The sequence below is a fragment of the Lichenostomus cassidix genome, chromosome 5 (assembly GCF_008360975.1).
Source record: "Lichenostomus cassidix isolate B80296 chromosome 5, HeHo_3.0, whole genome shotgun sequence".
Classification (NCBI taxonomy): domain Eukaryota; kingdom Metazoa; phylum Chordata; class Aves; order Passeriformes; family Meliphagidae; genus Lichenostomus; species Lichenostomus cassidix.
Window position 1 is genome coordinate 51,056,283 of NC_139486.1, and position 247,974 is coordinate 51,304,256.

The 247,974-nt window shown below is 40.6% G+C and overlaps 3 protein-coding genes, 2 long non-coding RNA genes and 1 pseudogene across 9 annotated transcripts; 3 read left to right on the forward strand and 3 right to left on the reverse strand.

Moving 5' to 3' along the window:
- Positions 1-19,715: 19,715 nt before the first annotated feature.
- LOC146436629 (uncharacterized) lies at positions 19,716-25,882 on the forward strand. The gene is made up of 3 exons (XR_014852728.1): positions 19,716-19,800; positions 22,260-22,370; positions 25,633-25,882. It is a non-coding gene; the product is annotated as an uncharacterized LOC146436629 (long non-coding RNA).
- On the reverse strand, positions 19,795-29,319 carry LOC146436630 (uncharacterized). Its single transcript, XR_014852727.1, has 3 exons — positions 28,793-29,319; positions 21,835-22,051; positions 19,795-21,452 (listed from the first exon to the last, which is right to left on the reverse strand). It is a non-coding gene; the product is annotated as an uncharacterized LOC146436630 (long non-coding RNA).
- A 91-nt stretch (positions 29,320-29,410) lies between these two features.
- LOC146436631 (uncharacterized) lies at positions 29,411-32,300 on the reverse strand (annotated as a pseudogene).
- HIPK3 (homeodomain interacting protein kinase 3) lies at positions 29,694-96,656 on the forward strand. 4 transcript variants are annotated; one of them, XM_085063043.1, is made up of 16 exons: positions 29,694-29,831; positions 43,558-44,653; positions 75,622-75,745; positions 78,769-78,888; positions 80,611-80,697; positions 81,526-81,710; positions 82,479-82,638; positions 83,032-83,155; positions 85,409-85,530; positions 85,688-85,812; positions 85,920-86,081; positions 86,971-87,267; positions 88,106-88,246; positions 90,346-90,581; positions 90,864-90,991; positions 92,627-96,656. In XM_085063043.1, exons 2-16 carry the CDS (start codon positions 43,560-43,562, stop codon positions 93,104-93,106), a joined length of 3,585 nt encoding a protein of 1,194 aa, XP_084919169.1. In that variant the 5' UTR covers positions 29,694-29,831; positions 43,558-43,559; the 3' UTR covers positions 93,107-96,656. The 4 variants fall into 4 exon arrangements, with proteins under 4 accessions (XP_084919169.1, XP_084919171.1, XP_084919172.1 ...); XM_085063045.1 differs by lacking the exon at positions 29,694-29,831 and adding an exon at positions 30,328-30,500; XM_085063046.1 differs by lacking the exon at positions 29,694-29,831 and adding an exon at positions 33,003-33,022.
- Positions 96,657-100,934: 4,278 nt separating this feature from the next.
- Positions 100,935-223,595, forward strand: KIAA1549L (KIAA1549 like). The gene is made up of 21 exons (XM_085063807.1): positions 100,935-101,106; positions 154,621-154,953; positions 157,764-158,366; positions 159,707-159,819; positions 161,315-161,534; positions 162,563-162,696; positions 164,851-165,013; positions 167,700-167,759; positions 169,247-169,398; positions 170,799-170,970; positions 174,128-174,291; positions 179,433-179,623; positions 182,956-183,083; positions 191,860-192,038; positions 193,621-193,838; positions 198,411-198,540; positions 203,637-203,984; positions 211,356-211,453; positions 212,648-212,793; positions 216,758-216,906; positions 219,966-223,595. Exons 1-21 carry the CDS (start codon positions 100,935-100,937, stop codon positions 220,242-220,244), a joined length of 4,152 nt encoding a protein of 1,383 aa, XP_084919933.1. The 3' UTR covers positions 220,245-223,595.
- Positions 223,596-231,591: 7,996 nt separating this feature from the next.
- On the reverse strand, positions 231,592-233,324 carry C5H11orf91 (chromosome 5 C11orf91 homolog). Of its 2 annotated transcripts, none has more exons than XR_014852729.1 (2): positions 232,637-232,880; positions 231,592-231,806 (listed from the first exon to the last, which is right to left on the reverse strand). XR_014852729.1 is itself a non-coding variant. In XM_085063048.1 (2 exons), exons 1-2 carry the CDS (start codon positions 233,241-233,243, stop codon positions 231,739-231,741), a joined length of 423 nt encoding a protein of 140 aa, XP_084919174.1. In that variant the 5' UTR covers positions 233,244-233,324; the 3' UTR covers positions 231,592-231,738. The 2 variants fall into 2 exon arrangements, 1 of the variants encoding a protein (XP_084919174.1); XM_085063048.1 differs by lacking the exon at positions 232,637-232,880 and adding an exon at positions 232,889-233,324.
- Between the last annotated feature and the right edge of the window lie 14,650 nt (positions 233,325-247,974).

Here is a 247,974-nt window from a genome sequence, read left to right on the forward strand (position 1 = left end):
AGCTGTGTCTCACTAATTGGGTGCATCAATGTCAAACATGAGGGAGGAAACAAAACCTAAACAGGGCTTGCTGAGTTTGTTTTCTTGGGCTCTGCACTGGTACTTCTGGAGTTTGTAGTCAAGTGAAGGAAGCATCTGGGGGGATTTGGGTGGTGAGGAGGAGAAGGCAGTATTGGGATTGAAACTTATTTAGAAATTTAGTGTATAAGCAGAAAACAAAGGTGAATGGATAGTGAATAACTAGGATGATTAGCAGAAAATTATTACAGCAGACTACATAGTTGTAATAATGTATTTTAATAGTGCAATAAGATGCTTAAATTCTGGTTTCAATTCTAGTCTCCTCAACATCAATTCATTTGCTTGAATTGCCTATCATTTAATTGTATTTATTACAGTATTGCCTAATTTATCTTTTGTAAGCAGCTTCTCATTTTTCTAAGGAAAGTATAAATAATCCACATGCTGACCAAACAAGCTTTTTCTACATCTTGTTCTGTTTTCAATGCAGAATTCTTTCCTGGTGCAAGTCAATTGTTTAAGCCAACAACTGAATATCCTCAAAGGCAGGGTTACACTGCTTTTTTTCCTTGAAATCTGTGGCCAGATATTTATGGATGTACCATTAGAAATGTGCATACAGTGAATGCTTGGGGTGTATATTCTGGGTGCAGATCAGTTCCCCAGGATGGGCACAATCAGTCCCACGTGTCCAGCAGCCATTTCTCTGGCATTTCCTCCGTGTCCACTGCCAGGCTGCAAGAGTGTGTGAGGGTCTGAAAATCAGAGAGAGACTGACATCCACCAGCTCTGCCTGGACAAAATTTCTAGGCAGAAAAAGAGTAGAAATCTAGAAAACCTCAAAGTATACAATGAAGTTTAAAAAAACACACGCACAAAAACTCAAAACCGAATTAAAAAACCAGCAAACCAACAGCAACAACAACAGCAAAAACCGACTGAAAAATGCTATTTGTTTGTGTACTGGATTTAACTGGAGTCCAAATCAAGCCTTGCAGCTGGCGGGAGAAAGATGAGGTAATGTGTACAAATAGCAGCACAGTTCACTGATTGCAATGTTCTCAAATTTTTGTACGTTTGTAACCTAAGTATTTTTGACGCAGTTAAAATGTGCCTAATGATCACTGCCACGGCTACATGTGTTCCTGTGGCTTGTCCCTATTGACTTGTGCCCACTGCGTGTCCCCAGCGCTGTGAGTCACCCGGGAGGTGGCAGACAAACACCGCTCCGGCTCGGCTGGAAGCAGAGCGAGGGGACGAGCTGCACGTACCTGGCAGCCGCCCAACAGAACAAATGGCACGGCACCAACTTAGAGGTTTTATGTCTGGATTACAGGACTTTTTCCTGCCACATAGCTGTTGGACATCACAAGTGTCTTTCTGTGAATCCTACTGTCGAGTCATAGTTTGCAACGATGAATCATTTTAGAAGGATTTTAACTTTACCCTGTTTTAGAAAAAGTCACGCACATTTTGGGTGTAAGGGTTTTAACAGTTAATAAGAAGGGCAGAAAGTAGGAGCATGTGGAAGGAAAATGGAGTCATCAAAGGATGATTGGAAATCAAAGAGGGAACTTGCCAGTAGGCAGCATAGAAGTTATCCAACAAATAAAAGGGAGAACAAAATGAGGTGGGGCAGAACATACTTGTAATTGGTATTATGCTTTTGCATACAAGTATTTAGCCTCAGGTGTTTTCTAGTGTATGCTTACTCTGTCTTATACAGACAAAGCCTTTTAAAAAACATAATTGTGATTGCAGTTATTTCTCACTTAAAGCCAGTGATACAAAATTTAGTGTTCATTGTGATAATTGGATATAATACTGTAGTTCTTCCAAAAAATGCTAGTGATTAACAGCAAATAAAGATTGACTATCTGAGCATAATGTTGCTTGCACTCAAATGCCTTCTACTTAGCTGAATAATCCAATCATCATAAAATGAGTGTGTAAGAGTGAGTTTATAAGACATTAGATGCTGTTCATTTTCATAATATACCAGAGAATGTAAACACAGAACATCACAGGTTTCCACCTCAGGGTGTTTTGGGCAGAACTCTTGTTTTCTTAAATACAAGTTGTCCGCAGCTAGGAAGCTCACCCTGCTGACATAAATCGTACCTATTCAAGTGCTGTGTTTGTGCAGCCTGGAGAAACAGGAAAGGTGGAACTGGCCACCCGGTCCACCTGTATTGGGGGTGGGGAGGTTGCTATGCAACTTTAGTATTTGATGTTTTGCTTGAAAGCTCAGCTCCAGGAAACAAGGGTTTACATAAGAATCAATCAATCTTTCTTTCTTCTAAGTTTGTTTCCTTATATTATGAAGCAAAGCTTGTTTGTATGATTCAAGTACATTGCAAGCTCCCAGAAACCTAGAAGCAATGTGAAAGAAACCAAAGTTTGGGGTTGTTTCAATCTCCTTACTTTAGGCAAACTTGATTGACAAATCCTGGAAGTGTCAGTACCCTCCTGGTGCTGGGATAGTAACAACCCCCTCCTTCTACATTCACAGAGTACAGCTTGAGCCACAAAATACCCCTTGCTTCAGTTCACCTTCAAAACCCATGGTGACCGTCCTGTGTGTCCTACCTTAAGCTACATTTCTGTCTCTAATGAAGCCATTGTCAGAGATTATTGTTGTCAAAGCTAATTCTGAAGAAATAACTGATGTTCCTGAATCTCCTGTACTGCTGATGTTACCTAGTCCAGACCTGCATGCTTCATGTGAAATCACAGCCCCTATGAGTTTATGCCTGTGTAAATTTACCTTGACAGATTGCATGCACTCTGAATTAAGGACTGTGTTTTCATATTTATCTCTAAAGCATCTGGGTACCATGGTGATCATACCAGACAAAGCAGACAGATGCACTTGTGCTTAATGGTAAGTGCAGTGCTGGGGTCCTTTTCCATGAGAAGCTGGGGTTCATGTTAATGGAGCTGTGTTCTCTAGTAAAACCAGTGAGTCCAAGTGTTCTTGTGTGCCATTTTTTAGTAAATTAATAAGGACAAAGCTAAGGAGATGTTTTTATGTTCTTATTAGCTAAGCTTATACTGCATTTGAACCTCTAACACACCTCAGCCTAATCGCCACATGCTATGGTAGAATTCGCTTTGTTGTTGTATTTCTGAAATAGTGTAACACTGCACTTTGAAATCTCATTTAAGGGAAGTGTCTCACCCTAAATACAAGAAAAAGTACCCTTCAGGTCAACGGTCTGAAAAGTATTCCCTCTTCCAGGCAGCTCTAATTATGTATTGATTGTACTTAGGTCTTGCATTACAATTCATTTCATGTGACATTTGTCCATTTGTTATATTTTTTCCCTTGTGTTGTTTTGACAGTTTTTAAATAATAATGCATGGGTGAGTGTTTACCCTGGAACGGCCATTTCATTTTATTAGCATACAGAGGGCAATGAGGCAGAAAAGGGAATGTCATGCTTATATATTAGTACTTGTTTCAAGTAGCATCTTTCCAAAGACTGGGGACAATTCCTGGGGAAATTACTCAAAATGTGATGGTCCTGCAGTGATCTCTCTCTCTCGCTCTCTCACACACACACACACATACAAAAAAAGGAGGTGCATTGGATTTTTATTATATTTGTTTACTCCTTGACCAGAAACAATGTGTCTTTATTTCTCATCATTCAGGCTCTGTTGTCACTGTTGTTGCAGTCATTTGTCTTGGTTTTGTTCCTTGGGGCAAAGAACTAGAGCTGCTGTGTTTCAGAAGTATGCATCCATTATATGAAAAACAGATTTTCAATGCAAATTTGGTCGAAAATTAATAAATCCCACAACTTTCCTTTTTCTTTCTGTAATTCTTTAGAAATCATGAGCACAGTGTGGTCATGTGTGTATCCCAGGACAGTTTGGAAGTGCCATCCACTCAGACATGACAGTCGGTTTGGTAACACTGTCAACACTAATTACCTTGTAAATCCAGGCGCCCATTGCAACAACTGTAGCTTTCCCGGTTCCAAACATATTGCCAGGAGATTTGAAACAATCAAGCAGTAATTGTTTTCACAGAATGGGAGAAACAAGCCTCTGGGCTGTTATTTGGATGCTGAAAGGACCAGGGCACTTTCTCACAAAGCTATATGCAGTATGGAAAGCTCTGGACCCACTGTGGCTCAACCACCAAAATGTGCTTTCTGCAGAGTGTGCTCCCTTTCTTGGGCGAGAGAGAGGCCATGGAAGAATCATTGCTCTGACAGGAGAGAACCAGGGTGGTCCATGAGGGTCCATGGACTGTCAGTGCAGACTGACAAAGTTGCTGCTTTTGTGGACTTCAGCTCTAAAGCAGCTTCTGAGACTCCCTTTGCTCTCTCCTCATAGAAATGCTGTGTGTCTTAAGAGCAACATGCCTCCCCTCATTAGGGAGAACAGTATCAATTTCTATGTGCTAACTTTGCTACTGCTAAGAAATTCTTTTCAGAAGCCTCCTTTATTTTGCGATCCCCAAGATGAATAAAGAAGATATTCCTTAATTTCTTTAGGATGCAATCAAGAAATCGCAGTGTGCTGTGGTCCCGTGTGAGTGGGAATTCTTGGAATACAGAGACATGCTGCTGTTTGTGTATGTTCTTGTGGGGTTGGGGGCATGGCAGCAGCATGGAAACCAGCACCAGTGATGTGGTATTATGGAGGAATGTCCCAGTGGTGGTGAAAAGCATGTGGCAATTTACTTCTTGGTTCAGATAATGAAGACAATGTCAAAGGAGTATGATAAGTGAACTGATGATTGTGCATGTATCATAAACTGAAGGATGGCACTTTAATAGTGCCTTGGAGGTTATTTGCTCATCAAAGGATGCAATTGTGTTTAGAAACTGGAAGACAGCAGGTTTGGCTGGTTGTGTGGAGTACTTAAAGGACTTAGTGCATTGTGTGTGTTATCTAGCTTGATGTGCTTTTTTCCAGTGGTATCTCTATCCTCACACTGCCTTTTGTTTCAGCCTTTGCTGTGTGACTCATCTTTATAATACGCATTTGCTACAATTATCTGCTGGGTTTCGTAATGAATCCTACTCCTTCCTTTTGCTGCACTTCCTTTCAGGCTTGCTTTGAGAATTCTTGTTTATAAATTCATGACTTTTTTTTTTTTCATTTTTCTCACAGAAGGTAGTTACCAGCTTTAAAGAACTATGCCTAAACTATGTGCTTAATCATTACATACCTTTTATTTTCAAAACGAATTCAAGTCTGTAAGGAAAAGCACTGCTGTATGCACCAGCAAAGGGAGAGCACTGTGAGAAATGTAAGTTAATACCAAGCAGTAATGAAAAAAAAAGCCACTGTTTTAAAAACAGTGGTAAATGACCCTTACAACTCTGATAAATTTCAAACCCATATTTGCTCACATTTTCAAAGGCTTCAGAAGAGTACTGTGGATTAAAAACTGTTAATGACTGTTTTATCCCTCTCCTTTTGTAGTTAAAAGCTGGAGCAGCTGTCACCAGCACTCATACTGAACCACTGCTATCTGAAAGAATTAGATTAGATTAAATACATTCAAAGTGTCTGTACAGCTTTTTAAAATGCCTATATCGACATGGATATATAAAATTGAGGGAACAATTTCGGTTTCCCTTTCCCAGCTGAATTTCACTTGTTCTGATTTTTGCATTTAACTCTTACTAAAAGGACACATAGCACACAATGGCAACAACATAGACAAAGGTATTTATAAACCCCAAACATAAGGTGTCTGGGTAAAAAGGCAATTTCAGTCCTGCATCTGGAAGTTCTGATTTTTTTTTCTTCTAAATCAGTTTAAAATATTTCATACTATTAAAATACATTTTAGCTAAGACTGGCCTTAGGAGCTATTTTTTGGTGCTCTTGCTTCTGTATAGTCAGGGCACTGCTTATACATTTTTCTCATATCTTGTGTGCTTCACATAGGGTTCTAGAAAATGAACTGAATTGTTACCAAATGTGGGACAAAAGCTACATTTAGGGTGATACAGTGTGTTGTCTGAGAGCCATCTGACAGAGCTTTCTGGTAGCATTGCCATCTGTTTCACTAAAACATCTGAGTGACACAGAACAACAAATGACTGAGAAATCTCAGTAATGTAAGAAAGAGGAATGAAAACCAAGCAACTAATTTACCTTTTATTTTTGTGAATTCAGAAAAAAATATTATTCCTGGTGATTGTCTGAATGTATAGGATTCAGTTAGCTTGTTTTGTATTTTAGAAAGATTTTGAATAAATGCATTTTCCCATTGTAGGCTGAGAATAAAAGAGTAAGTGAATACTTCAGGCACTTGTAAAATGATAAAATTCAGAGAAACATTTGTGTTACTATTTTGTGATCAATACTTACAAATAACTATAGAATATCCTTTACAGGTAATGTCCAGATTTTTTACTGGGACTAAAGAGAAGATCTCATTAGCTGGCCTTCTGTGTAGCTCTTTCCAGGGATTAATGCTTCTATTAAAAAGGAACAAATTCTGAAAAAAAATGTCTGAAACACTATTTAGAATGCAGTGTCAAAATGTATAAGATTTAAACCTGCCATTGACTAGATACCAAGAACTCAAGTGAGGATAGAGTAAAGGAATTGTAGTAGCCCTTCTTTGCTTTCTCTTTAGCCAATTTTGTAAATAAAAAAATGTAAGATACAAAGTTAAAATCGTCAATGTGTCAAAGCCTGTTTCTCTGTAAGGAAGGCATTGCCTCCTTCAAACCCTAGGCACCCTTGAACCAGCACTGAAATTTACTGTCAAGTTCATCTCCAAGGAGTAATGAATGCTTAATATTGGAGTGTAATTTGAAAAACACTATAAAAATAAACAAAAAACAGCCCTGGGTTCACCATTACTAAAGGAAGAAAACATCTAAACATACCATCTGAAGAGTTTGTACTCACATCAACTGTCGGATCTTTATTTCTTCTCCCTAGATTTGGCTTTGGATTAAATTCTGATCCTAGAGAAGTTGATTGTAAAACTCACGAAGATCTTACCATTGAACTGCTGTAAAGAACCGTCTCTTGCTGTAGTTTGCAAAGCTTCAGCTGCAAAATGGGGTTACAGTATATTTGAGGTGGCCATCTCGTTTCCAAGTGCAATGCTGTTTCCTGCACATCAGCTGTGTCAGATCCTGTTGACTGTTGCATTTGTCCCCTAATTGCAAGAATAATGTCTTGTCCCCAACAATTACTATAAAAATGTGAAGAGGTGCTGTATTTCCAGAGCAAATTGTTTCTTTGACACCTATTGACCCTTCAAATCCTTTTAGGAACTGGCTATCTTTGAAAAAAAATCACAAAATCATTATTGAATTTGCTCTCTGGACTCCATTTTCTGCCTCTTTCCTGACCAGAAAAGCAAAAAGGTATTAAAAAAACCATTAAAAAAGGGGCATTCAGTCCAGACTAGTCTGGCAGCTCCAGGCTGTTTGAGTAGGGGAAAGTAAACAGCTTTTATAAGAAAGATTCCAATTGCAAAGAGTGAAAAGGTAAACCCAGAAGAAGACATATTAGCTTGTTTACTTGCTTACCTCTTAAACTTTCCCCACCAGCTTTTGAGAATCCTGTCACATCCAGCTCTGCTATTCATAAAGGATCTGTCCTGCTTTTTTCATTGCTGTTTTTGCTATCAATGGTGTGCTTGCAGCTCACCAGTTCTCCTTTACTATAGGCTAGCTCCTCTACAAAGGCAGCATATGAAATCCAGAGTGGGGTTTGGGAACTGTAAAACATCACCAATCTGGTGGTGGAATATTTTCCTGACAGGATCCAGGATCTTCCCTATTCTATCTCAAGGCTAACACAATTTTCCCTTTCGTTAAATTTTTCATCTCATCTTTCTCACAGAATATTTGATACAATAAATTTCATTCAGAGTTAAAAAAAAAAAAAAAGGTAGAAGACATTAGGGAAAAGACTCCAAACCCAATACTTTGGTCATTTGTCTGGAATAATTTGTGCCAGAAACTGTGTCACATCACTCTGCATAATACTGGGATTTGCACATGTGTCATGGGTGACACAGTCTACTTCATATTCTCTTTGAAAATGGGGGGGTAAGGAGTAAACTGGCTCCTCCCAGACTCTGCTGTAGTAGCTTTAGGATAACAGAGTACGTGCCATGGTACTTATTAAGTTGTGCCCTGGTTTCCTCAAGTATCCCAGTATAGGAGTTGTTACTGAGGCAACACAAGGACTCCTGTGCAACTCCCATGAAAACAAGTCACTGGGGTGTGTCAGGCATCTACATGAACATACACAGGGCTCTGCATTAACATTTGCCTTCTTTTTTCTAAGTTAAGCAACTGAGAAAGGCAAATGGGGATGGAAATAGTAATTTAAACAGAATACTTGAAGGATTTTTCAATATTTTGATTTTGTGTCACTTTTTTCTATTTGGCTTTGAGTAGGAGAGAACAGAAATTCTTCTTTTTAGCTGACCTGAATTGTCATGAGACAGATGGGTGGATGGCTTTACCAAATGGCAGTCTTCTTCTCTGTCAAGTCCGATACTGAAGGTTGAGCAGAATCATTCCAGGTTGGACTGGGAAGAGTAATTTCTCCATTTGATATGGAGAACTTTCTCCATGGAGCTATCTGTGTTTTGTCTGTCATAGCCACACGAAGGTGTGGAGTGACCCAATGAAGGATAAGACCATGTTGTTCTAAACAAGTGTGGTTGTGGTGGTTGAAGTGCCATGCTGGGGTCACAGCTTCTACATTTGGGATGAAATGAGAAAGAGATGGGAAGGAGGAACCTCTTCGGTTAGCCCCAAATGGAAGAACAGACCCTAGAGCCAGGCAGCAGATGCAGTTCTCTCATATTAAGTCATAAGTTGCATATAGCCATTTGTCTAATCTTTTTGTGTCTGTACAGCAGATGTTAATGCACCTGAAAATAGAAAGTCTGAAGTTTATATATTCATCCTTGTTTCGTATTTTAAAGCTTGTGTGGGTATTTATATATGTATGTATAAAAATATGTATACAAATATGTCTGACACGAGCCTTTCATGGTAATCTCTGACCCACTCATTTGCATCGTGCACAGCTGACCCCCATGGATCTGCTCTGTTCTCCAGAGCCTGTTCTGGATGGTAACATCCATGTTGCTTTTGCTGGTAGGATGAGAATAAACCATAACTGGAATTACAAGGCACTAACAGGCTTCCTGCAAATGTCATCTCTTGGGAAAAAACCCTCTTTGTTCCTATCCTCCCTTGAAGCAGAATATGTGTAGATACTGTTCTATGGTGGCCCTTTGAAAGTCCTCTTGAAAATCTTTGTGAAAGTATAAAAGGCAGGCAAGCCTTGCAAGTTGTTGCCTAATCCAGGTGTACCTCCAGATGTGTTTTCTGCCCAAATCCTGCATTCTAGGGCATCTTTATTTGTAATAGCTAAATGTTCTGATAATGGGAATCTCAGACAGGTAATGTGAGATCTTCATGTAGTGGTGCTTGTCGGGTTAGCTAATTTCAAAATTGCTTGTTTTGGCAAGCTGCTCTTTGTTGCCTAACTCTTGTTCCACAGGTGCCACAAACAGATCCCAGAAATGAAAGTTTCCTTTGAAATGCATCCAGGGTTTTGTTAGGAGGATTTAGAGGAGTTTTGGAGTAGCTCAGTTTGCCATGGTGATGAAGTATAAGGGCATCTCTGAATTTAAGACTGGCTTGACAGTCATGGGAGGAAGCATATTTCAGTGAGTGCTTTGACTGGTGTAAATACCTGTTGGGAAAGGTCCACCCCAGGCTACTTTTCCACCTGCTGCTGGGTTTCCTTGCCAGTTTAGTCAGGCAATTCATTTCAGACTGTAGCCATATGATAAAACGGCAAATAGTAACTCTGATTGCAAAATCAAGATAAAAAAACCCCTAAAAAAAACCCTAAAAAATTTTTTAAAAAAAGTGTGTGAAATGCTAGACAGTGCTAGAAAGAGGAAAAATCACTCAAAAGACTCCCTACTACTGATGGTCTTAAGAGTGATTAGGCTGAAAATTACCTTCATGATCATAAATGTATGCTTAAAATATTGAGATCAGAAGAGTGTCAGGATACTGACACGTGTTGACAGCATCCATGTGTTTGAAAAGGTTAGGCAGAAACAAAATGTACTCTACTCAGGGAAGAAAGGTTACAAATTAGGGCTTTATCTTAGTGGGGTGTCCAAGAAAAATCTCTGCATCTCCTGAATGATTTCTGCATGGGTTGCCACATCCATTGGTCTCTGTGCACAGGTTTTATTGTACCAGCATGGAGGTAGTGGGGAAAGATTAGCTTTGAAAAGGAAGTTTTAAAATAATTGCTTTAAAGCAATTTTGAAAGATGTTTTTTCTTTTATTCAACCATGAAATGGAAGTGTCCTGCTGATGGCTCCAGCATATTTTTTAATTGAATAATTAGCATGGATAATAGGCATTCAACAGCATTTTTGTTGATAATCACTGGATTTACTAATCTCCCAGAAGGTGGGATGATTCAGAATCTTTTAATGCCCCAAAATAGAAGATAATTAAAACCCTACACACACAACTTGAAATAGAAATGAGTACAAATGGTGAAGACAAATTAGAAAATGAGCTTGAGAGAAAAGGATGATGGTGGTGGGGATAACAGTCCTAAGTACTAAGAATAGTAAGGATACTTATGAAATGGCACGTTTGGTACTTGGAGTTTTTCTTCCTCTGCCACACTTTGCTCTCACCAATGCTGTGTTTGGTGGGACCCAGCGGGGAGTCAGTGGTCACACATGTTCACAGGAGTGGGTGTGACACAAGTCAGCTGCTGAAAATTGTGTGTACAGCAATCTCTGGTGAGCTGGGCCATGGTGAGAGGACACTGCACGGGTTTTGTGGGGAGGGTTAGCTCATATAATTGATATGTCATTGCCAAAGGAAGTCTAGTGAGGAAGTGCCCATCCTGGCTGTACTGCATTGTGCCTCTGTGAGCGGGAACTAGGATCCCAGAGCCACAGAGTTGCACATTTTAGGTTAATCTCTGGTGTAACACCTTTTCTTGCAGTAACACAGGTCTGGATGTAGACCACTGCTTTTGTTCCATGTATCGCTTACCACATATCACTTACAGTCACTTGACAATAGAGGGGCTGCCGCTTGCTCTTGGAATTAATTCTCACAGGAATGAAGAATTAACACAAAGCAGACTGCTTTTTCTCTTGCAAGTACAAGAGGTATTATTTTAACAGTAGATTTTCCTCCTCTGGAAGAGGTGGAGAAAACCCTGCAGGTCACAAATCTGCCATTTACTTGACTGGATGGAGACAGTCATGCTGAGGTGACTGGGCATAGGATGGAACTCAAATGGAATAAGGAGTTACTAATCTCATTTCCAGTGTCCATAAAACAAGTCTATTAATTAACCTGTTTAATAAGTACTGTTTTTACAGAGCTCTAGTGGATACTTGAGACCTCACTGTTTGCTTCAAAGAATGAGTGATCAAGTTCATATTGCCACAAGCAGGGCAGGGCTGGATTTCTCTACAGTGTGCTTCTCTGCCACATTCTGTCTATTAAAATACATGAGCGTGTGTTTGAAACATCATTTGCCAGCTTTGAAAAAAAGATGCTGGTCAAAGGTAAACATTATTTGCTAATTTGGAGACTCCCTTTGGTTTGTGGCAGCTGTCTGTCATGAAACTGGGAATCTCTAGAGAGGCCTTGCCTGCTCCCACAGATGTTTTTACAGTCTAAAATACTGACACATGGGTGGAAGAGAGAAAAAGTACAACAGTGGGCAGGGCATTCCCACCAGTGAAAGCTTAAATTGCTCTGACTCTTCCCAGGCTGTGATGCCTTCCAAGTTAAGATTCAACTCAGGAAATTGTTGCTTGCTCAAGGAACAGTGAAGACCTAAGTATCCTCCTGGTGCTAAACAGTTCCAGATTAGATAAGACAATGGATTTCATGGAATAACCCCTGATACAATAGAAGAATACTTACATTATTGTGCAGCATGGCAAAGCAGCCTGCATGGGAGCTGTTTTGATCATAAGCCCACATCACTGTACCAGGATAGCTTGGCAGCCTCTCCGTGAGTCTTCCCAGGAACGAAAAGCAGAAGCTTTGAAAGTCAGTAATGCTGTGCATTGGCAGAAGTTTGAGGAAAAATTAGGCTGTGTCTTTTGGAATTGTGCTTGCCTCTAGCAAGTAGTATTGTTTTCTGTCTTGTACCAGGACTCTTCTGCAGACAAAAGAACAGCAAAATAAAGAAGATTTGGAGCACTGCTTTCGATGAAAGGCCAGACTCTGCCTGGATTTTGTGCATCAGGCAGTATAAGAGCTACCAAGAGCATCATGTACCCTTCACACAGCAAGTAAGCAAGAAAAAAATGTATTAATTTCTCCAGCTATGTATGTACACCTGGGGACAAATGTTGCTAGGAAGGGAATGGACAAAAGGACCAAGATGATTTCATTCCCTATTAAATCTCTACAAGACTCAGAAAGGAGAAGCTGCAATGCTTTCTATTCAAGTGGCAGTTCTTAGGAGTCTCTTCTCATTTCAGTGCAGCTGGTTTGGTTTTGGTTTTGGTTTTGTTTTTTTCATTGCAATCTTGCTGTTCTTGAAAAATAAGTTCAGTTAATTGAGATTTTCTTGAGCAACTGTTTTAGAAAAGAAAACAGAGTAGCGAATTTTAAAAACACAAAGAAGAGAATTTAAACTAAGCCAGTATTTATTATTATTATTATTTTGAGTTTTTTTGGATGTCTGATTCTAGTTTCCAGGTCTATATCATGGTGGCTTTCTCACACATTCTCATACCAGCTATCTCTGGGAGTGCAGGTCTTTTTAAAAGCACTATTTTTGCCCCAAACCTCCATGGAGTAATGTAGTGTTTTACCTCTGCAATGCCAAGGGGATTTGGGTTGGGGTTTTTTTGAGCATAATATTCATTAAATACTTAAGAAAGGTCTGATAGTTCAAACTGAATCCCAGAAGATTTTGTGGGAAGTATTAGGCAGTGATTATTCACATAACTAAAAATTGTTAATGGAAAAACATTTTTACAGTAATAAAATCATGTACCCTAAATATTGTAGGTTATTTGACATATAGGGATTTCTGAATTAAAACTGAACTTTGTTAATAGAATACAGGTATTATCACTGCTGAGCCTTCCTACAAGGTCTTTTGTAAATGTTTCCCCCTCCTCGCTTTTCCTTTTTTTGAAAGCCATAGTCCTGGAACTGATGGTTTTGAACTTTAAATTTCAGGCTTGTATAAATTAAGTTGTAGAGCCAATTCAGAAGCTTTGAATTCACTTTGTATTGTTCTGTGCTCCTAAAATTCATTCATTTAGTGCTTTGAAATACAACTGGGATCAGAGAACATATTGTAAATGTTAATAAAATTGTGTTACCTCAACATTATCCATCCAGTTTTGAAATAGAGGTGGGATGGTGCCTGTATTACATCATATAATCAAAAGAATAGTTGTTGGTTAATAATTGAAAGTTGCATTCCATATATACAAAACAGTGGAAATAATAATGTTGTATCTTATTTCAAAGATACTTTTGATATACTTAGGAGTATTGTTTGTCAATGTGCTGGTAGAATTATTGGGAATTCGAATTTCTCCTGGTGTATCAGAGTTTATTTTTTATTGAAGTAACTAGACATTTTTTATGGATGTCAATTTTTGCAATTTTGAGGTATGTATTACTGTCTGGACCAGCTTGGGATTTAAGAAAATACTTTTAAAAATGTATATTTAATCTGTTTTCATTTTCAGAAAGCTTCATGTCACTTGCATGGTGTATTATAGTCTTGATTGATTGAATGACATTGAATTATGATCTGCTGTCCAGCTGGCCTTACTACTCCAAAGCCTTACTACTTTAGCATCCAGAATTTTGAGTTATGGTTGCATTAAAAGGTAATGCTGTGCTCTCATTTGCATATGCCAGATATGCTGCTTAATTGCTTGAGAGGCAAAACTCTCCATGTGCATCCCAAGAGTGAGCATGGCCAAGTCTACAAGGAAGGGAGAGGAAGTTGTGCCTTGGATTGTCCCATCTTCCACTTCTGCTGGCAAAGTGAATGAAGTAAGCTGGTGGGAATTTTCCTCTTTTGTCCTGTGATTGGAGAAGAATGTAGATTAACCTTTAATTTTCTCTAGGAAATAGGATACTAAGCAGCATTTCCCTGGGGTTTGTTAAACAGTCCATGATTTGAAAGAGAAGGAAGGTGGTGGGGACCCTCCCTGTTACTGTTGCTGGAAATGTTGTAGCAATGCTGCTTTTTTTACTTTGAGGGTTTTTTTTTTCTGATGAATTATTACTTTTGTCAATGTCCATTAGGTCATGATACTAGCAAAGGTTGGTAAAAATAATTAGCATATAAAAATGATAAATAGCTTATGCACAGCAGGTACAACTTAAATTGCCTGGATTATCCAAAGAAAAGAGTGAGTACAAGTGGTGATATGGTATTGGAGACTTTGCTTGCCATTAACCTTATATATCTCCTCTCACTTTCAAATATTAAAATTCAAGCTAAGAAAACCAGAATTAAATGTTTTCTATTGTTCAGTTTCCCTGGTTCATTTTGTGGTTTTGTGTAAGTTATATATAAAGAAAAATCTATTTTAAAAGCTTTTTGAGAAGTCTTTGTCTTCCATCTGGCATGAAGAGCATTTCTGGAGGGGAGGGGAAAGAAACAGAGCACTGTCTGAGGTAAATTTGATAGTAGAAGATGGGATAAAACAAGAGGCACTTAGACTAATTTAATTAATGCCATGGTGGATTTAAGAATATGCTGTCCCCTACAAGCATAAACATAGATCAGTAGCTGAATTAAGGAAGCAGTATTAGACTGCACCTGTTGGGTTTCAAACTGAATTCAGACCTTGTTTCAGTATTGCAGTTGGGACTGGCAGTTGCTGAAGGGATTAAATTATTTAAAGCCTTCAGCTGGCTAGTGTAGGCTAGCAGTAGCTTATAAAACACTTAATCTATTTTTTTAATCTCTTCGTATGTTTGCTTTACTTAGACAGTAAAACTATACATGCCACACACCTGCCACATTCTGAAGCTTCTTTGTCAGATATTTTACATTTATCAATTAGAGCAGCCTTTAAACTGTAACCATTTGGGTTTCACTGACAATACACCTCTTGTTAGCCTGCACATTTCCTTCGGTGAACTCAAACACAAACACAAAGTATGCAGACACAAAATTCTCTTTCCACCATTTATTCTAAAAAAGAGGTTCCCTTCTAAAGGCAAATGCTGCTCTCCAAAAAATTAATGCTTACTGTTACCTTTTGGCTTGTCATTTAAAAAAAGAAACAGTTTGGAGCTCTGGAACTATTTTTGCAGTGCATTAGCCAACTGCTTACAGGGTAGTAGGGTAAAGCAGTTCAAAAATAGGTGATACGGTTTAGCTTGTTACATGATATGTCTCTTGTTTCTAGAAAGCCAAGAGTAAGTAATGAATAGTAACAATATGGATTGGACAGAAAAGCAATTTGGGTAGCTGTGCAACACAGGATTAATTAGGCAAATCCTCTTAGGTTTGATAAGCCATTGCTTAGATCTACAGTTTATTTTGTCATTGGTTGCTCCTATTAATGTCTTCTTTCTGTCAGAGTTTATTACTCTGATTTCAGTTTTGCATCATACCTTTTTGTGTCAAAGTGAAGTGCCACTGAATTAACTTACAACCTTCCAAATAATAAGCAGAGAAATGCCTGGAGTCAATTCAAATCAACCTTGGCATCCTCTTAAGAGTCTTTTAAATAATAAACTCTTTATATGGATAATTTCTGTTCAGCAACTGATGTATGACATCTTTTTAATTTGGCCTTCAATGTTAAGTTACAGGACAAGTAGGCATATGTGTCTGCTAATAAGGATGAGCAAATGCTAATTCATGGAGATGAGATGGTTTCTGCAGTATGCTCTTCATAAAAAACATATGTTTCTGATATATCTGGGCAACCTTTAATTTTTTTCTGCTTTATTACATTGCAAAACTGTAATTTTATTTCTGTAAAAGGGGTTTTTCTAGCACCATCAGTAAAAAATAAATTTTACTGCTTGATCTCCCCTAGGGCTTTTATTTTTTTGATAGTGTGTAGCATAAACTTGAAAAATATAAAATACGTATGTTGAAGAAATTTTACTAATTAGTGTTTCTTAACTTACATTCTGTCTCAAACGTTTTTAAACTAAAGAATGTGCTGTTCTTCAGAAATAAGAAAAGAAAGAACAGAGGAGAAATAAAAATTCTTACTGGACATAAAAAATCTTAACCTCCTGCCCAGGAGACAGAGACTAACAAGCAGACACCTCAGGACTACATAGCAGGATGGCTCAGCCAACTGGGTGGGGGGAAATATGCCAAAAGGCATGGGCAGAATTGGGCATTTCAGTGGGTGGTAATCAGAGTTTCATCAGCACTGGGATTTTGTACTCTTAGACAATCCTTTGTACATGTCAGGGCACAGCTCGTGGCTGCTGTGTACATGTAGCACAAAATCTGGGAGAACAGTGACTGTTTGCTCTACTCCTTCTGCAGTGCAATTTCTTAGAATTTATTGCAAATCTTTGTTCAGTAGTCACCTGAATGTTGTTTCTTCTGTAAGAAGGTATTACATCTGAGATTCTGTTTCACCTTGAATGACCTGGGAAACTTTTCATGTATGATTCATCTAACATGATCTGTGAATTGGGTTAACCTCTGTCATGTCACCAGACCAAACCAAAATAGACCTGAATTATAACAGAAATTTAACTGTGACAATACAATGCCCTTTAATAGCAAATCAATTGAATATCACAGCTGCTTCTAAAACCTGCAGGAAAAGACAAACCAGAATTCTGGTTGCAAGAGAAAAGTGGGGAATGCAGATGATTAAATGGTACCTTTAGAGCCTTCCCATTCCTTAAACAGGAGGCGGCTTGGTGCCTGTGAAAGATGAGAACTATTCCAGTGTGTTCCTGCCTGACAACCCCCTCCGGGGCCATTCCCGCAGCCATGGAGTACAGTGTGTGCCCTGGCACACCTCTGGGCTGGGGCATGTGGTGGCACAGGCACAACACTGCACTTTGGAAACTTCAGTTCCCAGAGTCAGCCGGAGTTACGGCACACAAGGAGAAAGGGAAGGGTCTGAACCTTGGCATGTGTGGGAGGGAGGGCTCTGGAAGTGAAAAAAATCATGCAGCCCAGGAGCAGTGTGTTTTAATGTAGGTTTAAAAATTAGTGAATGTGATGAAGTTAAATAATGTTGAATTCATATAGTGTTTTTAAAGTTTAATGTCATCTCATTAAAAAAAACCAACCAAAAACCTTGCTGATACTACAGCTGATTTTTTACTTCCTCACACACCACTACAGAGCACTATGATTTTACTTAACTGGAAAGTGAACGGGGAGCTGGAAAGCTTTGTGATAGGAAAAATAATAACCTGATTTTTCCACCATTTCTCTTTCATTCTTTGGCTGGTTTTCAGCCCTGCTGTGTTGCTGGGACCATCAGGGGCATGAAGAGATGCCACAGCTACTGTGGACACATCCATGGGTGGTTTAGCTCTGCACTGAAATGGCATCAGGGAGAGGAAATTCTGCAGGGATGTCTCTAGTTGGCCTCAGGAGACAAACTCATTTCAAGAGCTTTAATAATACTGGAGCGACAATCAGTGGAAGAGGAAACAGCTTAGCAACTTTTTTTGGAAATTATTCTTAATTTTTTTAAACCAAACCACACAATTTGCAATAATTGCATATTCCCAATCCCAGGATGGGATTATATTTATAAGGTTTTCTTAGAGAATAAAATATTCAAACAGTTTTTATTGTGATTAATGTCTAGATTAAGTTCAGCAATTTTGCCGTATTTACCATTCTTTTCTGGGAAACACTGATTAATCCTGGCTTTCTACTAAGAAAGACTGATTCAACTCAATTGGAAGAATTCATGAAAGTCTAATGATTTTGTAGATATTTGTAATAAATAATGTCAACATGTTGCAATGCATTCAAACTGTTGCCTTTAAATCATGATTTTGCTCCAAAGTACTTCAGCTCAATTACATCTCTGACCTGTCTTGGTGTGTCTTAGAAGAACCTTTCTACACAAGTCATGGCAAACATTTTAGGGGATGTGTTAACTACCTTATTTCTACATACTCATTAGCACCAATTAGGCAAGAACAGTATACAGGGAAGGATTATGGAGAGACAAAATTATTTTAAGGTGTTTGGGCAAAAAATAACCCTGGGTTTCTCATTGTGATTTGTGGAAATAAATTATTTTTAGACAGCATTCGATATATTCCCTGCAAAAGGTTACTTTTAATGGTAAAATACATGCTCTCTGGCTCAGATAAAATAATTTTCTGAGCTAATATTGATTTAGGATTAGAGTGAAAAATAGATCTCACTTTCTCATGTTAAATTAATTCCAAATTAAGATTTAAATTAAAAGGTTAGAAAGAGGTCTCAAAAATAAATCACTTTGGAGGCCTTGTAACTTCATTATTGTTTGTCTAATAAACATCAAGCTTTAAAAGTTATACTCAGAAAAGAAATGAAATGAAAATTATGATTCAGAAAGGAACTTTGCCAAAGATGTTTTAATCAGTAAGTTTGATTTTACAGTCATTTAGTGAGTGTAATAAGGTACAAAAGGCAATGTAAAGTTGTTGTAAATAATGTAAATGCAAATGATGTTAGAAATGACAGAACCAAATTTGCTGGACCAGAAGGCATTTCTGAGGCTACTGTGGAAAGATATGAGATACACTCACTGAAATGAAAAGGGAAAAGGATAAATGGCCAGGTTGCAGCAATAAAGGTACTCCACCACTGATCAGAAATAGAGCTCTGAGCTGCAATTTTTTCTTAGGTATATGAAGCTTAACTTAAGGGACCTGAGTTAACCAGCTCACTTTTAAGTATGACTTAGTGCAAAAGCTACAGACAGTGATTAAATTAGTTTTAAGTGCCTTACACTAAGAAGTACATTGTTAAAGAACTAGATAACTAGGAAATTTCCTGTTGTGTTTTTAATTAAAGGTAATATTTTGAGCTTGGAAATGAAACACAAGAAAGTTAATTATTGAGTTAAACTAGTGCTTTTCAGTATCATCTGCTGAGTGCAATGCTATTCTGCCTTAAAAGCCATATAAGCAGCTAAAACAATCTTTCACACATGTAATGGATACAACTATTTAATAAAAAATGAATGAGAAGCTACTCATACCCTGCTGTGAAATAGTTATTAGTTTCTACTATAATACATGAATTTGCTTCTCCTGCAGAAATGCATTTAAATGGTAAAGAATGGTTGATGTCTGATAGCTACATTTCATGTGTTAAACCAAAAATATTTATATTGCTTTTAACTTCAATGGTCAAGTAGCTGTCATCATGCCAGGCTATAAAAATCTGATTTCCATGTCTTTATGATATGTAATGATGAGTGGAACCACACTAACAATCCAGGTTTGTTTGGGATTTTTTTTTAGTACTTTTCTCATTAAATTGTCATCTCCAAGGGCTCACTTTTGAGGGGGCTTGAATACATGTGTAAAATATTCTTGAAGAAATAGAAAAATGTCTGAGTAAAATCTTGATACCACCCATGTCACTGATGTAATTTTCAAATATTTCAGTGGAACTTGCGTTATATTTCTTGGGCATTACGTGATATGCACATTTTTGTCTTTCAGGAGAAAAAAAAATGTTGGCAGTCCTACAATAATGAATAAAACTGGTGCTGGCAAAATCTCTTCCATCAGGAAATAAGGACTCCTGAGGCAGGTGGGCAGCTGGTGCACTGATATGATGCTCCCTACAGTGCTGGCCAAGATTGTCTCCTCTTTCTTGTACACTCCTCTTTTTCTCTCTGAATCCATCTGTCGTCTCTTGTCTGATGCTTAGATAGCAAGCTCTGTAAAATCTCATTTGGAAGCCATCTTTGTGGTTTATATTTCAGGCGACTCCTGACCATGAAATTCTGGTCCATAATTTGGGCTACTTTAGTAATATTGCTGTCTCTGTACATGTGTTAAAATTAATACTGGTCGTCTGGGTATTTTCCCTAAGTGTTCATTAATAGTTTAATATAAGCATTGTGAGATTTTGTTTGAGTTTTATGTAGTAGTTACAACACACAAAGCATCAGGAGATATTTGAATGAAAATGGAACTTCCACTATTCCAGCGTTGATCTTAAGAGCTGTATACCTAAGAAACGTAATAAATAAAATATTCAGTGTGCAAATTTTCTTCAGTAATCAATAAACATTCAGAGCCATATTCATCCTAGAAATAATTTGACTGACACATTGTGTGATTACCAACTACAGAGAGGAAAACTAGGTACAAAAGGAAGCTCTGTGAGGTATAGGAGGGGAGCAAAACAGCTGGCAGGACTGCTTGTGTTTGTGTTGGCTGTGGTGCAGGATGTGGTACCTTGTGTGTGATGCCCACCGCGGTTGCCAGGGAGACCGTGCTGAATGCAGACCTTCCCTCCACCAGGACCTCTGTCAGGTGGGGAAAGCTGCAGGATTTCTCTCCAAGTAATGACACCACTTCCAGGGTCTGGGATGCTGCTTCCCAAAACCTGGGCATGTCCTTTCCCTGTTCTGTAATCTGTGCTTAAGTGTAAGTCATGAACGAGTGAATAAAATGAGGTATAAAACTGGCTGCACATGTGTACACAAAGTCGTGCTTAAAAATAAACACCTTAAAACACAATCAGGGAATTAAATGGTGTAGTTTCTACTCTGTACACAGGCTGCTTGAAAAGCCCATACCTGTTGATAAAGTAATGCCTTTTTCTTTTCTTTTTCATGCCTTAATTTTGGGGTGTTTCAGTCTGTGTCCTAACACTTGCCTTTTAGCTACTACCTTCAGCTGCTTTTTGGTATTTTTGTGAAACATGAGTGATATATTATTATACTAGAACTGTAGAAACTGTTTTCTTAGTCACAAAAATAGCGTTGACAAATAACTAATTTGTAGAAGGATCTCCAATTTTCATGAGACCTTCAGCTGAAGTAGCATCTCACACTGGAACTGTGAGCCTTTCCTTGTGCCTCTGTGCCTCATGGCAATTCTTCCATTCCTTGTGATCCCCTCCAAGAGAAAATCCAGCAAAATCATTGCAGTGTTGTTGGCAAACTCTGAGGATGCCATGAGAAATTTTGCATGTACACATTGAGTTAGATCTCACCCGAATCTCACCAGGTTTGTCGTCCTGGGGTAGTGGTAGTGTTTTGTGCTCTGCAGTTTCTGTCCTTTCATTTTCTCACCTGTTTTATCTCATTGCTGTTCATTTTGGTGTTGAGCATGACATGATGCCTATGATCCTGTTTTTATTTATAGATTCTTGTTTGCCATTTTCCTTTCCACTTCTCCTCTCTCATGCTCTTTTAAACATCAGATCATAAATGTGTAGGGCTGTATTCCCTGTTCCAATTGCAGTGAGTGGTAATTATATCAAAATATTATAAAGCCATAAAACCCAACTGATTTCCTGTCTACCTTCACACCAAATCTAATTAAAATGTTACATGGCTAGACATGTCATTTCCTGATGACCTGATATTTTTGTGCATTTTACACTAAAACCTTTTAAAATTAAATTTGTTTAGTCAAAAGTGTCTGTGAGTCAGAAAACAACATGAGCTTTATGCCTAACTAGCAAAGATGTGTTAGAAAAAAGTAAATAAAAATATTTATAAACCTTTTACTATCATCGAAACACTTATAAACTGAAAATGCTACAGGTCAAAGCACCATCACCACCACCACCAAGTGCTCATGCAGTTAGCTAAAGTAGAAGTGTTACCTGATCTCCCCCTGCATTGTTTGAAGAGAGATTGCTCAGAGGTGACAGGGCTTTGTGGGCCGTAATGACAGTCTGCTGCTATTGTTCCTGTGATGTGATACTTTCTGCCAAGTGTCTCATTACTAGGAGGGGATTCGGTGTGTTTCACTGGGTCAAAGCACTTCACTGAGCTACTGCTGAACATCACCTTTTCCTTTGGAACAGATTTGGGCCCTTACTGGTTTGGAGCAGAAAAATAAAAAATAAGCACAAGTGACTTTTGTAAACTTTGTAAGAATTCTATTAGAACATTTGTGTCTCTGAATAAACACATTTATAGGAAAATATATTCTTTGCTAAAGAAGGAATTTTTTTTTTCTTTATAATGGTTTGATCTGTTTTCATAACTCATGTAATTAATGTGCCTTTTCTGTTGTTCATTCTAGGTGGAGAGCCTCTAATGTGGTAATTGAAATCTTTAGAAGATATTTTTAACTGCTATTTCATTAACGATGTCTCATGGGGAGGGGCAAAATAAGGATATCTGCTTTTAAAAAGTAAGAAAACATATGGATAAGTTGCTGATGTATTAAACTCTTAAGGGAGGGTGTACATGAACATTTGCAAGGCACGTGCAAATTGACTTGGGTAAAACTGCTTCTCAGGAAGGATTTGTGCACAGACAGATTAGTAATAGGGCCTTACACTCTGCAACAAAAGGGGGTTTTTGTTCACTTTGGGTTTTGTTTTTAACGTGGTCAGACTTTAGCTGCTGATTGCAAAGCCCTGGCTCAGTCCTCAAGTGCTTTCACAGTGAGGTTGGAGAGACCCAGGTAACGAGGTCATCTTCCATTTAATTCTAAAATAGGCTTGGATGTGATTCAGTGCCTGCCAGAATTAAAGCAGGCTCCACTCCTGTGTGCTGTGGATTGTGGGGGAGACTGATACATTCTCCATTAAGAGAAAACTTCTCTTTGCCACGGTAAAACATCAGCCTAGACTAGCAGTCAGTTAATCAGACTATTTACTTTAAAAGGCTTTGGAATATGTTGCAAAAGCACAGCCCCAGAAATCTTTATTCATGTCAATACTTTCCCTGGAGTCAGTAGACCTGCTAATACAGCACCGACTCACTTGAGTAATGCAGGATTATGTTTTAATTCTCTAATTTGACTGCCTTCTTGTGTTTAATGATGTTTATTCGTAGGAAGGATGCATTCTGGAAAGTGAGGTCAGCTGAAGCATTTGTTGTGGTCTTCATCTGCCTGCAGCCCTTGATCTTGCAATGTATCAGTCACTAAGGAGAGATTTAAAAATGAAATGGTTGTAGTGTTAGTGGATAGCACCCTATGAATATTCTTAAATGTAGGGTGCTAATCAATGCTTATTTCAAAACAACAGGAAAAAATGACAATATTTGTTATTAGAGATTTTTAAGATTAGGACAGCATCATTAGAATTTTAGTTTTAAATATGCTTTTTATTTGAAAAAGTAAATTTTCTCCTCCACAGAAAAAGGGTTTCAATGTGTTTTTAAATTTTTATGTAAAGTAAACATCTTTCCATTGTTTGGATATCATTAAATTGTTAGTGGATTATCTTATTTTTTGTTGATTGCCTTGGTTATTATCCTTCTCAGTTTATATCAGATTCTCACCATTTCATGGTGTAGTAATCTGATATTGTAAAATATATTTGTCCTTGCCAAACACCTCAAAAATAGAAACACTCTGTATTTTTATATGAATTTAACATCAGCTAATCCTAACAATTACTTACAATTCTTTTCCTGTTGGAGAGAGAGAGCATAAAAATGTAATTATTAAATATACTTATGTGAAAGACATGCAGACACTGCAAAGGTTAATGACTACCAGAAAACAGCTAATTAGAAAGACTCTTGCAAGAAAATTTATTGTGTTAAACTACAAATGCACATTATCATGACACATTTCCTAAAGATAGGCCCTTTCCTTTTGGATCTCCTAACGTACGTTCATGAGGAATGATCTACTTCTATGGCTCTTAAAAGAGGAAAATTGGATTGAAATGAAAATACAGTCTGAAAAATATAATACTATGATACCTTAGCATTTACATGATCCAGTAAAGATATTTCAACTACCCCACAGAATATTGCATTTCTTTAACTCTTTGTTAAAGAAAATATGTAAATATGAACAAGATCTTAGCATAGTTTAAAATACATCTGTCAAATCTACACCTATTGATGTAATATGAACACAAGCAGAGAAATAAGCCATCTCACAGTGTCCCTGAGCAAAATCATCTGGGACAATTAGCAGGGTGCCATATTTTCAAATTATAGTTGTCCCAGTTAGCTGTTTCAATGACTGTGGCACTGAAAAGGACAATAAGGTTGAAAAGAAACAATTAAAAGAAAAAAAGAGAGAAAAAAGTTCTGTAAAACCTAAATTGAAGTAGTAGGTATTTATGTAATTTCAAGATAAATTCATGAGATTTTTCCACTTATGTTTTTTTTCCTACTGCCTTGTATATAAACATCCCTCTTCTCAAGATTGAACTCGATGATCTCGGAGGCCTTTTCCAATCTTAATGATTCTATTTTGCAATTATTCTGCCTTTCTGTGATGTGAAAAATTAGGGGATTAGTGTTTTAGTTTGGATGAGGTGTGCATCTCATCTCAAGTCAGCCAACTTTTATCTACGTGATAACCAGAAAGATTCGAAGATTCCCTCTACATTTTCTAAGAATTACCATTTTACTCACTCTGTCATTACCTTTAGACACCAGACAAGTTTATTTCCTAAGAGCTACCATTACCTGGCAGAATTTGAAATAGCAAAGTCAGGACGATGCTGGAGGTTTCTTGGAACTGGGTTTTAAAGGCTGAGGAAGGGAAAAGCAGAAAGACAGGCAATCTGAAGAATGTTTTAATCTGATTTTCTTTGGAAGACACACAGTGGATCGCTCCTCATGCATCCCATGATGCAAACCATCATGAGGCCATGGAAGGTATTTTCTGTCCTTAGCAGCTTTTAAATCTTTCCAGAGGAGCCAGGCTGTTGAATTTCTAACTTGAACAACAATCAACAAACAAATACCTTTGCCCACCTCCACCCCAGCCTGTCTTTATTTTTTTTTATTGGCCCTGTATTAAAGCTGAGAAGAATGAAGTGGAAATAAAAGGTGAAATTTGTGTTTGAATGTATGTGCTTATTTTTGCAAATGAGTCAGTGTAAAATGCATAGAGAAACCTGTGTGATTTTTAATTGAGGAATGCAGTGCTTCTCAACTGACCTTCCAGTTGTTGCAAAAGGAGCAAAGTGTATGTTTGCTTTAAATTTGAAAGTCATTTTCTATTTACACCCAACAACAGAAGGTTAGATTTTGGATATGTGTAGCAAACATGTCTGTGGGGAGGGGAGATGGGGAACTTTGAACTGTGCTTGTCTGAATATGATGGTAATTAGTGGGAAGTGTAAATTTCAATTTTTATATTTTAAAAGAGCACTTTTTATCAATTGAACTCTTATCCCTTTACATTTTTCAGCAGGAATTTGGATCTTGAAAAGTCTTAATGCAAATACAGAATATTGAATGCTTGTTTCTCATAATAAAAGTCACACTTCAGTGACAGTTACATCAGTAAAAAAATGCTTTAGATAAGGAATTGAGAGGATATAAAAAATACTTAATTTTGTCCAGTCTTATGTCTGTTTTGGAAGGATAAATAGTGTAAGCATAAAATATTTCAGCCAATGTGAAAGATAGTAAAGTAATACTATAATTTGAAATCCTACCATGAATTAATTCCCTGCTTAACAAATTTTTAGATACTGTGGGAAAGACTAAAGACTGTGGCCTGCAAGTTTTAAAAAAAGAAAAATCTACTTGGAATCTTTGCTTGTTCCACCCTCCTTGAGTTGATCTGTACTTGCTGCTTGTATTTGTCAAATTAGGTGAAGACTTGGATACCTGAGGTGATCACAACAACATGTTGCCTACCAGCTTCTGGGTTGTTTGCATTTCATAATTTCTACCCAGGAAACTCAACTGAAACGCGCACAGCTCTCCTGACCAGGTGACAAGGGAAAAGCTCTGCCTTCCTCTTTGTGTTAGCTCTGACAGTTACTGAGCCTTTCTGACCCAATAAAACCCTTTGCTGCTGGGTGGGTTGAATCTGCTGAATGGGATGTTCAGTGCCAGCAGCGCAGAGTTATCACTGGGGAAATTTAACTGGTCAGGAAGATTGTAAGAGGCCAGTTCTCCCCTTTTTCACGGTGATGAACTGGGAATGTGGCTTGCTGTTTCATGCAATTGCACCTATGTTATTAAGGACTGAGCACAGGGCCTGATGGATGGAATTACAGCCCTGTGGTCTTGCCTTCCCCTGTCCTTATCTTTGTGGCTTTGCTCTAACAGCAGAGCCTCATTCAGGATTCAAGCTTGTTCAAAAATTAAGAGTCTAGCTGATACAAACAACTCGTAAGTTGATATAAACAACTCATACTGGCTGTAAAAAGTGTTTTGATGATACAGCTTACAGCAGTTTGACGAGTAAAACAAATTGTTCTAGCCAAAGCATTTTCAGTCTGCATCTACACTTGGGATTTTGATAACAAAAATAGCACAAAATGTCATTGGTAGGTGTTCTGCCAAAAGCTTCTAGCTTGTGTTCGTCCTTAGATCGTCTCTTTTTGCTGCATAATAGTCTACGTCTGTTGGAAATATCTTCTAACTTTTGTTTCTTTTTTCCACTCAGAGCACTCACACCTAACTGGTGTTTATCCTCTGCAAAAGCTTAGGAACAAGGAGGAACAAGAGCCCACGGAGGTGTGTGTTTCAATGCTGAACTTTATAAACGAATCTAAATGACACGGGGCCTCCTTCCACTGAGTTACTTAAGTGCTTTGAAACAAAACACTCCCCTCCAAGCCCTATCAGTAGTCCACGGTACTTTCAGGTGTAACAGGAGTTTCCACATTAACCCCTCAGTTGCCTAGCAGCACAAATGTACTGCCAAGAGAAAATTAGGACGGGCAAGTGTCTAATGTTTTTCAGGTGACAAAAAATATCATCTGAGGGCTTCCCAGACACAGTCATATTTAACCTCTGATAGAAACGTTCATCAGAGTGTTTAAAGCTTGCTGATACATCTAATGTTGTTTTATTGTGCTTTGTGGGCACTTAAAACTCTTTTGTTGTGGCCGAAGTAATCCTTAGGAATCACTGACGGAGAAGGTTCAGCACTTAAGATCACACTGGCTCTGGCCAACCCTCAGTCCTAACGCTGAGGAAATGTGCAGTGGACAAGGAAGCCTTTAATTGAAACAGCCCCCAAAGAAGGGAGCTCATTGAGGGTGCTTGTAAGGGAATAAGGACAAATAATGGATCTGCAGAGAGATGCTATGCTCCATAAAAGCAACTGAAGGAGTTTCAAAGAGATTTGAGAGTTTGATTACACGCTGATGATACTCCTGTTGCAAGGTGAGTGGAAGTCTAGCTCGATCTAATTAGCAAAAACTGGAACATGAAAACAGAACTGACAGTGCTGGGATGTTTTGGGAGGTGCTGTAACTTAGCAAACGTGACCAACTCAAAACTCCAGTGAGAGAACAGTATAATAAGAGAGGTTAATGAGCCTAAAGTCACCCCTTCTTTTCTAAATCTAAATTAAAATCTGTTTCTGAAAGCTGGTTAAAATTGTGCATGTGTATCAGTGGAGCACTGGATTCATAATTTTGCCATTCAAATTTACAACTGTATTTGGATTGTTTTGGTTATCAACCTATAAGAAAAGAAGGTACATGGTGAAACATGAGAAAATTTCTAGAAATAGATCCTAAGAAACAGCTGGAAAAATTATGTTGAGACTTGGTGGTGGATCACAATTTGGGGTGATGTACACCAATTTAAATGTGTGGATGAAGTATAGATTAGATCAGCACATATTTAATGCGTTTTATTTTTTTTTTGGTTAAGCCTTTTTAGAGTTTGTCTGGCTAAGTAATCAAAAAGAATGTTTGTTTATCAACATTTACGGTCTCTTCGTGTGTTCATAAAACATGTAGGAATAATTCTCTAAGATGTTATATTTTAGGAGCTTGATTAATATTTCTAAAATTAGTAGGCAATAGATGTGATGAGCAGCTCTTGAGAGCTATAATTTACTACCACTGACACCCACCTATTTTTCCCCCAGCCCTAAATTATATGTCTCATTACTTATAAGACTGAGTATTGGTGGTGTTGTGGTAATAACTCCAATGTTAGGTTTTAATCCTTCTGTACAATAAGTCTGTCTGCTCCAATTAATTAATTCAAATTCTGACATCACATCCTAACAATCTTTATTATAAGGATTGGTCCTAAATAAAGGTTAAAATCAAGCAGACACGTGTTGAAAATACTGGAACAAGTAGTGAGAAAAAATAGCAGAGTACGTGTAGTTGTGCAAGTAAATAAAGAAATTCTTTGTTATTTTTGGCAAGAGGTGGAGAAGCATGTGATGTCCAGTTGTAGCTGTAGCCAAGGATTTATCTTGGGGCTAAATACTTTACGGGCAAACAGTAATTCCTTTTTTGCCCCACATCAGTTGAACACTATTTAGAGTCAAGAATGCTGTTTGCAGAAGTTGACCAGTCATACAACCAACCACTAATATTTAAGTAATGTATAATATTAGGGATATGTTGTTACTGAGGGTGTATCCTGTTATTTTGTGAAGAGTTGAGCAAGGCAAAATGCTGAACTGTAATGCAGGATGCAAAATGGTCAATACATTTGCTCCATCCTGTTACCTCTATATGTAGTTGTGTGTCTGATGGAATTGGGCTATCGTGGCAAGGACTGCTTGTCAGGGAAGGATGTCAGACCAGATCTGGAAGGTTGGTGCTTCACAGTTATTTTCAGGGTTGGCTGAGGAAGTCTCTTGATCTTATAAGGCAAGAGCACTCATTTAAATGAATTTGGAGTACACATGTTCATTCTCACCTTGTCATCTTCCAAGCTCCAGGTCTTGAGAGTCAGGCCTTTAGCCTGGCATCAGTTTCCTTATCGCTATGTACGTTATGCATCAGTGAATGAGTGTTGCAGGAGTTGGCAGCTAACGAGGTGGGAAGAAAAGCTCAGCATTTGGGGTGTGCTAATTGGGATGGCCAGCACTGGAGAACTATTGGGGGTTTTACAGGTGCTCCTCGGAGAGCCCCCACACAGCACGGGGTTGCCTTCCTCCAGGTTGTGACAGACGAGGGCGGGCAGAGCAGAGTTCGCGGTACGAGCATCTCAAGTTGTCCTCCCAGGGCTTCCCGGGGGACCGTCAGCTGGCGCTGAGGAGGCTCCGCCGCTGAGCCGCTGCCAGGGGCGCCGATGGCCACACAGGTGCCTCGGCCGGTCGGTGCGGGAGGGCAGGAGAAGCGCCCGGCGTTGCTGCCCGCTCCGGGCGAGCCGTGGTGCGGCGCCGGGCGGGGAGCGCCGTGCGAGCGCTGCCGGCGGGCTCGGGGCGGCGGCGGCTGCGGCGCGCGGCGGGGCCGGGCGGGGGCGCTGCCGGCGGGCCGGGCGGAGCGGACGGGCGGCGGGAGCGCCCCGCAGGCTGCGCCCCGCGGGCTGGGCGGGGGCCGGGGCGCGCCGGAGCGGGGCTGGGCCGGCGCCCCCTCCGCAGCGCTCGGCGGGGCCGCGTCCCGCCGCTCCGGGGCGATGGGCGGCGGCGGGCGCCGCTAGGCCGCCGCGGGCAGGGCGGAGGCGGGAGGAGGCGGAGGCGGGGGAGGCGGCGGCCGGGGGCGGGTTGGGTCCCTCCCCGGGAAGATGAGGCGGAGGCCCGGTCTGTCGAGCGGGCTGAGCTGGGGCTCTTCCCTCCCAGCCGCCAGGACAAGATGGCAGCGGCCGAGGCGGCGGCGGCAGCAGCAGCAGCAGGAGCGGCGGGGCTGAGCGGCTGAGCCCGGCCGGAGCGGCGCTTCCCCGGAGCGCTCCCGGACATGCCCAGGGCGGCGGCAGCAGCTCCAGCGCGGACGCCAGCGCGGCCCGACCCGTGAAGGTGAGCGGCCGGCGGCGAGCGGGGTCGGCCCCGGCGCGGGGAGAGCGGCGCTGCCTCCTCCGGCGGCGTTCGCAGCCTGCCCGCGGGGAGCTCCGGGGCACACCCGACCCCCCTGCCCGGGGCGCGGGGCAGCGCCGCCAGCCCGGCCGAGCGCGGCGGCGGGGAGCGGGCAGCGCCGCTTCCCCTTCCCGCCGCCCTCGGCGGCGCTTGCCCCGCCGCGTCCCCGAAGTTTCCCCTTCCCCGGCGCGGCGGGGCTCCCACCGCGAGCCGCCCCGGGTGCCGGGCGAGGCCGCCGCCGCCCGGCGGGGGAGGCGTGGCCGCCCCTCGCCCGCTCCCGGCGGCGGCACTGCCCCGCTCCCCCCGGCGCTGCCCCGCTCCCCTCGGGGCGCGCCGCCTCCTCCCGCGCCTTGTATGGAGCGGCGGGGCCGCCCGGGCGGCGGGGGGTCCCGGGGTGGCGCCCGGGCGCGGCCGCGGCTCCGCCCGCTCCGGGTCCTGCTCGGCTGCCGCCGCGGTGGCTCCTGGCAGTCCCGGCGGGACGCGACCCTCGCCCCCTGACCCCCGAGGAGAGACCCGCGGGCGCCGCGCTGGGGGGAACCCGGGGCGGCAAATGGTGCCGGGGGCCGGGATCGCTAACAGCAACTGGAAAGGAAGTGGACGCTTTAAAATTTGGTCAGTTCCCAAGAACGAGCTCTGCAAAACCAGAGGGGTTTATTTGCTGTAGGCTTTACCGTAATGGTTGCGGCAGGGATTGTGCGGGGTTTGTTCTGGATGCATCGTGGTATCAGTTGTAAAGCTGGCAGGTGCCTTTACATGTGTTTAACGCTGTAGATAATAGTGATGAGTTTGTAAAAATGATTTAAATTAAGCCTTCAATCGTCAGTGCTATGTGCGCTGTGAAGAGCTGTTTTTTGAGGCTATACTTTTGTTACTAACTGTTGCGTCTGACTTAAAATGTCAGAAACTGCGATTGTTTCCTTTTTTGTTAACTTAGTTTCTGGGACTCCAAGGCTTGACTTCCCAGAAATTGTGTGGTGCTCTGATGTTTTTGCCTCTTCCTACTTGTATATTTTGCATCTTTTGGTCTTGTGTGTCACCTTGTTTGTTTCAATTATTTTTGTGTATTTAAATTGTGGGAAAATATGACACTATGAGAGACAATTACATTAGGTAAAGCTGCAGTTGTTGATCTCAATGCATCTTTCTGTGATTATTTTTTTTTCCTGCCCAGTATTACCTCCCATTACATCATTTGCAAGAAGTTTTAAGCTCTGATTGGTGTCACACTAAGTAGGAAAGCTCGGATGAACTGCGAGGACTTACTTTCTGACATAATAATTCCGTAACAGAGTTAATTTGCTAGAGGTTTCTATAAACTTAAGTTTAAAATACACACAGTAACTGTCTAATAAGCGTGGCAGCCAGCAGAGTGATTAATTAAGCACCTGGAAAATAGGTCAATACTGTATTACGAAGTGGCATGGTGAGATGGCAAATAAATAGAGCAAAGTGTTAACGTGGACTTACCGGGGGGGAAAACTGATCCTGATGGCTTTATCTGTGCTGCCGCGGACCATTTATGGTAGCACACGGTGAGGAGGTGTTTGCAGCCCTGCAAAACAGGGCTTGGAGTTCGCACTCCATGCCCTTGTTCCTGGGGGCTTCTCTTGTAGTTGCTTGCCCAGGGTGTGGCACTGCTCGTGCTTGTAAATTATTTTTTTCGTAGATATATTTGGCTGGATGTTCTAATTCTGGCTGCGGTGGTGGTGTGTGGCTCTCCAGGCTTGGGGACAGTTTGGAATTGGACAGATTCCGTGAGCTGGAATAAAGTTTCATTGAAAAATTGCTCGGGAAGCTGCCCCTGCCCTGGGGTCTCTGCGGCACTTGTGATTTTTCTTTGTTTCAGGTTTTTTTTTGTGTTTGCATGTTTCCTCCCTCCTCTCTTTTCAAACAACAAGCTACAGAAACAGGGAAATGAGACCAGCTCCTGCATAACGAGATAGCAGAGACAAAGACAGGGTGTGGGGAGGAAGAGTGAGCTTGCAACTCATCTTACAGAGCTAACTGATAGAAATACTAGAATTTGCATGTGCTGCTTTTCTCGTTGTCTCCTCCAATTTGTGGCAGTTGCTTGAAAACAAATGTTGTTTTGGAGGTGATTTTGCAAAAAGCATCTGTTGGATCGGCTGTTAAAGGGGATGGGAGGCTGAGCACTGCCAGAGGCAGGGGGTTGGTTACCTCACCAGCTCCTGGGTGGAACAGAATTCACTGTGCTTAGTTCTTGTGAAAACCCCAATTTAAATATGGAGGAATGTCACGCTGTGTTTTTCCCAGCTTGTGTGTTTAGGTGTATATATACACTTCTTTGTACTATTTTAAGGGATTGCACACTTCCTGTTTTTGGAATAGTTTTCTTTTTACCACTATAGGTTCTCTTTCTTGTATTTTCTCTTTTGCCAGTTTGCTGATCATGGCAACAAAGGCCCTTTTGACAAAGCGGTGCGTTTTGAAACAGGAATTTTGTAGTTGGCTTTCTTGTATGTGGCAGGGAGAAGAGCAGCATTGGTAACTGGAACAACACTGTCATTTAGGCTGAACATATATTTTGGAAGAATGTTAAATACAGAAGGAGAAACTGCTTTTGGTGGAGCTAAATTTCGCTGTTGCAGTGTGAGGTCTGTGAGGTGTTGTGGCATACAAGTGCTGTGCATGTACAGAATAGTTACTGTAGGCAGTGTTGCTTTCTGCGCAGAACTTTGGGGAATAAAGCAGAGGACAGCTGTGTCTTCTTATTTTATTAGGTAAGCCTTGGCTTCTCTGAATATATATAATGATTTCATCTCATCTGCAGAAGCAATACACCTGAATTAAACTGCTCTGACTGACAGAAGTATGAGTTGGATAGAGCAGGCCTGATAATCACCCAGTGATCCTTGGTTGAGGGAAGAAGAAATGTGGAAGTAGGATGGTGGTGCTACCAACATTCCTCTGTCACAAGTTTGCTGTTGAATTTTGGGAAATAGTATCCAGCTTTCAGACCTCAATAAAGGTTGTTTGTAGCGTTTTGTGTTTTCCGAGTTCCTAAGTCACTGAAATATTATATTTCTTCAGGTCCCTTCACTGACAATCAGAGGTAGAGTGGAAAATAACGTGTTACTTTTAATAGCTCTTGAAAGAAAAGCTCATTATTTTGGGTAAGTATATGATAGGCCCTTAGGTATCTGAAACTGTATTTCAGAGCCCTGGCTGGGCTAAGCACAACATTAAGCATGAGGAAAAGAGCAAGGATGAGCACTGAGCATGTTGGGTGGCTGCTGTGAGCGCATTGCACCCGAAGTGACCATCTTAACTCTATTTAAAGCAACCTTAAATAACTAGTGCTATGATATGGGTTAGTAATGGGTTACCTTTGCTGACTTCTACAGGCAGCGAACACCCTCTGTTTAACCTGAAATAACCTATAATGAAGGATAAAGCCTGGAAAATCCTGTTACCTGGTCTTGGCTTCCCCCGCCCCCCTTTATAGACTGCTTTAATTTAGAGCCTCTACCTCTTGTAGAATTTAGGAGAAATTGTAGCTTCTTTTTTTTTTCAGTCACTGACTGTTGAGTGATGGGGAGCAGGGGAACAACATGTAATTGTGAAAGTGGATTTTAATTGGTGACTTTATTTGATAATGTATAGTATTTCCTACAGGGTAGGTCCTCCTTGTCAGTTCTTCAGTTTTATTTCAATGTAGTAAATGTTGAAAAAGATGGCAAGAGTTGGTGTGAGTCTTGGTTTTAGATGCAGTTTGGGGATAATCTTTGTCAAGTTTTGTAGTATTTTTTCATGTTACATCACTTTTTTTTTTTTGTATGGTGTCTTAATATTCCAGTTAATTTTTGAGAGTGAGTAACTTTCTGACAAAAGGGAGTTAACCTCTGGTGTAGTAATTGTGCTTGGAAAAGGAAGAAGAGCCAAATAACTGAACTGTTTCTTAAGCAAGTCAAGTAGTTTAGTTCTGTTTTTTTTCCTTATGCTGTGACTTGGAGTGTGTAATTTCAAAATACCTCTCCCTATATTATTAACTTTACATATTTATTAGTTCCAGCCTTATATAAACCTTTTGTACAGACTTTTTAATGTTATGTTTTCAGAAAAAGATTAGAAAATCATTCGTTTTTGTAATAGGGAATATAATCCTTTTCCCCTCTTTTCTCCAGCTCTCTTTTGCTCTGCAGTATTTGGGTTTAACAGGAAAATGTTAAGTTCAAGTTCCAAAATAGAGCAATAAGATGCAATCAAGCATCCAAAGACAAAACAGACCTAAGAAATATTTTCCTATCTTTTAGTATGATCAAAGCTACAGCAACTCCCAGTATTAAAAAAGTAATTGGGCTCTTATGGACAGAGAACTCTTATTGCACATGGGGAGGGGCACTCCCATCTAAAAAACTATCTTTAAAATCAGTAATCTTAAACTCATATGATGCTTTCCATTCTTGCTGAATTAATTTAACAGTTCTAAAAAACTTTAGTGCTTTTTAAAGCATGTTACAAATTAAGTACAAATAATGTTTTTAATGTAAAAAGTCAGTTTTTGTCAAATGAAAATCTGCTTTTAATTGTATAAACATCACTTGCTGAATACATATGGCACTGTAGTAACCACCCATTTAGAATAAATGCTGGAAAACTTAGGGACAAGAAAGCTCAGGTCCTGGTACCTTTGCAGAGTCCATAAACATCCTTGTCAAAAGAGAAGGATGTAGCTTCTGTTGGAGGTGCCCATGGCCACTTTTCCAGGCCTGTTGGAAACCACCCTCCATAATCCACTGGTCTGAGTGTGTAGTGCCCTCCTCTGTTCTGGAGGCTGTGCTGCTCTAGGTTACCATGCCCTGCTGTCCTGCAGCTGTTCTTTGTGTCACCAGGACACTCAACTTCCAAGGAACCTAACTTGCTGGGTGAGGCAAGATTTTTATCACGGAGCTTGGCTTGGCTGTTCCCTTGCCTTGGGGCAAGCAGCCACCAGTAACCTAAGAAAACTTGCTTTGGGTTATTTCAGGATTTTTAGTTGACTCTTGGTTAGAAGATGGACTGTGAGATGGAAGTGGATCTTCTCGCCTTATGCTGACCTCATCTTGCAGTGGTGAAGTGAGATGGCTAAACTGGTCCCTGGGCAGGAAAAAGTTCCAGGAGAGCAACTTCAGCTGGGATTGCAATAACTGGTGCAGCTGTGCTTTGTGTGGGGCTGGAGTGTCCTCATTGCAAAGATGTTTGCTGCTTTTATTAGCGTGTCCAGATCCCTCCAGGCTTGCTCCCTAGGGTCTCTGGATGTCAACTGACATCTGAACCTCTCCCTGTTCCTGCTGGAATAGCCTGAAACAAGTGCCTGCCTGCACAGAGGACCTAGTGCAGCTCAAGAGCTGCGTGAGGAAGCTCACCTGTGTGAAAATGCAGAGAGAATACTGCTTCTGTACTGATAATCATTAGAAAGTTTATAAGGGAGGAGAAGAAACTTTTCTTACTGGTGGTCTTAGCTCCCTTTGGAAGATAAGAATAACCACTAGTCTCAGGTATCCAGAAAAAAATATCTGTAGACACAATTTTATCTAAAGCTTTATTTATTTACTTTTGCAAAGTAATTTACTTTTTCATATGCAGATAGAATAAACATTTCTTCTCTTGTGTTTTCGCAGTCTCAACATGTTTACTACTTCGTTTTGGTCCTTTGTCAGCATTTAAAAAAATGCTATGTTAATTTTTACCAAATTCCACTAGTTTAAGTAAAATATGTTCATTTTCGCCTCTTTCCTATGGTGCAGTTTTTGTCTGTGTTGGCACAATTGGTGGAACTTAGAGAATTTCCAGGAGGCTTTTTAGTTGTTTCTTGTAAAATGCCTGTCTGCCGTTTTGACTGAGGCTGTTAATGTGCTTCATTGCCTTGTAAACATCTTCCTTCCTGTGTTTTCCTAGAAACTTGGGTCATCTGCTACTTCTTACCCCTGCCCTTTCAATTATTTATTTCTTTATTAAACTATTGGTTGCTTGTCCATAGTCTGTGTTCCAGTTAAGAAGTTTTTTCCACAGCTTCTTTTTGAAGACTTATAGGGATTGTATAGGGGTAGAAGAGGTCCTCAGATAATCCTTATTTTTCAGCATTTGAATCTGTGAAATATGGGAATTTTGGTGTTTGAGACCTTGTGAAGCCTTTCAGAAGGAACCAGCTTTATTCCTTAGAGGGAGGAAAAGGTGTTTGTCGCCTCTTTCCTTATCTTTTAGTATCAATTTATTGTGCGATTGATGAAATTAGTTGGTATTCAGCCTAATAGGAGTGGATTGCTTTCATGAGATGCTAAAGAGTGATTTTAATAACTTTTCATTATGGCTTTTGTAGTGATGCTATGGGCTGGCTTCTTCCTTTGAATGTGGCAGCTCTGAGCACTGCAGGAGGATATCTCAAGGAATATTTTGGGAGCTCTTTGAGACCAAACGTGTTTTTAAAACTGTTGCAGAGATGTCTAAACATTCTATTGAAGATTAAAACAAGAGTGGCTGTTTAAAGTTTGTTTATGCTACAAGTGGAAAGATTATTAAACATAGAAGGTAAAAAATGTATGCACATTTATCAGTTTTATTGTGGCCCCCAGCTAGTGGGTCATATGCTGCATGTAATCTTGCCTTTCTTTTTGCATGCTTTCTGTGTAGTTAAATCAATGTTTCTTTGCATAGGGAAGAGGGAGAAATTTCTTGCCCTGGTGGCTTTGGGAAACCTTATAATATGGGATATTACAGTTTTTGATTCATTAGGAGGCAGAAGGCTGATCCTTCTGTGAGAGAGTCTGCATTTCTAATGCACTTATATTTACCTGTATGAAACATTGCTTCCTCCACATCCTTAGAAAGCTGAAAGAAATGGTAAACATCTCTTTTCCCTCTGTATTTTTCTTTACTGTTCTACATATGCCATGTCCAATTTATACAGCTGTTTTTGGTAAGCAACCAGTGCTATTTTCATGATGGTGTTGCTTACAAGGAAAGAAAAACACCTGTTATGTAAAAGCAGAATATCCAAACCACTATTAAATAAGGATTTTTTATTATGGGAAAAATATTGGGACTTCACAGAGGTTTTCTTCTGTCTGTGTATGTATAAAAATACCTTTCAAACACGTACTTACCATGTGTATGCCTGTTTACTTCAGTCTGTATGTGTTTGAAAGTTGTTACTGGATGTAGCTGGGGCAACTGATCTGAAAACTGCAGCAGAAAAAGATCAATCAAGATAAGTGTGTTGGATAAGATGCCTTAATTATTTTACAGTTAAGTCTGTTTTAAAACAAATAAAGTCTTATTTACTCTGGCATTTTTGTTGCAGAAGAAGCTGAATATGTTCTAGGTGTGCTGTCTTGACAACACAGTAACCACTTGATAATGACATTCTTGTTGGTCCTCTTGGAAGAGAGACTGATTTTTCCATGTGTTTGGGGAAAGTTTTAATTCAAATATTACTTACTGCGAGGCAGTTTTCTACATGTAGGAAACAGTTTTATTCATCTCCTTGGTACAGGAGAGCCTGATTTGCAAATTTTTGCATCATGTGTCAGACTCAATGAGCTTGACAGGTTATTTCTGTGTGCACTGTTGCAGACTTAATGTGCAGGTCCTGTGAGGAGAGCAGGAATTTTATGGTGCTATATTGGTAGGGCTGGTTTTTGTTTTGTTTTGGTTTCTTTGGTTGGTTGGTTTGTTTTTGGTTTTTTTCCAGGTGAAAATATTTTATAGTGAGAGGGGGAAAGAGGTAATTTTGGATTAATTTCTTCCACTTTGAATAGCTTAGAGGACTCTGTGTAAGTAGGACCCTTTTGTGTGCATGCAGATGTGCTGACATGCCAGACATTCTGTGAAGGTGAAGTGGCAACAAAGATAACAGCCATCTAGATTTATTCTTACAGGAGCTGCATTTGATATTGTCTAGAGATACTGTAAAATGAAACTTCTAAATAAATTAGAAATAGCTGGGTTGGTCCGTTTCTAGTTCTAGCAACAACTCAGCATTCTGAAATACGCAAAATTGGGCAATTGCATAAAAATAAAATTACTGGAAATAAGAAAGGACTAAGAAGGATTTTTTTTTTAATACAGTGGTGTACCAACAGGCAGTTTGCGCTAATGCCCTCTATGAAATTTTATTTCTGTGTTAGGGAAGGTGGCAAAATCTCTTGGAAATATTTACAACAAAGGAAAAAGTGTGGCTGCGTGTCCTGCGTCTATACTTGCCTGGGTCCCGCTTGCTGCATTGAAGAGTGACAGACAGTGACAGTAGCTTGAACAGATCCTTCAGCATTCCTGTCATGCAGAAGGTGTGGGCTCTCCTAAACCCCACTGTTTGGGACTTTTATTTGAGTGTGCCTACTGTTTTCAGGTTCAGAAAGAATTAGTCTTCTAAAAGAAGAGATTAGGCTGGTGAAGCCCTGGCTGGTTGAAATGTGCTGTTTATGTCGATGGTGGCACATTCTGATTTGGAGGGCATGTTCTCACTGGGGGCTGGTGGCCAATACTGCACTGCTTGTGCTTGCTTTCCAGTTGCACAGCAGCAGCTTGACCAGAAGGAAAAGAAATGCTTGAAGTATTGTTTCATTTATCTTTTTAGTTATGATTGCCGTCACATTGGTATCACAAGATTTAGCTTTTGATATTCGTGGAAAATATGAATAAAGCAATTGTATTCTTGAGTGCTGCTACTGGTGTTATGGCAGCATTGAGTCATAGCAGCTCACTCTGATATTTTATGTAAAATATGTTTGTGCTCAGTGTATGGCGTCAGTTCTCCTTCCAAGTGTTGAGACAATGGGGCAATTGAGACTGGCTTGTATTGCACTTAAATGAACTCATATTTCCAGTTTCTGATATCAATGCACCATTGGTGGTGTCTGATTAAAAATACCTCCACTGTTGCACAGACCTAAGTCAGCCCTGTAACATTTTGCTCAGGTGGCTAGTAACTAAGTTCTACAACTGCAGAATTGGATCATTGTATCATTTGCTTCCCACTAAGACTCTCTCAAGCTTGGAACCAACCTTTGGCAGTTCAGCCTCGACCTGTGCCACTGACCTGTGCAGGACTGAGGTTTCATGGCGGGCAAAGGCTACGTTGGCTCAGCTGAATCCTCTTGGTGTATGAGGGGCCAAAGTCCCTGAGCTCTGAAATATGTGTTTTTATCAAGGATGGTAATGATTTCTTTTGCCATTAAACTGCATCTCTGGTTGCTACCCTAGGACTGAGTGTTGGCTTGTTTGGTGAAGTACCATCAGCTGCCTCTGCATCTCCCGTTTCTCTGTGCTGGAGTGTGGGTTCCTGTGCAGTTTGTGTCCAGAATTGCCCCTGTGCTTATGCAAGGAAACGATTTATATGGCATAAGTTACCTGAAACACCTCAGTGCTTTCTCCTTTGCTCTGCTCTCTCCCTTCCGTGGGTCACAGAGCTGCTCACAGAGCTGTTTTTGAGGTGGCCAGAGGGTGTGACTCCCTGGACTTGTATTTCTGGACGCTTTGCGCTCTCTGTGGATGTGTTTTCCTTTATAAATTGCATGAAACCTCAATTGCCAGTGCTTTGTTATTAATTGTACAGCTGGAGTAAGGGAATTCCTCGGGGTGAACAGGTCATGGGGTATGAAAGTATTTGCATCAGTACAGCTTGTTCAGCTACATATCCAAAATAAACAATAACATAGAGGCGCTGCTACTGCTGGTAATAAACTTTCATCTGTGAGGAAAGAGAGGGTAACTAATTCAGCCTTGTATTTGCTAAATAACTTGAGAAGCTGGGTGGCACCTAATATAAAAAGAACAATTGTTTTACCTGGGAAAAATGACAGTTAGTATCCTTCCAGTGTTTCCAAAGTGATGCATAACATAAACAAAACATTTCCTAAGTGCCACTGCTCAAATTATGCATTTGCTGGAAGTTACTGAGCTTTTAGAAAGCCTCCCTCGATGCCCAGCTGCACTGCCAGCAGGGTGTGAAAGGGTTGGAACTGGTTCTTGCCGATGGAGGGCTGAAAGAAGTTGGAAAACAAGTTTTCTTGGGTTACAATTTAACTCTGTTATTTGGTGGCTGCTGCTGGCTGGTCTTTGCCTGCCGGGGATTTTCTCCACCTGGAGCAAGGTGGTGATTGCACTGCTCGGGGCAGGTAGAAGGAGCTCTGTATTTTGCAGACAAATTAAGGGAGCAGCGTGGCAATTTCTCCTGAGCTCCCCTGCAGTGGCCTTATTAGTAACCAGTTACTTGGCCACACACCCCCTCACTCGGTCATGTGGAAATGTCACCGTAGAGTTAATTATTAATGGTGCTAAGGCCTGGAACAGCCTGTGCTTCTCGAGGTTGTCACAGTCTGCCAAATCGGTCATGTTCCTGAGTTTGCGTAGAACTGCCCGAGAAGGCTGGAGACATAATTCTGAGATGTAAAGAGAATTGTTACAGTTAGGTGAACATTAGCAAGATGTTAACCAGGGGAGCCTCACTTTGCTGAGACACCTGTGTGGTTTGTTGATCAGTTTCTGTAGGGAGAAGCTTGGCTGGGTGGGACAAACAGTGAAGTGCCTCCTGTTCATTGACTTTACTTTGTGAAAATGTTTGCATCCTGGAGGGGTTTTGTAGTGCACACATTAGGTTTATATTTTAAATTAAATTTAACTGGAAGATGTGCACTGGCTGCTTATGAGTGTTCAGACTCAAGTAGCCTCCCTGAAATGAGCCTAGAAGAGTTTTCTTTCCTTTAGCACTGATTGCTTTGCTCTACACATCCCTCTCTTACTCTGCTGATGGACTTAATGTAAATGCAGCCTGACCAGCTTCAGTTTGTATGAGGAAGAAGGACTAATCTCATTGAGAAATATGCAGAAAGATGTATAAACTCAGTGAAATGTTTTGTGAAGGGAGAAAAGAAAGATCCACTCCCTGCTAGGTGAAAATGTGCTGTATATTATTTTCTTTTGCTGGGGGACCTGGCTAAAAAAAAAAAAGGGCCACAAAAAACCTGCAATACAATAGCTCTTTATTCTTTCAGGTGTAGCTATCCATAGGATTGCATTGTAATCCAAATCCCTCAAAATAGTTTAAAAAAATAGCTCCCGAACCCCACAAACAAATCTACCCAGTCAGATAAACAGCCAAAAATCCAAACCACCCACAAACCCAAACCAACAAAAAACCCCTTACAACACAGCAGTGCTGTTACAGTAGAGGGTGTTGTGGTATTTTCCCTTTCTCATCAAGGTTTGTTGTGCAGCTCTGCTGTCTGTGGGGCTTTGTTTTCACCTGGGTGGGAGGAAATAAATTCTATTTATAAGCTTAGCTTCTCAAGGCAAAGGCCTCCAGCAGCTGGTTGTACTGGATAGTTCCATGCTGTTCTGATGGATTTCATTGCATATGTGTTGGGTAGATTGTGCTGCTGTCTGAGATGCCTTCTGAGCTCTGTGAGTGTGTGGCAGAGGTCTTTCAGCTGTCTCAGGTGTAGGATACTGCAGGGTTTTCTGTGCCTGTTTCACAGGATCACCTTGCTCACTGCTTATGTGAACATACTGTAGCTTCTCCCAATGAGATTGGCATCTAGAAATGTATGTTTAACAAAGACAAGCAAAATTATGGAAGTAATGAAGAAGCGTTTAGGGGAAGGTAAGAAATTAGATGATTATACAAGTCCATTTTTATTTGTCTGGAGTAAAATTTTATTTTGTTGGTTCAGAGTGTCATGATTGTATCAAAGGTTATTCTTCCAGGGTATTTTATCTCTTCTATTTAGTGCTCAATTTTCTTTCTTTTTTCTTTTTTTTTTTTTCGAGTTGCTAAAAATGTTCTGGTAATAACTCAGTAAACACTTCTTATCAGAGAACAGAGCTGTTACTGTGGTTGAAGTTCAGGGTCGTGGAGTTAGGTCTGTAAGAAACACACTAACCCCAAAAGATGATAGTCTAGTTTTTCTTATCCAAGTGAAATTAATATTAAAGAGGAAGCTGGGACTGTGTTCCTCCAGACCTTCTAGACTGGTTGGAACAGCATGAGCTATAAAAAACATACACGTTTTTGAATGCCAGTATGTGGTCCCCACCCCACATGCTTAGGTGAGGATTTGAGTGGGATTCTGGTCTCCCTGGGGCTTTGTGGTGTAAGTGAGGGTTGATTTTTTGGGTATCTAAATAATGTGATCAGGATAAGTGATTTGTTTAAATATAATTACGGAAAAGAGGGTGAGTCTCATAGTCAATGCTTATGCACCTTGTAATGGGTCGTGTTATTTAGGAGAGAAGTCAAGAACTGGGGAATTGTTTGGCTGTGTTTTAAGGTTAATAGTTACTGTTAAAATCCTTGGTGTGGAGAAGGAGACCAGTGGCAGTCCAATCATGTTTAGTGGCAGGAGAGCTCAGCTGCTGTCTGTTTCCTGGCTGTCTCCAGCTTTCTACATCGTCTGGCTCTGGGAAAACAGCTTTGGGAAGGAGAGGGCTTTGAAGTTTTCTTCTGCAGCTGGGACAAAACCCATTAGAGGATTCTAAACTGAGGTGTTGGTATGATTATTTTAATTGCTCTTAAGATATCTAAATGTTAATTTGCATAAATCAAATCACAGCTCCAGAATAATTATGCTGTGCTTTTGGTTAGTTTTCATTTGATCAGAGTCATTGCAATGTCTAGCTCAAGTTTTATATGACTCATCTGCAATTTGAATACCTATTACCAGAATTTTCATGTGCTTGGTATGATTAAGTGATTTAATTAAGGTATTATTGGTATTGAATTTCTCTCTGGGAGCTGATCAGACTGGTATAAGCAATAACTTCCTTGAAATGTTGTAGTTACACTGGGGTCCATCCAGAGCCTTTTTCTTAGTATTTATTTAGCATTGCTACGTGGCAGACAATTTTAAGTCTGGTATTTGACAGGACTGGAAGGGGACATGGGGTCACTGCAAAGAGGACACCTACAAGGTAAACTCGGTTCCTTTACCCCCCTGACTCTGACACTGATACACAAACTTCTGCAACAGGATGGACTAGAACTTGGGGAAAGCACCTGCCTTTCGTGAATGGATTAGGTTACTGTACAGCATAATTTACTGGAAAGTTGTTGTTGTTTATGTGTGCATACCCATGCCCCCTAAGTTATTTTGGGCCCCATCACATGGCTTGATCACTTTCATTTTCATCCCAGTGAAGTTCTTTGAGCTTTGGCAGTTGTGACATTTGTCTGTTCTCAGAAGCTGGTGGTGCTTACTATGAGTAGGTTGGATACCTTGTAAAACAGGTAGCATTGACTCACAATTAACAACTTCTGAGTTTTTATGTCATTTTATTGCTCAATATTTGAATTGAGGTTTTTTTGTGTTACCGAACACTGTGCTACTTTTGTACGTAAAAATGGTGGGAAGTTTTAAATGAAAGCTGAGTTTAATAGCACCAAGATAGGTCCCCTGCTTGACAAATGACATGTAGCCTAATGCAGATTATCCTAGTGCAACCAACTAAAGCACTGAACTGCAGCAACCTGCTGCTGCCAAAGTCCTTGTGTGTGCACTGGTAAACCATGAGGGCCTTGTTCTGGTCAGAAGAAACTAAACATGAAATGACTTTAGACCAGCTCATTTGGAGAACATAATTGTGTCCTGACTTTTCTTTCAGAAGTAGCAGCTGCTGAAAAGCTTGGAAATGTGCACAATTTTCACCTGTTTTTTCTTTTTCTCTCCCTTTCTAGGTATGGCCTCACAAGTCTTGGTCTATCCACCATATGTTTATCAAACCCAGTCAAGTGCCTTTTGTAGTGTGAAGAAACTCAAACTAGAACCAAGCAGTTGTGTGTACCACGAAAGAACCTACCCGCAAATCTATGTGAATGGTAAAAACTTTGGAATTTCTCCCCACAGGGTTAGTACTTTCTTTCAGACTAAAAACCCATTTGATAGGCCTCGAGGACAGAACTTTTGGTTGCAGTCAAATGCTGTTGCTTTAAAAAATACTGCAGGTGCTACAAAAGTGTTGGCAGCGTGGGCGCAACAACCTCAGCTAGAGGCCCCTCGGGCTGGGACGCAGGGCAGCCGGTCGGATATCCTGGAAGGAGCCCAGCGATGTGGATTGAAGCGTAAGAGTGAGGAGCTGGATAACCAGAACAGCACGATGCAGATTGTTGATGAACTGTCCATCCTGCCTGCAATGCTGCAAACCAGCGTAGGGAACCCTGTGGCGGTGGTGACGACGGCCGCGGCTTCCAAGCAGAGCGGTACCAGCGGGGATGGAGATTACCAGTTGGTGCAGCACGAGGTGTTGTGCTCTGTGAAAAACACCTACGAGGTTCTTGATTTCCTGGGGCGAGGGACCTTTGGGCAAGTAGTCAAGTGCTGGAAAAGGGGGACAAATGAGATTGTGGCAATCAAAATCCTGAAGAATCATCCTTCGTATGCACGCCAAGGGCAAATAGAAGTGAGCATCTTAGCGAGACTAAGCACTGAAAATGCCGATGAATTCAACTTTGTGAGAGCCTATGAATGCTTTCAGCATCGTAACCATACTTGTCTGGTTTTTGAGATGTTGGAACAGAATTTATACGACTTCCTGAAACAAAACAAATTCAGCCCTCTGCAACTGAAAGTAATAAGGCCTATTCTGCAACAGGTGGCCACTGCACTGAAAAAACTAAAAAGTCTGGGTTTAATCCATGCTGACCTCAAACCGGAGAACATTATGTTGGTGGATCCCATTCGGCAGCCTTACCGGGTCAAAGTCATAGACTTTGGGTCTGCCAGCCATGTATCAAAGACTATTTGTTCAACTTATTTACAATCTCGGTATTACAGGTAGGTGTCTTTTGCTTTGGTTTTTTATCTGTTAATGGAGCAAGGTTTTAGCATTTCTTAAAGTTAATGGTTTAAATAGTTACTCCTCCAGGTAACTAATAAGAATAACATGTAAAAGATAAAACCATCTGAGAATGTAGACCATGTGAAGATTGTGTTTGGTTGCCATTTTGAGTGTGAATACTTGCTTTGAATGTTTTTGCAGTGTTGTTTTTTTCCTGGAAGTATGTTTTGTGTTGCTCTCTGAAGTCAGCACTTACTGTTATTTTGGGACCTCTGAGACTGTTTAAAAGGAAAAGAGAAAAAAAAAATCTTTCACTTTCTTTTTTAGGATGTTTTTCCAGCCTTCCTAACATGATGGATTTTTTTTTTTCTGTAAGCAGCTGGACAGTGTACTAGAAGTGCCATGTTTCTATATCCTGTTGCCAAAGATTATGTAAATGCCTCTGTTTTTCTCCAGTACTTGTAAATATTTTCCCTAGTTCTTAGAAACTTCATTCTGACTGAGTGCCTTCAGCAGCTGTGGACTTCAGTGAATTTCTGGAGTTAGGTAGTGATGGGATGCTTAAATATTTAGGGTGATACCAGAAGGGCATTTAAAATGATTTTGGTATGTAGTTGCATTCTACTTTTGCCTGAAAATGGCTGTATGGTTTTGGTTGGTTTTTTAAAGCTTTCTTTGAATAGTTACCCAATCTGCCTGGCATTAAAAAATTATCAATATCTAGTCCTTTTGTTTTCCTTATAAGCTGAACTTGTCTTGATTGAAGACCTTTTTCAGTTCTGCCTTTCATCATTGGCACTAGTATGTGCTGTGTATTGCCTGTCTGCCAATTCAGTGAAAAGCTAGTAAACTAGGACAATGAGTACTTTGAAGAAAATTTTAAATATTTTACGGCTATTCATGCTGGAAATGAAAACCTGTGCAGTGCAATTCTAGGTTTTGATGAAAGTAGTGATTGGAGTTCATGCCAGAGGAATTTATTTTTTGAGTGTAGCTTGTAGACAAGAATGCTTCATGTACAGTGCTCACATAAAATATTCTGATTCATCACCTGCATTCTCTATTACTTAATTGCAAACTGCAGCAGAGGGTTTAAAAACTACATGAAGTTCATCAGCAGAAAACTAAATTGGGAAACGATGTGGATTGATGCATGCTGACATTATACAAAAATGTGCAGGAGAGGGAATAAGAAATTAAGTAACTTGGGAGTTCATTTTGGTGCAAAAGTTGTACACCACTTAAGATGCTGTGGTTTTGGAGCTCTCAGGACAAGTCAGGCCAGGCTTGCAAAGATGGCAGGAATTCTGAGAGGCTCTAGACAAGTGCAAAGGTCTTACCTTCAGCTAGTCTATAAAATGCATCATCTAGCAGATACTCAAGATGCATGGTCTGAGAATGTTTCCATATCTATTTTGGCTTTTTTATTTATTGAAGGAATTAGAGTTTATTGTGAGCTATTGTCATTTTTCTCTTCTCCCTCCCCAAGAACTGACAAAGGGTTGGCCAGGCTGGGTGGTCCTGTTGTAGTACTTCAGCCTCAACTAATTGCTTTAATTTTTTTTTTTTTTCTGTTTCAAAAGGCTGAATAGTGTTGTGCTTATTTAGTTGCCTACATAAAACCGTAGTAGCTGTAGTTCCGTTTTACTTGGCTGGATGTTGCTTTGCTCCTCTCTGTGGAATTTTGACATGCTTATGGGCTTGAGCAGGTCCATATTGACAGATAAATGTACAACTCTTTGGCACCCTGTGTGCATTTTGGATGCTTGCATTGCACTCAAGTGTGAGTAAGTGGCATTCCCTGTGGATGTTCATTCAAAAATATCATCCCCCCAAGAATAAGATAAGATTTGTGGGTCCATGTACTTGCATTGCCTTGGTGAGTGATATTCAAATGGACTCATATGGCATGTGTACCTAAAATTTCCTAGTTAGTGTAAGTTGTGCTTAAGTGCTTTGTAAATATTCAGGCTTCAGTAGAAGATCATTTGCTTTGTCTTGTATAGTTTTATAATCCTTCTATAAAGTAGCATTTCAGTAAATAATTTTTGAAAATAAGAAGGACATACAAAAAGAAAAAAGAGCAGGGTCATTCTACTTGAATGTGTTTTTGTTTTTAACTATACAAATATATAAAGTATCGCTTGGAATAATTAAAAAAAAAACCAACCCTATACTTCAAAATTATTTTCAACAGAAGTTTTACTTCTGAAAAGGTTTTCAGCATGCTGGATTTCATAATGGATGCATAGCTCTCTACCAGTTGTGGGATTCAAACTAACTTTGTGTAGCCTGACAGTTTCTCAAAATTTCTTTCTGTCCCTTTGGAGGCACCTGACTAGTATAAATAATATCAGAAAATAGGGATTTGATTCAAAAGGTTTCAAAATAGATGATGCTGGGGAAATTTGAAAAGTCTAATAGAAGAATGAGAAGGGCCTTCAGAGAATATATTGTATTGAGATGGATTTTTTTTTTAAGAGAGACTGTGCTTTTTGTCAATCAAATAAGCAGCAGTTATATATAAAATATAACTGTACTTAAGTGCTTTTTGTGTTACAAGAGAATGGGAGTGATAGTTTAGGTTTGACCTGTTTTGTTATGACATGTTGAAACAAGTTTTACAAAAACCAAATAAAGAGGAGAGGTTGGTTGTTGTTGGTTTTTGGGTCTTCTGTTTTGTGGGTTTTTTCTGACCTGATCACTGCTCTTTTTTTTTTTTTTTTTTGTTCTTGGGACCATAGTGAACTAATGATCATGAGAATGGAGAATGCCACAAAGTCTGATGTTATGGTATTTATTTTGAATTCTAGTGTCGGTATTTTGCACCTGTAAGGGGAAGTGGGTAATGAATTGGAAAAATGAGTAGTAAGAGGATTAGGACTTAAAGAGGGGAACATAATGTAACCAGGTGAATGGATAATGGGCTGATTAACCTAAGCCTGTAAGAGGAGAGGTGACATAATCATGACTATTGTAGATATTACAGTACTTTTGTATGAGGAGAGGTCCTAAACAAGTGAGACTGACAGAATTTTCAAAGGGTGTAAGCAGCAGAAAAATGGAGACAGTCTGGATGCAGTGATAATGACTTGATGTTTTCCTGTTTCTGTTTCAGCTTTGTCAAGCAAATAGAAAATAAGAAAATGGTTAAAACAATTATGCCAAATAGCTTTTGACATTTGGTTACCTTTTGGAAACTCATGTTTGTTATATTGCTAGAAGTTGTCAAGTATGGGTATGAATAAATATTAACCACAACACACTGTCTGAAGTCATAGATAATTTTGATTTGTTTTAAAGATGAGATGTTATTCTCAATGCTCTTTCCCTGAAAGGCAGTGTCCATGCTTACATGCTCTTTTTATGCTGGTCTGGATTTTAATAGCTGTGGACTAGAGAGATCTGGTATTTGAAGCCCTTTTTTGCTTCTGGCCTCACACGTTAAGACTGCTGACCTTTTATGAGTGATCTAAGGAGGTGAATAACTAAGCCGTGTGTACATTTTCAAAAGAAAATTCCCTTACATACATCATAGGTGATCAAGCTTTTGTCATTTATGGCAATGGTATGAGAAATGTGTTGCTGTCCTTTTCATCCACTGTGTCCCAAATCACGAAAAGGGGAGTGTTGCATCCCAAATGGAAAGTTTCTTTCACAGAGTGCAGGCTGTGGAGGAGGAGAATTGAAACATCTGTTTCTATGTCTGGTCTCTTGTGCTCATCTGGCGGGGCAGAAAGTTTTCGCAGGGCATGGTGTTTCTCTCTGGAAGTAATTTTCCTTTGTTTTGCCTCTTTCCTGAGGTGAGATGTGTTTAGGAAAGTCCATATGAGAAGAGGGGCTTCAAAATGGCTGTCTGCAATGAGCAGTAGCCTCCAAGAGGAGTTGAGTGATCTGAAACGGTCAAGGTAGTCCTGCCCATCTGCTTCAGGGAGCCAAGTTACCTTCTTCTCTGTTGCCATGGCAAGCAGTGGCCTTCTCAGTGTATTGCCTTCAGAAGTAGCTCTTTAGGGAGTTACTGCTTAATTTTTTTTTCCAAGGGAATCACCTTCATAGTGATTTAATTTGAGTTGTCATCCTAAGGGGATTTTGAAAATGAGTCTTCAGTAAACCTTACCAAACCCATCATTCATAAAATCCATCTAATACTGCGGATTTGACAGTAGCCATTGCAGGCGTAGGAGTGAGTTGGCTACTTCATTGCAGGCTCTGGCTGCACAGCCCCCAAAGGGAGTTGAACAGTGGCTCATCATCAGCCTCCATGGTTATTTCCCCTCCTGTCTCCAAAGAAGACATCATCATCTTTGTGCTGTGTCAGACTGTATTGCTGGTAGAGTGCAGCTGGTCACTTGACTGAAAATGTGTTTTGAGGATAAGCACTTGGTTTCCCGACCAAAGGATGTTCCTTTTGGCATCCAGGGGTCTGCAGGCAAGCTGCTGTTTAGAATAGCCAAATTCATTTGGAAAATGGAACGAGTGGGAAGCAATATAACTAATCTCTCTATTAAACTGGGCACCAGCTGGACCTGAAGTTGCCTTGTGGGCAACTTGAGTGATGTGGCAGAATGGAAGGTGTCTGGTTAGTAAGAGATGCTTGTAGCTCAGAAATGTTTTTCTACTCTGCTGGTGACAGCAGTAAAATACGATCCTAGGTATTCAGCAGTGCACTCATAAGGAAAAGCAAATGATGTGAGTAGATGCACTCAGTGCAGTGAACTCATTCCAGAACCGGACAGTGATATTCTCCCTCCAGCCTTCCAACTAAGGAGAGTTGCTAATCAACAGAGTTGTTCCAGACAAAATGCCAAATGTCAATAGTGTTGCAACGGAGCTCAGAGAGATGGAAAAACTGCTGTTGGATGTATTCCTGGTGGATCAGAGCAGGCTTTTCCCCCTCTCCTTCTCCTACCCTTCTCTCCCATGAAGTTCAGAGAAGGACAGAGGAAAAGTGACAATTATGTTCTGTGGTCATGGTGCTGTTTTCACTTGCCTGGTCAGTTCTGCTGAAGCTCAGAGCGATTTGGTCTGACATGGGCTCTTCTGTTTTAAAGGATTTTGGAAATAGAATGAAGTGGTTGAGCTGTGTGGTTTAATTACAGCCCATGAGCTGGGCTCCAGCAAGGGCTCTGTGCGTGCTCTGAGGCTGTTGCACCAGGACAGCTTTTTATTTATGACTTTGTCAGCTTCATGCTAAGTTTCAGAATAAACCACCAGCAGCTTGTGCTGGTTTTTCACCACTCTATGCAATTTACTTGATTTCTTGTTCCTTCTCTTTCTTATATGCATTTCTTCAAAATTAGAAAAAAAAAAAATCACACGGCCGTAAATTCCCAGAGAGGCTTGTTTTCTCTCTGGCCTTTGTAACTTGGTTAGATGTAGTCCTTGTCACTCCAGGGACTCCTGAGAAAACAGGCTGATAGTGACTCTCCCTGGCTTGGTTTTTGGAAATTGAATATTTTCTCTCTGTGGGTTGGGGTTGTCAGCAGGATGGGTTGTTATGACTCAGTAACAGCCATTGCATCTGAGTAACTTGATGATTATCTTGCCCTGATGTTAGATCAACGTATGATTTCTGTATGTGTAAAATAGCAGCTGAAAACCTGTATACAAATAAATTCCTATCTTAATACAGCTTTTCTTTATAGCAGTGATCAAGGGGAGAAGTTGTGCAAAACTGACATCTCAGGCAGCAACTGCCTCTTCAAGTTCACCCATTGCTGTCACATACTTGGAAGTTTCTAAATGAGCTTTATCTAGAATGGGATGTCTTGGGGTTTTTTCTCCTTTCACAATGCCTAAAATTCTTGCTCAGTATTTATTAAATTTTGGGGTTGATGTGTTAAAATGAGAAGCAAAGGTCTGTTAATAAATTGATTTTTCTGTCAGTTTGGGAAGTGCAGTACAAGAACAAGTTAAAAATGCCTCTGTAAACAACTTGCACTTCAACATGCTAGCAGATGTTATTCTATCACTTTGAACTGTGCATCTCTGAAGTGTATTGGGATATCTTAAAATAGTCAGGGGTGGTGGCCAGAGGCCATAAACTTCTATAGATGGTGAGGCTGTTTCGCTGTTGCAGTGAAATAAGCCAGAAGTACATGCTGCTGAGGTCGTTTGCTTGCTCAAGGTCAGCCTGTTCAAAGTCAGCTGCTCTGCTGTGAGCATGGTTACTGTCAGTGCTAGATGTAAGAGAGTCCTGATAGTGTAAGGAATTGCTATTACAAGTGAATTGGGACACTTAGCAATGTTTTTATCCCCCTTTAAAGTTGCAGAGCTGCTGCTGCTGGTTTATTTCCTTATCTGAGCAAACGGAACTTAATGTCAAGATAAGCTTTTGTGGCTTGTGTCTGTGAACAAATTGTTTTATTGATTTGGCAAGACTTTGTTTGTACTTTTTGCATACTGTTCATTAATTGTTTTATTGAATTCCTGCTTTAAACTTCTAGTTCATGATTAATAGAACATAACAAAAACCATTATGAGTATCATCCTGGACTGGCAATCTTAGCTCGTCATAACTTCATGTTTATGTAGGTATTTGATAATAAATGTATTTTCAATTCTCTCATTATTTTCTAGTCAACATAATGTGGTTTCTAGAACCTTATTATTCTCTGTTCATAAAAGCAGAAAATAAGAGTATATTTTTTGGCAATGGTGTGGGTGTTTTGGGTGTGTTTGGGATTTTTTTTTTTAAATTCTGTAGAAAAGAGTGTCAGGGTTACCGTAATTTTGCAACTTTTTTTTTCAATCCTTTCTGAAGATCCAGAGGAAAATTGTGGGGATGGGAGTGGATGAAATGTCATGTAGCCTTCATGTTGGCTTTTTCCTGAACTAGAGGTTTTCTGAGTAACATAAGGTGGGATAACATATGAAGCATTTGAAGGTACCACATACCTGCTGCAGAGTCTAGCAATGTCAGCCCAGATTTCAAGTTAATCTTGAAATGGTTAAAAATCTAGATGGTTGGAGCAACAGTGTAATTCAGAGTTCAGATAGGGGTTCTCTTAGTCTTTGGATTGCCTCAGTTTGAGCAGAAGGGAAATTCTTTCATGATTTTGAAGGCAAAAGAGCTCTTGGTTCTTGCAATATTACATCTTTTCTGAGCTTGAATGATAGACCTGTTTGTCGTGGCCAAAGTTTTTGGAAGCAGCTTTTATTTTTCACACATTAAAATAGCTCTGCTGAAATGTGATCCTTTTTTTTTCGCTGCACTGATATTTATGTCACAAAGATTGCTCACCGTACATCTGTGTGTACGTGAGTGTGGCTATATTGGATATCTCACTGGCAGAAAATATCAGTGGTAGCTGCAGTGCTCTATTTGTAAATATTGTGACAATTTGCTCCCGCTGGGCCTCTTTTGAAAACATGGCTGTGCATTTCTGGTGTAAGAGCAGGTAGCATTAGATCTGAAAATGTGATTGAAGGTGAAGCCTCTGCACCAGCCCCTGTCTCTTCCACCTGACATCCTGGGCTTCAGGGGAGAGGGGTTTTGAGGATGAAGGCTCCTTCTGCATCCATGGCACCCAGCAGGAGTGGAGAGGATGGAGCAGACATGCAAGAAGTGTGTTGAATGGAAAATCAAGGAGATTGAGTGCAGATCGATAATGTGAGCATGTTTAGGACACTTAGTGCTGATGTGGATTCAGACCAAAACCAGCAAAACTAAGGAATTTAAAAAAACAAAAAATTGACAAGAAAAGAAACCTCTTGTCAATTCAGGCACTGATTGGAAATTGGTAGAGGTGTCTGGCATTAAAAAAAAAAGTATTTGGGATGTAATTAAGTAAAAGTAAAATTTGTATGAAAATAAGTTGCCTGAAATGTCCAGACTGCTAAATTTTATACTGTATATTTGAAGGTCCTTGGTCCTACAGTGCTAGCTAATGTTTTCAAGGTTTTTTTGTTTGGACTGTTAATAAAGCAGCTTCTAACAAGTGAAATGGGATTAGGGGGCTGGGAGAAGCAAGGCAAAAGCATTTCACAGATAAGATTTTCAAGCAATTGCATTTTGAGACTATGATGTTACCTTAAGAGCATTTCCCCATTTGTAAATACCAAGGATATTTCTGTTGTCCCAGGACAGTGCAGCAATCTCTCACAAAATATCATCTCTTTATGTGGTTACCTTTATTCAGAATTGCATTGTTTTCATCAGTATTTTGAATGCCTTCTGGATGTTTTTGAGAATGATAGACTGTCACCCTTACAGTGACTCTTTCAATTTTAAGTATTCAAAATATTTAAAACCACCAAATACGTAATGGTGGAGTCTTTCACAAGAGTACACTTCATTGTTCTAAGTGTAGTGCACAAAACTTTTTTAATGTTGATGATTCAAAAATAATGTCAATTTAAAATGTATTTTAATTGCCCACAATAATTTCAGGAATTGAATTGAAACAGTTTTTATAGTTATTTTTGTTACTTTCAGTAAAACTTAATTCCCTGATTAACTTTTGAACACATGCATTTTTTTGATTTCTTTGAAAAACAAGTATCACATCACTTATGTACAAGGCTTTTTTAAAATATAACACTATATGAAGCTTTTAAACTGCATGTTACTGTTTTATCAAGTGAAAAACTGTTAGGGTGTGCTGTAGGTCATAAATCAGTAATAGCAGTTGATACTTGCTGAAAAGATAGGATTGCAAAAGCCATATTCACACTAATAGTATGCATGTTGTTCTCAGTGCCTTTTTCTTGAACCACAGTATTGTTTAAATTTTTGAGCTCTTAATTTTCTCACTCTTTGACTCCTTGCCATCCAGTCAAGATCTAGTTGGTGTTTTTCTAATATATAACTTACACTGCATGTCTACACATGTTTTCTTGAGTGTTTTTAATATCTTGAAGTATTCTTCAGCATGTCCACATGCTTGTCCCCCTCTCAATGTAAGAACGGTTTCTCAGCTGCATTTAAACATCTCCTGCATCTTCTATGTGGCCAAGATTCTAAATTCACTAAGGTGGCTGTAGTCCGTGGGTTTTGGTCTTATGGTATATCTGGAGACTGTGCCACAGGTTTTTGGCTCCTCTAGAGAACTACCTGGTGAATTAATTCTGTGTTGGCTGCTCCCAGGGCTGGAGAGACCTCCAGCTGCTCCTCTGCTTCTGGCAGTAGCATCAGAGCTTGCAGGATGCTGTCTGTGCACCATGTACCTGCTGTTCCTGTCACACAGTCATTAAAGTTGGAGAAACCACCAAGATCATTATGCCCAACCTTTGAGTGAACACCACCCTGCCAGCTAAACCATATCGTGAAGTGCCATGTCTGCACCTTCTTTGAACACTTCTGGAGATGGAAACACCACAGCTTCTCTGGGCAGCCTGCTAATGCTTAATCACTATTTCAGTGAAGAAATTTTTACTGTATGGAACCCAAACCTTGCTTGGTGCAAATTGAGGTACCCTTTGTCCTGTTGTTGGTTCCCTGGAAGTAGTTAACTTCTTTTAGGTAGTTGCAGACAGTGACAAAGTCTCCCCTGAGCCTCTTCTCCAGGCTAAACACCTCCAGCTGTTTCAGCTGCTCCTCATAGGATTTATGTTCCAGATTCTTCACCAGCTTTGTTGCCTTTCTCTGGACAAACTCCATTGACATGCTGGCTCAGCATTGTGTGGAGATGGAGCTGGTTTTGGACACTTTTCCTCTAGTAAGAGTAGCTAGAAGGGGAGCAGAGGGCCTCAGCATTTTTGGTAACAAGCTGGAAAGTAGAACGGGAGGATATAATTTGTAGATTATATGGTATGGCTTCTGACTGCTTTGGTTTTCATATAGCCTTAAATTATTTCAACGATTTCCAGTAAGAAAGTGTTCTTAAATTAAAAGCTTTCCTGTACATGCAGAGTAGCTGGGAAATCTATGTATTTGATGTCTGTCTGACTGTGCTGTGTAACTTCTGTAGAGAGGGACACTAAAAAAAGTGGAGTGTTTAACTGATTCTCAGGTTTATTTCTGCTGGTTTTTTACTGGTCTCTTGGCCCTACAAGCAGATGAACTCTGAGTCTTCTCTCCGTGTTGACAGTGAAATGTTTTTCCATGACCAGCACCACTTTCCTAGTGTTGTCTTGCTTTATGTAATTTTCCTATTTAATGTAGTGTTTAATATAGACAGCAGTTATTTAGCTGCTAAAAACCTATTAAAAAAAAAAAAAATTAAGAAACGGACTGATATTTAACAAGGGAAAGCCCTGCAACCTTGCAGGGTATTACATAGCAGCATAAATAGGAATTAGTGTGTGTCATTAGTGCCCCAGTACTCCACCCTGCCCATGGAATGACTGTCCCACAGGGATGGTTGCTCGTGGAGTGGTGCCATGTGCCATTTGGGATACTCAATTTGTAGCCATGTAGTTGCCTTCCTGAATGAACAACTTCAGGATTGCCTAAGACAAATTAGCACTAATTTTATTCCACTTAATCTCTGATTCTTCTGAGGTTATGATTATTAAGCATCTGTAAATACGAAACACCTTTTTTTCTTTGTGTGTCTGTCTGTAGCATCATTATTAGCCTGTATACAAATATAATCAAATGACTCCCCACTGACCCTGTTCTACATAGAGCTATCTGATATAAAATTTGAAAGAGAAGCCCCCAAACTTAGTCTAATATTTAATTTACTAAATTGGATGGAGGTTGTGCCCATGTGTGGTTTCCTGTTCTGCAGGTATTTTTTTAACACTTGAGTATTTTCATTCTGTGTCTCCAGAGGCCTGAGGTTATGTGAGACCACTGACTCTGTCTTGCAGGCTTGTATGAAGTAATGCCAGTGAAATACCCATTCAAGCACTTTGTTAACCAATGTATATAGGTTATATTCCCCCAAGATACAGAATCTGGATCAATGTAACCATTTCAAAGAAGATGGTGTTACATGAATGTGGAATGCTAAATGCATAACAATAACCTCAGCCCTTCCCTCTCTGTTACTGACACAATGAAAATTCTGATAGAACTTAATGACTTTATAATTAGTGCTGTTCTCTCTTCAGACACAGGACACCTGCAATTTCCTAGTTTTCGCATGATCTTTGTTTTGAGTTTCTGTGTGTTTCTGATGATGGGTGCCAGGCTGATGCTCAGGGGAGCCAGAGACCATGTGACAAAATGTATACCTCTTGGAAAGCTTGTGTGTTAGTTTGTAGCTGCTTAAGTATGGTGAAAAGCTGCTCTACATGGGGCTGTCGTTTTATTTGTGCATCCCACCACTGTGTATTGCACACATGCATGCTCTCAGTCCTTGTTGCTTGTGTGTTTTAAGTATGAAATTGGATGCAACAACTCGTTTCTCCTTGCTGTTGTGCTTTGATTTTAGCTTTGCTTTTTAAGTTTGGAAAGATTTTTCAAACATTTTTCCCTTTTCATTTTTTTTAAGGCTGTGTCTTAAGAGAGAGCTCTTTCCTAAAGAGCTAACTAACATTTGGTTGAGCAAGTGATTTACATGTTTTGAGGCAGAAGGCAATAAATACACAGGCTAGTGTGTTTCAGCAAATCAAAAAGTATTCTGTGGTTTCATGGCCATCATCAGAGTGGATTCATTCTGCAGTTTTTAAGTTACAGTGACGCAGCTTAATTTTTCTTCTGCATGACAGTGTCCATGTAGTTCCTCTTAAAGAGTCTTGGAATGTTTTCTTTGAGTTTTTCATTAGAGAACGGTTACAGATAAATGTCTGAAGTTTCTCTGTGTATGTCGCACCTCTAAGTTGCTCAGTGGTTGAGCTGTGAGGACAAGTACATTTTGAAAATGTACTGTGATCAGCTGTTGGAGGGGACATTTGGTGGCCTGCACTTGCACTTCTGAAATGGGTAATGCAAGAAACTCCTGCCATAAGAAATCTCATGTTTGCTGGGTGGGTGTAATCTAGCGGGGATTTTTGGGAAAACTTCAGAGCTGACCTCTGAGCTTTTTTTGTCTGACTGGTTAATGTGCATCAAGTGTGCCTTTGTCCCAGTACCACTGAACCTTCAAGTACTTCAACCCAAATCTTTCAGGAGATGAAAATCCTCAAGGTGCCAATGCCAAATGTACAAGCAGCAGCTGTGGAGTAGAGAGAAGATTCAAACTAGTGAGTCCTGCAGGGTGAGAAGGAAGAAGTTTGTAGTTATCCTTGCTGTTTTGCAGTAGCTTTTTGGCAAGTCAGTGTGTGCTTAGCTCTGGACTAAATAATATGCGTGTTGCCTTTGTATGCTATAGAAAACAAAACAGAGATCTAGGGTTGGGCATTGTTGTCTGGGGAGAGCAGTAGTGCAAATCTGAAAAAACAGCAACAGCGAAGTATAATTAGAACCAGCGGTTGTTGATAAGCTTGTTTACATTTGTGTGGCATGACAGCAGATTCTCTTCTTCAGCAGAATGTGGCACAAAGACTTGTGGAGTAACGTGCGAAAAACTTCCTGACTTCTGAAGTGGAAATAGTTTCCTGATGTTGACTAAGAGCCTGTGTTCTTAGTTCTCTCTCCAGCTCATTGCTCAATGCTTGCTTCTCATGGCTGACACTGCCACTGCAAGAGGAACAAAAAACTCTGCAGACAGGGCAGGGAACTTTATTAAAAAAAAAACAAGACCCAACAGCCATACCCCACCCAAATGCAAACAAAAAACGCTCCACCCAGCAACCAGACAAACTGCCCAAAAAGCCACAAATCCCCCAAAAAAGACATCCCCACTCAAAAATGTATTGGGGAATGGGAAGAGAGTGCAGGCTCAGAATCATGTGAAGATAACTGAAGCTGTATACACCTGTACTTACAGGATTGCCTCCTCAGAGCATATTACAGTATTTAATTTTTCTTCTGTTAGGTGCTTTGGTTGGGTTTTTAACCATCCCTTGAAGAAACAAATACTTCATAATGTCTTGCTTGCTTTAACTAGTGTGTGGTGCCTTGTGCCAAACTTCTCTAAGTCTGAGCCTGTGAATAAATATCTCAAAAATTGAAATTAGCCCAGATTGTTCTAAAATACTCTTCAGTGCTTGACATCTGAAATACCCTAATGTGGGATTCTTCACATATTTCTGCTAAGCACTGTCTTTTAACTGCAGCAGCTTGAGCAGGAAGGAGAAGTACTTCATACCTGTAAATTAACTTCAGTGGGAGTCATATTTACCTTACTGATATAGCGTAATTAGTTCTGTGGTTGGGGAATTCTTCCATCACTTGGAAGTGTGTGAATGTACCAGGAGTAGTGTTCAGTCCTAGTCTTGCTCCTGGTAAACACACCAGGGTCAGCATCTCCCACCTCAGCCCTTGGGGCATGGAATGCACCTGGAGAGGTTGGAACAGCTCCTTGTTGCGCTGCAGGTCGGCAGCGCTGCGGCTGCAGTCGCTGGCTAATCTGGGTAATTATTTTGAGTATTTAAGTATCTGCAGTTAAGCAGCCAGGCTTTGCTGCCTTAATAACATCTTACGCAATGGGACCCTTCCCACGCTCCTGGCTGGCTCAAGGCGACGTGGCACACTGGAATTTTAGTGTGCAAAAGAGGTGGGAGTGCAAAGGGAGTCATTGGAAAGGGACTATGTCCAATTAAGAATATTTTCTTTTGCAAGTCAAAATACTTTTTTTTTTTTAAATCTCTTGTACAACAGTTATTCCATTTTTCGTTTTTTTGGTTTTTTTTTTTTTAAATTTCAAATGAACATTTACATGTTACTGCAGAACTGGTAGCTGAAAGGGATTAATAGCCTGGGTATTAATTTATGATATGGTTTAACACAGTCTTTTTTTTTTTCCTTGTCAAACTTAGCTTTTAATTTAAATTGGATTTTAAAGAAAATATTTTAATTTTTATACTTTTCATTTACAATCAAACTAAGTTTCTAATTTGTTTTTAGGTTTTTATTAGCCCTAGCCTCTTTTTTCTTTTGGACTCAGGTGGGGCTTCCCTAAGAAAAAAAGTGAAAAGTTTGTCATGCTTTGAAACCTGATTTGTGTGATTTGTGTAACTGACAAATGCATGCTTAGGTATAACGTTTTCAATGCATTTTAAAATAGTAAAAATAACTACTCAACACACATTTCTATGAGCAACAAATGTATATCAAGCAGACCTGGATGCCATTACAATATAATTTCCTTTGTAAAGGGGCGTTCTTTTGCTCAGTCTCATTTTTCCTGTGTCAAACATAAGCCATTCAGTAAAAGATGGGATGAGGCAAAGAGCTGCCTCTAATAGCTTTGTGAAGAATGCAAACCCAGCTCTGAATGATCAAAGGTGCAGTCAGTGTCCAGTTTCTTCTAGTGACTAAGAGCAAAAGTGAATGCAAGGGCAAAGCAGCAAAGAAGGTGCATTTGTTGTGTGGTTCCTTGTCCCCTAGCTGCTGGCAGGCTGAGCTCTTCAGCTGCTCTAGGTTGGACCTTTTGTGTCTGGTAGCACATTAAAGGTGCTTTTTTTTGTTGCTTCTTTTCCTTTTTTTTTTTTTTTTTTTTTTTTAATTGACATACTACACTTCTGGCCTGGCAAAATTGCGCAGTGAAGCTCCCCAGTCCAGGTCTGTTTTATGAAATAGATTTTGTATTTGTTGTGAGAAAAGGTCCTGATGAGGAGCTGCTTTGCAACGGACAGTTTTATTGCATGAGTGACCAATGCTTTGAAATGTGATCACTGGCTGCTGATGTTGCTGAGGCAGACGAACGCAGGAAAATAGGGTAAATTGTGCTGGAAAGATGGTCTCATGAAATTTCCCAAGCAGCCCTGTGTCTGTACAGTAGGGCAGTGCTTTTTGCCAGTACAGAACGAGGAAACTGTAGCTTGCTCTCTGAGTCCTTTGTGCAGCCAGCACGTTGGCCTGGCCTGTCCCTAACAAACATGTTTTCTTTGGATTGTGTTCCTTGTGTACTTTAACCTTTTTAGTTATTCCCCTTTGGCCCTTCCTAGGGCTGTTTTGGGGCCCTTCATTAGGAAGGCTTGTGCTCTGTCTCCCACCCGGCATTATCAACATCAGGAAACAGAGAGTGTTGTCGGGAGACGAGGAAGGAAGTTAGACTGCAGAATTCCCCAGTTTGGAACCAGTTTGGTTTTTGTATTGTTTTTGTTCCTGTTTCTAAGCCTAACTTTAAAATAAATTCCCTTTATGTGAAGTACAGTAGTAACAAATGATGACTCCACTTACAGGGCTTTTTTTTTTTCCAGTTTCTTTCTGATTTTCGTTAAATGCTACAAACAGAAATGAGATTTAAACAAATGAGGGTTCTGCTTGCATTAACATGGTTCTTGATTCCATGAAAGCACAGATGTCAGAAGTTCCTCTTCCTTCATCCCACAGAAATGTGAGGGTGAGGGCTCTGCAAAGGTGAGAGGTGCAGGATGGGGCACATTTTCCAGTGACATTACCCTGAATGCAGGTTTGTGCAAGAAAGGTTATCTTGAAGAAGGTTATTTTTGTTCTTTCCCATCTAACATCTCTGTGTAAATTTTGTGTAATGTGTGTGTGTTGAGAAATGGGTGGAGGAGGTGAGTGTACATATCTGAGGGTTGCTTTTGATAAGAAAAATGTAGACATTTTGATGAAAAGTATTTGCTGAGAATGCAGAGCTCGATATGCTTTCCCTAGAAAACATCTGAGAGTTGAATTCTGGGCAATAGTCAATTTTCACAGTATCAAAATTGAATCATCTTTAAACTAACAAAGAAAAAAATCACCAATGTTGAAAATCAGGTGTTAGGTTCTTGGTTGGCTGCAAAATGCATTTAGCCTTCCAACCTGTGACTGATGTATGGCCTAATTTCATTAGAACAGGTAATCCTGTGTCATGCATCTCTTGAATGTTCTTTGCAGCAGTTTTTTTTTAGAGCACTTTGGGAACAAATTCATGATGAGCTTGGTGTAATAGTTGCACACAGGATAAAGAAAATAGCTTATAGGTTTGTTCTGGAAATGATGACTTGACAGTAGCCTCTGGCAGTGGAATTTAGCTATCAATAGTGTGTTAATCCAGTTAAGTAGAGAGCCTTTCATAGGGAAATAAGAGTCATGTGTTCTAGCTAAATAATTACCTTTAAAGTAATCATGCAACTTGTAAACATTGCCTCGATATTTTTGTGATTTCTTTTTTTGACACAGTTATGACACAGCAATAACTTCTTATTGAAGCAGTGGCTTTGGATGGTATTTATTTCAGAACATTCTTATCTAAAGCTGTGTTGATATGTGTTAGCACTGACTTCATCAGCTAGTTTTTGCCTGTTCCTGTTTACGGTTTAGAAAATACCAAATGTATGACAACTGTAATTAAGCTTGTGTTTGTACACCACTTTTAAATCATAGCAAGCTTGCATTGAGACACACTGATGCTTTAGAGAAGTTTATGAAGCCAGTCCTCTGTTTTACCTGGTTAGTAGGTGTTCCAGGGGTCTGTTTTCAGCTTAGAGATCCCCTGGACACAGTTCAGCTCCCACCCTCTTCCCCCTCTGGAGGTTGGGCAATGAAGTCACCTAGAAGGAAGAAGAGCCAGTTAAATGCATGATGACTTACTTCAGTTAACTCCAGGTGGAACTTTAATCTTTCAAGTCATAGATATTTAACATACTTTTTATTTCTATGCTGAACAGCAAAACAAAAAAACCTATGATTTCACTTGTCTCTCATTTCAGTGGGTATACTGGCACCAGTGGGGCATAAGAAATACACAACACAGTGAGGTATGTGCTTATTCTGTAGAATGAAGCCTATTTTCGGTAGTCCTCTTGAATTTTGTAGAGCTGGTAAGAGTGTGCCTTGTTAAGATTGCCATGCCATTCTTTATTGAAAGGTGCTGCTGTAGAATCCTTAACTCTTCCACATGTCAGGCATTTGAGCACAGTTCTTTTGTTGCAGATGTTTGAGGCTGATTGTAGGCTTGATTTTTTTTTTTTTTTTTTTTTTTTTTCTTTTTCTTCTGGTGAAACTATAATCACTCAAAGTTGAACACACTGTCCCCTGACCTTGGCAGATAAAGTCTGATGATGCTTGTTTAGTTGGTTGGTGTTCCTGATAGTTTACCATGCTGCTTTGAAGTTGGAAAGATGATGGAATCTAGTGAGTGGCAGCCTGTCATCTGCCACAGTTCATATGAACTTAAAATGAAATCAGGGAGATGCATTTGAGTCTATTTTTGTCATATTTAATATAATAAAAATGATTTAGAAACAGGTCTGGCATGTTTGAGAAAACTTCACAGCTGCAGTTTTATGAATTGTGTAAACCTGTTTACATCAGGTTTAACTGCTGCAGCTCCATAAATACACTGCATAGTTACAGTTATAACTTGCCAAAATGATCACTTGTTATTCTGTGGAGCTGTAACCACCTTTGGGAAAGCACTTAGGAATCATAATGCACTTTATTCCTACATGAGGCTTAATAAGCCTTAAAGTGAACACTTTCCATTGGCCATCCTTGGAGAACATGAAATGGTAGCAGAATGTAATGTTCTCTGTTTTGTAACAGGGCCATCTTGCCTTTTATTTCCAGGGACACTTGTTTGAGGTCGCTAAGGTAAAAGCCTGTTTCCTTGGTACTTCACCAAAGCAGTTCTCTGCCTTTAGGTACTTACAGTACCCTACCAAGGCTTGATAAGTCAGTGACATACTTTTTGTAGACTTTAGTGAATTTGATCTTCAGATGAAAATTTATTTTAAAAATGTATCTTTGGGGATTTTTTTTGCATGTCTGCTGGATTTTATGCCTTTCTTGGTTGGTTATTTTTAGTTATTTATGTTTATAAAACATCTGTAATCTTAAGTCATAGTACAGGCTGATTTGTCTAAGGTCATTTGCAGTGTCAGAGACAGAAAATAATAATAAGAGTTTGTCTAGTTCTGAAATAACTAATGAAAATACTTGTATTTTTTCATTATGCTCTAATGGACTCTTCCTCATAAGGTTATGTTAGCAGGCTGTAGGTCTCTTCTATTTTGATTTTGATGTGGATCTGATACTGCTCTTATTTCCAGCTATTTATTCTCAAGAGGCTATTTCTGTATAAGGCTTCAAGTATTCCAGCATCTCAGCAATTGTCTGATAATGGATAATTTTGCTCCTCCTTTCCCAGCATCATCATTAACGTATATGTTGTTTACAGAGCCTTGTCAAGGCTGGTTGACAGCAGCCATTCCTGGGTAATCGTAAACAAATTTGTAAGTCTGTCTTGGCAGTGGGATTACTGCCAAGGATTTATTTAGTATATTGGCCTGTAGTTTATTACACTATTCATGGATAATAGAATTTCTTATTCTTGTACAGTCAATAGTCTTTACTGCTGTCAATCTTAAAATCGCCATTTTGCAAGGAAGACATTCAGGAAAACTGATTATGGGGAAAATCATGTTACACAAAAATCTGATTTCACCTATAAACTTTGGTCAGTGTCAGAGACCCAAAAGAACTATAGGAACTTCATGAATATAGAGGCAATCCACAAAGATTTCCCCACCCATTGATGTGTGTGTAGGAGCTGCTCAGACTGCAGGCAGCAAAGTAGGACATTGCTGAAATGGAGATGGAGTTGGCTGCTTTTTTTTCTTTCAGTAAGACTTTTTTCCTTTTCCCCTCTCAATTTTAGCATGTGCAGGTTATAGTTAAGTTTGTAAGTTGACTTCTTCCTGAAAGTGAAAAGCGCAATGTAAAACTGCCAGAAAACTTAATGAATTTGACTCAAAAGGAAATATTAATTCTGTTAGCAAAGACACAGCAAGGCCAGTGCTGGGAGCCTTACTAAAAAGCAATGACATAATGCAGGGCTGGCCTTTGAAAGTTTGTCCTACCAATTTGTGGTGTGACAACATAACCTAAAAATAGCTCCTCGGACTAAGAAAAACTGGCGCTTTGATTTGAAGATTTTTTTTTTTTTTTTCTCTGTGGAAAATTCGGATGTGCTGGAGACAATACGATGTGGAATTCTCCACATTTTGAATGAAATCAGAGACACCTCTTTAGTAGAGATTTGTCAACTGGACTTTAGTTTTCATCCTTTCAAGAGGAGGAGTTCCCGGTAAATACTCCCACTGCACAGACTCATGTAATACCATAACCTTTAGGGCAGTGTTCAGGGTTTGGCCATCACATGCCAAATAGTCCAACTTCACAAATATTTAATTTTTGCAATTTTTAAGTTGTTGGTGCCCTGATAAATTTGTAGTTGGCATTGTTTTGGTTTTGTATTTTGGTACAAGTCATTTGAAAGTTGAACCTGGAATATCTTCCTGGTCTAGTATGGTACTTAGATGGATTATGGGCTTTATGTGGTATGCATTTCAATTCTCAGTTCAGGACATATTTGAGAGTGCTTCATAATCTTTATTGTATTATATTAAAGCATGTTTAATATTTCAAATGAAATGACAGTTGTGTTCCTGAAATAACTCTTCCTGTTATTTTTTTAAAGTGCAGAAAATGTTTGACCTTTGGACTTTTCCAGCAGAGCCTTGTGGGGCCTGGTGAAATTCAGTATAATTCTTTCTCTGCACTCTGAGAAGAGCAGACAGTGAAGATAATTTACCTTTCCTTTTCCTCTTGGAGACAGAAGTTCTCTGCAGTCTGTGGGCTTCAGACCAATTTGAGTAGTAGCTCTTCTGTAAATGAGGGGAAAGTTCCCTGTCTATTTGATCCTTCTTGCTTCTGTTATTATTGTCAACAAGTGTGCCTTTTCCTAACATGAGTGTCTGTCTATATTGGGAACAGAATGAAGTTTTTAGCCATAATTAATGAGCTACTTGCAATTATTAGTGTCCTGGACCAGACTCAAAGGGTTCACTCAGATGAAAGGCTCCCATTATTATCCACTTATTATCTAGATCTCATTTTAATATCTTTCTTTCTTTAAACTGCATTACCTGTTTTTAACTTTTATTTGCTCACAGCAAAATTTTAACTTTCAGTGTGATTATAAAAAATTCCCAGTATAATCTGGTTACCCTGATTTCTTCCTCTGGTGGGGTGGTAGAGGGTCTGGGTTTTACTATATCAGTCAAGAACTGCTTTGAAAATGATATCAACATTTATGCAGTGAGAAGAAAAAATGAAAAGAGCCCCTACCCTATGTTTTAATGTTCAGGTAGATACATTTTTGAATATAAATTTGCTTTAAAAATCTTCGCAAAGCTGGGCTTGCAGAAATGCTAGGGCTCTTTGCTGTAGTGGCATTCCTGTCGTAGCATGTTGTCAGGGTCTGATGTGACATCAATTCTGAATGTAATAGATACATAGTTAAGCAGTTTATTTTAGGATCCAAAACTCTTCTAAGAATAGACAGGCTCTCCTTTCAACAGGAAAGGACAAATCAACTAAAATGGAATAATAGGGAGGAAAAATAGGAAAAAAACAGAGAGGAAAAAGCATCTGAGGAGAACAATAAGAGGGAAAAAACAGCAGCTTTGTGCTGGTGGGTTTCAAGGCCGGGGTGAAACATTTGGAGAGACCATTGCATATGAATTCTTTCAGCAGATTGTGGTGTAATGGGAAGCAGGTGATGGGACATGCTGGAAGGCTGAGGCCTTACAGTCTAGCCTACCAAAATAGACCTGTGTAGTGTTCCTTGGGAGCAGTCCATAGGTTAAATTCATCAGGGAGGGGAAAAAAATTGCCCTTTAAATCTTCTAAAGTAATTTCTTAGCTTTGTCAGAACATTGACAGGTGATGTTCCATAGTGTCCCAAAGCTGTCCCATCACTGAGCTGTGGGTAAGGATGGGACTTGTTCTGGTGGTGTCATATTTACACCACAGGTCTAATCATAGCAATTTGTATGGGAAAAACTCGCCAAGTCAGCCACTTGGTTCACTTGCCAGGGCATCCTGAATTACTACAGCAGCGTTCAAATTAAAATCAAGGTTGTTACGTGTTGGTGTGTACTGTGTGTTAGGTGTTTTTCTGCAGTGGTCTATGGAAGTTACAGATTCCCACAGGACATTAAGCCAGAGATGTAACTGTTGGGTGTGAATCCAGCAGAACATTTAGTACCTAGAAACATTTAAAAATGTTTTTATTCACCAAAAGGTCTCTGCTAGTGTAACCTTGAGAAAGCAGATTTAATTTCATGTGTGTTAACTCATCTGCCCCAGTTGCTGCTCTGTAGGTTTTCTGTCATAACTTTTGTGTTACTATTCTTTCTAATTTCTTGTGTTTAATTTAGCAGCTGGCATAGGCACTAAGTGTTTAGATAACATTTTATATGTGGAAGTATCCAAAGTGAAATGGATTCTGGTGGTGTTCCATTTATTTAGTGAACAGAACATGAATCTCCAATGTGAAGCTGTAGCATCAAATCATGGTATTTTGCAAGACACTACTGTTTAAATTATATGTACTTTGAATATTTGAATTCTAAGTGATCATGTTGCTGTTAAGAGATAGTATTTTTTTAAATACTACTTTCTCCTACAAGTCTTTTGCTTGTTTGTCTTTCAAAATTAAACAGTTTTAACAAGCCTACCATCTCTGTTTATCCTGATGTAATGTTGTCAGTATTGAATCTCGATTTGACAATGTTTTCATAATCCAGTATCACTACAGAAAATTTTCTGTAATGAAAATATGGAGGTTTTTCTAATATTACAATTTTTTTGGTGTTAATTTTTTGAGAGCTTTTTATAATTTAAACCATGTAATTTTAAGTCAAAATTTACCAGTCTGAGTTGCAAAATTTCATCAGAATATCGCATCACCCAGATGGGCATGTATCAGCAGTTTAAAAAATCTTCTTCACAATGGACAAGGATGTGAGCAGAATGTCTTACTCTCTAGAGTATCTGTGGGGTGTGTCCATCTCCTGTGCAGTGTGCCTGCCTGGAGAACTACTGTGCAACAGCTTTATGCTGGAGGGTTGTTTCAAACAGTTCAGTAGTTTCATGGTTTATTGAACTCTTGGGCTGAGCTGCAGCAGGCAGGTGTGTTGTTGCCCTTTGTTGGAAGGCAAACTCTTTTACAAGTGTTGATGAAGAATGGAAGAAATTTTCCTTTGCATCTTCAGGTTAGACTTTTCTTTGGTATTGTTTTGGGTATTTTTTTTTGTGTATGTGTGTGGGGTTTTTTTTTGGGGGGGGTTTTGGTTTTTTGTGTGTGTTGTTTTGTTTTTCTTAATAGCTGGTTAAAATTAAAGTAATATGACTCACTTGATTCTTGACATAACAGCAACATCCTTCTGCTCTCTTTTTTTTTACCTGAGCTATGTCAGTAACAGAGACCCTCATGGTAATCAGTCATATTAGAAGCTAATTCCTCTTTCCATTGCCTTGTGTCTGCTGGGGTTTTTACAGCAGGATCTGTCTGCTTGCTGCTTTAGCACCACCATAAGTTGGTACCCTGAGTCCAGTTGTAGGACTGTTGTCATCAAGTGTTAAAGCACAAAAAGCCTTTGCACAAAAGTGACCTGAAAGGTCTTGGCAAGGATGCTACGAGCAAATAGTGCTGTGCTACTTACCCTTTCGTAGAAACTGTCCACCTGTCCTTCAGCTGATGTGTTTGGGCACTGCAAGTCCATGTAGACACTTAGAGAGTTAGAAATTGTTATTCCCACGGAATCAACAATAGCAAAGTAAAGCGGGGGGCAGTTCAGTTCTAACATGTCTGATCTGTGAGGCCTTGAAACATCCCACGCTGTGCTCTTCTCTTGTCCTCCTCCAGAGCTGGAAATCTGTGTTTGATCCTCTCCTTGGGTGGAGGTCAGCTTGTGGTTGCCAACAGCCCCACTGCTGGGCCTTCCACAGCCACTTGTGCTTGCCTTAAAGGCAGTCACTGTTCCAAACAAGATCATTTCAAGTCTGGTTTTCTTCACAAATAATCTGGGCAATTCTGCAGCTCGTCTTGGGGGTTTGTTTTGCATAAAATCTCTGTACAAGATTTTGGATGTTTTCCTTTTTGGGCAGAGGCAATATCTGTGTGAGCATCTCTTGCAAGGATAAAGCACTGCAGGGTGGTCCCACAGTTAGGAGTAAATCATACAAGGACACAAAGGGTGTTGTCAAAATTCAGTTATTGGCAAGTAACTTGATTTGATGCTTAAAATACTGGCACTTTGCTATCCAAAATGTAAATGGATTTAATAGCAGACTTTATTTATCAATAAAGCATCGGCAGAGTTTATCTCTACACCATGTTGTTCATTCTATTGCTACATCAGTATCTACTTTGCTTAATTTTCATGTAATTCAAAAACTGCTTAAGATAACAAGTACATAAATAAATCACTCAGTAAGTCTTTTCAAGGAAAATCAAAATCATGAAAAGGCAGAAGCATAAACATATTTTGGTTTTAATAAAATCAGCTCATCAGTTCATGAGAGATAGGGAATAATTGGAAAAGAGTCTACTGAAATCACTTGTTTTGTTATTCTCATCTGAGAAAATCAAAAGGAATAACTTAATAATGATTATCTTCAGTATTTTTGGTAAGTGGTAAGAGAAGGTATATTAGGTTAAAACTGTGCTTGCTCTTTCAGAACAAAATTGTTTTTTAGTATCAGGAAAAAGATCTAGGATAGTTCGTGACTTTTTTTAATTATTAAATGAAATTAGAACTGATGAAATTACCTAGGATTTATTTTTTGTCTCATTTAATTTCTTATTCAATTTTCTTTTCCCCATTCAGTTATGAACCATAAGTTCTAAGGAATTTTTTTTGCAGTGATTGCTTCTTTTTTTTAAATAGTCACATGTGTGGGCCACTTTCTATATAAGATTTTTAAATCCTTCTCTAGGGCAGATCAGGGTTCAAAGTTAAACTGGCAGCTGCATGTCAGTCTTGTATGTATGTGTATATATATATATGTATATATGTATCACTGGGAGGCTGTGGGGGAAGTATGTCTTTGCTAGCTGTTGAGCATGCATAGCCCTATGAAAATGTTTTATTAGGCAAAAATGAAGTTTTAACATTTCAGGTTAGGAAAACTCGTACTGTGGCCATAGAAATTTGCAGCAGATCCAGCATCTCATTTCCTTGTGTCTTTACTACCACTTCCCACGCACCAAACTCCTTCAAGAGAGGAATGAGGGTAAAACTTCCCATATCAGCTTGAACATAACTATTCTCACTGTATTTTGAGGTACATGGTGACTTAGCCTTGAATTGCAGAGTGTGGTGGGATTGAGTCTTTCCTGCTACCTCAAAGACACAGATGCCCCTATCCAGCTTAAATAATATTTTCTGAGTTTGAACACTTATATTTTTGCTTTCAGTTTAAGTCCTCTTACATTCTTAGAGCTTAAAAAAAAAAAAAAACCCAAGCAGAATTTGCTACTTGTGTACTTTCTAATGCCTAATCATAAAAGAGTTAAAAGAACCCTAGAAAACTGTGCAAAAGCCAGGCTTGTGAATGTCAATCTAGAATTCAATTTTTCATTATGGATTTGCAGCAGCATTCCTGCTAAAGGATAGGGAGGAAGGCTTGTTGTCTGGCATCATGTACCATACTTGCTTTTCTAAGATCAAATATATGTTAACACATGACACTGCCAATCTGCATTCTGACATTTCAGTGGATTTAAAAGCAAGAGATAATTCAACTATAAAAGTGTTTTTAGGAAGTGCAGTTGAGTGATTTTTTTTTTTTTAATGTGTAACACAACTATTTTATAGACTTCTATAAATTTTGATATAATTCTTACTTCAACAAAATGATATTACAAGTAAAAATTATTCTGACCATGAGGAAGATTGCAGAGAGTAGAAGATTGTAGTTTGGGTCAAGGGATTTGCTTGGGTGACTCAAATATTTGTGCAAGAATAGTGATTTTAATATGAAGGAAACGAGATGCACATAATATTCTCAGATCTGCAGTCTGTGTATCCTGATATTTTGTTGCTGGAGAAAATTGACTGTAGCAGAAGGTTGCACATCAGTGTCTTCTGATGCAAGTTTCTTACAGCTCTACACAATTGATGGCTGGTTTTGTTCTACATTGATTCAACCCTTACTGTATAATCTAGAGCCCTTGTGGTTATTTCTCTATCTATTCTTAAGTACTCCTAGTATTTTCTTTTTATCTCAACAGTGGGCTGTGGTTCTGAGGGTAATTGTAATTCTGGCTTTAAAAAAAGCTAGATTTTATATTTAATACTTTGAGATAAAGACTGATGTAAATATAAAAGTGTGTGGGGAATTCCTTGATCTTCTAGAGTGAGGCAGGGCATTAGAAACACCTGTCTGCTTATCTTCCCTTATTTATTATATAATTTGAGTAATGTTACTGATCATTCATTCTTTCCTGAAACTTTATAGTTCTAACTAGGGTTTCTTCTTGTACCCAAATCCCTTCAAGTCTTTAATTTATATTGTTCTTTTCTGCGTCTTTTCTATTTGATGTATCCTTTTTCAGATGGGGGTGACCAAAACTGAACACAGAATTCAAAAGTGAACACACACTATTCAAGGTGAGGGAATAAAACTAGTTTACATAAGGCATAATATTTTTTGATATGTCTCTATCCTTAAAAATGAATACTGATATCCTGATTATTTTTAATCCCAATTGTAAAATATTTTTCTTGAGTAATCTGTAAAGTTGTCTGGATTTTTCATTGAAAAGTTGGTTAATTTATAACATAAATTCTTATGGGTAATTAATTAATGAATATAGTACATTAATATCTGCTGTGGTTTACTATACACCGTGTATGCTCTACTTCCTGTTATGTTGATCTAATTACATATTTAAAATTCCTTCTGAAGACCATAATGAATCCACCATAGTGCCAACTGATCTTTATATCCTTCATCATTCACAGGTTTTATCATTACATGGTTCCTTCCCATTTCATCCTTCGGATTATTCAAGTGTACTTGCCTGGGAGATTTTTCTGGGTATTGCCACCTTGATTTTGATCCCTCTGGTCAAGAATCTTTCCTATGTTCTTGCAGATCTTGAAGAAAGGTTTACATTCCTCCATGTAGATGGCAAGGATTGGTAGTTGAAGAGAATGAATTGTACATGAGAATACTCATCAGAATGCCCACTGCCATCTCTCGTTAACTTTTTCACTGCATGTGATCCTTCTCTTAGACCTCCTCTCTTCAGGAGAAGAATTATACATCTCACAACCCATGTCTGTTTTTTTCTTTCAGAAAGGATATGCTTGCATTATGCTCGTGATGGTAGTAGGAGGAAAGAGGTATTCTTAGGCTGGTAATCTGGTTTAACTCTTGCAAATTGGATTCATTTACATGAGTTCTCTATACCATGACTTTCACCAGGTCATTAATAAAGTATATAAACATCCCACCCTTTTGATGACTTCCTTGCATTTCTTATAATGGTGACATTGTGTTGTGTCCAGAGCAGATTATTATTAGGCATTGTCACCATGAACAGTGGTAAATAGAGGTAGTAAACTTTGGTTTGTATGAGGAGAGCATACATTTTGTGTAACACGCTCATATTAGGAGCATTGTCTCCATTTACCTTCAACTACATGAACATATAGAACCCAAAATTTATGGAGAACCAGTATTAAAATTATTATTCAGTATGTTTTGATATTGCAAAGTTGAAATGGCATGATAAGGATTATATGCCTTTTTGGAAAGAATTTTTCTGCAAAATATGTAATGAAGAGTTAACATTGCCAAGGATTTGCCAGCATTCCTGATGCCCAGCATCTTTGGAGGAGGCGATAGCACCTGTGGAATGGAATAGCTCCATGTTTCTCATACAGCACCATTACCTTAAAACATGGAAGTTGGGATGGGTTGTGGGTAAAAGTGGTGGTCTTGGAAAGAAATCACACAGCTGTGTTGGAAGGAGTGGGAGAGCCGAGGGGAGGAAGGCTGTTTCTGTACTCTTCACTCTCCTGGAGAGCAGCAGGTGGTCAGTTGTCACTGTTGAGCAGCTAGCAGAGTAATGAAGGCACTAGTTCTCAGTGGCAAGAAGGAATGACCTTTATTGTTTTGATTTCATCACATATATAGAGTTCTCAAAAGTCACCCAGATTGGTCAGTCAGAAGCCTTCCCCCAGGCCTGATTGGCCAGGCCTGCACTGCCCAAGTTCTGGAACACTGTTCCAACAACATCCAAACTTTATCTTTATTTATAAAACACAAGAAAATTTCTCATGAGAAAAACCTGTGCTAACCACAGTCAGTGAATAAACCCATGGTGTGATCAACAGTCAATACATTGACCCTCTCACACTGCCAGAAGAAAAACAGAAATAAAGATTGCTCAGTCTTTAGTCTCATTTCCTTGATCTCTGAGGGGGTTTGTGTAGTGTGACTGTGTTACAGGACCTTCTGTGAGAACATATTTGAGAAGTTATTCCTGCGTTCAACTGAATTTTTCATAAAAGTAGCAGTTCTGGGAAGCTGCTGTTCTTATTGTTTTGTGCTGTTCTTCAGTTATTATGTGTGTTGGCTGTTGGGTTTTAGCTTTTTCATGGAACTTCTGTTCTAAATTGGATTTCTAACCAACGATTTCTAGGTAATGATCATATGAAATGGTTTGACTTCTTAGAGATTTTGTTATGACTTTTTTTTTAGAATGGGTAATTCTTAATTCTTGCTCTTCATTCTTTGTTCCCCCAGTGTAAGGGCTGGAAGAAATTTTCTATTACTATGCTACAGTTTTGATTTTTTTTTTTTAAAGTTTTTGCTTGGAGTTTGTTTTTGGGGTTTTTTTGGGTTTTTTTTTGTTTGTTTTAATTCTCCATCAAGGAACTATTTCATTTTTCTTAAAGTTTGTTTATTTTGTTGCTTCATTCCAAGCTGGCTAACAGGCTTCAGATAAACTATTTTGTGAGATGTTTGGGTCTTTGAGCAAGTTAATGGAAGAAATTATGTGATTTCTTTCCTCATAAGCATACAAAAATTGATAGGATAGTATATGTATTTATGGTCTGTGATGTAATAAATAGAAATGTGACTATCCAAACAAGCAGCTAAAGCAACTGTTCATTTGTGTCTTCATCTTTTTAGGTACTTCTAATTGTGAAGTCTAAGCTATGCTGTTTTATGATAATATTTTTAATTAATATTTAAGTTACACTGATAAGAAGGAAATAGATGCTTTCTCTCTAAAATCTTGCTTTGAATTTAAGTAAGATTTGGTGTCTTTGAGAATTTAGAAAATTCTGGTGTTCTCCTTGTTGATGTCTTGGTATGGGATAACAGGTGCATTATTAAGGTGGAGACTGGTAGTTTCTGAACATCTTGTGATCTGCAGTAAAAATCAAGCAGGAGTGTGTGTGGTGCTGTTTTGAGAGAAGTACTAAGTTATACTGTTTTTTGAGTGGTCTGATGTTAAAGTGACTGTTGGGACATCGGGAGTTCCTACCACTCTAATGTCCATGGTTGTAGTTAGGAAAGGGAATACCTTCCTTTAGAGTTGCATGTGAAAATATTCCTTGTACAAAAGAGGTATAGATCATCCTTAAAATAAAAGTTAAAGAATGATTCTCTCCACTTTAATACTTTTCTCCCCAGCTCTCCAGACAGATTTTAACAGGAGGTTTAAAAGAAGGAGAAACAGGAGAACGTCCCTTTGAGCATGACATTAACAAGCTTTCCATTAACAAAAATTTTTGAGCTGGTTAAGACCACTCCACACATAATCAAACTCAGTTACAGTTCTCCTGCACCTTTGTTTGCTGTGAGAAAATCCTCCATTTTAAGGAATAACAGGAAACATGGTGGGAGACATTGGTCCTGAAAGAGCAGCAGCTCTTCATCTCCCTCACTCCAAGCTAGCCTGGAAATGTATTTTATTCACTGTACTGTGGTATGGCACAGGTAGCTCTGCTCAGGAGCACTTTTGTTTCCTCTTCCTTTCTGGATGGTAGGTCTGGTGTTGGCAAGTGAGGAGCACTTTGCCTCTCCTGGAATACGTCCCTTTTCCTTAGACTTATTTATTAGTGCTTTTCTCTGGGAAAAACTAACAGATCACTGTATTTTGAAATACAGCAAGTTTTCCTTTTTCTTCTTTTTCTTTTTTTTTGGCATTGTATCCACCCTTATCCTTCTTTTCTTTGCACTCCTGTCTCTCCAAAGAGACGCCCGACAGACCGACGGACTGTGGCTATTTTTGTATGGCACACATATTAACCATTGAGTAAATGTAAGAGGTTTTACAGAGCTTATTTTAGCAGGAGCATTTGTTAAAGCCCCTATATCCATAGGCTGTGTGTATATTCATTAACTATTCAGGGCTGTAACATAATACAACAGAAGGAAGTGTATTTTAACAGAGATCTGTAACAACCATAGGCAGACTGGCACCCGGCCAGCGAGGAAAGGCAGACGTTTCTTGCTGCTATTTCTGTCTTGTGGCATCCAGAGATATTGAATTGATTTCTGGGATAATGAAACTAGCTAAAACTCACTGCAGTGTCACGATCCTGCATTACAAAAATATGTATGTTTGATCCCCAGAAGTTTGTTGTAATCAAATCTTTGGAGGCTGTGGAAAACTGAGCCTCTCCAGTTTCACTGCCAGCATGACAAGATTTAGCCTTCATATAACCACATCCAAAATGGTTTGTGGCAAGGATGGGAAGAACTGAAGTGCTAGCAGGAATGGAAAGTACATAATTATTTAACAGAATATCCTGTCCTGTAGATTTTCTTATCCATGGAAAGTGTTGGATTTTCCCTGTAGCAGAAGCCTGAATGGCTTCACTGGTCAGAGATGGGGCAGAGCATTGGGAATCCTTTCCCTGGTGGTGAACAAGCATCCTTGGAGCTTGGAGTGTGTCTGTGTGCAGCTTCTGCCAACTACCCCTTGTGAAAAGAGATGGAGATGCTTCAGCTCTTGGTCTGCTGTGTAGCGACAAAATAGCTTCTCTGTCCCAATGTAGCACAAAAATAGGAATTTGTTCCCAATCCAGTACATGTCAGTAATTTAAAAAATATTTTGCTAAAGGTAAATGTCAGAGGAGAATGAGATATGTAGGTATTTACTATGATCAGAGTCGGTTTTGTGTGTGGAATGTCAATAGATTACGCCAGGATGTGCTGAAGCATAAGATTTGTGAGCTTTTACGCAGGTGAGAAATCACATATTTCCTGGTCAGTTGAATGTTCCAGTTCTGCCCAGCTGCAATGGGAATTATCCTCTTAGTTTTAACCACCTTCCTACTGTTCTGTGGCAAGCAAAGCTAACAGCAGATTGGCTGCTCTAACAGTAGATCTCTTTACAGTGTGATGCTTTAAATAATACTTTACATCTCTAGGCATCTTTCTGTGTTAGAATGCAGATATAAGTTAATTCTTTTTCTTTTTGTTAATAGCTTGAATGAGCTGGGAGGGAAGGTTTTAAAAGAACAAATACAATGAAAATGGATATTTGTGAAATACTTAAGTTCAATTCCACATGAACAGAAATGTTAAAAGCCCCTTTAGCAGCTGTGTCAATACCAATTTTTCTGGTTCTTGAGTGCAGACATAAATTCAGATGGTGTTGGTTAAATAATTCACATTTGTTTTAGGTGAAAAATAACACCTGCTCTGTTTAGCAAGTGCAGTGTTTTCATTTAAGTGATTTAAAAATTGATCACATTGAGCTGATTTGAGTACATTAAGGGATTTGCAGTTATGTGATTAAATTGATATTTTAAATAGCTTTAACTGTACTGTACAGTTGAGAAGTGTGCAAGTGGATTTTCAGATGAAACTTTTTTATTTTTTAAATAAAAAACTGTTGTGTTTAGAATGTAGTTACAGACATGACATTGAGTGAACAAATCATTTGAGGCATACTGGAGGAAAGGCAAAAGTTTTCAATCCGGGGCACTCTGTTTTTCAGGCATATTAGTTATTTTCATGTATATAGCAAACTAATACTTGTAGGAAAAACCATCTTGGAGCTGCAAAATATTAATTACCACAAGTTACCTAGATAAAGAAAAACGTGGTTTCTGATGCTATGATTTTATTGAAATAATTATAAAAAACCAGCTTTTGTTTTGTGGGTTTTTTTTTTATTTGTTATGTTGGATTGTTGAATTACCTTTCTTCCCCAAGGAAAAAAATTCAGTAACCATGTTTAATTTGCAGAGCACCAGAGATCATACTGGGATTGCCGTTTTGTGAAGCCATAGACATGTGGTCGTTAGGGTGTGTGATTGCAGAGCTGTTTCTTGGATGGCCACTGTACCCAGGAGCACTGGAATATGACCAGGTAGTAGAATAAATTTCACAAGCATATGTGCACTTTCTGCAACTTAAGAATTTCAGATCGTTAAATCCAGAATTTTGAATGCTAAAAATATCCCCTGTTATGTTGCATTCCTTCAAGTCTGTTCAATGCCTTTAATTTAGTCTTATTGATTGTCCTAGAAACATAAATCCTTTTTCTGAACCAGGCTGTATATTGTGCTGCTTTTTATGAATTAAATTTCCATTTGTCCTCCTCTCTCTGTCTTACAAAACAGATGTTGGTATTGAAGCTGCTTTTTCTGATGGAAACCAAAGTTTGCAGCTACCATCACTGCATTATGATCTCTTTCATTTGCCATGAACAGGGCTGACTCTGGAATGTCTATTCAGATGTCAGGATTAATTGTGTTCTGAATACTTTCTGATGCTTTCTGGAAACCCAACAAAGCTCAAAGATTTGAGAGCCTGTACTTCACGAGGAATGAGAATGAACTGCCACTATAATACTGTAGATACGCAGTGGTAAAGCTTGAAGCTGTTGAAGCTTTACCTTTGCTTCGTTGGAGTTTTCAGCTACTGACGCCATCAGCATTAGTGAATGAACTTAGTAAACCCCCACATTGGTTCTAATGAAAGATGTAGAATGTTTTCTATTTTAAACGCTTAAAAAATAATGTGGAATTTGGAAGGAATATAATCAGCATCCCGACTATCCCCACCTGGTTTTGAACTTTGCCAGTGAAGCAATCTCTTGAAAACCCCAGGAGGAGTTTGCTAAGTTCTACATCTTTGATTCATCATTGAGTTCAGTGGCAGTTAACTTTTCTAAAAATTGGTTTGTTAAAACCATTTTCAGGGGATATATTAATTTTGTGTTGATGTTTGGTAATATTTCATACTTCAGTTTCCTTAATTTACACAAAATGCAATGTTTCATGCATGGAAAGTGGGCTATGAGTGGAATGTGGGTTCATGCTTTGATGCATTTAGAAGACATTTTTGCAGACTGTTGCTGATAAAATGGAAAATAAAAGAGGAAACATCTAACAACCCATATAATTCACTGTTCTTTTTAAGGATAAAGTGAAGGCATTTCTTTTTTGGAAAGAATCTACAATGCTGTCTCAAGAATTTCCAAGAACTTGGCAAATTTATTTACCTGTTAGATATCATTCAAGTTTGCTGGAAGCCTCAGTTAATAACTCATCTGGCAACTTGCATGATCTTCATGTTGGAAAAGTTGTGGTAGAAGAGGGACTGCAAACTCCTCTGCACCAGCAGGAGTTGCCTTACTTTAGCCAGGCTTGTAATTGTGCTCCAGCAGATCTGCAAAACTTTGGAGAAATTTGGTTCAGGGTTTTTCTCAGTATACATGAGTACCACAGGAGTAGGAGATAACTTCCAAGGGAATTCCTTTCCTCCTGCTACATGGTGTGTGTCACTGAGTAAGCTAACAGGCGAGGGCTTTGTGCAGCATTTCCCCCCTGTCCCCCTGGTATGTGGCAACCAACACATTGGCTTTTGAAAGGGAGCTCTTAGTTCTTATATTCATGTGTGGTTAGAACCAGTAACAGCTGTACTTCTCAGTGGAAAATAGCCCTGTCTTCTGAGCTTTAATACTCATTAAAAACAGGCACAGGTGCTTAACTGCAGAATTTTTCAATTAATGCACTCTTTTCCCCTCTACTTTTTAGAACTGTTTTATAAGGATGTTATAAATGATCTAGAAATACTTCTGGTCAGGGATTCTCTTTGTTTCCTGAGGTAGGGAATTATGGAGGATATTAAATACCAAAAGTTGGCAGCATTGTATTTAGTTCCTCCCCACTTGGGTCTGTCACTTACTTTCCAGCAGAAACCTCACATGCAGCTTTCCTCTCTACTACCCATTAGTTTTATTCCTCTCAGGTGCTCCTAGCTCCGAGGTCCTCTCTCTTTCATTGACTTCATTTTCTCATCTCTCAGTTTCTGATTTGGTCTATTTGACCACTCTCTCCTTTTGATTTTTCCCTTTCTTCTCTCTTATTCCCTGGCTGCTCCTCCTTCTCCAGGGGTTGGCTCACCCCAGCAAGTCCCTCTGTGGTGTGGGACCCAGCCTTTCAGAGGTACAGCCCTGGCTGCTGGAATCCATACTCTCTCCATCCCAACGTGCAACAAACTTAGTTTTCAGTTATTGCCAATTATTGTTCCAACTCCACGGTGGTTTTTAATTTTTAAAGCAATGCTGCTTCTGGGATAACTCCTCTGTAGTATGGTGAGCTAACATTGCATGCACAGTAGTTAAAACACATCCTGTTTCAACAGATTTCTGTTGAGGCCTTGAAACTTAACTATTCTAGGTAATACACTGCTCATCAACTATGATAGGTAGTGCAAAATGCTTAGTAAATCATCTTTTAAAATAAATGCCTCTTGATCATTTCATTGCAAAGTTTCTTTCAGGCATGAAGCTACTCCATTCCCATCACACTCAGTAGCAGATTTTCTTGAACAAAAACACTATCTCTTGCTGCCTAGTTGTACAGGCACTCCCTTTCCACATGGAATGTTGCCTTGAAATGCAGGTGTGTCAGATGTGTGAAAGACTGCTACACTGGAAACAGCAAATGGGAAGGATTTTTATTAAGTTACATAATGAGAACATGCAAAAAAAAATCATCAAAGTTCTTTAAGCAAATGAACCCCTTCTACTGATTTTTCTGTTTAGAATTAAAAAATTACATTTAGGATTTGAGTGGGTCGAGGAGGTAATGACAGCCACTCTCCCCAGCTCCTCATTTTTGTGACCCAACCTAAAAAGCTTGCTTATATAGGTCACTTGAGAGGTTTGTTTATGTATGGCTTTCTCTGGGAGATGGAGAGAGCAGTGCCAAGTGCTCAGTGTTAGGTTTCTCCCCTATGTAAGATGTAGCTGTCAAACTGCCATGCTCTGAGCGTGGTTCATTTTGTAATTTTTAAATGACATTACAAGTTTTTAACTTTGTGGGGGTCAGGCTTTGAAAACAGTAGGTAAATTATTTACCCTGTTCTGTTTTTTTTCCTCAGATTCGCTACATTTCACAGACTCAAGGTTTGCCAGGAGAGCAGTTGTTAAGCATGGGAACGAAAACTGCAAGATTTTTCTGTAGAGAAACAGATGCACCATATTCTAGTTGGAGATTAAAGGTAAACAGTAGAATGTGGTAGAAAACAGCATTTTATTTTATGGGCAGAGAAACCGGAGAGGCCAAGATTTGCTACAATGCTGTTATCTCCCTGGTGCATCTCCTGTGGTTTTTACCAGCTCCTGCTCTGTATCCCTTCCATTTTTTCTGTTCCCCAAGGTGCAGCTGCCAGGCTGTGCTGCGGTCACTGCATGGCTGCCAGGTGGGGAATTCAAATTAAGCCTTGTATCTCCAGAGAGTACTAAATGAGTGGGTTTGTTTTGTTTTCTTCCTTGCTTGGTTACTGCTTTTCACTTCATGTAAGGAATTTGTCTCTGAGGCCCACATTGCTCTGTCAAAATTTGTCCAGAACTGGCTTCAGAATCAGAAGTTCCTAGGAGAGAAGGGAGATGAAGAAATATCATGGCTGTGTCCATCTCATTTATTTTAGATCTCCTGCTGAAACAGTCTTTGTTGGCTGAAAGCTGCAGTACAGTGAGTGCAAACAAAGTTAAAACAAAATGTACTTTTGTGTTCTGCACACCTTGCTTCTCTCTAAGCAACATTATTGCACTCTGGCTATAAACAAAGCTTTTGCTTCCTATGCAAATAATTTACTTTTTTTTTTAAATTGTATTGCTTCACGACCCAACTTGCCTGAGTTGACAGAGTTCTCAGGAAGCAGTTACAGTTGACAGGAGATTTCTGCAGCACCCAGCAGCTGCCGAGCTCCCAGCACGAGTTGCGTAAGTGCCCCCAGCAAGTTGGTAAATCCCCGGCGGCGCTGGGCTGGGGCTGCGCTGGGGTTATGTAAGATTTCTCCAGTTACACCAGCCTGCTTAATCCCATCCTCTGCTTTCTCAAGCACTTGGTCTTTAGGTGACACTTTACATCTGGCTTCTCCCTGTCGGAGAGCCTGAGTGAGTTCTTGGAGCAAGCAGCCCTCCCCAGTTTCAGGAGCTCTTAGGTACCTTGCAGAGGTTAATTAGGAGTTTTGCTGTGGACCATTGGTCATTACTTGCAGTTTTTGTCAAAGTTCATTTTGGAAACTTTTCTGTAATCTGTATGCTCCAAATTTTTTCCCTGAAGTCCCCTCTTGCCTCTTGTAGCACCAGCCTACTGATGCTGTCTGTGTTGAAGGAGGAAAATTGTAGCAGAAAGTACTATACCCGCTCAAAAATAATTAATTCTCTAGGATTTAGTAATTTGTTGCATACTTAAATATTTAAAATATTTACACTAGCTGTTGTGTATGTGGAGAAATAAAAGTGTAAAAGTAAAAAAAGGAAAGAGAAAATAAGCTGAAAGGACACTGCCTGGTTTTTGGTTTATTTCTTTTACAGTGATATGATGTTGCTTCACTTTGGGGTTTAAGGTCTGAGTTTGAAAAAATTGGTAAAATACAGTAATAGAAAAGCTGTGATATATAAAAATATAAGCACAAGAGGGAGCTTCATTAAATAGCTCTTTGCTAGGCTTTCAGCACTTTCTGCATGATTCACAAACTGTCTGGTATAATCCAGTACTGTGATTTGTCAGACATAAAATATAGTAGTTTTTATCTTTCGATTTAGAGAATGAAAGCAGCCAGCAAAGCAGCATACAAATATACAACTAAAATACTAATAATTTGAAAAAAGAAAAAAAAAGTTTTTTTGGTCAATAAATATGTAAAGTTACTTCATAGTTATAGGTGACATTTACTGACAGAGTCTAAACTCAGCTTTCCTTTTCTTTTTTTGAGACATTGGAAGAACACGAGGCAGAAACAGGTATGAAGTCTAAAGAGGCCAGAAAGTATATTTTCAACAGTTTGGATGATATAGTGCACGTGAGTATTAAAGCCTCCTTCCTCTGCAAAAGGAATGTGTGGGAATGAATGGTGATTTTAAAACATTGTCCTGGTTTTGAAAGAAATGCCTTTTAGAATATTATTTCATTGTATCAGTCATATTCATTCTTTTTTAATGCTCTGAGGAAAATGCCTGGCTGTGTCAGCCCTTTGAGCTTTTAATAAAGATCTTCCTTTTCCATTACTTGGTACTTGTCCTTGTGGTGGGGGAGCCTTTTAATTTTATTATGTAAAAGCGATACTTTCTCTTCTGCTTTCTCTTCTGCCATTGTGGCAAAGAATAAACAAAGAATGCATATGGAACTTGCTCTGTTAACTGTATGATTTGCAGTATAATTCTGTTATCTTAACAATATAATTCTCAGCATAGTTTCCTCGCTTTTATTCAGCTTTATACCTCTCTGGTCAATAAGAAAAGGCAATTTTTGTTGGCTTTCATATCCTGAAAAAAGGATCAAATATTGTTGCAAGGTTGCCATTAATACATGCTTGAAATTGTTTTTTGAAGATTAGTTCTGTGGTTTGAGTTAAACCATATAAAAATCCTTATTCCAACTTCTTAAACTAAACTCCAGGTCCCAGACTGGAATAAAGCCTTCAGCAGTTTTTAACTGGGGAGGATGCAAGGAGGGAGTAGTGTGTGTGCTTAAAAAAAGTCACCAATTCCAAACCAACTGTTTTGGGATAAGACAAATTCACCATACCCCATGTGATAAAAATGCTGAATATTAGTATTTTATAGCAGAAAGCAATACCAGAAAGAGTTAAACTAATGTGCATGTCTTCTATCTATTTGTTGAATGCCAGGTGAACATGGTGATGGATTTGGAAGGAAGTGACCTGTTGGCAGAGAAGGCAGATAGGAGGGAATTTGTCAGTCTGTTGAAGAAAATGTTGCTTATTGATGCTGATTTAAGAATCACTCCAGCTGAGACCCTGAACCATTCTTTTGTTACCATGAAGCACCTCCTCGATTTTCCTCATAGCAACCAGTATGTAACATAGAAATCTCTGTTGTTGCAATTCATTTGTATAATAGTGTTGTTTCTTCTGCTATCAGAGAGAAAAAAAAATCCTTCATCATTTTTGCAATGTCTTAGAGAATTCTTTCAAGTGCTTACAATATTAGAAACATCTACTGGGTCAAGGAAACTGATAAAATAACTGTAGTTTTTCTCTGAAAGTAACAGTTAGAGCAGTAGATTTCTAAGTTGTTTTTATACGTGACTGTTCTAATTCCAACACTGCAGAAACTTGGGCTTGATATTTGGAAGTATGAGGAGCCCTAGTTCCTATCAGTCATTGAGGGCTAGGGTAGGCATTTCCTCTTGAGGTTAACATCTTGGATACTTCCTGTCATGTAGTAATTAATGTGGAATATATTGAAAGTTTTCTTTCAGTTCTGGAGTGGTGCATTTCACTGTGGATTTCCTAAAGTCCAAGCGTTTAACTGAAAGAGCAAGCTTTCCATCCATTTAGTTTGCTATCCTTCCTTTTGTACACAGCTGCTAGAAAATGGTGTGAGATGGAAGGAGAAGGAAATAGCAGTATTTTTCTGGAATTTAAAACATGCATTATAGAGGGCTTGACGTGACCATAGTAACAGCAGTGTTTCTGTTTTCCTACCTGTGAATGCCATTCTGTGGAACTGGGAAGTGTGGGCTTTGAACTGATTTTTTCCCCCTTGTTTTGGGGAATTGTGTTTTACATTTTACAGCGTGAAATGGTGATTAAAGCAACTTATTTTCTGGTTTTGACAGAGTGAAGTCCTGCTTTCATATCATGGATATTTGCAAATGCCGATCAAACCTGTATGACTTAAGCAATCGCAATAAAACATCACTTATGAGATCAGTTGCCTCAGGCAGTGCAGCCAACCTGACTGCAAGCTTTACCAAAATTGGTCCAGTAAGAAGTCAGGTAAAAACAGTGGTTTGTATTTTTCTCTTTTTTATGTTTTTAATTTATTTTTTTTTAAACTGCAAGTTCAATTAATGCACTATTCTAATTAATTTAATCATTGAAAAAATTACATCTGTTAAGTGGCAAAATCTTCTGTCTTTTACTCTCATTTTTTCCTAAGGTTTTCTTAAACAAATAATTCAGAATATGTTTCAAATTAAGTTGCAAGCTGGGATTGCCAGTGCTGTATTCTGGTGCCCTCCAGTGGCCAAATGTGATGGCTTCATGTAAAATGGATTTGAAATCTTGATTTTTATAAGTTGTTACTGCATAAAGTGGTGGGACCAGGTGTGTGAGAGATGTAGATTCACAATTCTAATAACATTACCTGTGTTGAATCTGTTCCCATAGGCATTAACTGCATCTGCCCACTCAGTTTTGCACCAAGGGATACCACTGCAGGCAGGAACTGCTCAGTTTGGTTGCAGTGATGTTTTCCAACAAGCACTGATTATATGTCCTCCAGCTATTCAAGGTATATTTATCTGTAATTATTAAAGTTCCTAAAATATGAGTGTTACTGCATGCCTGTCTGTTAGCAATATTTAAGTTTTCCATTGTATCCACTTAAAGTTTATATTTAAAACAACTTAATTACATCATTAAAAATCAGCATGTGAGTCAGATGCAGATACATTGCATCTTTCTGAAAGAAACAGCAAATAATCATCTGCAGAAACTGATTTAAGCAATCCAGGGCCCATCTTCATATACCACATATACACATATAAATGTATATCTGGGATAAAATAGAGGAACAAAATATGGGAGGTGAAGCAAGAAAGGAAGATGTTCTGAAATAAAGTTTTAGGGGAAACAGGAAAGATGAAGGGAATATCAGTGTCTTATAGTAACAGACGTTTATGGAAATGGGGAGGTAGTTTATATTGTTAGCTTATTAACTTGGCTTGATAATTTGCTTGGTTCCAAAGATGTAATGTATTTGTCTTGGTGATGTTCAGCTTCATACTGAGATCAAATCTTGAACTTGTGGAGTTTATAGGAAGCAGTTTTATTTAAGAATGACCTTAGTTCTCCCTCTACATTTTAAAGAAATCACACAGGATTCACTCTGAAAAGAAACAAACCAAAAATCTTCAACCTAAACTTAAATCCCAGGAAGTCTTAATCTCTGTAGATAAAGACAGGTACAGCAGACTTTATCAATAATGTTATTTGTGGCAGCTGCATTTACCTTGCATTCCAGAAACTCAGGGAAAGGTCTGAGTATTCACCAGGCAGTGTTGTGTAAAGCTGCTTCATACAGATTTTCTTCTGAGCAGTTAATTATTTGAATTTGTATATATTCTTTGCACAATGACATACTCCATAAATAAAAAACCCTATTGTTTTCATTATTCTCAGATGAACAAAGTGATTTATAGAAAAGGAAACAGTACAGGCAGACACTTTATCTGTGATCTGTGTACTGTATTCTTAATATGATGATAACTTTCCAAATTTAAATTCTGCTACAGCTGAAGTGAAGGGGATATATTGTTTTCATCACATAGGTGATGAGTTGCTGGCACAGATGAAAAGGGGATATTAATGGTATCTGGCACTGCTTCAAAGTTTCCCAGCTTGGCTCCTCTGTGGAATATCTGAAGTGCTAAAACTCTCTACTTCTGTCAGAGCTAGGATGTTGCTCTTCTAGATGGCTGTGGGGAAAAATATCAGTCAACTGCATTTCAAAATTAAAAGCTTTGAAGTATGTGGTTACAACTTAGTATTGTGTGAGAGAATTACATCAGATGAAAATGTTCTTTCATCCTGTACTGTAAAGATTAAAAAAAACTTAACCAAAACACTTATGAACTTTAGTGTAGTAATTCTTTAGTAGTGACCTGTGAACATCCATTCTTAATCTTTGACTAAAGCACAAAGCGTGAAAGGCAGTCAGAGGATGAGACCAAAGATATCTTTTCCTAGCCAGTATTTTCTTTAAGCATGGATGTTCTGTTGCAATGTCTGTTAAGAACAAATCCTCTTTCATTATGGTTTGACATTATTATGTAAGAAAAAAAAGTTATTGTAGTAAACATTGCAGCATTGCTATATGTGTGTTAGTTTTCTGTGACAATAGTGAAATCTATACAGGGCATGAGATGCATCTTTTTTGTGTCATGGTCTTGTAATATTTTGATGAAGGGAGGAATAGTATTATGGATTCTGTGCAAATATTTGATGAGATACACAGAAAATTTTACATTGTTTCCCACAAAAGAGATGGTAGCAAAGAGGAACATTATACATGTGGCATTGCCAGCTATAAAAGCTGAGAGGAATTGGTTTCAGCCTGCTGGAAACACAGAGCATGAGATGTGTAGGAGTTCATTCTGAGAAGCTTTGAAATTCAGTTCTGCTTACTTCTGTCTGCTTCCTTTCAAATTCTTTTAATGTAGTTTGTGATAAAGAGTAAATGCTTACCTCTGCAGAACTTTCTGCCAAAGTCATTCCACTTTCTAGTAGTCTGTTTCCAACTAGTAGCTATTGGCAATTCTTTCTGGAAATTACAGCTCAAATATTTGTGTAGATAAGTTATGGCACAAAAATCTTTTAGGTGTTAATTTGTTTGGCTTGAAAATCTAAATTATGGAATTATGTCAAACACATGAAAAAAATTGTGAAATATTTAAAAATTGTCCTCAATGTTTTTGTTTGCTCAGAAAATACATGCAAGACTGCTGTTTGCCTAATGCTTGGGTATGTTTTTTTTCCCTGATAGGAATTCCTACAAACCACAGCAAACCTGCCAGTTTCTCCCTGAGGGTGGATAATGCAGTTCCACTGGTGACCCAAGCCCACGCAATTCAGCCACTACAGATTCGAGCAGGAATCCTTTCTCAGGTTGGCTTAATTTAAAGCAAAACCCTTACTTAGTTAGTAAATGTTTTTAAATGTAGAGTTCTGTTGCAGTTCATCTCTGGTCTGCACTGAACTACGAGCAGCGAGGGTAATTTCAGTGAATTGCTTGTGCTGTAAAAACTTCTGTGCTTCCCAACAGACGTGGTCGAATCAGACCCAGCAGATCCTGGTTCCTGCATGGCAGCAGGTAGCGCCAGTGGCAGCTCCAGCCACATCTCTGGCCTCTGATCCTGTGGCTGGCCCACAGAGGCTTGGAGACTGGGGGTGAGTCCACCTGCTTCTGTGCAGCACCTCAGGGCTGGGCTTTAACTAGGACCATGGGTGCTGGTGCAAATGACTTGCAATATAAACCCGCCTTTCCTTTCCCTCAGGAAGATGATTACCCAGGGCACCCACTACAGCTCAGTGCTACCACAGCCTCTTCTAACACATCAGATAACCCTGTCTGCCCCTCAGCCAATTAGTGTGGGCATTGCACACGTTGTCTGGCCTCAGCCTGCAGCTACCAAGAGGAACAAACTCTGCCAGAACAGGTTGGTAGAATGTTTCTAACAAAGATAGGGTACCTGTTGTTGCTGTTTTGTGGGCAAGGGAACAACCTGTAAAAGTGGAGACAATTGCTCCTAGACAGTCTTTTGGGAAAATGTGTCCTTTCTGCCTTAGGTTTTCAATGTTATTTTGGTAGTAGACTAGATGGAAAAATACTTGTGACAGTAAGAGGTTTTAATTCCTTTTGATTAGTATGTGCCTGCCATGGTGGAGGGTTGTTCTTACAGGCTTTGGGCAGGTATAAGAGTATATTCAGGTAGATCCAATGTGATATTCCTAAATTGGCATGAGAGACGAATATATTTGGCTTAGGCAATTGAAAATAAAGAGAAACTGTATAACAAGGTTGCAGTGTGCCTTGCAGTCGTCTTTCATTGGTAGCCAAAAATTCTTCAGCTGCTTGCTGAAGAAAATAGGCCCCACTGCCATGCAAAGTACTGGCAATGGTGTGGGATGCTCCATAAAGGGGGAAAGTATGGGTTACATGGGCAGTGTCAGCAGTCCTGTATTAAGCAAGGAGTTTATCTGAAGGCTACCAGCTTTTGTTTTCAAGGAGAATCTTTGCAGGAAGTCTGGCTGGATTTTTTGTGCTTGTTTTTCACCCAAATGGGATTTTCATTTCTTTTTTCCTTTATAAGAAAGTGGAATTTTCAGTATACTGTATTCAGTGTTGTTTTAGATATTACATACTTTTTATCTTTCTTGTTAATGCCTGAAGCCATCCATGCCAAGTATTTTTGCCTGTGTTTACTGTTCTGTGTTTTTCTTTGGAAATTTGGTGGTTAAGCCTACATTGGGCTGTTGAAAACAGTCCAGTTTCCAGGTCTCTTGGCAGAGATTCGCTAAACGCCAAATGATGTGTTTCCTTCACAGGAGCAACATGTTACAAAACACCAACATCCAAACTTCAGCCTTTATCTCTCCAAAGATACTCAACCTGAAGGCTGTCAAGAGAATCAGCTGTATAGAAGCACAGGACAATCTGAACTCTGAAGGACAGGAGAGTGGCTGTTGTGAGGCCTCGGTCAGGCTGGCCCCTGATCCCTCTGTGCCCAGCACCCCACGCCAGGCTCTGTTCCTGGCCAGCTCCCCCAGCCCCGCCGTCAGCGTCATCACCATCAGCAGTGACACCGACGAGGACGACGTGGCACAGACACACTCACTGAGGGAGTGAGGAGCAGCCTTTCTTTTTGTTCAGCTTTACTTAGCGACAGCTGTCTTAGCACAGCTGCTGCAGCCAATGAAGCTGAGCTAGAAAAGGACAAACAATGAGCTTCTAAGCAAATTTCAAGAGTTAACTTCCTCTGTAGCACTCTTAACTCTGTAGCACTTTATTATTTGAAAGGAGCAACGCTGTCAAAAGTCTGCCTCATTAATCTGTGTGTGCTACACCTTTTCAAACCATAATATTTTTAGGATTTTTATACCCTATTTATTTGTTGAAGACCAATCTTGCTGTGTATGCTCAATGTTACCATTCTAGCAGTAGTATTGAGTAGATACTATTTCATACATATACATAGAAAATACTTCTGTAACAGTGTGAAAAGGTGAACCTTTGGGTATAAAAGCAGATGGTGGTTATGGTCTCCCAGAGGAATTTTCTTTCAAGAGCCATCAGAGAAGCATACAAGGCTTAAAAATTTAATATTTACTTGACTTCATCCTTACTTGTAATGATTCGGAACTCAAGGAACTTGTTTTAAATCTAAGCTTTGTCAAAAAGTTTCAAGGCTCTGAACTGCTGCAGTAAAACATTTTAATCTACTTGTTTTAGTATTGATTCAGTAAAAATATTATTTGTTTAGTAGGTTTCAAAAAATGCTTGTTTAAAAGAACACTGGAAAGGTTTAAAATCTGTTTTGGATGTAAAAGAAGCAAGGGATTGGATATTAATTTACATGTAAGGGGCCTTTTCTAAAATTGGACTCTTTTTTATTCCATAGTTGGACCTAAATGAGTGGTGGGTGAGAGATGGTGTGTTTGCTGACTGTGTTTTTGTGTGCAGGTGTAAAGGGAGCCTTGAGTGTGAAGCCTGCCAGAACACCCTGAACATTGACCGCGTGTGCTCCCTCAGCAGCCCCGACAGCACGCTCAGCACCAGCTCCTCGGAGCAGTCGAGTCCCTCTCCTTGCAAAAGATCCAACAGGTAACAAGTCAGGCTCCTTTCAGTAAAAAGAAACATCCCACTATACAGCAGACCCGGTTTATGCTAAAAAATGCACAAGTTTTGTTATGTTGCCATCTGGTGAGGGTAAATGATCTATTTAAAAATTAATTTACTGGCCTACAGTTCCACAGTGTAAACTGCTCTGTTATCATTCCTAACAGATCTGTCTTGCTGCACTGGAAGCTTTCAGAATACTGAATGAATGGTGTTTACACAGCAAATATAAACATGCTGCGTGCAACTTCCTTTAGAATAAAAATCTTCTGGAACTGCAGAATTGAATGAGTTAAAAGTAGGATGTGACAGATTTGGTTACCACATATTTTTTAATTTTTGCAGCCTCTGGTTCTCTCGTTGTATATCTTGTAATCTTTAATGACATTGATGCCTTTTTTCTTCTACCAAAAGTAAGTCTCACTTAGGTGAATACTGTTCATATGAACAGCTTTTAAATGTTTCTATTTTCACTGCCTCTTGTCTAGCTTGAGCCTTCAGCAGTTTCATTGTGCAAACTGAATTCTAGTTAGGGTTCTAATGAAAAAAGTTTGTTTAAAATAATTAAAGACTCTATCACAGCATGTATTGACAAGGAGGTGGAACTCCAAGTCTGTACAGGCAGTTTTATGTGTTTTAAATTTTGGACAGCCTGAATTAAGGATGCTTTTAATGGATAATTACTGTATATAAACCCTTATATAAACACAATCCTCTTGGCTCAAGAAAAAAAGGGGGTGTTAAAAGAAGAATTGAAAAAACAGCTTGTGCGTGGACAGCTCTGATACCCATTTGAAATTCTGCAAAGCCTGACATCTGTGGTGAACAAACCTCTGCAGTGCTGGTCTCTGAATGCACTGAAAGGTGTAGTGGGTTGTTGTTCTCTGCACTGTCCAGGATTAATCCATCACACAGATTTTTTGGGGGATTAGTTTTCTGTTAGGTTCCTAAACATGTCCAGCTCATTCTGCAGGCACAACTGCTAGATCCAGCAACAAGAGGCTAGTAATGCAGCACATGGATAGATTTTTCATTTTGTGGGGTGACACGATGTAGAAGATAATCCCAGACAAATTCCTGACGTTTCTATCATTTTGAAGATATTAAATAGAAAGTTTCCTAAGTTAAATAGAGGGACTAATCCAGGTATATTTCCCTGGTCCTGTTTTTAAAGCTTTTGTCATATCTGATTGTAAAAGAAGAAATAACTAGAAGCAATTGAAGGATTTTCATTCCAATAATTAAATTTTAGTAAATATTTAGATAACAAGATGTGTCTTATACTGGCAGGCATCAGGTGGTCTTACTGGCTGGTAGTTAATACTGTTAGTACTTTGATATTGTTCAATATAAAATCATCCAAAACTTCAGATAAATTTTTATAAAGACCTGCTTGATTTTATGGTATTTTCTTTGAATTGCCAGAGACTGACCTGTAATTTAATTCCCTTTGAAATTCAAATTTATTCCACTAGTGGAGGAATGTGTTGGATTCTGGTTTCAGTAGCATTTGACTTACGTTAAGTCATATAAATAGTAACTTGAATCACAAGTTAATAATATAGAAGCACAATTAATTGCTCAATAATTGTCACAGCATCATTATTGGTTACTTAAAAATCTACTCAGAATTACCTGGTTCTGTTGGCTAAATCTTCAGGCTTTTGTGTTGGCCCTCATAGTCTCAAAGTACTTCTCACAAAAGAATTAATTGTTATAAATGGTTTTATTTATATTGTCCTATTTTAAACTATGCAGTAAGCACATGTTACATGAGCTGTAAAATCACTAAGGGAATTGACCATATGTTTAGGCATTAGTGAATTCACTGCTGTTTCTTGTATGCTTTAAGTTAAGCATGTGTTCCATCAGTTTGTAATATAAAAAAATTATCTCCTTTCTCTGAGCCTTGCAATTTATTGGTAGGATGAGTTTGAATGTATGTGCTTATATGATTACAATGTATCTTTTTTATCCACCTTTGAGTAATTTCACTTCCATAAATTTTATGTGTTAATTTAAGAAAATATGTTTCTGTCATGAAAATATCTTTGTTTCATTGCAACACTTTTATTTTTTGACAGTATGTCAGATGACGAACAGGAAAGTGGATGTGACACAGTGGATGGTTCCCCAAGCTCAGACTCCTCAGGACATGACAGCCCCTTTGTGGAAAATGGCTTTGTAGACAATAACAACAAAAATAAGGAAGCAAGAGCCTCAGTTAACCCTGAAACCAAATCAACTGTTTGCACAGTAGTGGTACCACCAATGAGACTTGAAAACAGTTTACATCTTGAGGAACAGATGGTGAATACAGGTAAGTTAGCTCGGGTGTTTTTTTCTGTCTGTGCCAGTAGATAAGAATAGAAGTTTCAGTATTTATTCAACACATTTATATATATATATGAAGATTTTGACCTACTCATACAACTGCTAACCCATAGTAACCACTTCTAAATGGTGTTAGGGTTAGACTTTAATTAGTGTATTGCATTATTATTTCTTCCTGCCTGCTTAAGCAAATGAAACCTTGTCTACCTTTTGCCAGAAGAGAATAGTGACAACAAAAGCATAACATTGTTTATTTCTGTCTTGGAAGATGCTACCTGCCAGCCACTGAAAAAGGGTCGGTCTGTCCTGGGAAGAATAAACCAGTCTTCTGTTGTAGGAAACCGTCAGCAGAAACTGACATCAGCATTCCATCTGCAACATGGAAACTTCAGTCAGGTATGTGCACTCACATCTAACAAGCTCCAAACTTGAAGTTGGAGAAGTTGAGTTCCCAACTGAATGCTCACAGTTTATGTTGCTGTCAATGGCAGCTGCAGGTTTTCAGCAGCTTGATTAAATAAGTGTTCAAGTCTTGAAAAATGGATTGCAATTTCTGGGCAAGTTACAAGTATCTTTCATTTTGGGTCATTTTCTTAAAACAGCTGACTCTGTTTTAAAAAATAATAGAAAAGCCACACTGGCAAAATTGTCAATGCTTACACAATATAAAAGCATAAGACAAAAAGAAAAATTTGTTAGCATTTATTTTTCCTACATCCAAATGCTAAAATACTCAGTGTGCAGTTAAAATCTGCAGCTGTATCTCAGTGTTGTTCTGTCAGTAGTGTGCATGAAAATGCTTTTAGTTTGAGTAGCCAGAGATGAGATAGATCTTAGCAAACCCAACTATTTCTTACCTTTTGCCAGGTAGTGAAGCTGGAGTGGAGATGGGGTTGTGATTGTAGTTCCATCCTATGTGAGAAGATACCCAAAACTAATTTAAAAGTTACTTTTATCATTGCCCAACAACACAGTAAATGTGTCTGCTGTGGCTGCGAACTGAAGTTGACACGACATCAAGCTTAAGCCCATTTTAATTAATTAACTTCAAGCTGTAGCTGCATTGAACTTTTGGTTAGATAGCTGGAGGTACATTAATGTGAGAGCAGTACCTGTTAGTGTAAGTCTTGCAGAGAAACTGTGAATATTGTAAGTTAAATACTAAATGAAAGCATGCTATGTGTAGATAAGAGGATTTAGCAATAATGACTTGAATAGTTTAGATTGAAAGAAACATTTGGGTGGGTGACAGAGTCTCCCCTTCTGCATGATTATGCAAAAGGATTGGTTTAATTAATTCTAAGGAAACCTTAATATGATCAGCATGGTATTAATTTTTAATCTCGTCAATGTCTGCAGCTCCTCAGCCTCTTGGCAGAAAGTGTAGAATGTTATTTTCATTACAAAAATTTATGCTGATCCTTCCTTCTTTGGTAGATGCCCTATGTAGTTTGAAGTCCGCATCGTTTAATGGGAGTAATTGATTTTTAGTCTTTTCTCTTTGTAATTGTTAATGATTGCCCCATCTTCCTGTGATCATAGCCCTAGACTTCTGTTTGCCTAGTTGTCTCAGATATTTTTCAATCCGTTTATTATTTTTTCTGCTCTCCTCTAAAATTTCTCTCCTATTTGTCCTCTTTGTGCCTCATTATGGTGCCCAAACTGAATGCAGCACTTCCAATTGATGCCAAGCCAGTGCTGAGTAGAGTGGAATAAGCACCTTGCTCATGTGATACATGGTATTTCTGTTAAAACAGCCCAGCATGGCATTTTATCCTTGTTTTTTTCTTTGCAAGAGCATTAAAAATAACTTGTGTTCTGTTTTCCATCTCTTATTGTCAGATTTCCTGTCTGCGCTGCTACCTAAATAGCTAATACATTTTTTTTTTTTTGGTTCCGTTGAAGCATTTAATTATTCCGGTCTCTATATTCCTCCTGATTTTAGTTTGACTAGTTTTAGTGCATTACTCCATTTTTCCCACTCTCTCTGTGCTCGGCATCGCTAAGCCCTGCCCGTTTCTGTGCGCACAGGTTCAGCACTTGGGCTCGGCGCCGCAGGAGTGGAACGGGAACTACGCCCCGCGGAGGCAGCAGGCTTTCATCCCGGCCACCGTGGCTGGCCACGCTTTCTCCCTGCCCCAGGGGAGCCCCAACCACGGCACGGTGCACGCTCACCTCTCGGGGAGCTCCCACCTGGGAGGGCAGCCCGCCATCCTCCCGTACGCGTCGTCGGCGCCCCTCAGCACCGCCGCGCCCGTCGCCCACCTCCTCGCCTCGCCGTGTACCTCGAGACCTTTGTTACAGCACCCGACCTACAGCCTGACTCACCCCAGCGGGATAGTGCACCAAGTCCCAGTTGGCATCAACCCCCGCCTCCTGCCTTCCCCCACCATCCATCAGACTCAGTACAAACCCCTTTTCCCGCCCCACTCGTACATCGCGGCGTCGCCCGCCGCTTACACGGGATTTCCGCTGAGTCCCACAAAGCTCAGCCAGTATCCGTTCATGTGAGAACTCAGACACGGTATATTGAGGAAGCTCAATGATACACGAGTTTGGTTTGAGAAGAAACATGGTATTTATTAAATATTAGCCATGGCACAACAGGAAAATTATTTTTTTGAATCATGTAGACTTGGGTGCAATTTAAACAACTCTGAGCTTTAAAAAAACTCACTTTTAATGTGTTTTGCACATTTGGTATAACTTGTCTTTGGTCATGTTATCTTCTTATATAGTAACTTTAGACAGGTGACTTATGGGAGCAGAAATCTGGTTTTGCTCCTGCTATTTTTTATAAAATTGCCTTCTAACTAGTGCAAGACACGTCTACATTTGGGAAGCCATTCAGTGTACAGAACTAGAGCAACAGATGCACATGTGTCAGCAGTACAGTGTAGAAGTAACTTGTTTGTATTGCGTATCTTGGTGTTTAAATGTTGAGTCACTTATCTAAAAGTTGAGCTGTTGTTCTTCACATTGCATGTGTCTTTTGCATGGGCAAAGAAAAGGCCTAAACATTGCTCTTAAATGTTGTTGTCCTAATAATCTCAGCTGCATTGTAAACTGTTCCCACACATAGTGCCTTAAATATTTGAGGTTGTTAATGTTATTACTTATATATAAATGTTGAGGACTGCAGCACTTAAAACTTCAGATCTGCTGATTTTTTGATAGCGTAATGCTCATTTTGGGTTTTGTGTGGTATGATTTTAGTATTGGGTGTATTTTCCTTATTGAGAAGGCAGCATGTTTTGCTATAGCTGAATTTTGCTGTCTTTTTTTTTACCCCCCCAGAATGATCTAGCTTCAAGACAGGACTTTAGTAGTGCTTAAGGAAAGTTGATTCAGTAGTTATTGAATAGTAACACACAAGACAGTATTTCATACTGGTAAATGGAACTGCAATACAACCTAAGTAGTTTATTTTAAAAGTGTTTGTCTAATTGGATATAATAAAATGTTTAGAGGTGAGGTAGGCATGACTGACTAGCTAATGAAAGGAGAAGCCAAGTGCTCATTGATCCATGATGTGGTTTCATCTTAGCTTGAGCAAACCATGCAGTATTTAATAACTAGTAGCAGAATATTTACTATTGAAGCTTGAAAAAGATGTGAGTTCTTTGTGTGCAATCTTTCATTTATGCATGGGAGAGATTTTAGTCTTTTTACATGATAGTATTTGTTTTAGCCTGTTGTGGGTGTTTGCTTATTTAATACATTCCGTCAGGGACGTAAATTACATGCTTTTTGCTTTTTTTTTTTTTTCCCTTAGGAAATGTGTCTTTTCGTTTTTTTTGTTTTGTTCAAATGAAGTTGCTTTTGCAGCACCAAAGACTTAATCATCCATTTCCTATAAAAGGTAGCTACTTTTTCATAGACCTCAAGTATACTGTAGTGTAGAGATGGGATTTACGGAAGGTATTAAGCTGAGGCTGTGTTTTAGCTTATGGGCAAGTAATAAATTGTATCATTTATCTTGAATGTATCATAGATAAGCTGCTATATAATGATTGCCACTTCAGATAGCTGTGAAATTAGGTGATTAACTAGTTCTTTCTTAGCCTTCAAATTTCTGTACAAGTCTAATTACATGAAATAGAAGCTGGGTTTTGGGTTTGGTTTTGTTTCTTTTTTTTTAAATTTTTATTTTGTTTTCATGTTTGAAGTGTCGTAACTACTATACTGTAAATGATGGAAGATGATTGCATATGTTTTTTTGGGGTGTGTTATTTGCATCAGTATTTTATCTCCATTAACTTTGAGCTCATCACTGCATATAAGTGGATGTATTAATGTAACTTAATTTTTTTATGTTTTCATATTGGCATTATGTAGACACTTAAGGAGCTGCATCTTGCAGGCTTGACTTAACTTTTTTTAAAACAAAATCTGGAATACAATCCTTGCAATGTTGACTGGAATAAGAGTGCAAAGCATTTGAGTTTAACTCTGTCAATAAGCTAATAACTGGTAATCTTTTTCTTTACTCCACTAACACAAGCAGTGTTTTATTTAATGAATGTCTGAATGAAATAAATGTGCCTACATTTGATTTATTTTTTAAGTAATAACTAAAATACAACAGTATTAGATCATTTAAAAAAATACCAGCAGTACATTTTTAATCACACTGAAAATTAAGAAACCTAACTTTTCCCAAAAGTTTCAATGTTTGTAGTAATCAACTCTATGCATTTTGTACAAGTGTGTGTGTATATAAAGTTATACATTAGCAACTAGGAATATCCTGATGAATTTGAAATCTTATCAACACATATGTAAAGCCTAAACATAGGGAGTCAAATTGGATGTCCACCTTACCACTTCAAGCTTGTGCTGTATGGTCCAGCAGACAGTTTTCTGTTCACTGCCTTGTGCTGGGAATCCACCCTTTTTTTGGTGCTCACTCCATTGCAGGCAATGGACACACCAAGAGCCACCAATGCAAACAGAGCACATCAATTTTGTATCGTGGTAACAAATAAAAAAAATACTGCATTTCTTTCTTTCCTGGGGCCACGGGGATCATCATGGGTCTGATGTATTTTCTGTACTTTCTTTTTGCTGTGCTTAAGGTTTGGAGCTGACGTGCTTGTTAAATTAACACGGTTCTCTGTATATCACCACAGTATCCTGTCCTCTTCAGGAAAAGATTGCTGTAAATGTGCCCCAAATTAGATCTGCTGCTCTTTCTATGTATTGTAACCTTAGAAATGTCTGCATTTCAAAGAATGAAATATTTGGGATTCTGCCACAGCTTAAATTCAATATACCCGGTGACTTCCCCCCTTCCTCCCCGCAATATACTCTGAGAGAATGGACTCTTGTCACTTGTCACTGCAAGTGTCTGGGGCCCATCTGCAGAAAAAAAAAGCTTTCAGGGTGAGGGCCTTTTCTGTGAAAAAAGTCATCCTCTGAGAAGCATTTTTACGTGATACCGTTTTAATGCCTTTTTTAAATAAAACACTGCATGACTTTGGAATTGCATATCTGCATATTACTTTAATTTGCAAGGTTTTATATGAATTTCTTGTGTTCGGTTTTTAACTTCAGGGTGTTTTATTGGTCAAATATGCTACTGTATTAACTCTTTTTTTTTTGTTTTAATTTTTAAATTTTTCTGTTTTTACTGCTAATTAACGTGGTTTGTGTTAAGTAAAAGTTAAATCACACTGCAAGCTGTAGGAAGACTTGTTCTAGAAACACCCAGTGATAGAGACTTGATTAATGAGGTTGAACTGTTACTGTTTAACAATTTGTAGACTTGTGGCTTTTTTTTGCTTTGGATTTCTCTGCTACACTAGTTCGCCATGTAGCAATTGCACTGTGCAATATTACAATATTGAGGACTGGGAAAATTTTTTATGGATGTAATGTCTCTTACAGTTTGCGATAGTATTTCTTTCTAGTTCTCAGTGATTTAAATGTGACCAAGCCTTCTGTACTTTGTCACAAAAAGCGGGTTTTCCAGGTGACTATTTTGGTGAGTGTCAAAATAAGAATTTATGGTGTATTACTGTCAAGATTCACTTTGAATTAAAATATATATTGCAGCAGATGACTTTTGGTGGCTTTTTTTTTTTTGCTGTGTTACATGAAGGCAAAGATGATGAAAATTCAGTGGGAGGGCTCTAAAATTGTGATGTAATCATTTGACTGAGCTTCTTTCTGAAATTTTAAATTTTATAAGCTTTCAAGTCCTGCTTCAGAGGGTCTTGTGAGGCTGTCTTTAGTGTAGCCCCACCTTGAAGGCTCTTTGTTCTGGATGTCCCACTTTTACAACCTTAGAGGAAGGTCATCTGGCCCAGATACCAGCAGACACCTCGCTGCTGCTGAGGTTTGTGCCAAGCTGGTGGCAACTGCTGCTTGGCTAGCAGGAAGGTGCTCCTGCTGCTACAGATGGCCCCACATGGTCAGTGGCTCCAGATGGCCACCTGGTATGGACCAGACGTTCATGGAAGGCACATTTGGCAATGCTGTTGCCAGCCAAATGTGCTCACTGTGCCGTGGGGTTGCAGTGCTTGCTGAAATCTGGTGGTTTGGAAGCTACATGTGGGCACATGTGCTTGTGGGGAGGGGGGTTTCTGTGCCTACTGTCACGTTTAAGGTGCAGTCAGAAATGAAGTGTAAAGGACTGAAATGACAGCGCAGTGTATTTTTTATACCAAAATATTTCAGAATTGAGAGAAAGCTTTAATTTGCTGAATACAAGGTGCTGCTGATACCAATCTGTCACAACCCTCACTCTTCAATGCAGTTGGTCACTGTGTCTGCAAGGCTTTTCCTGCAGCTCTGTCCCTCAGGTGGTGTGTAAACACAGCTGTCCAAATTCTACCGACACCTGTTGCTTTGAAAGCTTCCTTTCCCTTCTTTCCAGCTATCCTCGTGTGTTGTTGACTTTTAAATGGATGTTGGTATCTAGATCCCACTTTTTCCCATAGCAAATAGCATAGCCACTCCCTTGGTGTGCTTCACCCTCTCCCTGCTGGCAATGCCTAGCAAACAAGGAAAGGCAGCCTGAGTCTTTTGAAGGGAATATTCTGCCTGTGAAGTCCTTTCTGTTCTTGCTTTCTGTTAGTAATGATGTCCAGCTGTCCCCTGTGCTCCTTCCCATCCTGTGGAAGGAGTGGACTAGGACAGGCAATTATAAGTAAGTCATCTTCCTCTTAACTGTCTTTATGATGACTAACACTGGTTTAAAATTTGGTATTTTCCCTGTCACTGAGAGCTTTGTGCTGCAGTTAAGGTGGCAGATTCACTCGAGGAGAAGCTTCTGGAGTCAATGGGGCTGTCACACACCTCAGATCTGTAGTGAGACAAATGGGTTCAGGGTGAGGCTGTGTTTTCTCAATGAATGAGTCTGGCTTTTCAGCTGGAGAAAAGAGATCAATCTCTGGGAGGCTACAGAGAAGCTACTGTTTGGTACAACTCCCAAAGCAGTCCTGATGCTTGTGGTGGAGTCACATTCATCACTGCAGCTCCTGCATGCTGTGAGCTCAGCTCCTGTGATGGACCAAGGCAGCACGAGCCAAAGTTTTGGGAGAGTTGTGAATAGTGCTGGTTCCCCCCTCAGAGAGCTGTAGCTTCTTTGGAGGCCCATGATGTTCAGCAGGTGTTGTCTGGAGCAGTGCAGAGCTCTGGGAACACCAGAGGAAGGCTGTAGCCCCTCCTGCCTCTTCCCACACTGTGACTGAAAAGGCTGACGTGAGGTCCTGCTGTGCAGGAAGGCTTATTAAGCTGTGGGTAAGGTTCGACGGTGATTAATGTTAATTATATCTTCCTGCCTTCCACCTGTAGGAAGGAAGTTGCATTTTCTCTCTCAGGAGGGGTAGGAATGTGCTCTAAGCAGATTCAGACAATTCTACCTGCCCTTGTCCTGGGGAACAGCATTGAGTATTCTTTGTTAGAACGATAAAGCTTTATGCTGAGAGGCTGAAATACACATTTGAATGGATTCTTCTCCTTAGACCCTGAAATAGCAGGTTAGGAGCATCTACACCCTGTTGGTAGAGGTGCCTGGAGGCTGAACTCCATTCTGTGATTGTATTTGGGGAGTGAGATGTTCATCAAAAGGAAAAATCCCAACTGCTCTCTTGCAAAGAGAGACCATGGCCTGCCACCAGCTTCACCTAGAAGTCTGCCTGGTCACAGTCACTTCTCATCTGTGGATGAGATCCTCATCTTATGGGTTCCCTCCTAAAAACAAGCAAGACTCAGAATGTTTGCAGCAGGTCTACTCCAAGCAAGGTGGGTTTGGATCTGGAAAAAAACCCAAAACAAAACAGGATTAGAAAAGTTAAGCTTAGGAAGTAGCTAACTACAGTTACTTGGTAAAACCCCATTGATTTTTCACTAGCTGTAAAATATCCAGTCATCATTCTGGAAAGTATGCATTTTAAAAATCCTTTGAAATAACAATCTGCTACTTGCATTTTATACAAAAAACATACATGAACACGCTGTGTAATGGAAAATTAAGAGAAAACCATAATCCTTAAGAGCCAGGCTGAGAAAAGGTGCTGTCAAAGTTAGCTTATTGATGGCTCTATTACAAAGCCGAGTTATGACAAAACCTAGAAAAATATGAAAATGATGAAGTGGGGTTTGTGCAGGGCTCCCTGAAGGTGCCAGCAGAGGGCCCTGCACTAAACGTGCTGGCCCTGGATTAAGCAGAGTGATGAGCAAGCTCCATTTCACTATAATAATCATAAACTGCCATCTTTGCTCTGGATAATCGCTAGTAGTCATCAAGGGGAAGCTAATTTTGCGTGGAATGCATTAGTGATTTGGGGCAAAAGTAAAACGTCAGAAATGGGACAGCATAATTGTGTTGGTGACACTGGGAGTGTGCTGAACCAGCCAGATAAATATGTAATTGTGGGTTGTCACAGCTCTGGAGCTGCTGTGAGCGGCTGGGGAGCAGGGTGTCAAGCTGTGGCTGGTCCCTGCTGAGGCTTGCTCCACCTCAAACCTGACTTGGAAGGATTTCTCAGCAACACAACTTCCAGCAGAGCAGAATTGCCGGGGGGCTGGGGCGGCTTTCCTGCCTGTGAGCAGCGCTGCAGCCTTTCGGGATCAGCTCTCGGGGTCCTGGAGTGTGTTGTGTCCCAAACCACCTTTGCATTGCTCCTTCTCCCATCATCTCTGCCTGTTGCCCACGGGCATGATCTGGGAGCTAAAAGAATTCATGGATGTTGTTCCAGGAAAGAGATGATACCAGAATAAAGAATTCACATCGCCACTGCTGAAAATAGGACTTGGAGAAAACACTAAATGAACTAAAAGGAGCAAGTGCTGGGCTCACCCTTCTGCTGTCCACAACACATTTCACGTGCTGGTTGCTCCCCCGGTGTACCTTAAAGCAAAACAGAGAGAAACCTCTGTCTTTTGGAGCTTCCCTTTCAGTCTGGAGGTCTGAGCCCTATCCCAGGCCGGGCGGGAGTGATGGAGTGAGCGCAGGAGAGGGGCGACCGGAGACCTCGCCCGTGTTTGCACGGCGGGTGGCTGGGGACGAAGCTGCCAATTTGGTCACCCCCTGCGGCACACTCGAGCTCCTTTATTCTCAGAGCCGCTTCTGCGCTTGCAGACATGCTGCCAGTGGTGATGGGCGCTGTGGCAGGGCTTGGGCTGCTTTGCCAAGAGGAGGTGCTGGCTGCCGCCTGGGATAACGAGGGACATCTTTGGGGATGTCCCGGCCAGGGGACTCCCAGGCAATGAACGGTTCCCACAGTGAGCAGAGAGGCACTTTCAGCCTCCCCAGGTCGCGGCACCGCTGCGAGCGGGGGCAGCTCGGTTTACACCCCAAGGCAGAGGGGGGCTGCCAAAACTGCGGGAGGTGACGGATCCCGCGAGCCGCTGCGGCTGTCCCCTGCCCCGGCGGGCACGGCGGGCGGGATCAGAGCCCCACCGCCCCCGCTCGCCGCTCCTGCCACGGCCCCGGCGGAGCGCGGGGGGCTGCGGAGGGGCGGCGGAGGGGTGGCGGAGGGGTGGCGGAGGGGTGGCGGAGGGGTCCCCGCGGCCCCGGCAGCGCCGCCCCCGCTCCCGCCTCCCCGCGCTCGGAGGGCGGGGAGCGGGGCCGGCAGCGGCGGCGCCCAGAGCCCTTTGTGGATGAAGCTCCGTTCCGCGGCGCTCCCCGCGCCGGAGCCCGAGGGGCCGAGCCGCTGAGCAGCCCGCGTCCCGCGGCGTGCGGGCAGAGCCGCGGGCGGCATGCGGGGCCCCCCGCTCCGCCCCCTCGGCCGCCGCCCGCCTGCGGAGCCGCCGCTCTAGAGCCCGGCCGGCCGGCGATGGGCAGCGCTGCCCGCTGAGCGCGGCGGGCCGTGCGAGGCGCTCAGCGGGGATGTGGCGGCGGGCGGCGGGCGGGCGGAGCGGGGCGCTCCCCGCGGGGCCCGAGGCAGCGCCCGGCTCCGCTCCGCCGCGCAGCGCCCTGCCTGCGGGAGCGGGCCCGGCCGCCGCCGTCCTGCTGCTCGCCGTCATCGTCGCCGTCGTGCCGAGCGCCCGGGCCGAGCCGGGTAAGCAGCAGCAGCAGCAGCGCGGGGCGGGGGGCGCGGGGCTGTCACCGCCCTGCCCGCGGGCTCGGCGGGGCGCTCGGGCTGCCGAGCCGGAGCAGCCTCACCGGCGGCGCTGGCACCGCGTCCCGCCCGGCCGAGCCGCGCTCCGCAGGGACGCACCGCCAGCGTGGGATGCTCGGTGCCCGGCGCCGCCGGGAGCGGGGAACGGCCGGGCGCTTCCCTTTGTCTGCCGCAGCCTTTCACCGCTCGCCCAACAGAGGCTCCTCTGTGGCAGAGATGCTCGAGCTTTCTGCCGCTCCCCGAGGCAGCCAGCGCTGCCATCACCCCCGGTCTGCCTGGCTGGCGCGCAAATATCGGCTTTTCCTATGGGACGGGATAGTTGGGTTAGGTCTCTCTCCTTGCGGAGAAAGGGACGGGCAGAGGCTTTTGTTAAAGCGAAGGATCATTTCTAGTGATTCTGTGTGTGTGTGGCGGGGAGGAGGGGAAGATAAGGAGGGGTTAGGAGAGGGCAAGCTCTGCTGAGATCTGAGCGCTACATCTCAAATGCAGCTGAAAGCTCCGACAATTTCTGGCTTATATTTTTCCTATTTGCCTCGACTTTTTGAGCCGGGCAGTGTCCTGTGCTCTCCAGACTTCTTACAGCAGTGGATATACTCGGTGACCTCAATGCAGAAATGGTTACTGTTGCTGGCAGTTATTGTATGTGCCAGATAGAGATGCCAAATATAATTCTGAGGCTGTGCTAAAAGAGGATAAAATATTGGTGCATTAATCCTATGGATTTAAGAAAGGAGTAGGGATGTGAGTCCATCTTTTGAAGCTGTTGACATGTATCTTCAGTAATTGTATACAACTGATGTCAGTTTCATGGCCATAACATAATGAGGTTTCTCATTTGCAGGTTGTAGGGTGGTGGAACAGTGCCTCATACTGCATTACTGTGCTGAGCATGTAAATACCACAGTCTGGCTTAGCTCTATAAGATAAATGGACCCATGATCAGAGGAATGGCTAATTTTTCACCTTTGTTTGTCAAGTCAGTCTGTATTTCACAGGAACTCTCTCACCACATCTAAGTTACGGAATGTGTGCTCCCTTGGAGGTAGCCAGGCTCTCAGAGCTGAGCTGCAAAAGCTGAGGTATTTCTGACAATGCAACAAGACACCTCTTCAGGCTCCAGGATGAGATTCAAGAGTAGAATGAAAAGTGTTAATATTCTGTTTCTCCCCTTGTGGTCTGTGTGTCTTTAATGCTCAGCCATGATCTCATTTGTGAGTGAAGAAATCCAATAGAGTTAAAAAACATTTGTGGGTGTCTCGTAGCTGACAGCTCAGAAAAAAGCAAAAGAGGTGAGAAGCCACAATAGTGCCAAGCCAAAGTACATAATTGTAGTGTACACAGCACACGGAGTGGAAAATACTGTCATTGATAGGTTTTGCCCGGGAGTTTTAGATTATTGGGTAGTTACATGAAGATACTAAACATAATTTGTTGTACTTGATAGCTTTGAGCTTTACAGCTGGAATTGCAAATAAAACTTTACTACTCCTGTGCAGTGTTGATCACTAGATATGATTGCCAAGGTGCTTAAATTGGATATCAATTAACCTTAAAAGCTCTGCCTTCCAGAGGGATAGAGCACATGCAATGCTTTCTTCCACTGAAATCAGGAGCAAAACATGTGGTAGAGCCAGATTTTCAATCAAGAATGTAATTTGTGTCAAAGATTTTTTATACAGAGCAGTCTACATGCTAGAGTAGGCCTGGATTTCTTTTAGGAAAATGTGCTTTTACTGATTTTGGTGGTTGCTACGGGAATGTATACAATTAATGCAGCAGATCTACTGCCATGGAGTCCAAGTGGTGTTACAGGATGCAGTAAACACTGAGAGCAGCACTTGTCATGCACCATTTTTACTACAGCTTCCTCCACTGGGGAATATTTGCCTCTCTGGGTGAATGATATTTGTACAGATGCACACACTCATGGATAAATGCTGCATTCTTCTTTTGGGTTTGTGTGCAACACGTGGCATCACAGTGTGTGAAGACAAAGAAGGGAACCAGCAGTGTGGAGGGAAAAACCAGGTTTACTGTGGCACAACTGCTTCAGAAGACAACTCAGGATTTTCCTGATCCCTGAGATCAACAATATTTCCTTAGAACGCAACAAAAATTCAACATGAATGGCAATGATCTCCCTGAAAAGAGATCCTGGCAGGATGAGGCGTTGGGTTTCCAGCTGTTGGGAGCAGAGAGATTGGCTGTCTCTGTGTTGGGGGCTCAGTGCTGGGACATTTTCACCATCAAGTACAGAATGATTAGGTTTCAAACATCAGAAAAGAAGATTTATTTGTACTTTTAGAAGTATTTTATACTTCTTTAGCTGGGTACATACCATAGTGCCCTGTGACATGCAGAGTTAATAATTAACTTCCACAGCATGTCACCCCAGGACCACTGCTTGAATTCAGGTTGAAAATAAAATTACATGGTCCACCATAATCAGGGCTACAGAATGACTGGTGCAAAAATTAAGTCAAACTGAATGTATCTGTCAAGAAAAAATGTAAACCACCAGATATCAAACGAGGTTTTGGGTTGACTCCTACCATGCTCCAACCAGGTAGAACTGGCTCGTGACCCAGAGGTGTGAAGCATGGGCAAGCATTTCCTCTGGGAGAAGGGAGAGACAGTTTTGAAAAGCAGCTGTTGAAAGCTGATGTGGTGTTGGTGGAGCATCTCTCAGCCAGTCAATACCTATGTCACTATGTGGGTAAAACAGAGGAAAAGGCACATTGCTCGTGGTCGTGTTGCTCATGAGATTAATCAGCTAATCAGACAGACTGCAGTAGGGGGTGTGTGGCAATAAAGTTTTCAGAAACAATAAAATACACCTTTTACATTTTGACTCATCCTTTGTGCTCGCTCGTGTAACCTGTTTGAACGATAAACTTGCCAGGGAAAGGTCCATTTCCTCCTGTGCTTGCTGCACACCAGCGCAGTGAGATCTCACCTTAATTAACAACGATTTCACAAACAATAGGGACACCTCCAGCGCCGTGGCTGCTCCTCGCAGCTGGAGCTTTGATTGAACAACTCGGAGAGTGCTCCGTGCCAGCTGCTAGATTGCCAGTGCCGCCTCCCACGGACTGCAGCTCCTGATGGATGGATGGCAGCTACCTGAGCCCTGACTCAGAGCCTCCCAGCTCCTCAAACTCCCCAAAAAGCACATCTGGAAGTGTGTGGGTCCAAAGGAGCTGCTGCAGCAGGGAGGGCTGTGAGCATATGGGGCATGAGTCCTTCCCTGGATCCAGCCCTGCATTATGGAAGGTGGGGAGGACATGGAAAAAGGCACTCCACATCTCTTGTGGTTGCTCTCCAGAATTACCAATCCAGCATTTTAGAAAATCAATAGTTTCAGATTGGTCATGTTGCTCTTCTATTATTCTGATCATCCTGGCAGAACAAAATGCATGCAGATATCTCAAGTACCCTGTGAAAGAACAATGAAAAGTTCGTGTTCTAGCTCATTTTAGCCAAAACAAAACAGGGATCTGCAGCAAGGGCTGGAAGAATAGGCCACCAGGAGCACATAAAAAGGGGCTTTGGGAGCATTTGAGGTCCTGATGGATATGCTTGGCATAGATCCAGTCATGAGTTACCTTCTTCCACTGCATTCCTGGATCTGAGCTGATAATAAATAATTACCTAGCAATAAATAATCTGGTTTTAGTATCCATATAGATAGAGAATATTTTAATTCATATATACTGAAACCAGTTTGTTGAAGCTGTTCTTTGTAGATTAAGACAAGCAAGTACCTCAGAGGAGGTTGAAGGGTATCCATGTTTTGGAATGCTGACTGGCTGTTTGGGGCCTATGGTAAAAGAGCTTTTAAATCTTCTTTTCTGACATGTTCACTCACCCAGCAGTGTATTGCATCCTCCTAGTCTTCATTGTGCTGTGTTTTTAAATCTTTCACACTTGCTGGAGGTCAGGCCAATGAACAAGAGGAAGGGACTGTGAGTAATTTTCTGTTTACCATATTTTCTTAGTCATGTGGGAAAGGTTGTTTCTGCTGCAGTAAATACTGATAATGTTTGCATATGAATTCAGGCTTCAATGTCCACACATGTCAACATTTCATTAAAAAAGAAATGAGCATTTTAGTGGTTGTTTACTGTTCTCATTCCCTTCTGGTGAGCCCAGTGAAGGAACTACTGCACTTACTGAACCAAACTGCCTTTTGCTGCCAATCCTCAGGGCCATGACTGCCTTCCTGCCAGCAAGGTGGGATAGCCCTGATGGGCTTTGGACAGGGAATTTCTCAGCTCAAACAGCCCTCAGAAAAACTTTCCCAGTGAGGACATTGAGTTGGAAGTTCAGGAAATGGGAAGACCAATGTACTCATCATGTAGAGCAGTTTGCTGCTGGAGTGGTTGGAGCATTCTTGGCACAGTTTAGGAAACCCACCAGGGTCTTCCCTTCTCCCTCCTTAAACAGAACTTTCAGTGATTAGGGATTTGAAAAGGTCTGTGATAAAATGTCTGGAAATGATGAAGAATCCATTAAGAGCAAAGCCCAGTCGTTGAGCTGACATTTTGGTGGCAGTCCTACACACGTGCAGAAGGACATAAAGGGAACATCTGCATCTCATAATTGTCACAAAAACAAAGGTCAATAATGTTCTCAGAGACAGAAATGGAGAAATTGTGCCAATAGGTGTCTAAAGGGGCATCTTGCAACAAAGGAAGTTTTTAAGGACCTCTCAGCAACAGATAGGAGTGACTGGGTTTGGCTACTCCCTTTTATAAAAGAGGAGTTGTTGTAGAAAATGGAAAGCCTGAAGATATCAGTACTGTGGGCCCCATTTGGGTGAAAAGAAATGACTATGTTATCAATATTTAAATAAAAATATTATATTTATAAATAAGTATATTAATCTAGAATACATGTAATTATATAATATATAGTTATATTTTTAATAGCTATTATAAAATATTGATATATGTAATAGATCTATAGTAGTTAAATAATTGCTTTACAAGGTATACACAGTGTATATAGAAAAATATATACACACACAATATTTCTACTTGATCAGGAGGTTAAATCAGAGGAAATTCCTTTCTGTATTCTGGGAGCAGGAGGAAAGGAGGAAAAATGAAGGACCATTCAAAGAGGAAAACAATAAAAACCCAGACTCATAAGACAGTGCCCCTTTCCACATTTTCTCCACCGTGCATTGCTGTAGATATGAAACCATCTACAACACCTTTTTATCTATCATTTTAACACCTGTTAGCAACCCTTTTAGGGAAATGCTCCAGCTGATTCCTACTGACTTTGAACAGGAAGAACACATGGGAGAAATGACAGGAAAACCTATGTAAGACTATAAACATGGAATGTAAGTCTGAGCCTCCAATTTTCAGGTATTATCATCAGGTTTGGTGCGTCAGCAGGGGAGCAGCTGTAGCTCTTCTGTTGAAATTTCTCCTGAATCGCCCTCATGTGTCTGCACTTTCCTTGTTGTGGCTAGAAAGCCTCTGTGTTGGCTGCAGTCATTTTAGTTGCTCTCTAGGAAAAGACTTTGTGCATGATCTGCCTCCTGGGGTGTGCTTTCCCCAGTGCTCCTGCAGATGGGTGGTGATCAAACCTTCCTGGAGGAAGCTGCTATAAACTGCAATCCATCTGGATCCCAGGTAATAAAAAAGCAGCAGAACTATTCTGCACCACTCTGCTGTTTGGTGATGTGATGATCTCACTGCAGTGTCTTTAGCTGAAAATGGGGAAAAAGTCTTTAAAGAAATTGGTGCCCTGCGTTTTAGAGGTGTGGATTTTGTAAATTAAACCTGGTATTGTTGCTAGCTAGGCTAACACGGGAAGATTGTTATATAAATGTGCATCATTCACAAGGCTGAGAGACAGATTTCAAGGGTTATTGAGACAAGACAAAGGCAAAGTATTTAAATGCATGGAAATGAAAATGTCAGAAAAACAGATTCCAAAGGAATGGGAAACAAAGTTATATTCATTTTCTGTGGTATTTCTTACACAAAGAAATAACTGACAGCAGCAAAATATTTTGGCAACCAATGTAAAAATAGTAAGAAAAGAGTTGAAATATGGAAGTTTATCTGTGGAAGCAGTTTCTTACCAGATAGTTGTTCTTTGTTTTGAAAATAATAAAAATGATTTAGCTTACATGATGCTCTTTGTCACTCAAGTTCTGAAAAACTGATTCAAAAGAAACCATTACGGACTTGACAAGTTCTTTCTTTGTGTAGTTTTCCTTTAATGTGATGAGTAGCTTTGTCAGATTCACGTGTCAGTGGTGAAAAATTGGATTTTTATGGGGTCATGGCTAATCAAGACAGTTTTCTGTCATTATCTTCGATGAGAAGTCTTAAAGCTGAAATTTTTAGGGGTAGTTTTCGGAAATTCTCAAAGCTGATGGTTTTGGTTTTATTTAGCATATTCTGGTCTGGCCTTCCATGATACTGTAACTATAAAAGTACTTCTCTGATCCTTGTGGTCTTGGCTGAATGTTTTTATGACTACTTTGGGCTTGATTGTTGTAGGTGTCCAGTATTCTCAGATGGGTTTTGTTGGCTTTTTTGGGGTTATTTTTGTTTCTATCACTGAGTGTAGCTGCTGAATTAGATACAAGTAAAAGTGGATTTGAAAAAAGCCCTGTGCACTGTTGGCTGTCAGTCCATAAACAGACAAGAGCTCTCACAGTGGATGCTACAGGGATGTTTTCAAAGCTGTAATCTCCTGAATTTATTGACACATTTCCCTATGCAAGGTTTGGTGTCTGAAATGTGTTGCTATTTAAAAACAAATGTTTAGCTTTATTGGAGTACTAGTGCTTGACCTCTAAATTGTCTACAGGCAGTGATCTTTTGCTAAATAACTAAGTGGGAGTGTTGATTAGACATTTTATGGGATGTTCTTTGTGGTTCTACTGCTATTAAAAAAAGCATTATTTTCATGTGTACCTTTCTCTAGGCTATTGAAATACCTATAAAAAGAGCATGAACTTGTGTCACATAATTAATATGGAATTATTGAGTTATTTTCAAAAGGAATTTCACCAAATTGTCACCTACCAAGAGCTCTCTGTGTTTTACTGAGTGAAGTAAAAACTTAATGTTTTACTGAGAAGCCATGTACAAAAATGTTGACCAGCTGGGGTTACTCCTGAGCACATGGAGCTTTTCCTCCAGTCATCCCATATCCAAAAGAATAATACAAACTGGAGAAAGGTAGTGGTTGGCTATAAGAAGGGGTACAGAACAGGGGAAATTTTTATTGGTGAAACATTTCCAGGCATTTAGGTCACAAAGTGGTGTCAAATCTGCCTTCTGAATAACGTGAGCTGCAAGTTTTCTCTTTGTTTTAGTAAATGATACATGTGTGGCGTAGCTGCTTCTGTACTGTGATGGAGTCACACCTTTTGCTGTGAGTTCTCAGAGGGTTCAATCAAAGTTGTGTATTTTCCACATCCTTCATCATTCTTGTGACTCCTCTTTGAAGTCCCTTCAGCCTGGTGTCCCTCTGAAGCTGCAGCCTCCACAGCTGGTGGCTTATTCCTGGTTCAGCAGCAATGGGCAGCAGCATCAGTGGCAGATGTAATAGAATCTTTTCTTGTAGTGCTGATCTTCCCAAGTATAAAAGTTGAATTAAGGTTACTCCTGTAGCAGTTTCCATTGATCTGATTATTCACCTCTGCTTCCAAGATTTATTTGTTTTTTTGGAACAAGTCTACTCTGCAGACTTTGGTGTAATTGAGAGGAACAAGATTAATGACCCTGCGGCTCCAGTGCTGCTCCTACTAGTGGAAGCTGCTCAGTAGACACAACCCTTTGCCACAGCTGCCCTCGTGGACAGTCTTACCCTGTAAAATTGGTCTCTAGTCTTTATTTCCAGATGTGTGGTCTGGTACTTGACTGCATCTGCTGGGCTGCCTCATTGTTCCTCACCTTCCCAGCTGTCATCTGAGAACTTTTATCAGATAGTTTTGACTTCCTCCTGATAAAAACGTTGGCTGCAAGGCTGAGAATCAGTCCCCACCTGAGTCTATTAGAAGCACTGATGCTCATTTTAATCATATTAAATCTATTGCATAGGCACCGTATCAATTTTATGTGTTATTATTCAAAATGTGAGATGTAAAGTCAAATGCCTCATTGAAATTTAAGAATACTGGATCAAAAATTTAGTCTGATAGAAATATAAAATGAATTTAAAGTGGCTCATTGTCCATAAAAATTCAATCCTGGGCATTAATTATTCCATCTTCTTTTTGTTCCATCATCAATCAAATCCTTTCTCTGCTGATCCAGTCTATCATTGTCATCAATATCAAAATCTCTATTTGACAGTTCCCATTTACCCCGTTTAAATGTCACAATATTATAGAACAAGGGTAAATACTGCTCTTTTTCTTTGTCTCCTAGCACTAGCAATAAGGAGACAATCAACAATTGAGGGAAAAAGAAGCTCTTATTCCAAACCAGTCAATGCTGCTTCACACTCCCTCTGCCTGTAGGACTCACTGTCACAAAAGTGGGTACTTTAGGAACCCCCAGACCCCCAAAGCTAGTGGGATGCTGGGTGAACACTTGTAGGACTTGACTCCCTGGATGCATCTGAAGAGTTGCAGTATCAGGGTTGTATCAGATAGAGCTCAACCCCTTGTGCTTCCTGGTGTAATTCATCTGGGAGCTGGAAGTACACTGGTGGAAATCCTGGCCTGGGTGGAGCCCACAGAAACTCCACTGCTGGTTTTCATGTGGCAAAGGGTTCAGTTGTTTTCTCTTACTTTTGTGGTTGCTTTGGCTTCCTCTGTTTTGCAGCTTGGTGCCCTAGGTAGGAGACTGGAATGGCATCTTGATATGAATCTCCTTCTTGTCCTCCAGAAGGCCCCAGGTCAGCTGCTGCAATTAATGAAACTCTTGGAATGCTCGAAGGGAAGCACGTCTAATGCTTATCTGAAATTACACTCCTGTCCTCCAACGTGCTGCAGAGCACTCATCCCTGCTGGATGGGCTGGCTGGGCAGGGTGTGCTTGGCTGAAAAGCCAGCAGCTTGTTTGAAAATATCAGTGATGAATTAAAAGTAGTAGATAGTGGGAGCAGGACTGAGATAATAGTGTGTGGAATATTCAAAGTTTATCAGATACTTTAATATATCCAATATTTTCAGTGTAATGCAGATAATTAGAATCACCCCAAAGAAATCTTACAGAAGCATATTTCGGAGTGTGGTTCATTTTCAACAATATTAACTTTAGGCTACAACAGTGTAGCCTATTGTGCAGAGTCTGTATAGGATAGATTTCTGTAGCTATTATTACAACTGTCCAATCAAAGAAATCTCTCTGTATAATTTCTACAATTATTTAACTGCTAATTTGATTCTAAAATTGTCTTTCTAGGCAATTATTGCTGAAATCAATGCCATCTACTTGTGCACACAAAGAAAAATTCTTACCATTGCAGCCAGCCTAAATTCACTGAATTGATGTCGAGTTGCTTCAAGCACTTGGGTATTTCCATGGCTAATTAGGTCTAGCCATGGGTATCTTGACTTTGAGGTCTGGGCTGGTTGAGGAAAGTGATAGGAGATGTCTGAGCAGCAAGCTGGGTCTAAAGCATGGGCTGTTTCTCCTGGGATGTACCACTGAGTTTGTAGGAATCCTCCTGGGAGAGGCTTTCAGGAGGTTTTCAGGATTTTGCTGGTGTGTTCTGCTATAATGACAAAGGGAAAAGGTGAAACTAGTATGGAAGGCATGAAGTATATAAGATGACACTGATGCTCTCCTAAAGTGCAGGCTTGAACAGACTTGAGCTGCCTTTTCAAAGTGCCCAGCAAGTTGTACTGCTCATCTCTTGAGCCCTTCAGTGCCTGGGACAATGTAAATAAATACAGTAGAGATTAATCTGCAAGATAAATAACTGCACTGTGGTATTTGGGTTATCTGCGCCTTCTTAAAATTGGTTTTCTCCCTTCAGAAAATGGTAGGTCTGTCCAGTCAATGTAATTGTTAGCCAACAGAGTGTGAAGTTTCCTGCATTAGTTAAACTGGTGTAGTACTGAGACATCTCTGCCTCTGCTCTAGGTGGGTAAGACATTTTCAGGAATGCCATGAACTTTATTTCAGTTCAGAGTTCTTGTTTTGATATTGCTGATTTCTCTTTCCAGAAGGAAGAGAAAAATACAGTGTATTTTAAATCTTCTCACTTGTTATATTTTTTTGTTTTTAAATCCAAATACATTTTGGTTGAGAGAAAAGACAAGAATATTGATTCCTCCTTCTCTTGTTGGAAAAACTTTGGTCTCTCCATGGTCTCTCTTTCCTTTGCTTTTGTAGAAATGAAGTTTGGGAGTAATTAACTTGAAAAATGCATCCATCTTACCCCACATCATCCACTAGCAAACCAACAGGTAAACAGTGAGTCACGTTGTATGTGTGAAAGCTGCTGTGAGCAGCAAATTTCACCTTTTCAGTATCTGTGTGTATATCTGGGTGTTTCAGCACATCTTGATAGAAATAACATGGTTTTGCCTCTTAAGCACTGAATGTGTGCCTCTGCAAACAAAGATTTATTACTTTCAGAGCACCTTCCTCTTTTACAGTTTAATATCAGAACAATGTCATTGTTTGTCTTCAATACTATTGAAATAGATGAACAGTTAAAAAAATGATAGCAATTGCATAATGAAGAAGTATGACTTTTATTACTCTGTTTCTGTATTAAGTAAGACTTAGCCCCGTCAGAGTAAAACTTAGAATTCTTTTGCTTTATCAGTAATTTTCTCAGTGATAATATTGGCATTTATTCTTGTAAATAAATGAAGGATTGCTATTTTAGCTGATGCCACAGTCTCCTTAAGGAGACTACTTTTTATGACTATTAACACTGCACCTTTGATAATTTTCTTGTCTCAAAGGAGAATATAATCTCAATTTGGAGCAAAGAAAGGCTTTCTGTTTATTACAAGTGGATTCTTATAACTGAGGTGGCAGTATGATTTGGAAAACTTAGAATAAATGGAATTAATATGTGACTTCATTTTTTGTCCTTAAAATGTAGACTGACAGGTTTCTGGTGTGTATTTTTGTCAATGGGGTGTGATGGGGATTATTTTTAAATACTTGCCAACCTGTACATATCCCATTGTGTGCTAAGACTTGCTCTTAGGAGTGTTTTTAGGCTCACTGGGTAAGCTATCTTTGCTGGAGAAAATGTATTCAAGAAGAGAGATTGTGAAGCCACTTAAGGAAATGTCTCCTGCGGGTGCCCCAGCACTTGTAAGGAGTTTGTATTCCTGTTTTGTGTTCTCCCAGCTGGGAAAGCAGGGGAATTCTTCGTCTCCTTGAGGGAACAGAGATTTTACATCCCTCAGTCCACACTGAGCCTGTCCCCACCAGGCTGAGTGGCACAGGTCCCACAGGCAGTGGCTGTGCTGCAGGGATCTTTTGGTTCATCTGGAGTTTTCCAGCTCTTCTGTGAGGTTTCCATGCTGGAAATTGTGCTGCATGTGCTCTGCCCTTAGTTTTGTGGGGCTTCTGGATAGCAGGTGCTCCCTGCATTGACTCCAAGCTCGCTGTTCCACAAGTACAGTGTGGGCATGTGTCAGATACTTCTGGTCTTTACTGGGGTGTGAAGTGTCTGAAAGGCTTTAGTTAAACTCTGCAGCCTCGCTGCATGGCTCCTGCTGGCAGAGACGTGCAGAGATGACATTATGTACACTTATTCATCCCATCAGCTCTAGAGAATTAATGTACTTTAACGAGCATCTGTGCTCGCCACGTTGACAGCAGTATTTACATTCAATGAACTCAGCCTTCTGCAATCCACCCTATTGCACATTTTGCCTCCAAAATGTCATGAATTGCAGGAGAACCACCAATGCAGAGTTAGAAATACACTCATGGATCTTGCTGTATTAAACCCCATTTCTTGATGTATTTCTTGGGAAATGGTGATCATGGGGTAGTTTCTCTCTCTGTAAACCCAGAGGAGAGAGAGGGAGACAATCCATTTTACTGTGACATATTCCCTCACCTGTGGTTGCTTCTGCTGAGTTAATCTCAGCATAAAAGAGCAGATTTTCCTCTTCACTGTATGTTAACTTGGCTTGACTCAGATGAGACAATCTGCGTGGTCACAGTGCTATTCCCCTGCTCCAAGTTTACAGTGTTTGCCATGCCAGTGTGACAGCACTCTTTGGGGAGGGTTTGCAGCAAAGAGGCAATATAGATCTGAATGCATTTCTCCTCAGTGCCACCTGCCAGCCCTGATGCTCTCTGAAGGCAGCAGGCCACCAACCTGCCACCAGCATGGTGATATCAAACACCTCCATAACACCCAGAGAGGCTGCTCCTTTTTCTGGCATCACAGGTCTCCATTTTCTCCTTGTTTTTGTACTTTGACTCTGGCAGAAACACGCTGTGCATTTCTAAATTGATGTTTTTATCTAATTGTTTTTAATAGTTGTTTCTTTCAGGCCAGCTGATTCATACACTTTCCCGGGCATTTAATTTGGTTTCTGCATTAATTCCATATCAGGGAGTAATTAGAATAGACAAAGAAAGAATAAGTAGGACTGAAGTTATGAAACAAAACTGCCATGTGAATTTATTGCCTGTGGTTCTGCGGGACCCAGTCATCTGCTACAACTTCTTTTAATAGCTCCTTCTGACTTTAATGTGATCAAAACAAATGTAGCATTTTGTTCTTGAGTTACATTTGGATTCTGCTGCTTCGTTGCTGGCACAGAACCCATGGAAAGGGTGGGAGCACTGACCCTGAATCTTGGAATACCCAAAGCACTGGGGATGTAGTGCAGAGCCTGCCTGGAGCCCTGGGATACAAGGTTCTCTTCCCTCAGGCAGTTCACTGTGGGATGGTGCTGGCAGAAAGCTTTCACAGAAACCTTGCTGACTTTTCTGGGATTTTGCAAATGCATAGATTTTTGATACACTTTGATAGTGCAAGGAACACGAGGTAACATTTAAAAATATTTTGGTTTCTTTCCTAGGGAAACAAAACTAGAGCTGTGGATTTTACCTTTCTTTTCTTGGTCCATTTGGAAGATTGACAAAATACAACCTTTCTCAGTAACTTTTTAATCCTTTGGCCAGTTTCCATCAGGTTTGTCAGAGATAGAGTTGTCTGCTGTCTCAGGTTCTTCCTGCTTTCATAGAATTCCGTGCCTGCAGAGATGGAAGGGAGCTGATAACAAGTGCTGTGCTGTTATCTGCCATTTCCTGATGCTCCCATCCAGCAGCAGTGTGTGATGGAGCAGCTGTCTCAGATTGAGAGCCTCTGTGGGAAGGGCTGCAAGTTCTGGGGTGCAGTGTGGAGGTGCTGGCATGGGGAGAGACAGGCAGGAAGAGGGATGGGGCTTCTGAAGATGTGGGGCAAGCTGGATACCTCTGCTAGGGACGATTTCCCCAGCAATTCCTGTTTTATTGTGGCAGAGGGGCACTGGCCCTTGCCCTGAGCCTGGGAAACAAACCTGAGTTTGGCCATGAGATGGGTAAGGAGCCAAGAGCCACTTGTGGGCGTGGGGACAGAAAGTGATGACAAGCATCTGTCCCCACTTCCCAGGAACCAACCACAATAAGTGCGGCTGAAAGACACTACAAGCACAGTTGTTGTTTTATTCCTCTGACACACGGTACCAAGAAATACAAATTATCTCTTAAAAGGTCTGACCTATTTCTCCGGGCTTTTCTCATTTGAAACAAAAATCCTGCCAGCATTTGGTCTTGTTTACACAAACACGTGCACACATGCAATAGTCCTCTTTTATTCCATGTGCATTATCCTGCTCAGTGCTCACTTGCAGCTCTGGGTCCTGTTTAACACCGTGGCAGCAAATTCAACTTTTCAGCAGTTTTCCACAGTGCAATTGTCAAACATTCCCCCCCTCCCCCCAAACCAAACAAACCTCCCCAAACTCCCTCTGTGCACATTTCAAAGGTACAAAATTATATTTTGTCTTCCAAGATATCTTGCATTTAAGATATCAAGTGTCAAGCACTCAACAACTTTCTCAAAACAAGATTTTTATATTATTTTTCCTCTGAGGGATTATTCAGAAACCGTTAACTAACTGGTATCCAGTTTATGGGTAATCCCATGAACAGGTGATGCAAATCACTGGTGCTCAGCCATTTCTTTGGAGAGAGGAAAAAAGGACATGCTGCAGTGGGGAGATTTCAGATCAGTGATTTACATTATCACAAAGTGTGATTTAAGCTTTTATGGTAAAACAAGATGAAATTAACATAAACTTTGGTGCAAAAATAGCAATATGCTCCAGTTGGAGCTTTCAGAAAATGCTTAGGAGTAAATAGCAAGTTGGGCTCTTGGAAGCTTCTTTCCCTGCTTATCCCAGTTGCTGCCTCCTGGAATGGAGCTCCATCCTGCTCATCACTCCTTGGGAGCTGGGTCAGGGCTTGTGGGGGTGCTCCCATGGTTACAGGAGTGAAAAGGGAGGATTCCAGCAAGAAGTCATCCCTATTTTGAGTTTGCTGAACTCTGCCTGTCATCCTCTTGATGTGACAGCCTAATGCAGCAACCTGTGCTGTTCCTGCCTGGTTCCCGATATTCAGTGTTTTAGCTTCACAACCAAAATTTACATCCAGGCTTTCATGGGCCACAAGCTGAGGTTCTGCAATATCCTATTTCTCGTCATTTTTGCCCTTTGGTGGAAGGAAAAAGGAAATTCCAAGTACCCTAGGGTTTCTGAAGGCTTGGTTTGAAGTGCTGTAGGTAGCTGAGGCAGCAGGGCTCAGTGATTCCCAGTGAGTCAGTAGTACCACAGCCCTGGCTGGGGAGAGCTACAAAGGTGTTTGGGTGCCTACAGTCACAGATGGGAGCTGCAAGATCACTGGAGGAATCTAGGCACAGAAATTGCACTGCCTCTTCAAGGGGCTGGTGGCTTCTCGAGTGAGTAGGTGTTAGCTGGCAGCTCCTGCAAGTCTTACGAGGCACTTACATGCCTCATTTGTAAATCTGCCCCTGAGGCTCTTGTGATGAATTGTTCCAAGCTCTGTATGAGTTTCATGTTTGTTTTGTCATCTGTGCAGGGCTGCCTTCCCTGGGTTGCTTGCAAGGTTATCTTCTGTGGGTCATTCTTTCAGGAGCTTTCCCTCAGCTCAGTCTCTTCACTTGCTTTAAGTGTTAAATATAAAGCACCAGCCCTTTGTGTTGCTAATACTAAAGAATTAAAAATAGCTGGCACACACCAGTATTAATTTTGCAGTAGTTAAGCAGATACCATGTGCTGGGGCTATTCAGTGCTGCCTGTGAGCAAAGACTGCTGCTTACTTCTGACTCTGATTTACAGCTCTCAAGAGGTACAAATGCCCTTTCAAAGGTGAATGAATCTTTGCCCCATGCATGTGTTCATAGGTATTTCATGCTCTTTTATATGGCAATGAATGTTTTGGTGGCTGTGCTAGACTAGCATATTAAGTAAATGCATGTATTTGTATATAAATGTATTGCTTGTATGAATATATATGTGTTTTCCTACATCCCTACTTTTTTCCCCATGGTTGTGGAAGGCCAGCATCTGTTTATGTGAAGGTGATATCTTTAGAGTTGCAGTTTTCATGAATATTTGATCTGATTTAGGATGCCCAGCTCCGTGATTTATGTTAATGAATTAACAATCACCGCAGTTTCAGAATATATGAAAGAGATGGAAACTAGCTCTTTCCCTGTATTTATTCCCTCAAATTTCTATTCACTCCTGATTTGCATGTGCCTTGAGAGCCACCCACACTGCATCACACAGGTTGGTGTGGCTGGGAGGGCTCTGCAGCACAGCAGTGTCTCCTCCTCACGCTGGGTGTGCTGCACGTCTGCCTTCCACCTGCAGTGAGGAGCAGGGCTGCCTTCCATCCTGGCCACAGGGTGCACAAGGGTTGCACCTCTGCCAGACACGGGGCTGGGATATTAAATTGAACAGTCTGTGGGATTTCTTCATGTTTTTCAAGGTATTTAACCCCACACTGCTTCTTCACTGCTGCAGACTCTGTCTTCCTTCCAAACTACCTTTTAGTTCCTCTACGTGCAGCTACACCAGACATTCCCAGGAATGCTGGAAATAATCACACCAGTTTGCCCTTTCACAGAGTTATTTTGAAAACTCAGAGGAACTGAGAAAACCCTCCAGCCCCTGCTCCCTGCAGCACACGTTACACACACAAACACACACAGAGCTGGTGAAATAAGCAGCAGCACTGCAGATGCTGCAGTGCTTCACACCAAAGGTGCCACACACTCTTTGCATGTGTGATTTAAGCTGTGCTTTGCCACAGAAGGGATGTGCACCTTTGCAGGGTGGCTCCCTGTGCCTCCTATCCCTGCTCTCCTTGGTGCTCAGCAGTGGAATTAATGTGACAGGAGCATGGGGATGGTGACATGTTTGTTAGAGGAGATGGATGAACACTTCTGTTTATCCTGTCTGCCCAGCTCTCTGGATGTCTCCATCACTGCCATCCTTGGCCTTTGCTTCATGAGGAAGGAGCATATTAAAATTCTTTAGCCTGAAAGTGATGAGTGAAGGGTGATTTTTGAAATCATGAATAGCCTTTCATGGAAGTGATCATGGTAGTGAATAGGGAATCACTGCTGGCTCTTTCCATTCATTTTTATTTATTTCTTATCTTTCTAAACCTGGGCTTCTTACCACTAATTGCTGTACAAATACCAGATTCAAAGATCTCCCTTCCCCAACAGCTCATAATGTTTCTGTGTCCTGCTCAGCCCACTGGTGATGGGCAAAGCTTTCTGTGCTGCTTTGAGTTTAATCTGGAGTAGTTTTCCTCCTCCATTCAACCTCCCAAGTTACTATGCAGGTGTTCTGTTCCATCCACGTGCTCAGGAGTGAAATGTGAACATCATCTGGCACCACAAAACTGGGTTTTGCTCCCTTTCCCCAGACATGCTTTCTTTCCTAATGAAAACATTTGCAAGTGAGAAAATGTCTGTCTGCCACTTTTGCTAGCTGAAAGTACAGCCAATTTACTCCAGGGACCTACATGGGGCATTTTTAATTAATCCTTTCCATAAATGTTGACATTGCATTACATGATTGGGATAATGGGCACTAAATTCAGTGGCTCAGGGTTGTTTTCTAATTATCATTTTGCAAACATAAAGGAGAGACAGTATGAGGTTCTCCCAGAATGCCTTCTGTTATGCCAAGGTAATACTTTTTCAATCAAACCTCTTCCATAAACTTTCTTCCATTACTTTCTTTTCTGGCATTTCTAATTCTTGGGAAACTACTGAATTCTGCGTAGTTATTGTAAAACATGACATTAAGGTAGGCTGCTGCTTATCCTCAGGAAACATCCTCATTCTGCTGGATAAGGGCTTGCAGAGTGTTCAAAGTGTATGAACAGAGTTTAAATCTTGGTAGTGAATGAGGTACACTGAGCAGAGTCTGTCACTCAGCAGTGAAATGGAGTCAGCATTTTATTACTTAGAGCACTGAAATTAATGTAATGAAATTAACAGAAAAAACCAATTATATAGAATTGCTATGGCAGATATTTGGACTGAAAGTGCAGTGTAATAAACTCATATTCATATCAAAATGGAAAATCATGTGTAGGGCTGATCATTAATTTTTTTTACATATTTAATGAGCTCATTCTGAAATGAATGTAGTGATTTCACTGCAGTGTTGATTTTCCTCACCTGCAATGCACTCACTGTGTTATTAATGTCATTTATATGAGCAGTGTTACACTAATGCCTCAAGGTGTGCATTGAAAGTGTTCCTGTTATTAATGGTTTATTGCATCAGGAAATCTGGTGTTGACACACACCTGGTAATTTTTTGTCACAGCACAGGATACCTGTTTTTGTAGTCGCTTCTCTGAAGCTCTCAGCTCATCTCTCAGCCAAAGGGGCTCAGTGAGTGGAGGGAGAGTGTGGAATGAAGCATCTTCCACTTCTCTCCAGCTGAAATGTGCTCATTGTGGGGAGTTTCTGCATTGCAAGCAGAATTCATTTGCTAATAATTTATTGCAAATGGCTAAATATTGCTGATCAAGGTAGGAGAAGCTTCCCTATAACTGTCTTTGTTGAGTTGCTGTTGACAGCACTCCAGTTTGGTCCTAGCACTCCAATGGTGCATCCTGATTTACTAACTATTGTCTTTACATATTTAGCACAATTCCCTGTTATAGAAATTAAATAAGGGAACTATTATTGAGCTGTATATGTTGATAATTAAGCAATGAGGTGACTGGATTTTAAGTTGAAATGCAACCAGCACAATTTACAGCTCACACTAAACCACACTAGTTAGAGCCAAGGTAAGGAGTTTTTAAGGGTTGCTTGGATAACTCATCTTTCTTCTTGCTTGGGTAGTATTACCAGACAGCATTTGAAATTGTGGAGTAAAATCATTTAATGTCCTGCCCCTTCATGGTCATATACTTGGAAAGAAAATGCTGTTACCTTAATGTGCAATACTCAGGCCTGGGAGCCATTAGGTGGTGAGGGGAAGCTGCTGTTGCTGCTGGTTTTTATTGGTGTGCAACCAGAGTAAATGGCACAGCAATGGTGCTGCAAGGAGGGAACAGAAGTCTGGAAATAGGGAAACATTACAAAACAGTTTTTAATTTCATAATCTCTTTTCTTACTTATTTTTTAAGCCCTTGAAAGTTTTTATCTATTTCAGTGAATAATGGATCAAGAACTAGGAATGAAGCAGGGCTGTGAAGCAAGCACTGTTATCAGGGAGAGCAAGCACTGTTATCAGGATTTGGAAGATGTTTTTTGCTGTGAAGAACAAATGCAGAAAGGGAAAGGTCTCTTGGGACAAGGCAGCTGCCAGGGGCTCAGTGCTTTTGAATGTAAAGACTGAGCACAAGAGGGTTTGTTCAAGATGTTAATGCAAAATATCTCAAATCAAATTTGAGTTTACTCTTCTTCTGAGTGTCTAGTTTGAGAAATCGAAGGCCTGATTTAGAATATGTGTTGAGGAGAGGGAGTTTTGACAATGCTGCCAAATTCTAACAGGTCTTTAGCATGAGTGAGTTGTCATTTTTTCAGAGGCTCGTAATAAGTAGATTTGGCTGGATAATCATAGGGACACTAAATGACACATTTCTGTATTTCACACTCCTGCTCAAAAGAATTTGAAGTCTTGTATTTCTCCAAGAAAGAGCTGCACTAATTTCTGAGAGGACAGAATAACAAATTTCATCCTGAATATTCTTTTCTAAAAAAACTCCTCGTAATCTGTTTTATTGAAAACCCACATCCCTTTATCTCCATGTTTGATTTAAGGATCATCTCTGTATCAAACCTCCTCTTGAATACTCCAGTTTACAAAACAGAAAAGAGTGAAAATAGGGCATTATGGAAAGAATTCAGCAGCCTCAGCTACAGGAGTCCCTAGCAGGGATGTCTCTGATTTGGCACCTCCTGTCACATCGAGAGTGCCACGATCAAAGATGCAGATGAGATCTGGGAACTGAACTTGCATGCACCAGTCCAGTACTTCTGCACTGGGGGATTTCTTGCCTTTCCTTCTTTTTAAGTCTCCAGTGGGTTGTGATTCATGATGCTTTATTAAAAGGATTCCCAGCGCTAGCTCTCATTTCAGAGGGAAATTTTCATTCCCCTCCAAAGGAGCTGCCGAGGCAGTTACCTGGTGGGATGCAGTGTGGCAAAAGCACTTCAGCCTTGAAAAGGTAATAAATATTTACAGCCATTTCTCCAGAGCTCCTTAGTATTGATAAAATGAACAGCTCCAATTAAGGGATATTTGTTGAGGCTGTGATGACTCAGCCTCTGGTGAGATAAACAGAGGAGCAGAGACATTGTCCTTCCCTGCTTTAGAAGGTGCTCCTTCTGTGGTTTTGTGACATGAGTGACCAGAGCTGGCACCATTTGGGCTGCCCCACACCTATGGACCTGCTGTTGCATCAAAAGCTTGCATCAGCCCTCTTTGAACTTCTATTAATATGCAAAGTTAATTAATAGCCAAAGTTAAGTAGCAGTTACTTTTATGTCTATTTTGAAAATGTCTAGCTCATAGTGAACAGTTCTCCAGTGGCAGTTTGCTGTGCTCAGATTAGATAATTTTGGTTCATGATTGAAAGAAAAATGTGAATATTACCTGCAGAGTTTTCAGAGGTAGCCCTAATGCTGATCAAGGCTTCTGCCAAACAGCAGAATGTGCTGTGCAGTCCTACCCCAGTTAGTCTGAGTTTTGGAGTGAGTGGTAGGTGAACACAGCTCTTGACCTGGATTTCTGGGATAACCAACCCCAGGAGAATAGGCCTGTAGAATTTTAGAAGGGTGTAATTGGTGGGTTTTATAGAAATTAAACTTCCTTTAAAAATCTCAGCAGAGAGCACTCTGAATTCCTACAGGGTCATTCAAGAGTTCCATAGAAAACAGGAGAGCTGTGGTCACTGCCAGACCCCAATGCCTTCACCATAACACTTCTCTCAAAAGGCACTAAACCAGCACTGTAACTCTGTGCTGCAACATTGCACAGAGTCTGAGGTGGTGATTTATAAAACCCCTTCATGTAGGAGAAATTTTGTCCTGCAAGCAGTGGTGGTCTCAGCTGTGAACACACTGTGAGGTACCAGGATCTCAGCCTCAGCAGGAGTGGCTTCTGCTGCCTTGCTTGGACAGAGGCAGTAATGAAGAAACAGCCTCAGAAGGGCTCAGGAAAACAGTAGATAGTGAATGCTAGAGGTAGGAAAAGTAGTCAGCACATTGATTACACAAGTTTTTGTCTAAGACAGTATTCTCTACAGGGTTGCATCTTGAAACCAGCAAGAAAGAACTGACCTAATTGTCAGAAACATTGGCCACCTATTCATTTTTTCTTCCCCTGCCAGGAGCTTGCCCCTGTGTGACACAGGTGACCATTGTGTCTTCTCCAGCTGATGCCACCACAGCTGCTGCTCTGCAGCAAAACCAAACCCATCCTTTTGTGAAGACCTGACATTACCAAATTCCCTCAAGGCAGGGAGAGAGACACTAAAGATTTTCCAGGAAGGTATGAGTAAAAAAAAACAAACAAGTTTTCCACTAAATGAATGTACCTGTGAGAAACAGTATGTGACCAGATTGTGTAAAAGTTTTTATAACAGCATTATAAATTACAATTTGAGTTTAGATGTCTCTGTTGTAGCTTTGAGAAATCAGGAGCCTTTGGCATGAAAAAACCTGAAGCACTAAATTGTTCCATTAAACTCTATGCGTATCCTAAATTAAGCAGGTCAGCTCATTTCAGACTTAAATTTATAACAACACACCTGAAAGCCTTTGCAGAATTGGAGGTCACCCACAAAACAAAATGACAACCTAAACCTAAAAATGAAACCTAAAAATCACAGAATCGCTGCAAAGAGAAGAACCCTTCCTTAGTTTGTGAAATTGATATCAAAATTATATTTGACATGTCTGTTTATGGTTTGCTTCATTCCAAGGTGGCAATATCCATCTACACCACAGCAGAGAATTTAAATTATGCTGGTGTGGTGTATTTGCAGTGCACTGTGAGTTGTCATTAGTGCTGCCCCTTGAGTGTTTGACCTCACCCTGCCACCAGCCCTTCCTTGTGTGTGGCAGATCTGGAACTGGGCATATGTGGTTCTATTATTGTGGACTCAGCTTTCATACATGATTAGACCAAAGAAAGGCAGAGTTTTATAGTGCAGTTCAAAACATAATCAGTGTTTATATTCAAATTCATCCCTTTAACACCCCTCTTAGTGGTTTAATTCACTCACTTTGCATCCTGTGTATTTCCATGGAGGTAAAATTTGTCCTTGCAGCTTCATTTTCACCACCATACACACATCAGAATTATTCCACGGGGTTTCTAATTTGTGCTGGAAGTATCCCTGTGTGATTTGGCTCAGACCATTAGAAACAAAAGTAGTGAAAAATTAAGTCTGAAATGGGCTGACCTGCTTAACTCTGAAAAGTTATATTTATAAGCACTGACAATGGAACAGTTAAATAAGACACAGTTTATTGTGTCAATCATTAATGGACTGTTTCCTAATGATTTCAACATGGGTCATTACACAGAGTGATCCAGCAGCACATAGAAACTACTATCAGCAAAACGGAGAGGGAAGGAGATGTTATTGCTGCCTTGCAGCAAAATGCTTTGCAGTGAATTGGCTCTGCTCAGCTCAGGCATTTTGTGATGCTGCTCTCAGGATTCTGCCCACAGCTCCTTCCAGCCCACTCTGAAAGGGCTCCAAAATTTCAGTTTTAAGTACAAAGCAGAAATGCAGCGCTAATGTGAGGGATCTTCTCAGGAGGTAAAGCACCTGTGTTTTGAGTTTTTTGTTGTGTTGCAGTTCCTTGAGGCCACTATTTCCAGTGGCAGCAGCGAGCTTTCGTGGTTTGCTAGTGCCACAGACTCTGCTTGCTCTCCTCCACACAGCAGTGCTCTGCTTAGGCAAAATCTAATCTTTACAGCACACTTGATCCGATTGAAAGGCTGCATTTTCATTGTCATTTGTCTTGGCTTCCATATCTCTTCCTGTCCTGCTATTGTCCTTTGGACGTCAAGTGGTATCAAGGGTTTTGTACCCCGCAGGTCTCCTAGCTCCAGGGCCATGAAGTGACCTCCCTCTGGTATCTTGCTTCATGGCTTGACGTTCCTCAAGAGGCAAATGCTCTTTGACAAGATAAACTATGTCAGTTGTAATTCTTAAATCAACTGAAACATCGAATCAGTTGGTATGCAGGAGCAAAATTACATGAATGGGCAGAAGAACTCCAGCAGATGACAGAGATAACATGAGATGATGTTGGCCATTACATGCAATCCTGCAGCCTAATCAGGATGTCCTTTTCAAGCTGCACCAAGAACTTCTCCAGCTAGACTTATTTTGAAAAGGCCTCATAATTCTGTGGTGGATAAGGCAACATAATACCTAAGATTCATCAGGGGTTTTTGTTGCGTGTGCCTGAAAGGTTATAATTTTGCACTAGAAATAAAACTTAGCTATATGCCAGTGAGAAGTGATGGCATTATTGCTGGCCAGGACTGATTACCCTGCAGCCAGGCACAGTGTGGATATCTTGCCATAGCCTTGTCATTCTCTGTCTCTTACAAACACATTCCTTTGCTGCCACAGCCCCACTGTGAACTAGAAGTGGCTGGAGCAGTCGATCTGCTGACTGTGTAAATATCCCTTGGACTCTTCAGCTGAGACCATCACCATAACTCTCCTTTCTCCCATTTTTTCCCCTCAATCTGCCAATAGCTACTGTGCTGCTTCAGTTTTAGTTAGAGCTGGCTGAGTCACACCTGTCACTTGTTATTTACTTGTTCCAAACCGGGGTGTTCTCAGATGAACTGTGAGCAGCAGCAAAACTCGACTGGCACGGCTGTGGGAAGAAGCATCGAATCTTTCAGTACACTCAACAAAATGTTCTCTGAAAAGACTGGTCTAGCTTGTTAACTGTTTCATGCAGCCCAAAATGACATTTTCCCCAGGTGATTTACATGTTGTTATTTCACAGTGTTTGCTGACTTTAACGTGAGGATGGAGATGAGAGGCAATCACTTCATAGCCTACAAAGAGCTTGAGAAATCCTTGACTGTACTTGTCTGTCCTTCCCTAGTGGAGGAAAATCTTTTTTAACCACAGTTACATTTGAGTTGATATCTTTGGGAGTAACTTAGTACAGAACCTCAAACTTTCTTCTCCAGGGTGTGCAACAGGGGTGATTGTTTCTCACTTTGTTTTTGTGAAATGTCCTGTAGACGCTGTAGTCTGACTCAGTCTCAGTTACCCTCAGAGCACTGTAGAGGATGTAGCAGATACTCCATAATGACAAAGGAAATCTTAATTTAATAATTTGATATTACTTATAACATCCCTTTCCATTAGTAGGTACATTTATGCACCAATATGCCAACTGGTTTTAGATTTCGTTATAAATAAAATAAATTGCAAGGAAATCTGATGCATTTAAGTAAGAAATGGAACAACATGACACATAAATTGTAGTGTAGCTATGGAAGAGAAAGGAACTCCTAAGAAATTCTGTGTTTCAAATGCTTTATGCAAAAACGAAAAATTCCAGTTTTGGAAATGGGACAGGAAAAATGGGTAAAACTTGGATCTTCAAAATGAAGCTGAATTGTGTTTAGTAATCCCACAAAACCAGACTATAAGAACAGTCTGTTAAAATCTTAGCATAGGCTATTGCTTCTATTTAAATAATCATTGTACCATGGAATAGCTTAGCTGTAAAATTTCTTGGCTTAATTTTGTATTTTATTTTATTTTATTCATGTATGTATTTTTTTTCAGTGTGATCTTGCTAGGCGTGTCCCAGTCATTGGAAACACTCAGTGCATCTATGCAAAGCACTTTCTGATAGGAAAAGCACTTTCTGGTATCACTCTAGGTAGGAAAAAATATTGTTGTGTTCTGTCTACTGCTTTTTTTGGGGGGGGATTTAGCTTTACTAAAAATCCTTTGCCATCTGACGAACAATCTCCTACACTACTTGCTGTTCTCATATCTTATGAACTGACAGGAGCAGTGCGTCTTCTGGAGGTTAACTCAGAAGTTATCAGGAAACAGCATCTAATTGGGATAGGCACAGCCCATTAAACCAGCCCTGCAAACATTCCACAGCATGAGAAAAGTAGAGATAGTGGAGAAAAAAATATAAAATAAATTTGAACGTAATAGGGAACCAGCAGAGCTGGTGTAAGATCTGGGCTGTAAAGGAAAACATGGAGCTATGGATATATTTCTGTTTGGACAGCATGACAAATTCACTGGATTCTCTGGACAAAAAACTCCGAGCTTCTCCTGCTGCCAACACATGATGAGAAAGATGCATTATTACAGTGTCTGAGAGGGTATTACCTAATGCTGCTTCTGCATTTGTTGCCTGTAATAGTAATTTTGATAATGTAGAGAGGTTAGAAGAATGAATCAGTGTTTGGTAACAGAACAGGCATTTTATTTATTGCTCCTAACTCCTGAGCCCTTTCACAGCTTCCTTTCATCTCACAGATGCATTTTCCCTGCTATGACTAACAGGCTTCTCCATCCCACCGTGGCTACATGCCAGAGCACCACGGAATGCAGATTTCCGACTGGATGGTGATTATGTTCTAGCCTGGGGACACAAAGGGAGCTCTAAGCCCTTTGGGGAAGGCTGACAAAATGTAACCAATATCTAATCTTTTCATTGCATGGCTGCTGATGGAGCTCTAGTGACACATCTACCAACTCACTCGCTGCTGCCTGTTAGGCAGCTTCCCACTCACCAGCCACCCTAGGTGTTAATCTGTGCTCCAGGGAAGCAGTGAGTTTTCTGTTAGCACAACTCTTTGCCTTTAATGCCTCCTTTTGCTGTAGAAATTTTTTCCTGCACAGAATAGATAGATACAAATTTAACCTACCTATTACCATGGGATTGTTTTGTGATGTACATGCAGTTGGTAATTTTCAGACAATGTTTGCCAGTAGGGAGGCCTTATGAGTAGAAGGGCAGCCAAAACCAGCTCAGTGGTATCATAAAACTTCCATCAGTCCAAGGACTAAGATTCACTGGCTTTGCTTCCTTACTTACCGCTTTGAATTAATGTCTTGCAAGTGTTGTGGCAGAACGGCTGGAAGTACAGGTGAATTATGGTTCCTCCTCTGTCTGAACAGGAGAATCCTGCTGCACAACTGGTCTTAGGGTTGGTGAGGTCCAGACTCATTTCTTTTCATTGCCATCTGCAAGTCTGGCTTGTGCTGGAAGGGGTGAAAATTCAGAGCTCTTCCCCCAGAATGGCTTAGTCCATAAAAATATTTCCTTAGCCATGGGAAGGAAACATGAAGAGATGCATCTTCTTGACAGGGATGTTGACTGTCTCTTTTTAGTAGCAACTCTCATTTGGGAACAATTACATTACAACAAATCTCCCAAAATAGCTATTTCAGAGTTGCTTTGAAAATGAAATCTAAAAAGGGTTCGTTTCTTTACTTATTCAATATTTGTTTAAGGCCATAGAATAAATCATTGCAGTGCTGCTTAGATCCTGCATGCTGAAAAATGAATCCTTTTGTGTCTTCCAATACTAAATTAATAGTCTCTTTTATCCAGAGCAAGGAGTATTGTTGCCTCAGTCACAGCATCAAGGGTTCAACTAAAAACTGATTTTTGAAATTTTTGTGTGTTGCAGTTTCTATACCCTTTGGTTAAAAACCAGTGAGGTTCATTATAGGAAGACCACTTCAAAGACTCAATTTACATTTTTTTGACGATACAAATGTTCTGAGCACAGACTTGGCTGTTAATCCCATCAGGATAGACCTTCCCTAACCTCCTGCAAATTTTAGGTGCTTTGGGCAGATTCTTTGTGGCTGATGGGAGCTGTGACTGTTTGCAGTGGATTTATAACAGCAGCTCTAACACTGTGTGTGACGAGAGTGAATTTCCTGTAATATATGTGTGCTTTGTGCCTTATTCATTACTGTGAGCTGTTTTCCAGGGAACTGCATGGAAGTGTTTGCTATACTAACCGATCATCTGGCTCATTCTGGTACATAGAAACCTTCAGGAATAAGCAGATCACAATCTGAGTTTTGTGCTGGTGAATTTTTACGTATCAGTGTTTCTACAGTAATGCTGAAAACTAATTATTTTACAGGTTTAGGATTTTCTTTTTTTGCTTTTTTCTCATTTGGTGTGTCCCTGTCACAGCCCTGGCTAGAGAGGTCTCTAACCCACCAGGAAGTTAGCCTAGTTGGCAGATCCCTCTCCTAATAAACCCCTACTCCTCTTAGATCTGAAATACCTCACTCTTCTACCTGCTTAGGTAAAGGTTTGCCATGAGGATGTCTGCCAATGCCTTTCCTCATCCCTTTACTCAAGAGTTCCATTGAACTTGTGTAAATATTAAAACAATTAAAATGAGACAACTGCCTCTGAAATGATCACTTTCTACACCTACTGCAAGTGGGGCACAAAAACATGGAGAGATTAAATACTGTCCAGAGGCTCACATGAGGAATTATTGTCCAAAGCTGAGCCCTGGAGTCCAAAATCCATTTCAGATTTGCAGGAATCTCTCACACAATTCCCTTGAGTGCTGAGTATACAAGACACACAAAATGAAAATATCTCTGATTTAACTACTGCATGCTTAATTAAAGCCTTTTTGTATTTTGTAGAAAGGATATCAGAATTTTGATTTCTGAGTCTCAGATATGTAGGAGTTGATATAACAATGGGACAAAATCTTATATTTGCAGAGGCTGTTGCACTACTGAAACCTCCTGTGACTGATGCAGGAAGGTGAATTTCTAAGGCAGTCACTTGAAAAACACCTTTTTAAGTGGAATATAATTGCAGCACGTGCACTTTTACCATGAAGGTGAATGAATATCTGCTTGCTTTGACTATCAAAACACAAGCCAAGCTGCTGCCCTGAAAATCTTCATCTCACAGCCTGAGGAAAATCTGAGTCTCTTCACATGCTGATTCAGCTTATATTTCTCTAATGAGTATTTTAATAGGGCTTTTTTTTTTTGGTATTGAGTCTATGCATTTTGTGAAAATGTCTACTTCTCTCTGAGATTGTCTTAAAAAAAAATCCTAGTCCTTCTCACGTGCTCTGTCACCTGTCTTTTTAAGGTGCATTCATTTGATCCTTTCAGGTAATAATAAATCTATCATCCAGTGCCAGGGAGCATCATAGTCCCTTTTCAGCTTGCTACTATAAGTCTAAATCTTTCTTCTTATTTCATTGTTGTCCACCCAGTGAGATTGGTTTTAGGGTTTTACTGTCACATTGCATGCATGAAGCATTCCTTCAGCCTGTGCTTGGAAACCATGTGTATAAAATGTGTGGATGCATAATTTCTGATCCCACAGCATCAGTTCCTTTCTCACACTTTCCCTGCCTGCACACACCACCTACATCTCCTTCTGGCCTGCCTGTCCCACCTGTTTTCCCCCTGCTCTGCCTCAGGAAATCTCCCTCTGCCTGGGCACAGCCTCCTTCCCCAGGAATAGAAGAGGGACCACAACCTCCCTGGCCATGCCATCAGTGCTGCTCAAGTACTACAGCCAGGATTTTCTCCAAAGGAATCCCCTCTGCTCTTTTTTAAGTATTTAAATGAATTCCAAAGAGAAATCCCAAATCCTCTCTTAAAATGAATACTTTCCTAGCAAGGTGATTGCAAGTAACAGCATCACTGAAATGCTAAATGATTGCAGCAGAACATGATGTGCTTGCTCCCATGAAGAATATGAACTTCTTTACGTGATTATGAAACAATATTGAAGTGGACAGGTCTTTCCTTGGCATGCTTTGACCATCAGTGGATTTACACTGATTTATGACAAATAAAATCTAGCCAGTTTGACTTAGTGGAAGTGACTAACACAGCAGCTTTGATCCTGCCTCTCTTGATTTCAGTGTGTGAAGCAGAGGCAGCTCTAAGCTTAATTTAACAGTTCCAAATATGCTGTTGGCTTGCATTATAAGCAAACTACTTCATAAACACTTTGTAGTGTCATTTAAAGGATTGCTTGGACATGTGAAAGTCTTTTGAAGAGAAGGATATCAATCATGCCTCCTGGTTTAAGGCTGAGAGGTAGGAAAAATGAAGCACACATATCAAGGCAAACTCCTCTAGGAAAGCACTGATTTCTGTAACTGTGGGCAAGCCAGAAATCTGGCTATTTGGAGCACATCAAAACCCACTCTGGAAATTAATAGCATTTCCTAAAAATATGTCATTTGTCTCACTTTCTTCTGCAGAGAAATCATCTCTTAACCATGAATATTTCTGCTAAATGAGATATTTGTTGCATTCAACAGGAACAAAGGAAAATACAAATACTAATGATTTTTAATCACTTGGCTTAGCTATTTTTAACCCCTTGCAATCAATAGCTGACTTTTTCCTAATTCAGTAGAAATGTTTATACCTTCCCAAGTAGCACCAGCTTCACTGGAAATAGCTAAGGAGCATATTGCTCTCCATATTTACGATTTTAAGACTTTTTTTTTTTTGTTTTTTAAAGAATGCAAATCCTAGGGTCATTTGCAATGAGACTTTGATGTTTTGCCACTCACAGACCATGTGTGATTTTTTTTTTTTTTTCCTTGTTGTCTGTAAAGATCTGGAAAAGTGTGAGTTTGTACAACCTCCCTGTGCCTTAGGCTTGCTAGGGGTTAGGGTTTGTACATGTTCTGCTGATGCTTTTGTCTATAAAAAGTATGCAAAACCTCTGATGGGTCTAAAAAGATGAATGAGAAAAGATCAACTCACAGACTTCTTTTCTGTGTGATGATCTTTGTGCTTTTTCAACTCCCCTTGCTCATGTCACTGCTGCAGCTGGGATGGTTTAGGGTTACAGGCAGGACAGTGTTTATAGATAAGATGTTTTGTCAGGAGCATCTTGTTGCAGAGTTGGCAGAATTCACAGTTTAAATGTCTAAAGCTTTCTTCAGCTTTCAAATCTGAAAGAAAAACAGCAGCCTACAAAGCTAAATGCACAAATACAGGTGCTCAGGGTATAGATAGAGAGGTGTGAATCAGAATATCTTTGAGGATCCTACGAGAGAAAGAGGTAGATTGCTTTGTAAGGACATGAAAAAAGTATGTAAACTCCACATAAAAATCCTAGTACAGGGTTTGAGTCCTTTCTGCTTCCTGTTACCATGTACTTGTCATGTGTCAGTTATTTTCTATTTACATTTTCCTGTCTTGCTTCTCTTTAAAACACAGTATAGATTAAATAGTATAAATTATTATCTGGTTTGGACTCTGACATCCCAAAACAATAGACTTGGAAAAACCACGTTCTTGGGATTCCAGCTTTATATCCAAAAGCAGCAAGGAGTGGATGAATTTTGGCATTAATTTTCTTGTACCTCACGTTCTTCTTTTTTTTTTTTCATTTAGGGAATGGATGAGATAATTTTGTTAGGGACAGCATCCTCAGGGTTAAACAGGAAACAGGAACTCATGACTGAAACATGGTGCATGCAGCAAATATGGCAAATGTATGGCATGAAGGGATGATTAAAAAAAAACATGAACTGACATCTCAATTCCTGATTGCTATCCAGTCCCTCTGTTGAATGAGGCAAGGATTTGGAGGAAAGGGTCTGCAATCAAAGGCTGTTGCAAGAGGAACATTTCTAATTTTGGAACACTTGACTTTCCAATTTGAGCAATGTTTATAACATCAGTTTTCAGTTTTTGATTAAATGGGATATTCAGCGCTGTAGTACTAAATCCTTATGTCAGTAGAAATTACAGAAAGGGAGAACATGGCATTGAGCTGTTCAGACCTAGAGCTCTGAGTGAAGACTCTGCCTTTGGTGTTGCAAAGTCTCTGACTTGCTGTGAGACCCTTGAGAAGTCACCCTGCAAGTTGTGTCACATACTACATCAGCAAATAACAGGATTTTGTAATGGCAGTTTATATCTTAAAATACCACTTTATGGAAGGATCAACTTGGCATTGCATCTAGAGGAATACTTTGCTAGATGAACCTCTGCTTCATTTTGCACACAACATGATTATTGAATTCACAATTCCATGATTTTCTTTGTGAATTATCATTACAGGATGTGTAAAAAATAAAGGAATGTTTACGTATGAATTAGAGAACCATTTCTATTAGTAGATTGAAGTTTCACTCACTTTTTTTACATACCTTAAATGCCACTGGTTTTGGTTTTTGTGAGGATCACAGTACATTTTCATTGTATTTATCAGTGAAAATTATTATTTTTAATGTTGAAATGAAATCTGTTGCTTCTGTGTCCTAAAGCTGGGATTACAAGTTGATTGTTTGACTGGAGAGGTTGCTTTACCACCGAGTGGTTTGCTCTCCTTCAGGTTTCCTATATAAAAAAATTATTGCCAGATAACACCAGATATATATTTGTGAGAAGCTCTTCAGGCTTACTAAAACTCTATATTTCCATTAATTTCACTTTAATAAAAGAACCCATTTTCTTTGTTTATAATTGTCATGAAGCCTCCAGATGAGATTCAAAATCCCATTTTTATCAGTGAGGGGAATGCTGTTGTTAAGCAACCCATTGTGTTGCAGAGTCTTGGGAGGACAACAGCCTTCCCACTCTGTCCAGGAGTGCTCTGAGGCTGTTCCACAAGGAATGGGGATTTTTTTTTTCCACAGAAAACCTGCCTTTGTGTGGCCTCCAAATCTGGCAGGTCATTAAATAAGTAATTTTTGAGGGGAAATCTGTAAAGTTCATTGTGTTTTGACCTAATTATCAGCCCATTTGTAAGATTATTATCATGTCATCCTTCCCCAAATAGTTACTCACACGAGTTTCTCACTCACCATCAGTCCTCTTTCATGCTGATCTCACTGACTGTGGTAGGTGAAACACCTACTAGCAAACTTCCACTTGTTTGGCATTTCCTTGCTTTTCAGGATTTGTGTCGGAAAAAGCGTCAAGTGACCTCAAGCAAAATGTGTTATGGAATATTGTGTAATGGATATCACAGCTAAAACTGTAAACCTGGAGAACACGTTTTCATGGCAATCTTTTAACAGGGAGGTCTGGTGGGAATGGTGAGACTGGGGCTGTCTGGGTGCAGGAGGAGTGGAAGGGATGGCAGGAAAAGGGTGCTGGAATGAAATACATCTCAGGACGTGGCAATAAGGATGGGATGGACTTATCCAGAATGAAACAGAGGATGTACTAGAGCAAACGGGGAGTCAGTGAGCTCCTCATCAAAAAGTGATTGCAGGAAGGTGAAGAGCAAGGCTGGAGCAGATGGAGAGACAGATATCTTAGCCCAGTGTCTGCTCCTGGGGAACATCCCAGGGGAGGGATGGGCTTTTCCCCAGAGCTGCTGTGGGCAGGGCAGCACTCCCAGCACACTCCTCTGGGCACGTGTGGGATGGCTGGTTGCAGGAGGTGAGAGAGTGAAAGGAGTTTTGCTTGAAAACAAAATCATCTCCAAGTCAGGCTGCCCTGCAGCCTCCTGCCCAGCTGTGCCAGCTGTGGCTGCAGTGTGGTGCTTGCTGTGCTGTGACCTCGCAGTGTCCCCAAGGTGCTGGCACAGCACAGCTGACAGAGCAGTGTCACATCTGGGGCTGTGTCCTGGAGAAAGGATTATGGGGAGTGGGTCAGATGTAGGAGGGAGTATTCCAAAGGTTTGGCAGGAGTTTGGCAGTGTGTGAGTCACAGTTCCACCATGGTATGTGTTTTTAGCATTTACTCCTTATCTTTTCTCATTCTACAACAAATAAATGCACGTTGGTAGCACCAGTTGTCCCTTTTGCCTTCAGCAGAGCTGCGGTGGAGAGGTGAGGCCTTAGGAATGGGACCTGTCTGGTGTCTCTTTTTGGGAGAGAAGGGCACTGACCACTTCTCAGCCCCACAGATCTTCAGTTTCCTTGTCCTGCTCAGAAAGCCCTTTGTGATCTTTCCCTTCTCTCTCCAACCATCACGTGCAAATGTGAGATGTAAGCGCTGAGGGACCAAGCTGTAGTTTCTCCAGGCTTCTTGAGAGTCAGGCTGGAGGAATGAGCCAGTATGATCCATATGTGGCTCTTTTGAAGGAAGGAGTACTCCAGGATCAGAGAGTTTTTGTGTCTCTTAATCCTCTCTCTAGATGGAGAGGAGAAGATCTGCTCTGTTGACGTGTAGTCCAGGAAAAAAGGCTTATAATAATAACCCAGGGTTATCCTGTAAGTCACCATTCCACCTCACCTTATTTGTGAAATTTTTACATATTGATACAACTAATAATTAAAAAGGTAAAGAAATAATATTTAAAAGAATGCCATGTTTTTGTATATTTAGCTCAATCAAGCATTAAATAGACCATCCCTGCACCAAGGTGTGTTTAATGCCATGACTGAGAGCTTCAGGCTGTCTGCCTGAAATGTGGGTGATACTGCTACACTTTAAGCTTTCAGTGACATTTCAGGACCTCTGGGTTGAAAACATTTGAATTTCCCATTTTTGTTTGAATTAGTAGTTCAGTGAAAACTCTACCTGGTGTTGTAAAAAACACCTGCCCTGCTGCAGAGCTGCTCTAGAGGCAAAAGGCAGAGGGGCTGCTCCTGTAATGCTGACAGTTCAGATTTGTATAACCCTTCACCTCAGGGTTTTGTGGGTTAATTTGTCTTTAAGTTACAGAGAAAAATGTAAAACCTGGCCAAGATGTATTTGTGCTTCAGAGAGGAATGTTCTTAGGCCTTTGTGTGTGCACAGCAGTCACTCAGTGTGTCCAAAATGAAATCTCATTTTCTGAGGAAAAAAAGTGCAGTTTCTGAAGTATTTCCTGCTTTCTTGTATTGTTTTGCCAATACAAGTGGCAAATGATTTTTCAAATTGCTTTTAATTTGCTAAGGAATCATGAAGATGTATTAATGATGATGGGAAAACAAGTTCACTTCTGCCTAATGAGTTGGTGTGCATTAAGCCTGGTGAATTGAAAAGAAAGAATATAGTTGTAATAATTTTCTTTTTAATTTTTCATATGCTTTACTTATTTTCCTTTTTATTTCTTGGGAATTTGAAGTGTTTTTCTCAGGATATATCAATCTGCAGTTGTCTGTGGATCCATACTAATAATATGTGCAAAAAATATGTGCATTATATGTGCTTTTGAATAAGTTACAAAAAATTGTACCCCCATTTAGGAGAACATATAATATTTTAATTTGTATCACTTTGCTCTTTGACTGATACAAGCAACACACAGCTTTTGGTGAGTAAACAAGGAATGGGAGGTGATAAATACAAATGTACTTTACCTTCTGAGTACCTAGAGGTTTGACCTGTCAATTTCCTTTGTCTTGGATCAGAGCAAAACTGGGCTTCTGACTCTTCCAGTTCCCTTTGATGTCATTTTTGTGTACTTATTTGGTTGCACTCTGCTGTGGGATGTTCTGTAGAAGCAGGTGTGTGAGCATAAATGAGTCATTTAATGCGGATTTTTATCATCTTGTGGCTACTTACACAGTTTGAAAAATAAAAGAATGGTTATTAACTAATTGGAAAAGTGTGCTTCCCGTGTGCCCTGGGACTGTGGACTATAAAGAAAATCCCTGGCACAGAAAATCTTTTTAATAACAACCTACTAAACCTATTAGTGGGCTTCACTGAGGCAAGAAGGTGAGTTGCCCTGTGAGGAGGATTCACGTCCAGCTTATCCACTCCCATAATTATCTGCCTTGTTGTAGATGTTTGCTGTGAATCAGGAGAGGCAGGTGCTGTGGATGCTCTTCCAAGGTCACAGCAGCACTGCTGGGCTGGGAATGTCACAGGGATAGCCTGGAAAGAAACTCCTCCCTGGGCCACAGTCTCCCCTTCTCCACCCCAAAAGAAATGACCTGTTTTTAGTAAAGGCTGAATTTTCTGCTAGATTGAAGACATCGGGCTGTGTAGACTAGGTCTGAAATAAAGGTGAGGTTTTATTGGTGTGACCTGATTTTCCTCACTTTTTTCACTCCAGGCTCTAGGCTGATTTATGCCTGCTGAGGGTGTGGGACCCATAGGTTTTGGCCAATCTGACAGCCCACTGAAGGGCTTCTGCTGATGCTTTAGGAACATATGTAGCATTTCAGGCTGGAGAAGTAGCTGTCCTAGAGGAGAAATTTGTTTTGCAGCATGAACTAGCATGGGAAAAATGGTCATTGCCGTGTGAAGCAGATGCTGTGGGGAGGCTGGGCTGCCTAGCTAAGGATGATGGAAAAGAGCTCCAAAACGTTTCTCTCCAGAGCCATGTGAATTGTCCAGCTGTGACTTCACCCATGACACGGTGCTGGTTTTAATGTTAATCAAAACCTGCAGTGGAGAACAGACAGCTGAGAGCACACCACAGAAAACAAACATAAACCCTCTTGAACCTGGCAGAATTGAAATCCAGAGGGGTGCACTGGTGTGTAAAGGTGTGTTAGGGCTCCTCTGGGTCTTGCAGGGGAGCATTCCAGAGGACTGGATGTGCATGCTGGGCTCTCTCCTTGTCATGGAAAGGAAAAACTAATTTTTTAACCTTCTGGTTCCAGGTAAAATAAGTATGTAATTAAGTTAGGGATAGGTAGGCAGGGTAATTGTCCCCCTTGCCCTGCTGCATGGTCAGCAAGCTTAGCCATGGCCACTGAAACCAGCTCAGGACTTGCCACAGGTTCCAAATTCAGACCAAGGATCCAGGATGATGCAAGGTCATTTGGAGTCAGCAGCATGAAAACAAAGCCTGTCCTGTTTGTCTTCCAGTCATAACTCCTTTTCTCTTGAGCGAGATCCTGAGAGGCATTTCTTCATCTGCTGGCATTTGGAGAATTTAGGAAAACATGTATTTTATGCCCTCTCTATTAGTGCTATGGTATTTTAATGAGCAGCCCCTGGGAATTGGTATTGTGACATTAGTTCTGGGTGAATACTTTGTAAAATCTTGCCCCTCTGCCTGTGGAAAAGGTTGCTCTTGGTCTCGCTGGAAATGCAGAAAATTTGCTACATTTCTGTCAGAAAAAAATATTTGTTTTCTCTCAGCCTGTTTGAAGAATGATCTGCTTTTATTTCTGGTGTACAAGCACATCTGTTTTCATAGTCTGTGGGTTTTTAATAAATTGTATCTAGAATGAGCATCCCAGTCAGAGAGTTAAGATACAGAAGTAAGAATTATTTAGGTGTCACCAAGTTACCCATAAACCCCATTGATAGCAATTAGGTGATTGGCACATTGGAACAGGCTGTGCCTGAAGGATTGCACCCCGTGGAAGAGCGGCCTACAATCCAGCAATTTTGGAGAACTGTTGCCTGTGGGATGGACTCATGTTGGAGAAGTTTCTGGGACCCCTTGGGGCAGCAGGGGAAGTACTCCTCTTCCTGAGCAGTGGCAGAACAGCCTGTGATGAACTGACCATACGCCCCATTCCCTGTCTCCTTGCACTGCTAGGGGAGGAGGGAGACCTGAAGGAAAGGTGTTTTTAAGATTTATTTTACTTCTCATCATCCTGCTCTGATTTTGTTAGCCATAAATTCAATGAATACCTTTAATTCTGTTTTCCTGTGAGGATATTTCGTGAGTGATCTCTCCCAGACCTTATCTCAACCCTTGCACCCTTTGTTACAATTTCTCTCCCCTGTCCAGCTGTGAAGGGCAGTGGTAGGGAGGTTTAGTGGGTGCCTGGACACATTCCTTGGTAGTTCCAAGCAGGAGGTTTGTCACCTCTCCAGTGTCTGTATTTAAAGGTGACCCCTGCAGTGGCAGCAGCTCCAGTCTGTCTTTTAGTTTGGACTGAGGATGTTATTGAGCTTGGAAAAAAATGCTCAGAGCCTTCACACTGAGCAGGGAGATAACCTAATGGTCTATTAACTGCACAGCTTGCCCCATTAATGATACTTAGCACCTTCTCTTATCACTCTTTCCAATTCACTACCGTGTTTAGCATCTGGCACTGCAGTTTAAATTTATGTAGAATTTTAATTTAAATTTACACAGAACCGTGGTCTGTGTTATTCTGTGTGGGTTGACTTAAAACACCAATCTCAAGCCCTTATCTTCCATCACACATCTTCTGGAGAAACAGAACTACTTTGTGAGGCGTTGTAGGATGAAGACTTCAGGGGCTGGGCTGTGAATCCTCTCACTTATGTCCTCAGCTGAGTTTTTTTGGTTTTACTCCAGTCAGACCAGAAATAAGTATTTTGTTTCAGATTAATTTCATCAGCATCTCAGTTTTGAATCTACCAGCCTTCTCTCGAGGGTTTCAGATTGGCATGCAACAAAATATTTAACTGAATCTTCATTTTATTTACATTCAGATTACTTATTCTCTAAGCAGGTGTGAAAAAAGAAGGTTTTATTTGAAAATGAAAATATGAAATGCTCTATTTTCGGGAATATTTCTTTGTGAGGTTCTTTTTTAAATCAAAATGTTTTAATAGCTTAGGTAATTTACCTGTCTTTTATCTAATTTAAAATAGTTCCATTAAAATTCTTTCCTATTGTATTCAGCTGGAATGGAATAATTCTCTGAGTTTTCTTCTGCCCTGATTTTAATTCTAGTACCATTTAGACCAGTAAATGCTTGGAAATCAAGTGTATTTATTTCCACAAACAGGTACTTGTTAAATTTCACCTTTCCTAAAAATACTCAGTTATCTACCCAAACTAGCGATATATGCAGGAATATTTTTAAATTTTTTTTTTTTTTTAGGGTAAAAAAAACCCGTAAAACCACCTCAAAAAGAAGAGCACGATGTACAAATTTTTATTTCTAAAATTTGTTTTTAATTTACTTTTAGTTTTTGAAAGGGCAGATCACAGAGGGCAGATGTCCAGACTCCACATGAAAGTGTCGATTGCTGTGTGCCTGGCAGCTTGTGAATGCCAAGTGCTTATTAGATGTTTATGAAATTATTTTCAGACACTTCAGCTGATGAGTAGCTTGCAAATTGAGCCTCTTTTTTGAGAAAAATATATATAATTTTATTATTTTTTATATGTATATTCTCATTCTGCCAGGCACCCCACTGGGCAGTTTGCCTTTCCTTTGGAAAAGACTGGATGTGTGTTGCCTGATGTGCTCAATCCCCTCCTCACACCTCTGGCTACTCTCTCCTCTGTGCCATCACTTTGCTTTTCAGTCCTGAGCCCTTTGCCACACACTCTGGAATATTTCAATATTTCTCACCTTTAATGGTGGTGTTTTTCAGGGCAGCTTGGTTGCTCTCTCCCTCTGAAGTACCAGGGAGTTTCAGCTCCCTTGTTAAGAACTGGGATTTGCAACTCTTATCTGGGCTTTGTGGAGATGCTAGGAGGAGACAAAAAAACCCCCAAAAAAACTTCCAAATCTCCTATAACTGTGATAAACCTCCAAGGATCCTTCCTATTGTGTTAAAGTGTTTATGTATTTCAGAAGCTGGAGACCAAGCTACCATATAAATCTTTAATGCATAGAATTTTAAATTACTGTTTAGTGAACTCATTGTAGAGGGATGGTGAGAAGAAATCCCACAGGAGTGGAATATTGTTAAATCTAGCTTCCCCTCTCTATATTTTCATTTTCTTGGAAATTAATGTGTTTATGCTCAGCAACAAATATACTTTCGGCCAAATAGCAGAAATGCACATATTTGGGGGTCTTAATTTGGGGACAGGAAGCACAAATTTAGCTATCTTTGTGGAAAAGGATTGAAATCTCTAGTCACTGCATAATCAGCAGATGTTCCTGGGCCATACAGCTCAGAAAAGCAGGTTGCTGTTTTGATGACAGGCCATGAAATTTAGTCCACCAAGTTTGTAAATGTTGCTGTAAACAGCTAAATAAAACTGCTGAAGGGGCAGGCTTTGGGCAGTTTCCCTTTGTGACATGTCACACAACGGTGTCACTGCTTCCCAGGCTGGTCCCTGCATGCATTGGGAATATGGAAGGAAGGAAGGCAGGCTGGTTGGGCTCAGAATTCAGTAATGCTTTTGTACAACCTCCTCCTTCCCACAGAGGGAATAAATATCTTCATGGAGAATACTGCACAGACCTACACATCCTTGAAGTGAATGTGTCCATGAGTCAGGAATTGTGGGTGAACATGGAGATGGGATTAGCCCCAGCAGGAAAATGATTTGCATCAAGAGTGGGTTTGGAAAAGGTGTCCTGCCTGCCCTCAGGGTCCAAACCACCACTTCAAACTTGTGCCTTGCTGAGGTTTGTGGTTCAGAGCAGCTTTCCCTGGGTGCCTGGCAGCCAAGGTTGGCTCTGAAACCCTTCTAGAGAGAGCAGAGAAGGTAAAAAGGGAAAATCAGTGACCACAGGGAGGTAATGTTTGGGTGCTCAGTTAAAGTAGATACTGATATTTTGGATAGAAACTTCCTTGGTGGTGCTTTGCCTCAACTGGATGTTGATGAGGTGGTTGCATTGCAGGTTACCTGAGCAACTGTATCTATATTATTCAATACATTAAAAAAAATCAAAAGAAACATTATTAATTATCGAGGTGAAAATGCTGTGGTGATTCTTTTTCTCTCTCTTTTTTTTTTTAATTGTCTGCAGAGAATTCTACTAGTTGGGTTGTGAGGCAGTTTGTAGCTGAGCAGCAGGTCATTGATCACAGAACACAGATTCCTCCTCTGCCTGTTTTCTAAGGGAATGGTGTTATCTTAAGGATGTTTGTTTAAATGGTGTGCTTTTTTTTTGGCATTGTATCTTGCAAGTAGGGAGCAACATTACCCTCAGCATTGGTGCAGACCTTGCCCCAAGATTTGTTTGTCTCTGCTTAAAGAGACCACATTTTCCTGAAGAAACAGCAAGGTCAAGTGGGTCAGCAAGGAGTAGTTCTGTAGTTAAATCACTGGTGGCTCTTCCTCCAAATCCCTCAGCAAATACTGCTTGGCTCTGGTCAGCTCAGAGGCTGAATCAGTGCAGAATGCCTGAACTCTTACAGAAGACTAAATATACCAATTTATTTTTAACCTTGGAGCCCTTTGCCTCACTGAGGAGACCCACTGGAAGATATTTTTTGCCTCCCAAATGCTGTTTTCACTTAGCTGGCTGTGGTATTTCTTGGATAACTGGAATGCAATACCTCGAGGCACATTGTGTGATACCAAGTGCAGTGTGACAGCATGACTAATGTGCATCTACAATTAAATAAAGTTCCTGGAGATTTATTTTTTCATATGATAGTGCCAAGAGATTTCAGAGACTTTGATGTTGACACTTACAGTAATTGCACTGCATCCATTCTGGTGTTCTTGGTAAATTAGATTTCCTGAGTTTGCCTTAGCAGAGGTGCAGCACACCCAATTTGAACCTGTTGTCTGTAATCTACCCAATTTTGATCCACTGAGTATCAAATTTAAATTGGGGATTCTTTTTCTGGCTGGATTACTTGCAAATATATACTACACTTCTTTACTGATTCTTCACACATCTCATTTCTTTTGTACCTGAGAATGAAGGTGAATAATAAAATAGCCTACAAAAAGGCTCACAAAAAAGGGTAAAAAAAAAAGCTACAGACGGGAATTTAAATGAAAATTAATATATTTCTCATTGGAATGCAGAAAGTCTGACTTGCCTGTGGGAGCATCCAAGTACTCTTTCCATTGCTTTTACACCTGTGCTGACTGGGTGTTCTGCTGGGTGGTTTCCCAGAAGTCTCATTTGTACTTTCCTTTTCTCAATAGCCTTGAGTCCCTGGGAAAGCTGGGGACCAAAACGAAGGAAAAAAAAAAAAGAAAAAAGGTGAAAAAAAAAAGATTTCTGGCATATTTGTATGGTGTTTTAAAAAGTAGCACAAATTTTCCAGAGCTCACTGGACCCGAGATGCAGTGGAGTGCTGAAGCAGCAGGTGTGATTTAGTCCTGCCCTGCTGCTCTTGCAGCTGTTTGCAGCTGTGCAAAGCAAGGTCAAAATGCTGCCAGATCAACAGATAAGTCTTTATTTTTAAAAGGGATGGGTTCAGAAACAGGAGCCAAGGTGTTTTAGCACTTCCAGTCCCTTCCTGGGATGAGATGGTATTAAGTGACCAGAGTTAAGATAAGGTTTACACTTGCTTTAAAACTCAAGTGATAACAGTAGGCTCAGGGCAGTGGGGATTAGATTCACTATGCTTGCAAAAGGTTGGAATATATTTATGTAAATAACTAAAAAAAAAAAAATTGACTAAGAAGAAGGCAGGCTGTATTTCGATTTAAAGAGTTCTCATAAACAAATGGAACTGATATTTGTGCAAACTCTGCTGTGCAAGTCCTCACTAAGAAGATAAGGAAATTGTGCTTTCATGGTAGAACACAAGAAGTCACACACAGGCAGACACAGTTTAATCTCATCCTGGCTCACCCTGTAGTGAAGGCTCCCTTTCTAATCCACTGCTGTGCTATAGCATTGTTTCTTTATGATGGGGATAAATGTGTGGTATTAATTTTTTAGCTTCTAGCTAAATTTTGCACTGCCAGTGAACCATCTTATTTCATAACAGCACAGCCTCATTGTGATAGCAGCAAACTGAGGTCCTGTGATTGATGCTATTAGCTCGTGTAATATACTGCCTTCTGTTGTCAAAATTTATTTTTGTTATTGTCAGCATTTTAATATTTCTAGGCAGAGTTTTAAATAACTGGTGCAATAAAAGAAGCTTGTGGTTGAGAAAGATGGTGCCTGGTGGTTTGCAGGAAGGGGATGTGACTGAAACATATTTATCACTGTGAAATTACAACTTCTGAGATGACAAATCTTTGGGGAAAATTGTTGTCATTTAGTTTTTTAATTGGAATTCCGGGAACATTCCTCGTACTCTTTTAAGCAGCACCTGTTAATGAAAAAGCAGTAGCCAGTGAAGAATGAAATTAATTGTTAATCTTTTCTTAGGATTCAGATCACTTTTGGTAAAACCATGAAAAAAGAAATTAATGGGAAAGCCAACAAGGCAATTCTCTAGACTATGACCAGAATTTACAATCTCATTTTTGCCCTCTCCTGCAAATAAAGCTTTTGGCTTCAGCATTAGTTAATTCAGAATGGCAGGTGTCTTTGGGCCCAGGCACCAAGGGTCCCCGTGTCCCTCTCCTTTTGGGGAATTTAGGGGTGCAGGGTAGGTCCCACAGCTCATGTTGCTCTTGGGGCTTGCAGGGAAGGACAAACCCTGGAGGAAAAGGTGCCACAGAAGCACCCTTCTTTGAGACAATTTTAGAAATCACGAGGTAGATACACCTGAGGTAAATAAATATTTGAAAAAAATAATTCACAGACTTTTTTTTTTCTGCTTGTGAAATTGTCATGAGCATCTTCTGATCTTTTCATGCTCAGCATCCAGGCTGTAACTCTTTACTGTACTCCCAGCTTTATTTCATGGTTCACCCATGAAGCCACCAGCATTCTGTACCAGTGTCCAGAGTGACGAAAGAAAAGCAGCAACCTTTGAATGCAAATGGCTTCTCATGAGTGTGGTGTGTCACCTCTGTGGCTGTCTTTGCACCCACAGCTCCCTGTTTTCCTGACATCCAGGCCAACAAATCTTGACAGTGAGGAAGAGCATGTGTTGAAAGAGTACCTGAAGTGGCATAAATCTGACTTGAGAAATTTGCTGATGAGCTGCCCTGGTTTGTGCAGTATGTCACATGTCAGGAAGGCTATGGGAAGAAGCTTTCACCTTCTGCTTCTGCTCTTACCTGCAGCTAAGCCTTGGATGGTCAGGGTTTCTTTTTTATAGTGTCAGGTGCTTGGATCTTAATGCGGCTATTTTGAAACCTGAGAAACTCATAACTGAGAAAAAAGAGTAATAAATGACTGCATGACCTGAAAGTTTTAGCACCTTCTTCCTCCATGCCTTTTAATATAACTTTATTTAATTTTTAAGAAACATCCCATATTCATTAGTTTCCCCTGGTTAGCCCTATCTCATTTGAATTATCTTATTTAAATAACAATACCAGCATAGAGCAGATTAATGGAAAACCTTCTTAAATACTATACAGTGCATGTGTTTGACAGTGTAGCAGCAAAGCTCCTAAAATCCTGGTTAGGCTGAGGGCTTTAAAATCCAGATATTCAGTTATACTGACATGAATGCAAAATGTTTCCTCAGTGTGTGTACAAAGGAAAAGCCTGTCTGAGTATGGCATCGTCTTTCTCTTTTTGTTAGAAGTGACTATGCATGTCCCTAAAGATTAACTGGGTGGTTGGAAAGAAATTAGGGTCTGTTTTTGTTTGAGGCTGTTTTTAGAAATAGCTTCCAGAGAATTTTGGAGAACAGAATCTTATGAAACATCAGCAAAAAGAGCAGTGATCAAGTGACAAGAAATGTCCTGGCTGTACCCAAAGGAGGTCACAGGGATGGGCTTTTGGGGGGTTTAGTTCTGAGTTAAGCTAGAAGTTAGAAAGATGGGGCTCAGCTGAGGACCCAAGGGAGAAGATTTTCAGTTTCTGTCCTACCAGAGTCATGTTTGCCATTCTGTTAGGTGCAATGTGATGTTCCATGTGAGTTCCATGAACAAACACAGCAGAAGGCAGCCAAGAAACTCATGTTACTATGGAGGAAAAAAATGCATCTTTGGCTCATTTTAAACTTTTCAGAGGTAATCTTTTACTTACTATCTATTCAAGAGTCCCAAACCTTTCTGCTGTACCTTGGAGATTTAAATTAGGAGATCCACCAACTTGTCCAGTGCTGTTCACCATCTGGAAATGGCATCATCTTTTCTTTCTAATAATGCTCTTTCTTCCAGGAAGTGTGTCTTATTTTTGAGAAACCAGCTGCTCACTTGGTAGTAGTTAACCATTTACAATTAAAAGTGACTTCAGCTATTATTAAAATATTATTGTCCCTGCAGCAGTGATCCTGCTTTTTTAACTGATTTTTTTAGGGCTCTTGTCATTTCACAGGGAAGATGTTGTCTAATGATTTGACAGAAAATGTTGATGCCTTTGTCTTAGGGAAAAGATCAGCTTTTTCACACCACATCACTGATCAGTACTGACATTTTTTGTGCTTGGGCACCAATGCAAGAACAGAGCTACAGCCTTTGGGTACATCTACCTGCTTTATCCCTGTGCTTGGGTCTTCCTGAGCTTTGGGTTTGCTGCTTTGATACCTGTAAATTAAACTCCTGAGCAATTCAGACAGAACCATCACTTTTGCAGGGAAATAGGTGAGGAGCACATGCAGGCACCTTGTCCTGGAGGTGCTTTGAGTGTCCATTTCTCCCAGGGCAGACTGGAGCTGAACTGGGAGTTGCAGCATTTTTAGGAATCCCACAGTTTGCCAGTGCTACTATTGATTTTTCAGATCTAGAAACAATTCTTATATATTTGCATCTGTATGACATTTCTTCTGGATTTTAATTTCGGACTGAAACGTGAGGTTTGACTGGGCAGTTTTTTAACCTTTTTGCCACCAGTGACTGGGCACCCCCTTGGTGCTTTAGCTTCTTGTCCTCTGTCCGTGAGTGTGGCTGATTATTTTGATATGGACAGCACTGCTGTTCCGTCAGACAAATATTTGCACAGGTTTCCAAGAGGTGAGAAAGGGAAATGAGGCAACATATTGCTGGAAACTCGAGCTATTGACATCTTTATGCAGCAAAGACCTTGAAAATAAAGACTAATGGGCTGTGCACAGTGAAAGCCATAGAAAATGGAAATAACTTTTAAACAGTTTCATGATGATTTCTAGCCTGAGTCAAGTCTTCATTTACTGTCAAACAGACAAGGAGCTTAAGAATTAATTACCTAGTTGATATGCATAGTTCATTAATATGTAATGGATATTGCACTTCATGTTGAATATCCACAGCAGGTCATAGCAAAGTTGCAGGTTGATTTGTTGTTAAGAAGAATTTAATTGCTGCCTGTCATCCTAACCTGACCTCGGCATGTTCTCTGGCAGCTTCCTGGAAGCTGAAAGTTTCCTCCACAGGAAAGTGATTTCCCTCTTTTTGAGACTGGGCCATTACTACATTTGTAAAAGGTAGGAATCAAAAGGTAATCTTGAACTAAAACTGAAAAATATCAGGTTTTTTTGAAAGTGATTGTGTTTAAATTGATAATTTCAGACGAGTGTATCTGTAAGAAGGAACAAGGTGTTGTATATAAGAATTTTTCCCTAGTTCTGTCCTTTTTATGTTGGGAGAGAGGAAAATCCCAAAGCCTTACAAAGTAGATTTCTATACTGTCCCTTACCTTCAGTGCTGTTAATCCTGCTCAGGAATATAGTTTTACTAATCTAAGAAAAACCATGCACTTTATGTGGACTCTTTCTCATCAACAGCTTATGTTTGTAGTCCCATTCGTGGACATAAGGAGGATTCCCCTCCAAAGAAGAATGTCCCAAAATTTCAACTCAACATTTGTCTGTTGGCTCATTCATATATTCAGTATTTTAACCTTTGTGTATTCTTAGACTGTGTAATAGACTTCACCTTTTTGGGCTCAGAAATTACATTATGTAGCAGGATGGATAAACACTGCTTATTTGGAGCAAATCTTGAAGAGAGAATAGGATCTGGGTTTGATTATTTTGCTGCATTTTTTCTTTTAAATGTGTGCTATTTGCTCTTTTCACACCCTCTCTTCAGTGTGACCCAAAAGTTTTCTAATCTAAAAATCAGTGTAGTTTTTCTTTTTTTTTTAAGAGCAGAGACTTTTGTACTTTGAAAGCATTATCAGTGAGGCAATATTGAACACTGTGCAGAGAGAGAAAGCAGGATGCTTCTGTGTGTGACCTACATTTCTTTCCTGGTCTTCACCTCTTTCTCCTTCATCACAGGCAGTGGGGAGAGCTTGAAAGTAGCAAAGCCATTGAGGAAACCTCAGTCCTTGTATCGATCCTGTACTCCTGGCACCTCTGAGATCGTATCTCTCCTTAGGGAGGATTAACTTCTCTCCTGGTTATCTTGCTGGAACAGACCCCAAAGAGGATGTGCCTCTGTGTCCTCCACGGCAAGCACAGGGGTGCCCAGGGCACAGCCTCCCCCTCTGCCCTTCCTGTCTTGGCCTGAAATAGTCACTGGAAAGCACAGAGAGCTTGTCTTCTCCCAGCCTTGTGTGTGTGTGTGTTACCTCTAGAAACTGACACTCCAAAGCTCTGAAATGAGCTGAAATTAATAAGTATTAGGGTTGTAACCCCTAAACTCAATTATCAGCAGTGCTGGCTGAAGCTGCTGGTGTTACCAACCTGTTTGTTACCTCCTCTCTGCTGCAGGGATGGCTCCTGTGGCACATGAGGAACTCACCTGCACGTCCTTGTTTTGGTGTCCTGACTTAGCCTTGTGCTGCAGCCCCAATTTGGGTGTCCCCTCTGCAGGGAGTGGGTTGGCTGAGCCTCCCCCTAGCAAATGGTCCAGAGGGTCTTCTCTGCTACAGGCTGTGGCCTCAAATGTTCCCTTGAAGATGTGCTTGGGTTGGTGAGCAGAAAGCTTTTTGGCTCAAGGGAACATTCACAATTGCTCAACAAGCATGTCAAAATATATTGTATTATGTAATTTGGCCCACAGTTCAACCTTTTGAAAGCACCATCGTTTCTTTAGGAAAGTTCTGCAGACAATAGTTTTTTTTTCTTTGTAGAATAATCTAAACGGCTTTTAGCAGGAACTCTGCAGTCTCCTCTTGAGTTTGATTTTGCTGGGGAGTTTAAACTCTGAAAGCATTATTAAAGGAGTAGCTTCTAGTTAAGAAAACACATATTTTTTTACATGTAATAGTAAAACTGTACTACTATTACTCTTAGTGAGTCCTTAGTTACTGGCAGTAGAAAAACTGCTGCACATTTCATGTATTTTGCTGCCTAATTCCTAAAGAGTCTAAAGAGATCAGAGTTTGCAACCCAAACTCTTTTAATGCCCTTTAAGAATTTGATGCCACCCTTACAGTCTATCCTAGCTCTGTACATTTAAAATAAATAAATAACTTTAACCTGTCCTGTAAAAATGCTATTTGCTCAAAAATAATGGCATTTAAAAACATTTTAGCTTTCTTTTTTTCCCCCTAAACCATAAGAATTCAGAATTTTCACGTAAGGAATGAAAATTCAAGTACTAACGCAGCCTGCCTTACTTAAGGTTTTTTTATAAAAAAAGACTCTCAAATATAGTAAAACTCAAGGTAAAAGCAGGAGAACTGGCAGCTTTGCTATTGTATGTTCCCAAATAACCTTGAAATTTTTTGCTACATAGTTCATTAAATCATTTATGCTGATGCTAGCAGTGTCTCCAGAAACTTTCCTGAATAAACACAATTCCTTTGCTAAGGTTTGTGTAAATCTCTGTTTACAAATAAATAGATAAGCAGGGTGCTAAAGCAGGCTGTCAGGCTCACAAAGGTATTGATCCTAAAAGCCTTGCTGAAAAAGCAATAAAAATTAATTGAAATAATAACAAGCAAAGAAATATAGATGTCATTTATTCGCTTAAATTCTGTGAATAACCAGATAAACTCGAGCAGAAATGCTAACTGGGATGTTCAGCAGGCTGAAGGGCAAGAGTTTCTGGTTCCTGTATGATTATGTGCAATTATCCCGTGGCATGGTGTGGTGATGAATCCCCCTCTGCCACGCTCTTTCCTGCATTTCCTAATGTTCCAGCTGAACATCTGCTCTGTGAATACAACACGCAGATGATGCAGCTGCAGTTCCCGGTGGCAGAATTGTTTCCCCCGTGCCAAGAGCTGGGTTTTCTCACCCTGGCTGATCCATTGTCTCCTGCACTGCTCTTCACCTCCCTCCCCGCTGCTACACCCTATTAAAGCCTCCCAGCAGGGCTGCCTGGGTGGCAGAGGAGACACTTTGGAGCCCCAGGCAAGGCTGGCACTGGGTACAAGTCACACCAGCCTGTCGCTTCCCGGAGCAGCATTGGTGACAGCTGCGAAGGCTCCGCAGCCTGGGCTCTGCTCTCCTGCATCCCAGCCAGCTGACATTTGGGCTGGGGCAGCAAGGAGGGCAGGCCATGCCAAAAGCAGTGGTGAAAGTGCATTTCCATTGCATTTCCATTGCAGCTCTGTGTTTTAATTGGTAGCCAAGAGGTTGTCCCTGATGCAAAGCTCTGCCGCCGGAGCGTCGGGACCCAAAGGGAACTCTGTGGGAGCAAGGGAAGTTCACAGCATTCCAAGCAGAAAAGATTTGCTGCTTTGATTTTCATGAGAGAGAATACGTGGCTGTGCATTTGAAACGACCAGATATCATATCCAAATATTTCTTCTTTTATTTATAATGAAGTCCAAACTCTGGTTTGTTGAGAAGGAAACCTTGTGCTATGGGGGTATCTCCTCATATAGATTTTCCCTCCCAGTAAAACCACTTCATTTCAACAGAATTCTCATGGTGGCAAGACAAAACATTTTGCCTTGTTTTCAGAATCACATTAATAGTCGTTTTCAGGTACAATTTTCTCAGATCACTAGGTAAAAAGGCTTTTTTTTTTGGATGAGAAAGGTGCTTTTTTGATGACTGGATCCTGTAAGCATTGACAGGTAAATGGAGGCTAGTCAAATAATCTGAGTTTAAAGCTGTCAGGACAGAATTTTGGGTTTGGAAGGTCAAGATCTAATCTGGGAAAAGTTGCAGCTGAAACAAATGTGAGAAACTGCCTGTTGAACCACCTAACTTTTCCTAGAATCTGCCTAAAAAAATGGTTATTAAGGTATCTGTGAACAACAGGATTTAGTTTTCTGGTTTCTTTACCTTTGCTCTTTTGCAGTTTTCTCTGCCTCTCCAGCATCCATTCCTTCTACAATAGCTCTGGGTTTGGCAGCTGCTGAGAACACTTCTGTTCTCCCTTGCCATGCCTTGCTCATCCCTCCAGCAAAGTTCCTCTGAGGCTGAACACAAAGCACACTGACCAGAAAACCAGCCATGGTTCATGGTTTCTGGAACCAGGGCTTTCTGTAGGCTGGCTTGTTGTCAGGGCTAGAAAACACTTACAGGTGAATTGTTTTGCAAAAGGTGTGTAATTAAGCTGCAAATGCCAAAATGATGCCAGAAGTGGGATGTATGACATGCCTAGTTGTGATGTATTAATGTCATTGATGTAGGATTGGGATAACATATTATGAAGGCATAATTTTTGCCATTCTGCACTGTGAGCAAAATTTTGATATGCTACATGGCTATTTTTATAAGTGCTTTGCCGAGTATTTGTGGTTTTCATTGGTAGTGTATTTCATATCCTTTGACTCATGAAATCTGTATTTTTGTGCCATTTCTCCAATTGCAAACTCTTAATGAATAATGAAAAAAAAAAGATAATATTAGGATAACTCTGTGAAGTGGTGCTATTATCTTACTGTGTCTGCTTAATGCTCTTCAATGGAAGTAAATTGCATAACCCTGTGATTAGATTGTGCATTTTTTCACTGGTGTAACAGAGATTCCTTTCCTGTTAATTTTCTTATCTGACCTTTGGCCACTCAATCTCTTGTGGTAAAACAGTAAGTGGGAAGCATCACAGTTTTGAGAAGGAAAAAAATATGCGTTTTTTGATATGTTAGTGGCATTGTTTTAAAGAGGAGATGCAGCCCTAGGATTGTGCTATTTGGTACTGGATAGAGTTGTGTAAAGTGTTAAAGGCTCTCTCAGCAATACTTGTAAGTAGATTGTAATTTTTATAGAATCATTAAGGTTGGAAAAGACCTCCAAGATCATTGAGTCCAATCTTTGGCCAAACATCACCATGCCAAATAAACCACAGCCCTAAGTGCCCTGTCGAGTCATTGCTTGGTCACTTCCAGGAATGGGGACTCTGCCACCTCCCTGGGCAGCCCCTTGCAATGCTTAGCAATCCTTTCTGTGAAGAAATTCCTCCTGATGACCAACCTCAGCCTCCCCTGACGCAGCTTGAGGCTGTGTCCTCTCATCCTGTTTCTGCTTGTCTGACAGTCTGACCCTCACCTGGCTTCAGCCTCCTTTCAGGGAGTCCTAGAGAGCAATTAGGTCTCCCCTGAGCCTCCTTTTCTCCAGGCTGAACAGCTCCAGCTCCCTCAGCCATTCCTCATGGGACTCTCCAGACCCTTCCCCAGCTCTGCTGCCCTTCTCTGGTCTCTCTCCAGCCCCTCAATGTCCTTCCTGAGCTGAGGGGCCCAGAGCTGGGCCCAGCACTCGAGGTGTGGCCTCAGCAGTGCTGAGTGCAGGGGGTCAATCCCTGCTCTGGTCCTGCTGGTCACTCTACTCCTGATACAGACCAAGATGTCACAGGCCTTCTTGGCCACCTGGGCTCACTGTGGCTCATGTTCAGCCCCTCTCAACCAGCACCCCCAGGTCCTTTTCCCTGGCTCACTTTCCAGCCATTCCTCCCCCAGCCTGCAGCTCTGCCTGGGGTTGTTGTGACCCAAGGGCAGGCCTGGCACTGGGACTTGTTAACTCATCCTGCTGGGCTTGTCCCCATCCCTCCAGCCTGTCCAGATCCTTCTGCAGAGCCCTCCTACCCTCCAGCACATCAACACTCCCACCCAATTTCCTGTTGTCTGTGGATTTACTGAGGGAGCCCTTCATGCCTTCATCCAGGTCATGGATAAAGACATAACCAGGACCAGCCCCAGCACTGAACCTGGCGGACACCACTGGTGACCATCCTCAGCTGGATGTGACTCCATCCACCACCACTCTCTGGGCCTGTATTCCTAAAATGTAGCCTTCACAGCACTTAATAGCAGTTGGGGATTTTTTTGGTAATATTTTTTTTTAAATTTCAGAAATAAAAATTAAAGCAACTTGATTTGAAAATTGAAATTCTGTCTTCAGTATGCTGAAGGTTATGAAACGATACATACTTGACATATAATGGGAAGATGTCTTTGTCAGTCATGCAATAAAATTTCCCAAAGTCCTTTTTATCAACTTCACTTTTAAATGTTATTAATCCAGGTGATCTGTAAGTAATGCGACGCAAGTCAAGACAATAAATATCTTCTGTTGTTGAAGATGCCTTTGAGTTGATATTTTGTATTGGCTCAGAAGTGACAGAAGGATATTGTTAGAGTTATGTCCAGAGTACGGTGATGAGGATGATGAAAGACCTTGAGGCAAGGTGTGGAAAAAGTGACTGAGGTCACTTGGCTTGTTCAGCTTGGAGAAGAGAAGGTGAGGGGTGCCCTCATGGCAGTTCACACCTTCCTCACAGGGACCCTCGCTTTATTAAAGGGGAGGGGTGATTCACTCCTTTGGCTGAATTCAGAAATATAAAAAACATGGTTTTGTCCAAAATGGACCAATTTTAGCCTCCTGTTGGGGCATACTGGAAATGTTTCTCCTTATTGCTAATGGAAAGGTCCCTCATCAGTGAGGGCTGTTGCAATGAGGTTGCTGCTGAATGGATTTTGGGATTGTTGGAGGTGGTTTTTCGACATTAGCCTGGAAGAATAACAGGTAATAAGAATAACAGGTAGGAGAAGCTGTTGGTGTGCACAAGCAGGGGCTCAGTGCACAATGCACACTGTGGGGAGTTCTCACTGTGGCTTTCCTGTTGATTTGAATTGGTTGTCTCCTCCTTCATCAAGGGTGTTCAGCTGTTGATGGATGGAGAAGTGAAATGTTTTCCTGCCTACATTTTTTTTCCATGATGCAGTCTTGTTTTGCAAGGTTTTTGATAGGGATCTGTAGTGGTTGATACCACCCTAACAATTTTCAATCAAAGAGTATGTACTTCAGTTTAAACTTCGTATATTGCATCTGTCTGGTTGTTGAATTTATGGCAGTTTGAAACAGATGCTGATAGTCAATATCTTTCCATAGGCATAGAATCAAAGAAAACCTGCTGCAGTTGAATGCCAGCACAGTACATAGGTTGCAGACTATTGCATAATTTTCTTAAAGCTTCAGTAACTTGGGAGCTTTGCTTCATTAATGGGCATAAACAGAGAAATTGGCTGTTGATAGGGAATGGAAGGAATAAGAACTGAAGGGCTAGAATTAAGCAGTGTCTAGAGGATATTTTTATTCAGTGTTTTATCTTCTTTGCAATATTTGAACTTTTCTTCCCTTCTTGTCAATATGCAGTAACATCAATGCTTTTTCCAGGTTTATGTTGTCTCTCTGCTCATAATCATTCTAATTAAACCGACGTGTGAAGAAATGTATGAGGAATGGTGCAGTCTGTGAGAGGATTGATGTTGACAGGTTTTGCTGTTCTAGAAAACAAAAAAACATTGGCTTGCTTAATTCCCCTTCAGAACTTGTGCTAGACTAGTTCTAGGACTAAGTGTTAGAAGAAATCCCACAGGAAGGCTTTGAAGTCACTTGTCAGTTCTGAGGTGAAACAAGACAATTCAAGGTGTAACAGGTCAGGTAATGATGACTTCACCAGCAGAGACATTTAAGCTACAAATTGCCTAAAGCCTGATTTTGCAAAGGTGGATTGGGCTCCCCCTTGGCCTGCTTGTCTCTCATCACCATGGGTAGCCCTGTGCCTGCCTCCCTTTGCTTTTCTCCAAACCACTAGCATGCAAGTTAACCTGCATCAGGTGAAAGGTCTGGGGACTTTGGTTGCTGGAGGGCAGAGCTCCATTTTGTTGCCCATCCTGGAGCTGCTTCCCTAAACACAGTTGCTTCTGGAGTCTATATTTATTCTTACATTTCAGTGAAGGAGACAATAATGGCCATTTTCCACCATGGATAAAACAGAAGATCTGTCATTGGTTTGGGTTTTCTTTGGTTTTCTTGGGGTTTTTTGGTGTATGTATTTTTTTTTTTTTTGAGAGAGAAAATGCCATATCAAACATAATTCCAGCACGTTCCTGTTGAACGGTCTAATCACCTTCTTTGCCCATATGGATGATGGGCAGCATAGAAACTTAGTAAGAAAGAAACTTAGCTTAAATAGGTGCAGTGTGACCCATTTTTTCCTCTTTTGCTGTAAGGTCTCCTGCTGCTGCCTCCTGTCTGTGTGGGCTAAACCCAGTTGGTGCTGTTGGCTCTGCTGACCCTTGAGTTTCTGGGTGGCTGGAGCCAATGTCCAGCCTGTTTTATGTGTCTTGAGATCCTGCTTGCTCTTCCACACCATGGTGCTGAGCTATTCATAAGGCCATGGAGGAGGTTGGAATTCCCTGTGTCTGATCCAGATGTGCTGCAGCTGGAGGGCAGGATTTAGCTCCATGTTGTTCCTCTGCTTAGCTATGCAAAGGGACACAGCTTGGCATGGTACCAAGTGCCAGGGCTGAGTTTTGATCCATTGTCTTGACAGGGGGGAAGGGAAAAAAACCCCACCACCTTAAATTTTACTCTTGAGTGAATCCTAATCTTTAAATTAGTACAAATGTGAGAGTTGCCATGCTATGATTTTGGAATAACTGTAATCATTTCAAGAAAACAAAGCCTAGGAACATTATGGTGTTGAATGCAGAGTAAACTGGCGTTTGAAATGATGTGTTGTACATCTGCACACATCAAAAAAAAGAGTTTAATTCCCTAATTTGTTTTGGACCTTGCCCCCCTCTCCTCTTGTTTTATTTTGCTCCTTTTGTGTCAGTAATTGCATGTGTTATTAGAATTGGCAGGATGAGCACCTCCAGATGCATCCTACAGGAACGCAGCCAGAGCTGACTCTATTCCCATGTCAGACTGCGTGCCAAGTCACTGAAGCTTGCCTGTCAAAACCCATACCCTCTCTACACTGCTTCTAAACCCAACTTCTCACATAATATTTTGACACTGAGTGACTCATGATGACCTCAAGAATTTTCCCGAGCTTGAGAATGTGTCTTTTAGTATGTTGGGACATCCCTGGTAAAAGTAGGATTTTGGAATAGCGTGGCCTAGGCAGCTTTCCTTATTCTTCTGTCAGATGAAATGAGTTGAAGGGTTTGAAATCTGTTGTTTTGAACCTTTCACTGGGTTTAATGTTTTGGTTTATTTTGTAAACTTTCTTTGAATTTTTAATGCACTTTGAAAACAACAAAAAATTCACTTATTTTACTAAACATAATGCATTTTCTGTTGTGATTTTCAACAATAACACAAAAACTCCTCTTCCTTTGGGGAAGAATATACTAATTTTACTTATTATTTTACAGGTATCAGGCAACAGCATATCAATGATGCTCCTTCTACAGGATCTTTTCCTAACTGGAGATCTATACTATCACCAACACGGCCTTCCACAGAAACTAAGACTTCCTCAGTAGCTGATATTTCTCTGGGACAGACTTTGGAGAACGCAGACCTGCTTCAGATGATAAAAACAACGCTGACTGGTGCACGTAGCAGGACTTTGGATCAAATGCACCTGTCACCCTCCCTTTATCAAGGCAGTGGGAACAGTGCACCCCAGGAACTCGCTGAGGTGTCAGCTGAGTCACCTCTGAGGGCATCATCTCAAGATGCAGATGACACAGCTGCTCTAACAGGTTTGCCTCAGCTCGGTATGTTTGCCACATTGTCCACACCACCTATGACACATTTGAGTACAGCTGTGCCATCCCAGCCATTAGAAACACCCTCCATTTCAAAAGAAAGCACGTCAGGATCAGACATGCTTGCTGCTGTTCCATCACCATCATTCTCCTCATTGGTAATTCAGTCACCTCATGCCATTAACTTTTCTAAACCAGCTGTACTGCCCATCAAAGTGCCTTTGTCTGCAGATCCTGGAGGTTTCTTCAGCACAGATTCAGCTAGCTCACAGGTTAGTGAAAGCAGGAATAGTCCTCTAAGCATGGTGCATTCCAGTGTGGTGAACCACAGAAGGGGTCCCAGCTTGTTTGTGGGGGCCATGCTTGTCATTGGATTCACACCAGTGCATTTCACAGAATTAGTGGGAAAAGGGTCTCCTTTGGAAAGGACCTCTTTTTCATCTGTGTACTCTGACACTCCTGGGTCAAAAATGCATCAGTCTCCCTGAGAGTAACTTCCCAAAGCCAGTCATGGCTCCCTAATGACAGTATGTATAATGTCTGTTCCGCTGGAGTTAAACCACTTAGCCATTTAGGGCAGCACTGACTGACAGAATTAGTGATATCACTCTTGTGTCATCATCAGTTTCTCAGGATAAAGCAGAGGTTCCTACATCAGTCTTCCATCCTGTGGGTGCTCCACATCTAATACCTCCAGTGAGTCATCCTCAGTCTTTCCCAGCACTGACTAATTGCCCTACAGGCTCTAACCCTGCACCTTTCATGTCATCAGCCTCCAAGAGCCTGGCTGAGGTCTCCAGCTCGACACAGAGCACATCCTCCCTTTCCTTGCCAGTATCACTCATTCCAGATGCAAGGCACGCTTGCAGCGCAGTGCTGCCAGTATGAGAATTTAGAAGCAAAACAGATTTTCTCTTTAGAAATGCAGCACACTCCTCTCCATCAAGCCCAAGGTCTCCCTTGCTAACTGAGACAAACGAGGTGTTTACTGGGGCAGCACGCACAGACAGTCCCAGGGCGGCAGCAGCCAACCAGGAGAGCTGCAAATCCCTCCCTCTGCTGCCTCGCAGCGCTCGCTGGTACCTCTGAGTCAGAATTTTGCAGAAGACCTCACTGGTGGAACTTACCAGGCAAACAGCAGGAGACTCCCAGCTGCTTCTGCCCCTGCTCTCTCAAATCCTGGTGGCTTTCCTGTGGCAAGGATACTCGACAGCCTTTCACACGAGGAGTGACTGCAAAGATGTCCATGGACTTTAATGCTAATAAAGTTCTGCACTGTGGAGCTCAGCTTTGCCAAGTTTTTCCAGATATCCAAACCAGTACACTCCCCATAGGATCCAGGATACTAGGCACTGTTTTGGAGATGACTCTGACTAGTCTTGATCTAGCTGCCATTGATTACTTCCACTACAAGCCTTCCAAAACCTGAACCTGCTATCACAAATACTTCTGCCAGTAGTGTTTTTGTGACTGCACATCTTCCACCTGGAGATGCAGAAGGTTTAGATGTAACTATAAATGAAGAAAGAAAGATGAGAGTGCCCACTCTTGTGATTCCACATGCAGAATATTAATCTCCAAGAGCTTTAAATCATTTAACCTCTGGTCAGACTTTGCATTCAGTTGATGAAAAGCCACTCGCCTCTGTCATGCCTCCAGTGTGGTGTATGCTGCCATCACTTGATTCCATGACAATAGTGATGGACAGCCACAGCTCTGCCTCTTCCAGGATTTTGAATGCAGACTCTGAAAGCAATTTAGATCCTGTCAGCCCTCCTGAAGTTGTAACTTCAGCTTCTACGTGGACCAATAAAGCATTGCTGCCTGCAGCTGGCATTAGTATTCCTTCGGTAAAAACTTCAGTCCAAATTGGAATAAGAGAAGTTGCTCCAAGTACTTTTCCATTGGAAGATGAGTACCATGCACCATACTTGGTAGTTTCAAGTCTGCAAAGCATAATTAATACAAATTACAAGCAGCCACTCTTCTCCACCCCTCCAGCAAACGATACATATGCATCCTATAGTCAAAACATTTCAAATTTAACATTTGCTGAACAGAAAAGCATTTGATAATTTGATGTAGATGCATTTGCACTGAAAACATCTCCTGTTCAGTATTCATCCCTTGCTACCTCATTGACAATGCCTGACCTTCTGCAAAAAAGCATGGAAGCACGGCTGAAAACAGTGCTGATTTCTTCCCTGTTGGAGATGTTCCTATCATTATACATGATAAAGCACCTCTCCATTTACATGTCCCTCCTGTTAATGGTACAGGTGCTCTTCCTAGCTCTCTAGAATTCCAAACAAGTGATGCTGGGAAGAGTCCTTTACTGACTGAAATGTTAGGCACAGCACCAGTGCTGGCTTTTCAGCTCACTGACAACTTGACTATTTCAGCCCCCAACAGAAGCAGTGTCACCCTCAGCACACTTCCAGCCCCATCCCACTATCCCCTAACCAAGCCTTCTGGCTTGACTCTCTTCCATAGTTTTATCTCAGAAGACATTAGTTCTGGAAATTTTCCAGAATTTGCAGACAACCAGTTGGAGTCCTCTGGTTATTAGGTTATGGCTGACAAAAATCCAGCCATGTTCGGTGTGGAGGAGTGGGACACAAGTGCTACCAGTCATAGTCTAGCTCCCAGTAACATCTCTAATAAAGCTACCAAGGGCATCCCATTGCAAACCCCTACCACCAGTGCTCTGCACTCAGTCATCATAACTTCTGTCCATGCATCACCAACACAGATAGAGTCTCCTTCTTTGTCAACAACCAACTTTACTCATTCTGTTCTTACAGTGTTATCTGGAGTATCTTCTGGTGCAATACCTACAGTAGAAACTTCAGAAGCAAAACCACTAACAAGAAAATCATCTCCAGCTTCACCAGTGCCAGCTTCTTCCTTCTTTTCTCTAGGCACTGAAAACACACCTTTGCCATCTGTGATGGCTTTAAGCACACCGATACTGACACTAACAAAAAATAACACTGCCACCAAACTGGCACTGGATCTAAGCTCAGTAGAAATACATGCAGACTTTCCTTTTGCAACAAGAAACACGACTGTCTCACCTGTGGACATGCCAGCTATGCTCATAACCCCCAAGAGCAGCACGGTCACAGCTTCCACACTCGCACCCACAGCCCATGTTCCAAGGCAGATAACAGACACCCAGAAGTTCCCGAGCTCAGACATCACCAAAACGCCAACCCCATACCCACTGACAATGACAGCAGCTTTGACATCTATTACAGCATCAGCGAAAACAACTAGGCTTCCCCCTTCTGCAGTGGAACTCACCCCTGCTCCTCCCGAAACCACGGCTGCAGCCGCTTTCGCTAACATGACAGCAGCTCCCTCCCTGGACTGCCGGCTCTCTGCCAACATGATGCTCAAAACAGGTATGTGACCACTCACTGGGTTTGCTGAAGGGACCTCGTGTGTCTGTGAGGGGCAAGTAGTGAGGTGTGGGGAATGCACTGCCAAAGAATGTGGGGTGGTAGTGATTAGCCTTCTGCCCTGACAAACCAGATGGATACCAGCAGGGTTGTTAGATGGAAATGGCATTGGCTTTACTTGTGGCTTGGATTTTAACGTGAATTCGTCAAATGAAGTGGTGAGATCAGGAGGTCTGAAGTTAGGGGGTCACTGCAGGACCACCTGTGTGGAGGGACAGCCCTGTCAGACAGGATGGTTTGGTCCCTGCTTTGCAAGAAGGAGTCTGTGCTGCTGAGGAGGACAGTGCAGTAACCTGTCTTGGACCTCAGCCCTGTTTACACACAAATACTTAATCCTGTTCTAATATGAATGCCTAATTTTACCATTAAAGATTCATTTGAAAATAATGTTTAGCATTTAGAGTTGCACACTTCAAAATAGGAGTTTTCTGAGTGAGCAGTGCTGCTTCTGGCTCTGGCTCTTTTTACATGGACAGCTTCTCTTTAGCTGTAAGAACTCTAAATTAAAGGGGCCTGGAGAAGTACCTTGCCCAGGATTCACATAGACTCCTTGTGCTAGAACAGCACAGCATGAGAAGATGTGTGTATCTTGGAGATCTCAACAAAAATAGGTACAAAAAAGAGTTTATGACCTTGTATGATACAGGCTATAGCTTTTGGACCTAATGTGTTTGTTAGCTGCTAAAAATCCCCATCAGTAGTGTGATGAGTACAACAGCTGTTTCTAAAGATGGAAGTAGCTTGTGTACAGTATATGATTAAAAGTATTCAAGTGCAGCTATAAACTCTTCCTGCAAATTATAAGAGAAAAAGAAGATAGCGTTAAGTTTATTAAAGAATGCATACAGATGCTTCCTAAATGGAAAATAATTGTAGCAGTGGAGCAGCAGATTTCTTTTATGTAACTCTGGCCATGAAGATGAGAAGCCTGTCTGTGCAGCTCTGGCTCAGTCCCCTGGGAACGCTGTGCCAGTCTGCCCGCAGGCAGTGAGTGGCCTCATGCTTCACTTGGAAAAGCAGCATGGCAAAGACTTCTTGTTGCTGCTTAACAAATTGCATTTGTTAGACCTTGCTCTGGAAACGTTGAAACAATGGGCTATTGCCATGGGATGAACAGGGAGCTCAGGAGCTGCTGAGCCCCTGCAGTTCTGCCTTTGGAGCTGCTGCTAATCCAAGCTGCTTTGATGATCCCTGCACAGCCAGCCCGATGTAAAACAATTAAAGAAAGCAAACAGGAGCATGGTGATGTCTCAAACCACCCTGTGGCTTTTGTTGCTTCACAGTTCTGTTTCTGAACACAAGGAGGATGATGATCAGCAATGCCTTCAGGGAGAGTGTGAGAAAAGGACTCAACCAAGTGCTGAGACAAGCTTTCAACCAGAACGTCAGTGCTCAGGTAAGCATGCTTGGCTTTACCTGCATGATTTCACCAAAACAGCTCTCCCACCAAAGAATCCCAGCTGGCTGCAGCTCCAGTGGTGTCTCTGGATGCAGGAAGCCTCTCAGAGGGGAGCACTGAGCTTTTCATTTGGAGAGCAGTCACAGGTGGCACCCACTCTGGTCTCTAAAAATTTAAGGGATACTCCAAAGCTTTTACCAGATTATTTGATGAAGAAGAGAGAAATGCGAAATTCTTTTTAGTGTGTTCTGGGAAACAACTACTGACAAGTTTCCTCATCCTCCTGCAGCTCAGGAGTGACTTCTGCTCAGGGGCAGCTGAGTGTTCCTGTGCTCAGCCTGGATCAATGGCAAGAGCACGGCTGGTAAATGGGATGTCACTGCTGTCAGTCCACTCCCTGCTTTGAAAACCCAGCACCTGACAGGTGCAGTTCCCCAGGGATGAAAATCCTGAGCAGGGAGAAAGCACAATTTATTGAAAATAAACAGAGGTGATGTGTTCACCACTTTGCAGCTGAGCTGCACGAATCTCTACACTGCTGTGTGTGAGAGCAGGCTCGGGTGGGCTGCCTGGGAACTTTTCCCTGGGACACAGCTTCCTGTGCACTCAGGCTAGGCTTTGTGGGCAGCCCAACTGTTAGGAGTTGCACTCACCAAGCCTCTGGGAAGAAAATAAGTAATTTTGCTCAAAACAGAGGGCATCAAGTTGGCTTTGGTCCTCATGCTTTATTGCTGCAAGTGTGGAGGATGTTAGCTGGTTTGGGAATTGTGTGTTCCTGAGCCTTGGCAGCAGCAATAAAAACTGTCAGATTTAGTCCCCTACCTTTTTGCAAGGTTGAGAGGAGCTGCCTCCTAATAGAGGGAACCAGCTAAAAATTAGTGAGAGAGACCAATTCCAGGGCTAAAACTTTCTGGAAAATATAGGATTTTGAGGTAAAACTCAGCTCATGTTTTGACTCACGGTGGGTCCATTCTTGTGGTTTGGCATTTCCACTCATATAGGTCCATTCATAGATTTAACCATCTGGGACAGTACAGGAGAATAGATATATATTCTATATATAAGAGACAGCCCAATCAAATATTGGAAACTTTTGTCTTTCAAAAATCTGTCTGCAAACCTGCAATGAGGGAAACAAGCATAAAGTCAGTGATCTTCGGGCATGGAGTAGGAAGCTCCCTGTATTTTTCCATGCATAATCAAAATGTCCCAATATCTGTGCATGAATGAAACCTTACCTGGGGGTTTGCAGCTGTGGTAGCAGCACTGCACTCCTTCAGTTTGGAGCCCTGGCAGTATGAGCTGAGCCTAAAACTCTCTGAGTGTTTCTGCTAATAACACGTCTGATATGACACTAACTGATCCCATAGGGGTTTTAGGGGATTACAGGATAAAAGCCCTGCCAGTAACACACAGTGTGAGAAGCCCCATCAAATAGTGGCTGAATTGCAAACGAAATAATGAAAACATAATGCTTGATTGTGTTTTTTAGGTTGAAATCCTGGAGCAATCGAGTAACCTCACAGTTGGTTACTACGTCACACGGGGCAGACTGGTTTTCATGCCAGCTGCTGTCATTGAAAAGCTGCTTGCCTACGGCATCAGCAACGCCACAGCAGCCATGAAGCAGCACGTGCCACATCTGCAGGCTGTGGTGGCCCTGGCCCTGCCCTGGAAGCCACTTCCAGCCTACCACTTCCAGCTGAAAACGGGTGAGTGATGCCCTGCCTGGGGGAGCATGTGCTCACAGTTCAGAGCTCAGTGACTCTGCAGCAATGATGTGGCAGCAGGATAGCTCTGCTTTGGTTTTAGGTGTTGCTTTGCTGGCACAAGCAGGACAGGCAGTGTGGGCACCTCTGTCCTCCCAGTGCTCTGCTGTCACAGCCATTGGCACTGCTGGGAGGGGAGGTGGCACCACTCAGGGATGAGTCACAGCAGTGTGCCTGACTGAGCCTTGGCTTTTGGTTAAATGGCCTTCAATTGATGGATTGTGCAGTAACCTGCGTGCTTCCTCTGGGGCAATCAGATGAGAAACGTGACTGTATCTTATAATTATACACACACATATATATGTATATATATATATATATATTTTTTTTTTAAATATATATATACACACACACACACATTGTTCTGGCTGGACCCATCTGACTCAAGCCCCAGCTTTCTGACCCAGAGCCACTGTTTTAACCCCTCTGTACTGTAGCAAGCATCAGTGCAGAGTGATTGCAAGGCAGTATAAACTATGAGAGGGCAGAGTGCTCTAAAACGATGTATTAAAAGATCAAAAATACTTCTTGTATATATACTTACATGTCTATATACACATATTTGTGGCAGTTAGAGTTAAGTACTTTTTTCCTAGAATGAAAGTAAAACAGAATGAGAATCAATATTATGGTTGATTATGTTTTGCAGCACCAAATGACCTGCAAGATTTAAGGCTATAACTTGTCTTTTAGAATGGCTTCACTTAATGCCTGGCTCTGAGCAAGCATATGCACAGTGAACTGACCTTACCATCTTATATATCATTGCAGAAGCAATCTCCATTTGTTTGTGGAAAGTATCAGCTATAATGATGCAATTTAATTCTTACATTTTGTCTTAATTGTGGCTAATTTTGTGCAGTTCCTGAAGTGGCATTATTTTCACCTGCTTAATGTGTAAATTGATAATTTTGTTCTTGGTGCTGCAGCTGAGAGTCGTTTATCCACATGCTGATACCTTCCTTTTCCAGAGCTGCAGTTTGTGGGTCAAACAGACAACATTCAGTCATGCAAATTTTTTCAGACCATGGAACAGAGGCTCCAGAGAGCGTTTCAGGACGCTGAAAGAAAGGTCCTAAACACCAGCAACAACTTAACTGTTCAGGTACAGTGCTGAGTGCTTTGCCACTGTCTGTTGCCAAACTCTCCTGCTTATTCTTTGTCATGGATATGTTTGTATTCCAGCACAGTGCCTTTGCTAGCTTCTATGGAAGGAAACTTATGTTTTCATCTGAAATAAGATTGTTTTATGCATTGCAGGGAAACTTATAAATGCATTATTTATAGAATGCTGTTGCTTTTCATGAATTGGAGTTTTACTGTTTGCAGTTCAGTGGTATAAATGAAATTCAAAAAACCCTAAAACTACAAACACAGTCTTCCAAATTTATGTTTTTACTGCATATGTTATTCTGACACATTAGCTGCTTTCAGTGAGGCTATTCAGGTATAATGATGGTGCTAGGCATACCTGTTTGTGAGATCTGAAATAATGGAATATATTTCTTTCTCATTTTTGGTATGCATTTCAGTTTTATACTCACGAGCACAAATTCACCACTAAGTGCCTGATTTTTACACACCTTTATATGTATAGTGGGCCAACACCCTTATGCTCTATTGCCATACTTCAGGAATAATGAAATTTTCCTCTGGGTGATATTATGATTTATATTTGACTTGTGATAAAACTCTGTGTATGGATTGTGCTCCTCAGAAGGAGAAAATTTGTCATCAGAGCTCTGCTTAGTTACTTTGGTGCTGCTTCTTGAGAACTTGTGTTCAAACTGGGGGAGCTCAGAGAGGCAGAAAAGTTCACAGCAAGAGAGGACCTACCACAGCAGGTCAAGTGATTATCAAGCTTTCCAACAGCTGGACCCGTGGCATTGAGGAAAATTTCATGGTGGCTAACTTGCTTGTGGTGAAAATGGCAGATCTCAGAAAGCACCTGAGCAATTTTGGAAAGAGCCCTAGGAGAAGGCAGCAGCTGTTTCTGTGGGTATTGCCAGTTTAAGGAGGGATAGGATGGAGGTCCTGGAGGCAACATACAAGCTGGGAAGTGAGAGGCTCAAGGGTGTGATCTTCATGATAAATTTTTCAGGAGTTATTCCAGTATCATGCAAAAGACTAAGTTGGTGCAAAAGAACACTGTATGAGGGTTTTAGATTAACTGAAAGCTGAGGAACAGCACTGGAGCAGACAGAGCCAGTTCAGAAAAGGCATTGCTGCACTAGGAGAGTAGAGGGAAGGGCAGCAAGGTGGGTAAAAGGCATGAAACGTCTTCTGTGCAAGGAGAAATGAAATTGGCCATGGTTCTGCAGCCAAGAGTGCTGTAATGAATCAGGCCAAACATAGAATAAAAAATCATCCACCCTTTTTACAAGCCAAGCATAAGATTTATGTCTCTAACTAACCCTGTCTGTGGGATAATGCTACACTGTTCAAAGCCACCCACTCCTCTTGTCCTGTGCTAATTCTCCAACCCTCTGCTCCAGCATTTGTAAGTGCACATTGGCCATGCAGCCTTTTGGTCTGGCCTTGGATTCTTCTGATGCTTTTTTTATACCATGGTTTCTGTTTGTACTTGGTGATCTAGATCATAAAAATGGGGTATTTAAACAACATTTTGGCTACCTATCAGTAGCCAAAAAGCCCCATCCCACTTGCCCTAGGGCATAAGTTTTCCAAGAAAACCTGTGGGTTTTTTCCCTGGTGTTTGAGGATTTCATCCAGTACTTGCTAAAGAGAATTGGTCCTAGAAAATGCAGTTATCAGGTTTGGGCTCAGGAAGAGCCTGGCATGGAGCTAGAGTGAGGAGGAGAGGAGGAATTCATAGGATGCTAGGAAGAGAAAAGACATGATATCCCTTTATTTCGTATGGAAAAGGCGTGGATCTAGAGAACTACAGTAGGAAGGCAGCAAAGACAGCAAGATATATGAGCCAATTTCTCTGCATCAAGCACTGGATGATTTTTCTGATAAGCATCCTCTCCCTCATCCCACATTTCCTGGTAAAAAATGGGCAAAATATTTTCAGTCCTGACTGCACCTTTCCTGCCTGCTGCTGCCTTCCGGGAGCCCTGCAAGTGCTAAAGGAGGGATTCAAGTATCACACAAGCAAAGTTGGATGAGATGTAGCTAATCCATTGTTCAGGTTAACATTTCCCCAGCTTATTTGCACTGGCTTGGTGTTTTTTTGGTTTTGTTCTAAACTGAGCTGAACCACAGCAATACATTATTTTTTTTGCCTCTGTTTCAGATTTTGAACACCTCCAATGTCTCCCAAGCTGTCACGCTGTTTTACGTAGTGAGAAATCAAAGCACAACTCTAAATGGCACTATTTCCAGCAACCTTCTTAATCAGCTGTCAGCTGAGCTGGTGGGTTTCTACCTCACCTACCCGCCTCTCACCATTGCTGAATGTAAGTGTGTGCTTCCCAGCATCAAAATTAGCCAGCAACAGAATTTTGCTTTGTTGTCAAGCTCAGGGATTGTAGGTAGTTTTTCTGACTACTTTTTAATCTGTTTTTAATTTTTAAAAAATATGGGGGGGTAATTGTTTTTTATTTTTATTTTCTGGGTTCATTGTTTATTTTGGTTGCTAGCAACACTGGCAAATAACTGAGAAAAACATATGTATGCTGTCATTAATGAAAAAAAAATTCCTGTGCCAGATTCCAAACAAAATATAATTGTAGTTTTATGTAAAGCAAAGCATAAAAGGTCCCAGATTCTTCATTTCAGCAAAGCTTAGCACAGCACTGAATGAAATTCAGCTTCAGCATCTCCCTTTTGCTTCAATGGAATCCTCAGCCCCAGTGGTTGCTCCAAGGGCTGGGATCAGGCTGTGAGTGTGTGTTTGGGTAGTCAGTGAGATTCTTCTGTGCCTCTCTTTTAAAAAGTTGTTGGTGTATTGGCTGAGCTGCATCCTCAGTTTAAAAGTGGTCTGAGTGCTTTAACATCAATAGCTTTCTTGGATTGCAGTTGCTAGGAAGGCTGTGAGGTACAGAGAGCTGGAGACAATTTTGTGGGCAGCCTCCATGGCGTGTGTGCTCTCTGGCTCTGCGTGCTAATTTGTTTAAAATGATTAAAGGGACAAGATGCTTGATTATGGGGATCTCTGTTTAATCTGCTCGTTAATGGGATGTATGAAATTAAGCTCGCTGCAGACAGGTTATCCCTGCTGGGTACATCACTGCAGCAGCAGACTGTTGGACAGCGAGCACTGAGAAAAACACAAGTTCTCTTTTTTTTTTTTTTTTGGGTCAGTCCATTTTGTTTGCAAACAGCCCAACAGCAGAGAAATGTTATTGTGCAATTCTTCACCATTGACTTGCAACATGAGCTTTCCTTAGGATCAGTGGTTGCTCTCTGCTGTGAGGCAGTCAGGAATCACAGCTAACTTAGGTGATTGTGCAAATCTTTGGGAAAGGAGGTTTGTATGTTGTTCTTGAGGCATTCCCTATCAAATTATGATATTTGGAAACAAATAGGTGAAACTGCCTGATGATAAGTCTGGGCACTGTGCTGGTGAACTTTTGAATTAGAGTTTCCATCACAGGGTAAGAGACACCTCTCAAGGTGGGCTTGTGCTTTCATCAAGCCTTTCCACAGGCAAGGGGAGGTGGAGAGAGGCTGTTGACAAAGGGATCCAGGAAGGGATGTATCCCATTCCTCATCAGACAGACTCCGTCTTTTTCATTGTTGGTGAGTGCCCTGTGTGCAGGACATGTCTTCACGAGGCATCCAGGAGCATGAGGAGAAAGCTGGAGAAAGTTTTGATGCTGGCTGTGCTCAGTTCAAGTGTCTGGCCTCCAAAAAAGGCCTATTTAGGAGGAAGATTATGGTGCTTCTCACAAAGGCAATACAGGCGTATGCTTGGTAGTCAGGAGCTGTGAAAGCCATTTGTCACCCAGCAAGTCTGGTGTGGTACTGAAGTTCTCTGCTGATCCCCATACATGATGAAGAGACCTGATAAAGTCTTTAGCAAGTGTTTCTTTAACAACTAATGGCTTATATTTCATTCTGGAGTTCTTGGTTTTATTCCCACTGCAGCAGCTGTACTGCAAACTCATGAACTTAGTGCACATGCAGTGTTTACGGCTCTAGACTGATAGTGTGTCTGGAAAATGTTTCCTTTGAAGAGTGTTTGATGCTTATTCATGCGGCAGTGTAGTTGTCTCAGTTTATCAAACAAATATTGAGGTTGTTCCCCGAGCGTGTTATTTCCCAGTAGGCTCCAGTGGCTCCTCCAGAACCTTCACAGTCTGTCGTGGAAATGCACAGCTCAGGGCATGCTGTGAAATCCTCCTCAAAAGCAGCTACTGTGTGTAATCAAATCCTTTTCAATGTTTACTATTCCAAGCCACTTTGGGTTTAACAATCAAGGTGACTCAATAGCAGCCTATCAACGTGCAGAGCGTGGATGTTTTCTGAATTAAGTTCCCAGTATTAATCCACTGAACAAATGCTGATCTGTAGAATGAATTAGCAGCATATTGAGCTTTACAGCCTAGTGCACTTTGGAGATGGAGGAGCTAACAAAAGGCATCAAAACAGGAAATATCAGTTTCTCACAGATGCAGACACATATGGCAGTAATGCCTTAAACCGTGCACAGTGAGGGAGCACCACGCTCCAAGGTGTGCTCACAGTTTTGTTGCTCTCATTTGCAATCCATGTGGAGTCTGATCCTGGTATATTTTCATATTATTTTAGGCTAAAACTGAGGTCTGGGTTATATAAGGATTAATCACAGCATCATTAGGGAATCTCATCCAGTTTTCTTCAGGGGAGAAAGCAGCAGAAATGTATACAACACCTATTACCTATCCTTCTTGGTTCTGGGCAGTCTTGGGCTCCATCCCAGCCAGTATTTTGGCAACAGGAGATATATGTTGTACTTTGTATGGCAGTGCTTCTTCTGTTTACACTTGGTGTTCTATTTTCAGACAGAAAAGAAATTGTAACCCAGAAAATTATGCTCTAGATCTCCTCTTGGGCCATAGTTCAATTTTATTTATCTCTGTCTGGTTAGCCAGTTTTGGGACACATAATGTGTAGGATGTTGGAATATTATGACATAATTTAATCTTTTATTTTTTTAAGCTTTGGAGTATCCAAACCTTGATGTCTCGGAATCAACTAGAGACTACTGGGTGATAACAGGTACTTTTTAATGTCCTTCCCTCCTCCGGGCACTCCAGGTAATAATTTTTAATGCTCATTTATATGAACACAGCAGTGCAGTAATTTTATACAGAAATAAGGGGCTGCCTACTGAACCTGCCCTCAGCTGGGCAAATGTACTCACAGTCACTCTGGGGCATAAGTGGTTCATCATCTTGAACAGTGACATCTCCAGTGACCAACACTCACCTCAGAATTGATGGCACTTTGGTTTAAACAATCCTGAGAACAGCATTATCTTCTCAGAGTTTCAAAACAGAAATAGATTTTTTTTTTTTTTTAATGTACTGGGACTTGGATTTAAATCTGGAACCAAAAGAGACTCATGGACATAAACCAGGAACAAAGGGGAAGTCGTTGCACCAAGGGACTTAGTTATGATTTGCTGACTATCTGGATGCAGGAATTTTTGCATCTTTCACTTGAAGCTCTTAGGTTTCAAAATACTTCTTTCCTCAAGTCATTTCACAGGTCTCACATTCTCATTCACAATAATTTTGCATTCAAAAATGATGACTAGGCAAGAAAGACCCTTTCCCCAGACATCTTTGAGTGATACCAAAGCCTTTCTAGCTGGTGTGTCTGTCTGGAATTATTTAATGCTCAGGAGAGTAAGAGCAAAGGGTTCTGACATGAAATAGGCTTTGTGCCAGTTCTATCTTTTCATAAATTTGAAATAAAACATAGGTTTATGCAGAGATTATGATCCTCTGAAGGGAGTGGTACAGTTCCTCCCAGTATGGACCTTGTGAACCTGATACTCCATATCTTGCCTCTGTGCACTTGATGCTCTGGAGTATTATTGATATTACAGTGGAAACTCTGTTTTCAAAAAGATTGTGGTGGTCCCAGAAGACCTTTTTTGAAATAATATTGAAAAAAACATACATATGTATGAATCAAATCAGCATGTCGTATCACTTTTTTGAAATTTAGAATCCAGTTTCTTTTAAATCTTGCATTCATTTATACTTCAGATGCCTTCATTTATACTTCAGAAATGTTTATTCAGGTTTCAGTGCTCTCAAACCAGATATTTTGTTTGAGATTGAACAAAATCCTAACCTCACGGTTCAAATCTTCAGGATTGAAAACTGGTTCAGTTAACAGGAGCATCTGGCAATAAAACCAGCAGCTCTCAAATAGGTTTTAACTTACTTTTTGCATTGAAGATCACAGAGTAGATTCTTCCCTGAGCCATTTTGGTAAACTGAAGGCCTAAAAATGGTATTTTGAGATTTTCACTCTGAAACATCATTGAGATTATTTGAGAAGAGCAGTGCAGGGACTGAAACAGAAGCACGTTATATTCCCACTGGGAATTACCAAGAGGGGATAACAGCATCCAGGTATTTTTCTTCTGACTTACCCTGTACCTCCCTGTCCCAAACAGTCCCACAGAACTCATGTTATTTCACCTGTCCACGCCTGATGTGCTGATGTGTGTTTTTTGTCCATTCCCACAGTCATTCAAGGGGTTGACATGGCCTTACTGGGGCTGAACAACCAGAGCTTTGCCAGACTGATGGAGCAGCGCTTGGCCCCGCTGTTCATGATGTCCCACCAGCAGGGGAGGAGGTTCAGACGTGCCACCACTGTGGGCAGCTACACTGTGCAGGTGCTCAATGACACGTGCTAAACCATTGCTTTGTTTGCATGTGTCCTGCTTCATTTCTGTAAAAGGCATTTCTAGCTAGGCTGAAATTTCCTGTATTTCTCATGAACATCAAAGCAGCGAGGGCAGAACACATGGCATTGCCAATCCTGTCTTTTTCTGCAACCAGCCACATTGGCATGCCTGTCATCCTCGGGAAATCATCATTAGTTAATCAGTGTTCATAAATATTTTCTCTCTGGTTGCTATGAGGATTGGTACAAAGTACATATTTTAGCGTATTCAGCATAATGAAGAGTTCCAAGTTGGTTTTTTTTTTTTTTCATGATAAAAGTTTCCTAGGTAACTCAAAGCTGGAACTTGGTGTTTTTTCTTTTTGTTGGAAAAACTGTAAGCAGCAGCCTTTATTTGTACAGGGTTAGTCATCAAATCATGTGCCCCCAGATCATGTTATGAAGTAGAGATTTCAGACCTGAGTGATTTATTAATCATCTTTCTCTTATTTACAGCATTTCACATGCAGTATTTTGAAGTGATCATATTTTGTTTTCTCATCAATTAAGCCAATTGATGCTATGGGGAATTCAAAGATTTCTTCTTCAATCTTCAAAAATTAGCTATTTAAAAAAAAAAATTACATTATGTTTTCCAAGAATTGTTTGCTGTAAAATATAAACCCAAGTTATTACATTTTCCATTTGCCCACACAATTCTTTCTATTTTTCCACTAAAATAATTTAAAAGAAGGAGCACATTTTACTTGCCAAAAATGTGAACCTTTGTAAAATTTTAGTCCATAACATAATGGAGAGGAATCACAAAACTCCTTTCTCTTCTCATCATTAGAAATGTTTGACACTTTCTTTACTCTCAGGAAAGGTAGAGGTACAATGGAAAAATTCTGCAAGTGTTCTGCAGAATAAAATGGGAAAAGCATGGTTCTCTTTGTTACCCGCCTGGGATAAAAAATAATGAGTATAGAAGTGAAATGTGAGGCTATTTTTCAACTGCAATATGCCAGTAAAGTACAGTTTTCAGTATTAGGACAGGTTTTAAGAATTTCCCCTTTACAGAGGACTGCAATGTCCGAACATTTGATCCTTTCCTCTTTACTGCATGCTTTTCTTTGTGTAGGGTTTTACCTTAGGATGATATTTAAATTTTTTTTAAAGTCAGTCAGTTCTGTGACTGACTGACTTAATAGCCTGGGCTATGGAGGGGAGAAGCTCTGATCCTATGAGAATATTTGCATGGAGCTTATGCTTGTAGGAGGTCTTGAAGGAGTTCCCTGTGGGCACTGCCTTTGAACAGCTCCTGGCAAGATTTGCAGCGGTATAATGTGAACACAGTTTATTCCTCTTTCTCTCTTCATTTATTTAATTATTTGTTTATTTCCCTTAAAGATGGTGAAGATTCAACGTATTCCAGGACCCAAGGAGCCAGCTGAACTGACATATTACACTTTATACAACGGGAAGCCTTTGCTGGGCACTGCAGCTGCCAAAATTTTGAGTACGGTTGACTCCCAGAGGATGGCCTTGACACTGGGCTATGTCATCCAAGTGCAAGCTGATCGTAAGGGTTCTTTTAAAAGTTCCTTACTTAAATCTTTGTCTTATTCCATGAACTGAACTCTCTGGAGCTGTAGAGTCAGAATTAATTCAGTTGCTGACAAAACCATGGCACCACAGACTAATGACTTGGGCAAAGCTGTTATTCAAATAACTTGGCCCAAAATAAAATGTGGCGGCTATTAAGATGTTTCTTATTTTTGAGTTGATCAAAATAGTGTAGATTCTTTCTATCTCAAAGGGATTATTATTTTTTCATTAATAATTTTCACCAAGGAAACCACATGGTTGTTAAAGATATTGTTTAGACACAAATCAGAAAAGCGAAGTTGAAAAGAGCTACTTGTGCATATGGACAGTTTTCAGATTCAAGATATGATAGTGTCATTCAGAAAAACACTGCCAAAAAGTATTCAATTATTGAAAAGTAAAGTGTTTTCAAGTTTCTCTTTCAAGACCTTCATCAGTTACAGACACATATTTCTTTAATTTTTTGCAGGTTTTTTATATTCCTGTATAGTTGACCCATAGTCGTAAACATGTGGTGAGGCTTAGAGTGTTTTTTCATACAGTAACAGATCAATGTCCAAATCCATGCCTGTTGCTAACTGGATCTCTCCACTTTGCCAAAATATTTCTTTAGAAGGAGTCAAAATTATACAGTGGACTTCTGCACTGGATCTCCTCACTGGTGAAACAGCACATAAAATGCATGTCCCTGGTGCAATTATATCTACCTGATGAAGCAGTGATGCTGTAATAATTACATGAAATAGTGACAGGAAAAAAAGAAACTGCTGTAATAAGTAATTTATGTATCATACATAAATATAAGATTGAGTTAGAAGACTGAAATGTGATATAATTTCCAGAGAATGCACCATGTACTCTATCTGATCCTTGATTTGATCATGGTCTGCTACTGACTTTAATTCAGCTGAACCCAGGGATCTCCATTCCATAAATTCCAGCATTTAAATTCTAAATAACTTTGTTTTCCACCAGAGTATTACTTTAATGTATTTTTTACTGAAAAAGATATTGATATAGCAGTTTCCTAGCTCTTTGTGCAGTGATGTGATTTATATTTATGTGGATATGTAGGCAATTATGAAATCTGCTGCTCATCAACTAACTTTATATTTCCATGGTCTGATAAGGCAGACTCATTTATCTGTAGATTTTCATACCAGCCAAGTATGCTTAGAACGCTGTAAGAAGAGAATATACAGAAATTGAAATTATGACCTGAGGTAACTGAGATTCTGAAGGCAGAGTATTTGAAATGTAGGAGGTAATTCCATCCTTATGCCTTATAATGGGAAAAACCCCAATTTCTTTCTTTTTGAACATGGTTATTTGTAGTCTGTCTTTGTATTGCCACAGAAAATACTTTGTGTGGATTTCATTTTTGCTCATTATGATTTCTGTTCTAGCAGAATGAAAAGTTCTGTTCCAAAATACAGTAACCCTCGGGAGCTCATGGCTGGGTTAGACAAGACAGACGAATAATAACCCAAAATATGGATGTTCCTCTGTTATGAGCCAGAGACTGAGGTTTAACAGAATGAAAGGCTTGTTTCAAATTCCACTGAAGTCTTACTGAGTTGAATGAACCGTGGGTTGGCTTTAGGTCATACTGGAATCTGGTAACTGAATTAAAGATGTAAATTTCTACTCCTAAATGTCTGTCCTATTAGCTATAAGGTCATAATCTCCTCTGCATTCCCTAGAAGGAATAAATGTAATTTTTCAACAATTGTTTGCTGCTTCCACAGCAACAATCTATGATTAAAGTTTCTCTTATTTGTTAAAATTCAGATTCCGTTCCCTTCCTCCACAACCCTTTTATCTCCAAACTAAATGTCAAAGTCAATAATTAAGAATTCTGCAGGCATGTTGAAAAGTGAAACCTGTAATGCTCCAGCCTGGCCTTTTGGACAGTCTTGTGCTCCAGCTCTGAACCTAACGGTGCTGTTCCTACATCACCCAACAAACTCTTCTGGCTTTGCAAAAGTCACAAATCTACCAAGAGACCAGGCTCAGGCTCCAGCCAGACTTTCAGCTGGGGAACTGAAAGTTCCTAATAACTGCTGCAGAACGAGCTGGTTTGCGTGTGAAGTCTGATGCTGAGAGATGCTGAGTGCCTCTGACAGCTCATAAGCTCAATGACATTTGAAAGCGCCGGTCCCCCAGGAAATGGGAACGGCTGCTCTGTGCTGGTATCCTCACCATTGCCTGCCCACGCCAGCAACAGTGCCACAGCAAAATAAACAGGGATAATAGCTTCGGGAAGTCTGCTGAATACTTCACTACAGCAAAATGCAGTATTATAAGGAGACTGTCTGATTGTTTTTCCAGAAAGGAAGGAAGTGAAATGACAGAACTGGGAATGTGTCATGGGAGGATCTCTTCTGTGTGAACAAGTTGAAGGCTCATACTAGAGAGATTATTCTGATGAAATGGAATCCAAAATGTTTTTGCATCACTGCATCTCTGAAATGAACCCTTTTCCTGGTGCCATTATTAATACATCTGCAAGTAGCTCTTTCCAACCTCGTTATTTCCACTCCTTCAGAAATGATGAATCCACTTTGACCTTAACTATGATAAATTATTTCTAGAGCACAAGAGAAGCATTTTTTTATTGCTTTATTGATATGAATAATAACTCTTTGAGTCAAATAGTTGTGTTTTTTAAAAAGCTCTGCCAGTTTACTCTTGCTGAGCCAGTCTTTGACACTAGGTATGGACTTCATGTGTGTTCTTTTAACACACAGGCTACCTTACTCTAAGACGGGTTTGTGTTTGAAAAATAGCTAAGGATGCGCTACTTGAACCTTTTTTTTTTTTTTGCTTGTTTATTCTGTAAATGAACCATTGGAGTGATATCTCACATGGCCTCTGTCTTGACTTTGGAGCACATGTCTGCTTTTGCATATAACCTGGTTAGATAACTAAGAGAAGAGAGACTAGAAATTTAGGAATTGAGCAGTGTTGCTGACTTTTTTTTCTACTAAAGTAATACAAAGGTATTCCTTTGTACAGAAAGCTAGATTACCCGCAGTCCTTTTATACTAATTTTTGCATGAAGGCAACTGAAGGCTGGAAGCAATCCTGCCCAGTGAAGCTTACCAGTGTTGGTTTGCTGTTTTCTGTAGCTGTGGTGAAGAACCCCCCAAACAACCTGTGGATCATTGCAGCAGTGCTGGCTCCCATTGCTGTGGTCACAGTCATCATCATCATCATCACCGCTGTGCTGTGCAGGAAGAACAAGAACGACTTCAAACCAGACACCATGATGAACCTGCCCCAGAGGGCCAAAGTGAGTGACCCAGCTTTAGATCCATTTGCTTGCTGAAGCTGTGACTCTCTGATAGATGTAGCTGAAGGAGGTTTGGAATGGTTTTGAACTTTCTAATTTATTTTTGTGTATTTCTGGTTGGGTTCAAACAATTGAGTTTTTCTTGAAGTTACTAATGCATATCAATTCCAAGATGTTTTTCCCCCCAAATGAAATGCATTTCCAGCTTGATTCTCTGTCTATGACAGAAAAATATCACAGAATACTGTTTTGTCTCCATAGTGAAAAAGTCTGGACTCTCAATGCTGATATTCAATAGCCCTTGACCAGGGCCACCCAAAGATAGGAGTTTTTAGCCTCAGAGCCTGTGTGTAAGTCAGACTGCTCCTTTGCCCTTTTAGCTGGCTTTGTTCTTCTCCACTGGCATGGGATGGAGATGATGAATTTTTTCTTTGGTTTTTTAATGCTACAGACAGCAGGATTATTGAGATTTCAGCTCTGTTGCTTCTGCTGAAAAATGTAGATTGGAAGAAGAGCTGAAGGAAGGCATGATGTACTTGACAGCTCTTTTCTCCTCATCTTAGGTTTGTTGCAGATGGATGCAGCTGGTGCCAGTTGGAAACCAGACATTTGTGTCAAAAATGATGCAAAAAAAGACATTTTCATTTTGGTTCCAATGTGCTCCTCTATTTATCCACTGTTATCCACCCAGTGTTAAGATTAGATCTACAAAAGTGAAACAGAAAATAACACAAACAAGAATTAATATCACTGCTGTGGTATTTGATGCTCCATTGAAGCCTCTAAAATGCAAATTATGCTTTATTAGGGGCTGTTGCAAGTGCTATGCACCACTTGATTATTTTTATATATAATCTTAGTCCCAACTAAAGGAAAGAAATAAGGCTAAATTTATACATTGTTTTGAACTGCCCATCATTATGGGATGCTGAAGTTGCTATTAAAAAAACCTCAACAACCTACTGCTGGTTGCAGCCACAGCACAGGAAAACTTGAAAATATTTTCATATTTTAATCATTGTTTTCCTTCCAAAAAGAAAGACAAAATTGTATTTTCACTCTTCCTGAGAAATCAGATTTAATCAGGCTGTGAGATACGTGCTCAGGTTAAAACCTGCTCAGTCAGGTTACATTTGCATCAGCTGTCAATGTCATCAGATGGATCTGAGGAACAAAACAACTGGTGTTGAGCTCCCAGCACCCCCACCACACTCATTTCAGGAGCTTTTCCTGCAGGTTTGCTCACACTGCAGCTGGAGTGCAGAGAGCATCCACTTCTAGAGCGCATTTCCCCTTTCTGGTTTATTTTGAGAGTCCATAAAATTTAATTTAATTCATTATCTGAAAAGTGATGCATTTCCAAATGCAAGCCAAATTGCTTTCCGTTTAGTTTCACAATGATGGCTCCATCAGGAAGGTTCTGCCAGGTCTAGTTTAGAGTTTATGCTGGGATATGGACTGTGGAGGATAAATCCTGCAGTGGGACTGGGAATGGACTGGTTTGGTCATTCTTGATTTCAGCATCTTTACTTAAAGTAAGGCTAAGAATATTTTGGGAAGATAATGAAAAGAAGCTCATTTTAAAAAGAAGAGTTTTAGTTTTATTTTCAATTCCAATGTTAGGGATAGTGGTAATTGCCTGAACCGTAATTGCCACATTTTGTGCAGTTTGGGAATGCAAACAGCTGATGAGCACACATCCGTGTCACCTTTAAAATGAGTCTGTTGTGTTTCACGGCTGAGCAAAGTGCCTGAGACTGCTGATTAATGCTGACTCTGCTCGAAGTGGAGTCACCGTGGAGTGATTTGTAGTTTAAGCAGCCGTTTGAGCATTTTGCTCCTGTGCGTGTGAGATTTGCCGCTGAATCACCGGAGCGATGTTGCGATCCTTTTGAGCTGCCAGCAAACTGCGCAGGGAGGGAAGCAGAACATGACGGGATACCTGCATCCCGGCCTTCCAGGTGCGCTTGTTTGGCGCTGCTGCTTCCTGCCCAGTCCTGCTCCAAGGGGACTGGCAGAGCGGAGCTGCTGGCTGCTGCAGTCCTGCTGTCGCTGGCAGCCCGCAGCGGGAGGAGCAGAGCTGCCACAGCCCTGTGCCACATCCCGCGGCCGCTCCGTCCCTGCGGCGGGACAGGAGCACGGACACAGCGTGGAGGGTAATGCACATTTGGCATTAAATATCCGTGCGGAGCAGGGGGAGGCGATGGAGCAGCGCTGCTGCCTCTGCCTGGTAATTAAGGCATGACTTTTGTGCGGTAGCAGACTGAAGGGTAAATAAGTGAAGTTTACAAAATGACCTCTCAGACGTAGCGTAGTTTATAGGATCTCTCTTGGGAATTGTGTTTCTGTTCTGAATTGCCTCAGCAGTCAGGGACATCTGGATAAAGCTGCAGGGAAAAGGCACTGTTAGCTTTTTTCAATTTTCTCTCCAGTAGTAAAATGAGAAGAAGCATAAATTCAACCTGGTGAAATGCTGATGGGATTTTATTTTAATGTTATTTCAATGTTTTTATTTTTGGCAACTGTTTGCTTTGAGGTTTTGGATGGAGGTTAACTTTTTCCTCCCTTGCTTTCTAATTCACAGCATGCTTTTTTAAAGTCTAGAATCTCGTTTGTCAACCCACCTTATTTTTAGACTATGAAAGAATAAGTTTGCAGGTAAAGAGAGATAAGATCTGTAGTCTAAGACCCACAAGCAAAAGCAAGTACTGCAGACCATGGGAAAACAAGCCCTATCCGTTTTATAAAGTGCACAGAGAAAAAAAAAGTCAGTGAAACTGCACTTGGGTATACAAATAGAGGGGAGGGGCTGACCCTTCCCTCCCTTCCCTCCCTTCCCTCCCCTTTTTTGTTTAATGTCTTTTTCATGACCATTACAAGAAAAAAGAGTCCCAGGAACAACTCTCTGTGTTCAGTCTGCCCTTTGCCAGGCAGTGTGATCTAGTGGTCTCATTATCCATTTATTATTTCAAAAGCAATATTAGAATCTCAGTCCTTCAGTCTCCCTCAGTATTTTGGATGTATTGGACATCTACGCTTGCAGTGCTTCAGCAGTGCCTGATGGTGATTTAGCCTTGCCAGTTCCCTTCAGGGGTGGTAAAGCCATCTGCTCCTGTGGGCTTTTGCAGAGCAGGGATCCAAGATCAAATTTTATTTAATGCAATATGTCTGCTGATGAGGATGACTTTCTCAGCTCTCCTTTTATTGCAGTTTGTTACTGGACATGGTGGTAAGTAGAACTCTGATTAAAATAATCCTTCATTTTCTCCCTTTGGCAGATCTGAGCTGGGACACTGCAGAATTCTTTAGTAATTCTCATGTCCTGCTATTTCTGGTTTGGTTTGTTTTTTGTTTGGATGGTTTGTTTTTTGTTTGCAGGGTTTTTTTTTGTTGTTTTGTTTTTGTTTTTATAAGATATTAAGTATAAGTTGAAACTTATTTTACTCTTTCAAAGGGAGAAATAACTGATTTAATTGCCTCTTCTCTTTCGTTGCCTTTTTTGCAGAATATCTTGGTTGTCTTATCTGATATTTAATATTTATAATGAGGTTGAAACCCATTACTTTGGTTAACAATATTACTATCTAGGATGTTGTGCAGTATTTCTTCCTAGCTGTCCATCACACAGCTTCTGCTTCCCTGTCTTCATTTGCTGCCTTCGTAGCTAACTTGGTGGCTGTTTTGTGATACCCTGCTTGCCATGGAGGGGTGATGGGGAACTGGTATTTCTCTGATATGTCACAAGTTCCACAGGGGTGATTTGTGGAGACGTTTGCTCTCCCAAATCAGCATTAGCTCACTCCCTAATGCACTGAAGCTCCTTATCAGAGGAATGCTGAAGTATGGAAACACATTGGAAACCATCAGCCTTGGTCAAAACAGGAGATTGGGAATGCCATGCAGATCCACATGAAGAAAAAGCATGTTTTATGTTTCAAAAAGTAAAAGACAGCCCCATTTTTTCAGGCTGAGATCACCTGTGAAATGTGTCTGTATTTAGAGCTGCAGCCCAGATTTCAGTAAAGGATGCAACAAGAGAAAATGTTTTTCAGAGCTTGTCCTTTTTCCGTGCCAACAGCAAATTTTTTTCTCCTGCTGATTTCCTTCTGGAACTAAAGTATTAAATGATGACATGACAGGAACCTGGAGAGACTAATCAGAAATGAACTAATTCCAAAGTATTTCCCAAAGTATGTTTGAGGTTTAAAAAACACCACTTCTCAACTTTGAAGTGTTTTGTGATCCCTTTTTAGCATTTTGTCAATAGTTTTTTTATTTCAAGAAGAACAACCTTCCAGTTTTTGGTAAGTTAATTCAATTTAGTATACCAAGAAGATATTTTCCAGAGGTGGTCAGGAATTTCTTTGAGTGATTTTCTTTTTTTCCCCCAGCAGATAATGCAGGTTGGTTTTGGGTCCTTTTTTTTCCCCTCTCTTTTGCTTCCAATTGAAAATGCAGTTTGGAAAGTCAAGTTTTGTCTAAATGTTTAATTTTTCCATTGAGAGAATCTACCTTTCCTCGGCTGCCTTGCCCAGAAGGCATGTGTTAGCTCTGCTGGGCAAGAACTGCCTTGCTGCAAGGCTCTGGTGAAATGCCACTTCCCAAGAGAAACAAGGGAAGTCAGGAATATCCTTCCCAGTAGGCAACAGGCAAGCCAGGGGAAATATAATTTCACTGATCTGAAAACTATTCTTTTCTGGTAAATGTTGCCCATGAAGCTTTCTTATGTGTGCCTTTTTTACTTTTTCTTGCCTGGGAATAAATTAATCCCACCCCCTTTGGAAATGCAAGGGTTTTGTCAGAGAAAGTTTTCTGTGTGGTGTTATTTTTTTTTCCTCTTTATTTTTTCTTCCACATCCTCACTCTTTCACTGTCTGTCAAAGTAGTTTCTGGGGGTGTTACAGCAGGGTAAGAAAGGTTAGCCAAGATCAATTTTGTGTTAGCTAATCATGTTTAAAATGTGTGGAAAGGAGATCTCATCAGAAAATTGGTTCCTTGTTGGGCATTCACATGGTAATCTATGTATTTTTACCCATCACTTATGTAATTAAAAAAGTTAAGGAGTAGTGAAAATTTTGAAAATTCATATGAAATCTAATACATGCTGGAAATTCCTGTTATTTCTCCCATTTATTTTGCAGCCAGTGCAAGGCTTTGACTATGCCAAGCAGCACTTGGGTCAGCAGGGAGCAGAGGATGAGGTTCTACCTGTGACTCAGGAGACTGTCATACTTCCACTTCCAGTCAGGGATGCTCCTGCCTCCCAGGAGAGAGAAACTACCCAGGATGGGAGCACCATCAAAACTGCCCAGTCCAATGAAACGAGGAAAAGGTATGGACTGGCATCTGGGATCTTTCCACAGAGGGCTGTAATAGGATCTGTGCTGCTGGTTGCTGTAAGGTTTGGCACCCAGGCTCTGTGTGTGGCAGATGGTTCCTCCATGATGGATCCTTGGCACAACACTGGTCTGTGCTGGATGAGTAAGGTTGCTGCTTAAAATATGAGATCAAACTGAGTGAAGTCTTCACAGAGGAGGTGAAATGGCTTTTATTTGCATGCTGGTCTTGCACCAGAGATGAACCTGAAGGAAACACATGACCTGGAGCATGGACACTGATAGTGTCTCAAGGAACCAAAAGACAGGTCCTTAGCCACTGTAAGTTGCTGTAACTCCACTGGCAGGCTCTGTCACTCCACAACTGGACCCAGTGCCTTCACTAGCAGAAGGGAAAAGCCTAAACACCCACTAAATTATGGAAGACCTCTAGATCCAAAGAATGTACAGCAGGAAAAGATTTCTGAAGTGTAAGAATAGACTAGATAATGCCAGTGTCTAGGATAAAGCATCCCAGGTTTGCACTCTCTTCATATGAAATCTCTAGGATTGTAGGATCATGGATTGTAGGTCCCCAGGAAGCTATCTGGCTCCTCTTCAATGCTGCAGGGTCAAACACACCCCCAAGTTCAACTTTATCTCCCTTAATTTAAAGTCTTCCACTGGTGGGATGATCACAGCCTCCTCCAGCAATCTGTTCTTTCCTGTCTTTCCTGTTAGGAAGTTTCACCTCATGTCTGTCCTCAACTATCAACAGAATAGCTGAATAGAAGGTCATTATTTCTTGTCTTGGTCCTTGTAGGCAAGGAAAGTAGATTATCCCTTTATCCTAGCTGTTTTGCATGCTTTGAGGCTGTTTTTTCCTTGACCTGCTCTCCTTGGTATTAAATGAGAGTGGAGCTGAAGAATGATACTAAGGGGAAGAGAGGAAAATAAGCCTGTTAGGTAAACAGCCTGAATAGAGGCAGCAGTTGTTGTGTAGTTCACAGGCATCACACAGCTCTTGCCTCTTGAAAGGATTTGATAACACACAAGAAAAGCATCTGACTAGTGCAGAGAAATTCAAGAGAAAACCAAGCCTTCACAGCTGAGTCACCTCATCCTGTACAATACTTCCCCCTTTGGAATAATGGGAAAGCTTGGGAAACTCAGCACAGTGTTGCTGCACACTGTGACAGGGACACATTGGAAGGGGCTGGGCAAGTCTCTGCAGGAATTGTTCTTTAAAATGTTTCCAAGCCTCTCCAAAGCCATGTGTAAACCCATATAAAAAAAAGTAAACAAGCCCTACTAATTAATCCTCTAACCAAAGTGATTAAGCACTTCCCTCAATCCTTTGAGCACAGAAATCCCCCACTTAATCTGTGCCATTTTAAACAAACTCTAAGAAGCCAACTTGATCCAGGAAAGTTATTTTCATTATAAAAAGTGTTGAACCTTGGTGCCCTTCTAAGCAAATAACTAAGAGTTAGTTTTCCCTCCTTCAGGATGATTACTTGAGTAAGTGAGAACATGTAGAATTTCACTATTTTTCATTCCCAGGAGCTGTGTCTGGAAATGGAATTTAATGGTTGCTGAAGATGAAGAAATATTTCTTGACCTTTATGTATTTGCTCTTTCATTCAGGGTACTTTACAGCCTGGAAAGGTCAATTTAAACCAGACAGCCATGAAGTGGCTGATAACTGATCAGAATATCTCCTCTGCTATCACCACGAAAGGAAACTTCTCATTAATAATATGAAAGCCTCTTAAAATGGATTAATATTTAGATTAGTGTCAGCACAGAAATCGTTTTGCAAGCTATCTATGCTCATTTCTTTTCTGCATTCCCAAGCTGAGCAGATTTTCTTCAGGTGTTGGTCTGTCCCTGGATGAATTTTTTTACTGGGCTTGGAGTATTCATTTAGCAGTGACAGACAGGTTTATAGGGGAGGAATCTTGCTTCTCAAGAATACTTATTTTCAATAGAATTTCTCAAGGAAACCCTCAGCCTGGACTCAGTTGCATGATGAGCCCTCCTAGAACCCTGTAGCTGAAAAGAGCCTGTCTCAAATTATACATATTTCCACCTAGGCTATCTTCAAAAAGGAATCCCCAATAATTGCTTTTCTCGTATTTATCCCTTACTGTTCTAACCACAGTAAATGCTTTCTACCTACACCAGACAGGGAGGCCAGAACTGGAGAATAATGAATGTTTCAGGCTGATGATACAGTATAGGCAATGATTTGCAGGATGGTTTTGACAATTGTTTTGTTTTAGTACAATTTTCTGGATATAAAACCACTGCAGCAGCAATAGAATTTGATTTGATTCTTTCTCTCTGTAAATGGAAGTCTCTGTGACTAGGTCCATTTTTTTTCTGTAATGTAACCTCTTTACATCACCTTGTCACTGACCATGACAGTTCAGTGGTAAATCGTAGATAGATTTATGATTAACTACACAGGTCCTCTGGAGAGTTTTCATTCCCTTTGTGGCAAATTTCACAGGGAAAAAAAAAAAGTGACTGTGTCTGGATATGGAATAGCACCAAATGTACTATCTTCTACTTTGGCCTGCTTTTCTCAACTTCTGCATGAGGATTTGAGTAACCTGACCACCCCAAAAAAGCAGAGAAGGTGTGGTGGGAGCTTGCTCTCAGTGCAGCCCAGAGCACGCTGCTCATTTCTGTCCCTGCTTCTCGCTGGGACCGAATGCACAGTGGCACTGCCCTGCCCTCCCTCCTCACCCTGGGCAGGGATGAGTCTCAGGACAAGGATGTGCAACAGCTGATTAAAAATAAGAATTTTCTTAGGTGTTTCAGCCAATAATGGTGCCAGTTAAACCAGGTTATGTGCCAAAAGGAGAAAAGGAGAATTTTCTTATTGCATTTTGTGTGCATATGTGCAAAGTGAGTGAGTGAATTTTGCATTGTGGCTTACAACAGCTGACTGTAGATGCAAGCTAAATAATAATGGAATTGGTTTAGCCATACATCTAAAAACAAAGGTCTACTTTTTGTCTGGGTTCATGAATTGACAACGGGATTTTCTGTCCTCTGTGGTGGTACTTTTATCACTGTGGGGCTTGTGCACGAGGAGCAGTTGCATGGCAAGCCTCTAAGATGCCCATCAGCCCCGAAATAACTGAGAAAGTCGTGTTCACCTCCCATCACTCTGCTCCTACCTTTCCTGTGTTGCTGCGTGCTGTTTATATTCTGTCTCCTTTTGGTACAAAATCAGACTTGAAAACTCAGTGATGCAAACTGTGCAAACGAAATAACCTTGAAATGAGGTTGAGAAGGAAGAGCTCACGTCCTCCCTTGTTGCTATGGTTACTTGCAGCCGGTCCCCGAGCCAGAGCGGCTCCATCCTCAGCAATGGGTCGGGAAAGCCCAGCTCGGGCCGGAGCTCCCTGCAGAAAGTGATGGCACCGCAGAAAGTGGCCAAGGACGAAGCAAGGAAAAGGAACGGTGAGAAGCGTTTGTTGCTGGTCACTGCTGCCCGCAGCTGCCTGTGGTCTCTCCCACAGCCAAACCCACACAGCCATACCCACAGGGGTGTTGAAACCAATTTCCTGTACCCCCAGCAGTGCTTGGGCATTGTGTGTGTAGCTGATTTGTTGGGTTTCCCCCTTCCCCTTTACTGTTATAGCTGTTCCTCCAGATCCCATGAAAAATTGTGGTGTCTGCTCTTTGTGTGGGCCTTTGCAAGTTTTCTTTCTTTTTTGTTTTTTTCCTTTTTTCTTGAAATGCCAGTAAACTAATGAAGACATGATGCAGCTTAGTAGGTGGACAGGGTTTACAGCTTTTTTTGTTGTGTAGATCCCTAAGATATTAATTTTCTCTGCTGCTGCTGCTAAGCTGGCCCAGATCTGATGAAGATGAATTAATTAGATAAAAATTAATTTGAGAAAGTGTGAAACATCCAGTGCTTTATCTTTCCTCACATCCTAGGCACATCTCATTGTTATTAACACTTACTGGCAGCTTGTCCTGATGCACCTGGGATGTCATGCTGAATGTTTCTTACAAGACCTTGGTTGATGTTGGTGACCTTGTGGCTTGAGGTGTATCAGGAACATCTGAGGAGAGTGCTACCAGATCCCCTTTTTTTCCTTGCTTTTCTTCTCTCTGATTATGTTTCTTGAGTTATGGTTTTGCTCCCAGAGCAATGTTTTCCTTATGAATAGAAAACAGTGGCTAACAGGTTCTAAGTTTCAAAGGGGTTAATTATTTTTTCACTATATCAAATGTAGCTCATTTTACAAGACAATGTTTATGTTTTCCAGAGTTAAAAGCTGTAAATTTATGCTGACTCTTTTCTTACCCCCCACCAGGAAGGCCAATATTCAAAACCAGTGCCAGGTGCTGTTTACATGTGTAGGCAAAATAACTTAGTGAAGGTATTTTTTGTTTTGTTGGGTTCTATATCTTCAAAGAAAATTGTTAAGAACTCAGGTTTGGGGTTTTTTTGGGCTTTTCTTTTTTGTTTTGGTTTTTTTTTTTTTTTTGGTTTTTTTTTTTTTTTAAGAATTTACTAGCACATATCATCCTTCCTTCTGATCTGGACTGTAGTGCATTTCTAGCACATACACATGCTACTTAAATAAACCTCTGAATGTAGTATAAGGAAATACTGAATCTTTCTTTTAAATCTTAAAGTCATTAAATTTAGGAGAAACACGTTCATGAGACACCTCATCTGCAGAGCCCTCCTGGTAGAGACTTCAGCTCTTTCTGGAGGAAATCTCTTCAGCTGACTGCCATGACCCTAAAAAGGGTCACCTGGTCATCTGGCACAGATATGAAAGGGAATAAACACCTTGCTCCCTGGTAAAGAGATGGGAACTTTTGAGCTGTAGGCACATCTTTTAAGATGTGTTTAGGAGAGTTTCCTCAAACAACCCTTTCAGAACAGCTTCTGAGAAAGAGGATGTGGTCATGGGAGATGAAACTGCCTCCTCTTATCAGAATTATGGAGTTGACTTTGGAGTTTTGTAATCCCAAATGCCTATTGAAGTTGAAATTAAAAACCCCAAGAACTCAAGGCACCCATTACTTTCTCATCACAGAGCCTGCACTTTCCTGCGCTTTGTTCCTCCACGCTGTGATTATAAACACTGTTGTCATCTCTGAGAGTCTGATCTTCCTGCAGGGTTTTACCTTTATCCAGTGTGATTAGCAGCCACAGAAGGTGGTCTCTGGATTTCCTTCCTGTTGGAGAAGAAGCTGCTTTTCTCCCAGTTTGTCTGAGGCTGCTTAGGCTCGCCAGCCTCGCTGTTGGCTGGTGAATCTCACGTGTGTATTGGCAAAAGCAGCAGCAGATTTCTTTCTTTGTGAAGCAGCATCTTCAAACTGGAATGGATCCCTTGATGGTCACATGTTGGATTTGGGGACTCCAAGTCAGAATGGCTCATTAGTTGCCATAGTTACAGACCAATTTTAGATTCTATTTCTTGCTGACATTTAGTTACAGGGAGAAATGACAGCGCTGGATGTAACCTCAGTGCATAAATTCTGTATGGCTTGTATTAAAATTGACTCCAAATGGAGTGTGTCAGAGCTGTGAGTGAACAATGTGAAACCAGCACAGACTGACAGGCTTGGCTTCAGGACCTGATGTTTTGGAGGATCAGGAGAGCTCTCCAACTGAGCGTTACTCCTACAGGAAACACAAAATATCTACTTGAATCAAATAGTGATAAGCTTTTGTAAGATAACCGCATGGTTTTTCTTGAAGAACACTTTTTAGTATTTAAATGGAAAGTTTCCTTTCTAAAAGTCGATGAATTGTACTTCCATTTACTTTAGGCACTTAAAAAAAATTGAAACCTTTTAAAAAAAGTGCCCAGTTATATATCTTAGAGGACTGTACTTGGAACAAATCAGCCCACAGAAGTACCAGCAATTTCTGAGATGGGTTTGCAAGAGAGTAGAAAAGAAGAACAGGATGTTTCAGGATATTTCAGTTTCAGTATTTTCAGTGGTTCCACCTATCATTTTATCAGGCCAAACATCATTCAGCAAATGGCTGACCCCGCTCAGACCTAAGGAACTAAAGCAGCCTACAGTACAACCTTTCCTTTCACCAGCTCCTCACTAAATGAAGCCAGTGAAATTTATATGGGTTGTTTTTCCAACCTTTGAATGCTTGATCTTGCAACCTTCCCATTAACATCCTTGGAATACCGTGATTTCTTGTTTCTTTTTTTTAGAGAAAAACAAAAGTTTTTATTTGCTATCAATTCTTAATGAAACAGATGGTTCCCCAACTTTTGGGCCAAGAACTTGTGTAGCTGAGCTCAGATTTGTGTTTGAACTTCATCATCACAGAAGGACACTGTCACAGGTAGAGGTGTACAAGCAGCATTCCCAAACAGTCAAACTACTTTTTGTAAGAAACCTTCCCCAGCTGGACCAACTTCTCATTTTCCAATCATTTGGACATTGTCTTTGAAAACAGATCTAACATTTCAGAAGTCATTCTGTCAAGGCCCTCACTCTTTTTCAAAATATCAGTCTTATAATTTCCTTTGCCTGGGAAAACGCTGTCTGCAGGAGCAAGGTAGCAGGGGGAAAATTGTTTGTATTATTGGCTTAGCTAAAATCAAAGGGATTTCTGGATGTAACTCAGCCAAGCTATGATACACTGCCTCCTTTATTCTACAGAAGCGTGGGCCACTAGTTTTCACTCTGATGTGGTAGCTCAGCACCAGAGCCTGTTTTTCTGAATTTCTGAGCATTTCTCTGTGGTGACTCAAAAGAAAGTGAAATATGGCAACTTCAATGTAATCCAGTGGCAGTGATGTAGCAGCTTGGGCACAGAGTTAGCTGGGCAATCTGGTGAATCACAGCAAACATCCAGCACCCTTTTTCTGCCTTTTTGTGCTGGGTGAGGTACAAGACAGAGTGGAAAGGGCTGCTTCCAGCGGCCAGCTGGGACAGATCTCTGGAGGTTGGATCCAGCCAGAAAGGAGCCCTGACTGAGCATTGGAGCAGATGTGCAGATTTGAAATGAGATGATTCCCATTCATGATGCTTGTGTCTCTGTAAAGCTAAGAAAACAGAGTGATGGGAAGAAGTCATGGTATAGAGAAAAGAGCCTTCTCTTTTCATCCTGAAGCATTGGTTTCATTTGCCCCAGAAAGGGTGTTAAGTAGGGATTTGAAATGACTCTTCACTCCCTCACAGTAAATTCCTAGGCTTTTTGGAGTAATTTACTACATTTAACCACAGGGGGTAAAAAACCCCAGGAATAAACAAAATCCACCTGTTTAGCTGAAATGCTGTGCATTGGCACCAGTTGCTATTGAACCTCCCAGAAGCTTTACACATTGATTCCCTGTTTTTTGTCTCCCAAGATTTCAGCTTGTGTGACACAGATTAATTCTTTCCCATACTGTTTGCATTTCTTCCACTGTCCTTTTTTTTCTTGTTTATCTGCTTTCAATATTGAGAGCACTGTGATCCTGCTAGCATCCTGCTGATGACTGTGAACCTTTTTTTTCTTCAGACTTACTTAATACCACTTGTTTTTTTATTTTGTCCCTGTCTTTTTGATTGCTTTTCTCATGGCAAGGAAATACTGCATGCCATGTTGTGCCTGTTGCAGCAGATCTCTGAAGGATGCTGGATCTGCAAGTGGTCACACAATTAAATATTTCTTCATTCACATTTGCCTTCCTCTCTGGACGACCTTTACTCTGCCAGTAATTGAGTCTGACAGGAGTTTTCATCCAAGCAATAGTGTAAAGAGCATGTAGATGTTCACGCCATCAGATCCAGTGGCAGCCTGGGTGGCTGAGATTTTTCACTAATGTATCAGCACTGAAGAAGAGAAATGTACTGTTTTATTGTACAAACAGAAAACTATTTCTCCAAAGGTTTTTAAAACTCCTAGGGCACCACTTCCTTAAAGAATTGGCTTCTGTTGTAGGCTCTTATGACTTCCCTATCTTTTGTATATTCATCCTTGTCAGTTAAATAATTTTCTTTTAATTAGCAAACATTCCTACTTATTACTAAGTGTCAGCCAAGAAAAGGGGCTGATGGATTTCCTGCAAACATTATGAAATATGTGGTCTCTTTTTGAAAGACTTTGATTTTTAGAAAGATGAGGTAGATGTGGCTGAAGGAGAAGACATGACCACAGAGAGAGATCCTTGCTCCTGCTTATAAGGACAAGAAACCTTCATAGAAAGGGAACAAAACAAGCAGCTAAGGGAAAAGTACACAGTTTCATAGGAAACCTGCAAACACCAGTTTAGAGATCTCAAATACCCTGCTCATGTGGCTCCTGCTTCGGGATCCCAGGCAAACCCAGGACTGTAACACCTCAGGCACATCACCATGATGTTAGCAGATTTTACAGCTAAGGAAACACTGTCCAGGAGGAATCATGAACTGCTTCTGAAAAGATATTATTTATGCTGTTTGTGAAAGGTTTACTATTGCAGTGTCTCAGAGCTGGCTGTATTTTTGAAAGAGGGAATGTGTATACAAATGTTTTCTGTTACATTGCAGTATTTTATAGGGAGGTACTTCTGTCCTGAATAGATTCAGATACTGATGTTAGGAAACTTGTATTTTGTGTATAGACATATAAACTCCTTTGGAAACAGATGTTTTTTATTGCTAAGAGCTCATGTTAATACCTTTCAGTAGATGGTCATCTGACCAATAGAATGACTTGGATGGCATAGAAAATATCTAATTTTTTTTTCTATATATAGAGATTTTTCTCTAAAATGAAAATTAGTTCCCGATTATCAAATCACATTCAGGAGTCAGGATTTCTGTCTGAAATACTGATACCTCAGCTTTTTCCTAAAGAGCTGTTTTAGATATGTGGCATTGCTCTTTGTCAGACTGGAGGTATATTCTGTAGGTATGGTTACAGCATTTGTCTTCCCTTTATATAAAATAAATCCTTAAGGATTTTAATACTCTGTTGGGTGACAGAAGAAAAGGCAGAGCATGCCCACCTGCTTGCAAATGCTACCCAAGTTTGGCTTTATGCATTTTTCTCTATTGATGTCATTCTATTTCTGCGGACTTCCAAAATCTCTCAAATGGTTGCTTCTGAGCAGGACAGCATAAATCTTTGTCTCAAGTGTTTGGCTGGAAGGTGACCTGATTCACAGGTAATTTAAAGGCCCTTAATTTTATTTTTATTATATTTTTTAGGTGTAAGTATTCCAGTCCATTTTTTTCTCCATTCCAGCATATTTTGATGGAGGAGAGGGGAGGAAAGACAAAGTACAGGGAAAGAAAGGGGAGAGAAGAAACATTTTGTGGCCCTCATTGAAATCTTTGGTTGACAAAAGTATAAATTTTTTTTGACTCTGTATAGTTAACTAGATAAAAATAGAACACTTCACCTGTCTAATTGTTTTTCCGTCCTTCAGAGCTGCAGTTTCACAGCTCTTTTTCCATGGGACCAGCTGGTCACGAGTGGGTAGCACCACCTGCTGGCACTGCCGGCTGGAAGTAGCGCAGAGCAGCATGGAAATGTGAGGACAGCGTCCCTTGGCAGCCTGCATCCAGCAGATCTTGCGTGCTGGTAGCTGCAGGGCTGTGGAGATGCAGCTGCAGGGGTGTGGAGATGCAGCTGCAGGGCTGGTGCTGCTCCTCAAGAGCTCAGTGCCACCCTGCTCTTCACTGCCATTGCCACTCGACCCCAATAAATGATTGCTCTGGAGAGACTTTGTGTGCTGCAGTCACAGAAAGATTAGGAGGAGTAATTCAGTCAATGGATCATGTGGCATGAGATATCTAGCAGGAGATATTTCAGAGATGGGAAATTGCTGTTAAGTTTGAGTTGCATTTTGCTCTTTTCTGCTGCTGAGCTTGTAAGTCTCGCTCTGCTCACACAGACAGTGCAGGCACAAGTAGAACCACTCCAAAATAATGCTGGAACGCATCTGCTTGAAAACAGAAATTTAAAACATCAATTTTAAAACACATTGCTAATTACAATAAGATACTTATTGTGACTGAATATAAAGATTATGTGGGCAGTTTTCTGAAGTTTCCCATGCTGGCCAGTTGTGCAACCAGCTGAGATGCTGGGATGGGTGGACTGGCCCAGAGCAGGGATACACAGCAGAAACAACCACTTCAGGATTCCTCCCACGTTTCTCTGATCTTCCTTTGGTTTGTTTTTCAAAGTTTGGAGGTTGTTGTGGTTCAGTCATGTTATAAATGGTTGCTGTAAATTCTCTCGGGAAGAGACGGATAGGAGCAAATAATGAAATTCCCAGTGCTTGCTATGGTTCACTGCCAATACAGATTATAGCAGTGCACCAGTGACTGCAGACCACAGGCTCTCTTTATCACCTGCCAATGAAAAAGGGTCAATGGGAAAAACCTACATTTAGATTATAAATGACAGTTAATGAACAAATGCTAAGCTGAAGTGGAATGAAATTGCAATTTCTAGTCCCATTTGGCTCTCATTTCCATGCTGGTAGCCCTGCAGCAGGCGCAGGAGATGTGATCACTGTTGAGAGGGCTAATTCTGAGGGTGCTCTGAGGTGTTAGTGCTCCACATCAGAATTAGCTGTCAGCTGTGATTTCTATTCCCTTTACCCTTAATTTTTCTTTTCTTTAATGGGTCCTAGAGGAATTCTGTTTTATTAAGAAAAACTCACGGTTTCTGATCCTGAAATGAGGCCTGGGGGGACACCCCATGCATCTACAGCTAGCTGAGCTCTCTGTGGCTACTGGGTTTCAAAATTCCCCAGGGAAGAGCATCCATGCTTCACTTTTATATCAGTGCAACGTGAATGCCTCCCTGCTCATGTGTGGTCAGTGCCAGGCGAGGATCCCCTCATTCTCTGCCCTGCTGCTGGCTTGTCCTGGTGTCCTGGTGGTCCCTGGCAATCCTGGTTACTGTCACTTATCCTATTGCTCGTGAGCCACTCGCTCTGCTGAGCACACATCCACAGTGTCTGAACAACCCCAGGAGGGACAAGGGGATTCCAGACCCACTAAAGACTCCATCGTGTTTGGACAGTTCTGTGCAGCTGCAGGGACAATATTTAGTGACAGAGTGATTTAACCCATCTATTGCTCAAAAGCTCGAGTGGTGCCAACTCCACTCACACTGAGCACGGGCAGGAAGATAATGAGCTTCCTCAGAGGGTTCATATTTTATGTTACTGCTGTCAAATATTTTCTTAGCAAAATCATTGGCTGTCTAAACTGCTGAGTTGATACAAGTCCATTGTAATTTGTGCAGTGATTAAATATTAAACCAGAGTGTATTTTGAGAGGAAATAAATTTAGAGCAGACCACTTTGTTCTTTAGCAGAGGATCTCTGCTCCTGTCAGTTAGGAGATGGAGCAAACATTCTTCCCTCTAATAGCATAATTATTCAAAAATGTTTGCAAGGATCTCTTTGTAGAATCTGTGCTCATGCTTTAGTGTCATTCTTTCATTTCAAAATGTGGGTAAGAGGTTTCAGATTCAACAGCTGACAAGGTGATGCAGGTTTGCAAAGAAGATTTGGAGGAGAAAGTGCCCAATTGTATGTGGAAGAGTTATCCATTTATATAGAAATCTAAAACAAAAGATGCTTTGCTGTGCCATTTTATTTTAAAGATTTTCAGAAGCCTTTCTCTGGCTCTTAAGAAATTTTAACTGTTTAATTTTACAGACACTTCACATACTGCTTGCAGAGCAAAAAATTTACATTAGATACCATCAGTTTCTTAAGCCTTTTTAACACACAGCAGAAAATGCTTTTATTTTAATAAATGGTGCTTTTAGCATTAATAAATTTTGAAAAATAAACCTCCTTATTTTAGCAAATTTTGAATATGCCCTTGCTCTTGTAGTATAAGACAGAAAAAAAGCTGGTGTCTTGGGTTAGATCAGGTGTAGCTACTGATGCCTTGGCATGTGGACACATCTGTGTTTCCATGTGAAACCTAGGAAAACATGTACTTTAATTTTCATTGTCATTTTCGTATCATTTCCCATTTCATTCTTCTCCTTTTTCCCATCCTATTAGTGCAGATTGGAAATCAACCTTCCTTGGGGAAATGACAGATAATCCTTGGAACCCCTAATGTTTCCTGTGATCTAATGGGATGTTATTCCTGGTGTAAAGGTCTCCCAGGTCTGCACCTCGAGTGCACTGAGCACATCATTAATCCAAAGCGTGTGCTTGCTGAATTTCCCCTCAGGAAATGCAGCAGAAATGTCTATGTCTCTGTGCTGAACGAGTTTGCTGTGCTTTAGTGGCCGTGAGTGACGAAGAGGAAGGAGGGATTCTCTTTGACAACATCGCCAAGTCTGCCATCGACCCCTTTGACACCTCCTCGGGATCGGTGCAGCTCGTGGCCATCAAACCTGTGGCCCTCCCTGCTGTCCATGCTGCTTCAGAGAGGAGCCAGGAATCTGCCATCATTAATGGGGAGGTAAGGACTGGCTGATTATGTCTCCAGGGGTTTCCTTGGCTACAGCCACAAGTGGAATGATCTTAAGCCTGTTAGAGTTGAGGGCTGCTGGGAGCTTGTCACCTTTATGCTATATAAAGTTCCATTAGCGCTGTGTGCTCAGAGATCTGAGAATTTAAGATCTGCTCTTTCACAATGCACCTGTGAATATCTGCAACCTTACAAGAGGCAATTTTCTATATTCCTACCCTCCCAATGTCCTTCTCTCCTATCACATTTTAAAAAATGAGTAAGGAAGGCAGAGAGCAAAATAAGATCTTTTCCTGCAGGAATTCTCTGGCTAGGTATGGAAATATATATAGATCATCTGCATGCCAAGCTGATCTTCCTATACTGAGCAATATATCTCATCCAGAGTGAGCAGGGATGCAATGGGACCATGGCCTTATTCTGCACTCCAGCCAGTGCACAGAGGGTGCAGCTGTTTAGAAGGAAAAAGTGGGGTGGCACAAATGTCTGATCCAGAAGCTGGCCAAAAAACATGCTTTGACTCCAACACTAATATTCATGTTTTGATGTAAATTTAATCAAGACTGGTCCATTTAGAAAGGGCTGAGGCTTTTATAAAGTTGTTAAACAGGATGGGAACCAGACACAGAGGTGCTTTGTTTACAAACTCACAGTGCAACAGTCATTTAAACAGCTAAAAACAGCTTAAAGGCAGCAGGGAGGGCTGCTGCAGGAACACAGTAAAAGACAGTGTCATCAGAGTTCCCATGTGGGCCTGGATTACAGCAGCATGTTGTGTTCCATTTCTTACTTGTATTTTAATTCCTGATGTGCCAAGTAGCTTCCAAACTTGGAGAAAGGCTTATTTAGATGTCATCATCTCTTTTCTGTAAGGCAGCAGGGTGACACTCCTGGTGCTGTGTGTGCCTTTGTACACACACTTGCTGTAGTTTGTGAGAAGACTGTGGAATTTGGAAGCACAAAGCCCAGGTAAATTCCTGATTTCCAAGTAATGTGCAATTTGAAGAAGGAGGGAAATTTTCTCAATACTTAGGAGCAACCATGGGACTGGGCTGTACCAGGACAGAGCAAACAACCTTTTTTTAAAGGATCCTCTATGACAGGAGCCCATGGCACATTTGTAAAAAAGCATGTAAATAAAAGAAACACTTGATGACATTTCACTGGAATTCTTCCCCAGCCAGCAGTGGTGACTTATCCAAGGTTTTGTGTAGTCAGGGGCGATGTCTCTGTACCCCAGCAGAGTTTTGATGGGTGAGCTGTGCCCATGGTGCCCAGAAGCACACGCGGTGTTGGGTCACGCCAGCTGGCTAACACCACCAGTGTTTTTCCTCAGTGGGTGTATCTGAGTCACTGTTGTAATGGTACACAGTTTTTTAAGGCTAAAATTATTTAACCATCTGCCAAGCCATAAAAATGCAGCGACTCTGTTCACTTGCAGTTCCTTGCTGCTTGCAGATGGCATGGTGTGGTACGGAGAGATGACACATGCAGCGCATCAAACACACGCTGACAGTATCCTTTGGAGTTAGCCAGCCCACCAGCGGCCTTGAAACATCTTCTTGCCTTTTAGGTGAACAAGGCTTTGAAGCAGAAGTCTGATATAGAGCACTACCGCAACAAGCTGCGCCTGAAAGCCAAGAGGAAAGGGTACTATGATTTCCCACAGGTTGAGAATAACAAGGCACTGACAGACAGAAAAAGGATGTATGAGAAAAACCAGAAAGAGCTTGACCACATTTTGGATCCGGATGCAGATATCTCATCTCCATTTGCTGAGCCTAAGAACAGGTGAGAGTTTTTATGTGCAGTTCTTCATCTGGGAGGAGAGTTGATGTCCTGGGAGGCAGAGGGGCTGTTTTAATGAGCCAGCTGTTTGTTTTATGGTCACTTGTCCCTTCTGCTTTACGAAGAAAATCCATACAACCCATAGAAAGCATGTCCTCTGGTAAAGCTGTAGTGTGGTTAAAAACAAACAAATGCAAAGAAAAGAAATAAGGGAAGGGACTGTTGCAAGTTCTTGTGAGTCATTCTCAAAGGTAAACAGAAAAAGTGGTAGGAATGTTACTGGTGATACTTAGAGCAGACTTTACGCAGGAAGTTAGCAACTGAATTTGTTCTTTTTCAAAATTCAGTGGTGTTACTATTTTGTCATTATTTTAACCTAAATATAACTATTGCAGTAGTCATGAGATAACAGAATTGTCCATGTAAATCCTGCAGGGATAGTATCTGTAAGGTGTTGTGTGTGCCTGTTATTGGTGATCTTCCAGTGCCTTTAACAGAGAAATTCATAAGTTGCTCATCTGTCACATGAAGCTGGCTTATTGCATAACATTACTAATGTTTGATTAACACTTCACACCAGTGGCACTCATCTCCCCATTTTAGAAGTGAGGGGGGAGTGCAGGTGCTGCCTGTGCCTGAGCCTCTGCCGGGGGTGAGTGGGTGCTCTGTTGCTGGTGCTCTCTGAAACACAAACTGGCACATTGGGAAGAGGAGATCACACCAGTCCTACCCCAGGAACGGCACAGTGTGCAGATTCCTCTTCCTTGGAAGTTCTGGAAGTGGGAAGGATTATAAGAAAGTGTGTTTGCCATTGCACCCTGCACAGGAGGGCTCTGGTTCCTGTTGTTATTAGGGACAAACGTCAGCTGATCCATGAGAGAAAAAGGGGTACTGAAGCACCTCTGCTCTGGAACTGGCTCTCATGCCTGGAGGTGCAATCTTGCATCCCAGCTCCTGGAAAATTCAGGCCAAAATTTTCCTAAGAGAGTAAATTGACTGCGATCAAAGCATCACTGGTGACAAAGGCATTGCACACTGCAACTTCAGCAATTACCCTCGAGGCACAGAGATGAAAAAGACTGTAATGGGACTTAGAGATGCAGTGTTTGCTAGGACTATGGGCAAAAGCTGTGATCAGATGAATTTCTATAGGTCTAGAGTTCAGTGCTGAGGGATACTGCCCTGGAAGACCTGTTTGCCAGGCTGCACTGGTCAGTGAAAAGGTGCTGACTCAGCTGTGTATCATGTTGTTGCTGGATGTCCTGGGGCACCATTTCCTTGTGCAGATTACAATTTATTGTGCACTGAAAAGGTAAGAAATGGAACCTTCCCTACATGGGGGCTCTGCCCTGCACACTCTGTCCAGGAGGCACAGACAGAGCACTGGGACCACTTGTTGAGGAATACATTTAATCCAGAGAGCTGGAAAGTTCCCTTAACACCTTGGTGTGGCTGTGTGCTGTACCGACAGTGACTGATCGAGGCATTAATTTGGATGTTCATTCTGTGTCACACAGCTCATAGGAAATGTTTAAAACATTTTACCGAAGCTTTAACACAGCCATGTGCTTTTTGTTAAACACACTGGTGCTTGTTTGTTCACGTGCCCATGTGTGGGAAGATTCCATACACTTTTCCTGCGTGTTTTCCAGTGTGCTGTGTAAAACTGTCACAGTCTGTTTGAGACAGTGATCCCTGGCATGATATAAACTGCTGGGAGGCAGGTAAACCGCTGGGGAGGAACGATTCCAATGTGTAGCTGAAGCAGAAAAGGCTGGCTGCTGGATTTACTTGTTAAATATATTATCTGTATCCCTCCATGGGAAGAGAGAACCATTTCTGATGCACTTTCTGTCAAGACACAGAACACTTAAAGAACTTTACAGATGCTGCAGGTGTTTCCAAACAAACCAGTTCTGAATTCTGTGCTAAAATTTCCATACTAAGGCCTGGAGCTGGACTTGATAGGCTGCAACACACATGACAATTACTGGCCTTATTTTTCTAACAAAAATAAGACGGCTAAAATGGCACACTGCTGGAGGAAAACCTTGAAAAATACTACAAGCTAATGTGGGGTTTGGTTATTGATAAATGAATCAATACAGTTATATTTCCATAATGAAATAAAATTGCTTTAAAAGCAATCTAGGTAAGCATACAATTGAAAAAATTATTTCTAACTTCTTCTCTTTTGAATCATTGTTACAGCAATCAAAATTTGAAAAATTGTAATTTTTAAAATTATGTCACTAAAAAGTAAGTTAAAGATTTCAAAATTTCTAGGGAAATGATATATTCCACTCTTCTCTGTTTTGTGTATGTTCCTCTAACTTCAGCCACATTAATACAGCACTTCCAAAACATATTAGAAAATAGAGATGCAGTTGATTACTCAATATTGCCTTTATATTTCAGATTATTTTAAAATTGTATTTGAAAGTGATTTACAAAGCATTGCTGCTAAATGATTTGATGTTTTCCAGAACAAAGGGCTTTGTGCTCTAGGTACCTTTCAGCCATCAGTACCACAATGCTATGTTTTAAAACATTCTAGCTGTGTTCCCAGAAGGCACTTCCTAACCCCTTTGAATACCAGTTGTTCCTGTTCATACCTCCTTTCTCATTAGTAAAACTCCCTTAAATGAGGTAATTGGCAATCTCAAGGTAATTTTTAAGAGCCTACTGATGATTTGCACTATTCTTGGACTTTCTTTAATGGTTTGTAATCAGGTCAAGAATCTGCATGTTTTAGAGCTGTATATTTGAATCCATCAGAAAATATATCAAAACTGCCACAACTAAGTATTTATGGAACGACTGTAAAGCATATGAAATTTTAGAGACCTTTGATGTTAAAAGATGGTCATATCTGATTAGCTTGGGCATAACCCTGTTTTCTGGTAATATCAATGGTATAGTCAGAGAAAGACAGCATAGGAAGAAATAGTTTATTCAATATTATTTTTATAGTGGAAACTTATTCAAAAAGCTCTGCTTGTCATCTGCTTTGGCAGTGCATTTGGGACTTTTTTGATTTGTGATCAAAGGTCACACAGAAGTTTTTGAAAGTTGCTTTAAAACCAAGTACAAGCCTGAGTAATTTATTTAATCAGAAGCGTGAAATCGGTATTTTTTTGTCCTACCTTTTATCCTGTCTGATCATGTAAATGTCCTACTTTCTGGATTTCTGCAAACCAGTTTCTGCTGCTCTAATCTGTCAAGGCAAAAAGTGCTGTTAACAAGAACTGGAATAACTGAAGAATTATTTATCAGTGAATTAATTTGGACTGTCGTGTCTGTTCATTTCATTGATGGTTCTTGAGATGTTAAACCATGAAGTGACTTGAAAGTGTGAATTCAGACATAACAGTGCAACTTGACTTACTTCACTATGAGCACTGCCAGGTCCCCTGCATAAAATAAGCAACACAGAGACATGTTAGATGACCTGATGTAATTGTAATATTCTGAATGGAGTAATTGCACAAGGCAGAAATATAGCATGGCTAGGAAAAGATAACTCTGTCAGACTCTAAGAGTGTAATTACTGTGTTAATAAATGATGCTGGCATGCCAATGTTTGATTTGTTACTGATCTACAGAAGGAGCAATGCTTCTCTGGAATGTGCAACAAAATGAGTAATGGCCAGATAGACTATGAGAACAAGTACTCATAAACTCTTCTGGTTTAGAAGTAGCCTTCTTAAAAGATGCAGCTCGATGAAGCGTAAAGGTGCTGTATCACCATTTGGCAAACACTCCTGCAGATATGTACAGATATGTTCTGCATTCCATACAGAGATGCTGCATTTGTTTTTGCATAACCAGTAACAAGCGCAGAAATGGTTTTGCTGGAGGGATTACAGGGTATTTTGGATGTTCAGTTTTATTCTGCCTTTCTCTTGCATTTGCTTCCCTTTGCTTAGGGGCACCCAGTGGTGGAAGGTCAATGCCCAGGGGTGAGCAGCACTTTTTCCCAGTGCTGCTCAGGGCTGTGCTGGAAGCAGCTGAATCCCAGGAAGCACAGCTCTCTGAGAAAGCTGTGGCCAGTTACCAAACTGGCTATTTAAAAACAGCATCTTGCAAGCAGTTTCCTCCCACCACTGTGTCTCTTCCCATTCCCTTTCCTGGATGTTTGTTTCAGTGGAGTATTTTTCTGCTTCTCTCTCATTGCTCAGGTTCAGCTACAAAAAATCTCTACTTCCCATCTGTTTGTGTGGGAGATCTTGGTTTTTTTTTATATGTCTTTTTTTTTTTTAAATGGATTTGAATAATATCAGCTGAAGTTGAAAGGGTCCTGATACCTTCTTGGGGCATAATTCATCTGATAAGCTCCCACATCCAATGCCCATGTCTTGTACGTAACTTTATTTTCCTTAGCTGTAAGAAAAACTAGTAATCTCTTAATAATGTTACTGCTTTCTAGCACTCCGTATATTAAAAAAGAATATCCTGTAAGAAAGTGGAATTTTTATGAACCTCATAATATAAGAATAAAGGTAAGTATTGAAAACTGCTGCCTGTCATCAATTTTTCTTTCCTTTTACTGTTTTCTTGTTTCATGTTTTGTAGGCAGCCACTGAAGAACTCGGTGTACAGGAGCAGGCAGTCTCTGAACAGTCCCAGCCCAGGAGAAACGGAGATGGATCTGCTGGTGACTCGAGAAAGGCCTAGACGTGGGATCCGTAACAGTGGATACGATGTAAGTTTATTGGATACAGCCAGTGGAATCTGCTCAGCAAAGGCTTAACTTGCTCCTAAATCAAGGAAACTACTGAGAACCCACAAGCCAGACAGCCAGGAGATATTTAATGCTAGAGGAGTTTATGTGCACTCAGCATCCTGAAAAAAGCTCAGGTTCTTTCATGTACTTTATCACTCAACATCATTTTACAGTCTGAAATGCAAAGAGTTTGCCCTAAACCCCATTATTTGCCAAAGTATTAAATCTTGAATGTAGATAGTTCTTCTAAGTGTGTGGCCACTTGACAGTGAGCTTTTCTCATTGCAATTAAAATCCTCTGTTTGTTCTGAAAAGCAGCCTGAAGCTGCTCTCTCCATTCAGAAGAATGAACAACCAGCTTCTGGGATTTTCACCTAAGTCCCAATGTCAGTGTTTTGTGGAAATCCCCTAGGGATAGGTGTCCTCTTGCTCCCATCAGAGCTGGGAGAGTTTTGTGTAGGTAAATGTCAAACCCAGCCAGAGTTTGCTTTATGGTCCAAGGAGTGCATGCAGCCAGCACAAGGCAGGAGTTGTCTTGTGCAGTCTGAACAAACACTGGGTGCGAGCTGACACTGCGTGAACCCAGGGGGAGGATTAAAAATAGCCCCACACTAGGGCAATGTTGAATTTTTCAATCCTTTGTCACGTGTACAAACTTCTGGAGCTCAGCCAGCCCAGAAGATCAGTCCCTAGAGAAGGTCTAAACCATTCTGGAAAACAAGGAAGTTCACCTGTGGTTGCCCATCTTCTAAACATTGTAGAAGAAATATATATTTTTTTTGGGGGGGGGAGTGGTTTCATTGTCAACCCTGTCTCTGCCAGGAATGTGTTTTTAGCAAGGTGAAAGAAAGCACCAAGGTTGGGGAATGCATTCAGGAAAGTTTAAATCTTTTACAAAATTCTTCAGGACATGTTGAAATTGTCAGATTTCTGAAATGATTTTCTGCATTTGGACACTTCCCTTCAGACTGCAGGAGTCATGTGGGGCCGTGTGAGTGGGCTGACTGGTACACTGCTTTCTGAGGAATTAGGATACTAATACTATGCTAATAAAAGGTAGTTTTTCACAGGGGATATTTTCCTGAAATCACTGTTGAAAACATCCTGGGAGCAGGCATGGCAGCAGATTTTTAAAATATATTTCAATATATTGTGTATACTGTATATAAAATGTATTTTAAAATAAATTTGTTAAAAACCTTAAAAATAGATTAATGAGCTTATGCAAATTCTGGTGTGTCCTCAGAGTAATTATAAACTCTGAGATGTGTGCACATCACAGAAAGAACTGCTTTTGCCTTCCCTTTGAGGCTGCAGTCGGGCGACCTGTCCCTGGCACAGTGTTTCACTGATAAGTTACATAAACCCCCTTTGCCCAATGCACTGCAGACTCACTGCAGTGCACCTCTTCCAGCTCTGAATGCATTTCCCGTCTGAAAGCACAGAAATGCCACCAGGAAAATGGGACAGGATATTGAAATTTAGCTGCCAAGCCTCAGCCTGCAGCGTGGGCTGGTCCCTCGCTCCTGCTTGAGGCTCCTCAGAGCTGTGCTGAGTGTCTGACAGGCTCTGTCTCCCAGGATACCCACGGGTGGGCACTGAGGGCTGGATTTGTGCAGGGAATTCTTGGATCTCACCAGGGGTGCAGCAAAACACCTCTGTAAATGTGACCTCTGAGAAATGGGGTGAGAAAGGGCTATGGGAAAGGGCTGGTTTGAGTGCTGACTCTTGTGCCCTTGCTGTTTGATGCAGTAACACCTGGTACCGATTTTGACATCCAATTTGTCATATTAAATGTTCCAGCCTTCTCAGACTCCTGCTAACCTCTTCCTCCCAGCGTGTTATTTAGCAGCAAGTCCTGCCAAAGAATAGTGAAATTTACATTTTATAAGCAGTGCCAAATAATTAAATTTATGAATCAAACAGTTTGTATTACCTTCATGTCATGAGACTTTCTTTCCAGCATAAAAAATAAGGTTTTTTTTTTAGCTGTTACCAGTACACCCAGGTTATGTGCAGAGGTTTATCTTCCCAACAATAATAATCCTAAATTTTTAAAGAAAAGAGATTGAGATCTCCCAGATTCTCTAAGAAAGCTCCTTAAGAATTGCTAAACTCATGTGCACAACCATAAAGTTTCCCTTCAATAACAAATTTCTAAATGGTTTTCTAAAATACTTCGTTCATACTTTTCCAAAAATACTTCATTCTCTATAATTATTTTTGTGATATTTCTCTGAATTATGGTTCTGTTTCTCAGAGCTAAAAACTGGTAAGGGTATGAGGATAATGTTATAATATTCTATATTTGTCCACATGGAATATGTAGCTTTTTGTATTATTTTGGAGTGCATGTTCTACTGTTTGATGTTTCCAGTATATTATTTGCCTTTATAGTGTCTTTTATAAATGAATTACTATTGAACAGTACCTCGCTTTCAATTTTAAAGAATCCCAACAGGGTTCATCATTATCACTTTCACCCAGGAATTAGATTAAGGAGACTTTATTAATATGTTTATTATTTTCAACTTGTTCATGAACAACTGTGCATGGAGTAAATTCCACAATGAAAGACTCTAGAACCTCTAGACTGCAAATGAGCTTTAAACCTGAGCAGAAAATATTTAGTCTTGTTTTGGTATATTATATATAATATACCAAAACAAGACTATAATTATAATAAACAAGACTATAATTATAATAATCTTTATATTATTATATGTGTCTGAGAGATCAGTATCCAAAATAATTTGGATCAGTATCCAAAATCCAAAAATAATTTGGCTCAGTATCCAAAATAATTCACTGGCATAAGTTTTCTGATATACCTAAATTAACGCAATGCATCCAAAACCTTATAGATTAATGGTCAGATAAAGAATTTTACTGATATATTTGCAGCAGCAGAATTGTTCCAGAGGTGCATAAAATCTGTCTGTCACTGCAGGATTTTGTTTGCCTTCTTGATGTAACTCTAGTGCCTTCTGTTATACAATAACTGTGTAAGATTTTTTTCTAACAGTTGCATTTAATGTGTAGTGGCCTCTATTTATGATAATTATGTGTTTGAGTTGGTAGGATAGCAAATGGTATACCTCAGAAAGTGATAGGATGAATTGAAATAAATTTTAAAATATGAGGAAAAGAAATGATTATTACTCTCCTCCAAAATCTTCATGTCAGCTTTTATATTGATAAATCAAAGCTGCCTTAATGCTGGCCGCTAATATGCATCTTGTAAACATGTGATGTATTTCAAACATTCTGTAGAGGTCTAATGGCTTCACTGGTGAGTTGTAGTAGAAAACCTGATTTATTTCAGCCTTGGGTACTAATAGGTCTGCTGTGGGATTCCACTCACATTTTTACAGGCATGAGCAAATAGAAGAGCCATGGTTATTAATCACCCAGTCAGGACATTATGATTTCACAGGCTCTTTGGCTGCACTTATACAAACTACCATTGCATTTTATAGTCAGACTTCCAAAACATGCCTGATTTTTATTTATTGTAGCAACACAAACAACAGTGGAATCAATACGAAGGAATAAAATTAAGGGAAAGTATTTAGTTCAAGATTTCCTACAAACTTTTTCCATTAAAGATAATTTTGTGCAGTTACATTCTCCCTCCCCCAGTCTGATGTGTATACCATTTAGAAAGCCTGGATTTGAGTTTGTGGTTCTGAATTTAGATAATATACTATATAACCACAGCTATATAAATTATGATTAAATTCTAATATGCAAATGATTAATTGTTATCTTAATTTCCCTTCCTGCTGTATTTTCATGAAATACAAAATATAGCTGTACTTAAAGCAGAGAAGGTAAATTAATATTTTACTTAGATTTTTTGTCAGTTTTCACTAGCAGTGTAACTCTTTTCTGAGTGACTGAGAACAGAAGAAGAAAACCAGTTTGATATTTCCCTCTGAAAAGGCAGAAATACGTATTATGATTGTCCTGTAGCTAAAGCTTGGGGGCAGAGCTGCTAATCTATTCAGGTGTAGAAAAGCACTATTAAATGGGGAAAATGTATACCACACTAGGAGCTACAGAACACTCAAATGATCAGGACAGTGCTGGAATTTTTAATAAGAACATCCTGTTGTATTCTTTTATTTATGGCTATTTTAAACACTAGCACAGTTCTAACCATACACTATATATAGAACAGGTACATATCCTATTGCTCAACCCAGTTATCCTGGCGTAGTCAATGCATTTTACTAATATTTAAAGAACTATAAGCCATCAGTTCCTGGTTTAAAATATATGTTTTTAAAACCCTGGGCTGTAAAACTGATTGTACAAAATACAGATGAAATGTGGTATTTCACCGTCAACTTCTTACAATGTGATGATTGTTTTCTGTCATGGAGTTACAGCCAAAAAAATCAGGGAGCTGATTTCTGTTTGTACTTATCTGTGCAGAAGGAATCACCCTAGGAGTAACCCATGAAGTGAAGCTGCCCAAGCACCTTCTGTTCATTGGAATGTGTGCTTCATTGCCCACTCCCAGGGATGTTAACTTTGCATAAATATCTCTGTATCTCCTGTTTGGGGCTGGGTAGGACACCTGAGCTGGGCCAGGGTGTTCTCTGCAAGGCGCAGGACTGAGTTTGTGGTGTCATTTTTAGGGAGTTCAGAAAAACTCCTGAACTTTAGTTCTTTGGAAATCTTAATGTGAGAGGATGAACAATGGAATTTCAGTCTCGCTAGCTGTAATAAGCTGTCCCTTGTAAGGGGTCCTTCACAGTGACAGCACTATTTAGGGAACCATTCTCTTCCTGGCACAGTTGCACTCCCATTGATACCACAACTAAGACAAGAATTCAGACGTTAATTCTAATTGTTTTTAAGTGAGTCACTGACAATTTAATCTGCTACAGAGTGTCCCTGCCACTTTTCCTGGCAAACAATGCAGAACATAAAAGGCTATTATACTCTCTTGCGTCATGTAGTTTCCAATATTTCTCCACGCTGTCACAATTCCTCACTTTGTACATGTTACAGCACAAATATTGTCTTGTACAGCTTTTCACACATACTTTTATTCCTCCCAACAGACCGAGCCTGAACTTATAGAGGAAACAAACGTCGACCGTGTCAACGAGCCGCGGAACTACAGCCGGGCCCGCCAGGCCAAGGGCCACTCGGAGACATCGACACTGAGCTCGCAGCCCTCCATCGACGAGGTGCGCCAGCAGATGCACATGCTGCTGGAGGAGGCCTTCAGCCTGGCCTCTGCTGGCCACGGGGGCCAGGCCAGGCAGGACGCCTACGGCTCGGCCCCTCACCTGCCCTACTCCGAGGTGGTGACCAGTGCCCCGGGCACCATGAGCCGGCCGCGGGCCGGAGTGCAGTGGGTGCCCACCTACAGGCCAGAGGTGTACCAGTACAGCCTGCCAAGGCCCGTAAGTGCAGCGCCTCTTTACTACTCTGTGATATCAGAAAGGTGTTTCTGCTCCGAGTCGTGTTTTCTTCAAAGCAGTGCCATTTACGTGCTTAAAACCAGATGCTCAGAGCAAATAATTATGTGTAGTGTGGTGCATATGGATAGGATGGGAGGACGGGTGAGTGATTCGACCTCTGCTTTAGCAGCAAGGTTGTCTTGTCTCAGTTGTACTAAGAATTGAAAGAATAGAACTTCTCTTTAGTAGTCTGGAATATCAGAAAGGTGTTTCTAGTCTGAGTCATGTTTTCTTCAAAGCAGTGCCATTTACATGCTTAAAACCAGATGCTCAGAGCAAATAAGTGTGTGTAGTGTGGTGTATGTGTATAGGATGGGAGGATGGGTGAGCCACACACATACACTATGAAAGACTCAGTTTCTGTTTCAGCAGCAAGGTTGTCTTGTCTAAATTTTACTAAGAATTGGAAGAGTAGGCTGCACTAAGCTCCAGGCTATTTAACAGATCCAAAACTTGTTTGGATGTCTCCTTCTATTCAGTGAATGCATATTGGGAAGCAATGTGGTTTTATGGAATAACCATGTTGGCGGCTGGGTGTGGAGCACCAACACTTCTGCATCACTGGAGAGGCTTGTCACTGAAGAGTAACCTGAAATGTGGGCTGGTATTGGCAATCTTGCACTTACAGCCATTGGCTTGGGACTCTAGAGAAGATTTAATTCCACGGGTCTCTAGGCTGACCTTATAACTCAGTTTGTCCTTCATTTTCTAGCCTCAAGCAGCTAACATGTCCTTACCTCACAGAAGTAATACACGAATTAAGAACTGAAACCCATGGATGGAAATTGTTAATGGAGTTTTGTAGGTGTCTAGACAGCAGTCACACTAACACTGTGCACACCCTCATGTGTGAAACTGCCCCTGAATTCCCACATATGGAAATGTGAAACTCAACAACGTATTTTTTTATACGTCAGATACAAATCTAAACCAGACCAGTGTAAAAAGTTGTTAATTTTAAGGCTTTTTTTGGTCAGATTTAAAAAAAAAAAAGAAGTGAAAAATGTATTTCAAATTGAGTCCCTTACTCTGCCTAGAATAAGAAGAAAATGCAGAAAAATGTCCTCAGTTCAAAATAACCATTACTATGACTTCCTTCCATGACAATAAAAAATACATTCAGGGATTGTGCTTCTGAACTATTTTGAACATATTTGAAAGCCAGTGGCACTGCCTGAAAAGGTTCTGGTTGGTGCTATTAAATCATGCTAAAGGTTATTTCTGGCACTTTGAAATTGGTCTGATGAAATTCGTACAGCATATAATCATATTTTACGGTTAGAATTTGATTAAAAGCTTAAGAGACAGCTAATGGGGAGTCAAATTACCTCAACACTTCAAAGAATCTTTCTAAAATTAAATAAAAAATACTATATGGTGAGAGGTTTTTAAAAAATGTAATAGCCATAGTTTTTATGGTGAATGATTTTCTGTTTTTTTTCTGAGACTTATTAGTCTCCTAAATCATCTGTGTTTGGGATTTTTAATCATTTGCTTGTCTTTCTAGCATTCTGAAAACAGTGTTAAATTCCCTGGGGATAGTTGATTGCCACAGATTAGGATAGGCACAGACTGCTGGGCCTTGGACAAGGGCTGGTAATTCATAGTTTTCTGCATATCAGATTCATGAATATGTACTGTGCTTTAATCACCTCATTTTCTGGTTTATTCTCATGGGGATGGAGGTTTGTAATTGCAAATATCCCCAACTTTGGGGATGAGAGGTACCTGTGCACTGGGATGTTTGTTACCTCAGCAAACCAAGAATTAGTTATTTTTGCCGTGCCTTAAAATTCAATTCTTAGTGACAATTAAAAGTCAACATCAACAATGCTGTTACAATTCAAAATACTGAGCACTTTGAAAAAGAAAATTTCATCTTTGAAAATTCAAGAGCTTTTTGCCTGCTTAAATGGAACAAGTGCTGAGGGGTCCAAAACCACTCTTCAGTTCTGTGTTTCTTCAGGTGTCCCCCAACTTGTGGATCTTTAATTTTTTGTAGTCAACTTCTTGGTTAGTCCCACCATCAAAGATTTCTGTTTCTCTCCAGGGTGTGCACACATCTTCTTTTTCCTTTTCAGTTCTCTTCTCCCTTTTGAGGCCTTCTGTGTGTTTTTTATTTGTTTGGTTGGGTTTTTCTGTACTTGCTGACATTAATACCCAAATCATCTGTAGCTGTTGTGAGGGAATGCCAGCCTGCCCATTGGGTGACCTGTGAGAACAGGATTCCTCCACATGGGGCTCACACCTTCTCCTGGCAGAGAAATGCCAGTGAAATGCAAACTCTCCCTGTTGTTCTGGAGCCTACAAAAATGTGATGAGTAACACTTGGCTGAGCCCTTGGCATCCAGCTGGTGTGCTGTGACTGGTGGATGGAGTTAAAGAGCTGAGCATGGGACACAAGCCTGATCACCAGAGCTGTGCCTTGGTTTGGAAATTTGCTCAGCTGAGTCAAGCAGAGAGCTGAGACCAGGGGACAAAATGCTCCCCATTACAAGGCTGGACCAGTTCCCATCTGTCCTCTTCAGTCTGGAGTGAGAGTAACAGAGCTCTGGGTTCCAAGGTGAGACCCAGCACCATAAACAGGCTGCACTTACAGCCTGAGTGACTGGTAAAGTATCTACCTCCTCACAGCTCCCCTTCATTTAACCGAGGTAAAGTGGGAGTATTTTACCAAAATTCAGCCACTTTCAGTAACTGCTGCTTAGTATCAAACAGGACAGCTATCAAGGCAAAGCCAAATCAATAGGTTTGCATTATTCCTGGATTGCAATTTAATAATCAAATAAGTTAAATTGTTCAATGAATAAACAAAGAAACTGGCCTTTAAATTCCTATGGCGAGATTTAAGGAGACAGATATTTCTGTAATTAGAAGGCAACACAGAATACTTTCACCCAAGACCAATCTGTAAGTGGGAGGTGGTAAAAATATTTGAATATTGCAGCTAGGGAAATGTAGCATTAAAACTAACTGCAAAATTTCTGCTTTAGCCTATAGTTATTGTGTGCTGGCCTGTTGTTATGATTCAAATATTAAGGTTCTTTGGAAATACCTCTGCCCGAATTAAGGTGCAAATGAGACCATATGCCAGTCAATTGTATGGGTTTTATTTGATAGTAAATATGAGAGAGAGAGGGAGGAAAAGAGAGAAAAGGAGAAGTAAGAAAAGAGGTGGGGGGGACAGAAAGAGGGAGAAAGGAAATATCACCATCCGTGGATCCCAACGATGTCACGTTGATCCTCTCCAGCTGGCCTTCTTGGTGGGGATGGTCCCCTCAAAAAGCACAGAATGCCATGGGTTAATATACACTCAGGCCAGGGGCAATGTCCAGGCATGTCCCCCCAGGGGAGGGGCAGTCTCTTGCAGCAGACCCTGCTTGCATCACCTGCAGTCCTGTGGTGCCAGGCCTAGCACTCTGGGGGGTCTGTGATGGATTGTGACTCCCCCTCAAATGCCTCTCACGTGAAAGTCCCGTGGATGTGGCCTGTGGGGTTGGGGGTTCCACAGCTGGGCCAGTTTGTGTCAACCTGGCTTCTGTGAGCTGTACTCTGCCCCCACCCCAAACTCAGCCAGGGATGATTCTCAGCACAGCTGGTGGCTTTGCCTTTGTGTATGCATACCTTTCCCTCAGCTTGAGATGATTGAACAATAGGTTTCCCTTTACCTAATCTCAGTAGTTTGACTCAGTCGAAAGTCCTAGTCCAGGTATCTTCAGGGAGGCTTCTTTGATTATAGCTTCTTCATACACTTTTTGTTATAATGAACAAAACTTTATATCAATGTTTGAGGCATGAACTGTTTCAGTCTCTGACACCTGTGGATACAGGCTGAGAGTGTTAGGATTGTTCTGCCTGGAGAAGAGAAGGCTCCAGGGAGATCTCAGAGCACCTTCCAGTACCTAAAGGAGCTACAAGAGAGCTGGAGAGGCACTTTTTACAAGTGCAGGGAGTGACAGGACAGTAAGGGATGACTTTAAACTGACAGAGGGCAGGGTTAGATTGGATATGGGTAAGGAATTCTTTACTGTGAGGGTGGAGAGGCACTGGCACAGGTTGCCCAGAGAAGCTGTGGGTGCCCCATCCCTGGAAGTGTTCAGGGCCAGGCTGAACAGGGCTTGGAGGAACCTGGTCTCATGGAAGGTGTCTCTGCCCATGGCAGGGGGGTTGGACCGAGATAATCTTTAAGGTTCCTTCCAACCCAAACCATTCTATGATTTATCTTTTCTTTCCTCCATCCTGACAGGTGGCACCTTAGATTTTGTGGGTTGTAGAATGGTGCAAGTGTCTACTCATGGCTGGACTTTATCCTCCAGAGGGTTTATTGTTCTGGGCCTAAAGGCTGTTAAAATGCACTTCCTACTTTCTAAAATTATTTATTGGTTTGCTTTTTAAGTTGTCAGTGTTTTAGCCACAATAGACTACTTCACTGGCATTTCTTTCTGAAAGGGTGGCATGGGGTCTGCGCTCTGCTACCTGTGCAGTCTGTCCTGGATCTCAAGTGTGATTACTTCTGCCAGTGATTTTAATAGTCTTTGTATTACACAAGTTTTCTTTTTACTACAAAATAGAGTTTGGAACCCATGCAGAATGTTTTTCTTCTTAAGATTTTTTTGGCTTTGGTGATTTTTGGGCTGTTTGTTTGTTTGTTTTTGTTTGGTTGGGGTTTTTCTTGGCAAAAGAACAAGAGGTTCTTTTAAAAGGATTAATACATTTTGAAGAGTAAAAATAGGCAAATCTGTGAAATCAGCTGGGTGGTGTTTTATCTTTATTTTTTTCTCTGACTGGATTCACAATGGTGAAGTGACTTTAATTCTGCAATCATGCCAGTTAGCCAAGAACCTAAGAGCTCATAAAAATCTATAACAGCCCTCTGTAGTAAAACTTTGGTTTTGTTTAGCTTCTGAATGCATTCTTCCCATTTATACGTTGTCTGCAGGAGAGCACTGATGCCCCAACCCACTGGAGAAATTCTAGAAATTTGACTGGATTTGCCTCCCACAACCATCTAGGTGTGTGTGGCAGCTCAGGAAACTGAGGGATGATTCCTGTCCCCTCTGGACAGACTCTTCCTCAGTGTGGTGTAGCAGATCTTTTTACAGGATTTTTCCCTTAAACAGGATTCTCACTGCCAAGCTATTAGCAAAATATTGCCACTCACTCAAAATTGTTCATCTCCCGTGTAAGCAGCAAAATAAAGGCTTAGATTTTCTATTTTGCTTTTTCCCCCGAAATTTTCAGTGCAAGTTGCAGGATATTTGTGAACTGCGATCCCTTAAAATTCCTCCTTTGATGTCCATTTTCCAAAGCACAACACATATGAGAAAACCCAGATCTACCTCTGAGTCTCTGCTTACCCTGCTAAACAGTGTCTGGAGTCACTTTGCACTCCAAAACATTATCTCCTGTGCTGTTCCTTTAAAACAGGGGGAATAAAAAGGATTTCATACTTGGCACAAATGCATGCTGAGAGCAAGATGTGGGATGAAAGGCTTGTGGAGCCAGAAGGGAGTGTTCAGTCAGCCTGTGAGAGCACTGCCAGCGTTTGAGATGCAGACGAGGCATTGCAGACCATTGCACTTCCAGCACTATTAGGAGAAGTATAATTGAGGTTTTCTTTGATGCGAATAACATTTGTTTTTCCCTTACAGTTCTTTCATTAAAAATCAGTGTTCCCAACCCCTGGCTAAAAAATGTACAACTGCCTTTTTAGATTTTTGTTTTTCCCCACCTAAATGTAGAAATTCTTTAAATATCATGTAGCATGGTTAAAGTAAATATTAGGAGACTTTGTGGGTGGCATGAAAGAAAAATTATTTTCAGAGACATGCCTTTGAGGGTTTCTAACCTGCTTTAAAGGGGGTGGCAGTGAGAGGAGAGAGAAAGCTGCTTGGTCTGTATTGCTTTTCCCTTGGAGACACATCAGTGTTTGATACACTACCTTCCTCTGTTAACCTAGTTTTGCAGGTATTTGAGAATGAAGGTATCTGGAATACTGTCTAAATGTGTAATTTTAAAAGATGATTACTGAAAGACAGTGTTTTCTGATGTGTAGTGTGGGATTTATATTGCCAAATTCAACCCCAAATGTAGGTGGTAAGTCTGAAATAATCATGTAAATCCTGTAGGCTCTTTCTCTGGGCAGCAGATAGAGTGTGACTCATCCCATGGTAATGTGTTTTTAACTTTCTCTGCTCTTTGTGGAAGAGCTTTTCTGCCCAAACCAGATACTTCTAATTTAGAGGACCACTGGACTCCATTTCTTTTGGTCAAAATGCCAGTGTCTTGCTAGTGGTCAGCCTTCTCAAAATTTGTTATTTGTAATTGCTCTGATTTTACCTTTAATCCTGTGCATTGCTCTGAAGCATCATCATGTAAACCATAATCTTAAAAAAAATCACAACCAAACAATTAAACAAAAACCAATAGGAAAGCAAAACCCCCACCTATGATGTGTTTACGAGAAGTGTTAGTGAAGCATCTAGTGAGATATCATTCCTCTGTATCTAAGTATATTTGGAAAAATTATGGCCTCTAATCTATAGCAATGCAAAGGATGTAGGAGGAAAATTTTGTCCTACATATGATTTCTTGGGTGCTATGGGTTTAGCACATAATTACTCCTCATGTGCATAGCACATGCACATAATTACTCCTCATTCATATCTATGGGTGACGAAATTCAGAATTACTATGGGCAAGTTGCTTGATTTTGTGGCTGTGGGTTGGGTCTGGTGTTCCTCTGGATCAGCCTGTTTTTTCAGAACTGTTTGAGGCTTTTGTTTCTGTGTTGGAAAGTTACAGAACTTGGGGGTTTTGTGAAAAATTGTCTTTTCATCTCTTGAAGGCTAAAAGGAAGAGGTTGAAATATGGGTTGCTCACAGGAGGCTTCACTGCAGTACACACTGCTCTGAGGATGCTTCCTGAATATTTAAAATACTTTTTTACCTGGAGAAAGTGAAAATACTCAGGTCTTTCTCCCATGATCCAAAGCAGCTGTTGAGTCTCACATAAGCACAACAGATCTGCTTTGCCAGCAGGTTACAAATGTTACAGAGACAGTGCTTAATACATTTCATTTTAATTAGACTTCATCTTGTCTCTGAGCTCATTTGTTCAGGTTGTCTTCCACATTCTAAAATCACCAAAGCACTGTAAATTGTCAAATAAATGCAATTGCTATTGATGCCACAAAACGTTTCCTGCTGTTGACTGGCACATGGAGCAGGTATTTAATTTCTGATTTTCTTCTGTTTTTCAATTTGACTGAGATCGACTGGTGTTTCAGAAACTATTTCTTTTTCTCTGTTACAGGCTTATAGATTTTCTCAGCTTCCTGAGATGGTAATGGGTTCTCCTCCCCCTCCTGTCCCTCCCAGAACGGGCCCTGTGGCTGTTCCCTCTCTCAGGAGGTATTTATCTGTTATTTTATTTTAGGTATGGTCTCCAAACCCCACTGTTGTAATAAGAACTGGGGCAAACCCTGAAGGGGCACTTACAAGGCACTTAAAAAGATACATTCATGAAATGAGAAACATGCTGGTTTTATTTCATTTTAACACAAAAGGAAATAACAGTGAATTTTCTCTTCTATTAGCTACTTGGTGTCAATAAAACCAGGAAATGCAGGCTCTTGTTTCTTTTAAAGCATTCTTTGCCTCAGCTCACACAGTGGTGTATTGGATTGAGGCAGATAATTCACACCACCATTCTTCTGCTTGTCTATGCTGTGACGACTTGCAGCAGGAGAGGGATGAAGTGCAAGGTGCTTCTCAGTAAAGTCTGGGGATATCAGCCCAGCTCTCAGATATCTCATACCAGATATCTCAGATATGTATGCATATCCAAAGCCAAATAGGTGTGCATTTCATCTCCTCCTCGCAGGAAGGCACTCCATAAAATGCATTTCAAGGAATTTCTGTGCCTCTGTGGTGGGGAAACTCACGTAGCCCTCAGTGCTGGGTTAGGCACTGCCTGGTTCCAGCTGCAATCTGAGGCACCACAGCCCTGTGGAGAGCTGTGGAGCGCTGAGGCCAAGGGAAACATTTCCAAGTGGCTGCTTACGGTCCTGGAACTGCCTTGAAATATTCAGTATATGGGCATATTGAATGCTGCCATATTCTTGTTCATCCACGATGTTTTAACTCTAGAGCAACTGGGACACACCATTTCCAGAGATGTTAGCACATTCCAAGTGTAGTTACTGTTCTGTACAATAAGGATCTCCTACTGTATAATATCCTGTCAAACACACTGTCTGTAGGCTGTGCTGGTGAATTATGGCAAAGCTCTGGTGAATGATGGTAAAGCTCTGGTTTTAGCATTGTATTTCCCAGGCATTTATTTGAAGCAGCAAGCAAAGGCTCTATACAATGGTAATAATGTGCTTTGGTGAAATAGCAACCAGGTAAAGTGGTTGTTTGCAAACTTCTCCAGACTTCCTGTCCTCCAGTTGTTCTCCAGACTTCTGTCATGCCAGAGAAAAATTGGATAGCTTGCTCCTAGCTGGCTTGTCCTGCTGTAGCTGATAGGCATGTATGTGGCCATAAATTACATCTGTAGGCCAGAATGACAAAAGTTTTTTTTTTTTTTTTCTTAACCCACAGGTCTACATCAGATATTGGCAGCAAAGTGAGAATACCTGAGTCCAGTGGAGCAGATCAAGCCCCCCATCATGATCAGACAGCTTTTGCACCGGGCTCGAGAGCTCCCATGTCTGTTGGTCCACTCGATCAATCAGCTTTTCACTCAGGTGAAAAAATAATGCAGACCCAGCTTGCATCTTTGAGAGCCTTAGAAATTGTTTTGCATATAAATGAATATATGTGATATAGCAAATATGGATGATCATTTGAAGAGAGGCTGTATTAGGTGGGGCTTTCCCTGGTGCAGTTGAAGGAGACCTACAAAGGATTGCCTGCCCCTTTGTAAATGCAGCATCTACTGCATTGTGAAATACTTATCCTGCAGAAGCACCAGGAAATGGCCTTTTCTGAAGGTAAGATCCAGCAGTAATGTCCTAGACGTTCTCTGTTCAAGTGTAGCATTCTGCTGGCTCACTAATCAGGACTCTGAATTAATAAAACCCAGTAAAACTGTTCATCTGTACTACAAAATCCAGTAGAATTTTTAGGGAGCATATAGAGGGTGTTGGTGGCAAAACAAGTTGCAGTATTTGGGCTGCTGATTGACTTGTTTGTGTTGCACTATGTACAAACAAAGCAAAGTGGGAGAGACAGCTAATGGGGCTCTGAGGGGAGAAGTGAGTTGGATCATTCCAATATTTTATCAGTCAAGAATATCAATCCAAATGCTTGGAAACAGAGGATGTACAATAGAATAAGTTGTACTGCTGAAGGAGGCTGAAGGGCTCTCTGCTCTGCTTCGTGTGTCAGGAAAGGGGAGAAAAACAAGTGGACATAAAAATAGCATGTGAGAGACTTAGGTTTTCCAACCTGTCTGTGGGATGAGTTTTATGACTCCCTATTTCCTCTTGAGAAACTTCACCCCTACTCTTGTCACAACAGTGGGCTACTGGAGGGCAAATTGAAGGTACGTGGCTCCTTTCCTTCAAAACATAAGGCAGTGGTGCTTTTGCACACCCAAAGGTAATCTGTTAGCTCTCCACCCTTCCTGTTTTTTGGAGAATATGGTTTCTGCCCAGGTGCAGAACTTGTTTCAGATCTAAATGTCCCAGTTTTATAAGGCTATCAGTTCCTGGTCCTTTTGATAGGAATTGTATATATAAATTAATTGAATTAATCATGAGATTAAGCTGATGTACCGTTTTGATAATATCTGGATTACATTTAGCTGGAAAAATATTTGAAATAGCTTCTTATTGGCAAAATATGTTTTCTTGAAGACTTATGGAAAAGAGCTTATGAAATTCAAAAGGATTTTACATCAGTTAAAAGCTTTGAAATTTGTAGGTTTGTTAGACATTGCTCAGTTAATCTGACATAAAAAATTCTTTCTCAGCTTTGTCAGAAATAATAGAGTTATCTGCATTGTCTTTGACATCATCTACTGAGAATAATAATGTGGCTATGCAAATGTGTTGTCAATTAATTAAATACAGTAGGTTTGAAGGATCCATTCTCCTCTCACTTATTGTCATAGCTTCTGCAAATGGCGCAGTACCTGAAAAAAGCAGACGCTTACGCCTTCAATTTTAAAACTTTTCAAGCTATAAAATATGCCACACTACCGAGACCTCTTTCTTTATGTGTGCAGCAATGTAATCTGTGGGATACACTTTTTTATTGGTTCCAGTGATGGGGAGATTTTATTGCTGTCTGTTGTGCTACTACAGAAGAATGGCTGCAGTTCAGAAGAGACAAAGTGACCTTCGTGTATATTGTGGAGTTTGCCAGAATAATTCTGGGAGTAGTTGGAAGAAACTTTCATATATGAAAGGTGCTACAAAAGGCTGTAATAGAGGCAAGGAAAGACAAGGACTGTGAGGAATCTGCAGTTATAATACAAGGTTTTGAACGTTCTGATATGAAAATAAGTTTTTATCGCCTCAATACAAGGAGAAGCATTTCTGCAGGTGCTGATTTGGAATGTAATGGCCTGATGTGTCTCTCATGCAGCCCAACATCAGCTCTAAGATAAGGATGTTGCAATAATAAGTTAGGATAAGGTATTACATCAGCCAATTGAATATTCATTTTGAATAGTAGCTCCTTTTGCTGTGGTTAAATTAAGAGTGTTTTGGTGTAGAAGCCATACAGAACCAGCACCTTCTTTTCTGTACTTGTCTGAAGAATGCTTATTTCCAGCATTGCTAATCCCTTTAAAACAGCAGCTCTTGTGCTGTTTATGACCTGGAAAGCAAGAGGATTGACCTCACATCTTCTCTTAGCCAACTTCCTTCCAAACCATGTGGCTGGAGAATTGGAATAGAGGTGATGCATTTCTGCTCTAGAGAAAAATGTGCTGCAGACCATATTTTTCTCCATTTCTCACGCCCTGATTGCACCCATAGCACTTCTGGCCTGGGACAGCATGGGAGATCATTGAGAAACTGTAAATATCTGGGTTTGTAGAGACTGCATTGGGGGTAGATGTCACTGGTGGAGTCTTTCTATCTCTGTGCATGTGGCCATGCAATGTCCCAGCATCTGTCAGAGCAGGCAGCAAAACCCTCTGGTAGATTGTTCAGGAGAAAAAATCTTCCAGGGTTGTAAATGACATTCTGGGGGACAGATATTTGAAGCAGCCAGTAATTGATGCAAATTCAATTATATTCTATACGGATTTCAGGGGAAAGCCTATGTCTTGTGATTTTGTCAGCATAGTGGTATCATAGCTACTGAGAGCAATTAGTAGCAATATTCAAATGATGTGGAGTTGGAAGGGAGAGAAATTGTGTTTTCTCTGCATTGATTCTAGTACAGGGAATCTGCCCACCTGTGTAAAGTTACTGTGCTTCCATTCCTCAGTGAAAATGTTTGAGTTGAACTTTGTTGTGCTCTTAAAGTGTTTAGTGCCTCTTCTGCTTTTACATAAATGATATTATTTTGCTATATTCTGTGAATCTGAAAAGTAAAATACATATCCATGCAGTATAACTGAATAAGCTAAACCCCTAATTACTAATAAAGATGATATGCAGCTCTCCTATCCAGGATTTAGGGATGAGGATTTCGTGCCTGCAGTGTGGTGGTGATGGTTCACTGCAGGAGTCTGTCTTTGCATATAAATAGATGCTAGAGGAAGGAAGACTTAACTGGGCAAGAAAGTTGTTTGTATTCTATTCCAAACTTGGCAAATACCTGGAATTATGATAGCAAATCTCTTAGGAAATGCACACGTTAGGAAATGCTGTATGCTGGTCTTCCATACAGCTCATCTACAGCCTGTGGATAATCTCTGCAGCTGCAGCAAGATCCACATTGTGCTCTGCATCTCTGTGAGCCACAGGAATCAACCCTACCTGAAAGCAGACATAACCATATCCAGAAATTTGGCTGAAACTTATGCCAGGATGGCTGGCTCCTTCCACACAATTTGGAGTGTGATAGTGGGATTTTAATAGGAGGCTTCCTGGATATTCCTATGCATGCATCTTAATCAAGACATGATAAACCAGATTTGGAATCAACAAATTCTCCTGGAAATATTTCAGTTGTAGCTGCGTAATTTATGGCAGTCATAGGCTGTTCCTGGCAAAGGAAATGGGCAGGTAGAACCCTGGTATTTTTTGCAGAAGCATTGAAGTTTTATGATGGAATTGTTGAGAATACAGCCTGTTAAACATATCAGTCACTCATTTTTGTAGGTTTTTTTTGCCTAGAGATATTAAGAAAGACTGGGTAAACTGTGAAAGGAAAGATGCATTACACTGAAACCCTTGGTAACAACAGCTAAAAACTGAATACAAGGAAGGAAATGCAAGAGGAAAAAGGGCATTTTCTCTAAAGATTCAAAGTTTTGATGAAAATCATTTGGCACAAGGATCAAGTCCTAAGGACTCTTTACCTGAAAGCTAGATATGTTTATAATGCAAATTGTGCCTTCTCCAATATTTCCCAGCATTATGAAGATGCTCTAGTCAGAGGGTGGGACAAAAAAAAAAAACCCAACAAAAACAACAAACCAAATAACCAACAAGCTACCATGGAGTTCATGTTTCATAAGCACTGTCTGCTGATTTGTAACTGAAAATCTCAGCTATTAATGATGTCTACTCTTTTTTTATTTCACAGGAAATACGGTACCAGCAGTGTTTGCCATTCCAGCAAACCGACCTGGCTTCACAGGCTATTTTATCCCAACTCCACCCACTGCATACAGGAACCAAGCCTGGATGCCCTATGCTGGAGAGAATGAGTTGCCAGGGCAGTGGGCAGACTCTGTAAGCACCTTTGCTTTTCTAACTACCTGTATTTTCTGTGCTTTGCACAAGAAGGTGTTTGAAGCAATTCTTCACTGGTCTGCAAAGAATCTGATCAGGATAATTTTTCCTTGAATGGGAATAATCTCTAGTAGTGAAAAGCCATAAGAGAGGGCATAGATACTTCAGCTGTTTATAACATGAACTGTAAGCAAGGTGTTTAGAGGGTGGAATCATTCACCAACAGTTCAGGGCCTGGCACTTGTTTAAAGTTGGTGGGTTAGATGTCATTTTTCTTTCCCAAGAAAGGTTAAGTATTTGGATAGACACATCAGGAGAAGGTGATGCAGACTCTCAAGGTGACCTTGCCCTGTTTGAAAGTCGGGGGGAGCATCTTTCCCTCCTGGAGGCTTCTCTCAAGACAGCCTGCCTCCCAAATCTTGGCTCCCAGCACTGCTGCAGCCCTGCTATTCAGTGTGTCAAGTCCTCCTAAAGGCTGGAGTGAAAGATCATAGATTAAATAATTAATTGCACAATCCTAGAGTGGAAGAGATGTAATTTTTAGCCCAAAGTAAACCTACATTTCAAAGAATTGAAGTTGAAACATCCTAAAATGAATTGCTGTAGTTTATCATGTTTGAAACAATTTCTCAAATGTAGGGCTTTTCTTCCACTAGGGAAAAAAAGATCAGTTCTTCTGCTTCAGCTCACATCTGGTATTTATGCAGAACCACTCTGGCTAAAAAACCTGGGAGACAGATTCTATTTCCTTGTGCAAATCATACACAGAACATTTTAATGAATTGCAGTTGAAATCTAAGTCTGCTTTGAGCAGCTATGCAAGAGACAACACAGTCATATAGATGTTCCTGAGGGCAGCTATTTGTTGTTAAGTCTTTATTGCTGCTCCTGATGCCTGAGAGGAAAAGAATTCAGTGTGACTTTGAGATGCAAGTCTGAATTTGAAAGCTGAACTGTCAGAAAAAAAAGCTCTTCATTTGCAAGCTGAGCATGCCTGCTGATGTGTCTCTGACACCTGGAGGCTTGTGATGCTGTGGTATAAATTTTCTTCTCAGAGCTGCCTTTTAAAGCACAAAAAACTTTATTTTCCTTTGTTGTTGCTGTTTTGGTGCTTGTTTGTTTGTTTATTTGTTTTGTGTGTGTTTTTAACCTTTCTGACATTTTAAATCCAGGAGGCCTGTTGTATCTTAGCAATCATTTTAAACTTTTTCTCTGAGCAGGATGAAAGCCACAAAACAAATAAGGAGATTTTACTTGTCTTCCTTTCATTTTCCCTTTTGTATCCCTACTCTTGACTGCAGTCCTGTGGAACTAGAGGGAAAGAGGTGGGAAGAGCAGTTCAGTGCTGGTTCACCCTATGCAAAGGAATGGAGAGGGATGTGAGCATCTGTCTGAAAAATAACCATGGCAATACAGAATTCAAAGGAATAAATATCTCTGTTAACTTCACTTACCCATGGCAGAGCTTTAACAACTCCTTGTTACTCAGATTTTCAGCCTTCTGGTGGCTTTGCAGAAGGGGTAAATATGTAGAAACCACTGCAGTTTCGATGATGAATTTGCATCTCCCAATGAGTGCAAATCTGTCAAGAGATTGTCTTCATTTGAAAATCATCACTAGAGGAACTAGTAATAGAACTAGTGACATGACACAGTCAGGAAGCCTGAATAAAAGACCTAAAGTAGAACTCAGGTTTTCTTAGTAATGGGGTTTGAATTTCTGGATGTGCTCTGCTTTGTGAGTCGCTAGATTATATCTTGATCACTCTCCCAAGATTTTCTAACATTTATTAAGAACAGAGGCTTAATAACTATAAGATTCTTTACTTTTCACGCATTTCTACTAGCCTAGACGGTAAACAAGGGAGTAGAGGAAACAGGAGATTTGAAAACAAAGAATTATTTTATAAGCTTAATTACTGTACTATATTATTCTCTGAGGTAAATGGTAAGTATTGAAAAACTAAGTTTTGTGGGGCCTGGCAATTGTATCCAACAAAGCACTTATTTTCCAAGCTGCTGGCTGCTGCTTAGTGAAAGCAGTAACCTGGTGGCCTCTAGTGGTTGTTCATGTGGTGTTCTAGTAAAATCATTTTGCAGAGCCTATTGAAAACTAAACAGAGGTGCCTGCATCTAATGATCACTTTCATATCAATTTGTCTCATCACACCATACTGAACATGCTTGGCATTCTCTTTAGCATTTGATGGATACCCAAGGCTGTGTGGAGGACGTGTAAATCCTGATTGCCAGGCTTCAAATATAAAGCCATCTTCAGGATTAAGGGCTGTAGATTCCTATTTTGTAGACCTTTGGAAATCATAAATACAATTTTTAATTTGATGCATTAAAGTCTTCTGAGTGCTATAAAGACTGGTGTTGTGGTTCATGGATTTGGGAAAGAAATTTAATCTCTCACCATGACTAAAAGGCCTATGTTATTATTTTAGTTTTAGCTGGTGTAACATTCAGCTGAAATCAGTGAAGTTACAAAAATTATGAATCCCTCATGTAATTCCGTTAAACATGGCCAGAAATCCTGACACTTCTGAGCAATCAAGCATCCCTTTCAGTCTTGAGTTTCCAAGCTGGCACACCTGAGCTTATCCCTGTCATCTGCATCCAGTGAGTTGCTGTCAGGAACAGTGAGACCAGAGACTTGGCTGACTTGCAGTGGCTCAAATCAGAGAGCTCTGCTTTTCTGTTCTTCGCTTTTTGGTGTCCTGAAATATAGTCGTACTGTCTGTTTAAAACCAAAGTGTTTGGTAAGCAGAGACCAACTTTCAGAAAAACCTTTTCCCTTGGACTTTTTGAGGTGATGATAAATGAGGACGTGCAGTGTTTTTCCTGGTAGAAAACAGCTGGGACACTGACATGTGGATAAATGGCACATGCCAGGATAGACATTTGTAAGAAGCTTGGAATTCTGAGGTTTGCATTCCCTTCATTTGGTGCTCTCTGTCACACCTGACTTTGCCCGGGGAGGTTTGCGGTACCCGGCAGGTGGCACCGCGGATCGATTGTTCTGTATAATTTAGTGTAATTGCAATTCTCCTCAGGTTCCACTCCCTGGCTACATCGAGGCTTACCCGAGGCCACGCTACCAACACAACTCGCCGTCCCGCCTGCCCCGGCAGTACAGCCAGCAGGGATTGCATCCCAGCCTGGAGCAGGCGCCCCTGGCATCCACCGCCGCTTCCCAGCAGAGCCTGACGGAGAACGACCCCTCTGACGCGCCGCTCACCAACATCTCCACGGCTGCCCTTGTCAAGGCAATAAGGGAAGAAGTGGCCAAACTGGCCAAGAAGCAAACAGATATGTTTGAGTTCCAGGTCTAATATCTTCTGTGCACAGTGTTTGTATCTTGGGACCTGGGGTAGCCAAGAAAATAACTCCTTTAATTTTCAGCTACAAACTTTCTGTGAATTGTGCCAAAGCGATGGCATTTTAATCTGTCTGAAAAGTCAACACTATGAAATGACTTAAAGCAGAGCAACAGGACTCTGGAGATACACAATTCTGCTTTCCAGCTAAGGAAAAGCTGCCAGGAAACTGTTTCATACGGATGAGATCGACCACATGCAATTGTTTGTCACTTAGCTCTCGTATTATGACCCATTGTCACTAGAGATGCTGCTGAACGTGTCTGTGCCACTCATAGATTCGTTCACAGGCCCAAAGACAGAGCTGCTGAAAAGAACTTCTGCATGTCAAAACGTTGAGTAAAGGAGAAAAAACCTGCAGAACGCGGTTTGCTGAAGGCTGCGGTCGGTGTGGCAGTGGCCATGGGAATTGTTTGCTGTGGGACGTTGTGTAAGGGGTGCTGATTTCAGCAGAGCAGAGTCATTCAGGCTTTTCATTCCAGAGACTGTATGCAAACCGAAAGAATTCAACATGATTAAGTAATACAAATAAAAGTCCTGTAAATAGCTCTGAGTCTCTTCATCCTATTAACAGTACAAAGAAGAGAGGATTGTGAAGAAGGTGAATGACATTTTGATAATTGGTGGCTACCTTGTCCCTCAGTGCCACTGGTGAGTTACAGAGGAGAATTTTTTGGGGTGACAGAATACAATGCATGGAGAGCCAAAAAGGATATTGGTGCTAAAAGCTTCCAAGATAAATGAAAAAAGGTTATTCGTGTTTGCTCTATAATCAGGCTTTTCTCTCTGAATGCATGTGAAGCTGGTAAACCTGAGACCTTTAAATCCTTCCAACCTGGAAAAATGAATACACCTGCTTGGACAAGAAAACTTCTGTTCAGCACAGTGCTTTTTTCTCTTTCTTTAACAATGCTATCTACTAATGTGATGCCAGAAAGTGCTACCTGAAGCTGTGGTTGATTTTGAGTTTACAGTGGCACAGTGAATGCGCACCCAGGAAGTTCTGAATGTAGAGGACCTAATTACTATAATAACATGTAAATAAGTTAACAGTTACATGGATTAACAAAAACACTAATGTTCTGTGAAAAAGAGAGCATTGCCAGAAATTATGTTGACTTTATATTGTGTAAGATAAAGGTCACTGATTGTTACACTGCGCTGTGGTATGAATCCAATCCCAAAAGAAAATCAAACCAGTTGGATGGGACAGTGGTTAATATTTTGCAGTTGTAAAAACTATTTGGAGATCATGAACAATTGTTTTCAGTTCCTTCAGCAAATGGCTTCAGGAACTGAAGTTGTTGCAAAATTTGTTGTGTTGGGTGTGTTTGATGTCAACTGGAACTAAAGGTAATGTCCTTCATTTAAGTAGGTTATTTAGTTATCCTCAATTACTATTTTGTCTGATCATTTCACTTCCCTGAGTTTCTTTGGTCTTAACTGATGTGAGAAAGGGAACTTGGTTTAGCTTTTTGGCCATCAGTAAATTGAGAGAAGGAGAGAGAAGACTAGAATAGGGGATAGAAGAAGAAATTGAAGAAGCACAAACTTTTAAAGCAGAACTATTTTTTTCCCCTAATAATTATATTGTAAACCCCAAGACTGTGATGCATAGTTATCCTAAAATATACAGACATCTTCTGCTCCAACACCTTAAATATTGCAGAAGCCTTTGGAATGCTAATTAATCTTTCAATAAATGTGAAATTTCATTTTTATTATTTAAAATCAGATATAAATAAAATGTATTTTTGTAATTTCTATGTATATATGTGCTGTATATTTATATAAGTGACTAGTCTGCTATAGTCAGAAAATTTCCATAAACTAAGTGGAAAAAGAAAAAAAAAGAAAGAAAGAAAAAAAGCCTGATAATTTTAATGATCAGTGTAAACATGCTATGTCTGGAGTACACAAATATACATTTGGGTGACTTGGATACTAAACAACCAAAGAAACTCAATCTTTCATATAAATACAAGCCTAGTAAAGATCAACTTCTGTCTCAGTTACCTGTCAGCCAGATAATACCGATCTTATCAGTGTAATGCAACACAGCCAAATTGTGTCTAATTAATAGCTGCCCAAGAGCATCACACTTTAGAATAACAACTGAAAAATCCTGGGCCAAACTCAGTGTGCCCCAGAAAGTCTTGCCCTGCTTGGCTTCAGTGGGAGTTTCACTCACTGAGGGCAAGGCTGAGTTTCTCCATTGGGCTTTGTCTCTACAAACAAATATCACTAGAGCCTCTTGAACAACATTCTGCTTATTTTTCAGTCGTTTGGATCACTGCAACATTAAGTGCAGATGTAATGGAAGAGCAGCTGACTTTAATTTATCCAAAGCTGGTTCACAGCTGGCTTGACCTAACCTGGGAAGTGAAACCTATGCCAAGTTGTGTCAGCCACAGTGTGCATCAGCTTTATTATCTCAGTTATTTAATGATCATTCTATGGAGCCCAGCCAAATCTTGTCAGTAAATGGGCCCTTCTATGCAATGGGAGTGAAATGTACTGTGTAAAAAATTTCTCTTAGACTCCAGTTTTGCAGAGGCTGAATTGTGGAAGCAGATCCCATGGATGGGCATGCTGAAGCCATAGGGCTGGGAAGGGCAATGCAACGATGTATTCCCAAAAAAGTCACAGGAAGCAGGGCATACCAGTTATAAACAGCATCTTTTGGACACTTTGTTTGTAAGTCTGTTCCCATTCTTAAATTTTAGCAGTTTAATAGTTCTGTTGAAAGAGGTGTGAGGGTAAAATCCCATATATCTTACATGATGAATCTTACATTGTGCCATACTGGTAACTAAAAATTTTGGAAAATATAGGGTTGTCCAGGAATTGGATGTCTGTAGAAAACACAAAAGCCCCAGACAAAAGCATTTAAATAGCCTTCAAGAAAGAAAAACCATTTCAGTAAAGTTAAACAAAGTACTCTTCATACTTCTGAGGAAGACCTGTCAGAGTTTCAAAGTTAATTTTTTGGGTATTATTATGACGATGTGCAGTTGATTGAATATTTCCTGAACCATCACTCTGAAACCATTGTGGTGCACTTTATTCAGAAAACCATCCTACACTCTTCATTCATAATGACTTTTTATCCTGTTTGTAATATGTTTCTGTATTTTTTTTTTTAAGTATAAAGCAAGATTATATCAAGACAGTAAGGACATTCCTGGGAAAGAAAAAACATGCTGTAATATTTATACTGTCTGAGCACAAAGCAATGATAAAGTGAAAATATAGTGTACAAATAATTTGTAATATAATAAACATTTTGTATGGCTACAATTGCAATATAGTTTTTCAATACTGATTTCAAAGAAGAAAGTAGTTGTGTTTAAAGTTATAACCTCATCCAGGTAGATATATCCATGCCATTTTTACTGAGAAAAAAGTAGTAATTTAGGCTTTTCTACTTATTGCCCCAACTTTCTTTAGATATGTTCAATGTTTAGGTGAAAATGCTGTTTTCTGTGTATACAAAATGTTGATGTTCTGACCACTATTTGTCTTCAGATTTGTAAATCATCGGTAGAAACAGCTGCAAATGAAGCAACATAAAATTTCAGCTTGGTATGTGTGTCCTGAGCACTTTCAGTGGGTAAACCATGTGTGACATGTATCAGCATCTGTAGAGCAGTAACTTTAAAAGGATAAGAGGGAACTTGTTGGCAGTCATTTATTGGCTTGTTGGCAGTCAGTTCTTGACATATTATCTGGATTTGAGAGAAGCTCTAGCACTCAGTCTAGAAATATGAGTAATATTTGTGTGTCATAATATTATGGGTAGAACTTGATAGAAGTGCATGCAAATCCTACATAGAGAAATGAGCATATTATCTTAGGCAGTGATAATTTCTTTTTCAGACTCTCTTTGAAAAGATGAGACACATAAGAAGTGTAAGAGAAAAAGAAACATTGGGTTGAGTGGCAGAATTATTTCATTTTAAGGGCTGATATATACCAATCTGACCACAGTTTCCATTACATTTGAAGATGTCAGACTGTTAAAGAATCAATCACATTTAATGTATGTTTTATAACCCTGCATTGTCAATATAAGAGCTAACTGCCAGCTTCTAGTAGTCTGAGGGAGCTTGAAAGCAGCAAGATTTGTGAGCTTGCAGGAGTCACTTCATTTTGCTGTCCCTGTTCATCTGAGCAGTTCCAAACACTGTCCAACCAATTACTGTCCTGATCTTCCATTTCTTATACAGAAACAAATCTCAGTGGCTTCCCATCCCTCACTGATGTGAAGTGGCAGAGGGAGAGGTAATATGAGGGATACAAAGAGGCCAGGAGTACCTGAAGGGTCTGGAAGCCATGGATTTCTCTTGTGTGTCGCTCATACCTGCTAGAAAATGTTGTGTTTGGCAGCTGTTCCCAGCAAGGTGAATCCCACATCAGTGACTGCAATGCATAAATTGAGGCTTAGTCCCATGCCAAGAGAGTGGATCAGTTCCTGCATCCACTCCCCTGTGCAAGCCCTGTGCAAGCCCCACATGAGAATGCCATAATTAACGGGAGTGGGTTCTGGTTACTCACAGTAACCTCTTGTAATAAAATACCAACCCGTGTGGCATCTTAGACATATTTTACTACATCATCAGGAGGGGAGTGGGGGAAAAGATGCGATCACACAGAATACAGACTTTGTAACAGTGCTGTATGCAATCTCTGTGTCAAGTAGAAACTTCCACTTTCAGTGCTAAACTTTCTTTTAATGGGTTAATTTTTATCTCCAGGACAGAGTAACAGATTTTATTTGCTGCTTATCAAATAATTCAAAGTTAATTTTTTTTTAATTTTGAAGGATAAGAGCACTCTTTAAAAATGCTTTTTTGAACTTTTGCCTTTCTCTCATAAATAAATAATGCAGAACTCAACTTGTGCACGTGAGATTTATACAGATCAGTAAATAAATTTCTCTTTAAAAGAAACTTTCAAGATGGTCAAGTCATAAAGGCAAGGCTGGTTAATGCTGCAGAATCTCTACTGAGAATAACTGCATTGCATGTCCTTGATCAGAATTGTTTTGCTGTGCCCCAGAAGTGAAAAGCAACCAGAAAACTCCACATCTGGTGACTCCTTTTATTCAGGGAACTTCTTGCTTGGGCTATGTATGAGACATGGGAGATGAGACAGAGATTTCTATGGGGTTCTGAGATGGATAAACTGCACTATGAAAGACATTTGCCCTTTGGGTTGCCCTTAATACCAACAGACATCAGAACTACAGCCACAAAGTGATGTGGCAGAAAGGTGGTTTAGGTCCTGATTTTAAAAATAGTTGTAATACCCCCGAATCATATAATATTTCATGCTTTTAAAATCACCTTAAGACCATATTCTTATGAGTATTGTATCATACTCGTGTATATATACATCTATGTGTCAAAAAATATTTTTTCAAAACTAGTTTCATCTGTTTGTCCATCAATTTGTCACCATTTATTTTAGGTTCCTTAAGGTGTACAGAGGCAATAAATAAGAGCTAAATCTCAGTGTTGCTCTGTTATAAAGTTCATGAAAGATGAGAAAAGGGCTTTAAATAGTAAGCTGGTCAAATGAATAGTAAATGTCTTGAAAATACAAATATCATGAAGAGGTGTTTAGGAATTTGGATTTTTTTTTTTTTGGCATTTGTTGAAAATAATTCTCGTTTTAAAAAGTGCCTGACTTCATGAATTTCCCCCACTTGATTCATACCCAAGGAGCAGGTTGAAGCTATATTGCATTCTGTAAATAATTCTGTAAATTTATAAATGCACATTTATCTTCTGGGCAATAATGGGAGCAAATGTTTGTTAATCACAAAGAAAGTTGATTCCACTGAGTAAAATATTTAGAGAGCAGGTGAATTTCTCTTCCAAAGTATTCCCACTTCACTACAGCTCAGTGCATTTCTGTGCTTTGTAAAGCAGTGTCTAAACACCATAACACACACTGGCTTCAGTTAAGGTCTTGTGTGTCTTGCAAGGAGATCTGGATGTAAGTAAACTTCAAATTTATTCTTTATCCCTACACATTTTAATATTTCTTTCCATGACAAAGAGACTGGGAATGTTGACTTCTGCAAGCTGTATTCAAGGTTGTATTTGATAGAAAAAAAATGAGAGTGAAGCCAAAAATTTTGGAAAACACAATAGAACCCATCTTACCGAGGCTTAAATATTGGTGAAGGATTTAGCAACCCAGCAGCCACAGCTCAGGCCCAACAAAAGGGTCCATTCTGGGTGGTTCTTTGGGTCTCGTTAGAAAGCGTGTTTGCCCAGCACAGATTCTCCAGTGATTTTTGACTTTTTATTTTCATTTAATGTCTTTCCCGCCATTGCTGCGCGTTCTGAATTTGAGTTTGACATTTTGTACACAAAGAAGTGCACTCTTTAGCTCGCTGATAGGCTGCTGGTGTGACAGAAGTAGGAATCAACAGGTGACAGAATTTTTAAACAGCCATGGCATTGCCTGGCTTCAGCCCATGTTCTGCTTTGTCTGTTCTATTAGTGTTAAGGCAAAACATGACTGTAGGTAACATTTTCCACTGAAGTTACTGGCAAAACCCCTGCTCTCCTTGAAGGTGAACAGCCAGTAATCCCCCAGTAAATTAGCCATCACAAGTGTCTTAAAACTGTGCCAAGAGAGGAAGGATGCTGTCAGGGCGTGGGTGGCTGGAAATTGGGAGATCGAAGGTCAGTTTGCTGCTCTTCAGGTTTGTGGATTGGGCCAAGATGTGTTTGTGCCTCAGTGTCCCATCTGTACAGCAGGGTGAAGGGACTGCTCTCCTCCTCACTGTCCTGCTGAAACACTGGAACCCTGGACTGCAAGTGGATCCTTTAGCAAGAAGCACTATTTATTACTTCATGGAGCTTTGGTAATTTTTCAGGACTATAAATTACAGATTCTTATGGTAGCATTTAAATCGATGTGAATTTACAAGGGAAAAACCACCTCTTGATAATATTTCATTATGTTCTAGGAAGCCTTTCCAATAACAGCCTCTACACTTTTTTACAGAGATTTACAGAATTTATATCAATAAATCATCTCACTTCCCTTCCAACAGATCTCACTTTCCAAGGAAATGAACTTTTCTTACGTCTTTGAATTACGGAAAGGACTAGCTCTGCATGATTACAAATATCCATGTTATCTTTGGTGTTCACAGCTTGATTCAACTAAACTGTAATGGCTGTGTCTGTGAAACTTGCTCAAAATTTATGAGTGTTTCAGCTGTAAGTGGGAAAATTAATTTTCTGAAGCTGCAAAATTGAGAGAAAATTTAAGGCTGAGTGTAGGGATTAAATTGAACAAATACAAAAAGAAATAATTAAAATTTTATACTATGCAATCAGAAGGAAAATCTCCAAGAACTGGTATGCAAAACCATGCTGATGGTAGAATTTTACATATGACTGAAAAGGAGGCATTTAAAATGTTCTGGGTCATTACCAAATTACTATATTTTTGCTCTGAGCCATAGGGTGATTCTAGAAATAAAGCTTACAAGTACATAGAATAGTTCTTTCCATGTTAGTGGCTATAGCTTAGCTGAAGTTGTACATGTGTTTTTCTTGGCGATTTTGCACATTAAATAAAATGTCTTAAAATCTGTGTTGCTACTTACTGGTTGTTCTTGCCGTGTCCTCTTTAGCTCAGCTGCCTTCAAGCATGAGCCTTAACTTCCTCGGAGCTTCCTTGGAGCTCCTACTCCCTTGTAGGGTTCCTGTTGCCCATCCAAAGGACAAGAAAGGAGTTTTAAGAACTCCACAAGTCTAAACTGTGTATTCCAGCGGTGGCATTGCCTCTGTGGAAAGGTGGTTGCCTCCCTTGCAGAGGGGAGCAGGGCAGTAACCGGCAGGTCTGTGAATTTTGAGGACATCTTGTGATTCTCTGTTTCCCTTGTGAACTTTTGTTCTCAACTTAACATCCTCTGTGCCTTCCCTTATAATTCAGTCAGCTATTGTGGTTTTTAGTATCATTTACTCACGCCTGAGTTTCCCACTGTCAGTCTGAAGTAAAAGGAAGAGGAAAGTCCAGCTATGGGCTTTTGACAGGACTGCTTTTGTGTAAATTGTGATGCAAGAAATTTGGAACACAAAGTTCCTTTTACTACAAGGCCTCTCCTTGTAGTTTCAGAGGAAAAAAGAGGCAGGAAAGGATCTTCCAAAAATAGAGGATAAATGAATTTCCTAATGTACATATCACTACTAAGGTTCTATACAGATGGCATAGTTAAGGTATATTTTTTAAAAATGCATATATGTATTTATATATTTCATATATATGCTGTGACTGTGATGGAGTTCTGGTTTTTCTCAAGATACTCAAAATCTGAGTCTATTTCACAAATGTCTGTTTTTAGTGTGTGACAGAAAACAATTGACTGGGGTTATTAGTAATTATATGATTCCTTAGAAAAGACAAATGCACCACTTATGGAATGTTTCCTGATTGGCATCTCCTTGACTCAATACCTAGATGTCAATGACCTTATAAAACTCTACCTGCCAAACAAAAGTTTCCCAGAGTTAAATGCTGTTCAATTTCCCTACTTTATGTTGAGATGTTAGCTCTGAATTTTCAGGGCAGGTGAATCTCAAATGCAGCATATGCTGCTGAAAGCAGAAAAATAATTTTATGATGACTTACTGCTTTTGGATTTCCTTTGTAATCTGTCCCTGAGCTAATTAAGACAGCTTGACTTGAAGATTAATTTAAATTCTAATGATCCATTGTAATAAGGCTGAATATCTATTTGGAGAATTTTAATGTGGCAAACTCAAACACAGCAGTCTGAAATTTAATGATCCCTACTGTTTGGTGTAAAATAATTTAAAGTTTAAATGCATTCTTGTTTTTGAATGGCTTTCTGTCTCATTTTTCCCATCATAAAGCAGGCAAGGCCATTTGAGGTTTCAGAAGTGAGGGATCTGAGGGCACTCCTTGGGCATCACTGCAGCTGCAGATGTGGCTCTTTCACTGCTCAGCCCTCAGGCTGGCTCTGAAGGTGTGACACCCTGCTTTTTGAGAAGCTTGCTTTGTTTAGCATTGGAAATGGGAGCAACCCACTGATGTTTCGAAATCTCTGCCTAGGAACCAAATTTGTAGCCTGAAATTTCTTTCTTGAATGCAAGGGGAATAGATTTGTTGAGTCACAAGGCAGCTACACGAAAGAGATCAGAACTCTGCCAGCATCTGAATATCAGCTTTAGCCTCCCTTGAACAATCTAAGAAAAGAGAAACAATAAAAAAAATGGATGACACATTCTTTGTGAATAAAAGAAAATGCAGTAAGAGTGCTGCTCTATTTTGTCTAATACATGACTTAATTTTTATGAAAAAAACAATAAACAGATCAGCTTTGAGATGAAACCATAAGCCCTCAGATGAGAGCAAATGCCTGGATTTAACAAAGTCAGGTGGAAACAGAGCAGAAAAGTAAAGGTATATAAAATGCTTAGGCACAAATGAAAATCATATTTGCCATTATGTACTAACAGCCTGTTTTTTCCTTGAGAAAGGGTTTTATCCAAAGCATCCTGATGGAAGAGCACTGTGGGTGATGCTGGCCAAGGATATCCATTCTGCTAAATGCCATGGTCCAGATGACTTTTTTCAGTGGATGTGTCCCTAGGCAACTCAGATTACATATTGACTGACATTATTCCATGCATTATCACCCAGTAATGAAACACCAAGTGTTGTTTTAACATAAAGGCCATATGAAAAACAGAATAACAGACGGAAAGTACTTAAACTGTGTAGCATGAAAAGCAGCTCTGCTTAAGCCAAGAAAACCTGAATGGGTAATGGCTGACGAGAGCTGCATGTAAAGTGAAAGACTTGGTAAAAGATGAAGAAGGAATTATTAGGAAGCAGCAATTCCATGTAGTGGAAACCTTTCTAGGTCCTTGCAATAACCCTGGAAAACTTAGGGTGGCTTAAGAACAAAATTGGTGTGGAGAGTTGGGAAAATGAAAACAGCTCCTCTGCTACCTAAATTGGTTTTAAAGCTCTCACTTCTGCACAAAGCCTTTGAAGACCTCTGTGTATTGGCCCTTTTTTCCCAATCCAAATTTGTCTTTTGGTATTTAGTTTGGGCACTAACACAATTCTCATTTTCCTAGTAATCAACAATTTCAGTTTAACTCAATTCACATTTTCACAGCAATTATTCTGGTTTAACCTCAAAGCTACCTTTGAGAGACTTTTAATCCTCCTTCTGCAGAGGGAGCAGTGAAACACTGCAGCCCAGATTTCCAGAGTGTTCTGGTGCTCATTTGTAATCACATTAAAATCTAATTACTATAGTTTGATGATTGACAAATGGGAGCTATAAACCAGACCTTTTTTTAATATAAACTCTGTGTACAGTAGATAAATCTGGCTGGAAAGTTTGAGGCAGTATAAGGATGAATGCTGTAATAAGCAGTAAGAGGAAATAACATTTTGATATCGTGTTTTGTTAAAATATTTCACAGTTGAGCAACTTGAACACAGTTTAAAAAAATGGACATTAAAATATTACTCTTAAAGCTGTTTGCCAAAATATCACCGCTTCAGGCTCAGTAACTTTATTATTTCATGCTGCCACCTACTGCTCTGGAAATAGAATAGGAAAAGTAATTGGTATTGTTTTATCAGTCTGATGAGCCTGTTTGCTACTTAGTGAGTTTATTCTCCATGCCACGTGTGGCATCATTTTTTGAATGGTAAATGCTCTCCAGGTCTTCAATCTGTCATCCCTGCCTCTGTCAATTTTTCCTCATGAAAAGACACATCTTCCAAATATAAGGATGTTGTCACTTAAAAGCTGCCACAGGCTTTTATTCCTAAAATAATTATTAAAATGTTAGTTGACAGTCAATGTCATATGACTGCTCTGTTAACAACCAACTCAAGCCATAACTTCTGTAATTTTGTGGTACACTAAAGGCAATAAAAGAATACACTGTGATCGTAACAAAGATTTCTGTGCTAACATGGAAGTAGTTTTTTGAGCTGATTTAGAGGCTTAGGACTTTTGACCATACCTATTTGCTCAAAATTGTGCTTAATACACTTAAAACTTAAACAAAACAAAACCCAACCATATTTGGTATTACCATTACTGTGTTTCCCAGCTATAGGTATGGGCTGCTGGGAGTCCTGACAAGAGAAGTGTTAATTTCTTAGTGATTTGATGAAAATGTTATATGCTTCTCATCTGTGTATAGTAACTGGAGGAAAAAAAGTTAAAATGCACAGTGGTGTTATCAGTAACTAGTACCAGAGAAATAATACACCAAAAAACCTCAAAAATATGCCATATTTTTAATTTGGCAGGAGAACAGCATATAGTAAGAGAAAACCCAATATTGAAGACCTATTAAAATATGCCATAGTGATACAGTGACAGAATAGCCAGCTAAAATAATCCTCAATATGCTGGTGGCCATTACTTCAGGTTCTGCATTGCTTTCATGCTTTGTATCTTCTTTTCTTCCAGGGCCTTCAGGATCTTATCTAAAGAGGAATGAAACATAATTTGTTATTAATATCTCATTAATGACTCACAATACTTCTAAGTAAATCAAATAATGTATTAAGTGAACTAATAATCCTTACAACGCCTTGGCTGGCAAATATCTGAAAACTAGAGTTTCTCAAAATAATGGGTATTAAAAATGGAAAGAGGTGAGTATTGCTATAACGAAGGGAAACATATATGTAAGCTACCAATCAGAATTCCTTTGAGATGTTCCTCTGAATGCACATATGCGATGGACATTTTCCCTGTGTTCTTGTAACCTTTGCACTCCTGAAAGTTTCCTGTCTGGCAGCCTGTGGCCTTGCAGGAAATGATGAGCATCATATCCTTATCATATCCTTACAGCTGTTGGCCTCACTACTGGAACTCTAAGTACCACCATTTATAATTTAACTGGGTTTTTTTTGGTTCCTTGGTTGTTTCTTTTGGTATGAGTTGTTTGGGGTTTTTGGGGGAGTGTATTTTGGGTTTGAGATTTTTTTCTTGCCTCCAGCTACCTGTGGTCGCCGGTAGCCTTTATTTCACATCAATGCCGATGTACAGCTGCAGGGACTCACTGCTAGTCGATACACTTCGCACGCACAACCTCCCTCTCACATCACCGGTACCCGCGGTATTTTTTTGTTGACGCTTAATGGCTTTGGGGGTTTTGTTTCTTTGTGCAACACTGACTACACCCTTAGTTCCTGTCATTTCTCTACTTAGTGGTCACAAGCGGGTAGCCTGCTGAGGCTCATGAGCAGTGACCGGGGTAGGCGACAGGGGACAATGGCATTTCTCCCTGCGCCCCGTGCTCCGCACGCACCTGCGCTGCCCCCGCCGCGTCCCCGGGCTGGCTGTGCGGCGCTGCGGGGCGGAGACACCCAACCCGCCCCACGCACATCCCTGCTCAGCGCTCACTGCCGGGGAGCCCTGCTGGCGCCGCGGCCGGGCGGCGCCGGGCGGTGGCCGTGCGGGTGGATGTCCCAGTGGCTGTCCCAGTGGCTGTGCCTGTGGCTGTGCCGTGCGCCCGCCCCTCCACCGCCCCGCGCAGCGCTCTGGCGGGCCGGCCACGCACACTGCCTGGCGTCGAAGCCGTCGCCGATGAGCGCCGCAAGCTCCAGCTCCTTAAGGCGGATGCCCAGCTCGCACATCTCCTCCTGCAGCTGCAGCTGCGCCAGCTCCGGGGGCCGCCGCGCCACATCCCCGGCCCGCGGTGCGGCCGGCGGGCAGCAGAGGCGCGGCGGCTCCGGCACCACGGCAGCGGGCAGCGCGGCGTAGCGAGGCGGTCCGGCCGCGGCCGGCAGCGGCTGCCACGGCCAGCACAGCGCGGCCAGAGGCGCCCAGGCTCCGCCGGCCGGCCGCGGAACCGGCTCGGTGCCGTGGAAGTGCGGGAAGTACAGCGGCGGCCACGACGGGCGTTGCACGGTCATGGCGAAGGGTCAGCGTGGCAGCTGCCGGCCGTTGTCCCCGCGGCGCCCCGGGACGGACCGGCCGAGACCGGCGGTTGTCCCCGAGGGGTCCCGGGGCTACCCCGCCGTTGTCCCCGAGGAGTCCCGGGCAGTCCCCGCCGTTGTCCCCGAGGCGCCCCATCTGCGAAAGCCGCCCGGGCTGGGCTCGGCATCCTCCTCTCCATCCTTTCCCTCCCTTGTCGCGCTGCTCCCTAACCTCTCCCCCAGTGTCCTCTCCCAGCGTCTTGCCGGTTTTCCTGTGGAAGGGCAGGTGTTTCACCCTGCAGTTTTATTTCTGGTGTTTCAAAGGATGAGGGACCTGATGAGGCTGACAGCTGGTCTGAAAGCCTCGCAGAGTTTGACTTAAAAACAGTCAGAATTTACCCGTGAGAATCTGCAGCCACAGTGAAAGCCACAGTGATATCCAAGAAGTAATAAATGAAAAAAAGATGTTCTGCACAGAAGGAGAAGATGTTCTTGTTATGGAACATCAAGAGTGTACAAGAAGGAACTTGCATATAATATGTAACCAATTGCTTGTGTAGCTAACTGAATTACTGTTTGAATGGTCATTGTTTTTTAGATAGCCCTGTCATTGTTCGATAGCAGCCAAAAAGGTATAAAAGCAGCAGCAGAGAATAACAAAAATCCTTTTCTGCCCGTGGATTACATGGAGTGTTAGTGTCATGTGTCTGTCTCTACCACGACAAAAGGATGCGCCAGGCTCTGGAAGTAGCACTGGTTAAAAGAAGTGAGGGAGGCTTTGTCCTGAAAATTTAAACTTTTAACGGTTTGTCTTCAGGTTGTATGTGAAATAAGCCAGATACTGATGAGTCAAGGATGCTGGTGATGAAAATAGGGAAAAAGTAATCTTCAGGTGGTTGCTCATGGGTAACGAATGCTCTGTGTATCAGGTGTTCAGGATCATGAGGTTGTGGGGGTTTTGGTGGGTGGGGATAGGTGTTCCCTTAGTCCCCAGAATTTTCCAAATTTTTTTATTTGTATTTCAGGATGTGATCTGTCACTAATACTGATTGGTGACTATTTCTTTAGCCTTCCTTCTTTCTATTAAATATGGAAACAGACCCCTCCTACTGCCCTAGGCAACAAGGGCATTGGTGATTACTTCTGTGGAGCTTAGAGCAGACCGAAAAGACTCTCTCGGGCTTCCAGCAGGAGGACTTTTGGGATGGATTTATGCTGATTTGAGGTATTCTGGACAACCCTAGGAAGAGAGGTGCTGTATCAGTGCTGCTGATAAGGGATTGATGACTTTAGGGGCTGTGGAGTTTGGGCAAGATCAGTAAATTCATTTAAAACATGGTGGAAAATCCACTGCACTGCTAATGCAGCCTGGAGTGGAGTTCAACAGCACACAGCCCCTAAGGGACTGCTGTGTGCTCTGCAGTAAATCCCATTTTTAAAGCCTTACCTTGAATGAAAAGAAAGTATTTTCTAGAAGCAGAACTTCTGTGTACTTTTAACTGCAGTGCTCTGTGCTATGGGCCAATACTGATGTGAATGTTTTGAAACTCAGCACATCTACAGATGCTAGCTGTCTCCAGAGGGATGGTCAGTGCCCTGAAATTGGTAGGGACAGAAAAATAGTGGCAGGAGTCACTGACTATTTTATTTTAATGTGCACTGTTAAGGGAGTGTGCTCTGACCTAGAGTCAATGCATATTGTGTAAAATGCAGTGTGCTTACATCATTAAATTTCCAGTACCAGTATAATCCCAGTGCAGGTTGCACATTTTGTAAATGTAACCTTTTGGCTTTTGTTGAATTTCAGAGAGTTTTCTGCCCATCAAGGCTGTCATGCTGTGAGACGTGAGAAAACTTCTGCTTTTAGCAAAGATATATTTGCCTTATTTATACAGTGTTACACGTGGGTCAGACACCTGCCTTCACTTTTGGCATTGAAAATTTGTTACCAAGATGGGGAATGTTTAATCCTGAGTTTTTCGTATAGACAGACAGACTGTAAATGATACAAAGATCAGAGTTTTGAGACAAAAGATGTCTATGTGTTTTTTGGCCAGCAGTCTCAGTAGGGCCAGCAGCTACAGAGCTGTGATCCGGCAGAGGGAGGCAAACACACACTTGTTACTGTGTCACTGTTAGTCACATTTAGCACATCCATCTCTGTGTATTCAAGTGCTGATATATGCAATGCTTATGGGAGTATTCATTTTGGAGAAGCAAATCTTTTAGTTATCTAGCAAAGGCTGTAGTGACAGTATTCCAGACACTGCTTCTCTACATATGTACATAAAAGCTTTTGAAAGATTTTTCTGTTGAGAGGAGTTAAGGAGAGTGAATTGAAGCCATGAAGTCTGACGGCAGCTGAAATATTCTCATGTTAGTGACAGTAGTTAGTGAGAATTACTACTGATACTCAGAAGCATTGATTGTGCATGTGTGGGAATTAATTATCTGTGTTTTTACACAGATTGCTCTAAATATCTGTAAAAGCCACAAAAGCTACAGCTTTCCCATTTTTATGATAAATTTTAATATAAATTAAAAAACCCCAACAGATTTTCACTGCTGTATCATGAAAAATGATAGCTAGAAGTTGGATCCAATGTGTTATTTAAAATATATACTTATAAATCACATTGGTGCACTCAGCTGAGAGCTGTGCTGGTCTTCCAGCATGGATGTTCTGCACAATGATCTACATTATTAGCTGTGAATAAAATGTAATTATTTTTCCCAAGTTCATCCTGGTTTCAGCTTATAACCTGTAGGATTTCTTGGTGAAATTGATGTCAGAAGGATTCCACTCCCTTCCCTGATGCATGTGTCTGGCCTGCTACATGTGTCACATTACAATAATGCAAACCAAGAAGTGGGCTATTTATAAAGTCTCAAAGCACTTTGCCAGCAAACTGGAAATTAACAGAGAGCAACTAATTAACAATTATACAACTTGAAAGAAGTGCTAATTAAAAAGTTTTTAAGAGATGAATTTTCAATTGAAATACAAAATTAACCAGAGACTTAGTGCCTGAAATAGAAATGTGGGCTGATTAACAGAAATGCAAAAAAGCACTAGCTGTGTAAGAAATGAATTTTTAATTTTCAGGTAAATCTATGCCATCTTTAGGATCTAAAGAAGATGCACTGTTTTGCCTAGAAAGTATAAATCAAACTATTTTTCAGTGTTGTTGTTCCAGTCTTACAGTGTTTATGGTCCGTCCAATCACAAAAATTGGAGATTTTGGCAGAGGAACCATGACTCTGCCTCTCTCTGATGATTTCTGTGCTACTGAGTTCAAAATGCCTGCCTTATTTGAAGAACCACAATAGGAAGTAAGGAACAAGGAGCTTTCTGGAAGACAGGAGTTGCTTAAAGACATTCAACTCTGGTAACTGGGGAACCTTTTCAGGTTTTGAGGTTTTTTTCCTCTTTGCCATTGTCCTGTTCTTATATGCAGTGTTGGGAATGGGAATCTGGTTGTTTCAGGAGACTAAGTGGAGCAGGGTGCATAGTGGAATAAAAGTGGTGTTAAAAACTGATCTACCTGCAGGATCTCTGAAAATTCCTTTTGAAATCCCTTGGGTTTATTTGGGTGCGTTTTATCTCCTGCATGAGTATGTGTAGGGTGATGGAGAAGAAATGAGATTATTTTGATAGAGCAGAGTAATGTCTGCATATTAACTGAGCAAGTAAATACTCTGATTAGCTGTGTTTGCATCTGAGTTAATGATGGGTGCTTTTTCTTTAGACGTGAATCTTTGTCAAACCCTGATGGCTCTCAGCAAATATATCTCTAGGATGACCTCATTTCTGAAATGTAATTTTTCATAGTCTGTCTCTTTTCAGGAGACTACATTGTTTTAGTTGTGTACTTGGCAATTTAAAGGAAATAATGAGACCTCCTGTGAAATGAGAAAGATGAATTCCGCTGAGCATGAGACAAGAGATGTGGGTTCAGTGCTACTGAAATGAGTCATCACAGCAGGTGAGGTTGCTCAAAAAAGGCACAGTTCACAGCATAAAAAATTAAAGAGATCCCAATCCATGCCAGCTTTGAAATAATAGAACTCATGAATAGTCCTGAAGGCAGACTCACATCTTGCTCCTGGCTGTTATTATGCCATACTCCCAACACCTTCTGAAATTCCTATTGTGGAACCATTTAATTTTGGCTCAATAAGTGCTACTAGCATTGACAGTAATAAAGTTTACTTAGCAGTATTCAAATGGGTTGCATATTTTGTTTTTTCCTGTCTTGAATTGAGAGATGTTGGGAGAGAATCTACGTGCGACCTAATTATTTTTCTTTGTGTGTTGGAAATTGACAATTGATATAAATCTGTACATTTTCAGAGGATGGTGTGATCTATAGATCTCAAAATTTATTTGGGAGGTTTTATGCTTCCTAAATTCATATGGATTTCACTGTGAATATACATATGTTCATAACTTAATTTGAATAGACATTAACAAAAAAGCCTTTTCATGGGTGTGTAAGATTTGTTCTTTAATAGTTTACACTATAATTAGGGACTAAGCATTGTGCTAAAAGCTTACTACATCTTTAAGGGTCAGCATTGTGTAATGTTTTTCCAGAACCACGTAAGTTCTGAAATTATTGACATTATTGGCAAGTAAAGTGAGGGTTTTTTCCACACTTTGCAATTACTGTAAAAGATAATTTATCCTGGTTATCCTCAGGATTAGAATTGCTGCAGTTTGGAGATGTGGATAGTTTCTAATTATGGGATCAGTGGAATGTGAGTGGTCTCTGATTCACTTGGGAGTCTCTTCAGAGCTGCAGCCCATCCTATGGAGGAATGTGAAATCATACCAGCAAGTGCAATCTGTGCTACTTACATTAACTAAGAATAATGGAGGCTGCTTCATGCCAAACATAAAAGCACAGTGATTGCAGTTGAAACTGTATTATAATGGTACAAGGAGTTTCATTAAGAGTCATTTTCATCACACAGCATAGCTGATTCAGAGCAGAAATGTCATTGAGTATTCCAGAGCAACGTGCCTTTGCTCACTCTTACTGGTGCCATGCACTGATGAACAGAAATTATGAGAAAAGTAGCATTTTCTTTCAAGCCTATTAAGGCTGCTTTGTTAAAGTGTACGAAAAATACACATAGCTCATAAACAGGAATTGCAACTGGTGTATGTTGACTGATTGTTTAACTTTCCTCTGTTCAAATATATTTTCCTTGAAATATTAGTATTTCTAGGGCTTTTTACTGTTTAAGCAGGTGTGTTACTCTAAATTTTCTGCTGCTTCTTGGAAAATTGTTTTCCTATCACTTCAATTGACTCATTTGGACAATAATAATTCACTGCTCTGATATAATGAAAGATGAGCTTTCATTTAATCCTGGGCCACCTCTGCTGTTTTCTTACTTTCAGTACTAAATTACAGCCAAAATGTGAACAGGTCATCTGATTTAAGCATATGTTTGGGGGCAGAGGGAGGGAAAATACAGCAAAGACTTGCTGGCTATTGCCACACACTCACAAAAATATGAAAGGACGCAATTGTCTGTGAAAATGACCTTGAGGGAGAAATGAGAGTGGGGAGGACACAAAGAGGACCTGGTGAATTTGTGTCCTGTCAGGAGCAGCACCCCTCCAGAGTGCTGCTTGCTGAAAATCAGGTATTACGTACAACCAGGTGTATTCCCAAAGAAAATGGAAAGTCTTGTCACAAGAGTTTTCCTGAGTTAAGTCCTGGAGAGGGAGCAGCAGCTGTTGTTTACGGATGCCATCTCCCACCTTGCAGGGAATACGGTGGAACAACGGGCTCCCCCCTGAGCTGGAAGGCATTGTTTGATAGTTGGGAAAAGAAGGCTGGAAAATGTAACAAGTGGATAGAATCAGCTGCGAGGCAGCTGCACCAGAGCCTTGCAGTGGCAGTGGGTAATTGTGTGCAGAGCTGTTTATTGGGAATGTCCTGCTGGACACCTGCAGCACATTTTCCTCCTTGGCTCTTGCTAAAGTTCAAAATATGAATATTAAGCCACAGGCCAAACCAAACCAAGCTAACAAGTCTGTGGCTAAGCGTCATTTTAAGGCATTGGCTAAGAAGGCTTTTTCCTTTATAGCTCATGTGAAAGTTGTCTAAAAATGATCTTTGTCCTGATTATAGCGACAGAGCTCCAGCACTGGAAGGCAGTCTGGATTCTCAGCCCCCTGGAGCTGTGACAGCAATCACACTTCCTCTGGTGCCAGTGCCTCTGCTGTGGGTGGTGTTAGTTAAGGTATCATCACAGCTTGATCGTTGACAATTAATTGCTATGCACTAATTAGTTAATGGGTGGCATCCTCTCAGTCATTTGCTAAAATTATAGGACTGCTATCTATAAAATACCTTGCACTTGGAGCACATATTCCAGCTTTAAACCAGATGTGTGACCCTTTTGGTAAATAAACACCTCTTGTATTAAGCTGCATGCATCCCACTGACCACATTTGTGAAGCAGCATAGAGCAGCAAACCATCTCCAACGAAAACAGGGGAAATGCATCACTAATGAAACAGGATGCACCTGGGAGAGAGTGTAATGAAGGTAAACACGTGATTTCAGCAGATTGGGTGCTTCTAATTAGCCCTGAATGGTTCATTTTCATGGATAAGTTTGTATTCACATAGGTGGCTCGTGATGTATTTGCTTTTATTGCCAGCAGATGTCTCTCTTGATTATCGCACAGCGCTGAACTGAAATCTGATTTACAATGCATGGACAGCGGGGAAATGCCTCCTTCCAGCCCTTCCCTGCAATCCTGCTCTGTGCAACGATGGGCTTAGCACATGGATGGATAGAAGTGTGTCGAGGTAAGGAATCCCAGGGTGAATGTGTGCAAATGTCGCCCACGTCTGTGTTAGTGCCATGAAAAACAATAATGGAATGATGCGCTCTGGGAAAGACAATTTGAGAAATACCTCGTTTGATTTGTCTGCTGAAGGTTATCACAGAAAAAAGTGAGGGCTCAGACAAAGCTGGAATAATCTAGCAGAAAGAAAAATCTCTTACCTAAAGCTGAGAGAAAACATGCCTGGTATAATCATGAAATCACTCAAGTGCCAGTTGTGATAATTTTCCCCTATTCATATTCTGAGCTGAAATAATAAAGTAATCTAAGTAGGGGTGGCAAATAGATACTATAAACAGTTATATGTTTGACCTTTCCTATTACTGAAGTAAGTTTTGAATGAGAAAGTGGAATCTGAGGAGAGGTTTGAGCAAAGTGGAATTTGACTGAGTCCAGTGTACAGCACGGCAAAACTGTTCAGGAGGTGGCTGCTGAGATGCTGAGAAGATGAAGGCAAGGCTTAAGTTGTCTTTTATCAGTAGAGGGACATGTCAAAGATGTGATGTGCTTGAAATTACAGCTGCTCTGATAGGTGGCAGAAATTCTGACATGCTGAGAAGGAGTGAGTACAAACTAGAGAAAGGCAGAGGAGCCACAGCGGAGGTTCACTCGTTATGGAATAGAGTTTGGCAAGCAAATGTGGAAATTAATTAATTAGTATATGTTGCAGAAGAAGTGGTCTGAAAATAAAGATTAAACCAGACAAGGATTCACTGGGGACTTTGTCCTTATTAGCAGAGCCTGGTGCTTCAGCCTGCTTCAGAGATAAAGGTTCACAGGAAGGATAAGAAAGTTTGGAAATAGAAAGGATTATTGAGTGGGGAAAACAGGGAAATGGAAAAGTTCCAATTTTACCACACTGAATGAAAATGGGGGTGCTGTGTCAAAGCAAGCATGTGCAGCATTAACAGGCTCTTAAAAATACATCTTCCTGAAATGCAAATGCATTTTACACCCAGCTCCCTCAATATTGGTCGAGATGGGGTGTGGTGAGGCAGAGATCCATTTGTCCAGAGGTGGAGCCAAGGAATTCTCCCCAGTGAATTCTCTTCAGGTGCTGCACAAGTAGAGTGCTGGAGTGGAGGATCTCATCTGCTACCTGATGTCAGTGTTTAGTGTAGCAGGATTTTTTCTTTTCAAATACACCCTCCTGGAAAATCAGTTAGAAATGAAGCCTGATAGAATCCCTAAAGAAAACTGCTGTGTGTTTTTAAAGTGTGTTTTTAATATAAACCCTTTAGGAAACTGTGCCACATCTCCAAAAGGATAGATACTTCAGACAAGCACTGCTAGAAATAAATTCTTTTATTGTGTTTTGTATTACTTTTCAAGTTCTTTTAGTTTCTTTTATGAAAAGCTATTTCTCTTTCATTGTCAGGGTGTTTCTGAGGGAAATGTGTGTCTGACATCAACAGATTCCTCATAGGGTTGTTTCAGGGATATGTGTAGTTTTGAAGGCACAACTTCCATTATAGGGAAAATGAAAGTTCTCCTTTTTTAATGAACCACACAATATAAGAACAAAGAGCCCCTTGATAACTTTGCAACAAAGAAAAGGGAAGAAGGTCTTATTTCTAAGCCTGTAAGCAGAGATTTTGTGGGTGTAGAATTCTAGATATGAAGAAGGAAGAAAAATCCTGGATGGCAAATTACTTCTAAAGTGAAGGCAAAATGGATGTCCATTTTCCTAGCTGGCTTTGAAAATGTCAGTGGTGGAGTTTTCCTTGCAAATCCAACCTTTAAGCTGCTGCCCTGCTGCATCCTGTTGCTGTGCATACCCCAGGAAACAGTGGAACATCTCTCTCCAAACACGAATTGATTTGTTGGAAGCTGTGTTTCTGCACAGCTGGTCAGACCTTATTCCACTGGTGTGTGTGTTTGTATGCAGAGAATACTGCATAAAATAGTGGCTGTGGGTTTTGCTGGTAGGAAAGGACAAATAACTGCTGGTAAATAATTTGGTTAAATTGCTGATTGTGACATTAACGTTGGTTTACTGAATTGCCATGCTTTGCTGGGAAGGGATTGGGAATTGCTGCAGGGAAAAACTTCTTGCTTTCACCATGTGCTGTGGAAATCCAAATTGTTTGGCTTTAAGTAGTAATCTGCCCCTGGAATTAGGACAAGAGAAGAAGGACACTTCAGTCATAACATCCCAGTTTTGTCAGCCTTGCCTGGATCTCATGTCATTTTACACTCTCTGAATAGAAATAATATGGATCAGCACATGTTCTGCTGTGGATTTTATGACATGGCAAACGATGTCTGGGCTTTAAAAAATGGATGGTCTGTTAATTTATGGCTGTAAACAGCACTGCACTTTGCAGAGATGGAGAAAATATTACTCAAATAATATTTTGAGCAGAATCTCTGCTGGTTGCATCTAATTGGTAAAATTAGAATTATTTTTGCTTTTCTCTAGCGCTGCACAGAAAGTGCCACATGTAAATCTTCTGTTTCATGCTGTGGTTGCATTCAGTGTTTGATCTGCCCTGGTCACTCCATGCACCCTGCTCTGAGCAGGCAGGAGGGTGAGGTGGTCTCATCCCACCTGAATAATTCTCTATTTTCTGTAATAAGAAACAACTTTCTCTACCATTCCTAGTGAGGCCAACTCTGCAAGCAAGTTGTGCAGCATTGGTTGTCCTTTGCTGCTTTGTTTGTTAATGAATTAAGCTTTAAAACCAACTTAGTCAGTCCAAATATTCTACTGCATTTGAAGTGAGTGGGAATGTTTTTATTGGCAGCAAAAAGCTTTAGGTCAGACTTCCTAGTCATAAATTTTCACTTATTGTGAACACAGTAAAATTATTTTCATTTTTATGTAATTGCACTCTTTAAAAAGGTATCCTTTTCTAAAATTACCTTTTTCTAGGGGGGAAAAGCCCTGCTGGAAAATAGTTGAAAACCCACATTTAGTATGAAATGTTTAATAAAATCAGCTTTAAGAGCTACTTGGATGGTTTAAGTAATTTATGCTGCTTGGTATTTGAAATCAGTATGTTTTTCACCATATGAGATTTTGTTTATGTTTTGTATTTAATTTATGAAGTTCAGGTAGTTATACATCTGGATATAGACACCTTCTTTTATATTAATTCAAAACGCCAACGTATTTTTGGTTTCAGCACTGCAGAAAAATATCAAGATAAGCTCATTTTGAAAGCCTTGTAGTATTATTTATATAGTGTCCTTAGAAAGGTGTCTTTTGTAGTGTTTTGTCAAATCTTTTATGCAGTATCTAAAATTTACTTTTGAATTATTTGATGATATGATTCCTAAATGACACCAGAAGCGTGATGCAAAGCAAGACACAAGAAATGCCAGACTGAGGATGCCATTATTCAAGGTTTCATTCTCATTAAGATGTATCTAAGTGAATATTATTTCTTTGACCTTCATTGTTCTGTGGTCTACTGCTCATATATTATTATTATAATATGATTTTTGTCAGTGTATATGAACTTCATGTGATATTATATTCCAGTAACTTTTGCCTTAATAGTTCTGCAAAATTTAATAAGTATATACTGCAGTCACAGTTTATCCTGATTTACAATTATTAATCTGATCTTTCTGTGCCATTTTAGGCTAAAGTACCCTAAGATCGTTGTTATAAAGCTTTTTTAAGTGACTGTGAAAATTTTCTGGGTAATAGAAAAAAGATTGAAATACACACAATTGCACATGGTGTCTGCCTGTGCAATTAATGCAATATTTAAAATTTACAGCTGTTATGAAGATCAAAGCAAACAAGCTGGTTTTTTCTGTAGTTATAATGAGATACACTAGAGAGAAATGTATTTTAAGGTTGTTGCTTCTCATAGGAAAGAACATAGCACTTGTAATGAAGTCTTTCCAGGAAAGAAGAAATTTGCATAGTTGATGTTGTGTTTTCCTTTCTGGCAATACCCAGTCCACAGCAAGTCATGGATGTGTTTGGAAACATTAAAGGGAAGCTGAGGAAGCAGTGGGAACTCTGATTTGAAGGCATGAGGATGGGAGAAGACCCTGTTTGCTTGAGCTGGTCCTTCAGGCAGGGGCTGGATGAGAAAGGCCTGCCCAGAATAGGAAAGAAATTATCTTGCTTTTTGAAACAAAACAGCAATATGGTTATTCCAAGGAATAACCTTGAAATGTGGGAATTTTGATTCAGATGTGGAGCATATTGCTTAGCTTTGTTGTAAGATGCTCCTGAGCATCTAGAGGTGTGCAGGGCTTTGGTTTTTCCTGTGCTATGGGTAGGCTGTTTGAGGCTTCTTGGACTAGTTATGCTGCAGTTATGGCAAACTTTTACTTCTGTTGTGCTTGGGAATATGACATGAAGAGATGACTTTGAATCTGCAGGTATAATCAATATGAGTTTCTGTGCTCTTTACTGCTTCATACACACTGCAGTTACTTGTGGTTCTTGTGCTGACTCCCAGCTTGGTGCTAGATGCATTTTAAGCAGTTAGCTTTTTTTTTTTTTTTGAGTATTTTTAATGTGAGAAGCCAATTGTCTTTTTCTTTCAGTGCAATTAGGATCAAATGAGGCAACTGAATTCAGCTGCACAAAGCGTGGAGGAAACCTAATGCTGCTCTGTTCTGATGTGACAGAGGCATGTTTCATTTGAAAATCAATTGTTAAAATGTGTTAAATTTTCAAGAGCAGAGCCAAGGCCCATCCCTCTCACAATGCAGTTACCTTGGCTTCTTGCCTGGCTAGAGCTGGAATCTATAGTCATTTCACAGCACGCCAAGTTACTAAATCAGAATGTAACCTAATAGGAATTTACAGGAATCAAAGGCAAAGGATGGGATGGCATCAGCTACAAGTTCCCCTCTGAAAAACACTATCTGTAAATCTGCAGGGGAAAAAAAAGAAAAATAGGAAAGAGACAAAATTCCTGCCCTGTGCTACATATTTCACTCTAGTGCAGCCTTTGCACAGACAGCCTTTTCTGAATGGGAATAATGTACGTGAAAATACAGAATACAGCCATTGTCATCCTCCTTTCTTGACAGAACAGCTCCCTTCTTCCTGAGGAGAACTGAGGTCAAATTAACATCCTGAGGAGCATTATATCCCCTGCCCTGTGGGCCACAGATGCCTTTTGTGAGAGTTCCTGGGCTGTGACCCCCAGGGTCATAGGGTCCTCGCATGTCTGCTAGTGGCTCTGTCTGTAACTCTGGGGCTGAAGGGCTGTCCAAGTGTTGGGAATGAACCACACTTTCCTGGTCTGACTGCCTTCCCAACAGTGATTCTAGACTCAGTGGGATCTCAGGCCACTCCATTTGAACTTTGTGAGGATCACCTTGGAGTAAAAGAGGATGAATGCCTTTATTTGCCAGTGAATTTTTGGGAGGGACTGCTAGTGTGTAGCTGTGATGGGAGACCACTTTTCCATTTCCAGCCTGCTCTGCAGAATGATCCAGCCCCTGCACTGGGAGTGTCTCTGATTCACAGTTTTGCCTCCTGGTCTCTCCAATCCAAATGTTGTCATTCCCTGGAGAGACTGAGGGTGCCAAGGAAGCTCCTCAAAAACCTGACTCAGGCTCAGTTTGCAATGAGGTTGATGAGCAGTGCAGGAACAATGGAGTTATGCACCTTCCTTAATTTCTGTTCCACCTTTCCATGCATGATGTAGGACAGCAGTGTCCTTACAGGGCCTTTGGAAACCCTGTGTGTTTTGGAACAAGCAGCTCTGCACAGCCCACCAGATGAATTGTTCCCCAGCTGGGAGGTCCAGTGCCCCTGTCATGGCCCAGTTTTCTCTGTAGATTCACCCAAAATTGTGGAATTGCTTGTTTTAATGCTTAATTTTTCTGTGGTTTGAGAAGGTCTTTTCCCTGGTTTTTTAATCTGAATTTCTTTAAATTACTTCTAGATCACCCTCCTGTACCATAAGGGATTTCCTCAAGTTTGTGTATTAATTTATAAACTACCTCCCACTGAGAATGTTTCCTGCACAGTCAGAGCTCCTTTTTTCAATACAAGAGAGACTAAAAACTTTAAATGAAGCTTTGATAAAAGGAGAACAATAAAATAAGTATTATTTTTAAAGAGAAGAATTATTTCTCCTGTCCTCTGCTATCAGAATGCTCAATGCCTGATTTCCAAAACACAGGCAGTTTGCAATCTCTAGTACTTCATAACAACTGCAGGTCCCAAAAGATCAATAATAAACAAACATTTATAGTCAAATCTGACAGTTTCATTTTTAGAAGGAACTATTTGAGTGTAGAGAATGAATCTGTGCTGTTTAATCTAATATTTATTGTCTGGCTGCCTGTCTCCCTTTGCTTTAGTGATGCCAAAACCAGTGAGGTTTACTGATATTGTTTTTTTCTCTGCTTTCTGATGCTTTTAAAATAACAAAATATGGAAGGTTGGGCACTGGGCTGTGTTACAGACGTGTTGCTTGTTACTGTCAGGTTTATTTTCAGTAGCCTAAACATAAATGATGTTTTATTTCACTGAATCAAGGAAGCCACAGTCTTTCATAATTATAATAATATTAGTGAGATAGGGGAGAAATCGCATCACACATTTCCTTTTCCATGTGCTAATTTGCCTGTTCCTATTGGCAGTCCTTGTAGTCTCTGTGTTTGTGCAGTGTCTAGCACACCTTGACTTTGATATCACAGTATTTATTATTGATAACTACAATACCATGTTCAAGAATATATAACGTGTAAGAATCAAATTTTAAACTTTTTTTTTGAATGTCCCATTTTGCTTCAGATATGCAAATATTTCGAGGCACTTAATATTATGTATTATTAAAAATTCCAGGGAACAGAGTTGCCATCACCTATTCTAGATTTATCTAAAAATAAGTAAATTCAGAAAAAAAATTATTTGAAACATAAATTGAGTAAAGGATGGACTGTTGCAATACCAGTGTTGTAGCTCTAGATGTACAATTGTTAGGACTTTATCAAAATGTACAGTTTATGTGGCTTCTTTCTGCATAATGGGGATAATAAATTATTAATTTCACAGCAGGTCTCTACTGAATTAAAAGATGAAACAGCAATTTTGTTTGGTGACAAAATTAGTTACTTAAACCAGTTCTGAACATGTTTTCATGACTTTAGCTGTTCCAAGCCATTCCTAGAAAAGTGCTCTTCGTCTTAAAGACCCAAGAGATTAATGGTCTTTTTGGGTGGCTACTGTGCTACTGTGCTCATACATATTAAGAGCTACATTTGAATATGGAGATGGGAGTCCATCTTTTCTGCATACTCTAAAGGATGTATGACAAATGGTGTCACATGTATAAATGACCCAGGGGAGTAATGGTTGTCTGTGAAGACTCTCAGTTTTAGAATCTAGGGTCTTCAATGGTACTGTGGTGAATAATGATGAAGAGATGCTTAAAATAGAGTCAAATTATTTTCTTTCTGGTTTTCTCTATGAAATGGGGAAATTGTCATGTGATCATAGACACTGAGGCCCCAGTAATCTGTAGTTACTGCCATCTCAAGGATCGTGGGGTTTATTCTGTTTTATTACCTAGATTTCTTGCTTATTCCTGAAGCACACAGATGGACCTGTTCCAAAAAGAGGGATGAAATGCCTTGCTCTGCCATTTGCTTCACTAGAGGCAGGATTCAAACCTTTTAAGGGAGGTATTATATATTATGTACATAAGCATTGGTTTTGTTCAGCTTCTGCCATCAAGACCTCTTTGTTTCATTTGTAGTTCATATTTGTGTCTTATAAGATTAAGCATAGAAAGTATTAACAGATATTTCCAAAGGCAGCAGCAGAGGACAATCAAATGATTAACAGACAGTTGGTGGCAGGAGCAAGGCAGAAAGTGGAATAGTCATCCCAGACATCTTTGAAAAGATCAGAGAGTCCTCT

Coding starts and splice junctions, on each gene's coding strand:
- HIPK3 (XM_085063043.1), top strand. CDS start 43,560: ATGGCCTCACAAGTCTTGGTCTATCCACCATATGTTTATCAAACCCAG. Junction 82,639..83,031: donor TTGGTCCAGTAAGAAGTCAG/GTAAAAACAGTG, acceptor CTGTTCCCATAG/GCATTAACTGCATCTGCCCA. Junction 83,156..85,408: donor ATGTCCTCCAGCTATTCAAG/GTATATTTATCT, acceptor TTTCCCTGATAG/GAATTCCTACAAACCACAGC.
- KIAA1549L (XM_085063807.1), top strand. CDS start 100,935: ATGTGGCGGCGGGCGGCGGGCGGGCGGAGCGGGGCGCTCCCCGCGGGG. Junction 162,697..164,850: donor GCAACAACTTAACTGTTCAG/GTACAGTGCTGA, acceptor CCTCTGTTTCAG/ATTTTGAACACCTCCAATGT. Junction 165,014..167,699: donor GCCTCTCACCATTGCTGAAT/GTAAGTGTGTGC, acceptor TATTTTTTTAAG/CTTTGGAGTATCCAAACCTT.
- C5H11orf91 (XM_085063048.1), bottom strand. CDS start 233,243: ATGACCGTGCAACGCCCGTCGTGGCCGCCGCTGTACTTCCCGCACTTC. Junction 231,807..232,888: donor CGGCTTCGACGCCAGGCAGT/GTGCGTGGCCGG, acceptor ATTCCTCTTTAG/ATAAGATCCTGAAGGCCCTG.